The sequence below is a fragment of the Loxodonta africana genome, chromosome 26 (assembly GCF_030014295.1).
Source record: "Loxodonta africana isolate mLoxAfr1 chromosome 26, mLoxAfr1.hap2, whole genome shotgun sequence".
In the NCBI taxonomy this organism is placed as follows: Eukaryota; Metazoa; Chordata; class Mammalia; order Proboscidea; family Elephantidae; genus Loxodonta; species Loxodonta africana.
In genome coordinates, this window is record NC_087367.1 from 7,331,199 (window position 1) to 7,619,556 (window position 288,358).

Genomic DNA, 288,358 nt, shown 5'->3' on the forward strand with positions numbered 1-288,358 from the left:
GCCGAGCTCTTAACCACTGCGTCACCAGGGCCCACAAGCATCCTTAAAAGTGGGAGAGGGAAGCAGAAGTTGGGAGCGTGAGATGTGAGATGGACTCAATGGCCATTGCTGGCTTTGGAGATGGAAGAAATGAGACACAAGCCAAGGAATGCGGGTGCCTCTGGAAGCGAGAAAGGCGAAGAAACGGACCCTCCTCTGGAGCCTCTGGAAAACAACGCCGCCTTGCTGACACCTCGATTTTAGCCCAAAGAGACCTGAGTCAGACTTCTCAGCCACGGAACTGTAAGAGAATCAATTTGTGTCGTTTTAAGTTAGGAAGACTGGTAACTTGTTACAACAGGAAGAGGAAAGTAATACAGCCACCTGGTTTCTACACCCCGTGTCTCTGTTTGCAGAGCCCTTTTCCCAGCCTCCCTTGCAGCGAGGGCCCAGGTGCTTGCCCTGGTCTGCTGATGGTGTGCACCTGTGCGACTGTGGATTCGAAGCTGGCGGTGTGGAAGGAACCCAGCCTGCAGGGCGTCTGCCCTGTGCTGGCAGCAGTACCTTGTATCCGGGAGCAGAGGCAGCAGTTCTGGGGCGGGGTCTGCACGCAGCAGGATCTGTGCCCAGCAGTGAGTTCTAGGAGCCAGTCCTGCAGCAGGACCTCACACGGCTTCCTGCTGCACAACCCCTAAGCCAGGTGCCTGGGCCCCCCGGGAGATTCTGGGCGCCTTAGTAAGTTCTTTCGCTGCTAAATTAGCCAGAGAGGTTTTTTTCGTGGCTTGCAACTCTGAACACTCAGTGAATCTGAAACGGACAGCACTCAAAGGGTGAAACAAATGTCAGACATGGGAGGAGAAGTTTACCCTAGCTAATTTTTAATAGCCAATAGCCAAAAGAACCCTAAAGCAAGCTTGAAATGCCACATAATGCTTACTAAAAACAATGGTTTTTATGGTATTATGTACAGCTTGGAGCCCTGGTGGTTAAGAATGTGGCTGCTAACCAAAAGGTCAGAAGTTCGAATCCACCAGCCGCTCTTTGGAAACCCTATGGGGCAGTTCTACTCCGTTCTGTAGGGTTGCCATGAGTCGGAATCAACTCAATGGCACAGGGTTTGGTTTGGCTTTGCGTATAGCTAGTAATTAAGCTGATACACCATTGGGAAAGGAGGGTTAGGAATATGAACAAAAAATATAAAGATGTTCTTATGTTTTGACCCAGCAATTCACGAGAAAATGTGGCCGGGTATCTGGTAAGATGAAACTTAATTATTTGTGTGTTTGAATGAGAGAGAGAAGTTATTAATGTGGGTATAAAGTTTGTTAGGCTGAAGGGACTGACACCTGGTCCCAGTTCCTGAAATGCAGTCACTGACAGCTATCAGGCTACCTGAGATCAAGGCCCAGAGGCTGGGAAGGACAATGAGTCCCCTGAGAGAACATTTTACAAGGTGAAATATTTTTAAGAGGTGGGTGGCTGTACTGAGGGAGGTAATTAGAGGGGAACATGGGCAGTGGTTAAGAGCTCGGGTGCCAACCAAAAGGTCGGCAGTTCAAATCCACCAGTCACTCCTTGGAAACCCTGTGGGGCAACTCTACTCTGTCATAAAAACCCAGTGCCATCCAGTCGATTCCGACTCATAGCGACATATAGGGTGGCTATGAGTCAGAATCCATTTGACAGCAGTGGGTTTGGCTTTTGGTTTATGGCCTGTACGGGAGTCCCCGAGTGGTGCGAACGGCTAATATACCTGTCTGCTAACCGAAAGACTGGAGGTTTGAGTCCACCCAGAGATGCCTTGGCAGAGAGCCCTGGCCATCTCCTTCTGAAAACTAACCCACTGAAAACCCTACGGAGCACAGTCCTACCCTGACACACATGGGGTCACCGTGCGTCAGAACTGACCCACAGCAACCGGTTTTTTATGGCCTATGGAGCAGTCCTACCGGGAGGGAGTCTACGTCCCCGACACCCCTCAGAAAGAGACAAGTCAAAGGTATAACTGTAGGAACTCAAGCCTATCGGGTGGGGAGTGATCTTATCGCTAAAGACCCAGCCTTTGAGGGCTGTTTTAATAGCTGATTGTGCATCAACCCTAGAGAAAACTAAATATAACCCTTGAAGAAAAACCCATAAAGTCTCTGTAGCAACATGGCAAAATGTTTATGATATAAGTTTATGTGAAAATACAGAATAGAAGCGGTACCTATGATATTAACTGGGTAGGATGTTAAACACGTGGGACAGGGGAATCACTGGAGTTAAAAAATCATGAAGAATGTTTTTATCATACTGCCTTTCCTATTAATAATATTGTATCTCATACCAACATCTTTCCACCAAAGTTAGCTTTCTTTCCAGAAAGGTCTAAACCTTAATCCGTTTATTCACTCAGTAAATAGAAACCAAACACCTACTGTGTGTGTTCACTTTTCCCCACCGCCCTCGCCTGAAAAATGCAGCAATGGGTTTAAGCACCAGTATCAGGTCCCTAGGTGGTGTGAATGGTTTGCACACAACTACCGGAAACCCTGGTGGCGCGGCGGTTAAGAGCTATGGCTGCTAACCAAAAGGTTCGCAGTTTGAATCCACCAGGCGCTCCTCGGAAACTATGGGGCAGTTCTACCCTGTCCTATAAGGGTCACCATGAGTTGGAATCGATTCGACGGTAACGGGTTTGGTTTTTTTTCCTTAATGAGTTGGAATCGACTCGATGGCAATGGGTTTTGTTTTTTTTTAACTAACGTAGAGGTTGCTAGTTTGATCCTACCCAGGGGTACCTCGGAAAAAAGGCCCTAGTGATCTGCTTCTGTAAAGATTACAGCCAAGAAAACCCTATGGAGAAGTTCTGCTCTGTCTTATGGCAGCTGACAACAATCAAGGAAACCTTAACGCTTAGAGTTGCTGTGAGGGTCTCAGGAGATAATACAAGTCAACTGCTTAGCATACTGCCTGGCCCGCACTATACCCAACTTCACCTGTTATGGGCAAGATAAAGTCATGCCATTTGGAGAAGAATGAAGGGCCGAAGCCAGTAAAACCAGTTGTTCAGACTCCTGTATCTCAATCACTGACTGGTTGTTCCAGCACGTGCAGAGCCAGCTGTGTTCCTCACTTCTCAGCAAAGACCCTCGTCCTTCTCCTACGGGGTGTGTCCATACTCATACATCCACTTACACAGGGCAACACCCTCCTTACAAGCCCAAGACATCAACAGAGCTGTCTGCAGACGAGGCAGGTGGACAGGGCGGCCACGGAATGGACCAGATCTCTTCAAAAGCTTTGAATGCTCTGAGACGCCATGATTTGGGTTTTAGAAGCTCCGGCTAAGTGCCAGTGCCTTCTGTTCTCTGGGGTGACAGCTCTGGTCTCAGCTATAACAGCTCCCCCATAGTAATAGTACTACAGGGTCATCGTGAGTGTTAGATCAGCTTACACATGTAAAGTGCTAAGGGTGGCATGTGGTACATACAGTAGGTGCTCAGCTGCTGTTGTTTGCCTTCCAGTCCATTCCAACTCATGGCGACCCCGTGAGTAGAACTGTGCTCCACAGGGTTTTCAAGGCTGTGACCTTCCAGAAGCAGATTGCCAGGCCTGTCCTCAGAGGCACCTCTGGGTGGGTTCGAACCTCTGATCTTTCAGTTATAGTTAAGAGCACCTAACCGTTTGCTCCACCCAGGGGTTCCTGGTGCTTGGCTAATGCTGGCTATCAGTAACAGCCTCTGCAGAAATGGCACCCCTCTTGCCGTCTCTTGGGCCCTGTATCAGTTTCCAGAGCCTTGATGGCTCAGTGGTTAAGAGCTGTGGCTGCCAACCAAAAGGTCAGCGTTTGAATCCACCAGGTGCTCCTTGGAAACTCTATGGGGCAGTTCTACTCTGTCCTAGAGGGTCGCTGTGAGTCGGAACCGACAGCAACAGATTTTTTTAATATCAGTTCTCTAGGGCTGCCATAATGAAGTACCACAAACTGGTGGTTAGAACAACAGAAATTTATCCTGTCAGTTAGAGGCCAGCAGTCCGAAATCCAGACTGTCAGCAGCACCAATTCCTCTGAGGGCTCTGAGGAGACTCTGTCCCATCCTCTCTCCTAGAGCCTGGCGGTGGCCAGCAATCCTACGTGTTCCTTGGCTCATGGATGCATCACGCCACATCTCTCACGACGTTCACCCGTGTGCGTCTGCATCTTCTTCTCTGTAGAGGACACCAGTCATACCGGATCAGGGCTCACCCTAACCTGGCACCACCTCAAGTTAACCAATTACGTCTGCAAAGATGCTACCTCCAAGTAAAGGTCGCGTTCACAGGTAAGGGGTTAGGAATTGAACGTATCTTTTGGGGGGATGGAGCTCTGGTGGAACAGTGGTTAAGAGCTCAGGCTGCTAACCAAAAGGTCGGCAGTTTGAATCCTCCAGCTACTCCTTAGAAACCCCATGGGACAGTTCTCTGTTCTGTAGGGTCACTTTGAGTCAGAATTAGGTAATAAGATTCAAACCCTAACAGGCCTCAAGGGCTGTAGCAGTCATGGGGTGTAAGCTCCTCAAGGGCTGCTCCCCTGAGTGGTGGACACATAGCAGGTGCTTTGCAAACACAGTGAGGGGATACTCTTCACGAGGGTGGAAGGGGGGAAAGCCGTCGTTCAGCTTTGGAGTTCTTTCCCCAGGAGAGTAGAGACCAAACAAGCCAGAGGAAGTACTGTAACACAGTCACACGCACCCAGGGAAGACAAAAAACCAAACCAAACCCGTTGCCAACGAGTCGATTCCGACTCACAGCAACCCTATAGGATACAGCAGAACTGCCCCATGAGGTTTCCAAGGGCTGCCTGGTGGATTCAAACTGCCAACCTTTTCGTTAGGAGGCAAGCTCTTGACCACTGCACCATTAGGGCTCCCCAGGTTAGACAGGCCTTCTAAAATCCAAGCGGAGAGGTGTGAACGACACGCCCAGCAGATGGCCGGCAGAGCAGCATGGCCTGTGTGCCAGCGAGCACGGGTTCGGAGGCACATTCTCCGTGGTCATTTTAAGGAAGGCTGGAGCACATTCCGTGGAGTCCCAGAGTGGCTCAGTTGAGTGCTGGGAGCAAACCGCGAAGTTGGTGGTTTGAATCCACCCAGAAGCACCTCAGAAGATCTGGTGCTCTGCTTCTGAACCGTCACAGCCACAAAAACTCCACGCAGCACAGGTCCACTTCGCACACACGGAGTTGCCAGGAATCAGGATACACTCCACTTCAAGGGTTTGTTTTTTAGTTTGTTTTTTGGGTTGCACCTTCCACGGAGATGCATGCCCTGGATGGGGGAGATTGAAATCTCGAGAGAACGGTTTTCCTAACAAAAATCAAAGCCTGAATAACAGCAACATTGGTAGTAATTCACTCTGGTGGCAGAGAGCAGGGCAGATGCCCCAGGGAAAATGCTGTGAGATAAGACTTGGCCTCAGCTCAGACGGAGAAAGTCCCCAGGCCCCTCTGGAATGCAGGGTGCCACACCCTTGGAGAAAAGTCCCTATTGGCTGATGTAAGAGAAAATTCCTTCCCTCAGGAAATCCACTCATCTCCCGCCTCCTCCGTTCCCACCCCCAGACACAATCTGTCCCCAAAGTGACCTGGAAAGGCAGTGGAAACTTGCACAAGTCCACGTGCCCCTGGCGGCCCCCTCGCAGCTGCCTCCAGGGTGTCCGTGTGTTGGGAGAGGGGCACCCACAGGCCTCCTGAGCAGGGTTGGCTGGTGGCAGGGCAGGGAGGCCCCTCTAGCTTCTCCAAGTTCCAGTTTAAGAGCCCTCTTCCAGCTGTGGGGCTGATGGTGAGACAAACCCGTTAGCTTATGCAGAAGTCCCTGTGTGGTGCCAGTGGTTACCGTGCTGGGCTGCTAACTGAAAGGCTGGAGGCCCAAGGCCACACAGAGCTATGTTGGAGGAAAGGCCTGGTGATCTGCTTCTGAAAAATCAGCCACTGAAAACCCTGTGGACCACAGTTCTACTCTGACACATATGGGGTCGCCATGAGTCAGAGGCCACTTGACTGATTAGCTCACATGAGGCCAAAGGTACACAGAGAGCCAGGGCAGCTCAGGCAACCAGCCCCACATGCCTCGAGAAGCCTGGGTGTTCCTCCAAGCTCACTGCAGAGAAAGTGTCAAAACGAGGCATGAACTTGGTAAAACTTGACCTCTATTCACTAACTTTCCCCAATCAGCCTAGTTCCCATGAGTTTCAGGGCTTGGTGGTGCTTCCTCAACCTGAGTGAAAATACTCTAAGTGACCCACAAGAGAAGCATCACCTTCTCACGCATCTTGACCCCTATTTAAATCAGAGAGAAGCCGTGGGTCCCTCCAAGCTCATTTCCTGAAGCCTTTCTCGTAGGAAAAAGCTGACCTTTTCCCACAAAACATTCCACACTCCAAATGGGATATAACATTCTTTCAGCCAGGCCAGGTGGATTTGTCTTTTACAAGCTAAAACACTCCCATTTTTCTGGGGTGGCCTGCCATCTTTCATAACAGGACTCATTTTTTCCCCCTTTCCTGTATGAACTGTACCACTAGATGAAGGGAAACATTTTTTTGTATGTCTTCCAACTAACCAATGAAAACAATGTATCTAGGTAAAAATCACAGGACCTGTACACATAACCAGTGCTAAAAGCGCCAGTGACAAGTTGGCAGTGACAAGGACCCACTCGCCAGGTCTGCACACTGTTTAATCTAAGATGCTGCAGGCTGTGAGATACACCACCATTCAAAGCTCCCTCAAGAAAACCAGCCAGTTCCACCAGAACACAGTACTAAGTTTCCACCAGAATGTGGAACACTTAGTACCCAGAACACAGTACCAAGGTTCCACCAGAACATGGAACACTTAGTACCCAGAACACAGTACTAAGTTTCCACCAGAACACAGAACACTTAGTACCCAGAACACAGTACTGGGTGAGGCTCCACCAGAACACGGAACACCTAGTGCCCAGGACACAGTACTGAGGTTCCACCAGAACACAGAACACTTAGTACCCAGAACACAGTACTAAGTTTCCACCAGAACACAGAACACTTAGTATCCAGAACACAGTACTAAGTTTCCACCAGAACACAGAACACTTAGTACCCAGAACACAGTACCAAGGTTCCACCAGAACACAGAACACTTGGTACTCAGAACACAGTACCGAGGTTCCACCAGAACACAGAACACTTAGTACCCAGAACACAGTACCGAGGTTCCACCAGAACACGGAACACTTAGTACCCAGAACACAGTACCGAGGTTCCACCAGAACACGGAACACTTAGTGCCCAGAACACAGTACTGAGGTTCCACCAGAACACGGAACACTTAGTACCCAGAACACAGTACTGAGGTTCCACCAGAACACAGAACACTTAGCACCCAGATTATAGTACTAAGGTGTCATCAGCTGAAGATGCATCCCAACTTTCAAACCTAAAACTCATTGCCATGGAGTCCATTTTGACTCATAACAACCCTAGAGGACAGAGTAGAACTGTCCCACGGAGTTTCCAAGGAGTGGCTGGTGGATTCAAACTCCCTCCCTCTTTGGTTAGCAGCCGTGGCACTTAACCACTACACCACCAGGGTTTCCACTCCAACTTCAGAGGTACTAAAATGTGACAGAAAGTAGCCTTTAAGCAACCAAGAGTGCCACTTCATGTCCTGACAGTCTTATTTTACTCTTCTTCTCTACCCAGATTTGTACAGCGGCCAGCATTATCACCCATCCTCTCTTACTAAAAAATAAAATAGCACATTATAGCAATACATCCATGAATGACCCTGACAGGTGTGATGACCCTATGTGGCCTACGCCTTCCAGCAGCGCCCGTCTTGACTGGGGTCTTCCAGTGAAGCTCTGACGCCAGCTCCTGACCATCTGCAGCAGCCTGTCTTCTGCCGGTTCTCCTGCCCTACCCTCCTCCTCCTCTCAGACCTCAGCTGCATCCTCGGCTAGTGAGCAAGGGACAGCAAGCAACACCAAAGCCAGGCTTCAGAATCAGGGGTCCGTGGACCTCTGAAATCACATGCGAAGTTTTCCATCTGTACAAATTGTGTACGGAATTCTGGCATCACTGGTTAATTCCCTTTTGAGCATGGCCTCCCTGCTGTTTGGATGCTTCTTTAAGAGCAGGCTGAAATTAATCAGTTATCCCAATTGTTTTTCCTTAACATTTTGGTTAGGAGTTTGTCTGTTGAAAATGGGATGGCTTGCTTCCTATCCTGAGTAAGGCAAGGGCAAGTTATGAGACAGACAGCCTTGGGTGTGTGAGATGAGAAACGGCCTTGGGTGCGTGTGAGGAGGTGAGACAGACGGCCTTGGATGCATGTGAGATGAGACAGGCACCCCTGGGTGCATGTGAAGAGGTCAGACAGCCTTTGGTGCATGTGAGGAGGTGGGACACATGGCCTTGGGTGCATGTGAGGAGGTGAGACAGACAGCCTTCGCTGCATGTGAGGAGGTGGGACAGATGGCCTTGGGTGCATGTGAGGAGGTGAGACAGACGGCCTTCGGTGCATGTGAGGAGGTGAGACAGATGGCCTTGGGTGCATGTGAGGAGGTGGGACAGACGGCCTTGGGTACATGAGAGAAGGTGGAGGAGGAGATGGTGAGGTCTCAGCTCACCTAAAGGTAACAGAACACCCAGTGCCGCTCAGCTGTGAAGCTCAGGACCGAAGCTACCTTAGGCACCATCTCCATGGAGTAACTTACTGAAAATCCATCGCTGCTTTTTGTAAGAAAAACATGCAAGCACTATGGAGTCAATATGGCCAGATGAAACGGGACAAGTATAGTCACACAAACTAACCCATGGCCCCTATGCAGAGGTCAGCAAACTAAGGCCCAATGGCCAAATCTGGCCTGTCGTCTGTTTTTGTATGGCCTGCAAGCCAAGAATAGTTTTTACATTCTAAAAATACTTGGGAAGGAAAAAAAATCTAAAGGAAAATATTTGGTGGCATGTGAAAATTAAACTCAAATTTGTGCTCATAAAGTAAGTTTTACTGGACATAACCAAAACCAAATCTGTTGCCGTCGAGTCAATTCTGACTCATAACGACCCTATAGGGCAGGGCAGATCTGCCCCATAGGGTTTCTAAGAAGGGGCTGGTAGATTCAAACGACAGACCTTTTGGTTAGCAGCCAAGCTCTTAACCACTGTGCCACCAGGGCTCCTTGTTGGAACACAGCCATTGGCTTACGTACTGTCAAATGGCTTTTTGTGCTACCGCGGCAAAACTGAGTAGCTTCACACACTATATGGCCGGCAAGGCCCAGAACCCTTGCCATCTCTGGCCCTTTACAGAGCAAGTTTGCCAACCCGTCCCCTTCGGAGTTCAGGTGTAGCAAGCTCCTTGATACGTTTTCCATAAATAAAAGATCAAACGTGGATCCATGACAGCAAAGCACCCCACATTCTGCATTTGGCTTGTTGTAGTTTTTCAAAACAGCGCATCACATGTGCACAAAAATGTAAGACAGGAACCCAGGTTGCCTAGAGGATGTCTCCCGTTTGCTATTTCTGTTTGCCAGCTTCCCTACTTGGCATGCCGGCGGGAAAGGAAAAACCACAGTCAGCCACCGTGCTAGATTTAAAAGCATTTAATGACATAGCATATATTTAACAGGTAGGGCAGAAGCCGAGAGGTACGGCACAGTCGACAGTCCAGGCCTGAGCGCACCTCCCTGGCTCAGGCCCGGCCTCTGAAGTTCATTCCTTCCGATGCCATTTTGATTGTGCAGAAGAATGAAATTTGTCATTACAATAGTTACAGTGACAGAAATGCACACTATGTATCCAAGAGCAAGGTCATGAAGCAAATTATAACACAGTGTGGCAACGCACGAGCAAGTAACCAAGTAACCATGAGGGTAACGTTACTTTGTCCAGTAAATGCTTCAGGGTTCCACTTGTACACTTAAACCAATGATTGAAAGGGTTTATTATACATCTAGTTTTATTATACTTTGTACTAGAATTATCTCAAACATACAATATAATGTATTTCAGCAAAAAAAAAAAAAAAGTTGAAATTACAGATTATTTAAAACAGTATCAGTTTTCTATTCTTTCTTGTATACGGACATTCTTAACCACCGCAGTTGATGCAGAAAAGCCGCGTGTTGTGTGTTAGTAGGTGATGCCAGATACAAATGGTTTGGTCTGTGGAGTTAACACGCAGTTGTGCTATGGCTGCAGCGAGGCCATAACACATGACCTGTCTTAATAAAGGGCAGACCCATCGTGGGCACTCCTAATAGTCGAGACTCAAGGTGACCGACCACCAGAAGTTAGTGGAAGAGAACAGTGTCAGGAAACTGGTACATTTTGTCTCTGGTGAGCAAAGGAGATATTGTTTTAAGCACCGCTGCCTTGCAAACCAACACTTAGAGGCGGGTTATTTCCAACACAGCCTCACAAAATTGAGGAACAGTTTAAATATGGAAATCTATTCTATATAATTTTGTTTTAAAAAAAAAAAAAAATCTGGTCTTCCCTCTGCACCTCAAACTTTTGTATAACTTGGAGATAAAGTGTTCAGGTGTGTTCCCCCCCACCCCCAGAAATGCTCTATAAATTAAAAAAAAAATCCACCACATTGAGGGACAGTAGGCACAGAGAGTAACGTGTTGGTTCTGAGCTTGCATGCTGGAATTTCACTGACGAGGCAGGACAAGGGCAGGAGGTGGAAGGAAAGGCGTTCATTTCTTTTTGCCGAAAAGGCTGAACCGCTTCTCTTTGTCTTTCTCTTTGTCCTTCTCCCGCTTGCCGGGACTGGACTCGCTGGTGATGGTGACGACGCTGGTCGGTAAGGTCTGGGCCCGGCTGGATGCTGGCGTGCTCTGGGTGCTGGCAGACACCTCGTGTTTATCAGAAGAGATGGCAGAGGAGATGGCCTGGATCCACGTGTTCATTTCCTCCTGGACCAAAGAGAGGTACAGGTGAGGCTCAATCGGGACAGACAGGCGGGAGGCACTCACGGCCCTCCCCAGGTGCCTGCCCGAGCCTCCAGCAGTGGGAAGGCTGGGCAACGGCCAACCAGCTAACAGACGTGTCGGCTAACAAGGGAGCAAGCAGAGTAACCGTCTGGGGTGCTGCTCCAGAACAAACCTCAGCTTTACTCAGTGGCCACCAAGGTTCAACCTTCATGAGCATTCAGCTTACCACACCTGAAGGTCATCACTCTAGCAAGTGGTCCTACAAACTTAGAAGAGCTGGACAGTTGATCTCAATTTGTGGGGCATCAGGTCTCCCTCTAGAAGGTGCTTTTTCAAATGAAAGCCCAACACAGGCTGTTTTCTCATCCACCAGCCCCTCCGCCCCTCAAGATGCAGCATGATCATGACACTGTTGGGCTCCTGACCCTTCCTGGATTACCTCACGCACCTCCTCTCTGTGATAGGTGGGCACATATCCCCTGCACAGCCCACACCCACCTCCAAAGCAAGGAGACATCAAGATGACATCAACTGCCTCCCAGAGACATGAAAGCACCAAACACCTTCCACCATTGGTGACCGTGGAGACAAGATACAGAAACCACTCACCCGTCGTTTCTTGAATGAGCCACACTGTAAATAAAGCCCATTGTCCCACAAAGAGCTGCTAACCCACGGGTACTTGAGGGAAGTGAATCTTGGACACTTACGTCATCTTTGGCTTGGAAGAGGTACTCATTGCCATCGTTCAGTCTGTAATTTGAAGGAAGAAAGAAAATCACGATTTAACTTAAATTTTTTTTATTGGCAACCAATGTCGCAATTGTTTAATGTCAACAATGTAGTAATCGTTCAATGGGAAACTAACCCTGTAAACCTTCACCTAGGGCACAATTAAAAAAATTTTTTTTCTAAATCCCCCAAATCCCATGTAGGATACAAATAGGCCACAGGAACCACACCGGGTGTGCCAATCAGAGCTCTGTCTACACCACCAACCGTGTATGGGGATCGCACAGACCCAGCAATGTTCTTCTCTGTTGTAATAGGCCCATATAACATACACAGGCTGCCTGGTGCCCCAGTCCCGAGAGGATCAGCGGAGCCCCGAACTGGTCAACGTGTGCCTCTGCTGTGGCACAGACCACTCGGACACCTGATCACTGCTCCACGTTGAAGCCAAGAGCCTGGAGAAAGGTCCTAAATCGTGTTGTCGTCAGCTGCCGCTGAGTCTATTCTGACTATTCCGACTTGCGTGCAGCGTACAACTGCTCCACAGGGTCTTCAAGGCTGTGATCTTCCGGAAGCCAAACACCAGGCAAGTCTTCCGAGGCACCCGAGTGGGTCTGAACTGCCAACCTTTCACTCTAGCAATTGAGTGCTTAACCACCTGTGCCACCCAGGCACGCCTCTAACTTATAAGCCCTTCTCAAAGTCTGCTGCTGAGCTTGTACCCCTACATTTATGAAGTCCAGAATCTCTGAAAAGACATACAGAAAAAGTCTCCCCGATTTCTCTTTCTTTACGCCTGTCTCGGAATGTCAGACACTGCCCTTGTAAGACCACCACTGTGGCACCCAGATGGCACTGGGCTTGGGGGGTCACTCACTCACTCTACTGTCATCACGAGGAAGGGGGTGTTGCTGTGTAGACGAGGGAGGGGTGACCGCCCTTGCCAATGCTTGACTCTGAAGCTGCACTGAGGGAGGGCAAACAGGCAGACAGCAAGGAGTCACACTGTCTGGGCCCGGCCTTACAAAATGTGAAGGTTTCAGGTCCCATGGAGCCTGTCTGGACTGCTCCACAAGGCTTCATAAATCAACACTACCTGAAACTCTAATTTGTAGCCCGTGCCCCAGTTGAACTGGCATGAAGGGCACATACACATAACTGAAGACTGGGGCTTTTCAGATCCCAAGGCAGCAAAGCAAGTTAATTTAAACTAAGTAACATCTGAACCCCTAAAATGTTTACTTTTTATGTTCTTAAAATGTAAAATGACTTTTCTGCCCACTTCCTGGGGAGCCTGGCCCCACTCTGCAGGGAGGCGGACTTGTTCTACAGGGCAGCCATGTTAGGAAGCGAAGGTTCCAGAACCAGCGGGAACAGCCGCTGGGAGAGTTATGGGAGGCAGGGCCTGCTGGTTTCTACCCTGCTGGCCCAGGACGGCTCCTTGACCCCTCTCCAGATAAGTCATGAGCAAAAAGCAGCACCTTCTAGGTCTCAATAAGCTGAAAGGTGGGGAAACCATTTTTCTAAGCTTCCTTCCAACCATAACATGTAACTAGCTCACTTTCAGTCTTAGGAAACAGTATGGTCCAGGTTATAAAAGCAAAAGCCCCTCCCACTTCCTTCAGTTCTTAGCTGCTCTGTAACCACACGGGAGCTGGTGACCAACCACAGGCCCGCACAGGTCCGTCGACATGTGTGCCGAGCCAGTTTTTCTCCCTTTATTGGGATTTTTTTTAAATTGCAGAGAAGAGGAACCAGCGAATTTTGGGATCTAAGACAACAGAACCAACCCCCAGGATGAAAGGGAACACATGCCTATTCTCTGCCACCCCTCACCTGAGCTTGAAGACGTGTTTCTTCTTTTTGTAATCAACAGCCACTTCGCAGATGGCTTCTTTCAAAGTCACGGGGACCTCGCTGTGGTAGGGGATTCCGGACGCAGCGGTCTTTGCATCTTTGTAGAAACCCATCTCTTGGTTATTTATGACACAGTAAACATTGTGCCATGACCTAGAAAGTAAAGAAGGGACGTCAAAGGCTCTGCACCACACACCCTTGAAGGATTAAGGATGTGATCAAGAAGAAAACGTTTCTCACATAACACGTTTAAGGAAGGACAAGCGGAGGCATTCAAGTACCAAAGCAAGAAAACTTGGGTGTGAAAAGCCCTTGCTAAATCTTGCCAAAACTAAACAACGGAACGCACTTCTTCAGGAGATGCCCGGACAGGGCAGATGGAACTACAATGGGAGGCTCTTGAGGGCTATGTCTGAATTTAGGGAAAAGCGCAGTGCCCTCTTCCAATAAATGAAGGCACTCTCAGCTCTCGTTAGAAAATATTCATTAGCGTCTGGTACTCTCTGTGTTAACCACAGGCAGGCCAGTCTCATTACTTGAAACCCTCCTATCCTTCTACAGGGGCTCTGACAGCCTTGGCTTCACTCTCTGTGGCTTGGCAACTTGACAGGGAGGCAGGCCCAAGGCCACCATTAGCCTTTATGGCAGCTTTGAATGAAGTAGAAAAAGACAGCCTTTCCCCAAGGTACAGCCAACTGCCGTAATACAGTGATTTTATTAGAACAAGACCCTTTGCTGCCACCTGCCTGTAACAGCATACAAATCCATGCTCTCCTCCCTGTGAATGCTGGCCTTTAGATGGGACTCCCTGTGCAGTGCACAACCTGCACGACTGAACGTGCTACTCTTTAAGCACACGGGCTGCGAACTCAGATGTGAGTTTCCCTTTAGCTTTGCCATTCACTAGGCTTCTACAGAGAGTGGGCTTTCTTAGCTTCTCAGAGCCTCAGTTCCCTCATCTATAAAATGGAGAGCACAAAGATAAAGTTGTCGGGAGATAATATAAAGATTGATACGGAGGTAATGTCAGGGGAAATGTTGAATATCTTAAAAAAAAAATCCCACAAGGAATCCTTCGATGAAACCACTTCAGGCAGAAAAGACTCCCCGGCCTCAATCCAGCAAATTCCTCTTCACAATGAACTACTAAGGCCCGTTCTGGCTACTCCCGACCACACCGAGCTTTTCCTTCCCTCAGTGAAGTAGCAGCACACCGCTCCTACTCAGGAGAATGCGATGGCCCCAGAAGCAGAGGCGCTAACCACTGAGCAGACGCATGAGCACACACACCCCTTCCAAGTCCAGGACGCCGGACCTCCCACCTTCCTGCCCCAGCGTCTACACCGTTACCTGCTTGAGGCTTTCTTGTTGTGGGCCTCCCACTCATGCTTCCGATTCAGGAAGCCCTCCATCTGGGCCGAGGGCGTCTCCTGGGGTCTGGCTGGTAGGGTGGCGGCGCTCTGGGCCGGGAGGGCTGTCTTGGCTTTGCGGTTGGAGGTAGGGGAGGGGATGGGGCTGGACTCCTTGGAGCTGGTCCTCTGCTCCGCAGCACCGTTGACCATCTCGCCTGTGTCTGCCGTTTCTGCCATCTAGGGACAGTGGAGAGGCGGCTCAGTGAAGCCCGCGAGCCCGGCCAGCGACCACATCCACTCTAACTCGCACACGTGGCTGCGTATAAGTGCCTGGCACAGATCGAGGCAGTACAGTAAAACCATTGCGCACCCCACCAAGCCAGCCGGGCACCGGGGACATTAGAAGGTGGGAATGGATTAATACCCGCCCGTTTACGGGGAAACGAGAAAAGCGAAATGCCAGTGTGAGTTTTACTGCACTCCGCTCCTCTGATCGCTCCACGTTCTCTAACATAACTCAGGTCACTTCCTCTCACGGTCACTTAAAACAAAGGACGACAGGAACAATCACGCGTATTAAATAGGAGAGAGAGTGGACGTTATACAGCAGCCACCTTACAAACCAAGGATGCCACCAGAAGGGCTGAAGTTGAAGCGAAAGAGGCATTCACAAACAGATGGACAGACAACGCCATCAGAGCTACACAGCATTCCCCCAAAATGAGACAAGAAGAGACTTTTGGTTTCAGAAAATGCTCCCCGGCTTCCCCACCCTGCCCCCAACACATGGTCATAAACACATGCAGAAATTAGGACTACAATCATGCATTCTCATGACCCCAGTTAGACGCTGGGACGTAAGAGCTGGAAGGAAACGAGGCAGGTCAGACATCAACTCAACCACATCTGCCCAGGTTGAATCGTGAGTGGGTCGTAGTTTGTGTTAAAGGAGCTGGAAAAGCCAATCACAGTCACTCAACACCACACGGCTATTTACCCCCAAACAAAGACAGAACCAGGGCCTTCCCCATCACGCTTGGCTGGTGGAGGTGCCTTGCCGCACTGAGGCGAGGGAGCCCGGACAGCCAGGCTTCCAGTGGAGGCGTCTTCGGGAGCCGTTCCTTCCCAAGCTCACTTAAATGGCAACCCTCATGGCTTTTCGGCTTTGGAAACGCGGTAGGGTCTCCACTGATTATCACCTTCCAGCCTGTGTGCTATCAATTCTGTACCATTAACTGTGGCGGCCCATGGCTGAGGCGCCGGGCATGGGATTAGCACGTTACTAAAGCTGGGTGTGGCTGACGCTTTAGTGGGTTACAATCTGCACCCCTCATACGCAGACAAACATGGAGGTGTCAATGGCACGCTCATTAGATACCTTGCCCCGCCAACGCGGCCCAGAACCAGAATGACCCCAGATTAGGAGCAAGAGCCTCAACAGGGGTAAACGGGGGGCCGGCCACGACTGCTGGGACACTCAGATCCATCAACTCTCAGAACTGGATCTTCCACCTAAGGTCTCACCTACGTGGCTGGGCCCAACACTTGATCTTCAAGGAGACTGATTCCTTGGGCAAGGGGCTGGGGAAAACTCAGGGGCAGGGGGGAGAGAGAGTAGTGGTTCTGCTACATCTATAATCTATACAAACTATCAAAATCAGCATCCCGGTTTAGGGAGAGGCTAGACACTGTGCAATTTAACAGTGTTTTTGATTGGAACCCTCTACCCGGGGTACAATGTGGAAAACAGATTATCAGGGCAGAAAGGCATGGGGAAGGGGAAGGTGCATGGTGATTACCTGGCCTTACAAGTGACAGCCTGTAGACATGTGCTTATGAGCAATCAAGCCAAAACAAAACAAAACAAACCCAGCCTGTTGTCATCAAGTTGATTCCAACTCATAGCGACCCTACAGGACAGAGTAGAATTGCCTCACAGCATTTCCAAGGAGCAGCTGGTGGATTTGAACTGCTGACCTCCTGGTTAGCAGCTGAGCTCTTAAACACTGCGCTAACAGGGCTCCTATAGGCAAACCAAACCCGCTGCTGTCAGGTCAATTCCGACCCTATAGGAAAGAGTAGAACTGCCCCATAGGGTTTCCAAGGAGTGGCTGGTGGATTTGAATGACTGATTTTTTGGTTAGCAGCCGAGCTCTTAACCACTGAGCCACCAGGGCTCCAATATGGGCAATAAAAAAATTAAAAAACCAAACCCACTGCCTTCGAGTTGGTTCCGTCTCATAGCGATCCTATAGGACCAAGCAGAACAGCCCCATAGGGTTTCCAAGGAGCGGCTGGTGGATGTGAACTGCCACCAGGGCTCCATATTGCAAAAGACTACTTAAAGATTTCTCTCTCTCTCTTCATTTTTAAAGGGGGATGGAGGAGGGGAAATAACAACTGGAAAAAAAAACCCGTGAATCAAAAGAATGCTGAATGGATTTTAAAGTTGACCAATCTGTTCGAGTGTGAGATTTCGGGGTGCTTTTGGTGAGGAGGAAAGGGACTGTGGTCTGGAAGCCTGTGACAGGTGTGAGTCCAAGATACATGAGGTTAGTATGTACAGAAACCAGGATAAAAAAAAATTTCGTGCTGCAGGTTTGACTTGAAAACTGCTAGTGACAGCAATGACCTGGCTAGGGAGACATTTACTTCAGTGAGGCTAAAATGTATCACACACTTGGTCAGGCTTCAAGGCGGATGAAATGCCAGGGAGGCCTCTTCTGAGGGAATTTCTGCAGCAAAAATTTTTTCTTTGGAGTTAGGAGGAAAGAGAAAACCCCAAACCAGTATGCAAAGAGAATTAATGTTTATGCAAATGAACTACTAACCAAGAAAACAAGGAAAATAAAAGGAACAAAATGAATTTTAATGGACATGTGCTGGAAGCATGCTGACAACGGACACCACACCACCAGAGACAAACATCAAAAGCAAATCATAGTGCTGGAATCAAACCGTGAATACATGGGGATACAGCACCCGGCCCCCACCCCGCCCCCCACGCTGCTTCCTTTTAGCGATTAGTCCAGAGTGCTTTAGTGGCTGGGTACACCTGGGAGATTTAAATCAGGATGTGAACATGAATGCAACATGATGACTAGTAGCACAAGGAACACTCTGGTTTTCAAAGTGCGTGAAGCAACGCCATTTTCAAGTTCATTAACTTGAGTCTCTGCACCATAAGCCAAACAATGAAAAAGGCTTGCCTTTTTTCGAATACAATTCAATTGCTATTAAAAATTTTCTCTGGCAATTGGTGGTTTTAAAATCTAGATAAAAGCAAGGCGTGGGAGCCAATGCCAAAAGCATCATAGCACTCCTTCTGTATCTGCTTATGTTGCTGCTGGGTTTTTTTTTTTTTTTTGGTCTCCTGGATATAAAATTGGGTATTAGTCCTGATGATACAAAATTTGAACACACACATATATATATATGAAAATGTCACATATATACATATAGATCAATGACACATGTAATTTGGAGCCAGAAAGACACGTGAAGGCGCCCCACTGACCAAAGATGAAACAGCAAATTCTCTAGAGTAGATTTTGGTGTGTTTCAAGGCAGAGACCCAATAATGGTGCACACCACCCCCGGAACATAAGAAGCTTCTTAGCGTCTATCTATATACCCATCTACAGTCACAAGTAGATAGATATGTACATAGATATGGAAAAACAAGATGCTATATGATGTTATCCTGACAAAAAAAAGGAAAAAAAAAAAAAAAAGACATGCATCATGAAATGAAAAGACAAATCAGACTTAACTCATGGAGAACATGTATCAAAACAGGTTTCTGACTCCACTAATAAGTCTAAATGTGGCAAATGATCACATGAATAAACATATCACAAGGTGTGGCTGTCACATGAATTTGGTTTCGTTTGTTTTGTTTTGATCAGTACCAGGAAATCGCCTCTTTCATCAGCATTTATCCCTAAGGAAGGGGATTTCTGTTAAACCTTTTCAACCCCTGCTGGTGGCTCTGGTAAATGCCATCCCCAAAGACTCCTTATTAGAACTCAACAAAAGGCCTCAAGGGGAAAAATAAAAAATGGATTGGGAGATCTGTCCAAGACAGAAGGTGGGGTCTGTGTCTACGGAGACACCACAATTAGTTCCGAAGCCAGGAGGCACCGAGGGCACCTAGGGACGGACCAAGGGCAACGTTCAAGTAATCAGGATGGACCAGAAATGGCTTTTGTTCCGTTTGTCTGAAAAATTTAAAACAGTTTGACACCCTGAAGTCATCGGCTGAATGGAGAGGCCTGGAAACCCGGTAGGCAGGCTTCCAGAACAGATGCTGAGAACTGCTGTCACCTGACATGTCCCCATCCTGGTGGGGACCCAGGTGGAGGCGGAGGCAGCAGTCCGCAGGCACCTTATTCCCGAGGCTGCAGCGGTATAGCCTGCTGCCAGTCAGGCCTGGAGCTCTCGATTCAGGACTTCGCAGGAAAATACAAGAGGGACTTGTTTGTAAAAAGGAACGAATGACCTGAGGGTCTCAAAACGTTTGAGACTCTTAAGTTTCCCAAATACATCTAACTTCTGCTCCCCCCTCCCGCCTTTTTTTTTTTAAGTCACCTTCAATAAATGAATACACCCTTCATGGAATGTCACACAGCTGATTTTCGGTTTTAATTCTGGTACAAGTCTCCCTCATTATGACTCAACTACTGTGGTGTAGCTACCACCTGCAACCAGGTTAATAACGTCTGTCAAGTGGACCACGGATAGCACAGTGCTGCAGCCTGTTAGTATAACTGGATGAGCCATACCTGTCCGACTCTAGTTCTCACCTTCGTTATGCTGTAATCCCATCTAATTTCAATTACTCACGTAAGGTTTTCGCTGTAAAATCTTGATAAAGTGAGAGGCTCACGACAAAATAAAACAAAAAAAATATATAAGTATGGTGCTTTAAGGCAAACTGAGCGCGTGTCAGTGAAAAGACTCAAATAAACATGAAGATTAAACGCAAACAAACATGAAACCAAGGCAGGCTATGGATTAAGTAAAAAAAAAAAAATAATAAAATAACAATGTGGGTGAAGTGGGAGCCAAAAGGTCAAACCGACAGGATCTGGAAAGAGTGGCTCTTGACAAATGGTGGCGGGTTTTGTAGTCCAGACTAGGGCTGTTCACTGGCTGTCCGTCTGCTATTAAAGTTTTTGTAGTTTTGGTAGGTTTGGGAGCGGTAACTAACCCGTGGAGATCCCTGTTCAGCCGGCAAACCATTCTGGGAAATTTGCTCTCCTTTGGAAGTATCCCTGTTGGGTGAGGGGGGGAAAAGAAAGAGAAGGGGGATAAGAAGAAAGGGAAGGGAATGGAAGAAGAGAAACAAGAAGGAAGGGTGGGGGAGAACAATACCAGTCAGTTTTATGACAAGCTTTCTCCCTGAAAAACCTATGCAACCCTCTTTCACCTAATTTCTCATCTTTTAAACCTGAAACTTCCAAGTGTTTCAAGCTGATACTTGAGAGAAACAAAACTCCACTCCCGTGTCTGCCTCACAGGCACCCCTCCCCTAACCCCACGAAGGCAAGTGTGTTTGTGTGGCCCTCTTATCATAGCAAAACGACGTGCCTTTCAGAAATGGAGATTAATTTCCGCTTGTTATTGTGAACACAGCCGGAATGTAACAAAAAAGCGTCACCACAAACTCACTCTCCTGAAATGTGGGTGATGCAGCCTGTTGTTTAATCACGAGAAGGTTCTGTGTGTGTGTGTGTGTGTGTTGCCCGTGCACATGCGTGTGCAGCTGGGAGTGCTATCTACACTCCAGTTCCGCGACTCACACAGTGACATGTGTCTGTGGGCAAGTGGATGTCCCGAGAAGTTAGTCAGGTCTGACTCTACAGACTCTAAACACCTACAGGAAGAATTCACAGAAGGCGGTGCGGTGAGGCCTAGCACAGCCAGGCTCAGACAAGGCGCTCCACCGAGCTCACTGGTCACCGAGGTGACGTCCATGGCCCCAACTCACCACTGCTGCTGGGACTCGGCCTCCTCTGAAACCTTCGCACTCGGCTCGGGAGAAGGTGGCCGCCTCTTCCTCTCCTCTTCCTCTTGCTGTCTGCGCACTTCCAGTAACTCCAACTGAGGGGAGAGCATAGTGCCGTTCAGCAGAGCCCCCGAATGTGCCTCTCATAAGGAAAGGTTCCCTGTAAGAAGCCCAGGAAGCCCTCCTGCCTGAGTGTGCTATGCTGGGTCACTCTGGGCAAACAGAAGCGCTAACATCCTAAGCAAGATGACATTAGGATCATAGGAACTGTGGCTACAACCTACAATTACAGAAACGGAGCCATGAGGAAGATGTCAGCTCTATTCCACTGGCTGGCAAACTCCTGTGACCTCACGTTTAACTTCTGAATTAGCCACGCAGCTCTCTGCTTTGCTGGGGTCCATGCTGACTTCCCACCTGAGCTCACACAAACCCCGCTAAGATGGAGCTGCAAGAATTCTCAAAAGGGATTAGTGTTCAGCAAAAACCCCAACGATGCATAACCCTCCCCACACACACACCGAGTCATATGATAGAAACAAAGCCATTTTATGAGCAATACGCACGCACCAAAAACATCCCATTTTAACACAAAAGCACACACAGGTACATTTTAAATACCCAGAATGGTAGAAATTGGGAAGAGACGACATTTTTGTACGTGGCAAATGAGCAGGAGTGCAAAGTCTTGGGAGGGAAAACACCACTGAAAAAGCCCTGTTCTGAGGCCTTTAGGCTTGCAGAAGAGTGTATCAGGGAAGGGGAGAACATTTCAGCGGCCTAGAGTTGCACTACTCCCTGATGGAAATTCTAGAAAAAAAAACTTAAGGGTCTGCCCCCTTGAAACCAAAGCTTCTAGGAGATTCAGGAGAAAAAGCAGATCAGAAGAGAAAAACAAGGCCCATCATTCAATTCCCATGCATGATCCTAAATCATAAATCCAGGTGACTGGGTGCACAGGAGGGGACTGAGGAGGTACCAGCCCTGGACCCTCCTCCCTCCCCAGGTCCTGTACCAAGAGAGCCACTAACTTCAGAAGGCCACACAGCTTTCAACCTGAGCGATGATGGATTCCCTGGTCTGAGAGGCAAACGGGAAGACGAGCCTATCGGTGAGAACCAGCAGGCAAGAGACACCAGAGCCCCAGCTACTTACTGTTGTCAGCCTTTCCAAGGCGGAAAATCTCTCGTCCCAGGTTGCCGCAGACTTTTCAAACGCCTCATGGCGCTTGATGAGTTTCTCCACCTCGTCCACGCTCTGGCCGATCTCTCGGCTGGATAGGTATGGCTCCTGTCCCAGCAGCCAGGCCTCAGCCACACTGGCGTCCCTTGAGAACTGATGGACCTCCAGAACTGCAGGGCGGCAAGAATGAGGACCAGAGAGCGTGTCAGTCCTGGTGGCTTGTTTCCTGGCACTGCTGCCATCTGGTGGCAGCTGCCAGAACAATCAGTTTATAGTCTAGATCAGCTCTGTCCAACGTAAGTATAACGCGGGTCCCATGTGTGACTTTAAATTTATTAGCCACACGTTAAAAAGAAATAGGTGAAATTAATTTTAGGGATATATTTTATTTAACTCCACGTATCCAAAAATATTATTTCAATATGTAATCAGTTTAACAGCAGCCCTGGTGGCGCAATGGTTAAGTACTCGGGTGCCAACCAAAAGGTTGGGGTTCCAATCCACCAGTGGCTCCACGGGAGAAAAGACCTGGCGATCTGCTCCCATAAAGATTACTGATTAGGAAACCCTATGGGGACAGTTCTACCCTTTCCTACAGGGTCACTATGAGTCAGAATGGACTCGACAGCATGCAACAATCTTGTATGAAAGAATTATTGATATATGTTAAGTTTCTTTTTTCCTTTGAGGTCTTTGAAATCCAACCTGTATGTCCCACTGATGGTACATCTCAGTTTGGAGCAGCTACACATCAGGTGCTCAGGGCCACCTGTGGGTGGTGGCATCATGTTGGACAGCACAGGTCTAGACATACACCTGTTTGGAGCAGCTACACTTCAGGTGCTCAGGAACACCTGTGGGTGGTGGCGTCATGTTGGACAGCACAGGTCTAGACATACACCTGTTTGGAGCAGCCACACTTCAGGTGCTCAGGGCCCCCGGTGGGTGGTGGCGTCATGTTGGACAGCACAGGTCTAGACATACACCTGTTTGGAGCAGCTATACTTCAGGTGCTCAGGGCCCCCGGTGGGTGGTGGCGTCATGTTGGACAGCATGGGTCTAGAACCACACCCCACTCACTCAGTCTACTTCACGAACATGCCTGACAGCCCTGCAGGAGTTCAGTCCAGTTACAACCAGGGGACACCAGTGGAGAAGGCACACGTGAACCACCCTTTCTGGGTGGCTGCTGAGCGTGTACTTTGGAGGCTGCGAGGAAGGCAAGGACGTGGGAGTGTGAGAGGAGTGGACACTACGGGCTGAGGCTCCTGCTGCACTTCCACCTGCTTCTCCCCACGTGACGACACACAGAGCGCACCACTCCCACTGCAGTCGCGAGGCTGGTGAGAGGCCGCGCTCTGCTACTGCTGACACTCCTACATTCCATGCAGCGGTGCCTGGGGTCTCTCAGGAAACAGGTGGACTGTGGGCAGCACCAGCGCCCCCAGGAGAATGGCACCTGAAGCTGGCCGGCTGTCCCCCTTCATCACCCTGGCAGCCCCCAGCACGGCCACAGAGAGAGGATGCTACTACTATCACCTGGCAGGGAAGGCGAGATAGCATTCTCCCCAGCTCTTCAAGGCCAGGGACTGGGATCCATCGCTGCGTCCCCAGTGTACAGCCTGGTGCCTAGCTCACGGCACGTGGAACTGAACTGAAGCTGCCCTGAGGATTTCCAGCTGAAGACCAAACCTTCATCTAAAGGATGGTGAGAAGTGAGACTACTGAGGGCTCTGGGCCCAACGGGCTGAGGGGAGCCTTCACTAGGTCTTATACACACCTCGGGTTCTGCTTCTAGTGAGCACTCTTGGTAACCCAGAATGGGGCTACAGTACAGGAACAGAGCCCTGAACCCCAACCGGAGCCTGGCAAAGCGTGATAACTGATGCTTGAGTCGGGCCACCTCTATTCATATCAATTATGAAAAGCTATTCCCAATATTACAGGCTCTGTATTGGCTCATGTACTCCTTTATAAAATGAGAATTAAAAACAGAGCCTGCCTCAGAAGGCCACTGTGGGGAGTACATACAGAAATACATTAAAGAAAACAGAATAATGCCTGACTCACTGCACATCCTTAACAGACACTGGCTCCTGTTTCATCATGTTATCTATCAACCTTCCCCCGAGAACAAATCTAAGGTGTTCTATAACCAGGCAACCTAATCATTCGTGAAGATTACTGGGGTGGGGGCTCCTATCTGCACTATCCTAGAAGGATGCCGAGTTCTCTCATCCCCGTGTGTTCCTCAAGAACACCCAAATCACACATGCAACACTCAGATCCATCGTGGGGTGAAAACCAAGAGCTGTGCCCCAGAGCACTTTTTAAAAATAGTATTTAGCATAAAATGGTGAAACAGGGTGTTGAAATGTGAAGCACTTAGAACTGAAATTCATTAAGGAGTAAGACGGCATTAATGAAAGCAGGAAAATAAGCTCATGTGCTTGCCCTGGACAACAGGGAAGGGCAGAAAGATGAACAAGGCGTGTCCTTACTCAGTCTCAACCACTCCCATCGGTCTTCCCACTTGTCAATCATTTCTTTTCTCTTCTCCGTCAGCTGCAGTAACTTCTCCTTGATCTGTGAGAAAAGAAGAACCCCGGGACATGTAACACACTACACGAGGTCCTCCTTGGTGTTCCCTTGACGGGTCACTTCATACAAGACAGACACATTTTTCTGTAGAGACTACAGGAAGCCAGGGAACACCCAAGAGCTGTTTAGTCTATCTGTACTGGGGAAGGAGGAGAGACAGCCATGGACTGGTGAAACAGGGGCCTTCCAGGAGTCAAGAGGAAGGGGGGCACTCACAGCTGCTGTGTCGTAAGAGGCCAACAATGTAATGGCCCTCCCACCAGACTCTGGAGCTCCCTGCAGTGAACATATTCAGGAAGAGAGGGACAGCAGAGGGCAACGCCCTGGACTCTCTGAGAGCATGTTCACTCCCTTGGAGGCAGCCACAAACTGACCTGGTCACCTCTCTATTATGAACACCCTTCAGGGACCAGCAACCATGCACCTCCAGAGTGTCAATCCATGGCACATGCAAGGGAGAGGGGTGTCAACCAGGAAGAGTGCTGACGGAGGGGCAGAGAGGGTGCCAACTGTTTCTACCGGGAGCCCTTTAAACTGTCTTCTGAGCCACCAATCACCAGCTCTAGGCCTAGAGTCTAGTGTAACTGTCTTATTCTAGACCTACAAAAAGAAGCAGGGGTTCTGATATAGCTTTATCAGTATGCCTCTCTGTGTGCATACGTGTACACGGTATATAGATACGTATTTCTCTGTGTGCACGTGTGCGCGCACACACACACACAAAGTAAAGCCATTCTACATCCTATCACCAGGTGTGTTCACCCTGTAGCCCCAGGGCAAAATGGGATCCTACCTCGTCTGATGCGTACACGTATATGCTATGCAGATGTGTATTTCTCTGCGTGCGCACACACATACACATAAAATAAAGCCGTTCTACATCCCAGCACCAGCTGCATTCATCCCATAGCCCCAGAGCAAGGTGGGACCCTACCTCCTCTGAAGCATAGTGTTTCCTTGCCAACAGGGATTTCCCAAGTTCAATGCAGGTCGTGAAACTGTCATTACGAGCGTCAATCTCAGCTTTGATACCTTGATGGTTATTCATTAATAGTTCAACAGAGGACACGTCCCTAAAATTACACAAACAATACTTCCTTTTAGGAGATACAGCACTTCCAATAAACATGCAGGTTTCAAAACATGTAACTGATGCGAAGGAAATTGTCCCACAGCCTCCAGGTCTGACTCACAGGCTGGGTCACCAGGGTGATACAGTTGAGGACCAGCCACACAACCACCCCGTTCAGAACAAGGCGCTACTTTTATTTATTTTTTTCTGGGTGCCTGAATCACTCAGAATGGTTCCCAGGGAGGTGGCCAGAAAAACCACGGGATTTCTGGTCAAACCTTCACTGTGACTATTGTTCAGAAGGCGCAGAGGCTAAGAACAGGTGTGCCCAGTCGTACCCCACGGAGTGAGCCGCCATTTGGGCATGAAGAGACGGAGCAGGAACCAGCTTAGAAATCAACCTCAGACAGAGCTGTGAGAGCACCTCATGATCAAAACCCACTGACTGGAAAGTCCTGATCCAGGACAAACCATGACTTAAAAAAAAAACTCCCTCCCCCTCTGCTGGGAGCCTAGTTCATCTCAATTATGGCGGGAGCTGACCTAGCGGAGGTGAACTGGAGTTTATGTTACGTGTCTGCCTGTTCATCCACTAGCTTCTCTTTACTGCTTTGCGTGAAACAAAGCCAAAGGGAAGACACAAAACAAATATTGGGTATCATCCAAGACCCCATTACGGCAGACGCTGAGGGGTAAGTGACATCTTCAGCAATGGGTATGATTAGGGGTAGAGTGGTTTTTGAGCTCGAAACAAGCTAACATAGAAAAAGAACTCAGAGAAGCCACGTTCCTCCAATGACAAGGCAGAGCCAGTCATGGCTGCCTGAAGCACCTGGGCAGGTGGGCGTGGGTGAGTACGAAACGGGGCAGGTGGGAGGAGGAAGGTGGGCTGGACAGGCCCTGAAACCAGGTCCCTCGTTACAACAGAGATGACCGAAGCAGAGGTGGTTCTCCCCAAAACACCCCAACCCTGCTGTGGCCTGGAAGCACTCAGTCGAGTGTTGCTTTCAAGGCTCATGGCTCCCACTGGCAGATCCCTTTGGGCCCGTATCCTCTGGGCCCGTATCCTCCTGACAGGAGGCCAAGGGCATTACCGGGGCTTCTCCTGGGCTTCGATCTGCCGGATCACGTCCTCCATCCACAGCATGAGGTCACGCACCATGCTGAAGAAGCGGAATTTGTCCCCCGTGTCGACCAGCCGTACCCTGCGGCCCTCACAGGCGTCCAGCAGGGCTTTCCAGGCTTCCAGGACCTCGTTCTCCCGCTTCTGGATGTCGTCAGCCTTATCACCGGCATAAGCCGCCTGCAGACGGGCTGCGTCCTCCTGCAGCTGCCTCACCTGCAAAGCCACGGGGGAGACAAGACAGGTGAGACCGTCGCAGCCTTCTCTCCCCCACCCCCGCCCTGTCCTGCATGAACATGAGTGGGGGCACCAAGTCACAGTGTGACCAGCACCCAAGGACACTTACAATTCCACTGGGGAGATGGAGTCACAAAAACCCATGTTGACTAAAAAGACGCTGAACTACACTATGTTACGTTCTGTACGGACGATAAGAGAGATGCAGCTACAGGTATGTAGCACAGGGAGCTTAGGCAGGAGAGGTCCCCTGGAGGGTTTCGGCGGCAACAAAGATGGTACATCTGGGACATGTCCAGAAAGCACATGGCACATAACCGGAAATATTAAAAACAAAAAACCTAATCTCCTTCAAATAAAGACAGTATTTTTATCACAAATGAGAAAGAACAGAGGCGGAGCCAACACAGCACCCTAGACAGATGCACCAAGCCGCTCCTCTGCAGCAAAGACCCAAAAAACTCAGTAAAACAAGATGCAACCATCCATCCTAAAAACATGAGAAAGACAACCGCTGGGAAGAACACATCCTGAAGACGCCGTTCCACTGCTGTGACGGTGCTGCTGAGAACAACATGCCTTCCACCTGTAAAACTGCACAAGTGGGACCTTTAAAAGCAAAAATAGAACACAAACACAGCACCTAACGCTGAAAGAGCAACAGGGTGAAGCGAAGAGGTGAAGTTTCACTAGCCAAATGTCAACAAAAACTTGGTAAAACTGGAAGATGAAATTTAAGATGGGAGCTGTGATGTGGCACAGGCAGCCGACGGCGCACTTCTCCCGTCTGTATCTACGCATTTTTGGTGAGGTGTCTTTTTTGCCTGTGATGGTCACTAAAAGGCGGAAGAAAATCACCAACATGCCAATGTGAAAACTGGCATGAAGAGGAAGTTCGGTGAGGAGGAAAGGCGAGCGCGCCTTAAACATGAAGAGTTGCTACATGGAAGCACTGTAGCTGTCATCTGCTAACCAGCAAAAATGCGAAAGTTGGACGCTATTGTCAGTGAGCTGATACGCGTGACAGGGTGTACACCAGGAACAGCTCCCATAGAAGGCAATGGGCAGTAAACAAAGTTACAAATGCACATATACCTTTTGATTTTAATAATCCCACTTTGGGGTATTGATCCGACAGCTATCCTCGCGTATTTAGGAAACAAAACATACGTGAGGCTGTTTGTTGCAGCACTGCCTGTAAAAGCAAAAGGCTGACAAGAGCCGAATGTCCGCCAGTGGGGACTGGTTAAATTCATGATGGCACGCCTACACCTCCAGACCTGCGTGCAGCCAGGAAGAGGAATGAAGAAAGCACTCTATGTGCTCCTATGAAAAGGATCCAGGGGGACCTGCTAAGCGGGAAAAGACAAAGAGCAGACGGTGTGCACACTATTCTGTGTTCTGTTTAAAAAAGGAGGGAAAAACAAGAACAGGTTTTGGCATTTAAAAAAAATATATGCCAACAAAAAATACACAAGTGGTTACGGAGATAGCTATGTACGCACATGCCTGCGTTTTGCGTGTGCTGCATCTAAGGCAGTCCCCAGGTCACGAACGAAATCTGTTCTTTAGTCCATATTTAAGTTGAATTTGCAGGTAAGTCAGAACAGGTACATACGGTTCTTATTTAGCACCAGTTAGTCAAATGTCTGTGTTAGTACACAGTTTGAATTTTACTACCTGTCTGTGCATACAGAACACTTAAGAAACATCTCCAAACTAAGCAATGTTTCCATGAGTGTCACAAAGTAGTGTGTGCATTCGTTATTACACACACAGCCGATAGTGCACTTCTTTGATATCAAACATGAAATATTTAATATAATAGGCTTTATGGCAGTCCGCTCTTAAGTACCGTAAGTACCAGCTGTCCGTAAGTTGGACGTTGGCCACCCGGGGACTGCCGGTAAGCTCATATATAAACCGCATAGAGGGCACAGTCACAGATACTGTCCAAACATCACCGAACACCTTGAAGGATTAATGGGTTTGACAGCTTAGCACGATAGTCTCGTGGGACAGCTCGGTCAACTGGTACCACACAGTCCACAAAGTTTACGTTCTATATCCTAGCTTGTAGCATCTGGGGTCTTAGAACACTTTCAAGTGGCCATCTAAGATACAACTATTGGTCTCCACTCATCTGGAGCAAAAGAGAAAGAAGGAAACCAAAGACTCAAAGAAGAAACCAGCCTACAGGACTGACTGCCTACACGAACCACGGCCTCATCTACTCCGAGACCAGAAGAGTTAGACGGTGCTTGGCTACCACTACCACCCGTTTTGACCGTGGACACAATAGGTGGTCCCGGACAGAATGGGAGAAAATTGTAGAATGTAACTCAAATTCTTAAAATAGGCCACGCTCATGGACCGACAGAGACTACAGGATTCCTTGAAAACTCTCACCCTGAGATACCCTTTAAACTGTGAACTGAAACGACGCCCGGGGGTCATCTTTCAGCTAAATAACAGATGGGCTCATAAAATAAAAAATATCACTTGGGAGTGCGGTACACCTTAAAAAAAAAAAAACTATATGAGACCAAATGGTCAGCATTTATCCTAGCGAAGACAGGCTGGGGAGGTCAGGAAAAGGAAGCTAGGTTAACGGAATAATCAGAAGAGAAATAGAGTGTTGACACGATGTGGAAAATGTAACCAATGTCACTGAACAAGTACGTACAGAAATTGTTAAATGGGAGCCTAGTTTGCTGTGCAAGCTTTTACCAAAAACACAATAAAACACTGAAAGAAAAAAAAATGCCTAAAGGCCTCTCGTGGCGACTCTGTGTGTCAGGGTAGAAATGTGCCCCATAAAAACGGATGATTTTCTTTGGATGTAGATTGCCAGGCCTTTCTTCCTAGGCCCCTGCGGGTGGACTCAAATCTCCAGCTTTCCAGTTACCAGCCAAGTGCATAAACCGGGATCACCATGAGTCGAAGGCGACTTGATGACAACTGGAACGGCATATAAAGGCCCTCTGGAGGGATATAACAAAAACTAATAACTGGACTATTTTATATTCTCAAATTCCTTTTCCCTGTGTTTTATACATAATAGTAGCGCCGTACATGTATACCAACCCATTGCCGTCGAGTCAATTCCAACTCACAGCGACCCTACAGGACAGAGCAGAACTGCCCCATAGGGTTTCCAAGGCTGCAAATCTTTATAGAAGCAGACTACCACATCTTTCTCCTGCGGGACAGCTAGTGGGTTCGAACCGTCAGCCTTTCGGTTAGCAGCTGAGTATTTAACCAGCATACCACCAGGGCTCCTTGTACAGGTACACAGTGTCTAATTAAAACCATAATACATGGGGAATGTGTACTCCATCACCGTTTCCTGATCAGGCTGTGGGATCGCAGTCTGTAGCCAACAGTCTTGGGTGACAGGAGCCTTTGGATGTCCGTGGGGAGCCTGTGTGGAAACGCTACGTAGGGGACGTATGTGGGGTAAACGTGAGTGGGGACAGAGAGCACCAGGGCATGGGCAGAGGTGGATTACTGACCCCGACTGCACAAAAGGACTTTAAGTGGGAGTAGGTAAGGAAATAACAGCTCGGCTGCTAACCAAAAGGTCAGCAGTTCAAATCCACTAGCCGTTCCTTGAAAACTCTATGGGGCAGTTCTACTCTGTCCTATAGGGTCACCATAGTCGCAATCTCGACGGTGACGTGTTTTTGGTTTGGTTTTAAGTAAGGAAAAGAGGTTTGTGCAAAAGATGCAAAAGAAGAGTCCACGAGATTTGGTTTCCCTGGTGATGTGCCTTCCACATCCTAAGGGACTTCTGGAAATATCCTTGAATTATGACTCAGTTATCACTCCAATCACAACGAGCAAGCTCCTGGGAAATGATCTGAAAAGCCAATTTCCTGTACCCACTGCCGTCGAGTCAATTTGCTAACCAAATCTTTCCAAACAATTAAACAAACAAAGCAACCTTTTCCTATACCTCTGGGTGTTTGGAATTTGCTCTCACGACAAAAAGCAAGGTGGGTAAGGACAGCAAAAGGGAAAATTCCCACAAGAATTAACGACGGCTTTCAGTGGCCCCTTAGGGTCATCCTTGAGTCTTTTCCCATGTTCCCCTGCAGAAGCATAGTGGTAGACCAAGCTGGCACCAGAGTGAAACAGCCAAGGAAGGTGTGACCACTGCCTCCCGCAGCCCGCGCCCAGAGCCTTCTGGCCTAAACCTGTTACGATACGCCCAGACTGGGCCAGTCATTGCACAGACTGATGGCCAGTCCAGTGGAGAGGCAGAGGCTGCCCAACTTGAGGGAGGGGACCCTGTCCTGGATGCTACTGGACCCTTGCTAGTTCCCTCACCTCTCCAAGCCTTGACATAGAGGAAGGGCCTTCATGAAAAAAATCAGCGAGTGACCCCATCATCTCGGAGTCTCTTCCAGTTCTCAAAGCGCATGATATCACAGGTGCAAAGGAGAGACCTGCTGCTGATCAAGTTGTTTTCTAACTCCATTTCCAGGCATTCCGAGCTCCCCCACACCACGTAAGAATAGAGAACTCTTAGTGTTAGGCTTAGCGAGCTCTTACCGTGTCCTACGTTCTGCAAGCATCATCTCAATCCTTGAAGCGGTTAGGGAATTGAGGCTCGAGAGGTAAATCAAACTTGCAGCCATAGATAGAGAGCCACGGGCCTCAAGTCCACCAGGGTCTGCCTGGGTCTCAAGCCCAGTGCTCCTCACCACACATCGGACTGCAACCTTACACACCCTGCCGCAGCGTGGGGCTCCAAGACCTCATGTGGGATGAAAGCCACCGGCTCTAGAATAGCCCTTACAACAGGTGGTCGGCCTCTTCTCCACCCCACAGGCATCTCCAGGGAATAGCCCCCCAGGTACACTAAGGAACGGTAAGGCTGAACCACCCCATGAGGGGCCAGCAGATTTCAGCCTAGGGCCAAATCTGGGCGGCCTGTTTTTGTAATAAACGTTTACAGCCGCGCCCATTCACTTATATATTGTCTACGGAGTCAGAATTGATGTGAGGACAAGGGGCTTGGTTTGGGGTCTTGACTGCTTTATGCTACAGAGTTGAGTAGTTGCAACAGACGCCATATGGGCCACAAAGTTGGGAACATTTACTAACTAGCCCTTAAAAGAAAATGCCTGCTGATCCCTGAGCTACAGAATTGATACGTTAGTCACAGACAAAAAAAAAATAAAACCTCTGATATATTCAGGGCTGACATCTTTAGTAAAACTGCTTCGTCTAGGACCATGAAGTTTAGAAGAAAAAAAAAAAATTGTGTTTCCACTGAGATGTGAGACTAAACGAGAAACTACAGAAACTACAACGGAAGCCAGAGGGTGATTATACAATAGCTTCTTACTGTTATATTGTTATCACTTGGTTGTAACAATCTTTTCAAACAAAGTCTTAGTATCAGCCATTTTATGTTGAGGAAGAAGGCCAGGCACCATGAAAACACGAGAGCTGTTTCCCCTCTTGGCAGATACATAACTCAGACCCTGCCTGACAGATGATGTAAGGTTATTATTATCCTGTCTGGACTCGCTACCAGAATACATGCTCTCGTTGCAAAGGCCTGTAACTTGCAAACGACTGTGTGTGCATCTGGTTTATATTTTAATCGATGAGCGCCGGTGGTGCGGTGGTTAACGCGGTCGGCTCCTAACCAAACCAGCAGCGGCTTCCCGGCAGAAAGATGTGGCAGTCTGCTTCCAGAGAGAGTTACAGCCTCAGAAACTCTATGGGGTCGTTATGAGTCCAAGTCGACTTGACGGCAATGGGTTTTTATATTTTACTCATGAAGACGCTCACCTAACAACACTGGCAAATGTGGCAAACTGAGAACGTCATAGACTGAACTTTCCCCTATATGGATCGTGACATGGCAATGTGTGTGTGTGTGTGTGTGTGTGTGCATGGGGGTTTCACTTGAGCAGTTCTTCGAGGCATGTTTTGAGGGAGCCAAAGAATGGCGAGATGCTCAGAGAGGTACAACGACCTGTATGCAAGGGAAGCCGCCTCGCCCACCTGAGTGCCCCCTTGCCCACCTGAGCAGCCCCACCCACCTGCACACCCTGCTCACCAGTGCACCCCACCCACCTGGGTGCCCCCCCAAGTTTCCCCACCCACCTGAGCGCCCCCACCCACCTGCACACCCCGCTTATCAGTGCACCCCATCCACCAGGGGGCCCGCCCGCCTGAGTGCCCCCACCCACCTGCACATCCCATCCACCTGGGGGCCAGCCCACCTGGGTGCCCCACCCGAGTGCCCCCCACCCACCTGTGAGCTTGCCCACCCGGGCGCCCCACCCACCTGTGTGCCCAGGGCTTGGATGTCGTGCTCAAACGTGGTGTGCATCCGCTGTAAGGTCTCCACGGTGTTCTGATCCCGCCCAAGCTCTTCGGGGAGCTTCTTGTGCTTGTCCTGTATGCGCCCAAAGATCTCCTTGGCATCGTGGTAAAACTTGTGCAGTTCGTAAGAGGCGGCGAGGATCTGTGTCCTCGTGTCAATGAGCTCCAGGAGGTCAGCCCAGGCTTCGTTGAGGCCGTCCTTCCACTCGGCGATGGTGGCGGCGTCCGAGTGCCCGGAGTTGATGAGTTCATCGGCCAGGTGGTTGACCGTGTCCACGCGCTCCTGCCCAATGTTCCCTGTGTCACGAGCAAATTCTCGGAACCGCTCTTGTAGCATCTGAAACAGGGCGAACGTCAAGAAGTCAGTGAGGCCGTTGTGAAGAGCGCGTTTCCTAATCACATGGATGTTCTTTGAAGAAATTGCCCCTAAGCGGGCACATGACTCAGGAATAAGAGATCCTAGCTCTAAAGCCTCTATTGATCAGGTTTCCTTCTGACTCACCTCCATGTCCTTTCCTTCTGGAGAGTGGGGCAGATAGATTACCTAAGTCAAAGTCGCCGGGTGATAAAACCCGAGTTCAAACCCGTGACCTGTGACTTGAGTCCAGGGCGCTTATCTGCTCACAAGCGAGGGACGCCAACAGCCCCACGTACCCAACACTCACCGCATGAGCACTTCCCCGACCCTGGTACTTGCCGTGACGTGCTCGTAGTCCTGGCCCAGCTCGTGGGAGCCTGCGACCACCTCCCTCTCGGCAATCCACTGCTCCAGGTCGTCCACCTCACGGTTGAGCTGGAAGAGCCTGTGCCTCTCGTCCAGCTTGCCCCTCCTCTCCTCCGCGAGGTCCTTCAGACCAGCGTAGAGCTTGTCCACCTTGGACTGCCGCATGCTGATACGCTCGCTGGAAGAGAGAGCGCGTGCCGGGGGGCAGAGAGGACCGTAAATGCCAGTTTTCTTCACGGGGAAGAAACAAATGAGATGGCGATACCAAGAGAACACGTTCCATGGAATTTCCCAAAGGCTATCTCTAGCTGACCTATTAGGTTCGAAAAATAAAATCCTGAAATTTGATCTCAACTTCAAGGAATGAGAAGCTCCTATGTAAACACAGTATAGCCTGAATGCTCCTTAGAAGAGAAGAACGGCGAAGCAACATCTCACATTATTGTGGACATGTTATCAGGATGGACCAGTTCCTGGAAAAGGACATCAGCTTGATAGGGGGTCAGCGAAAAAGAGCAATACCCTCAAAAAGGTGAAGACCCTCAACAAGATGGATTGACACTGCGGCTGCAACAATGGGCTCAAACGTAACGACTGTGAGGATGGGGCAGGACCAGGCAGTGTTTCGTTCTGTTGTACACAAGGTCGCTGAACAACAACAAAGAGTAAACCAAGTTATTAAGACTGAAGGCCATCCTGAGCAATGACAGAGGGAGACAAAGGAAACCCCAACTGCCTGCTCTGCTGGCTCCGGGAGTCAGGATTTACTCCACCATTAAAAGTTAATGAAAAATCAGCAGTCAGGGAGATGTCCTCCCTTCTGGAGAACCATGCTGACAAAGGGACAAACGACCGCCACCTGGCACGCTCCAGCCTGTGCTCCCTCTGGGACATACACACTCTCCTGCTGGGAGGGCTGCCCCTGGGGCTCCTGTGGCTGCACCACAAGGCTGCCTTCCCTGTCCTTCAACCCCCTCCCCGTCTTAGAAAGACAATTCTGTAACAGGAAATCAGAAACAAGAACTTGTTGGTGCCTCTCCCTGGAGACTACAAAGCCACCTTCCCGGGAACCCTGATTGTGCTCACCTCCAGGGCCTCCCAGACCAACACAGCCACTGAGCCAACCTCATCTCCCTCAGCTTGCCTTGGTTAACCTGCAAAGCCAATGCTTTCCTTTCTGAATCACCAGCAGGCACCTACAAAGCCTAAAATGCCTGCACTGTAGTTAATCAAGGGGCCTTGTACGTAGTTACCATGCAGGCACCTCTTTCATTTTTCCAAAGGCACTCCAGGCACTTGGTACGCAAGAGTTAGGAACGATACCAAATCAGACATTCTGTTCCTCCCAGGAGCTCCTTTGTTTCACAGGCCCATGGAGTCTCCCTACCGACCTTGCTCTGTCAAGTAACGCCTTCCCTAAGCAGCAGGGCTCTTCCAACCCAGGAAGTAGGTATTCTGATTACATGTGTCCACAGAAGTCAACCTGCACTTCTGATTCACGACAGCAATCATCTTTTAACAGGGCCCTGATCAAAAGGGGAGCCCTGGTGGCATAGTGGTTAAGAGCTCTGCTGCTAACCAAAAGGTCGGCAGTTGGAATCCACCAGCCGCTCCTTGGAAACCCCATAGGGCAGCTCTCTTCTGTTCTATAGGGTTGCTATGAGTCGGAATCGACTTGACGGCAACAGGTTTGACCAAAAGGAGATATTTACCCCAAAAGACCAATTTCTAATGTAACATGCAGGTCCGCCCTTCCTAATCAGCACAGACCTATCAGGCTCTGTTTTTAAAATTCTTCCCAAAGACCGACCTTGCCCATTATGGAGGATGGACACTGCCACTTTCTTGGGTACACAAGAGCCCCGTCTTTCCCGAACGGCACTCACCTTTCAGGATGGCTGTCGGCCACCAGGGCCCGGCTGGTCTTGGAGAGCTGGTGCACCGTCTCTGCATAGTCCTCCACAGCCTGCTCCAGGATCTGGTGTTTCTTCAGCATGGAGACAGCACTCTGCTCATCCTGCGGAGAGAAGGATGGTCACACCACAGCTGCCCACCTCGGGGTCAAAACCACCCTGTGGAGGGACAGGCTGACTGTGCGGAGGGACAGGACAAAGGACCACCAGAAAGGAAGCACGGGCACATGACACGGCCAGCGGGACACGGAAGCATTCCCAGAGGATCAAGAGGGACTAGACCATCCGGGTCTCTGTGAAAGACCCATGTCGGGTGAGGACAGCGTGGAATGACCCTCTGAGGGATAAAGCTCTGGCAAACCACGTGTCTCCTGTGTCCTGGCAGGCTGAGATTCCTCACAGTCTGCCAGGTACCTGGGCAGCTGCATTGTGGAAACTTTAAGGGCTTTTAAATGGTCTCAGAGGCATCCTGTACCTTGCAAAGTTTAGCTAAGCCTGTAACTAGGGAGAGCAGGAGGACCCTGGCAAATTTCTATTTTAAAAAAAAGAAGTCCTCCCTGGGGAGCACAAACAGTTGAGTGCTCGACTACTAGCTGAAAGGTACGCAGTCTGAAACCATCAAACACAAACTGTTAGGCACTTTAACTACTAACCAAAAGGTGGACGGTTCGAACCCACCCAGAGGTACCCCGGAAGAAAGGCCTGGCAATCTGCTTCTGAAAAGCCACAGCCTTCAAAGCCCTGTGGAGGAAGTTCTACTCTGCAACATATGGGGCCGCCACGAGTCGGAATCGACTTGATGGCAACTAACAACAACACCACGTAAGACAACAAAGACATGAGAAACCAGAGACAAAATAAACAGAGCCTTGTTAAAAACAAAAAAAACAACCTACGAGTAAACCTAGTCTTAATGACAGACAGAAGTGAAACAAGAAAACGTCCTTCTAGGGCAAACAGCTGCTGGATTTCAGAAAGATGCACCATGGTGCCCCAGTGACACTCAATGGCAACAAGCAAGATGTTTTACAAAGACACAGCCACCAGGAATGAGCTCAGGGAGCAGGAGAAAAGTACGGAGCAGAGCTCAAAATTCATGTTAAAAGACCAGACTTAATGGTCTGACTGAGACTGGAGAAACCCCCAAAACTATAACCCCCCAGGTGCTCTGTTAACCCAGAACTAAAGCCATTCTGGAAGTCCACTCTTCTGACAAAGGTTAGACTGGACTATAAAACACAATAATACTCGTGAAGAGGGTGCTTCTTAGTTCAAGCAGATACGCAAGAGCAAATGGGGAGCTCCTGTCTGTTGGCAAAATGAGAAGTCAGGAAGGGACAGGAACTGGCTAAATGGACACAAGACACCTAGATGGAAAGGGGGAGTGTGCTGTCACATTATAGGGACTGCAACTAGTGTCACATAACAACGAAAAAAAAAAAGTCAAGCCCACAGAGAGAGCTGAGGCCGTGCCTGGGAGGCTGCCCGGGGTAGAAGGCACGCTGCCCACTGCCTCTCACGGGGCGGAACCCTCTCTCACCTTGGCCTTCTCCTCAGACATCATGTACAGCTCCTGTTCGCTCATCCACGCCTCCGCCTCGGCTGCGTCAAAGTAGTACTGCTGGGCCTTGTGGGACTCCTCCAGCCGCCTGTGGCGCTTCTCCGTCTCCTCCATGAGGAGACCCCACAGCTGCTTCAGGTCGGCGAGCCTCTGCCTGATGGCCTCAGCACTGAGGCTGCTGCTGTCGGTGACAATGTTCTGACTCCTCTCAAAGATGTCGTCGATGCGCGGCTGGTGCCCCTGGATTTCCTTCTGGAGGGTCTGCATGGGGGCGGGGAATGCACATGGGGGGCTTCAGACTGTGGCCACACAGTGTTCACACCAAGTCGTGGGGGCCAGACAGAAATCACAAGCCAACGTACCCTGCCTATAATTTAGAGCAATTATTGATCAACCTCCACCGGCTGGAGCAGACGCTTACCTGATTCTTCTTTATTAACAGCTGCACAGTCTGGAGGTTGTGGCCGTGATCCGTGGAAGTTGCCAAAGGCATTCTCTCTCCAACCCACAACTGGAAAGAATTGAAAACAGGCAGTCAGACAGAGTTCCAGGACCAGTTGGCTCAGTAAATACAGAGCGCACACAAGAGCGGCACTGGCTGGCAGAGAGGCCAGCTTCACAGACAATCCCCTCAGCGCCACGTGGAAGGGCCGCCTGGGAGTGCACCCTTCTCCTCAGACACAGGCCGAGGGCTAGTCTTCCAAACCTTACTTCATCCCCAGTGTCCGGCTCACCATGAGTCTTCGTTATTTACTTATTTTTAAAAACAATGTTCTGGGGAGTCCTATTATCTACTTAGAAAACCAGCGACAACAGGCTTGCTTTTGTATGACAGTGGAAACCAGTTAACCAGTTAATGAGTCGATTTCAACTCCTGGCGACCCCATGGGTGTCAGAGTAGAACTGTGCTCCACAGGGTTTGCAATGCCTGGCTTTTCAGATGTGGATTGCCAGGCCTTTCTTCCGCAGTGCCTCTGGGTGGACTTGAACCTCCAACCTTTTGGTCTGCAGCTGAGCATGTTAACCACTTCACCAGACTGACTCGGAAAGTAGAAGGAACCCTGAGCATTCAGAGCCTGGGCTTTCACTGCTTGGCTCCCTGACAGGGCCAGGGCGAGTTCAACAGACCATGGGCTTCGGGACAAGCGAGGAGGTTTAGGGAAAGGCTGCTCGTGCAGCAAGGCTCACTCACAATTTCATCCTCCACGTCCCGGTTGAACTGGTGGATCTCTTTGGAGGCCAGCAGGTTGTGCTTCCTTTCGTTCAAGGGTTCCAGCAGCTCCTTGAACTTGGTCTGCACGGTGAGGCGCTTGCTGTCCACCTCGTCCGTGCTCTTCCCCTCCTGGCTCAGGGCCTGGGCTTGGCTCTGCAGCTCCTCGATCTCCTTCTTCCGCACTTCCATCTGATTCTCCAACATCTAGGGGAGGAGAACAGACGAACCGTCACACCACACACAGGACACGCGGCCCCGGAAAACATCTGTCTTCAACACTGGCCAAAGGGAAGGCTGAGGAACATGAATTTACACAGGAGAGCCCAAGAAATGGTGCTAATCCCTATTATACCACCACTTAGCCCTCCACTTCAACAGCTGATTATTTTTTAAAAAATCTTTTAGGGCTTTTAAACTTGGGAATAATATTCAAGTTTATTCAGGGACTGAAAACGGAAATGCCAAGGGAAAGCATGAATTATGGAAGCCCCCCCTAGACTGTGGCCCCTGATGCCCTGCTAACTCAGAACTGAAGCCACTCCCAAAGTCCACCTTTTAGTCAAAGATTAGACAGGCCTATAAAACAAACAATACCACACATGGGGAACGTGCTTCTTATTTTAGTTCAATCAAGTACACAAAGCCAAATGCGCAACACCTGCCCAAATGCAAAGATGAGAAGGCAGGAAGGGACAGGAAACCTGGACGAACAGACACAGGGATCCCAGGGTAGAAAAGGTGAGAGCGTAGGAACGGACACGGGGAACCTCAAGCAGAGTGCTGACACATAGCAGGGATTGCAACCAACGTCACAAAACAACTTTTGTATTTTTTTTTTATTGTGCTTTAAGTGAAAGTTTACAAATCAAGTCAGTCTCTCACCTAAAAACTTATATACACCTTCCTACATACTCCCAATTGTTCTCCCCCTAATGAGACAGCCCGCTCTCTCCCTCCACTCTCTCTTTTCGAGTCCATTTCCCCAGCTTCTAACCCCCTCCACCCTCTCATCTCCCCTCCAGGCAAGAGATGCCAACATAGTCTCAAGTGTCCACCTGATCCAAGAAGCTCACTCCTCACCAGCATCCCTCTCCAACCCATTGTCCAGTCCAATCCGTCTGAAGAACTGACTTTGGGAATGGTTCTTTTATAATAATTTTTGAATGAGAGACTCATTTGCACTGTAAACTTTCACCTAAAGCACAATAAAATGAAAAAATAATTAAAAAAAAATTATGGCAAAAGGACAGTCTTTGATTGCCTGTCATAAGTCATAATAATGCTAGAACCCAGTTTACCACTGGATGGAGTAAGGCCTTGAGGTCTCAGCTCTTTAGGCAAGAAGGGTGGCTAACGCTCCCTCAATTCGGTCAGAAAGCTGAAAGATTCTCTCTGTACGTACTGGATGATCAGCTGACAACAGACAAATAGCTTAGTTACACGGGGAAAACAGTCGGCCATGGAGGCAAGGTGCCTGGCTCAGGAAACACCACACTGGGGCTACCATACACGGACAGCTTAGAGACACACAGCTCAGAATCTGAAGCAGACTAAGCGACCCCCTTCGCAGGTAGGACAGCAAAACAGCTCTGTCTAATGACCACCTGTGGCAAAAACCATTTCCTGCATTATAACCTGAAGAGCAGAGAAATCAAATCACTGAGCCAAAGGAAGGGTGGGTACCGCTTTGGATGAAGCAGAAAAGCCCCGGCGCTCGGCAAAGGCTGTCTTTTGCAGTGACTGGTTCCACGCAGAACCACGGCGCCGGGGGCTCGGCCACGCACCGCAAGCCCAGCCAGGGACCCACTGGAAGATTCTGCCACTGACTTGCTTTCTCGACCTCACCAGGTTCTGTTTTCTTATAAATTCACTTGCCCTTAGGGCCATTCTATCATGACGTAAAAAAACTATTAATTTCTTTTATTACCTGTGAAGTACCTCAAACAACCCAGGTAACTGTCACATAACCAACTCCAACTCACAGCGACCCTACAGGACAGAGTTAACCTGCCCCATATGGTTTCCAAGGCTGTGTATCTTTATGGGAGCAGCCTGCCACGTCTTGCTCCTGGGGAGCGGCTGGCGAGTTCGAACTGCTGACCTTTCAGTCAGGGGCCAAGCGCTTTAACCATTGCACCACCAGGGCTCCTTACTGCCACACAGCTACATGTCAAGCAGCAAGGTATGCAAATAAGACTATTTTCCTTCATGCAAAATACAAACTTGAATAAAATAACATTTCCTCAACTGGGAAGATGATCAAAATCATTGCAATGGACAGACACCCAATACTTCTACGATATTCGCTATCTACCCAGTTGATTCTGGAAATGCCCTGTGATACTGTCAGAAAAGCCACTCCGCAGGATTAAAATCCCTTCACAGAGAACACGGGAGCTTGAGCACACAGGGGTGAGTGAAGACTACAGAGACCAGGGGCTGTAACACAGAAACGGGCCCGGACTGGGTCGCCTCGCCCACTTGCCTGCTGCTTCTTCAGCAGGATGTTGACACTGGTGAGGTCTTTGCCGTAATCATCAGACTGAATCTGACTTTCCAGGCCGTGCAGCCATTTGTCCAGGTCCGCACAGCTCTGGGTGAAAAGTTCAGCCTTGTTTGCGTCAAAGAGCCGCTGGGCCTTGGTCTGGGTGGTGGATTCAAGGACTTCCCACATTTTATGCAAACTGGTGAGTTTCTCCTTTACCACGGCTTCTGTCTCGGGCTTTTCAGAAATGAGCTGCATTCCTTCCTGGAAAACACAAACCAGAGCGGTCAGGAATAGACACAGTCTGCCAGAGAATGAATACTACCGTAAAAACCAATCTAAGATACTTGATCTGTGAGCTACCCGTCGACACACACACACACACACACACACACACACAGACACGCGTCTTCCCACGTGAAGTCACTGCTCAGTAAAATCAAGAGCGGGCTGCCCTGTGTACACATATACGTTTCACAGGAGCTGAGCAGTTAAGTGCTCGTTGAAATGTGGTTACAACTAGAGCAACAGGACGATTCATGCTTAGAACTTAAGACTTCAATCCCTCCATTCCACAACCCCCACCCCCTCTACCCCCCAAAAAACCCCATAACGCAGTGTTTTAACAGTGAAGAGTCTGAAAAAGATATAAAAAGTGTGAACCTCGTGTTCAGGTTCAATTATACTCTGCAGGGTCTTCCTGTGCCAAAATAACACATCTGAGCCACTGGCAGTGGCTGGTACCTAGCAGTCCCAGGAAAAAGGGACATCTTAAAGTACATAGCATTTTTTAAGGACATCATGTTTTCAAAATTCTGTGCAACCGTGTCTGATAAATCGCCTTCACAATGCAACACACATTCATTTGATCAAGACCGTGGGGACTGGTCCCACGAGCTCACAGCTACCCGCTGCAGACACAGGCTGAACAGCTGCTGTTAAGATAAATCAACAATTCCATACCACCTGTTGGTCCCAGGAGCTCACAGCTACCCGCTGCAGACAGAGGCTGAACAGAGGCTGAACAGCTGCCATTAAGATAAATCAACAATTCCATACCACCTGTTTGGGTTTCTGCTTTTCTCCCTCCTTGTGGTTTGAAGTCAGGAATTGGTATGTCAAAGTGGGACGGCTAGTGGCTGTGTGTCTTTTGCTACATGATCAGGTATGACTCAAACATGTTGGTAAATATGCTAAATAAGCAGGAGCCCACTGCAGCATTATTCGCAGTAGTCAAAAGGTGGAAACAACCCAAGTGCCCATCAACAGAAGAATGGATAAACAAGTGTGGTACAGCCATATGATGGAGTATTACTCAGCCATGAAAAGAGAAGAAGTCCTGAAAGATGCTGCCATATGGATGAACCTTGAAAACAAGCCGGGAGAAATAAGTGAGACACAAAGGGCAAGTATTGTGATTCCACGTAAATAAAATACCTACAATAGGCAAATGCATGAGACAAAAGCAGATTAGGGATTATCAGGGACTGAAGAAGCGGGTACAGGGGGTGACTGCTGAAGAGGTATGAAGCTTCTACTTGCAGTGATGAAAAGTCTGGAAATAGATCGTGGTGATGGTTCCATAACACCGTGAATGTAATTAACGTCACTGAATCATACATTTAAAAAGGGTTAACATTTCCCCATAATAAAATTAAGAAGAACAAAGTAAGGGAGCTCATTCTCACCATGGTCACGCCACCAAATGGACTCCCTATTCCACAGCTCACTCACCTTCTCAATCTTGTCCAGCCATTCTTTGTTGGACGCAAGTTCTGCCATGAACGCTTGATGTTTTAACCATTTACTGTGCAGATTTCTGGCTTCATCATAAGACATGTCCTGGGCTGTGAGCATCTTTTCATTGATCCAGAGAGACAGCTAGTGGGGGAAAAAAAAAGTCAGGAAGGTTTTAGAGATTGTGATCACAGACTTGCTTCCTTCTTCTGCCTGGAAAGGGTTGTGTTTATGTCATACTATGTACGCTGCGTATTTCCCTGTGAACAGACACCCGTATTAATGTTATGACTCTGACCCCTCACTACAGGTATCTGTTCCATGGCGGCTGTACCTGACATGGTATGTAACCCGGAAGTACAAAAGCTCTTACGTGCCGGCTTTCAAACTGCTCTTACCCAGATTTCCCCCAAAGGCTTGCGTTTAAAATTCTGCCCTAACCAGTCCAAGTCACCACCCTTTTTCTCTTCCAAATGCCTGCGTCGGCTGTGCCATGTTAGTGATTGACTACCTTTCACCCCATTTGGCAATCTTTCTATTTCTTTTAGTTTTCTTAATAGAAAAAAAAAACTACTCTTTTATTCCCTCCTTCACAGGCACATCTCTGGGAACACTAAGAGGCATAAATAACTTGCTCACTGGAGGGTAAGGCATGAGTGATGCCCTCCCATGGTCTGCCGCAAGTCTGAGCTGCCTTCACCTCTCCTTCTATAGCTTCACTTCTCTAAAAGGACCTTCCACTCAGACCAAGAACACCTCACAGTTGTTGCTTTTCAGACCCAACATGTTTTCTTGGATCCGAACTCGGGAAAACCACAGAGAACCTGCCAGCCACTGACAGATGAGATGGAGTTCTCTTCTGAGGCTTAGGGGTGCGAGTCAGCCAAGTACCAGGCCCTGGGCCTGCTTCTCCTTCAGCTTTTATCCAGATTTGGTCCCAGTTCAGTATGGCCTGCCTGTGGCTGGCCATGCCAGGGTCCTAATTCCTACTCCACACACGACCCTGACCCAGGCAGAGCTGTCTGGGTGTCCCAACGGAAGGCACACAAAGGAATGCAGAATCAGCCCAGCGTCAGAAACAAACGTCTTCAGGGAACAGGCCCCTCCTCCGCTGCGACCACAAGAAGGCCTGTTTACTACACCAGCCACTGCCCCTGCAAGTTAGCACCTGGACTCCATGGTGCTGTCTCCAAAGCCTGAGAAATTACCTAGAAAACCAACAGGAAATCCTTATAGAACATTCCCAAGGCCATTCTCTGGTGCTCTGGACCGCTGCTGGGAAGGGCTTCCCCACAAATTTGTTTAAACTACACAAAGGATGTTCTTTGGAAATGAGGTCAAGGAGAGGCAACGTGGGTCATGGAGCGCCCTGACTCTGGGCAAACTCCAGGAGCCATCTCCACCTTTCTCAGGCTATTCATCACACCGAGGGACAGAAGGGGTGCCGAAAGCAAAAGGTAGCAAGATCCTGCTCTCCCCCTTTACTGAAGACCAGTACATCTCATAAAGCTCTTTGTAAGCAAGTACCACTGATCTGGGACATGATGTTTCCCACCATAAAAAAAAAGTTATCTATGTTTCAGCTATCTGAGTAGCTAGAATCTGAAAAATACCATGGACGTGCATTCAACCTAAGGAGAAAAAAGGCAAAAAGGAAACCAAACGATAAACCGTTTCCGTGTATTTTATACACACACGCAGACGTTAAACAGAAGACACTTACTACAAGTGCCAAGGACATTTAGATATTTTCTCTATTCATAACCACCTACTCGAGAGGGATCAGAAAAAAGAGAGCAAGCTACATAAAAATCAGAGGCTTATAAACAAATCTGCTCTTTGCTGAACACATCACCCCACAGATAAAGCACCGTGCCCGGCAGCACAGTGAGACGGGCCGACAGAACGTGCTAGCTCATCAGCCCTGCCCTAGGCATTCTGCAGCCAGAGCTACAGTCATCATCTGCGGGCATTTACAAAGGTCTTTGAAGAATATACTCATTCTCTGCAGACAAGAGTGCTGTGCACATTGTAGAAGGATAGAGAAAGTGCTTTGCTCGCTGAATTAAGCTAAAAGCAAAGCACTGAGCTCACTATCCCTGTGCCAGACATGCCTAATTACACCGCCTTCCTGGAAAAAAAACAAAGTTTCAGAAAACAGGCGATGTAGCGTGAGTGACTAAAACAGAAAAGTAACATTTTTTAAATCAGTTGTTCGTTTTTCAGGTATTGTATTACCGTAGCGCAAAACCTATGATGCTCCTTGTATTCCCATCTGTAACCAGGAATAGGTTAGGTGGGTCCCTGTTCATTCCTGCTGTACTTCCGGATGCAACAGCCGCCCCCACCCAGATGGCGTTTACTGGAGGGCGGCACACAAGGGCAGACTTCACAGTCCGAGTCTCTAGGTTTCCTGAGTCTTGAACAACACCAAAAGTCAGTACTGGTGCCAGTAGCTGTTGAGTTAATTCCAACCCACGGTGACCCTACGTGTGTCAGAATAGAACTGTGCTCCACAGGGTTTTCAGTGGCTGATTTTTCGGAAGTGAGATTGCCAGGCCTTTCTTCTGCAGTGCCTCTGGGTAGACTTGAATTTCCAACCTTTTCGGTCAGCAGCTGTGTTAACTGTTTGCACCACCCAGGGACCCTGAAAGTCAGTAATGCTGTTAAATTTGACCTCTGGAAACTCTGTAAACACCTACTGGCACAAACAGGTGGATTTTCAAATGTAGGGCTGGTCTGCATACAAACTCCATTTGTGGAGACTTTGGCTTAAAAGAGATGTATTTTAAAGAGATTTAAAGTTTGCAGCCAAAGAATAATATACGTATATAAACAATACATAATTGCTTGCATTTCTGCACCAACTGTTTTACCCACTGCCGTCCAGTGGGTTCTGATTCGTAGCGACCCTACAGGACAGAGTAGAACTGACCCAGAGAGCTTCCGAGGAGTGGCTCATGGATTCAAACTGCCAACCTTTTGGTCAGCAGCCGAGCTCTCAACCACTGTACCGCCAGGGCTCCACACCAAGTGTTTCAGTGCCCCCCAAACTGAGCTGAATTCAGTCACTAAGCAGAGACTGTATGTATATGCTGATGGGGGACATGCAGCACCCCACCCCAAACAGATTTTCAGGTTACACTAACTTTTGATGAGGTTTATGGAGAGTCAGGCCCAAAAAGGGAAGAAAGCATAAACCGGGGAGATTTAGCACGGCAGGCACAAGGAGACCCGCAAATAAATCATCTCCGAGACATAAGAAAATCCCAGCCAAAACTCCTGTACACTTTGAGGGGAAATCCCACCGGACTGAGCCCTCAGGGCATTCACAGCTGACAGTGGAAGCTGGTGCTGTATCAGAGAGGGAACTGCTCGTCACCAAGGGTATTAATTTGGAACAAATGAAAAAAAAAAAGCTAAAGACCTAGTAAGACTGACCATTTCCTGTGACACCACGGGGCAGGACTACCATTTTGTCTAAACTTACTTTTTCCAGACACTGCTATTTATGGATCCTTCAGTACGTGAGTGCAACACAGAGGACTGGAAATTTCAGACATGACTGGGTTTCTATCAAGGGCTCCCCCTGTCCACCCTCCTCTCACTAATTTCCTGGAATTCTTTTTCTTCACATTAGCCCTGGCTTCACCAAGGTGTGTTGAATGGGTTTCATTTCACGAATCTGCCCCTTAAACAAGGGTATGGGGTCCCAACGACCCCCTCCTTACTGCCAGGACTTTGGCCTGAGGTTAAAACCAGCCATTGGTGGTGCTTCAAGGGAAACAGCAAGGTGATACAAGGACCAGCCTGCAAACAGCTCCTGAGCCCCTTTAGGCCCTCCAACGCTAAAGGGCCGCCTGGTATTCACTGCAGCACAGCCTGTACTCTAACAGCCAGATTTAAGATCCCAGTACTCTCCTCTAGGCCTATCGAGGGACATGAATGCCCTTTAAGTGCACGTCCCATTCAAATGGCTGTGAATGCTTGGATGCCACTTAGAAGAGGCCCGCCTGTCTTCAGCCTGTCTGGCTCCAGGCAAATCCCCTGGAGACCTAGATTCAGCAACAGGGTGCTGAAAGCCGACAGACCCTACGCTACACAGTTTAGGGGCTTTCCTTCTTAGGGTTTAGCTGCTGGAACACACTGCAAGGTTCACAGTAAGACAGCAGCTTAATGACCGCGAAGGACCCCTTCTGCCAGAGGACTTAACAGGCCATCACGAGAGCTGTGCACCTTTAAACACGCACCCACACGATTGCATGCCAGGTGTTCTCAACGACCTGAGTCATGTTCTCAGCACCCAAGCTAACGCTGCCCCACACACCCTACACCCCAGGGTCTCTGCGGCTTCCCTCGATGTTCTTCCTCTATTTTTGTCTTCTAGGGGATTTGCTCCATCAAACCTGAAAGGACAGAGCCTCATCACTGCCCTCTGGCAGAGAGGGAAATGGGACGCGCTCAGGAATTCACACATAGGAAGTCAGCTAGATTCTTTTCTCCAGCAAGCTTGCTGAGAAGACTGGAGTTTTCTGGCCAACTTTAGTTTTCAAAGCTTGTTTATACATGTGTCGGGGTACTGGTGGGGGCATGAAAAATGCAAGAACCATCAGATGAATACCACATGTCAAAACCTGGTGCGTGAGATTAGGATTACCGCCCTCGGCACGCTGAAGACACCTCTTTAAGGGGCCTGAAAGACTTGGATATTTTAAAGTCTTAAGTGAAGAAGAAACGTAAGTTTTTGTGTTTTTTTAAATCCCTGCTTCTCACCTAGAAGCCAGTTTCAGTTCAAGTTCTTTTCCTTTCATGCCACTTAAATGGACACTGCTATAAATACTTAAAAATATAAAATGTTGTAGGGTGTTCTTATAAACAGTGCTGCCCAACACAACTCTGCGCTGTCCAATATGGCGGCCACTAGTCGCAGGTGGCTGCTGAGCATTTATTTAAGTGATGAAACTCGGGCAACGTTTATAGTTTTAATTAATTTAAACTGAAATGGAGACATGAGACTAGCGGTTCCCTTAATGGACAGTGCAGTTGTAGACCATAATATTCTACTACAGTAACCCAGCTGCTCTAAGTGGTAACTTGTAGGATGGAGAACTGACAAGGTCCCCTATATAGCCCCACACCTAAGTCAAATGGGAGATACAAATTTTTGGCCTCAATTAATTTTATGGTTCAAAGGGCGGCTATTCAGCCAACTGCTAGCTGGCAATCGCTGGAACCAGGACTAGAGGGGTCTAAGGGTCACCTACCTCCTGACAATCCTGCAGGAATTTCTGGAGGTCCCTGTTGTCCTTGAGGCGCATCAGAAGCTCACTGGCTGCCTCACGGTTCTTCCTGTGTCTGTGAGAATTAAAAAAAAAAAGGCAGTTGCAGTGAATCTTGAAGTACAGAGTTTGCAACTCAGTTCCTTCCCTGAGCTTCCACATCTGCTGAAAAACAGCTTGCTTACGATCCTGTTATGTGAAGGAGTCAAGATAGAAGACATTTTAGCACCTCTGAGCACATCACCCACGGGACAGAAGAGATTGAAACCCCTGTCTGAGCTACGCAACAAGCCAAAGACTCCGAGCTATGCAACAAGCCAAAGACTCAGTCAGTGACCCAGATAACTGTGCTGTTTCCTTCTCAGGGCAGGAGCCCTGGGTCCAAAGGATGCACTCTGTTCCTGGTGCTTCCTTCCTGGTGGTATGAGGTCGTCTTCCTCTCTGCTCATTTTCTCTTTCATATCTCAAAAGAGACTGACTCAAGACACAACTTAATGCTATAGATTGACTCCTGCCTCATTAACATAACTGCCTCTAATCCTGGTTTTTGTCAGAGGTAGGATTTACAACACAGGACAATCACATCAGATCACAAAAGAGTGGACAACCACACAACACTGGACATCATGACCTAGCCATGTTGATATATTTTTAGAGGGCATGATTCAATCCATAACATGTATGCTCTCAAAGGCCCCAAAATGATTATTCCTGAGGTTTTTCTCCACGAAAGTGTGTGTGTGCATCTTCTTCTCAAAATAGGAATCTGTTCACATTAACTTGAAGTCCATTACGTGATCATATACAAATTCTTAGTTCTGTGTGTGTCCTGTCAGCCAGCTGGGAGTTCCTTGGAAGGTTAAGTGTCAAATTCACCCACAGTGCTAAAATGGGGACTTACACACAAAAGTTCCCTCAACGTGTGAAGAAAAAGCTGGGCGTAACTGGTTTCTGCGAACCTGAATAAAATGGACAAACTAAAACCCCAGTTGTGGTGGAGTCAATTCCAGCTCGTGACGACCCCGTGTCTGTCGGAGGACTGTGCTCCACAGGGTTTTCAATGGCTGATTTATCTGGAAGTAGATGACCAGGCCTTTCTTCCAAGGCACCAGAGTGGGCTCAAACCTCCAACCTTCCAGTCAGCACAACCTAGAGGCTCCAAGTAAAACAGGCGCCTCCGGAAGACAGGTGAGTAATCGCATCTGTCGGAGTCAATGCCTTCGTTCTAGAACTCTTTCTCTTCAACAAACTCGGTGGTAGCTGAAGAGACTTCGGACCACAAGCACGTTTCAGGGATCTTGCAATCTTTAAGAACAGCTCCACAGCGGGGCCGGGACGTTTCTGGACTAGGTGAGATCTGATCATTTCGATACTTAGCTTGTGCCCAGTACAACGCCTGGAACTCACAGGCTCGTGGATTTTTCTAACAGACAAGTATTCTCTGGGGTCAGTTTCAGATCTGGCAGTCTCTGGGGGTATTAAACCGCGACCAGAATTCGGTTAGCACCAGCAGAGAGAAATAACAAAACACAGACCTCCCGGCTCCCATCCCTACCACCCTGCATCTTTCTTAGGCTCAATAGTACACAATCCTTTTTCCATCCACTTTTTTCTTAAAAAAGAGAAATCCTACGGCAGCTGTGGAACTGTACAACCAGGCTCTCAGTAAAGGGCAAAGGAAGGTTAAGCCACAAGCGGGGGCTGCTGGAACGCTCTCCCACCCAGGAGTCTCCCACCTTGACAGCATCACCTGCGGCCCCGTGCAGCTGCAGCTCTGGGGGACGTAAATACACCGAGGAAGCAGCAAGGCAGCTGCAGGCCTGCCTAAGTGCACGTGTCCCTAAGGGCCAGGCCCGCCTTCAGGAAGCCAGCTGTGTCCACCCAACACCACCAAAGCTGCACAGCGTGTTTACAAGATGATGAGAGATGAACCATGAGAGAAAAAGGTCATTATTTATTTTCTAGATTAAGAACGCCTAGCCTGATCCTCTCACATGCGTTTGAGAAGGGTTTTGCAGAGGACTTTTTTTTTTCTCTCCCTTTTTTGTTGTTTCAGAAGCAACAGATATAAAATTAATATAAATTATGTCCTAATCCACAGCACCACCCTTGTAACATATAGTCTGTGCTTCGAATCAGTGAAAAACAAGACTGGAAGTGCTAAAGCCAGGAGTTCAATCTTTACAGGGGAAATGAGTAATCCCCCTCTCCTAATATATCCTAGGATCCCTGGTGGTGCAGTGGTTAAGAGCCTGGCTGTTAACCAAAAGGTCGGCAGTTCAAATCCACCAGCTGCTCCTTGGAAACGCTACGGGGTAGTTCTATGCTGTCCTACAGGGTCACTACGAGTCAGAATTGACTTGACAGCAACGGGTTCAGCTTTTTTTTTTTTGGAATATATTTTAGAAGTCCCTAGGTGGTGCAGACACTTAAGTGCCTAACTATTAACCAAGAGGTTGGCGGTTCAAACCCACTGAGAGGTGCCTGGGAAGGCAGGCCTGGTGATCTGCTTCTGCAAGGTCACAGCCCTGAAAACCCTACAGAGCAGTTCTACTCTACACACATGGGTTCACCGTGAGTCAGAACTGCCTTGACAGCAACCAACAGTGACGACGTATTTTAAGTTAATCTTGCCCAGCGCCCCGGGAGACCCTCTCAGATGTGGGACGCCAACGAGCGTCTTCAGCAAGAGTTCTTTCTTTCCACTGCACCTGGATGCCAGAGGTGAGCCTTGAGGAACAGCTTGTCTCTAGATGACAGCAATCTCACAGCGGGCCCACACTGGAACCAGAAAGGACCAGCCGAAAGGACAGACCGGGAGGAAATGGCCAGCCCCGAACTGGCCTGCGCCGGTGTGTGGGAACCTCAATCTGCCTCAAATCTCCGGCTTCAGTAACGACAGCAGGATGAGTGTCAGCGGGGAGGGTCAAAGAGGGCAAACTGACCTTCAGCCAGAGATAACATCTTTCAGATATGCAAAAAAAAAAGAAAAAGCACTGTTGTGGATTGAATTGTGTCCCCCCCACAAAATAAGTGCTGAACTCCTGGCCCCTAAACCTGTGGACGCGGCCTGTTGAGAAACATGGGGCTTTCTTTCACTATATGTTAACGAGTTAACGCCAGCGTTGGGGGGGTTCTAAAGCGAATCACTCTTCCCAGTTACAAAAAGAACAAAACAGACACAGAGCCACACACGGGGGAGGCACCATACGAAGACAGGCACACAGCAGATACAGCCACAAGCTCGGGAGCGCCAAGGATCACCAGCAGCTACCAGAAGCTGAAGGAGACAAGGAAGGACCTCCCCCTAGAGCCACGCCCCTCCCGGATGCAAGAAAATAAATTTCTATCACCCACTTACGGTGTTTTTCGTGACGGCAGCACTAGGTAACTAAACAGGCACCCAAACCTAGAAATGTGCTGGCAGAAGAGAAAACAGCCCTTCCTTGGATCATGAAAAAGACAGCATTCAGCATCATCTGAGCCAACTGTCTAAGAAAAGCCAGGTAACACTCGTTCGTACCTTAATGGTCGTTCTGCCAAGTACACAGGACAAGCAAACCCCACCCTTCTGTCTCCCTCCTACGGACTTCAGAGAGGTCCCCGTGTGGATGCAGGTGAATGTGGGCTTGGCTAAGGAGGTGTTTGGGTCTCAGGGTCCCACAGGCAACATGCTGTGTGTCAGCTCTCGAAGAACATGACTTATACATGTTACTCAGCATTACGGCTTGTACAGTCTTTGACTAGAATTAGCTTCTTTTCTTCTCTTCTGTGGACCCTTATGTATGTCCTATAACAAGAACCACATTCTCGGGGGGCCACATGATGCTCACTAATTTTGTACGACAGGTAGATTAAACATTGCTAAGTGTCTGCGTCTCACGTGTTGGGACATTTCATACCCACACTCCCAAGGACTTCTGTCCAACAACTCAGAAGTCTTTGAGAGTCCCCAGGTACCGGGCTCCCTCAAGAAGCTCAGAAAACCGCACCTGTCGTCGATGGAGTCGACCTTCTCCTGGATGCGATCCGAATTGATGTTGCCATCGCTCACCAGCCTCCGGCCCGTTTCCACCACGGCGTTGATCTTTTCCTCGTTGGCGTCCATGGTGGTCATGAAGTCTTCTTGCTTTTTAATAGCAGCTTCGGCTCCCTCCAAGGTGGTAGGCATTTCAGTGTGGGCCAAAACGTACTCCTTGTTTTAAAAAAAAAGAATGATATAGCAAATACATCTCGTTTTCAGAAAAATGAAAGGATGTTCCTTCCTATGTGCTAGGCTCCCATGTGACACACTTCACGAAACTTGCTTCTTTACCCTTGTATGAAATAATCTATTGAATCATATAGAATAAAAGTTCGGGAAGAAAAAACCCAGCGGGACGCCGTAAGTGACTAAACTTCTCTAGTTAAACGCTCTAATTCCTTCTCAGAGTGAGTGAGGAACGTGACCACAGCTCTGTGTGCCAGCCGTAAGGGTATCACCGACCCGTCTACAGAAATGAAGTCAGAGCGTTGAGTTAAAAAAAAAAGCTCTATTTTTAACTTGGACTACGTAACACCTACCTTACAGAATGCTGTCAATGTGATGAGATGGTATAAGGAAATACAACAAACGTAAGAGAGTCTCAGAGATGCTGAAAGAGCACCCAACCCGCACTGCCAGGGCAACACCCGGTACCGGTACCAGCTTCTGTCAAGTTGCTCCCAACTCACGGCAACCCCATGAGTGTCAGAGTACAACTGTCCGTCACAGGGTTTTCAATGGCTGACTTTTCACAAACAGATCTCCAGGCCTTTCTTCAGAGGGGCCTCTGAAGAACTTAAACCTCCAGACTTTGGTTAGCAATGGAGCACATTAACTGCACCACCTGGGTACTGCAAAGGCAAGGCAGCTCCCCTGAAAACTCTCCTCAACTCCTGCCTCCTCATCAGGATGGCTTACGATGCCTTAGGAATCGGGAAAATCTCTCTCTAAATTATCCACTGAACTTTATACAGGTGTAGGTTAAACCCGTAGCCCCCACAAAATGACTCAAAAGGCAGCCAGGGCCTGCTCTAATGGGAAGCAGGCAGTGACGGACATTACCTGGTTGTTGAGGAAAGCCTCAGCCTGCTTTGTGTCCCTGAGGAACAGCTGGTAGGCGTGTGACTGCGAGAGGAGGTTCTGTCTATTCTCCCACATCTTGTGGAGCTCGTTCCAGCCAGTGTCCAAGGCCTGCAGCCTCTGCCGCAGGAACATGTACTGGGCATCGGTCTGCCCCTGGGTGACCATCTCGCCCATGTCCCTCATCTTCTGGTAGTCCTCCTCGTAGTTGTCGATCTCGTTTTTGATGTTCTCGTGCTGCGTGAGCAGCTTCTCAGCCTCGGTCAGCGTGTTGGGCATGTCTTCTGAGGCGATGGCCGTCTGGGTCCTGGACAGCCAGGACTGGAAGTCGTCCAGGTCTCGCAGAAACTGCTGCAGCTTGCTGGCCTCGCCCAGGGAGGCCTCGCGGTTCTTCAAGGTGGTCTTCATCTCCTCCCACACATCGCTGATCTCGGCCAGCCGAGACAGGATGGCCTGCGCCTGGTCGGGGTGCTCCGACTCCAGCTTCTCTGCCTCCTTCTGCAGGTCGCTCAGCTTTGCCTCGATGGCCACCAGGTCGCGCTCCATGCCTGTCAGCTTGCGCTGGAGCGCCATCACGCCGGCCAGGTCGTTGCCCAGGTCCTGGGTGGATTCGATCACCTTGGTCTTTTCCCGGATCCAGGATTTGGTCTCATTGCACTCGAGGTGGTAGTTCTGTATGCTCAAGGCAGAGAGGAGGGCGTCCTTTTTCCTGTCGACCAGTTCCCTGAACTGGCTCCACCTGTGAACACAGAAGGGCCGAGAGCAGTGTGAGAGAGGCTAAAGCTATGTGTGCTCCCCGCTCCAGAAGTGTTTCCTTAAACTACGTGCTTTTTCTAAACCAAATTATCTCACTAGGTATGTGGACACACACCATTACAGGGACACAACCAAAAAACCAAACCAAACCCGTTGCCATCAAGCCAATTCCGACTCATAGCGACCCTAGAGAACAGAGTAGAACCGCCCTGTAGGGTCTCCAAGGAGCGGCTGGTGGATTCAAACTGCAGACTTTTTGGTTAGCAGTTGAGCTCTTAACCACTGCTCCACCACCTGGAAAAAGCCTGATGTGGAGAGGGGCCTGTTAAAGAGCTTTAACAAGAGCGGTTCCAGCCATCTGCCCCGCCAAAGGGCAGCTTATTCATGTTGCAGTACACACTGACTCATCTCTGAACCAACGCTTACTCAACGCAAAGGCAGACGGTGACCAGGCCGTGTGTTCGGCCCACTCCAAAGCACCTATTCCACAGAAAGATAAGGCTGGGGACAAAGGTCTACCTTTTCTACAATCAGGACTTAAACACGGAATCAATTAAGCCTCAAATATGCTAAAATCTTGTTCCAGAAAATCATTTTAAAAGGGGCAGCTCAGGTGACATCTTGACACCTCCCATCACACCTGAGCACAAGGCCTCAGCTCTGATGGGGTGGGGAGCAGGTGCCCACAGACTCGGCCCATCCTCCTGCCCTGAATGATATCACCCCAGAACTAGACGCCAAAGGCCAGACGCAGCACCCTGACATCTGCATGCAGGCCAGTGACCCCGTCCAGGAAATCCCCGGCCTCGAGGCTCAGCGAGGGACCACAGCCCCAGTCATGGAGGGTGCCTGCTCACCTCGTGTTGAGCTTGTCCTGCTGGGCTTTGATCTCCTTCTCGCTTGGGTGGCCGCTGTGCATCAGCTGTCGCGCGATCTGGTTCACCACCGCGACCCGGGAGGCCTGGTTATTCATCTCCGGCTCCAGACTCTCGAATCTGAAAAGTCAATTCAACAGAGTCATCGTCCCCTTGGTCACTGGAGTTAACAACGGCGGGCCAGTACCCCCGGCACCTGTACCCCCACTCACCTGTGCTGAATGACCTCCAGGTCCTCCAGTTTCTCCGGGATCTGCATGTTGTTGAGCCACTGCTCCTTCTCGTCGATCCAGAGCTCGCAGGCGTCGGCCTCGCTGGACATCTTGTACAGGGCCAGGGTGTCCTGGAGCGCCTGCTTCCGCAGCCGCGTCAGCTCGGCCACCTCCTTGTACCGCTCCTCGATGCCCGACAGCCTGCCCCTCACGTCTGGGGACTCGGCGTGTTCCTGGGGGAGGGCGCCAGCTTGCTCGTGCAGTGTGTCGATGGTGGGCCTGTAGTTGGCGATCTCTTCCGCCACGTCCTTGTGCTTCTTGACCAGGGACTGCGTGGAGTACTCATCGTGGCCCACGTCATTGCTGGAGACAATCTTGAGGATGTCTAGCATCCAGGCATCGATGTCGTCGGCGTCCGCCTGGAACTGGTGCAGCAGCGAGGCCTCCTCCAGCCGCTTCTTCCGAATGGCCGAGAGCTGCTCCAGGTTGGCCCACTGCTCCCGGATATACAGGATCCTCTCGCGGATCTTCTCCGACCCGAAGTGCTCCTCGGCGATCATGTCTTCGCCTTCTTTGATGGCCTGCTCAAAGTGGCCACTGCGGCCGCTCATCTCGTCCTCAAATGCCCGGTGCTGGCTGAGTAGGCGCACAACGCTGGTCAGGTCTCTCCCGTAGTCGTCGGAAGACAGGATCTTCTCTTTCTCCCTGATCCAGCCTTCCTCCTCTGCCATCTCCCAGAAGAACTTCCAGAGGCGGCGGGATTCTTCCAGGCGGGCCCGGCGCTCGGCCGCCAGCTGGCAGAGCTCTTGGTAGCAGAACTCCATGTGGGCCACACGGTCTCGGATCACCTGGGGGTCGCAGGGCTTGTAGCCTGTGTAACAGCAAAAAAGGGAGTGAGAACGTGTGACAGAGTTTACAACGGGTCTCGCCCCTGTGCAGGCAGTAAGCAACGTCCCAAGTTCTTACTATCAGGTTGCTGGTTCAATTCTACGTGCGGAAACATGTAAAGGCGTAAGGCAATGGAGCAACTTCCAGGATCTTCAGTGGGAACAGGAGAGAGGAGCAGTGATGGGCATTATTTTTTCTGCTCCGACCAGAGACAAAGTGACCAATTACGAACCAAGAAAACATGTGAACTGTATGAAAGGAGGGAGCTAGATGGAAATGTCTCTCAAACACAGGAAGCAAAACCAAATCCTTCCAGGTAACACTCAACAGGGATGTGCAGCCAGATGTGAAAGCCAGGAGCCGCCAGGCGGCCACACCAGGTTGCTGGTATGCAGCCGCATCAAGCGTGGTCTGGCAAAGTCTCACTGTCAAACGGGAGCCTACTCAAAACCAAGTAGCATTTGAGCATCTCAGGAAAGAGGCCTGCCCGGTGCATTTCATGAAAACAAGGCAGCGTTCAAGTGTTCAGGTCACCCCACAGTATCTCATGTTTCCACAACAGAGCAGCAAACCCGCTAAAAACCTACAACAGAGCAGTAACGTCAAGAGTCCTCTTGCCCCACTGCTACGAGCAACTTTAAAACAATACAAACACCAACCAGTTGCATTTGAGCTCATTTTCTGTCTCCCCTAAACTGAAGATGGTGACAGGAGGCAACGCCTGGAGCGGCCCACCCTTACCTTCCTCGTCGGTCGCAAACTTCTGTGCAGAGGCGTTGACGCCCCTCACCCGCTCGGCCTGGATGGCGATGTCTGCTTCAACCAGGGCGTGCTTCTGCAGCAGGTCTTCCACGCCAAGCAAGTGTTTGCCATAGTCCTGAGACAGTAATAGCACCTGTGCACAACGGACAGCAGAAAGGACATCTAAGACATACAACCTTGGCTCTAGCATCACCTGATCTGTGGACCAGCTGAGAGGCGGCAACCGGGTGGTCCCTCTATCTGGCCCGCCATTCTCCCTACACCTTCAGGGGAAGAGAACGACGAGCAAACAGAACAAGACAGACCTGAAACCCGCATCAGGAGAGGCAGGCTAAACAAAGGATCATCCCCTTTGAGGTAGGGGGTTCCCAGGTACAGACGGTTAATGTGCTCAGCTGCTAACCAAAAGATTGGCTATTCAAGTCCACCCAGAGGCGCCTTGCAAGAAAGGCCTGGTGATTTACTTCTGAGAAACCAGCCACTGAAAGCCATAGGGAGCACAGTTCTAGCCTGACACACATGAGGTCCTCCTGAGTTGGAGCTGACAGCAACTGGTAACCCACGGAATAAAACCAAACCAAACCCAGTGCTGTCGAGTCGATTCCGACTCATAGCGAACCTATAGGACAGAGTAGAACCGCCGCATAGAGTTTCCAAGGAGCGCCTGGAGGATTCGAACTGCCGACCCTTTGGTTAGCAGCCGTAGCACTTAACCACTACGCCACCAAGGTATCCACCCACGGATTAAGCAAGTCGAATCTGTGTTACAAAGTATAGCATGAGAAAAGGGAGGAGGGGAGCCTGACATGAAAGATTCCAGTATGTAAACTGAGGCTCCAAGAAGAAACTGCTGCAGCAACTATTCAAGAAACTAAGAGATAAAGGTAATAAAGTTTGTTTCACCTCAAAGATTAAATGAAATCCCTTAGAAGTCCCCAACCCCTTAAATGAACGCTCTCCTTGGTTAAAGAGCTTACTGTTATGCCTCCACCATACAAACACAGAACGAATGGAAGAAGAGTGTGGTTAAAAAGCTTATAAACCATATCTTAAGCCAAATAAGGTGGCCGTCACACTTAGAGGACACCAAGCACCCTCTGGGGTTGGAGTTTGAACTCACTGTAGCTTTGTTTCTTCCACCAGCTGGCCAAATTTGGGGGCCTCACCCACATCCTCCCCAGATGGAACTTCTACTTCACCCTCACTTCAGAGATGAAGCCTCTGGCCCAGCCTCAATTACAACGTGCGCCATAATTTCTAAAACACAAAGCACCTCTCTGCTGCATTTTATGAGCCCGTCTATTTTAAGAGGCCAAGACATACCGTACCTAAGGACACTGTACATCTGGGACAAAAGGAGGGAAAGCTGACAGCATCAGGTGACCTTGCCCCTGTGCCAGGAACAGTTTAAGAGGCAACCGATAGACGAGGCGTGTATCCTGGGAAGGAAATCCCTTACAGAAGGTCGGGCTTGGGCACACAGTGTACTGAGAGGAAGGAGACCTCACTGCACAGTCTGCGTACGGCCCTGTTCTGGTTGATCTATAAGGCTAAGTGCGGTCCAGGTGAAGGACTTGATGTGGCTGTCTTTCCAGGGCCTGCACCAGAGGACACAAATAGGCACGGCTCTGGCAGGACGGCAGGTCTCTTCCCAGGTGGAGGGAGAGCTGGGGACTCTACTCTCAGACCAGCCAGTTGTGGATGGGGAGGCACAGGTAGCAGGAGCAGGCATCACCACCATGCCCCGCCTAGCAGCTGTGTGTGTATTATCTTGCTCAGCCCTCACAGTAACGGGAAGAGGGAGATGAAAATACAATCTCCATTTAACGAGATCAGGCGACTCAGGCACCCACTGTCTGAATGCTGGGCTCCTGGCTCTGGACCTGTCTTCTGTCCAGACGGCCGACCATTCTCTGACCTGTGCCCTCTCCCCAAAACAGGATCACTCACATGTAGAAAGGTGGACAAGACAACAAGTCCGTTCAACTGCAAATGATTAAAAACAAAACCACAACTCGACTGATCCCCTATAACCAAACCAAAAACCAAACCCGTTGCCATCAAGTTGATTCCAACTCATAGTGACCCTACAGGACAGAGGAGAACTGCCCTGTGGGGTTTCCAAGGAGCGGGTGGTGGATTTGAACTGCTGACTTTTTGGATAGCAGCCAAGCTCTTATAACCACGGTGCCAGCAGGGCTCCGATTCCCTATAGGAGAATATATCTAAATTAAATGCAAATCACAGTTCCAGGCCTCCAGCTACTGTACTGGTTTTCGTTACATCACGTGTCACTTATGAGCTCAACATCTTCCCACGGCTATGTGGCCCCTCTCTGATTTCACAGGGTGGGCAATGAAGATGATAGAGACAGCACAGTATGTAGGGGGTTGGCGGACGGGTCCCAGCAAAGACAGACCAGATCCGCTCAGCTCTGGCCTCCTCTCCATTTGGTCAGCTTTTACCTTCATCTCGTCCATCCAGTCCATAATGTACAGCATTTCCTGAAAGATCTTCTGCAGCCCCAGGTTCATCTCGAGACGCTGACGCCGGGCCCGGAGCAGCTCCAGCAGGTACTCCCAGAGCCGGATGACATTGTCCTTCCTCGCCGTGATGCGCTTGATGTCGTGGTAGTTCTCCGCCTCTAGCTCCCTGGCCACGGCCACCACGGCCTGCACACGCTCCTCGTACGCAGCAATGTCTGTCTCAATGGCCTCGTGCTTTTTCGTGGCGGCTTCGACGGCGGGAAGGTCAAATCCAAAGTTGTCCTGCAGAGAGATGGAGGGAAAAGGAACAGAAAATAAGAAGGATCATCTAATTGGAACAAAGAAACTAAGACCAGGGGTGGGATCCTGAGCATGCCTTACTCTGTGATCCTCGAGCCAAACACCGGCCCTTGAGTCCTCCTCCTCCTGCCCCCACTGGTCTCTGCCTTCCCTAGGGCCCTTCAGATTCCATGCTTAAGCTCCGATGCCCTTCCGAAAGCAAACCAGCAAGCTCCCACTTTGCGGGGGTCCAGCTCGTATCTAGCACCTGACTCGAGAGCCTGCAGCAGGTGATTTATATCAAACCAAGTAGACAAGAAAGCCGCTTTTACTTATTTTCCAACCAGTCTAACTGCCTCAATGGTGAGTTGGTCAAAGGCTGTGGGCAAGAGTGAAATTTACACACTTATCTGTAAGTGTGACTGGTTCACACACACTCAGATTCTAGACAAACGTTGCTGGAGCTGCTTCCAAATCCATAAAAAAATTAGACAAATGGAAGATAAGGCAGAGTAGAGATTACAATCATCCTTGTAGGTGGGCACGATGACGTCACAGGACTGGAGGAACCCCCAGGACTATGGCCCCCAGACACCCAGCTAACTCAGAACTGAAGCCACTCCCAAAGTCCACCTTTCAGCCAAGATTAGACAGAGGCCTGTAAAACAATAACGCAAGGGACAGATGTGCTTCTTAGTTCAGTCAAGTGTTCAAGACCAAATGGGCAACACCTGCCCAAATGCAAGATGAGAGGGCAGGAAGAGACAGGAAACCTGGACAAATGGATGCAGAGACCCCGAGGTGGAAAGGGAAAGGGGGAAAGTGGTGTCCACACTGCGGGGAGTGCAGCCAACGTTGCAGAACAATTTGTGTATAAGTTTTTGAATGAGAAATTAATTTGCACTGTAAACTTCCACCTAAAACAATTAAAAAGAAAATGACATGACAGGGTATTTCTGTCTCCAAGTGACTTCAGAATACTGGATGCGAATAAGCTCTAGGTTCCTGAGCTGTCTGGAATAAGCAGGAGTCCTGTGGCCTGGGTCTCCCATGCACGGTCTGCGTTTCTAGGTGACCCCGGGAAGTGTCTCTAGTGATGTCTAGGGCAGAACCTGAGACACGAGGCGCTGGTTTTCGCTCAGCCAGGTCTCCCTCATAGCTGCCTTGCGGTCAAATCTCCGGGCGAGTTGTTCCAGTTTCTCTTGTCTGATGAGCTCATTCCGCAGGGCCAGTTCTCGCTCGTGTTCCGCTTTTTCCAGTCTTTCCCAGGCCTGGAGAAGAGAAAGTCGATGCTCAAGGAACCTGCTTTGGCTACACTCAACAGATAGCGTTTTTCAAAAAGACCCAAGAACTTAAAAGGGAGCTCCGTTCCCACCCTCACTGACTCTTAAGTCTAGGGGAAAAAAAAAGTATTTATTTTTCTCTCAGTGTAATCCCACGGGAACGCTCCCCTTATCTAAATCTGAAGATCCCACGTTGGATTTGAAGAAATGAAATAGTGTCAGAGTGTGACCTTAGGAGCATTACAACTAAATTATAAATCTCTTGCTTTAACTCTGAGAGGAAATAAAGTCATTACGCCTCAAACAGTCCTGATCATATAAAAAAGATAAATGACTTTTTCTTTAGAAAGAAATCAGATGATGAGTCTCTCATTCAACCCACTCTGGGCCACCCATTCTAAATTCATGTATCCGGGCATTTCTTTCAAAATCCTCACCGAGTGTCCATACAAAACTCACTCCTGGCAAATACATCTTACTTCCCATTAAAAAAAAGAAAATTAGAACATCACATGCAAAGAATCTACATGCGCATAACTGAGCCCCGCGTTCCAGGTTTTTTGAATTGCTGGTGGGAAACAACTCCCACTACGCAATTCTGTAAACGCAGACACAGCAGACGCAATGATGGGAATTGTGTAGCTGACAGCTTCTCTAGCAAAAGGAGCCAAAACCCCAGGCCCCACACCCTCTAGAGAATCCAAATACATAAAGTAAGGTTTCAAGTTCTCCCTTCTGCAATTTAATGACAGTTGAGTCCACTGCCTTGGACAGATGAGAGGTACACTGAGTATACACAAATAACGACAAAGTAAAAGGCTCAAGGCTAGGATGGTTTGATGAAATCTAACATTGCCCAAAACCCCCAATACAAAAAAAAACCACCACCAAACCCGTTGCTGCTGAGTCCATTCTGACTCACACCGATCCTATAGGACAGAATAAAACTGCCCCCTAGGGTTTCCATGGAGCAGCTGGTGGATTCGAACTGCCGAAGTTTTGGTTAGCAACCGAGCTCTTAACCACCGTGCCGCCAGGGCTCCAACAGACTGGCCAATTTCAGATACGAACTGCAAGCATCCCCTGAATCTCTGCAACCGCTGAGCAACGGCTGCTGGCTCATCACTTCAGCAGGCCGGGATGGACCCTTTCAGGCTCCTGCGCTCTCAGCAATCAAGGCCCAGTGTCAGAGCCCGAAGCCGACAGCAGGTCAGGGCCAAGACAGGCCACGACAAGACGGGCTGTACCTTGTTAATGTCAGAGATGAGTTTCCCCTCCCGGGGCATGTAGACCTTCTGATTGTTAGCCCTCATTTTGCTCTGAATGGTGAACAGCAGCACTTCCAAGTTCCCCTTCTCGGTAAACCTAAACACAGAGAAAAACAGCCATCAACATTATTTACTGGGTTTTGTTCCTTCCAGGGGAAAATTCATGGGTTTCTGAAAAAGAAAAAGAAAGAAAACATTTCACACAGTCATGCGGTTTTAAAAGCCATTTATCTCTGGTCTGATTTGTCTGAGGCGCATGTTAGAGAGACAGCGGTGGGTTAGTTATGGGGTATTATAAACCTCAAATGATGCCAAACCGTGGGATTTTTTTTTGGCGGTTATTTGTTTGTTGTTGCTGAGATTTATCTTGGAGGGTGAGAAGGGTTTAAACCTAATGTAATTTTCAATGGGCCTCAGAGACCTCACCAAGGAATTCACAACTGAATAGTTTTCAGAAAAAGAAGGGAGGACTTTATGACTGCGGCCTGTGTTAAACAAGAAGTAACAGGTCATAATCCTTTCTCCATTATTCTTAATTTAAAGAAGATTTAAAATCAAAATTTTTTGGTAACTCACCGATTTGGCAGCAAAGCCTGATCTGAACTGATACGGAACTATCTCTTGTCTTTATCCCATAAAATGTGAGCATTTACACGTTTCGCTACAGACACGTTAAAGGGCCTGACTACAGGTCACTGCCTCAGATCCACTGAGAGTGTCATAATAACACAACATCTGCACCACATTACCTTTCTAAAAAAGAGCCCTGGTGGCGCGACAGTTAAGCACTTGGCTGCTAAATGAAAGGCTGGCGGTTCGAAACCCACCCAGCAACTCTGCAGAAAAAAGGCCTGGCGATCTGCTCCCATAAAGATCGCAGCCTAGAAAACTCTATGAGGCAGCTCCACTTTGTCCTATATGGTTGCTATGAGTTGGAATCAACTCAATGACACCTAACAACCACCACTTTTCTAAAATCCAGAAAACTGGAATTCTGAAACACCCTGGGCACAAGGGTTCTGGATAAGGGATTAGGGGCCTGTATGGAAACGCTGGTGGCGTAATGGTTAAGTGCTACGGCTGCTAACCAAGAGGTCGGCAGTTCGAATTCGCCAGGCGCTCCTTGGAAACCCTACAGGGCAGTTCTACTCTGTCCTATAGGGTCGCTATGACTCAGAATCGATTCGACGGCAATGGGTTTGGTTTTTGGTTTTTTACCATTCATTAAGATTCTCATCGGTCCTGTATATTAGTGGCACATTTGATGGGGCATGATTTCAGAGACACAGGGCCAATGGAAAGGAATAACAAAGGCCGCTAGTGAGGGGCATTTGGCCAAAGAGATAAGATCACAGAAGCCAAAAACAGGGATTGGCCACCATGACCTCTCCTCCTGTCTTATTGGTCACGTATCCCAAGCTGCATCTTACTTGGGCGGTTTCTCCACGGTGCGGTACGTGTTGAATGCCTGCAGCTGCTGCTGGACCCCGACCAGTGAATTGGCAAATTTGCGATTGTTCAAAATTATGATGGTTTGTTCAATCCACTCCAGAAGGTCAGAGGCAAGAGATTCATACTTCTCAATCATTTTTTCTGTTTCAATCGCGTTGTCAAGCACCTGTAAATGGAGGTTAGCAAAATGGAAAAGATCGTGTCAATATTTAAGGAAAACACAATTGCACTCTACGTGAACACACGCACACTTCATGGCTGGCTTTCAGACAGCTCTGCACTATTTGGACACAAGCGTTTCAACTCAAGGAACTATCTGTTAACAGGCTGCGGCTACTATTTGTGACAGCTTAACTGTAATTGGTTCTGTAACCCCCCAACCCTTAGGTGAAGGGTTTAAGATGCTGAGCAACTACTGCCCAAACTCCAAAATGCCTAGAGAAACAGAAACGGCTGTTTCACTTGGTCCTGTCCCACGAATGCCCAGGAATTTTCCATTCTGCCCCACTAAGGGGACAATTTCACCTGATCTAAAGTGTTTTGAAAAATATAGCAGATGAACATCGGCCAAGCCAAAAATTTAAAGGATAATACAGACTCCTCTTCAACCATGGCTAGGAGGATTTCACGCCCACGACACCTGCAAAGTCAGTGACTTTCAACACCCACCTTTCTGGTAAGCTTAAGGAGAGGTGTGTTTCTGAGTCCCTATCTGAACATTACCCTTTGGGATGAAGAGGCTTCTGAAATTCCACAGGTACCATCTCCTCAACGCCTAGTTCCCTGCCATTTGGAGGGTCCACCACAAGTTGCAGCTGGTGAAATTTATGAGTATGTGGGAGAAAAAGGGAAACCCTGGTGGGGTAGTGGCTAAGAGCTACAACCGCTAACCAAAAGGTTGCAGTTCAAATCCACCAGGTGCTCCCTGGAAACTCTATGGGGCAGTTCTACTCTGTCCTATAGGATCACTAGGAGTCAGAAACAATTGGTAGGCAACAGGTTTGGTTTTTTTGGGAGAACAAGGTGCTCGGTGACAGCGCATTAAGATGTGAACCTTAGTTGTGTCTTACAACCCATAAAGTTGGTGAGAGCTCACCTTCCCGATTCGTTTCCCTTCAACGGCCAAGGCCTTCATCTTAGAAAAGTAGTGGTAGTAAGTCACCACGTAAGTGATTATGGACTTCTCGTCAGGGTGGTCCACACTGATATCTGCAACACAGAGAAGACTGGCTCACAGCCCACGTGGTTGCTCAACGACACTGGATAGTCCAGTGTCTTCGTTTTCCATACTAGAGTTCTGCCATCCGTGCGTTACACAATCCTAAAAAGGATGATGAGGAAACCACCCCACTGACTCTTTTCTCACATGAATATTCATGAAATGCCTTTAACCTACCCAACATTGAGTGCAAAAAAGGACGTGAAAGTCTTAAAAGACATAATCCTTTCTCTAGGAGTCCCGCCAGTCACAAACTCAAGATACACACCATACTGCTACAGTGAAAGGAAGAACACAGCAAGTCCAGTCAGAATTCATAGCAAGCGGCGGCCACCTCAGACACGCCGTGTTCATCTTCCCTTTCCGCAGCTGGACTTGTCCTTCTTGAGTCCTTAACTCTGTTCACGACACCAGAATCTGCCCTAGACACTCAGTCTTTGGATGTCTATCTCCTCAGTCCAATCTATCCAGGCAGTCGCTCAGTCTGAGTCCAGGGGATTCTATTTATGGAATCCTTCCTGTCACTCATAGCTCAGACTTCACAGTCACGCAAGCAGACCTGAAGCAATGGGTTCCTCCCTGGGTCTCCCCACTCCCCCATTACTTTACACACTGCAGCCAGACTGGTCTTCTGGAAGTATAGCTGTGAACATACGTCCCTTCCTCCGAGCTCAGAATCACTCAAACGTGTCCCATAGTCTATAAAGTATAAGCCCCTCCGTCTTCTAGAGTCTGGCCATAGCTTTCCTTCCCTTTCTTTCACTCAACAAAAATTTATCAGGCCTCCTCTGAGTGCCGGGCCCTGCCTGGGCATTTCTAATTCCACTACCCACTACTTCTCCTCCAGCACCGTATCACCGAACCAAACACACCCCACAATTTCCCATACTCCTCCCCCTAACCACAACCTCCCTTTGCCTGTAATGGCCTCTCTCACCTCATCACCTTCTTCCTATCCTTCAAGGTCCAGTTTCAAAGCTACCACGCCAGCACAGCCAGAGTTATCATCTCCCTCCTCTATTCTCTTAGCACTTTGTTTACACGGACCCCCGGTCCACCTTCTACCAGGTACTATAATTGTCCGTGCATGCCTTACTCGGCTTTACAAGACTAAGTCCCAAGGTAAGAACCTTGGCTTTGTGGGCTTCTGTGCCACTCCACCTCCCAAATTCCTAGTGTGTTGTCCTGCAAAACGTGGATGCTCAACACAGGTGGTCCCTCCTTATGATGTATTCCCGTTACGATGAGCCACACTTACGACCGTCCATTTGGTTGTTTTTTTGGGGGGGGGGGCACATCTTATCATTATTAATATGTACTATATACAATGTTGCAATGTGTAATTTGCTGATGTTATCGTTCTCAGATGTTCAATTTTATGATTCACTGTTTGAAACACTGCCATATAGATTTAGTTTTCTAGACTAAATCAGGGGTTACAGCTGCTTGAAAACCTGACTCAAATGCTGAGCACTTGAATAAAGTTAAAAGGCAGATTCAGGAAGCAGTGAGATGTTACCACAAAATATATACAGAAAAAAAAGAAAACGGCCACACAGACAACTCTCACTCATTTTCTGACTCGAAATACCATGTCCGTTCCCAAGGGTAACCCAGATGGTCGAGACCCGTCCACGAGTGGAGTTACTACCACAACTGACAAAATGCCAACGTCATCCAACTCTTCTCCATCACCAGAGTAAATTTTTTTGATTTGCTTATTTTTTCATGTATGTAATGTATTAAAATATACCTAAGTTTATATGTAATGTTTCCAACCTCAAAGACAAAGACCGGATTTATAAAAATGCTGATAATAAAAGGCATTAATAAATGAAAACTGAAAAAAAAAAAAAAGAGGTATTCGACTTACATCAGAACCGGCTTACAACGGAGTTGTCAGAACAGAACCCCATCCTAAGTTGGGGACTACCTGTAAATATTTGTTGAGGGAAAGTACAAATGAAAAATGGCAAGTCTTCGAAGAAAGGCGATATTGAATGAAATGCCCAACTCAGGCTGGGATGAAGCTGGGTCATACAGGAGAGCTCCTGGTAGACATATTTTTCAATATGCGTTCACACATACGCTTTGTTTTCTAAGCTGACAGCCCTGGGTGGGGCAGGACTGTTTCTCTTATTTTAAAGATGAGAACACCAGGGCAGAGAGCCGAGACGTCCCTGCCCAGTCTCAGCAGCCAGCCAGGAGCAGTAGGGAGACCAGAACCACAGCTACTGTTTCTGCCCCAGGCTTCTGTGGCCAACGTGTGTGTCTGTCTGCTTGACCCTTCTAAGTGTCCCCAAAGGCGAGGGAGCTGGAGGAAAGCCAGAAAAAGATGCCTGTTTTGTACGCTATTTAATAAGCCCAAAATATCGAGCTGCCGGAGAAGGAATAAGCAGGCAAAAAAAATTAAATTAAAAAAAATTTTTTTTTTTTTTTTTTTTTTTAAAACTTGTCTACAAGTGTATTTTAACTGACTCTCTTTGGAGTACTGGCGCTAAAGGCAACTAATAAGCAAGATCAAACCCCCAGGGTAAGTGACATCAGCTGCCTGTTTAAAGTCCTTGTCTTACGATCTGCGGGATATCAATCTCCTTTTCATACTGGTGATGATCAGAAAAATTAACTACTGAGCAAAGATTTTAAAAATATGTCACGATGGTATGATTGAAAAAAGGTTCTTTATTGAAGCACAGAGTTAGGGGCTAAGGAAGAATTCCTTCCCATGGTAAGATGGGGTCACGTATGGAGATTTATCACAGCCCGAGGAATTGCAGCTTTCTATTTATATTGAGAAATCATTTGATGGGCTACCACAAAGATAATTATATCTGTTTCCTGTAGCAAACTTATCAGTGAATCTCATGTGTTGGAAAATAGCAAGAAGCCTGCTTGGCAGCCTCATGACCTCTATCTGCCCTTGGGGAGTTAAACTTCCTGTTCTATATTTACATTAAAGAACTTTGAACTTTCATTCACATGCACTGTTTTCTCTAATATTTTGCTCACAGCTCAGAGAATCTATAAAATTCCAGTACTCTGGCGGGGAGGGGGGGATCCTTTTACATTTTAGATGCTTCTCCAAATTAGAAAAAGTTCCTATGACAGCTCATGCTAACAAGAAGCCAGGAATTAGGATTTTGTTAAGGCCAGGAAGCTACAGCTGGGGGACTGTCCCACACGGGCCAGCTCCACATCATCACGGTCAGTCTTTGGGGTCCTGCTGCAGGGACCCACAAAGCAGAGAGAGTGGGATCAGCTTCACACACAGAACCGCATGCTGTGCTTCCAAGCAGCCAGCGCTTGGGAAGGGACTGTGTGTACTCTTATTCCTTTTTCCACCTGCACACTCCCCTTTCCTGAATGCACCGTCCCTCCTTGGGGCTCTTTTCCCTGTCCATAAGCAAACACCAAAAATCGTCCTAACGAGACCCCTGCCTCCAGGCTCCACTCATCCAAACCATCCTGCCCACTAACTCTGGCTGAACGGCTGTCAAAAAACATGCCTTTGTCTTCCCTGGCTCCACACCTCTGCTCAGGCAAGTCCCTCACCCTAGCATGCCCTCTCCTTTGGAAAGTTTGTTTAAATTCCACCCATGTTTAGAGCCTATCTGAACATCAGCCTCCTCACAAATTCTTACATCAATTCCGACAACCCAACTGAGCTTCTCTGATGACTCCCAAAGCAGGTTGTACAAATAAAAACAAACTGATAGGAGCAGGCTTTATATTAACCACCCGATGCTAGGGATGCTAAAAATTCCACCTCGTATCCCTCGAGTCCTCACCTTCGGGGTCCAGGAGTTTGGTGAGGCCGAGATGCTGCTCTGCCAGGTTAAAGGCATTCTGCAGATTGTAGTGTGCATTGGACTTCTTCAGTTTGTCAAAATCTATCAGGTCAGGCCTGGAAGAACAAAGGAACACAACAAAATCCATGGCTTGAAAGCCTATCATGAGACCCATGCAATACAATCACTGCTCCAAAACACACCAGAATCACCATTTCGAGGACCACACCTCTGGCATATGATTTAATCATCAAATATCAAAACATGATTTTGAATAAACACTTTCAAAGCTTTTTAACAGAATGAAAGACAACAGGTGACCTCGCTTATTTTGTTTGGGAGATTGAAATATTCTCCCAGATTTCTCTCAGGTGGAATGCAGGGACGGTGCTGCATGGTCGAAAGCAATGGATCAGAGGATCGAAGGTCACCCAAATCTGCTACAGAGAAATGTCAACATTCTCCCCCAAAACTTTCACCACGTCTCTGAAGGACTTACCGGTGTTTGTGTATCAGTGCGTTGAAGGCCATACCGTCCCTCCAGCTGGTGGTGAAGTTGTGAATGTTGACATTGGGGTACCTGCCAAGGACAAAGCACAAGAGAAAGGCAGCAGAATTACCAAACATGAGTTGGTGTAGGTTTATGCTTTTGTTAAATGCAGTGTGAAAACAGTTTTTAAGCATTATAAAATCTAAGGCATTAAATACCAATAAGGACAATCAAATCAGAGCAAACATCACTTGTTATAAAAGTAAACTACGACTCACGTCTACATGGCTTTTCTTGCTGGTAATTCAATCCAAGAAAGATGTAAACTATGTCCCCAGATTAAAGCGGGACCATTACTTAGGAAAAAGGGACCAGGACCCAGAAAGCTCGGAGGCCTATGGGCTTCCACTTCCCTACTTTACCAGCAAAGATACCAAGGACCCCACAATCACTGAGATCTGAATTCACAAGTTATCGTCAGAACAGGAAGACACTGGGCTTACCTGTCCATGTGACTGACACTCAGTTTTCTTTTTCCTTATGCAACTTAATCTGACAAAGTTCTGTAAAGCAGGTACCCCCCTGGAAAATTGCCTGTGCTGAAAACTTACCCCTAAATCAATTGGTTATTCTATGCCATACTGATTTACGTTGTAGTGAATTCGAAAGTTCATATCTGACTCTCCCCCCCGCCCACCTTATTACACCACAAGTTTTTTATGGTTTCCTACAACGGGGTGCTGCTCTGACATCAACTCAAACCACACTGATCAGGTACACTGCAGCCACACCTGTACTCAAGGTAGTGTGGACAATAATGCTCTAATTGTCGTCAGGCGCTGTCCAGTTGGTTGCGACTCACAGCGGCCCTATGCACAACAGAACGAAACCCTGCTGGTACTGCACCCTCCCCACAATCATTGTTATGTTTGAGCCCGTTGTTGCAGTCACCATCTCGTCAAGGGTCTTCCTGTTTTTTACTGACCCTCTACTTTACCAAGTAGCCTGATACAAAATGAGCTCTTAATAAATACTTCGGGGCTGCATGACCCTGAACCGATTTGACGAGACCTTTAAAGGTTTTGGAAACTCTATGCGGCAGCTCTGCTCTGTCCTTTAGGGTCACTATGAGTTGGAGTCGACAACGGATTTGGTTTTAAAGGTTCAGCATCAGTTGAGCCCCAGTAATTTCAGTGAGCAACAAAAAATAGGCAGTTCTGTAAAACTATCTTCACTAAAATTTCAACTTAAGAATAAAGGAAAACTGAGACAGGTAATATATAAAGATTACTCTTAAGTTTACTGAGCAAAGCTTCCAAAGGTTAAGAGAAATTAAAGGGAAGAGAAACCCCCCAAATGCTTCTTTAAAATAAATAACTCTCTCTCTCTCTATATATATATCTCATGGGTGTGATTTCTAAAACTGCTTCCAGAGTTTTAAAATGCAAAATATACCACTGTCTGGAGCTTCCCTACTAAAGGGAAGGAAGCTGATGGTGGCGATATGACAGCCCAGCACATAAATCAGAACGCCTTCCATTCTGAAAGCCAGCTAAAATGTCAACTTACCAACTGCTTACATGTTAACGAGACTTCTCAACGGAAGTCGATGAAGAGGACTCTTGTCAGCACCTTATAAACGATGACTACAGTGGCACCTAGTCCTGGGGGCAGCAGCCCCTGGTAACCTTTCAGTCCACACTCACCCAGCTGTCTTCATCTGGCACCATAACAGCAACGCGTCCTTGGCGGACTTCTTCTCTTTGTTGTCTTCAGTTTCCACGCTGATATCCTGGATCTAAGATTTATAAAGGAACATGAGATGAATAGATGGGCCGGCTGTGGAACGGCACCCACAGAAGAAGAGGTCTGCATATACAAGACAGTGGGCTTTGGATCAAAACGCAGCCCTAATGACTATTCACTCTGAGTGTCGATGATAACTGCTTTCCGAAGCCAGTGGTCACCTCCTAAACACACCTACGCACAGTGATAAGGCTGAAGTGAAGACCAGTCACCTGCGTAACTTCTCAGCACCTATATAGGGGTCATTTCTGCCTCTAACATGGCCGGTCTTTCCAACCACAAGCATTGTGGCTCATATAGTATACCCGGAATCTCACCAGACCCTAGAGAAATATGAAGTTCGGTTGCTCATAACCAAACATTTTCCACACCAGAGTGTGTCCTTCATTGATGCAGACACTGTGTGTACCATTTCCTGAAAGCCAACCCAAATCTGAGAAAGAGTACGCCTGAAATGTCGAGCCTCCATGGTCTGCGTTGTTAAGCCACTCACAGGTGGCATATTTTCGACATGCTATAGTGAGCCGCCCGCCTCGTCTGCTGGCGCTGCCAAAGCAGACTGGGTGGATCAAGGCTCCACCACCGACCGTGTCATCCTTGGGAGCATTCCTCAGCTTTCCCACCTGAGGAATGGCAACAACACAGCGGCTACCTCACAGTGCTTTGTGTACATCAATGAGATAAAGAATGAGAAGTGCTGAGTCCACAGTAAAAACTCATAAATGTCAGCTCTTATGACTAGGTGTTGGTCACCCGTTACGTGATTTTAGTCAAACATTCTGGAGACCTTCCTGGCTGTCGTTTCCTTGGCCACAGTAAAGTGTCGGGTGTGAGTGGGTGGACAGTGCTGTCTAGGGGGCCAATCCTCACCAGCCAACTCTAACTATCCCATGCGTCCTGCCCGTCAAACCTCTCTCCGCTCAATCTACGAATATTCCCTAGAACTCTCCACACACACACACACAAAAAAGATGGAGGGAGGATAAAATGTACGAACATGAGATTAAAAAGTTAAAAACTCTCAACTAGGAAAAACCCCTACGGGTTGAAATGATTACACGTATTTTCAAATTCTCCGTTTTTAACCGTGGCAAGGACGTGAAGTGGGAGCCTGAAGAAACCCCAAACTCTATTATTAGGATCGCTAGCTCACAGACGGAAAGTGAACATGGGAGGGTAACCGTCGCTTAAGGGGTGAGACACGGATGTGCCGGGAGAGCCAGGCTGGAACGTCACATATTAACCCGTCAGCTTTCTTAGGCTTCCCTGTGGCCAAAGGCGTCTGCCTGCCCAGGAACAAAGTGCGCCCTTCTGAATTGAAGACAGCTCCCTATTTTGACCAGGCAAACCCAAAGGCTTTCATGCCACTGTCTCAGACTGTCTCGATTCTCTTGCAAAGGAGCAAAAGCACAAAGTCGGCGTGCCATCATCAGTGTTGAATGGATATTTGATGCCAACTGGTCTGACTTTTGGGTTATGCAGGTACGGGAGCCCTGGTAGTGCAGTGGTTAAGAGCTACAGCTGCTAACCAAAAGATCGACAGCTCAAATCCACCAGCCGCTCCTTGGAAACCCTATGGGGCAGTTCTACTGTGTCCTATAGGACGCTATGAGTCGGAATCGACTTGATGGCAGTGGGTTAATGGGTTATGCAGGTACAGGGCAGGTCCTGCCTGGGAGCTCTGGGGAGAATGAACACACACACACACACAGACACACGCACACACAGGGAGTTGAGACAAGGCTGCCTATCGTGAGCTGGGGAGAAGGGCAGACAGGTGCGGATGTGGGGAGCATCAGAGGCGGGCTGTGGGCAGGGCCTTGGCTGACGTGTAATCAGTACGTATTTGCTGAACGAGTGATAATTTACTAGAGCTGCTGGAGGAAGCTGAGTCACGCTAGATGCCACCATTGCAGGCCACGCACCTGCAGCCTCTACTCCTTGCCTCAGAGGGAAGGGAGAAAGTCCGTGTCAGCATTTACAGGGTCAAGTAGAGAAAACACAAGCTGGCAGGAAGCTAATTAGCCAATGACTCAGCCCAATTCGTGCTGAGAATCCTGGAAAGGGCTGTGTGTGCCAGCCCCACCAACAGGGGCACTGACTGCTGTAGGGAGCCCACGATCGGGGCGCCCTTCCATGGTCTGACTACTACAGACCAAAGGCAGCGACAGAGCTAGAACCTTCCACTCTGCAAAACAGGCACAGCTTGGGGGGCAGCCGCTCACTTCATCTTACGTAGGCATCTTAATTTCACTAACTCCGTCTGTCTGTCTGTTGCCGTCGAGTCGATTCCGACTCACAGTGACCCTACACGACAGAGCAGAACTGCCCCACAGGGTTTCCACGGAGCGCCTGGTGGATTCAAACTGCCAACCTTCTGGTTAGCAGCTGTAGTTCTTAACCACTGTGGCACCAGGGTTTCTGATTTCACTAACTAGTGAACTTAAAGGTTTGTGCTCCATTTTCAAATCATTTAGGAACCAAATGACAATACCTGCACAAGAGTTCTGTTTGCACAAAAAAAGCCACTGATGGTGGCAATTAACTCCCTTAATGACATCATCATCAACAGGTCAACAGGGGTCCCCTCCTCAGATCCACTGAGTTAAGGGCCTGTGGGCTGGGATCTGGGAGTCTGAATGATTAAAAAGCTTTTCCAAGGAGTCAGATGATTGGCCAGGCTTGGGACCCACCCTTTCAGGGGCCGGTTTCTTTGTATGACTCTGTGTTAGCCCACTCCACTCCCTCCATGCACCCAGAACACTGTGAGCGCAAACTCCATCCTCAGGGAAGTGAGAGAGAAAGGAGGCTGGTCTCGGGCCAAATTTAGAGTTTTAATAAGAAAACAAAGAGAGCCATCATTTGCATTTGTTTTTCCCTTTTCGCGTGAGATTGTTATTTACCCAGAAAAACCATGCAGGCCTTTATCAAAGAGGCAGAGCAAGAAGGACAGGCAGTGGAGGGGCTGGGGATGCTAGGACATTCATATGCAGAGTAACCCCACATTGTGGTAGGAAGTTTTTCCTGCATTTCAAATTTTAATCAAAAAGCAAGAAGTATGTACCTAGACAGACAGCCAGGAGCCCCGCTGTGGGGGGGAGGGTTTCACAACCTTGAAATCCTGAGTGTCCTGAGCACTGGCTCTTAGGGGTCAGAAGCACCCACCCCAGCCCTAACCAGCTGTAGAATCCCAGGAGAGGTGCCTAACTTCTCTGTATCCTTCGTTCCTTTGTAAAGTGAAGAAACTGGACAAAAGGACCTTGAGGGTACCTTCTGGCTTAAGATGCTTCTATAACTTTAGAACCTTTCTCCCTAAGTACAACCAACCCATAAAATTCTCAACGACTCAGACAAAGGCTTTTGCACCCCCCTCCCTTGAGGACTGCTTCCCCACATCCCAAGGGGAATGAGAAGGTGAGAGTGGAGCCCCCCACCCTCCACACACACGTGTGCACATACAAGTCATGACCCCAATAGTCCCTCCTAAAAATATTCTCTAATACGTGGAAAGAACCGGTGAAGTTCAGACAGCACTAATATCCCAGCACCAGCCATGTCCTTACACCTTTGCTCCTGAAAGCCAAGTGGGAGAAACCAGACGTCTAGAGTAGCTGGTGGCGATGCAGCCTGGAGACCCCCATGCCAGTGAGTTGTATCTGACCCCACAGCCAAGACTGCCAAAAAACCAAAACCAAGCCCACTGCGGTCGAGTCGATTCTGACTCATAGTGACCCTACAGGACAGAGTAGGACTGTCCCCATATGACTTCCAAGGAGTGGCTGGTGGATTCAAAATGCTGATCTTTTGGTCAGCAGCCATAGCTCTTAACCACTGTGCCACCAGGCTCCAGCGCCAAGACTGCCAGGGGCTAGTAAAACTGTGGCGGATCCTGTATCTGCCATGTGTCCACAGGTCACTACTCAGTCCCAAAGGCTGCAGGTGACACACCACTCTGCACACCTGACGCTGAGATGGCCCTTCTGGTCCCACCGGAGTGGGGAGGCCAGCTTCACGGGGATGCTCACACCTGAGAGGTCTGCCTAAGCTCTGAGCATCAGCAGCACCCCTGGGCCAAACTCCTCACCTGGAAGCGTAGGATGATGGTCCAGATGAGGCCGAGGGTCAGCCGGTGGTTCCCATCCACGATGTCGTGGGACCCCATGTTCTCCAGGTGGACTCTCTGCTCCTTGAGGAACTGAAGGGCTTTGTCCACGTTCTCCAGACAGTGGATACGCATCCGTCCCTTGGTGGGCTTCGGCTAGAAACGGGAGAGCAGAAGGTGGAAACGTGTCAGCCAACGGGGCAGAGACGGCCCAGAACTCACGCACGGCCACAAATGAAAACACTAGACAGATGCGCCTTCATCTGCTCCAAGCACCGTGCTCTCTACCAGCCTTCGAAGAGAAAGCTGACTGCTTGAGCCATGGTAACCCATCACTTTGGAGATTCACTTAAACGCGAAAGCGACACAATTTACAAACTAGCACATAAACTGAAAGCTGAGAGAAAAAAAAAAAGGGCCCAGTTTTAACAAAACATCCCAGCACTACTGCTGCCACACTGACGAGTTTTTGCAGAAGCCTGGCGAGACACCTGAAAGGCTTTTCTGACTGCTTGACATGTGGAAAGAGGTTTGCCAGGGGCTACTTTGGGTGGCTCCATAAGGTTAGCTTGAAATTTCTAAAAGGGGTTATACCACCAAGTCAGAAGAATTTTCAAGTGGTAGTTTTGTGAGGGTGGTGAGGAGGAAGGTTGAGTAAAATGGTGACTTACTGGAAAGAAAGATAAAGGAAAAAATATATATATACACATACATGTGTGTATGGCAGTAGCCGTTAATTTGAGCCACGAACTTCTTTTCCTTTCACTCAGTTATCTAAGATCCAAAAGAGGCTTTAAATAAACAAAGAAAAGGTATCTATAAAGAAATAGAAATACACAAAATCTGCAGTGGGTCTCTACTTTCCCACTCTGTCAAAAGCAAGCTGATACCCTCCACCGCCCGGCTCCCCTCTCCCCACTCTCTCTGGCTGATCTCGCCATGTCATGGTACAGCACAGCCATTCCAGCTCCCCCATGTCCCCCAGCTCCACACACTATGTTCCGGGCCACACAGCTGATGGCCTCGTCGCATCCTGTCTTACATCTCCGCTGCTGTTTCAGGCATTGCTCTCCCTCCTTCCAACTAGACCGCGGGCTTCTTGAGAGCAGGGAGGATGCTTTATTTACGCTTCTGCCCTGCTCTCGGCAGCCTCCGGTTCGGTTCTGCGCACAAGAGATGCACGTAGTGAATGCCCGTGGACGGACTGGGCTTGGTGTGTGCCAAGAGCTGGTCTCATAAGGGACAGGCGGCCACATGTGGAGCCACGTGGACAGACTCAGTTAAGATCCACAGTCATCCCTCGGTTAAAATCTTGGCCATCCCCCACGTCTCCCTCTGAAGTTAAGATCCTGAGTTATTTGCTAGGTGGAAAACATCCGAAGGGAAGAAGCCTTGGGTGACAAGTGGTCATTTTAAGCCTGTCTCGTCTCAGAGTGTTGTTCTATTCCTGACTTTGTCTTCTCCTATGAAAAAAGGACAGGCAAGAATGGAAGAGTGTGCTGGACCCTGAGGAGATCAGACTACAAGCAGATGCCTTGCACCCAAGTGGCAAACTCTCTTTTCAAATAATGGAAAAAAGAAAAGTTCTCCAAACATCAAGCTTTTTACACTATTATGATAACTTTCCTTACTCCAAAATAAATATGCAAATACAAATCTTGAAAATTAAAAAGATCTTTTCTCTGGAGAAACTTCAAAACCAAATTCAAATTGGCTATATGGGAAATGCTAGGATTTGTTATTTACGTTATGCCAGATAATACTTGTTCCACCAAAATCAAGCCCTCGACCAGGCAGAGAAAAGGTCAGAGACAAAAACGAAAGGGATGGGCTCAGTCTAAAATTCTAGGACTCCAATTCTGTATAAACAGTTTGACGCCGGCCTTCCCGCTTTCAAAGGTACGCCCAGCAGCCTCCTGAAGTCGGCCGCACGCCAGCCATCATGCTTCCTGTTACGGACTGAACGTGTCCCCAGAAACGTCTGTCGACTTGGCTAGGCCGTGACTCCCAGTACTGTGTGCTGTCCACCATTCTGTGACCTGATGTGATTGCCCTGTGTGTTGTAAATCCTAACCCTCTGTGATGTCTGGGTACGATGTTAGTGAGGCAGTTACATTAATGAGGCAACACTCAGTCTACAGGACTCAGTTGTATCTTGAGTCAGTCTCTTTTGAGATAGGAGAAAGAGAAGGGAGCAGAGAGGGGAGGGACCTCATGCCACTAAGACACTCCTACGTATCATCTCAACTGAACCTCACTCAACGTCAGTAGCATATTAACGCCTTTCGAACTACAAGGACCAAGAAGACACGATAAGGTTCCGTGACTTACACGCCAGGGGCGCCGTGTGAGCGAGAGGAAGAATCAAGACTAAAACTCAAGTACTTTAACTCTCAAGTCTTGTGTTTCATTTGCTTCAGAGAAGGCTTCTAAATTGTTTAAGACATGATACTTGGACACGTTTAGGAGGCAATACTCACAGGAAATTAGTTTTGAGAGATGTGATGATCTCACAGAGCTATAGACAGAATTACTGTTGGTAAAATAAACTGCATAGCTCTCAAAACCAAAACCAAACCCAGTGCCGTCGAGTCGATTCTGACTCATAGCGACCCTACAGGACAGAGTAGAACCGCCCCATAGAGGTTCCAAGGAGTGCCTGGTGGATCTGAACTGCCAACCTTTGGTTAGCAGCCTTAGCACTTAACCACTACACCACCAGGGTTTCCGCATAGCTCTCAAGAGCTAAAAATTCTTATCTGCCTTTTTTTGAGCAACGACTGCGTGTTCATCTCTCTGTTAGGCGGTTTACACCTATTACCACACTCAATCCCCACAATAACCTGTATAATAATAATAATAATTACTTTCCATTATCACTAACATTGTCATCTTATAGATGAAGACACACTGAAGCTCAGATGGATTAAGTAATTCGTCCAGCTAGTCAGTATGTCACAGACCAGGATTGCAAAATTCATTCTTTTTATAAACCAGAAAACCAAACCTGTTGCCACTGAGTCGACTCTGACTCATAGCGACCCTACGGGACAGAGCAGAACTGCCCCATAGGGTTTCCAAGGAGCAGCTGGTAGATTCGAACTGCCGACCCTTTTGGTTAACTGCTGAGCTCTTAACCACTGCGCCACCAGGGTCCATTCTCTGTATATTATACCAAGTACCCAGAAGACGGATGATGAGGAAGGGTGCTACACATTTCCACGTGAGAGGAAATGACTCAGCTCCCAGTTTGGGGATGGTTTTCATTTATTGCCAGAGCTATTTTTACGTTACTACATTTCACCTTCTCAAAAGGAAGCAGCACCAACAATGCAGAAAACGAAAACACACAGGACCTGGGGGGAGGGGTGCATCTCTCAGTAACAAACACTGGCTCCGGCCTCCCCTCAAGAGCGGCTGATTTGGCCAACAAAAGGAGCTTTCCCAGCCCTGTCTCCATTAATTATCGTCAAATTCCTAGCATGGCCCAGGTCTGTTCCCGCGGCAACATGTGCATTTCCATCCTGTATGTCATTTCTGATGGGATACTTTGAAATGCCATTAATGAGGAGTTCAGGATCGATACCAGCCTCACACGTGACTGTATCAAGGGCGGCTCTGCAGGCAGGGAGGCAGTTCTCTTAGGAAATGCCTGTGTTTGCTCATAGGCATTTCCTCCTCTAAACCATTCCATCAAGCTTCCCTTCTCCTCCCACACCACAGTCTGTGTTCCTTTGTTTTGCTAGTGCTTTTCCTGTTCCCCTTCCCAAGGTCCCTTCGGTCCCTTTCCAGTCCCAGATCTTTAACAACCACACCTCAATTCCAGGCCTTGCTCCAGACCCATCCTTTCTGATTCCAAAGGAAGAGTGGGAACTATGGGACCAAATAACCACCTATAGGACCTGACAACACAATTCTAGTTACTTCTCAGAGCAGCTAAGCCAAGCTCTACTATGAGAAGCAAACTGTTGTTGTTCTTGTAGTTAAGTGCCATTGGGTCAGTTCTGACTCACAGTGACCCTACAGTTACACTCTGCAGGCATCAGGATGTGCAGAACTATGGAATAATCATATGGTAGGTTTTTTTTTTGGTCAAAGCCTAGAAATGGAAATACTCGTATGAGTAGAAATGGACTTGACGGCCCCACAACAACAGCAACAACAGAGATGGAAAAGAGGAAACAAATGCTTCCTGAGCCGATGTGGCTCCGTCTTGAATAGGAGAGAGACACACGGAAGGGAGAGCAGTACGAGGAAGAAATTAATTTCATAGCAAGCCCCCAGCCTCCTCCCTAGACATCACAGACATCAAACTTTGAGCTTTCAGAAGAGTATTAGTGATTCTTACCCAATTAAGTTAATCAGGGAACAACACACTGTGTTCCATTAATTCCTGCCTGTCTCCTTCCGGGTTGGGACCCACTGCCCCAAGGAGCATATTCTCTTTAGCACAGTCCAGTGGGAATGAGACTGAGAGACAGGAAGGCAGGCTGGAGTCCCAGATACACCACTTACTGGAAATACGGGCCTTGGGCAAGTCACCGGTAACACTGCCCACGTCTTCTACACCACGGGGTAATAGTAAGTTACCCATTTCACTAGGCTGTGAGAACTAAATGAGATAATGTGTGTGCTCTTCCAAAAAAAAAACAAACCCTCCAGTTTAGCTGGAGGCTTCCCTGACACCAGTCTCTCACGCCCTCCCTCAGAAGCTCTTCACTTAACCCAATTCTGGGCCTGTGCACAAACTCATCCCCACAGGTGATACTCTACCCCAGTGTTCTCTGGCTAGCCACATCTGACCCTCTCCCCTGGACCCAGCTGGAACCCCACCCCACTGCTAAGGTTTCCTGACTCCCTATCCAGAGGGCTTGTTTGCTCCTCTGAACCCCAAGGCTTTGGGACCATTTATCTGGTGCTTCGTCAGATGGTCCCTATCACCACTGCTTCACTTTTCATATGTGCTCAGTTAGACCCCACCTTAACAGGCTGAGATCTTCTGAGGCTGGTTGTTTAGAACAAAAATAAACTCTCCCACATAACAGCTAGTTCCCATGGCTGGTCCACAAAGCCCTGTTTCGACAACAATACGTGCCTGCCTGATTCTTCTATAAAGGCTATATGAAAAACCTGCTCGGAGCAGTTCAATGTGGGATTCAAGGCTTAACAAACCTCAGGATAAATTTAACTTTTCCACCTAGCTCAGCCTGTTTTGGAATTTGGCCGAAAAAAAAAAAAAATTTTGTTGTTGTTGTTGTTGCTTTCTCTTCCTAGAGATTAACTAACATAGTAAGAAGTCTGAATCCCAGGAAACAATTAATCCCATGATATAATTCCACAGTGGTATCTGTGATTGGAAATGGAGGTTGGGGGGAGAGTGTGGTAGAGTGTAGAGGTGTTCAGAAAAGTCTTGTTGGTCTCGGTCAGAGGCCAGGGCTCAGTCCAGCAGGGGCAGGCAGAAAGCTGGTCACCTCACTCAGAATCATTCTTTCCTGTGAGACCTGTAAGGTGGCAGGCACAGGTAAGCTTCTAATACGAATTATGATCGGAGGGCTCAACTCCCCCACCAAACTCTGAGCCTGATGGTATCATCCTGGAGGTCTCACTCCCTTCAGAGGCTGATGCTGCCGCTGACAAACAGTTACCCTTCAGTCATGTCCTACTCTGGCCCTGAGACCTGGGTCCCATTACAGTGACCAGCACAGGTCTATGCCTACACTTCACCTGCTAATCCGATGTTAAAGAAAAACGTCTGTATTTGGCAGGGAATTTTAAAGTGAGACCTTTATGAAGAATTAACAGTCCAGAGCGATTTCTGAATAAGATGCTGGAAAGGGATGGTTTTCGTCCTCATCAGTCCAATCCCAATTAGCAGGAAACTCTTGGCTCTGCCCATGGTTTGCTCGTTGCTCCATCGAGCTGATGTACCTGAGGCAGAGGAAGGCACTTCTGGACACAAATTCTGCCCAAGCCAGGACCCCAAACCAAAACAACCCGTTGCCATTCCAACTCATAGTGATCTTACAGGCCAGAGCAGAACTGCCCCATAGCGTTTCCAAGCCAGACAAGACCAGATATGGGGATTTCTGCCTTCTAATGTTCTCTTTCTCTAGTTGATAAAAATCAAGTTCCTTGATTTAAAACAAAACAAAAACCCCTGCTCAGATGTAACTCAAATTTTACTGAGCCAGAATTCAGGGTGGGATTGGAGTGGAATTTGGTCAGGATCTCTACACTAATGTTTCTTTGAGAGTCACTCAGTTAGAAAAATAAAAAATCACACAAATTTTCTACTCTGTAAAAGGAAAGGGATGAAATGGCTCTAAGAATCTACTAAGAAAGTAAATGTGGTATAGTCTAGTCCCTCAAACATTTATCTACAACCTACTGCCAAGCTGGTGCTAAGTGCTGGGGCTGAAATGCCGACTGGGACTTGGCTCCAGGTGGATCACAAATGTTTACATTATCCAGGGCTTTGGATCACTGGTGCAGAAAGCCCAGAGCTGACTAAACGTTATCTGATGACACACGTTTCACTGTGGACATTCATTTACCGAGGCCTGGAAGCTCTAAACACCTCATTAGTTTTGGAATCTTAAAGCACAAGGATCCTTTGCGCAAGCCCTCATAAACGAAGTCTCCTGCAGGAAGGGTCTCTAACTTGAGGCCCTGGCAGCCTCTGCAGCCAAAGGCAGAGTGTGGTTTGTGTCTCTTCCAGAAAGTTCCGTGAACCAAATAAACAACAGTGCCAAAGAGGCTAAAAGTCTCCAGTCCCAATGAACAAGAGCTTCAGCTCCCTCTACCACATCCTTATTTTGGGAATAAGAAGATTAGTAAGCCTGCTTGTCCTATAATCAGGAATGGCTGTGAGGAATGGATAGGAAGAGAAGCCAAGGCAGCTGGGGGTTTTACAAAGTGCTGCGTCACTGCTGAACAATTTTCTCACACTGGCTGCCTAAGAGGTGGGAGATGGTGGCCATCTTACCTCTTCTTCATTCCTGCCTTCTTAGGTCTCTGGGTCACAGCAAAAATATCTACCGCTAGCAGCAGAGAGGCCTGAGAGGTACCCACATATGACTAAGAACTATGCTTTGTTGGTTGTGTTCTTCTCTGCACTAATATTTTTGTTACCCTGTTCAGAATAAAGGGCCACGTGCCTGATTTCGCTTATGACTCAGGCGTTATCAAGGACACAATCTTCTTGGCATAAAAGAATTATGGCCCTTTGGAAGGTGAACCATTTACTCCCTAAGCCCTAGAAAGACTGGACCCTATTGGAACGAAAATAAATGTTCAAACTAATTCCTATCCCCGTGACCTTTAATGATTTTGTGGGGCCGCTTTCAAAGCACCATTCCAAAAAAATCAATAAACAATCATACTAGGTTGAAAGTCAAGGGGGTGGGGGGCGGGGGCAGAGGAAGGCTGAGAGGTCAGAAAAAAGCCTGGTTACAAAAATTACATTTAAAGCTGCATATCACAATAATTCCAGCCCAGGCGCCCAAGCAAAACTTGGTTTAGAAAACAAATCAAAATGCAATCAACGAGCGACCTGCCCACCCTCACCATGCAGATCCACCTCCCTTTTGAAATGCCTATGTCTTTTTTTTTTTTTCTTTTGGTCCAAACCATTTTGCTCCTGTATATGACACTCTTTTTTTAATTGTACCTTAGAGGAACGTTTACAGAACAAACTAGTTTCTCATTAAACAGTTAGTACACATACTGTTTTATGACATTGGTGAACAACCCCACAACATGTCAACACTCTCCCTTCTTGACCCTGGGTTCCCCGTTACCAGCTTTCCTTCCTCTCCTGCCTTCTAGTCCTTGCCCAAGGGCTGGTGTGCCCCCTTAGTCTGGTTTTGTTTTATGGGCCTGTCTAACCTTTGGCTAATGGGTAAACCTCAGGAGTTACTTCATTACTGAGCTAAAAGGGTGTCCGGGGATCATACTCTCGGGGTTTCTCCAGTCTTTGTGTTTTTTTAATTCAAGTCTCTCCTCTGTAGTTTTTTTTTTTTTTTAAATAAGTGTTTACGACATTAAACCAAAACAAACAAAAAAAACACCTCACAAACCACCCTCACGCAGCCAGTGTGATTTTGAGCAGGTGCCACCTTTATTTAGTTTTTGTCTAGTTTGACCCACAAACGCTCACAGAAAATGAGGAAATAAGACCTGCACACTCAGGGAACAAACAGCATGGATGAGGCCTGCTCCAGGTTACTGGGGACCCCAGCAGCCTTTAGAGGGCCCTGCTCTTGAACAGAGACGCAGGGAGAGAAAACTGACGCCCATTCTCACTCAGGCTCAAAAAGGCAATTCTTCTCTTGGGCTAACAATAGGGCAGAGTGCCACCTCCGCCCCTCGCCAGCGGTCAGAGGTGTGTGGATCGGTCTGCAGAAAGACCCACTGCGGCTGTCAAGTTACAGGGTGGAGGAACAAGTTAAAAATAAGGCTCTCTGGCAGCCCTGCCAGCCCCTAGCATCATACTTTCCTGGTGATGTCACTACAGATGTGGGGCTCTCTCTCCCTGGGCGTCAACTTTTGGCTCAGCCCCACAACCACCTGTGTAACTGCCTGTGCTCTGGTAGAGCAGGGCAGCCATTTTCAAACTGAGGGAGACAAAACCTGCTGGGTCAGCTGCAATGGCTGCTTTAAGCTGCTTGGGTTTATAGCAAGAGTCAGATCACAGAGGGCTGCAGAAGCTCTGGGAAACAGAGTGGGGATGTGATTTCCACCGTGGACTGACAACTTCCCTGCTAGAAAATGCATGGTGAATTCATCAGAAGCTTAGATCCCCAGGAGATTATAAAACACCAGCCTCCCTCTCTATCCCCAAAATAAAACCCATGCAAAGAAGAAAACAAAACAGAAAAATCACAGACAACTGAATTCAATTCTTGCCACCAAGAAAATGGCAGCTCAGATTTTCTGGAGAATCAATAAAACACAAATTTAGAAATCATTCTATGATCCCATGGAATAACAGGTTTATCTTGGAGCCAGCACCTACGCCCGGCCTTTCAATTTCTAGCACTTGCCCTGCTGAACAGGGGACATAAGCCAACATCTTCTTCTGACCCAGGGTAGTAACCCCACAAACGACCAGAATGAGGATGCTTACCACAGTTCAAGAACATCACTCAGACCCGGAAGATCACACTGCAGCTTTCCCCAAAGCCCTCACTCGCGCACTTATCAAGATTCTCCTTCTCTAAAACATCAGCCGCTAACTGCAGCACTCAACAGGCGTCAAGCCGACAACTTCGCTTTTTTGAAATCTTCTCCCACTCATGGTGTGACGTTCCCGCTTACCAGTCTCTCTCCGGAGAGGACTTCCAGCAGCTTGATGAGCATCCGCCCATCCCGAAGGTCAGTATAGAGGTCTGTGATCCGGCAGGACACTCGGGCCAGGTGGGAGTTGACCCACTTGGTGAAGGTCTTCTTCTGTACGGCTTCACGCTCATCTGCAAGCAGAGGAGAGCTCTCTTTATCATCAGCCAGTGGAGGGAACAACAAAACTACACTCTTGTGAAACGTCTACTTAGCACCTCTCATCCACCGTTGTCTCTCTGAGAACACGGGGACGGTACAATCCTTGGGCCCCTGGGCATGCTGCCAGCAGCCTATCTTTTGCTCTCTTTCATTTCACTTTCTCCCACCTCTGCTGAAGGGGCAGCGGGATGCGGTAGATCAGCATGGGGTCCTCTGCAGTCTGATCCACTGGGATAACATTTGCCTGGTAAAGTTTCTAGAGTATTTGGTACAGTTATTATCCTTCCATCAGGAGCGTGGGAAAAGTGTACAGGACGTGAATGGGGGTAGGGTGGAAAAACTGAGGAGGCAGCAAGAGATTGTTGCTCTCGTGTAAAAAAAAATCGTGTACAAAGGATTAAATGCATTAAAAAACACCTGACAGGATAAAGCCGCTCATAACCATGACCCGCTAGAGCCCTTTTCACCTGCTCAGTCACATGGCCACACACTGTGAACAGCAGAGAAAGTGACAGAGAGCGTGGACGAGTCAGAGAGATCTGGCTGGACATCAGGAGAATGGGGGCCTGGGCCCAGGGTTTTGCAAAGACTTGCTTGTCTATCAAACGAATGGACAGCTGTATTATCTCCAAATTCTACCATTCTTTGAAAAGCCAAATGCTGGTTTGTGGTCAGAAGGGTGGTGAGTGCATGTTAAAGTCATTCAGGAAACAGTATCATTTGTCAAGCCTCAGTAATTGAGTTCTGCCCAATTCAAAACCTAAAACGCTAGACCTATCTGCCCAGAACCAGGCCTCCAATCCCAAAAACAGGCTTCCGATCTTCTTGCCTCTGCAGGCTGTTCTACATGCAGCCTGTTGATGACCCTCAACAGAGACCCAGATGTGCCCTGGACCCACCCACACACTCTCCCCAATTCTGTTCTCTGCAGAGCTGGCCTATCAGTTACTCCTCCCACTTCTAGTTCTGCCAGTGCGAACTTGCGCCCAAAGAATCCAGAACACACTCCTTCCAGTGCAGACCCAAACCTACTGAAAATACACAAAAGAGGAGCGGATCCCAACAATTTCTTCTGTATTTCAAAATTACTGGATGACAATGAAAAAGCCGCCTTTGCTGATGGGGCATGTTGTCTGGTGGCCTGTGGGAAATGGGTTCGCAGCTTGCCCAGAGGACAGCAGACCGGGCAGCAGGCTGGGGAGGTGAGCCGGAAGGCTCTGCTGCGGCCGCCATCACAGGGAGAGGGTGAGGGTACTGGATGATACCTCGCTGCTGGCAACCTGGCAGGTGAGGCGGTCGGACACCTGCCTAGGCACCCGGCCACCTGCTGCCGTGAGCAGCTCCTCCCTCTGGCCTTTCCCTGTGGGAACAGCCTGTCCAGAGGGAACGAGGGGGCCTTCCCTTGGTAACAAAGGCCAACCCCAAACAGACAGAAGTACAGAGCCACAAGGCCACGGTGGAGACAAAGCACAGACTGGTGGTTGCCAGGAGCTGGGGGAGAGGGGCAATGGGGACGGCAGAGGGTTTCCACCTGGGGTGATGAAAACGTTTTGGAACTTGACATAGGTGACAGCTACAAACACTGTGAATGCACTAAGTAGCACTGAACTGTTCATTTTAAACGGAGCCCTGGTGGCTGGCGGCTCAGTGGTTAATAGCTTGGCTGCTAACCAAGAGGCCAGTGATTCGAATCCACCAGGCACTCCTCAGAAACCCTATAAGGCAGCTCTACTCTGTCCTATAGGGTCGCTATGAGTCGGAATTAGACTCGACAACAAGGAGTAAGAGTTTGCTTTAAAATGATTGATTTTGTTAGGCCAATTTCACCTCTTTTCCTTTTTTTCGGAAAAAGGGCAGGATCAGGGGAACGAGGAAAGGTGGTGAAGGGCCGGCTGCAGACGGAAAAAGGAGCTGTTCTATAACAGGAGGACAGGTGATCACACACATCATTCATGACGCCATCATCATGACAAAACTCCACCATGGTGTCATGGGCGGCTCTATGTTTTGTTCTGAGGTGGGTTGTTTAGAACAGACAGGTGATCACACGCATCAGTCATGACGCCCTCATCACAACAAAACTCCACCACGGTGTCCCAGGCAGCTGTATGTTTTAGCCTCAGGTTGGTTGTTCAGGAAGGACACGTTCAGAGCAGATACAAGTGCACAGAGCTTCTCCCAGGTACACTTCCCAGGTGGCCTCTGCCCACACACCAAGCAGCTCTTTTGGCTCAAACGTACTCAGGGTCAACTACCGTGCATGCTTTAAATTACAATATCCTTTATGTGCTCCACAGGGGTTGGGGCATGACTTTCATAAAGACTCAGGGATGAGTACTAGGCTGTTAATAAAGGGTTTGGGGCTCAAAGTCACCGCCACACCCAGCCCATCAAGGGAATGAGACGAAAACGGCTGCCTGGATTAAATGATTTCTAAATGAACAAGCAGAGTGTGTTTCTCAGTCAACTGTCACCCCTTGGGGGGAATCTCTCCTTGAAGCAGCAGCCCCAGCTCCTTTCAGGTTCTCCACAGGGAGTTAACAAGGTCTTTCATGAGGAGATTCCAAGGATTTGCTTCAAAAGACAGTAAATGAACTCCTGACAGCACTCTGTCCTAAAGGGTTACAGCCCATCCACATCCCCCTCCCCATGAAGAGGTAAGGCTGTGCCTACAGAGAGGTCATGAGTGGGAGCAGTGAGGCCTGAGCTGAGAGAAAAACAGACAGAGGGGCTGTGTGAGGAGGGCTCTCCGGGGCTGCTGTGGTCCTCAGAGAACGAGAGGAGGAAGGAAGAGGAGGCCAAAAAGGAAGAACAAGTGTTTAGATAAAGGACAAAGTTAGCTTTCCTGTCCTCTCTCCTCCTCGCCTCTCCTCACAGCTTCCAGAGTAAGACTGGGCCCACAAGTATATATATATATATATTTTTCCACAAAGTACTTGGAAGGCCCCAGGTAACATCAGAGTGCCAGAAAAAATCACGTGGTGTCTAAGTTCCTCAGCACAGAAGATCCCGACCAGGGACTGGACCAGAATCAATACCCCACGACACTCGAGGGGCAGGAAACAGGCTCAAGAGAGAGACGAAGCCTGGCCAGCTTAGCATGTCCTCTTACAATGGAGTGCCTGGTGAACACAAACACTTCTGAAGCAGGAAGGAGGGGAAGGAAGGGGGAAACCTACCCAATGGCCTAGCTGAGGATGAGGCTGCCTGTCCTTGGGGACCCTGTCCTTTGTTCCACCCTTCCCAGGAAGTATATGACATCACCCTTGCACTCCCAACCCAGCAAGGCCAGACGCCGTTGGCACAGACAACAGAAGACAGTCCAGAGGCGCGTTTCCAAGCCGCTGTCACTGTGCCTGTGCTGTGTGAGGTGGTGGTGGGAGCAGCAGAGGAAGTTGTACGGGTGAGAGACAAACGCAGTGATGTGAAAAGGGAGTCAGCCCATGGAGTACCTGGGCGGTGTGAACGTTAATGCACTCAGCTGCTAACCAAAAGCTGCTAACCAAGTCACCCAGGGAGGCCTTCGAACAAAGGCCTGGCGATCTACTTGCAAAAACCAGCCATTGAAAACCCTACAGAGTACAGTTTTACCCTGACACATATGGAGGGGTCACCACAAGTCAGTATTGCCTTGACGGCAACTGGTTATAAGCGCCATATTAAGATTTGGTTATTACAACGGCAAGATTAGTCCAAAGGACTAATGGACCACATCTACCACAGCCTCCACCAGACTGAGTCCAGTACAACTAGATGGTGCCCAGCTACCACCACTGACTGCTCTGACAGGGATCAAAATAGAGGGTCCCAGACAAAGCTGGAGAAAAATGCAGAAAAAAATTCTAACTCAAAAAGACAGACCACACTTGCTGGCCTGACAGAGACTGGAGAAACCCTGAGAGTATGGCCCCTGGACACCCTTTCAGCTCAGTAATGAAGTCACTCCTATGGTTCACCCTTCAGCCAAAGATTGGACAGGCCCATAAAATGAGACTAAAGGGGCACAGCAGCCCAGGGGCAAGGACTAGAAGGCAGGAGGGGACAGGAAAGCTGGTAATAGGGAACCTAAGGTTGAGAAGGGAGAGTGTTGACATGTCGTGGGGTTGTTAACCAATGTCATAAAACAGTATGTGTACTGTTTAATGAGAAACTAGTTTGATCTGTAAACCTTCATCTAAAGTACAACAAAAAAAAAGATTTGGTTATTAGGCCGGAGGTTCTAACCAAGACCACTTTTGCTCCCAGGGGATATATGGCCATGTGGGGCACATTTCTGATCATCACACTGGGGCACTGCTGGCATCTACCAGGTAAACGCCAGGGATGCTGCTAAATATCCTACAATGCACAGCCACCCCCACCCCACCCCACCGCCCCCCGCAATAAAAAACTAACCAGTCCAAAGTGCAAAGTGCCAACAGTGCCGAAGCTGAGAAACCCTGGTAAAGCAGGCATTCGCAGTATCTGAGGCTACACTCTCAGAGCTTACTGAGTTGGTGTGCTGCTCGTTCACCGTTCTCTTTCCCCACATCAAAGGCATTTTGATCGTGCTGGTTTGCGTGCTGGCCCGCAGGCAGCAGAAATCCCCTGCCTTCAGGCCCACTCACACCCGGCGGGGTGTGCTTCCTTCAGAAACAGAGGGCCACACAACAGCAAAGCAGTGGGTAAAACAGGGTGAGCCCGGTCTGGATCTGTGTGAAGGTGGGCATTTCTGTTCCCACATCACTCCTGGTCTACTTATACTGGCTCTTACCATGACCACCCACACCTGCATCGTCTCCCAAGAGCTTGATGCAGCTGAGCCTGACGCCGATGCAGCCATTCCCTTCCAGCCCAGCCCAAAACCTGGCAGGTGGTGCCACCAAGGAACAGGCACCCTTGTCTCCCTGCTCCCTGTGAGTTAGCTCTCAGTAGTGTTTGTCCCAGCTTCCCATACAGTATTAATTTACTGGGACTCATCTATCTACAGGCTTCCCCAGTGTTGAGATGTGGCGATGTGTGCATCAGAGTACCCAGCTTGTCGTAACTGCTCGTTAAATTAGTTCCCTCTTCTTTTCCAAGCACAAAGGCATGTTCTCACCAGTTTAGCCCAACACTCAAACCATTTAAAAAACTTACCAGGAATCACTGTACCACATAATCTCAGGGTTCAATGAGCCTTTAGAAGTCATCTAAATCAATCTTCTTCCAAAAGCAAAAATTCCCTTCTATAACACCCCAAAGAAACGATTTAAAAATCCCAGCAACGAGGGAAACTGTGTGTGCAAGTGTGTGAGGTGGGAGGTTGCTTAAGTTACAGAGAAAGGAAGGGGGGTTGTTCTTTCTCTTTTATTAAAATAGTAAGAGCATTTCCTGAGCATTTACTGTGACCCAGGCATGGATCTAAGTGCCCTGCAATACTCACAACAACCCTATGAGGTAGGAACTAGTAACCCTCCAAGTATGCTGGCACCGGTGCCTGGGTTCTCAAACCTCTCTAGGCAGGCTGGCTCCAGAGCCTGGGTTCTCAATCACCATAACTCTAGCCTCTAGCATAAAAACAAAAAACATGTTTCAGTGATACAAGATTTAAAATCACCCATAATGTCAACACCCTAATCCAAGTCCTTATTTGTGAAAGCATCTGCCCCATCGCTGGGTAACTCTGCATCATGGCTAGATCTGACTCTCTGTGGCCCAGCGAGGCTTGCTCCACCTTCAAAGCCACAGAGGTGCAGTTTCTTCGCTCTTTCCCACAGAGGTCTTCATGTTTGAGCACAGCCCTTCCTTTTCTGGTTTAAACATTCCTTACTTCTTTGTCAATGACTGTTACGCATAACTCACAGAGCAGAACCCAAGACAGTGCCCGAGGACACTACCATCTCTTAGTATGGACATCACATACCTACTGCTACAACCCAGGACTTGCCGTAGTGCGAGCTCTAGTAATTCAGAGGTGGGAGAAGTAGGGAATGCGGAACCAAGTAAAGAAAGGGCAAAAAGAGCCAGCAGCCCTCTGCAAGAGGGGAGCTTGGTGGGGCAGTTTCCGTGGCAATGCTGGGATGGGAGTCAGGAAGAAGGAAGCCTATAGCTATTTCTCTAAATACGTTTCCCAGAGCCACAAATTCTACCAAAATGCTCCCTGAAGCCCTGGAAACCTAGGAACCAGAAGTGGTTCTGAGTATAAAGACCGAGCCACCAGCCACCAGCCGCCATAGGTTCGCAGACAGATTAGCCAACCACCTGGGTCAATGAGAAGGACTGAGAAGCAGAAGAGAAAACCCACCCTCGAGTGAGTGGTAAAACTATATCAGCTTCTCATCCCTGAAGGAATACGTTGCAAGTGAAATCCTATTATGATTCTATTTCTTGAAAACATAATTTTACAAGATTTTTTGTTGTTGTTAGATGCCACTGAGTCAGTTCTAACTCGGAGCGACCCTACGTACAATAGAACGAAACACTGCCCAGTCCTGTGCCACCCTCACAATCATTGTTATGCCTGAGCCCACCGTTGCCAATCCATCTCATTGAGGGTCTTCCTCCTTTTCACTGCGCTCAACTTTACCAAGTATCATGTTCTTCTCCAGGGACTGGTTCCTCCTGATAACATGCCCAAAGTATGTAAGACGAAGTCTCACCAGCCCAGCTTCTAAGGAGAATTCTGGCTGTACAATGACACCATCATGCATCTGAACAGCAATTTCTACTTTCTCAAAGCTCACTAACACCACAGCAACTCTGCCAGGGAGGTGGGATACAGGATCCATCTCCAGGAAAGCCCCACGCTCACTGAGGTTAAGGGCTGCAGAGTGTCACCAGCAAGCAGTGATGTGGCTGGCGTGTGTAAGGTCCTTGGGTGTGGCTCTTTCTGTTCACTATGCTGTTGGGACTTCTAACACAGCAGAAAGCTAAAAGATGTTATGATCCATAGCTACACCTTCTCTCCAAGTGCCTCTTGTTATGTGACGACTACGTTGAAATGTTCAGAAGGGCTCTTAGAAGAAAGGGGTTAGATATTTAGCACAGAGAAACACACCTGCTTAATGGTTAAACCAAGGGGCTATGAAAATCTGCTCCACCATCATCCCCTTCTAGAAGCATAAGATCTATTCCTTATCTTTTCAGGGAACGACTATTACCAACATTGGAAGGTTGTGATGTTTCAATATTTATTTGCCCCAGAGAATTTGCTACAACTGGAGAAAACAAACACTGTGTTAGTGTGAGTCAAGTTACAGGATGCAGAAATAGCTTTGATGAACATAAGGGCATTGTGTTAAGGAAATGATCATATAGCAACTTTCCTGGATACCCTTTGCATAGAGTGCTAAATACAACCACACTCATCATATTTCCATTGCCATGGTCTGGCTATGGAAAGAGACAGGAGCCAGGATAAAGGAAGGCCTGAGGGCATGGAACATCTATGGAAGGAAAAAAAGGGAAATACAGAAACAGGAACTGTCAAATGACCCCATTCATTTCTTCCAAAGACTGAATTTATACCTGGCTTAAGAGAGCAAATCTTCTTTCTACTTTTTCAAGGAGTCTGAACCTGTGGGTGTAACCCAAAAACATTTCCTATCAGGTTCTTCTTCGACTGTGCCAAGATAATGTCCTACCCTAAGTAAGAGCCGGCAATCATGTGGGACTTTTGCCTTGTACAGACACACAGCTAAGTTACAGACCTGGGCTGACAATATGAATGGAGGTGTGAGGATGCAAGCTGGGAAGAGGTCAAAAGGAAATGAAGAAACAGTCGTCCCATAAACATATCCCATGAACGGCTGTTTATATCAATAATATTGTGTGACCAGCTGGGTGTGGGCTAATCCGAAATTGAAAGTATTGATACTCCAATATTTAGAAAGTGATTACTACAGGCAAAACTCCATCTACTACAAGGTTTCTACTCTCATCAAACTTAAGGTTTAACTGGGGACACAAAATGAGAAGTTAAAAAAAATAATAACAAAAGATACTTCAAAGAAGTACAGGATGAGCGGTCAAGAGAATGATTTCGACAATGTATTTTTGTGAGTTTGGAAGAAAAAACTCATAAGTTAGGAGAGTCCCAGGCCCCAGCCTCCAATAGTTACCCAAGTCCCCCATCTCCTGTCTCTCCCCATTCTAATCCACCTTACATATCACTGCCATAGTCATCTTCCCCAAACAGTGGTTACCCCACTACACCAAACCCTTCAGTGGCCCCCACACATCCTCAAGACAATCCAAATCTCTGAGCCTGGCATTCAAGGTTCCCAAACAGCCCCTAACACATCCATCTCTGTTGCAACCCAATGGGTCCTTAGTTATTATGCTCTGAACTCTTGCCTTTTACACTTTTGCTTACCCCAGCTTCCGAACCTGGAAGGGACACTCTCTTTTCCTGTGTCCTCCGCTTTAAGACCCAGGATAAGATCAGCTCTTTGAAGAGGCCTGCTCTTATTGAATGGGCAACCATCATTCAATGGCATGCGTCTCTAATCTCTTTATTACGTATCTGGTGTCCTATCTCCTCAACTATCCCGTAATTGCCTCCAGGGCACAGACCCAATTCTGCACCTGTTGAGAGCCTTGGCACGTGCCTGGCATTAAATAGTAGGTGCACAATAAACATCTGTTGAATAAATCACCAAACCTTTAGTGGCCAACAAACAGGCTCTCAATAAATCTTGCTGCTGGTGGTAATGGTCCTGCTGACATTAAGAGGGAGAGGAATTCCAAACCACCCAGACAAGCCCAACTTGGTATCACTGTATAGCTCTGAAAATCTTTCACAACTGAACTGTCTCTTGCAATTATTTCTCAGGGTCTGACAAATGACAACGCGTAATTTTGTAGTACAGTCATGCGCCACATAACGTCCGTTCGGGCAGCATCCAACCACGTATATGTCCGTGGTTCCATAAGGTTGTAATAGAGTTCAGAAATCCTGATTGGAGAATAGGGCTTAGTGGAGGTTAACCAGACACAGCAAACGCAACAGCTTCCTGCACACAACACGTGTACCTCATGGCTCTTGTATACTAAGCGACTGCGCTGCCAGGCATACGATGATGTAGTACATATAACCTATAACACATGTGTCTTGACAGTCATAATAAATGCCTGCGTGATAGGCTTATGTATGTACTATACTGCGCTTTCTCGTTATTTTAACGTGAACTTTCCTCACTTACAACTAAGTTTAGCATATAACAGTATATGCTTTGACTCACAGGCAGCAGCATTCGATCTCTAGTATCATGCTTCTCTCTTCAGTGTTGTAGCATTATCTGTTTAATTTTCTCTCAAAAATATTACCAAGAAGTGCATCATGGCTCCCAAACGCAGCAAAACCAGTGCTGGTAATAGCAATAGCAAGAGGTAAAAGAGACGAATCGATTCAGAAGTGAAACAAAAGGTATTCCATGGAGCTTCGCTAAGTATAGGATATGATGCTCGTACAGCGCCCAGATCGCTTAACATCCTAGTTCACAGACTGCACCATGGACGTTAAGCAACGCACTGCTGTACTGTCTTTCAGGTTAAAAGGGATCGGGCAGCAACCTAAAAGCCTGACAAATTGTTTTTATTTTGTTTTGGGGCAAATGCCACCATATGCGCACCCGTTCGGTAAAGCGAAGCTGCAAGATACATGAGGGTGTAATTATGACAATATTTTAACATGACCCAAAGGGGCCAATTGTCACAAGGCAATTTATACCAAGTTTTAACAATATACCCATCAAAGCTCAACTCTTGGTTTTTTGTTTTTTAAGAATCCAATTGAAAACAAAAGAAAATGGTAGGGTGGAGTCCCAGCTGTGCCTTCACTTGAAAAAATAAAAAAAATCATTTCCCATGAGCAACATCCAAACACAGAGAGCAGGAAGCCGGAAACAGGCAACTGGCTGTATTGATAACAGAGAATCGGACTGTTATCTTGAGGCAGCAAGAGGAAGGAAACTAATCTCTTGACTGAAGGTCTCCCTGTGACGGATTAGTCTGGGGGCCTTTACTTCAAGTCTGCTGGTTAGTATATAAATAGAACATGAGCTAGAAGTATTTTCCCTAACAGTTTAACCAGTTCATGGACAAAGGACATGTAAATACCTGTTCTAAAGGCATGTGTAGCCAATATCCAATTCTCTATTAACACTTAAGTCTGACATACAGACCATAAAACCAACTATGAACTCTACATAACCTCCAGCCTACTGTTTACATCAGCAGAACGGTTCCTGCCTGCAACTTACAGAGAGTCATTCTGGCAGCAAGTCCCCAATTATGAGAGCATGGAAACCCAAGTAGTGCAATGAGAACCTCTGAGAGGAGACCCACAATGATGAACTAACAGGCTGAATTCCAGGGAACCTGCCTCCCTCAGGTGACCATTATTTCAAGGATGAGCCTCTTCAAGTCGGAATCCATCAAGATCCAAGACTGTGGAGGATGAGTTATGGTTCAAGGTGAGTCAGAATCCACCAGGGATACGGCGGGGGCTTATCCTGAAAACAAATGGGCAGAGCGACACAACTACCTAGTCTAAAATGAAAGCTAAGATGAAAACCAGGGTAAATTAATGGTAGTGTCAAATGCCAAGACCAGGTGGGAAAAAGTGAATGCCTTAAAGAAACGGAAACAACACCTGATGGAGAAATATTCGCAAACTCTTGTACTGGCGTGAAAATGGGAGGTTCAAAACTGCCTTCCTATGTATGAAGTCTTATCATGAGCCCACTAATCTGTTGCTTCTCATGTCTTCAGCACAGCTCAGCAGGAAATGGCCTGAAACTGAAACCAGGGAGCATGGAGGATGAAGGATGAAGATGTCCAAGTCTGCTCCTACGCACCAGTGGGTGCTGTGCCAGGATCTTCACTAACCTTGGTTAACCATTGCAACCTGCTGTTTTAACCAGATGAGGAAACTGAGGTGCAGAAAGGTTTTGGCGATTCCTCTAAGGCCACACTGTAGTACAAGCAGGTCCTGGATTAGAACCCCACAGAATCCCAAAACTCCCGCCCACTCACACCACCCTCCCACGGTGCTTGACTTCCTGACGCCAGGAAAAAAAAATCACTTCTTGCTATCTCAGGTCAATCTCAGGTCAGTCCCTTCAGAACTTAAAGGATCGTCAGAAAACTTCAGTCTACAGTCTGTTTTTGTACAGCCTGGCAGCTAAGACTGGCTTTCACATTTTTAAAGAGTTGTTAAAAAAAGAATACTCAACAGAGACTTCATATGGCCTGCAAAGCCTAAACAGTCACTATGTGGTCCTTTACAGAAAAAGTTTGCCAACCCCTGGCTGAAAACAATTTAAAAATACCATTTTTCCACATCCCATTTGTTAGAGTCCACTTTCAAAACAAAATCACCTTGGTAAATACGAACTGACTGCTTCCATGAACATGGAACCATACTGGGTACCATTTTAAATTTTACTATTACACAGGTGGCCAGGTTGATGCTCAGCAGCCACACGCGTTTTTCAGTTATGTTACTAGGACTCTGCCCGTATGTCAGTTCAGTCAGGGGATGAACTCAGGAGCCTTCCCCTTCCCAGCTGAGGGCAATTTATCCAGCAGGACTTCCAACATTAAAGCCCTTCCACCCCTCTAAGAATTTGCATTTCTAACAAGCTTCTTGCTGTGAATTTGCATTTCTAACAAGATCCCAGGAAGTTATACCTAAGAATCATCTCTAACAAGTTCCTGGGGAGTTATACATAAGAATCACCTCTATTAAGTTCCCCAAAGTTCTTATGTATAACTTCCCAGGAACTTGTTAGAAATGCAAATTCTCAGCAGGGGGCTGAATGGGTTCAAAGCCCTGTTATCTGGTTACGCTGACACACAGGATTAACAGAGCTTGCCCTAGATGTCAGGTGAGCACCACAGGCTAGAACTCAAGGCTGCACCTTCACGTTGAAAGGATTATGAAGAGTCAGGTAGCTTGAGGCCCCCACTACCCACCCTCTCCACACATGCTCCTGGCTCCTTGGTATTACTCTGATTCACCATCCCTGAAAGGACACTAAAAAATATTAAGTCCAAGGTGGACTGAGGGCAACTTGCAGTATCCTTAAAAAGATGGAAGAAGCTATGAACTAAACCGATGACATATACTTATGTATTAAACTTCCATGGTAGAATGCTAGCATTCATAGGCTAAGTAGGAGAGAATTCTTTTAAAAGGGCAATAACCATAACAGGTACACTGAAAACAGGACATCAGGAGGATAGCTTAATTGGGATATGTGTGTGTGTTGGGGGGGCATTATTTTCTTCTAAGTAACAACTAAAAAGCAGTGAATATTATATCCGAAACGAGCCTATCATGTGGTACCCAAATTTACTGGTAAAGATAAAATTTGGTTCTTCGGTTTCAAGCGTTAAAGGTAAGCTTTTATGGAAGAGGCCAAGGGGTTAAGTGCAGGTGATGAGAGCGAATTTAAATGTACTGTTTCTTTGTCCATGCAATGCACCAAAAGGTAGCCATACTGTTCTGTGGGTCATGTAGCTGGTCTAAGCCAGTGTCTTAGTCATCTAGTGCTACTATAACAGAAATACCACAAGGGGATGGCTTTAACGAAGAGAAATTTATTCTCTCTCAGTCTAGTAGGCATCAGCTCCAGGGGAAGGCCTTCTCTGTCTGCTCTGGAAGAAGGTCCTTCTTGTTAATATTGCCCTGGACCAGGAGCTTCTCTGCGTAGAAATCCTGGGACCAAAGGACGTGCTCTGCTCCCAGTGCTTCTTTTTTTGGTGTTTGATGTCTCCCTGTCTCTCTGCTCACTTCTCTCTTTTATATCTCAAAAAAGATTAGCTAACTATCTAATCTTGTAGATCTCATCAATGTAATTGTTGCTAATCCATCATAGTGATAGGATTTACAACACATGGGAAAATCTCATCAAATGATGAAATGGTGGGCAACCACACAATAATGGGAATCATGGCCGGCACCAAGTTGACACAAGTTTTGGCGGGACATAATTCAATCCATGACAGCCAGTACCTATTAAAAATCAACAAAAAATAATGAATTGGCAAATACTGTGTTATACACTTTTACAACAACAACAACAAAAACCCAAGTAGTGTGGGTTTTGGTTATGGGCTTTGCTTATGATTTTCAATCTTCTTCAGCTTTCCAGAATTCTTAGGGTCAAAAGAATTAAGGTCAACACCGTTGGGAAGAAAAACAGAACTAACTTTCACATACTACAGTCACATTATTGTCAGACTTTTAAGATAAAAGAGGATATTGCTCTACATAGATTTTTTTTGCACAGGTGCCCAGAGAGGCTAATGCTGCCAGTAAGACAACTATACCAATTCCAGTTTCTAACAGCTCTCCTATTTAACGAGGATGTCAAAGGTAACTGTAAACCACTGCATACAAAAGCTAAGATTTGAGGAATTCTTTCTTAACCAGAGACACACAGAGAGAAAAGGGAAGGGGAAAGCAAAGACCAAAAGGCTCCCACAAAGCTGTCTGCTTTTCATGAACAGCACTGTGTTTACTAAAACAATCCTGCCCTCAGTGAATTAATTATGGTGACTCCCATCTAAGATATCACAGAAGTCCTCCACAAGAAGTTATAGGTGTCATTTAATTCGCAAAGGATAAGCAGTTTTGGAAAAAAGAAAGCCACAGGGAAGCTGAATTATCCCTTGAACTACAGAATTTGACAAGGTTACAAATAAACGTAAACAACAAATAATTAAAGAATTTCAAAAAATGGCTTCTGTTCTAAAGAACATCACAAATTAGTCAGCCAAACCCCTTCTGGCCAGTGACCATGACCCACCATAGAAACTGCCAGGGTTGAAATGGCAGATTGATAAACAAGACTGTCTCAACTTCAATGCCAAACCCCCAAATTACAGCTGTATATGCAAGTAAGCCACAGCCTTCGTGTGTGTTGGAGGACTGTCTAAACTATTCTTGGGTTTCAAAAATAACTAGTGATCACGGCAAGACTGAAAAACAAAACATACAATTTTATGAAGGTGAGAAGCTCCCTTGACCGAACTTATAAATTTTAGAGCTTAGTGCTACTTTCCAAGTGATATTTCAGCATGTCGAACCAAAATTTCACTTCTCACAGAGTATTCTCCACTCAGAAAAGTAATTTACTGAATAATAGGCTCTGACTCAATCCAGAGTTATATATTTAATTCAGCCAACTATTTGACTGTCTCAAAAACATTACTGCACGTAGATGGGCAAGTGTCATATACACCTAACATTCAACCATAAAGACTCGTCATTTCCTTTCATCTTGAGTCAGTCAATCAACCCACCAGCAACCACTTACAGAATAACTAGGAGAAGGCACTGTTGTTATTAAGGGCACCGAAAAGCACGAAGTTAAGAGTTTTCTCCTCAAAGTTAATCTTCAACTTGAGAATTCACGGCACTTGCTAACTGGTATACCCACTCAGCTACCATTTAGTGATTTGTTTGAGCTACCTTAAAATTAAAAAGAGAAAGTTACTACAGACCAGGCTAAAAGACTGAAAAACAATTCTGCTAACTTCCTTTGTGGCTTTTCTCAACCTCACCCACACCATAGATGGTTACACAAGATTTCTTTCAAAGCCAAATAGTACAGAGTTTTTGGCAGGCAGATCCTATACGTTACCTTTGGCAGGTAATGAACACGGACTTGTTTGAAGAAAGAACAGAAAAACTGGAGAAGAAAATTACCTCAGACTCAACTCCTCCCCCATAACCTAGTCAACGTCAACAGGTGTGACACCACCACAGAGTCCCTCACATTAATCAGAAGTGGGCAGGACACTTAGATGTTCAGAGCAGCTTTTTTTTTTTTAAACAGAATTTATTTTCTTTAACAGGGGCACTAATCAACGGTTTAAACCAAGTTTTTGAGAAGGCAATGTATAAGACCATTTCTCCTTATTTGAGAGCTAGGGCCAAGTGACCTGAGTCATACTGAAACTTCCTAGCTTAGAGTTGGTCATCTACCTTCAATTTAGGAGCCCTGATGGTGCAACAGAGCCCTGGTGGCTTGGTGCTTAGGAGCTCGGCTGCCGACCAAAAGCTGGGCAGTTGGAATCCACCAGCCGCTCCTTGGAAATCCCACAGGACAGTTCTACTCTGTGCTTTATAGGGTCGCTATGAGTCGGAATCAACAGGTATGGTTTGGTGATGCAGTGGCTACTAACTGAAAGGCTGGTGATTAGAGCCCGCTCAGCGGCTCCACAGGACAAAGGCCTGGTGTGAGGATTACGGCCAAGAAAACCCAATGAGGCAGTTCTACTCCATCACGTGGGATTACTATGAGTCAGATCCAACTCAATGACACTCATCGACAACCTTACTGTTTTCCCCCAAATGAAAAAAGAAAGCAACAGAGACGGCATAAATGGGGAGATTAGTTTTTCTGTTGTTCTGTTTGTTTTGGAAACTTAAACCTGTCACATGGTATTACTTAAATGCAAATCTCTTCCCACAAAACAGAATGCAGAGCTTGATAAAGTAACCAGGTGTACACCCACATGCGGGTCACCCACTGCATTTCCCTCCCATCCTTATACGTACACAAGGCTTCCTTTCCCACTCCATAAAGTTGGGTGCCCCCAGGAGGCGTAGGGACCTGGCTTTTTGTAAACGTGCCTGCTTGCTGGGGGGCAGTAAGGCAACCCTGTCACAGGGGAAGTACTGTTGCCAGTTACCTAGATACAGCTGAGAAGCCTACCGCTCTGGCTGCTTTGTTCTTCAGGGTCATTTTATTGTTTAATGAAGACTTTGGCTGCTTCTCCTCAACAGCTTCCATATAGATAATCATCTTGGATGTGGGTAGGTAGGGCTGGAGGCTCACAGTTGCTCTGCTAGAGTGGCAGACAGCAGAAGCTACACTTTCAGGACCAGCAGGAGGTGGAAATAAACTCCAGCCCTATTCCTTGGACTTGGAAAACAAATCATTCCAGTGGCCGATGGCATGGAGAAACAGATGCACTCATACGAGGTTGGTGGGAAAGTGAGCAATATCAAAATTTAAAATAGGCGTTTCCTCCAAAATACCAATCACATCTGTAGCAATTTACTTGCTAGAAATACTTGTGCAAGCGCCCAAACATGTGCAAGATGCTCACGGCAGATTAGAAACTAAATATCTATTAATAAATAGGTTGGTTAATCAAAACATGGCACATCCATATAAAAGAACACCATGTATACAAAACCACCAGAGAACTAGCTGCTGTCGAGTCGATTCTGACTCATGGAGAGCCCGTGTGTGTCAGAGTGGAGCTGTGCTCCATAAGGTTTTCAGTGGCTCCTTTCTTGGAAGCAGACCACCAGGCCTTCCTTTCGATGCCACTCTGGGTGGACTTGAACCTCCAATCTTTTGGCTAGCAGCTAAGTGCATCGACTGTTAGATACCCAGGGACTCCATGCATTAAAATGGGTAAGGGAAATCTGCAATATGCTGGCCTAGGAAGACGGCCATAATATACTAGTGACAGAAAGGAGCAGCGTACGGAACAGTAGAATATATATTAGTATAACCACATGAATATACATTTTTAAACATGAGTGCATTAAAAAGTATGGAGAGTTATTTTCCAAACGTAGTTATCTCAAGGGAGAAGAACCAGAAATGGGAGGCATTTCCGCTCCTGTATTTCTGCGGTTTGTTGGTTTTGTAAGAGGAGTCATTTTTACACCATGGAGCACATGCCAAATTTGGAAGATTTAAAGAGCATTTCCATTTGGGGTGAAAACATGCAATTCATTTTTATTTGATAAGGGTATTGAAGTTCGTCAATGGGTCTGTGAACGATGGGTAGCAGTAAAAAGGGCACGCACTGGAGGAAACCAAATTCTCCCACACCAAAACTCAAACCCACTGCCAACAAGTCAATTCCAACTCACACAGACCCTATATACAACAGAACTAAACACTGCCGCATCCTGCACCAGCCTCATCATTGTTGATACGCTTGAGCCCATTGTTGCAGCCACTATGTCAATCCACATAGGACTTTCAAGACTGTCAGTCTTTATAGAAGCAGACTGCTGCATTTTTCTCCCGTGAAGTGGCTGGTGGGTTCGAACTGCGGAACTTTAGGTTGGTAGCCGAGTGCCTCAACCACTGCACCACCAGGGCTCCTTCTGAGCTTGATGGTAGGAGTCAAGAGGGCACGCGGTAGAGGAAAGCAAGTTCTCCCACGACACCACAAAAGGTCAGAGGTGAAATGCTGTTTTCAGGGAGTACCTAAAATAAAATGTCACTCTAAATTTTCATGTCTTTCTTCTGGAGAATATTAAGTCACTATTTAACCTTTAACAATACAAGAACACTGAGCACATAAAAAACTAAGTGACATTGACTGATGACACCGAGGTCTATCGGATGCTCTTGCTGTAGTTGCCCCTGAATGATTCTGACTCACAGAGACCCTACAAGACAGAGCAGAGCTGCCCCATAGGGTTTCCTAGGCTGAAATCTTTACGGGAGGTCTCTGGATCTTTTTTCTCTTGAAACTGCTGGTCAGTTCGAACCTCCAATCTTTTAGCTAACAGACCAGCGCTTAATCTTTTCACCACCAGGGCTTCTTATCCGATGCAAAAAAAAAAGGAGAACAAACCTATTGCCAGGGAGTTGATTCCAACTCATAGCAACCTAGAGAAGGAGTTTTCAAACCGTGCTCCCAGCAAGAGATGCAAAAGGAACAAAAAGGAGACCCGAACACTGGACCTACAGCTATCCTCCCACGTGTGTTTTGGTCAGAAAAGCTCCAATTTTATACCCTTTATTTACTGGAGACCCTGGTGGTTAAGAGCTACAGCTGCTAACCAAAAGGTCCATGGTTCCAATCTACCAGGCGCTCCTTGGAAACTCTATGGGACAGTTCCACTCTGTCCTATAGGGTTACTATGAGTCAGAATCGACTTAATGGCAACGGGTTTGGTTTCATTTACTTACTGGGGTTCCACCTAAGATTTTACCTGGGTGAAAAACAAATTCCATTTTTAAAAAGTTTTCAAATGGCTATACTAGACCAATGGAAAATAAAGAAAGGTGCAAGTGGTCTTTACACTTGAATGACAGACGGTGCCTCATCGACAGGTAATCACACTGCAAGTTAACAGGTGACAAAAGAGGAAGGAACAAGAACTAAGGAGCAAACAGGGAGCACCAGCTGACCAAGGGGTGACAGCGCCACAGGTGAGGTGCGAGGGGCACAGGCAAGACGAGAGACCACCAGGGGCTGCTCTAACAGTGCTGCCGCTACACAGGCGGTCAGTGCCGTGGACACGATCCTAAATGGAAGGAGGATTAAGTCATCAACTGCCACGTCCACCCCCTTTACCGAATGCTTCCTGGGGCCACACTATTCTAAGCAGTGCTTTACTCAGTCACTGAATTCTCACACCCACCATGTGAAGTAGGTACTCTTATCATCAAGCGTACTTTGCATAAGAGCAAACTAAGGCTTGGTGAGCTATGGAGACTTGCTCATGGTCACAAAGCAAGTCAGGGTCCCACTTCAAACCCAGGTCTGACTCCACAATCCCTTCTGCCCTAAAGAGAATTCTACACTAGCTAGGACCAATGCTGCCGCTGAGATAAAATGAAGTTCAAGCCTGGATGCAGAGTGAGGTTTCCACCCAGAGGGACTGCAATGAACTAAACCTCTTAAGGTATGCTGCAGCCTTAATTCCTGACAACTTCTAAACCAGGGATTTCACAAAATTCATGGCAGAAGCCCTCATGAGAAAAAGGCCTCCATATTTTCAACAGTTCCTTCAGGATCTCCAAGTCCCACCAAAGAAAGGAGGTGCTCATTGCCCAGGGCCCACACCTGGGAGAAGCCCCATCAAAGAGTCCTTGCTCTCAGCCACCACCAAATCAATCCCAACCTTTACATTTTCCAAATATCACCTTTAGCCACAGCTTAGAAACTACTCTCTCCCGTCCCAACCACCATTAAAATTTCTTCTTAGACTCTGGAACCAGTGAGTCGAGGAAACTATGTAATTGTTTTGCCATTGTGTATTTTAACAAACAGATGAACTAATTTAAAACTGTACCTGTTTAAAAAAAAAATCAGTATCGACTGGAGGTTTCTAATAAGTCAAGGCTGTACACAACCGGACTTCCAGACACGTTCTTCCTTTACCTTGGCTTCCCCGGCCACCCAACACTTGGCCCTGATAATTACAGGTACCCCGTGCACCAAAGCCACAGAGCAGCACACCTGCAGCCAAGGTGACTGCCCGATGTCTGGAAAGGGGGACATTCAGATGGGGAGGCAGGCAAAGCAATTAATTAATAAAAAGTATGGCTCGGGGTAATGAGCAGCAAAAATGTTTAGCTGAGTCTCCTCTTTGTAACTAGAGGCGGTTCCTAACGGCAGATGCTCCAGGTTAATGACGTTTATGAGACCTGCAGCAGCTGGCTAATTAGTCTGTGTGGGGGACGAAGCAGCAATGACAAGGGAAAACAGCCCTTTACTCTTGTTATTAGCTCAGGCTTCGGATGGTCTTCTTAAACCGTGGGCTGTACCCCCAAGAAAATCCCTTAAAAGCCTCAAAGTGGTCCCAGGGGTTAAAAAAACAAACTAAAGCATGAATCCTGGGATCCCAAGGGCTGCCGTGCTAGCCTATAAAACCCAAACCAAACCCATTGCTGTCTGGCTCATGGTGACCCTACAGGACAGAGTAAACTGCCCTATAGGGTTTCAAAGGAGAGCTGGTGGATTTGAACTGCCGACCTTTTGGTTAGCAGCCTGAGCTCTTAACCACTGTGCCTATAACTCACTGCCGTCCAGTCAATTCCAACTCACAGTTACCCTGAAGGACAGAGTAGAACTGCCCCATGGGGTTTCCAAGGAGCACCTGGTGTTTTCAAACTGCTGACCTTTTGTTTAGCAGCCTGAGCTCTTAACGACTGTGCCTATAACCCATTGCCGTTGAGTCGATTCTGACTCATAGTAACCCTAAAGGACAGAGTAGAACTGCCCCCACAGGGTCTCCAAGCAGCGCCTGGTGGATTCAACCTACAGACCTTTGGTTAGCAGCAAAACGGTTAGCACCCATAGCTCTTAACCACTATGCCACCAGGGTTTCCTATAGGAGGAGTAATGACTTGGCAGCCGAGTGGCAGTGGCTGCTCGGTCTCAGCCACAATGCCCTCAAAAGCAACACCAAGTTCTGTCTACACCAAAGGATAGCCATGTGCGAGGCAGGCTGGACAGTCACCGTCTTGTGTCTTGCTGAAGCCCTTATGGGGAAGTCTCATTTCAGAGCATTCAGTACCCACCGCCCCAATAGTAAGAATACGACCCAAGTTATCACATAAGGAGGAGAAGCACTTAACCACTATGGACAGGCCCTGTGGCTCGCTGTCCTACGCTTGCACTGTCACCAAATTTGTCCTGAGTGTGTATCTCGTCTTGGCTCCCCTGGGCCTGGCACTTTTGGAAGTGCACAGAATCCTTTCGGAATTAACTAGTTAACGGCATCAAGTTTCGAATTCCCTCAAGAGACGAAGAGGGAGGGAAAACTGTTCTTGTTGTTGTTAAAGAGCAAGAATCTGAACATCTCTGAATATCTCCCCCACACCCGATAGGCCACTGATGGCAACAGTACTTGTCCTCCCAATTCACAAGGCCTGTGCTTCAAATGGACCCCTGGTGGCACAGTGGTTAAGAGCTACAGCTGCTAACCAAAAGGTAAGCAGTTCGAATCCACCAGCTGCTCCTTAGAAACCCTATGGGGCAGTTCTACCCTATCCTGTAGGGTCACTATGAGTAGGAATCGACTCGATGGCAATGGGTTTGGTTTTGGTTTTTTTCTGGTGCTTCAAATTGTTCTTCCAATAATATGGACGGAGCTTCCATTTATTCAAGACACAGGCTGTAAAGAGGCAGTGGTGGCAGAAAGAGAGGTGCCCAGCCAAACTGGGCCAGAAGCTTCTAAATGTTGTCAGTTTGCTAAGTTTCAGGTGCTTTTTAGTTCCACAGACAGGTGGAACTTTAACCTCTACCAGTCAGCATACCAACAAGGAGCAAAATCGACTCCCTATGTAACAGTGATCGCAGTAACACCTTCAAAAGGGAACTGACTTCAAAGAAAAGCAGCCTTGCCACCATCACTGCCACAAAAACTACCTTCGGAAGTCCCGTTCTGACCATTTGGAAGCATGGGCCTTCTCAGAGCTGGTTCCTTCCCCACAGGGCCTTGAGGCGGTCAGAACCAGCCTGGGATCTCTCATTGGTTTATGGCTTTATCATACATGAAAGTATCCACCTGTTAATTATTTACATCAAGAAGGTCATCCAGGTGTATCCTAGCAACACCAGACAGCAGTTCCCGTCAGCAGACACTAATTCAGCACAGAGATCTGGGTTTACAGGCTGTTTCCAAAGTAAATACAGTGAACTGCTTGCTGCAGGCTATTTACTTTCGCAGTTTTAGAATCTCTCTGTCACATTGTACTTTCCTGCAGAAGCTAACAATACAGTCATTTTAGTCTTAACACACTGGGCTAAAACTGGTTCCGACATTCTCACCAATTCTCTAAGACTTACATTATACCTAGGCTCAAAGGTCAACCAAAACCCAAACCAAACCCATTGCCATCAAGTCGATTGACTCATAACGACCCTACGGGACAGAGCAGAACTGCCTCATGGGGTTTCCAAAGAGTGGCTGGTGGATTTGAACCACCGACCTTTTGGTTAGCAGCCGAGCTCTTAACCACTGTACCGCCAGGGCTTCATCAAAGGTCAAAAGGCAGGCTTTACTGGGACTCGCAAAGGTACTTTGCAGAACATCACACAGCAGATACATCCTCCCACCTCAAACACTCCCTGGAGGAGCCCAACCTTCAGCCGAGGCTCCAGTGAGCGAGTGTCCAAGCTTGGTCACAGTTTTGCTATCACGACAGCCTGAAATTTTCTTGCAGTGTGTGTCAACCCTACCGTGGAGAGATAAAACCTACCCTTCAGTGGGGGCTGGAGTTCCGACAGGGAAATGTGGAAGATGGAGAGTATGGGTGTTTTCAGACACTTCTGGTTTGTGATAGTCTATGATTCCCCCATATAACAGTCACACACTGGCTGTGTCATCTCCACAGAATCAATCTCAAAAAAAAAAAAAAAAAAAACGGGGCGGGGGATTCAAAAAGAAAGCTCAGGAAATGTCCCGGAGCTCGGGACAGCGGGCGTGACCCATGCTTTCAGAGACTGTTTAATGCTTTGCTCCTGTGGGCACAGCACTTTTTGATAACCTGGTACCCCATTATCTTCTCTTTGGGGGACACTTGTAACACCTGTGAGGGTACCACAAGTTGAATAAAAAGCCCCAAAAAACCAAACCCACTGCTGTTGAGTCAATTCCGACTCATGTTGACCCTAATGGATAGAGCAGAACTGCCCCAGAGAGTTTCCAGTGAGCACCTGGTGGATTTGAACTGCCGACCTTTTGGTTAGCAGCTGTAGCTCTTAACCACTGTGCCACAAGTTGAATGGAAACTTGTAATTCATTCTGACTACACGTGTCTTAGCTCCTACTTTTAAGTACATTACACCTGAAAGTAGAGGTAAAGATGATCACTTGAGCTATATGATCAAAAAGCTTATTGCCGTTGAGTCTATTCTGACTCATAGTGACCCTATAAGGACAGAAGAGAACTGGCCCATAGGGTTTCCAAAGAGCAGCTGGTGGATTTGAACTGCCAATCTTTCGGTTAGCATCCGAGCTCTTAACCACTGCACCACCAGGGCTCCCTGAACTATATAAAAGCTTATAATAAGCTGTAATTAAAAAAAAAAAAAAAAAAGGCAACATCCACATCCACACAAGAGGAATTCTCTATAAAAAACCTGTTGCCGTCAAGTCAATTCCGACTTCTCTACAGCATTCTCAAAAGAAAATTTCTTGGGAAAAACCAATCTTGCCCTAACACGGCACCTCTCATTCTAGCCACACAGAGACTCCTGAGAAAGACATTTACGTTTTTCCGGACCAAGATGACAGAGAAGAGAACAAAGCTCAGCATTCACCAGCTCCAACAATCTATAATGAGTTTTGTTGACTCCAGACTCTCTAAGCAACAGAACTATTACCACGAAATAATGGTCATCAGGAGACACTTGCCTGGGCCAAGCTAAATCATTTCTGGAACTAGGTGGGGTATAAACAATAAGTATAAATAACTTACTTCTCCGATGTCAAATTTAGAACACAATGGACAGCAAACAAAATTCAGTTTGTGGTTTTAGGGTGGACCACAAGTAAGGATGAACTAGCTGGTGGCCCTCTTAAAAACTGCTTTCATACCTGCCCTGGTGACGCAGTGGCTAAGCGCCTAGCTGCTAACCGAAAGGTAGGCAGTTCGAACCCACCAGCCACTCCGTGGAAGACATGTGTGGCAGTCTGTTTCCATAAAAATTAGAGCTTTGGAAACCCTATGGGACCATTCTACTCTATCCTATAGGATCACTATGAGTTGGGATTGACTTGACAGCAATGGGCTAGCAGGGAACTTAAAAGGTGGTCGGAAAGCAAAACACAAAAAGCAGCTGGAAGTTTTCTCTAATACTTGGCAGCAGCCCAAGCAGAAATAAGGATTATCTACTTCGTTCACACATGGACACACTGCAGAACAAAAGGCCACTTGGCTTATATATGCCAACAACGTTCCAACATCTGCAAATGTTTAAAGTCAAGAGAAGTCAGCAAATGCCAAGACTCTGAACTTAAAAACTTGAGTTTTGGCCCAATTCTTGTTCCTAGGTGATGTCTCAGGAGTGAGCACTGTTCTTTTAAGTCCAAAATTCTACTTTAAAACTTAAAAAAAACCATTGGGTTTGAGTCAATTCCGACTCCTAGCAGCCCTGTAGGACAGAGTACAACTGCCCCATAGGGCTTCCAAGGCTGTAATCCTTATGTTAGCAGACTGCCACATCTCTCTCCTGGTGGGTTCGAACCGCTGACCCTCTGGTTAGCAGCCAAGTGTTATAAACACGGTGCCACCAGAGTTGGAACAGGATCAGGAATTTCCACCTTTTAGCAACTGCTACCACCTGAAAATCAAGGCCACCCAGGTCTGACCAAAATGCTAATCTGACATCTGCAAAAGCAGAGGCCCCAATCAACACGCAGGAAATAAGCACCCCTATGCGCCATCACAGCGCAGTGGTGAGGAATTCATAGTCCAGAGCCAGGGGGGCTGGGTTGGAATCCCGGAGCTACTACCACCTACTCGCTAAATGTCCTTGGGCAAGTTACTTAACCTCTGTGCCTCAGTTTCCTCGTCTCCGAAATGGAGGTAGTACTAGTAACTTATGTCTTACGGGGATGCTGTGAGGAGTATGTGAACACATGCACACAGTGCTTGCACAGGGGACATCTCAACAAGCTTTATCTGCTATTACTATTCCCACCACCACCACTACTGGGTGGAATTTAGACAGGGACCAACGTACCTCCTGTCTCTGCAGGAGGATATACCTTTTCTTTTGCTTTTCCTCCTCTCAGTAGCCTGATAGTGTGTTCCCACAGTACTGGTTCTGTGAGGCCAAAGACTAGAGAAGCCAAAAATGCCTACAGATTTTCAGTAGTGGACATCTACCCAGGGGAGCCTTGAAGGAACACTCAGTGAAACGAAAGTGACCTCGGAATGGCCAGGAGTCCCTCTGTGCATTTATCTGCAGGGGGATTCGAATCTGTATCAGATGATCTGCCATCCTTTCTAGTAGGGGTACCGCGATACAGTCACCGAGTCCTTTGTTGAAGGTCGTTTCATCGACACCAGGATTAAATGGATGTTGGCCAACAAAAGAGGCAAAAACTCCAACCATAATAATAAGCATTAGTAATTAAAACGTTACCACTCCCGAAGCCCATTCTTCAAACAAAGATTAGACAGGCCTATAAAACAAACAATAACATGCGTGAGGAATGTGCTTCTCAGTGCATACGAGACCAACCAGGCAACTCCTGCCCAAAAGCAAGACAAGAAGGCAGGAAGGGATGAGAAGTGGACAAATGGACACAGGGAAGCCAGGGTGGAAAGGGAGAGAGTGTTGTCACGTTGTGGGGATTGCAACCAATATCACAAAACAATTATGTGTATAAATTTTTGAATGAGAAAGGAACTTGAGCTGTGAACTTCCACCTAAAGCACAATAAAAAAATTACAATGCTGTCTGCTGTGCCATCAAGGTGATTCCGACACATGGTGACCCCATTCACTACAGCGTAGAACTGTGCTCCATACGGTTTTCTTGGCTGTAATCTTTATGGAATCAGACCACCAGGCCTTTTCTTCTGCAGTGCCACTGGGTCGGTTTGAATTGAAGGAAAAAAATATATAAACCATATCCCAGGTAGATGTCTAGCCATTACTCTTATGGGCCCTATAGTTTTATGGCTCCCTCTGTTCATAACCCATCCCTACTCCCAAGCACCCACGTAATCCTGATCGTAAAGTTCCAGCTCACATGTCACCTTCTCCAAGAAGACTCTCCTGCATCCCACAACCAACGAGTGTTATTCCCATGTCTTAGGTCACTTACACCAACAATCATGAACATGGCACAGGACCGGGCAATGTTTTGTTCTGTATATATAAGGTTACTAGGAGTCGGAGCCGACCTCACTGCAACTAACAAGACCAGTACTGTAACTCGAGTCAGTGGTTGTCTGTTACACATCTTTGTTTCTAGTGCGGTTACTGGCATTATAACTGGCTCACCGTGACAGCCATTTGCTTGTTGAGTATTGATTAAACAGGAGCCCTGGTGGTTCAGTGGTTAAGTGCTCAGCTGCTAACCAAGAGATCTGAAGTTCTAACCCACCAGCCGCTCCATGGGAGAAAGATGTGGCAGCTTGCTTACAGCCTTGAAAATCCAACTGGGCAGTTCTCCTCTGTCCTACGGGGTCACCATGATTATTGATCAAACGGGTAGAGGCATTTGATGGCTCCTTCAGAGATCCTAGAGCCATGAAGTTCTACAACGTTACCCTGTCACCATCCACAGGTCTCCTTCTTGGGTAATTAGGAGGCAAACACTTCGCTATTCCAACAGCCAGTCTGCAAAGGTGATCAACTACAGCCCATTCTAAGCAACTGGCTTCTAGGCTTCACCAGGTGAGTTTTAAGGACAAGTTCTAGAAAATATTGCTTCTTCACCAAAGTGCAGAATAAAGAAATAATTGCAACACCTAGAGCCGAAAACTATCTTCCTGGGCCTATCTACACCCCTTCCATGTTCCAGCTGTAAGTGACTAATTGAACAAAGGCAGCAGCAAAGAGGAGGCGGATCTGGGTGACAGGGACAAAGCACAGACCACCCCTATCAACCACTGCTCCCTTGAACTGTACTGTCATCATCTGAACGGAACCATGTTCTGAAAGATGCCTGAAGCACTTACAGGCTAATTCCTGTCTCATCTGTGAGAAAGGAAGATTCTCAAGACCGCCTAAGTGGAGGCATGTTGGGACTCAGCTTCCCAAAAGTACATAAACACATTTTCCTCTCCTTTCAGTTCAGAGGTTTGTGGACAGATTCAGATGAGTCCTTGATAACCTGAAGCGGAGCCATCACACACTCTGGCCACCACTGAGTCACCCCATCACTGCATCACAGCCATGGCTGGCTACAGATACTCCTTCTGCTGAAACACAAAATCCAAGGCCCTCCATCACTGGCAATGGGTCTATACCCACGTCCGTAGGTTCAAAAGGATTCTAGTTTGCGGAGGTTCAATACCACCCGAATTTAGGTTCTTACACAGCTCAAATTACATCCCCCAATATATCCAACTGTATTTACCAAACACCATATCCACATATGGGTGTCAGTTCTGCACTTCAAGATATACAGATGCATTACCCAACCCCCAGCCCCTGCACTGGAGCCCTGGTGGCACAGTGCTTAAGAGCTTAGCTGCTAACCAAAAGGTCGGCAGTTCGAATCCACCAACTGGCTCCTTAGAAACCCTACAGGGCAGTTCTACTCTGTCCTCTAGGGTTGCTATGAGTCAGAATCAACTCAACAGCAACGGGCTTGGTTCTTGCACCTGTCCCCCCATCCATCTAATGTAAGGTCCCTTGCAATATCAATCATCAGCTAATTAACAGACTGCACAGAATTTTAATTAAAGGATTTACTCATCAATCCCATTGCTGTCAAGTTGATTCCAACTCACAGTAACCCCACAGGACAGAGCAGAACCACCCCACAGAGTTTCTAAGGAGTGCCCGGTGGATCTGAGCTGCCGACCTTTCAGTTAGCAGCCACAGCACCTAACCGCTGCGACACCAGAGTTTCCTTACTCACGGACAGCAACAGCTTTATCAGAAATTAGTATCTGAGAAGCCTGCCGGGTGAGCCTGCGGTTTAAGCTGTGTGTTCGGTGTGTTGCTACGTTAAACGTGGCATTTTAAAACACCTGCGAATTTGGTGGAATCCCTAAATGAGAATGACTACACAATGCTCTGGGTTTTTAAGACAAAAATTAAAACCACTTCAATCTCCCCACGTACTGATGGACAGCGATGCCCTCTGCCTTGCTGTGTCTCCATCTATTTAGAAAAACCACAGGCTTTAACTTCTAAGAAATGCTGAAAACGGCCCCCTCTGGCTGCAGAATTTCACAGCCACCCATTTTGCTCCTTGATGGGCACCTTGTTTCACCTTCCCAATGCTCAGAATCCACAATGCAGATGTGATACCACCTACCCCACAGACCTTCTGAAAGGATAGATAATATGTGTGTGAAAGTACCTGGCTCATGCTGGAAAGCTCCCCTCCCCCCCATTTTTTTTTTAAGTCACTTTCAACACAGCAGAAAGCAGCTTGTGGTTTAACGTTTGCACCACAGGCATCAATCAGTACGCTGGTGAGCGATGTGGTGGCAGGGGCGTGACCTCTGATTCCAAACCAGACTGCACCCATCCCACCCTGACAGCACCGTCAGTTCAGCACCTGGCGGCACTGGTCTGACCCATCATAAACACGGGGCAGGCAGGGCCTCGAGCACAGCTTATCACCAACCCGTGGGCTTTCTGACCCTGGGAGAGAAGAGCCGACCTCCAAACCAAAAAAACCAAACCCATTCTGACTCATAGCGACCCTATAGAGGCTTCTAAACAAACAAACAGAAACAAACCCGCTGCCCTCCCATCAATTCCGACTCATAGACCCTAAAGAACAGAGTAGAACTGTCTCATAGGGTTTCCAAGGAGCAGTTGGTACATTTGAACTGCCAACCCTTTAGTCAGCAGCTGTAGCTCTTAACCACTGTGCCACCAAACCAAACTAAACCCACTGCGGTTGACAACTCTATAGGACAGAGTAGAACTGCCCCAACAGTGTTTCCAAGAAGTGCCTGGTGGATTCGAACTACAGACCTTTTGGTTAACAGCTGTAGCTCTTAACCACTAGCCATCAGGGTTTCCACTGTGCCACCAGGGAAAACCAAAAATCCCGCTGCCGTCGAGCTGATTCCAACTCAGAGCGACCCTATGAAAGCACGTTATAAATGCCACCACTCAGGGTAGAGGATGCCTTCTGAGCAGCTAGTGCTGAGAAAGCTGCTTCAAAGGAGACTCAAGAATCTGTGTAGGCTGCTGCTAGAAGACGTTGGCCCACAGCTCACCTCCACACCCAGCCACGCCTAAATCCTTCCCGGAAGATAACTATCTCCTGAGCGGCAGTGTGGTGTAATGGTTTCATGCTAGCGCTTTGTGAGCAGGCAGGTGTGAACCCCAGCCCCACCACTTACTGGCTGTCAGGACATTGAGCAAGTTATTTCATCTTTCCAAGCCTAGGTTTCCTCATCTGTAAACAGAGGTAACATCTGGGCCTATCTCTGCAGCATTCCTGTGATCCCACAATGAGGTAATGCTTATAAAAACAGGGCACACAGTCTGGAAGCCAAGTTTTGGCCATTGTTAGTGGAAAGGTTTCAGTTTCCTTCACCTGCGGAGAACAGACCAACTGAGTGGATGTGAGAACAAAGACAACCTCGCCGATACCTTAGATCTGATTATGAATTGGTACTTTTCATCGGGGGTTCACACGCATCACTGTAACTGATTCTCGTGGCTACCCTGGCAGAGTGAGGAAGACACATGTTCTCTATTTGCAGGTGTATGAACACCCCGTCTTCTTTATAAGGAGCCCTGATGGCACAGTGGCTAAGAGCTTGGCTGCTAACCAAAGGCCCGGCAGTTCAAATCCACCAGCCACTCCCTGGAAATCCTACGAGGCAGTTCTACTCCGTCCTATAGGGTTGCTATGAGTCAGAATTGACTGGATGGCAACGGGTTTGGTTTTTTTTTGTTTTTGTTTTCTTACATACCCATTCAAATGCTATTTCTAAAACTGTATCTGTTTTCTTCTTTACTTGGTTGTGAACTCCTTAAGGATGGGGATGGAATTTTTACTCTTGTAACCCCAGTGCCTGCCTGGGTAGTGCAAATGGTCAGCACTCATCTACTAACCTAAAGGTTGATGGGTGGGAGCCCAGCAGCACCACAGACAAAAGGCCTGACGATCTGCTTCTGTAAAGATAACAGCCAAGGAAAACCCATGGAGCAGTTCTACTGTGTAACACATGGGGTCGCCATGAGTCAGCACTAGTTTGGGTTTTTTTTGAAACCTAGTGTCTAATCAGGAGCCCTGGTGGTGCACTGGTTAAGAGCTTGGCTGACAACCAAAAGGTCAGCAGTTTGAATTCACCAGCCACTCCTCGGAAACCCTATGGGGCAGTTCTACTCTGTCCTGTAGGGTTGCCATGAGTCAGAATCAACTCGTCGGCAACAGGTTCAGTGTCTAGCAAAGAGCTGGGAACAGAGTCCCTCCATAAGGCAGGATATTAAACAGGGGTTGAGTCATGCCAAGAATCATAATTATTCTAATGATCAGGTTTCCTAATCCAATAGGAGTTTTATTTGTTTTTCATGCCAGGGACCCTTAGCAAATGAGCTACCTCGTGAATTCTCACTGGAGGGGGCGGGGAGGACAAAGAGAAGATCCCAAATCAACTGCTGGGTCACTAAGCGACCTCTGCCTCACTTTCCTCTTCCAGAAGAGATGCTCCTTACCAAAAAGAGAGGGAGCAAATATCAATGTTGTAATTTATGTTTGCACACAACAATGCGCTCACGGGAAAATGAGGTAAGAAAAGTCATTTCAGAGTCACTTGATGTGATAATGGCTGAGAGGAATATGGGCTGTGAACTGGGCCCGCCTTCCCATCTGACTCTCAGCAGGAACAAAGGCAGCCAAACCTCAAGGTCCAGGGACGTAAGCCCAGCAGACCACTGTTCTAGTGCCCCTGCCTCAATGCCACCCTTTTCCCTTTGCAAAAAGATAACAGGGCGTGGAACCCAATCGGTCCAGTTCAAACCGCTGCTGAGAATATGCATTTCTAACAAGTCCCCAGGCAATGCTAAATGCTGCTGGTTCGGGACCAAGGCTGCGAGCCACTAGCAGAGCCCTGGCCGTCAAAATTTAAAATTTAGTTCCCGTAACAATCACCTGAGGGTCTTGTTATGTGGATCCTGATTCAGTACATCTGCGGTGGAAAGGCAAATGCTCAGCAGCGGTTGGAACTGGGGAAGAAACCGGTTCCATACCCTGCCTGATAAAGACTTCAGTGAAGGTGCTTCTGTGGCCAAGAGCCCCCCCCTCCCCTCGACTGGGAAACCAGTATGACTTGTAAAAATTGCATCCTTGTGTTTCAAGGGAAAATAACCTCCTGACTCAAAACTGAAATCATACATATTTGCGGAGACAAAACTTTTTTTTTTTTTTTTAAGGGACAGGGAACTGGGAGCTGCTGAAGACTGGGAAGTGGTTCTCCGGCCAGAATTAATCGTCACAAATATTTCCTTCAGTTTAAAAAGCCAAGTTTGCACGTTAATCTGGTATCTAAACTTGGGAAGCCTTGCCTCTATTTGCTCAGAGTATAACGCAACGGCCTGGCTCCCAGAAAACCGTTACCCATACTGTATCACTGTGAGCAAAGACATGTAAAACCCATTGCCGTACAGTCCATTTCAACTCAGCGACCCCACCGGACAGAGTAGAACTACACTACAGGGTTTCCAAGGAGCAGCTGGAGGATTTGAACTGCCAACCTCTTGGTTAGCAGCTGAGCTCTTAACCACTGCACCACGAGGGATCCAAGGAGCAATCCCTAAATCAGCACCTTAAAAGAGGAAGGATAGGGTGTCCCTAGAGTCATATGACAATTTCATCAAAAAAGAAGAACCAGAGAGTCACCGGCCAGCCTCAGCCCTTCCTGAAGTTCAGCCACATCTACAGTGACGAGATCATTATTGCACGCGACTCACGTTCTTTCATTCAACACGTTATCCATCAGGTCGCTGGTGACGCCACTTCTTTTCCCAGGGAAGTCCAGGCAACAGGGAGTAAAGTTATCGAACTCACTTTTGACGGGGTTTTACTCATTCCTTCCTTCATTCATGAATCATTTATTTATGTGCCAAGCACTAGAAGGTATACAGGAATGAACACGCACAGTGCCTGCCCTCCTAAAAAGTTCACAAATACTTACTGAATGTTAGGTACGTAGTGACAGGTAAGTACTTTCATGTACAATTAGGGTGACACAGCACCTGGTTTGCCTGGGACTGAAGGAAATTCCCGTTTGGTGCTGAAACCAGAGAAATCTCGGGCAAACCAGGACGAGTTGGTCACCCTATTAACACAGCATCACTGAATCTTCACAACCACCCCAAAGGCCACTGATTCTTCCCAGCTGGAACAGCTGCTAACCAAAAGGTCAGCAGTTCAAATCCACCAGCCGCTCCTTGGAAACCCTGTGTGGCACTTCTACTCTGTCCTACAGGGTTGCTACGAGTCGGAATCAACTCCACTGCAACGGGTTTGGGTTTTGTTTTGTTTTTCTTTAGTCGGAACAGATGAAAACGAGGCTGGGTGAGGTCACTGATAAGAGTCAGGATTTGAATGCTGGCTTATCCAAGTCCAAGGCTACCCTCCCTTTCTCTGAAAGTTGAGATAAAACCTCCTAACACTGAATACACCCCCCCCCCAACAGCCCTCCACACCACACCCCCAAGTTCTGAATCACTTTCCTTCCACCCTCCCCTGGCCACCCCACCCAAGCCCCACCACAGACTGCGAAGCTGGGATTTTGTCTCCTTGGTAGTCATTTGCAGATAATGCATAATCTCCCTCTACCCATTGCAGGGAGTCCTTTTAACCTCTGTAGGAATAACTGTCTCCCTCAATAGAAATCAGGGCACCGTTTTCAAGCACCAGTTACACACCTTGCCCTAGACTTTATACACCTTTCAGCTATAATACATTCAAGGTAGCAAATCTACTGGTGTTTAACAGTTGAAACAGACCAGAGGGACTTTCAAAGACTCCACACACCTTGAATTAGACCTTCAAAGTTTCTCGTACTTAAAAAAAAAAAAAGCTATTTCAAAATGCCAAGGCCACATTCCGAGATTGCTTAGTCTTCTACCATCTTGCTTGTGACCACCTAACCCCTAACCCTAAACCAATACCACCAAGATGTTCCCTATGGTTTCTACAAGGGTTTCAGGCAAAACACACAAACATGCCTGCCATCTGTCGTGCTTAAACATAGCTCTCACCCCAAAATTTTATCCCAACTGCGCTCTGGGGTGGGGGAAGGATTCACCCAAAAAATGACACAGCCTGTGTAATTTCCTTGCCACCAAGGAAGAGCAGAGCCTCAAGGCTTTTTATTTACATTTTCTTCACATTCTTCAGGACTAAAGTCTGCCCCAGTGATCCTCAAATTAACCTTCTGCTTGCATCATTTTAGCATGAAAAAGGGACTTGAAGGCCAGATCTTTCACAAGGGCTTTGTGAAACCAAGTATAGGCCATCCCCTTGTGCCCAGGCTCCCGTGATTACTGTATGTGCTACTTAAAAGTCCCGTGCCTCTTGAAAAGGAGGGGAGGAGGGGAAACAAAGGCCCTTAAAAGCAGACACAGGAGAGGTATTCAACATGTCTACGGACAATGGTTAATATGAGTCTGGCCACAGCAGTTCTCCCCGACAGAGGCGGCTCTCTGACCAAGTGCTGGGTGCTCTGACACACACACCGCCATCGTGACCTTCAGGCCCGAGTGACTGCCCTCAGCCCTGAGCTCCTGCCAAAGGAGGACATGAAAGCAGTATTTCAGCTGGGTGCATTTTCAGGCAAACCAACACCCTTCTAACCTGCTGAAGGAAACCACACCCAGAACAGGTTTCAGGGCTGGGGTGGGGGTTGAGGCACTCAAGTTCACAAAGGCTCACCCCTGCTGGGTCCTGCTCTGCCTATTAACTAGGACCTTTAATTATCCCAGCTGCCATTATCAGGTGTGCTTCCTACGTAGCCAGTACCGAGCCAAACAAGCTGCCCTGGATAATCTCACTCAGTTCTTACTGCAATCTCATTACATAGGCTTCCTATTAGCCCCAGCCCACAGATGAGGAAACAGCTTCAGATTAGTAAATAAATTGCCCGGACTTGGAAAGCACTTTGGCAATATTTAGCAAGAGGCATAAAAACGGCCAAATATTACAATGTTAAGTAAAAAGTAAAAAGACTCCAAGACAAAACGGAATCCCTGTGATTATGCCAACCAACCAAACCAAACCCACTGCCACTGAGTCAATTCAGACTAAAAGCAACACTATAGGGTCGCTATGAGTCGGAATCAACTCGACGGCACTGGGTTTAGTTTTTTGGGGGGCGGTTTCTAAAGCTGTAAATTTTTACTGAAGCAGACTGCCTCATCTTCCTCCCAGGGAGTGGGTGATGGGTTCGAACTGCCGAACCTTTTGGTTAGCAGCTGACTGCTTTAACCACTGCACCACCAGGGCTCCTCCATATGATTACAATAACGGTAAAATAAATACGCATACAGAGAAGAACTACCGGAATGCGAAAATCTGCAGGGATTGCAAGATCTTATATGAGCCATTCTTCCATTTTTATTTTGTCGTTGTTGTTAGGTGTCATCGAGTCAGTTCCGACTCACAGCGACTCTATGTACAACAGAATGAAACACAACCCGGTCCTGCTTTATTTATTTTGAGGATGTCATAATATTGCTGAGAAATCAGAACCACATAAAAAAAGTTGGGGATGATACAAACGGTTAGAGTTTTTAGTTTGTCCGTTAATGGCCTTTGACCCTGCCTTTGAAAGAACAACCCTCCCCGTGAATCACTTCCTGACGCTACCGTTTTTTTTTATTACCTGCTGCTCCCCTTGCTTCAGGAAGGTTCTGGAATGTTGCCAGTTAAGAACAAAAGTCACTTATCTTCCCCATACCTTTTCTTTCTTCTTCTAAAGGGCAAAAACTTTAAACCAACAAGTTTCAGCAGGTACTTCTTTTTCCCTTATCAATAACCAGTCATTTCAAAGCTTCACCTGCAGACTCAAGAGGAAATGAGCACTTGTCAAGTAACAAATATTTCATGTCTTTCAAATCCACCTTTAACACCAAAACCTGAAAGTGCTGCTAGATAAATGTTTCATCCGCCTGAAACTGGGCTAAATTCTAATCCATGGCAAGAACAGGAATGACACTCATTTACCAGAGGATCACTCTACAAAGATGGAGCGTGGGGGTCTGGGGTGCTATATTACTTCTTTAATCATAAAAATGTATTCAAAAGGTTTAAGTCATAAAGCCCGGTATGGACTAATTAAGCCTCCATTTCTCAGGACACCATGCTGAAATTCTGCAAGAACTCAGAGCAACTGGCCCCAGAGTATTTTTTGTAATTCTCCATTAATACCAAATGAGTAAATGAAAAGACACTGTGTTTTAACCTCACAAATTTCTAGAACTTCAGGACTGGCAAGTAGGAAAATCCCAGCCAGATTCTACAAAGACTTACAAAGCAAGGAATTAACCAACCATGCTTTAAAGTTCTGTAATCTCGTAGGGTACTACTAAAATTTAATTAACTGTTATACATTCAGATACCCAAGAAAATTGTTTTTAGTTAATTAAAACGATTCAGTTCACTTAAAAAAAAAAATCCATATCTTTAACGCATACTCTGTATAAAACATATAAACTTCAAACCTCAGAAAGGTCATAACCCTTCTGGGACTGTGTTCTCCTCTGCTCATAGCACAGATAAGGGCCGCAGGGAGAGAAGGCTGTTTCCAAGGCAGAGTTCCTCAGACTTGAACTCTGCATACAAAACACCTGGGCATCTTGTCAAACTGAGGTCTGGGTTCGGCCTGAGATTCTGCCTAACAAAACCCCAGGGGATCTGCAGGCCGCACCGAGTAACAAGGTTCCAAGGGTCAGGCAGTTCAAAATTCCAGGGTGCTATATTATTTCTGGAGCCCTGGTGGTACAGTGGTTAAGAGCTCGGCTGCTATCCAAAAAGTTGGCAGTTCAAATCCATCAGCTACTCCCTGGAGACCCTACAGGGCAGTTCTACTGTGTCCTCTTACAGAATCGTCACGAGTTGGAATCAACTCAACGGCCACGGTTTTTTTTGTTATTTCTAAGTTTCTCACCCCTAACAAACGCCACAGGCTCTGTCTCCTCTCTTGACCCCCAGCCTCCAGAACAATCATCACCCAAGGGGAGCCTAAGAGGCTTGACAACTAAATGTAATGTGGTATTTTGGATGGGATCCTAGAACAGAAAAGGGTGTTAGGTAAAACCTCAGGAAAGCTGAATAAAGTATGGACTTCAGTTAGGGGGGAAAAAAAAAAAAACAATCATCACACTCAGGAGTCAGGCTGACCTTTCTTTAAAAAAAAGGGGGGGGGCGACAAAACAAGTCACTCCCTGTTTAAAATCCTTTAGTGGCTTCCTACTGCTTGACCTACTTGCAAATTCCCTAACCTGCCTCAGAAGACTCTGAATCCTGTCTTAGTTATCTAGTGCTGCTGTAACAGAAATACCACAAGTGAATGGCTTTAACAAAGAGAAGTTTATTCTCTCACAGTCCAATACCCAGAAGTCTGAATTCAGGGCGCCGGCTCCAGGGGAAGGCTTTCTCTCTCTGTCAGCTCTGGAGGAAGGTTCTTGTCATCAGTCTTCTCTTGGTCTGGGAGCACCTCAGCACAGGAACCCCAGGTCCAAAGGACGCACTCTGCTCCCAGCACTGCTTTCTTGGTAGTATGAGGTCCCCATGTCTCTCTGCTCACTTCTCTCTTTTGTATCTCAAAAGAGACTGGCTTAAGACACTACCTAATCTTGTAGACCTCATCAATACAACTGCTGCTAATCCATCTTATTACATCATAGTGATAGGATTTACAACATTTAGGGAAATTACATCACAAGATAAAATGGTAGACCATCATACAAGGGCATCATGACCTAGCCAAGCTGACATATTTTAGGGAGACACAATTCAATCCATGACATCGTCTTATTTACTTCCTTCTTCCACCACCTTGACTCACCTTGCACTCAAAGCTAGCCACCACCAACCTGCCTGAACTCCCCTCCCTGGGTCCCCCACTCTTGCCTGGAGTTTCCTTCTCCACTTGCTTCCATCCACCTCTCCTCCGGCTCAGCTGGTGCTTCCAGCAGAGCTCAGCCACCCAGGCACTTTCCAATGCGCCCTCTCTCCCTCCAACCTGGGGCCAGCTGCTCACAGAAAAGGAGGAATCAACAAGTATTTGCTCATAAATAAGCAAAACAAACAAAAGATCAAGCATTGTAATTTTTTAAAGTCAGGTTTTTTTTTGTTTATTGTTGGGGTTTTTTTTTTTTAGTATTTTATGTCTTAGGTTCCTTCTTGCTTTATTGTAGCCTAGATTAGTGACCAACTATCGAGTTTTCAAATGGCGGGTCCATTGCATCCATAAAATGGCTCAACAACTGCCAAATGTTTAATTAGGCCAATCCGGTAAAAGCTATTGCAGTAAATTTAGAAAAATGCTTGCAATACCCTTGTCATTTATTTTCCTGTCATTAGTTTTTATAGTGGGAGATCTCGGTCAGGGTTGACAAAAATTTGTCAGGCAAGAGGGAGAAAGGACGCCAATATCCAAAAATGACTGTTATCTACCTGGCTTGGTGGGACAAGGTGTACAAGCGGAATTCCAAGACTAACAGACATTCGGCTCTTAAACTATTTTTCATTGAAAACTACTGTTAATAGAAGCTCTGTCACCACCCAGTCATTTTCCAGAAGACAGGGTTAAAGACAAAATGAACCCCAACGTCCGTACGTAAAACGCTGCACCACGTTCACTAGTCATCAGCAGCACTAGAATTCTTCACGTTTATACACAGATGTTTTCTTTAAAAAAAGAAAAAAAAATTATGGAAACAATAACAAGACTTTATATTTCCAGAAGCACATGGACGTTCTCAAGGGAACTCCGTATGTATTACTACGGCACTTGCTGTTCAACACAATCCTGAAGGTGGACCTGTTGCTCAGATAAGGGAACAGACGTCCAGACGTCCAGGACAAGGCCATGGTCAGATGCCAACTTCCTACCTCCCAGGCGCTAAGCTGTAGGGCTCCACGTCAAGCTGCCTGGGTTTTCTAAGGTTAAATAAATCCAATAGATTCTGTACTAGGAATCTAAATGGAGTTAAGCCATGCCTTGTTGAACTGTCCTTGGAGCCTACGCGTACTATTAACTTTATCTTCATTTTTTCTAAACTGGCATCCCCTTCTACATTGGTCCTCACACCACTCAGTGAGGGAGCTAGAACAAACTGACTCCATCTGGCAGGTGAGGGACTGTGGCCTATACATGCTAAATGGCATGTCTAATTTAGTAGGATAGAGACAATTCCTACGTAGCTCGTGCCTTCTCCACTATCACACAATATTGCTCTAAAGCATGTTCTAAAACATGGAGCCCTGGCAGCACAGAGGTTAAGAGTTCGGCTGCTAACCAAAAGGTCAGCCATTTGAATCCACCAGCTGCTCCTTGGAAACCCTATGAGGCAGTTCTACTCCGTCCAGTAAGGGCTGCCATGAGTCGGAATTAACTCAACGGCAATGGGTTACAGGTTCTAAAACATATCTTTTCCCAACTCTTCTTTCTTCATTAAAAATAAGTTATGCCTATTTCTATTTGGAGACAGCTCAGCAGTCTGCCACCCCCTCTTCACCCTCCCCCAAGAAACTGCAAAAAGACAACTGTACAAATGATCCAGTAAGGAAATTCTTCTCACAAGCTTTAGTGTGCACCAGAATCACCTGGCAAGCTTGTTAAAAACACCTACTGCTGGGTCCCACCCCAAGAGTTTCTGACTCAGGTCAGAAGTAGGGGCCTGAGAATTTGCATTTCTAGCAAGTTCTGCGGTAATGCTGATGCCACTGATCCCAGGACCCCATTTGAGAACCACAGCAGTAAGGTAGTCCATAACATCAACTTCATTTATTCACTCTTTTAACAAACAGTTAGTGGAGGCTACGTGTCAGGCGGAGCCCTGGTAGCGCAGTGGTTAAGAGCTCGGCTGCTAACCAAAAGGACTGCAGTTTGAATCCACCAGCAGCTCCTTGGAAACCCTATGGGGCAGTTCTATTCTGTCCTATAGGATCACTATGAGTCCGGATTAACTCGACGGCAACAGGTTTGGATTTTGGTATGTGTAAGGCAGGTTATGCTGAGACTTTTGTCTTCAGGCTCCCATACTTTGTAAAATATAGGTAAAACGAAGAGACAAATACTCAAACTATAACAAAAAGCAACATGTGAAAACCACAGAGAACAACCAAATGCTTAAACTTTCAATCTTAAAGGGAAGGAGTCCAGGCAGGATCGTGACCTTGTGTCCCTCTTGGAATGGTCTGAATAGAGGGCATCTGAGCTGAGCCTCAAAAGCCTGGTCCTGGCACATGAAATGACTCCGGTGAAAGAAACCAAAAGAGCAAGGATTGGAAAATGCAGGGTGGGTGTGGAGAATCGTGAGTACCATCATCAGAGGCAGAAGGGGAGCTGAGGGTTGGAAGGGCTGTAGTCAGCTCCCAAAAGTGTTGGCACAGAGGAGAGGTCTTTTCGGGGCCTGGCTTTAGGGAAGCTGGGGCAGCGACATGAGGGTGCTTCTGGAAGCCACGGAAAGAGATTAAAACAGAGGAAGAGGTAGTGGGGCCGTGAAATTTCCAGGCACAGAGCACGTGAACAGATGATTTGGGACACTCGTCATCTAGAAAGCTTTCTCAGCCCTCAGAAAGTTTACAGTCCCACTACTTCACTCCCTAAAACACGTGGTATTTTCTCCTCAAAAGGAGGTATCACCCTCCTCCTCCACCCCTTGATGTAACTGGCCTCCAAGTGTTCCTTTAACGATCCTTCCCGTCAAACCCTGGATTTAAGCTGAAAGAGCTGGTGTTGCCTATACTGCCTGACTCATAGCAACCCCACAGGGTTTCCAAGGCTGTAAAACCCTATGGAGGCAGACGGCCACATCTTTACCCAGGAGCCACTGGTGGTTTCGAACCACCGACCTTTCGGTTGGCAGTCGATCACTTTCACCACTGTGCCACCAGTGTTCCTAGCCAACAAAAAAAAAGAGCCCCACATTGCCAGAGGTCTGAGCAGTTCTCGGAACACATTAATCTTCCATGCCAGCAGGAGAGTGTATTCATGATATCTGGGCAATGGGTGTTACGGTCCCCACCTAACCCACACTTTCAGTACCGTAGGAAAACATCAAATTTGGAGTTAGACTATCTGAGTTCCGGAAAGCTAGCCTCTTAAGCCAATTATCTGTTTTTTACCTATAAAAAGTAAGAGTATCTACCCCAGGAGATTATTATTGGTACTAAGAAAATGCACATTTATTTAGACTTGACTAAAGTACTAGATCCCTGCTGGGTACTTTGCATAATCCCATTTAGTTAATTAACCAAAATGATAGATCTTACAGTTAAGTTCTGTACACACTAGTTATCATTATCACTACATCATTCAAAACTGTCAGGCACTTCTAAATTTTGAGCTGAAACTCTGGTAAACCAGAGAAAGGAGTTTTTTTGTATGTGTTTATGACATCCTACACAAAGCTGTCTGGGCTCAAAGAACTATAGTTCTGGCAGGTATCTAGACCAAAAAGCTAATCTTTCATACTTCTATTAAACCCAAAAATGTTTTTCATAAATCCTGTCCCCAAGACCTCCCCCTTAAAAAAACAGGGTCTATTATTTGTCACTAACTCTCTTTTCTCTCAAAACACGAAATATTTAGGGCTACTTACTTAACATTTCCTAAGATCTTAAGAACAAAGTTTCTTTATGAAAGGTGGGTGTAAACCGCACAACCTTCTTTCTCTGAAGTTTAAGAAATTCAGCAACACAAACGTCTAGATATAACAACAAACTGGGAATGTCTTAAAAACTTAAAAATATGTTTCCTTCATGATCTGCACGTATAAAACCAGCAATATTCTTACCCAAGGAGTTAAGAAATTAAAATTTAAAAATTCAACAAGGCCACTCTTAGCACATTATAAACCTGAGAGTAAAACATTGCCATGGCCTGAAATTCTTTACTCCCCCTCTGTCCCAATGGAGACAGAGTGCTCCATAACTCTCCTTGGTCAGTGAAGCAAAACTCAGTGAGCCAGAACAGCCACAGAAAGCACCTTCTGCAGAAATACCAGGTCCTGAATGTCAGGGTCAGAAGGCTAAGGCAGCAGAGAGAGCTCATTCCGATACCTTTCAACTAGGTTGTCTTCATCACAACTCTACCACCAGCACCGGGAGAATCAGTGCCCTGGGGGCAGGTACGGTGGCCATTTCACAACGTCGCCCTGCCATTTCTTTTCTTTTTTTTTTTTTGGTAGAAATGAAATATTAATACTAACATCTAGAAGTCTGGGAAAAGAAAGCAACAAGAGCAGTATGTAGCCTGAGCCCAACAATGCTTGTGACCCCGGACAAGTTATCTGCCTTTTCTTTTCATCTATAAAACCTCATAGGTATGTTATAAACCACAGATAAGATACCATATAAAGATCCTAGTAAAACGTCTGGTATAGGGTAAGCACTCAATGAAACCTCTTTTCCTGGCAACTCCTTCCGAAGAGACGAGAAGCTTTACGAAATACAGGACAGGTAAGCACAGTCTTTAAAACACCGTAGGAAGCATTTCTCTGGGTGAGGTGAAAAGGTGGGGCATTTGAGGCAGAAGGCAGAAAAAAAAGGCAGAAGGTGAAGCTCAGGGTTGAACTGTAAGGGCGGAAGGCCTGCCTGCCTAGAAAGTTCTACTGGAATGTAAGAGGTGTAATAGGTTGGAATCTACTCGACAGCACTGGGCTTTCTGGGGGGTGGGACCATTCAGTGGAGGGTTCTGAAGGCCACTGCCAAGCTCAGGTGTCTGAAATGTCATTTACACAACAGGCACAGGAAAGGTTTCTGAGTAGGAGAGTAACATCCTCCAATAAGGGGTTAATCTGGCTGATACAAAAATGCGAGGAAGAGGGCATGAACCTCTCTGTTAATACAAACACATTTTCCTAAACACATCAGGTTGATTTTTGGTGTGTTTCAGAGTTCCTCTCTTACCCAAAAACAGAAACAACTAATCCAACTTTGTAAGATACCTGAGTTGACTCTGAGAAAGGTGGTGACTTAATTTTGCAGATGAAAAATTTAAGGGTGAGCACGCATATGGAGCAAGCAAATGGGGTTTGGGGCTGTGTGTGTGCTGAGTGCTGGTGGTTAATGTTGAAATCTTCAGAGGTTGAAGGCCCTACATTATCTGATGCCAGGAGCCTTTAGCCTGATAAAGATACTACTCTACATCTCAGGCCCTTAACTCAGTAAGATTTTGTTTTAATTACTCATTTATTTTCCCGTAAATCGCTACAAGCTATTTTATCTAGAAAGACCAGACTCACACATCAAATCTAGTTCTACAGTTTTTTTTTTCTACGAGTCGGAATCGACTCGATGGCACTGGGCTGGGGTTTTACCATAAATGTATTTGAAGCCAGCAATATTATAGAAATAACTCCCACAAAATCACGGCACCCTCAAGCACAGACACTGAGTAACGTCGTAGTATAGGAGGCACTAGAAAACCAATACAGATCAATACTGGGTGACAAGTGCCAGGAAGAGTAAAAAAACGCAGCCTTGTAGGCATGTATAAAATTAAATCAGCAGACAGAATCTATATGCCATCAAAGTGTGTGATGACTGGAAGAACTATAAATACTGAACAAAATATCAACGGTGGGGACGACACCGAAATTCTCCTGAGGTTGCTTAAAACACAATCAGTTCCATTTGTTACTAAGGCCACTGCCAAATGTTTACAATTCCCCTGGGATCCACCACACTTGAAAGTTAATTCGCCCTTTCTCAGTTCCTCAACAGGGGTGGTTTTCTGTTACAGAAATACCAGCACTGAACTTGTGCAACTCTGAAACCACAAAATTTTGAAAGAAGGGTTATCTGAAGCTGAATTAGGAGACAAAGGTCACTAAAAAAAAAAAAAAAGGCCCGCACCATGAAATGTGAAGCCCATCCCTTCTGAAGGGATTTCCTAGAGAAGCACTTATGTGGTGAAATAGGGGTACATAGTGATTTTTTCTTTTTAAACTTAAATTTTACATTGCCCAGAGAGGACAGTTTAAGACATTTCCTGTGCATAAGCTCCACCCTTCTCTGTAAGCAGTTTTACAACCATCTTCAACCCTTTCAGAATAACAGCCTTTGTTATGGGTGGGCCTCTGGGTGCCTCCTCCCCACACGTTCTTTCATTTTCTCCTCATCCTGCAGTTTCTTCTGAGACTACGAGCGTGGACTGGCTGGAGAATGGTGGTAGATTTTCAGATCAAGGAGCCCCTGTGGGTGCTTTCCCTTGGCGGTAGGACACAATAAAGCCAGATGCCTGGGCCATGCAAAGGACAGGCGCTTTCTGAATTCTCAGAACCTCAAACTGTGGGGCTCCCAGCATCGATTCAGGGGTAACAGACACACCCCTGCTTCTCTGTTTACCACGTACAAGTTCCTCTCACCAACGCTGACCCCTTTACTTTTTTAAAAAACAAATTCCACCTTCTAAACGCTCAAGAGGAATGAAGCAAAGGCCCATAACCATTCCCCACACTGAGTGGAGCTCCCTCTTAGCTAACTGCCCCAGGAATGCAGCCTTGTTTAAGCAAATGTTTAAGATCACATCCTGTTCTGTCTCTTGTTGTCCAGAAAAGTGTCATGACTGTCAACTATTTCACAAGAAAAATAAACCTATGAATGAACTCCATCCTCCCCCCTTTCCCAATGAAAACATTCTGGGAGGGAGCTGCTTCCTTCCTCCTCCTCCTCCTCCTCACAGGAACCGCATTGGTGGCACCAGGAAGAGTTAAAATAAGAAACACACACAATCGGCGAGGCTACTTTTTCGCAGCCCTAGAACCATTCCTGGCCCATTACTGATTCCAGGGGCTTCCAAACGGAAGGAGTTCTGTTTTCAGTTACGAATCCTTTTTCATGTGTAAGCCCTGAGAGAGACACCGTCAGCTAGGCCTGCTGGCCGGGACACCCAGGGCTGCGGGGGGCCAGGAAGGCTGCACCCCGTTCTCCCTAAAATACGTGCAGTACAATGTCGGATCCATTCAGGATTGAGCCTACTACATGCTCTTAAAAACCTACCATTGATCCCACTCATCCAACCCGTACACTGGAATGGCAGTAACTGGCTTTCATTATAAATTACACGGCCCACTAAACGGATGGAAGGCGCTCCGCTAACACAATACATCAAAAGCGTTAAAATTAAGCTGAGGAATCAAAACTGTAATTTACTGAAGGCTTAGGAACAAAAAGGCCACTCCCTCCTTCCCTTTACTATTGTTCCACAGCACCGGGTCTCACACGCTGCCCTTTACACCTTGAAGGCTTTGGAGAGGTAAGAGGCTGGGGGCTGGGAGGCAAAGGTGACCGAATCGAATACCTGCATACTAATAGGTTTCTCAGCCTTGCTCTCCTGAGGTGCAAAGATGGCTAAGAGATGGGAAAAGGTGTGTGCGGGGGGCAGCAGATACCTGACAAGCAAGAAAATGAGATTCCACATGGTGGCTTTTCTGGAACAGGGAGTGAGAAATCGACTCCCTCAAAGTAGCCAAATAAGAGTTCGCGGCCAACTGGAGGCTTTGGGGCTGGGCCGTGCGGCCGCCCGTCTTCATTAGGGTCGTACGCCCTAAGGCATAAGTACGGCCTCCGAACCCCCGTGGGCACGGCCCCCGGGCAGGCCCGGCCTTTGGGAGGGGGCTTACCTTGGAGCTGCTTGAATCTGCCTTCCAGCTGGTTGTAGTTGTAAGGCACCTGCCCGGTGTACCCCGGCGACAGCGGCCCGGAGATGCTGGAGGTCCTGGGCAATTCCATCACGCCCTGCGTAGCGCCCCGGCGGGCTGCACCGAGGAGACCCCGCGCGCGCCCCCTCCAAGCCCCATGCACCACGCAGTCGCCGCCGCGCCGCCGGGCTCCCGGCCCCGACCGAAGGGCTGGCCCTCAGGCAAGCCCCATGCCGGGGGCAGGTCCAGCAGGGCGGCCCGATCGGAAGCTGGCTGCGCAGGAGTCCACCTCGGCCCGGCCCCGCGCGCCCGCTCGCGCATCTAACCCCTCGCCGCTCTCCGTCCTTTTGTGGCTCTCGCCCAGAAAAGCCGGGGAGCAATGACCGGGGAGGGCGGGAGAAGGGCGGGAGGCGCGAGTCCTCCCTAAAATGTGTTTCCGACGCGGCCAATCCTCGGCGTGCCACGGCCGGCGAGCCCGGGAGCCCGCGGGCGCAGCGCACACGCCTCCTCCCCGCTGCCCGCCGGTTTGTAATTTAACCGGGAGCCACTCGCCGGGTGCTGGGCGGTGATGTCACCTCATTAGCATAACAGCCCGGCGGGGGAGACGCGGGCGGACCACGAGGAGGGGCTCGGGGGGCCGGGGGCCTCAGCCCAGCGGGGCCCCCCAGCCCACCGGCCGCCGCCGCCGCCACCTGGCGCCGCGGTCCGGGCCCCGGACGCGCCGCCGGCCGCGCCGCCCTGCCACCTTGCCCAACAAAGCTGCTGGAGTGACGATCTTTTGTGGACAGCCTCACGTAACGGAAAAGTCCCCGATTACTATCACGGGGAAAGGAGAGCACGCCGGCCGGCCGGCCGGCCCCGGAGGGGAAGGAGCCCCGTGGGTCCCGGCCCCGGAGGCCGGTGCCCGCTTAGCGTGGGCGGAGATCACGCGGCCACGGGGACCGCGCACCTGGGCGCGCGCGGGGTCTCCACTGCGCGGGCGCCGACCGCGAGGGGGCCGGGCCGCGGCGAGAAAGTAAACACTGGAGCCTCCGCGAGGGGAGACGGCACGTCAGGCTCACGTTAGAGCCTTTTCAGCAGACTCAGGCCGACGTCGTGGGACGTTAAGGGGAAGATTTCCCGGGATAACACCGCCCTATAAGAGTAACCCGATGCAAAGAAGATTTATGGGAGCGCCGATTTGCAAGGCATTGTGGGAGAAAGGTACACAGGTTTAAAAAAAAAAAAACACACAGGGATCCTTGACCTGGAGGAGTTTACAATCGGTGAGGAGATTAGAGAGCATAGAAACTACTCCAGAGCTCTTGGATTTGTAAAACATGGCTGGCCTCTAAACTTCCCAGACCTTCAGATTTTAAAAGCTCCCCTCTCTACCTTATCCCATCAATCCCAAACAAAAAAAAAATCCTCCACATGGAAAATAACCCTGATCAGAATCTACTCTCGGGAAATAACTGACCTGCCTTTTTTCTCAATAAACCAGGCAGACGACAAATTAGAAATTTGGCAATTTCCAGCAGGGAGCCCTGCAGCGATGCTCACTGGAGAAGGTAATTTCATTCCTAAAGGATTCCAAATTTCACTGAAGAGCTGGGCCTCCACCCCAGGTTTACTTCAGTCCCCAGGGCACGAGTAATTCAAGCCACCGCATCCTGTCCAGGGCTGGCGGTAAAGCTAGAGTCTTGCTTAACTCTCCAGTGTCAACAACCTCCACTCTTTCCAGCCACACCACTGGGTTTTCAGTCCATCCCCAGATGCATCCTTCAGCTTTTTAAGCCAGGGCCCACGAGGACTAGAAGACAACCATTTCTCATCATCCAGGATGTTGAGCAATGCCTAAAGCTCTTTTACAGATGGAATTCAACCTGATGGGAAGCTAGGAAGGAAGGCAGAACCACTGGGTTTTGGAAGGAGCACTGGAGTCCGACTCTGAACACCTGAGGTCCTAGTCCTGGCCCTGCCTCTTCATTATTGTATGACCTTAACAGAAACCCTGGATTCTTTCTAAGCCTCAGCTGTCAGAGGCGGGTAATTAATACCTACCCTGTATGTGGTTGAGGGGATGATGGGAAATTTCTCTAAAAACTGTCAAATACGATTGAAAAATTAAGAGTCTGTTTTTCAAAGCTCACCTCTCCTTGCACATCCACATAATACATCAAGGCTACAAAGAGACGTGGAATACAAAATTTTCTCAATTAAGATCCTCTCACTGACCCCTCTTCACTATTAAATATACTGATGCAGTGACAAGTCTCTCAGTGTCCAGCTACAGCACAGAAAATGAGATTGCAAAGTGCTTGCCAATTCATAATGTTTTATTTTTAATCTTTCAGCCATTTAATGAAGTGAAGGGGGTATGAGTCACCACTCCTGGTATCTCTTGTTCAGTTCCCTCTGGTATGGGAAAGTATGTGAAATGAATTAGCTAGGTTAAATTATGATGGAGGCAGAGGCTGGGACTAGTGACTAAGGTTCCCTCAAAAGCACTTTCAAGGATGTCTGTTGTTGTTGTTAGGTGCCATTGAGTCGATTCCAACTCATAGTGACCCCATGTGACAGAGGAGAACGGCCCCAGATGTTCCTCCCGTGGAGCCACTGGATGGGTTTGAACTGCAAAACTCGGTTAGCAGCCAACTGCTTAACCGTTGTGCCACCGAGACTCCTTGGAGGATGTGTGTACCCCCCAGCAGTCCTAAAGAGCAGACTTAGAACAAACCAGGCAGAGTGAACACATGGGAGTATTGGAAAGAAAGGTGGTGAGGCTGGGGATTGTTTAATAACCTCACAGGTGAGAAATGGCGACCCACTTAGCTCGATGGGGCCAGGAAGGACTAGGATAAGGCTTTATTTCCATAACCCTGATGGCCCTATGGCCACCTCCAACTCAGCAGTGGATAGGAGGCAAAAGAAGGAAAGAGGTCCCTCATTCTTTGTTCATGCAGTATTTACTGGCACCAGCTGTGTCCAAGGCACGTTGCTGAGTGTTGTGGAGAATTCAAAGATGATGGGTGGAGTCGCTGGCCAAAGGAGACAGGTCAAATATGCAAACAGGCAAATACCAGGAGAAGATGATAAAGGCCTGCTAGAGACAAGCTGTTAAGACTCGAGAAGACAAGAAAGCTACATCTGCCTCGGAAGGCAGGCAGGAAGACAACCTCCAAGAGGGACTGGCATTTTGACCAAACCTTTAATCACAGGTAGATTATGAACGGGCTGGAAGGAGAGAAAAGCCTTCTCTCTTAGTGTCAGAAAAACAGCACAAGGAAAATCACCAACTGTCCAGGGAACAATGAGTGCTACAATTTGATTGGAGTATAAGGGGCTGAATGAGTCGGAATCGACTCAACAGCAGTGTGTTTTCAGTGGGAAGCCTGGACTGGGAACCCTTAGAGACGTCTGAGCCAGGGAGGCTGGGGTCTGGGTTGGGATGGTCAATGTGGAAGTGCTAGGTTAGAATGAGCAGAAAGGAGACAGACCAAAGGCAGCAAGGTCAATGAGGCGGTTACTGCAATTGTCCAGGTCAAAGGACTAAACAGGGCGTGGCAATCCAAATAAAAAGGGAGGGGCCAGTGCAAGAGTTAATCCACAGGATTTTGGCAACTGTGGAAGGCTCAATGGAGAGGATGGAGGGAAAGAGGACTAGGGTTTTTAGAGCTGTTTGAGGGTATAGAGAAGGAGCGAAAATTTCCTTCTAGACAGGTAGACTCTGAGTTACCTGCAACACCTCCGGGTGAAATGTCTACAAGGCAGTCAGGCATGTGGGACTAAAGACTCGGGGCTGAAGATAAAGTGATGGACACAGAGGTGAGAGTTGAAATAGGACCTAGGTTGCATCTAGGAGGGGGAGCCCTGGTGGTGCGGTGGTTAAGCACTCGGCTGCTAACTGGAAGGTCCTTATTCACAGGAGAAAGATATGGCAGTCTGCTTCCGTGAAGATTTACAGCCTTGGAAACTCTCTCGGGCAGCTCTACTCTGTCCTATAGGGTTGCTATGAGTTGGAATTGACTCGACAACAATAGGTTTTTAAATGTAGGAAAGGAGGTAAGAGGCAAGAGACCAAGCACAGAGTCCTAGGGAAAGCTGGGGTTTGGGGTAAGCCTTGAGGAGGGAGAAGAAAAACCAAAGAAGACAGCAAGGGAGTTACAGAGCAAAAGCCAAGAATGGGTTGTTTTCTACAAGCCAAGGAAAGAGATATTTTCAAGGTGGAAGGGGTGTAGATATCATCATGTGTTGCAAAAAGGCCAAGAAACTAGAAGTCAGGAAAAAGACCATCTGGTGTGCAAATTAGGAGGTCAACTGGCTCATGAAAGCAGAAGCCAGGTTACAGAGTCTGAGAATAAGAGGGAGGGGTACAAAGGAGGACAAGAAGGTAGGGGTGGTGAGTTTGGCTGTAGACGGAAGATAAGACTAGTGAACAGGAGTTATAGGACCAAGAGCAGGGGGTCCAGCCAAGCCTGTCCTTTATGCACAGGTTTTAGCCCTGAGATGGAGCACGTTAGAAGAGGCCAGTGGGACAAGGGTCGAAAAGTAGGTGTGGAACAGTCAGCTTTAGCCAAGAGGAGGTGCACTGTACTTTAAAGACAGGAGGGAAAGGAAAGACATTCTGAGGATGGAAAGAAGGAATTCCAAGGAGCTTATTCAGCTCTATCTTAATAAAGCAGAAGGCCAGGTGTCCAACCCACAGTTTCATTTACAGTGATCCAGAATGAGGGACTCCGAAGACACCTATGGCAGAAACAGAATACAGTTTTCAGAATGCTTAACAGTCAGCGAGGCTTCCTGCAGAAACAGACCCTGCAATTTTGGCCCATCTCCTCAAATCTTTCCTAAATAGAAAAACTACTGCCCTTACCCAGGCCAGGGATATCAGCATAGGCAGGTGACTCTGATGACTGGCTCTACTTGTCTTCAGGCCACATCAGGAATCCATGGCAGGATGAAAGATGCCCATGAGTGACTTTACAGTCAGCTACGAACCTGGGACAGAATCAACTGAAGCCCAAGTAGCATGTATCTGCCATCCTTGTGACGCCATAAAACAAGGTCCTTAAGGTTATTTGTGGACAGAACAAATGAGGAGTGGTATGGTAACGATGGGAAGACCCAAGTCCAGAGCCAGGGACTGAGACTCACCCTAAATTTTGCATGCCACCAAGAGGCTACAGGATCTTGATCTATACATCAGAAAGGTTGGGATCTATGATTATAAAAATTCCTCCTGCTTCTAAAGTTATTTATTAGTGATTTAGGTTCCCCCCGCTTGGAGACTGTTGTTGTCCCCATTATCATCAGTCCTCAAATATACTGAATAGCCGTTGTAATTATAATAACCACAACATTTAGGTTCTCCCCACTTGGAACTATTCTTGTAGTCCCAATTATCATCAATCTTCAAATAAACTGAATGGCCATTATAATACCAGAACACCACATTATTACAGCATTTTTTTGTAGCTGAGAAACTCTTTCACAAACATCTTCTCAACTGACTAACCCTGTGAGGTAGGTATTGTCTCCCATTTGCAAACAAGGCAACTGAGGTTCAGAGAGGAATACAGGGCCTTGCCTGTGGTCACACAGCCAGTTAGGGCACAGCCACAAGTATGTGGAACCCCAGACCACCCATGTCTATCACGTTTTCTACTTGCTGTTGTTAACCCACTGCCGTCAAGTCAATTTCAACTCATAGCAACAGAGCAAAACTGCCCCATGGAGTTTCCAAGGAGCATGTGGTGGATTCGAACTGCCAACCTTTTGGCTAGCAGCCATGGCACTTAACCATTATGCCACCAGGGTTTCCTTTCCCTGATAGCATAGTAGTTAAGAGCTACGGCTGCTAACCAAAAGGCTAGCAGTTCAAATCCACCAGGCGCTCCTTGGAAACCCTATGGTGCAGTTCAACTCTGTCATATAGGGTCGCTATGGGTTGGAATCGACTGGACAGCAGAGGGTTTTTGCCATTGTTAGGTGCAGTCAAGTAGGTCCTACTCATAGCAACCCCATGTACAACAGAATGAAACACAGCCTGGTCCTGTGCCTTCCTCACAATCGTTATGCTTGAGCCCCTTGTTGCAGCCACTATGTCAGTCCATCTTGTTGAGGGTCTTCCTCTTTTTCGCTGACCCTCTGCTTTACCAAGCATGATGTCCTTCTCCAGGGACTTATCCCTCCTGATAACATGTCCAGAGTATGCGAGATGTAATCTCGCCATCCCTGCTTCTAAGGAGCATTCTGGCTGTACTTCTTCCAAGACAGTTTTCTACGATACCTCTGCTATTTCTACGTGCTCAGAGTATATCCAGCTTATTAAGGATTTCTAAGCTTTTCCAAAAAACCACAAACTCAAAGTGTACCGAGGTAAACCTAAAAGCCAAGCAAGCCTCCACATAAGCCTCTGCGACATTCAGTTTGGGTCCAGTCTGGCACTAAGTCTGCTAGCTCACACAGAAGTTGCTACTTACCGGGTTCTGTTGTTGTGAATGGCTTTGGTTTGGTTTGTTTTTGCTCTGTTTCTCATACTTGGTGGGCCTGTACACTACGATTCTGGATGACTTAGCATGTGGCATGTGAATGGGAACATGAAGGGGTGAGATTAAGTCTTATGTTCATTCCAGGAGGCTTTATGTGGTCTGAGAAGGGAAAAAAAAGACGAATGCTTTCCCTGCATTACGGCCAACTTGAAAGGGTAAACTCGGGTCCATTTCCTGAACATCCAAACAACAGCAACACTGAAAATGTCTGGGAGAGGATGGCCAACGTGCTAAGACGTGATGGGATTTATACACACTCAAGCAATTGGGGAAAAACCAACCCTACAGCTGGGAAAGACGTGGTGAGAGCAGGAGGGACAGGAACAACAAGGCTTCACGTATAAACTGTTTAGCCAAATCCTCCACTTCTTCTAATGCTGTTTCCAAATCTGCCTTTCCTTCTTCTTCATCCCTGTCAAATCGCTGGACAGCTGGGTGACCGTGGCTAGTTTCTTTATAAGAACCATTGCTTTACAGGAAGTCAAAATAATACTACTAAATTAATCTTCTTCCACTGGTGTGGCCAGATAGAGGAGCATTCACACTCTGCTGACACTTGGATTCTTTCTGTCTTATCTCTGGCCCACCTTCTCTAGGACCCTCCTCCCCCCGTCCCAGTCTTCAGTCCTTAACTGTGATCATTTTTCTCCTTATACTGCTTCATTACTAGAGAGCCACCCACTCCTTAACTCCCTAGTTACAGCCTTCCTTTCTCCCCAAAGCTTACTTCAGTATGTGTCCTCTTTAAAACCCTTCCCCTTTTCAATGGAAATTCCTCCACTTAACCAGAAAATGCAACCAACCAACCAAACATACACCATCAAGAAATCCAGGCAAAAGCAAGAAAACGAAAGAAATCACTTGAAGCTACTTTCCACCCCAAAAGAACGATTTTCAGTACGGCCCCTGGTGTAACGCATCTCTGACACTGGCATTTGTGTGTCATGGCCACCTGCCCACCCCATGCTTCCTTTCTCCCCAAGGGCACCTCCCTCCCCCTTATAACCCCCCCTACTTCTAGAAGATCAGGGACAGACCACCTGCTACTGACTCCTAGAGTGCTGCCCTGTGAACGCCTGAGTCAGGGTTTGGACATGCAAAGGCAAGGAGAGGTGGCTGATAGCGGACTGAAGATCCAATGAGCTGGCTGGCCACTTTCTAACTCTGTGATTCTCTGGGCCTGAAAAATTGGCATAATAATGGGACTGATTTCATAAGGTTGTTCTATAAATTAAGTGAGATAAATATTACAAAGATTTTAGCATAATCTTAACAGCTATGATTACTAGTCTTCAAGCCCTTCATAGAGAAAATTTCAAAAATTAGAGGGGACTACAGAGCCTGAAGCCCTGGTGGTGTAGTGGTAAAGAGCTACAGCTGCTAACCAAGAGGTCAGCAGTTCAAATCCACCAGCTGCTCCTTGAAAACCCTATGGGGCAGTTCTACTCTGTTCTGTAGGGTCACTGTGAGTTAGCATCAACTCAAAGGCAACGGGCTTGGTTTTGGTTTGGTATATAGAGCCTGGAGCCCTGGTAACACAGTGGTTAAGAGCTGGGCTGTTAACAAAAAGGTTGGTAGTTGGACTCCACAAGCTGCTCCTTGGAAACCCTATGGGGCAGTTCTACTCTGTCCTATAAGGTCGCTATATGGTCACTATGAGTGGATGGCACAGGTTTGTTTGTTTGCTATAGAGCCTGCTCCTCATTCTGTCCCACCTTCAGCCACCCCTTACTTCACACCTAGGAGGCCACCCCTGTATCACATGGAATCACTGACCTCAGGCTGGAGATCACAGTGGTCACCCCTTTGAGTTTTCGGACAAGGACAGTTCTAAGTGGCAGGACCAGTCCTCCACCTGGAAAGCACTAACACAACTCAGTAGTGCTCACACACCCCAGTAGTGCTCACACACCCCAGAAGTACTCACACACCCCAGTAGTGCTCACACACCCCAGTAGTGCTCACACACCCCAGAAATACTCACACCCAGAAGCACTCATACACCCCAGTAGTACTCACATACCTCAGTAGTATTCACACACCCCAATAGTACTTACACACCCCAGAGTACTCACACACCCCAGAAATACCCAGAAGCACTCACACACCCCAGTAGTACTCACATACCCAGAAATACACACCCCAGTGGTATTCACACACCCCAGTGGTATTCACACACCCCAGTGGTATTCACACACCCCAGTGGTATTCACACGCCCCGGAGTACTCACACGCCCCAGTAGAACTCACATGCCCCAAAGTACTCACACATCCCAGAAGTACTCACACACCCCAGTAGTACTCACATACCCAGAGGCACTCACATACCCCAGAAGCACTCAACACACCCCAGAAGCACTCACATGCCCCAGTAGTACTCACATACCCAGAAATACTCATACACCGTAGTGCTCACACACCCCAATGATACTCACACACCCAGAAGCACTGACACACCTCAGTAGTACTCACCCAGAAATCCATGCCGCAGTAGTACTCACACACCCCAATAGTGCTCACACACTCCAGAAGCACTCACACACCCCAGTCCCTTCTCTTTAACCCCATTATAATAGACCAGGAAAGACATATTCAAAATTGTATTTTATAGATATAAAAGCAGTAACAGGTCAGATAGTGAGCACACAATACTCACTATGAAAGAAGTTATAAAGGGCCTATCTTAGTGATCTAGTGCTGCTATACCAGATACACCACCAGTGGAGGGCTTTAACAAATAGAAGTGTATTCCCTCACAGTCTAGGAAGCTACAAGTCCAAATTGAGGGCGCCAGCTCCAGGGGAAGGTTTTCTCTCTTGGTCAGCTCTGGAGGAAGGTCCTTGTCATCAATCTTCCCCTGGTCCAGAAGCTTCTCAGTCCAGGGACCCTGGGTCCAAAGGACACACTCTGCTCCTGGCACTACTTTCTTGGTGGTATGAGATCCCCATGTCTCTGCTCACATATCTTTTATATCTCAAAAGAGACTGACTCAAGATACAACCTAATCTTGTAGATTGAGTCCTGCCTCATTAACATAACTGCCTCTGATCCACCCTCATTAACATCACAGGGGTAGGATTTACAACACAGAGAAAAAATTACATCAGATGACAAAATGGTGGACTATCACAATACTGGGAATCCAGGCCTAGCCAAGTGGAAACATTTCTGTGGGACACAATTCAATCCATAACAGGGCCTATGTTTTTAGAAAGGCCAATGTTTGCTTGAGGTGGGGCCATCAGATTTCATACTTCACAACTGAAAATAACTAGAAAAAATAAGGGAAGGCTGAAGGTATTTTTCCAGCCCCAGTTCACATGTACAGCAGGGCAGCTGAGACTGAAGGTGGGGTGCTGTCTCGATTCCTTGGAGGATATGGTTCTTTCTCTCTCTCCACACACAACACACATACAACACACCCCGCAAAATCGTCCGGTTGTACATGGCTGAACCTGAAATACCAGGAAGAATCTAGCTTTAGTTCTATCCTATCCCTTTCCTGTTTCTTGTCCGACTAGCCGTATGAGAACGGAATACAAAGCACCTGACTGTTCTCTGCTGAGAAGAAAAATGGCAAGGGTACACTGGGTAACAAGTACCCAAGGTCCTGGGGAAGGAATGCAGTTTATGGAGTCTTGCGCCCCAGCCAAACCTTATCCCTGGATTCTTATCTTGCCTGTTATCTGCACATGCAAAGCTTCCTGGTAGGGGCAAAAGAATGCCCCAGTGCAGGGGCCCCACCTTTGGCAAACAGGTGTTGCTAGGCCTGTGAATGTAACACTAGCCAGCGCTGTGACTGGCTCTGCTACAGGAGGGCCATTGAAAGGAAAAGACATCTGAGGAATGCAGCTGAGGCCAGGCTTGCTCTTGCCCAGGACCGCTGGTTCTCTTCCCACCTCCGACACCCAGGGAAAAGCCTGCCACGAGCAGGTACGCAGAGCTACCGGGCCAGAGTTTACAAGCAGGCAGGTGAGGCAGTGAGCCCAGCTCGTGGGAAACACACGAGAGAAACGAGGAAACACAAATCTGTTCTTTGTGAAAGTAGGCCTTGGGGCCCTGCCTTCCAGTATTCACACCCACCTTACCTATTCCAGTTGCTTAACACAAACCTGCTGTAATGAAAGCGGTGAGAGGAGAAGGTAAAACAGCAAGCACCTGGAGAAGGAAGGAGAAACAGAGCAGAATGGGGATACACGAACATTGTCAAGACACGGGCCCCACGCCCCCTGGTACACAGAGGGCAAAAGTCAACCATCCAATCTTTTCTTGGTCACACCTACGAGCACAGGCCATCTGGGGGACCCGCGATCACTTTCAATCCAGTTGAGGAAACAGAGTGCCCCCACACGCATGAGTACACACACACACAAGTACAAAGAGGTGGTAGTGGCATGTCACAAATACCGGTGACAGCAACAATACATGATAGTTACAGCAAGTACCACTGTGAACAGATCGACAACTGCACTCCTCTGCTTGGCTGGGAAAAGGACAGAGCAGAGAAAGGCTGGGAGTGGGGTTTCTTCCATGGGAATGCTCTCCGTTGCTATACCAACTTATCTGCAGCTGTAATGTGGCGTCTAACCAGATCCCACCCAACATGTTCCATTACTGGGGCCGTGTCTGTTAGTTCTCGCTCTTTGAAAACCAGGCCCTGACTACCCAGCAGCAAGGACCTGGAACAGTATGTGTGGCCCTGGCATGTTAAAATGTGAAATGCTTGAAGGGTGTGGTCATTCCTTCCTCCCAGGCACCTGCGTCTCTGCCGATCTCTCATCAAGATAGCTGGGCCTCCTTCCCAGAGGACTTTGTGGGCAGTCACTCGCTGGGCCCAGGTGCTGAATAATTCATGGACTGTCCGGTCACTCAGGAGCCCTAGCTGCCTATTAGCTGGGAGGCAGGCTCCAGGCTCACCACAGGAGAACAACTAACCACCAATGCCTTTGCGACCTTCTTTACAGAAACATACAATCCTCCCCCTCCCCCGGCCCCCATTTTAAACCAGGTAATATCCCCCATTGCATCAAAGTGTAACCAACATTTACTCTGAGGAAGATGGAGCCCCGAGTATGGAATGGGGCAGGAAGAATGTGATGTCCTCGAGGAAAGGTGTGATCAGGATCTCCATCCCCTACTCAGGACACCGTGAAGACTCAGGTAAAGCACAAACACCGTACTTGACCCAAGACCGATGCTCAGCAAATGTCAGTTTCCAGGGCCGACCCCCCGTGGTGACTCTCACGTCTTCTCCTGCTTGTCCTTCCCCTCCAGCCAAACTGATCCACGTCCCACCATCTGTCCTGGGCTTTCCAATCTCCACACCTCTGCTCTGGACGCTCCCCATTCCTCTCAGTCTAAAGTCCACCCATCCTTCATGCCCAGTGCAAAACTTCCCTCCTCCAGGAAGGCTTCCTGGATTATCCCAGCTGGATGGTGGCTCCTTCTCAGAAACCCCACACCAGTGCTGTCAGCCCCCCTCATCTGGCACCCATCTTGCACTGCCTTAGAGTATTATTTATCGGTTCTTGTGCACAGGGCTTATCGGCCTAATTAAAATAATGGAGAGTGCACCAGTTACAGACTCAAGAGAAGTGAAAAGTGGAGTCCAGGCTCAGTTCTTGACACTGACTGGCTGTGTGATCCCGAGCTGGGCCCTCAGCTTCTCCGACACTTTCTCTAAAAACCGAGACCTGAAAGAGAAAATCTCTAAGGTTTTCTGGATGTGATATTCTTGAAAATTATAAGCTGTTTCAGGCAGATGCAAACCTTATACAACTTCCACCCCACACTCCCCAGCCCAGTATCCTCCAACAAACAACTGTTCAAAAACAGTGTAGGCATTTCAGAAGCCTGAACGAATGGCCAAAGCAAAGGCTTTGTGACAGAGCTGGCACCACAGGGTAAATGACAGACACTACGGTATTTCACTTTATTCAACACCCCCTAAAAACAAACAAAAAAACCCAAACCTATTGCCATGGAGTCAATTCCCACTCATAAAAGCCCTACAGGACAGAGTAGAACTGCCCCATAGGGTTTCCAAGGAGCCGCCGGTGGATTTGAACTCCTGGCCTTTTGTTTAGCAGCTGAACTCTTAATCACTGCACCACCAGGGCTCCAAAACACTCTCTATGTCTTAGTCATCTAGTGCTGCCATAACAAATACCGCAAGTGGATGGCTTTAACGAAGAGAAATTTATTTCCTCACAGTCTAGTAGGTTACAAGTTCAAATTCAGGGCATCAGCTCCAGGAGAAGGCTTTCTCTCTCTGTTGGCTCTGGAGGAAGGTCCTTGTCCTCAATCTTCCCCTCGTTGAGGAACTTCTCAGGCACAGGGACCTCGTGTCTTTAGGACGTGCTCTGCTCTTGGTGCTGCTTTCTTGGTGGTATGAGGTCTCCAACTCTGCTTGCTTCCCTTTCCTTTTATCTCTTGAGAGATAAAAGGTGGTACAGGCCACACCCCAGGGAAACTCCCTTTACACTGGATCAGGGTGGTAACCTGAGTAAGGGTGGAGTTACAGTCCCACCCTAATCCTCTGAACATAAAATTACAATCACAAAATGGAGGGAAACCACTCACTACCAGGGATCATGGCCCGACTAAGTTGACACATATTTTTTGACGGACACAATTCCATCCATGACACCCTAGTTTGGACCAAAGTGGCAACTAGAAGATGATAGCTAGAACTCCTCACAGGTGTCAAGAAGTTCCGTTTAAAAATTCACCTGCCTAAGCTCACCACCTCATTTCACAGACAAGGAAAATAAGGCACGGAGGTGAAGCAGCGTGCTCATGATGCAGAACAAGTTATAGAGTGAGTTACGGGCGTACCAGAGATTAGAAAGTGGGCCTTCTGAGCATCTGCTGCCTCTTTAATTTCTAGGACAAACCTAAAGATCTGGGGAAGTGAGGAAAAAACAAGGTCCACGCATTTCTCATGCCTCTCTGTCAGTGCCGTGGACTTGGGGCTTGACGTCGGAGAAAACTCACCTGTTTCCCCTCCCACCTCACCCTCCAGCATCCAACAGCCAAGGTGAAGTGGACAGGCTTACGCTAAGTGGTGGATGACTGGTATCTTTCCGTGTTCTCTGATATCCAACTTGCCTCAGCTCAGGGAGAACGAGAGCCCAGACTGAGGGACTAGCAGCCTCAGCCTAATCTTACCAACACAGCCCAGAGCCAAACACACAGCAGGCCCCAACACACTCTGTTGTTCAGAGATCCCTTCCGCTGTTTTCTGTACTGGCCCTTTTGTTTTTAAATATAAACTATGCTTTTTATGCTTATGAGGAAACCCTGGTGGTTTAGTGGTTAAAAACTACAGCTGCTAACCAAAAGGTCGGCAGTTTGAATCTACCGGGTGCACCTTGGAAACCCTACGGGGCAGTTCTACTCTGTCCTATAGGGTCGCTATGAGTGGGAATTGACTCGACAGCAATGGTTTTTTATTCTCATGATGGAAACCCTGGTGGCATAGTGGTTAAGAGCTATGGCTGCTAACCAAAAGGTCGGCAGTTCAAATCCACCAGGCCCTCCTTGGAAATCCTATGGGGCAGTTCTACTCTGTCCTTTAGGGTCGCTGTGAGTTGGAATTGACTCAACAGCAATGGGTTTGGGTTTTTATTATTATTATGCCCTGAGGGAACAGCTTACTGAGGAGACATTATTTAAAACACCTGACAAAGGGGTTCACTCACAACAACTAGAACTTTAATGGCAGGTGAGGAACAGGTGAGCGGAAGCGAGAGCGACACAGCCTTTTCTAATACCTGCCAAGCTCACTTGTACCCGCCTCTCCACTCACCTCTCCTGACTACCATTTTTATTCATCCTTTGAACGACCATCTACCAGGAAAAATGTGACCTCAGAGCACAATGGTGTCTTTTTCGCAGTCCACTTCATTTTACAACACTGTAAATGCCTGAATGACAGGACAGAGGAAGAACCGCAGGTCAAAAGCCACGTGTTACGCGTCTGTGACTGAAGCACGAACAAAACATTCTCAAATGTCATCCCCCAACACACAGATCCCTCTACATCCTCTCTTCCACTCTTAGGGGAGGGGAAAAAAAAAGTTTCTGGGAATTTTGCCAACTCTCATTTCTTGATTTTGCAACAAACAGCCTAATAAATTAGTTATTGACTCCAGATTGCCTCCGAGCCTCACACGCGTGTACAGTGCTGTAGTGCACCCTCCATTTACCACAGTTACCATTCCCTTCTGGCCTTAGGATCATTACAAGACCAACTTTCGTGAAATTGTTCAAAAACGTTACTTTTCAGTCAGCATCTTGGAGCTCAAGTCCCCGAAACACAAAAGAATTCGACCGGTAGTTTGGAAATAGTAGCAACACACCATATTTAAGCTGACATGGTGCTTACAGAATTGGTATGTGCCGTGTGTGTGTGTGTGTGTACGTGTGTGTACCATGTATATGTGTGTGCACGTGTATGTATGCCGTGTGTGTGCGTGGGCGTGCATGCATATGTCAGGGGCCAGATCAGGGCAAGCCTGCCCCACCTTACAGGTATTAGGCAAGTTTTCCCTGTTCCTCAACTATTCTGAAATATCCTTGTCAATATGGGCGCACACATAGTTTTCTGTGAAGGGTCATTTCGGGGGTAATAAGGGATCGTGAAGCAACAAACCAAGATTCTTACTGATCAAGGAATCATCCTTGTTATTCTGCCTATTAAAGATTAAGGAAGGGCAGATGGCAAACATCATTAAACAGGGAAGGGACCTATAATCTGAAGTGATTATCATCAAAATCACACTAGTTCTTGCTAATTAATACTCTACGAGAGCCTGTATCATCAAACATAAAAAGTTAACACACACAAAAAAAATTAACATGAGACTATGGCTGCAGTGAGTCACACGGCATTTATTATTTCCCTGACAAGGACAAAGGTTGCTATCATACTGTCTTTGTCATCTAGTGCTGCTATAACAGAAATACCACAAGTGGATGCCTTTAACAAACAGAAATTTATTTCTTCTCAGTAAAATAGGTTGAAAGTCCAATTCAGAGTGTCAGCTCCAGGGGAAGGCTTTCTCTGTCTGCCTTCTCATCAACCTTCCCCCAGACTAGGAACGTCTCTGAGCAGAGACCCCAGGTCCAGAGGATGCACTCTGCTCCAGGAATGCCCTCTTGGTGGTATGAGGTCCCTTGCTCGCTTCCCTTTCCTTTTTATCTCTTGAGACATAAAAGGTGGTGCAGGCCACACCCCAGGGTAACTCTCTTTACATTGGATCAGGGATGTGACCTGGGTAAGGGTGATGTTACAATCCCACCCTAATCCTCTTTAACATAAAATTACAATCACAGAATGGAAGACAACCACACAATACTGGGAATCATGGACTAACCAAGTCGACACATTTTGGGGGGATACAATTCAAACCATGACATATGCCTACACCAATGCACAGCCCCATGGCTTGCTGTGTACAGAGAAACCACCAATCTTGGTAACAACAGGAAGTCAGCCTAACTCCCCAGGAGCCTACACATAATCTTTGAGGACTAAGGACCCTCAGGGTCTAGTCAGCCCACACCCTCATTTTCAGACGAGGAAATTGAGGTTAAGAGAGGGTGTATCATTTCTCTGAAGTCTCAGCTAGTGAGGCACAGTGGGCACCCAGATCTCCTGACTGTGGTTAACAGTATTAACAATGCCCCCAAGCTGAGCCATATGCTGTAAATGCCATAAAAAAAATTTTCCCTGGATTTTAATGGCCATCTGATGTCTCTTCTCTAACAGGAGATTAGCATGTTAAATAAAGCACATAGCTAGTATCTGCTATTTGGCGGGGTTTCAGGGCACCCTGGCTTATTTAATTTTCATCCTTTCTTCAAGAAAAGCCTAACCCCCTTTCAAACACTATTTTCAAGTTCTGTTTATACAACCTACCAACAATCTTATCTACAGGTGGCCCACCCTATATGTGTCAGATTACAACTATGCTCTATAGGGTTTTCACTGGCTGATTTTTTGCAAGTAGATTGCCAGGCCTTTCTTCCAAGGTGTCTCCAGGTGGACTCAAATCTTTTGGTTAGCAGCCGAGCATGTTAGCCATTTGCACCACCAAGGGAGTCTTATAAGATGATTCATACGGCTAAGTGTTTGTTTTTGTTTTTTTTACAGTTCATTTAGGCCTCCCTTTTTAGACTGGTCACACTTTTCTTGTGCTTGACAGAAACAAAGAGAAACAATCCTGTAAAATATGTTAATTCCTAACTCTCAGCCTCACAACCTGTTAAATATAGGTAATGTCTGGTTCCGTAGGGAAAGATTTTAATATAAGCTCAATCACTGTCGTCACAAGTAAGTATTCATTCCTTAAAACAAACTTTGCTCTCATTTCTGTTCCTCCGGTAGTTTTAAATCTTCTGATTTTACTCTAAGTATCTCAAAGTTCTACTCCTAATTCTGTAATACGGAATAACCATAGGGAGAGGTACAAGATTATTATTTTTTTTTTCATGAATTAAAGGGTAATATGGACAATTTACAAATATTGATGTGAAGGTGGACAGTTTTCACGAGGGCTGGAAAAGGCAGGTCCAGGATAGGGGTCAGAGGCTCTCAACTACAGCTCTGTAACCTAGGAGCCTCTGATTCACACGACCCCTAAAGAAGGCAGGCTGGGGCAAACAAGAAGCCGCTTCAGAAAGTCTCAGGCTGAAATCTGTAAAATGGGGGATAATGTCCCCACCAAAGAACACTCTTAATATTCCACTAATATTTCTATAATGTTCTCCAAGATAAAAGGACTGTACAAGTTTTTTTTTTAACTATAAATAATCCTCCTGAAAATCTAGTCATATTCTTTCTTTATTATCCCCTGATGCCAAACTACAGCTGTCTCAACAAAGAGAAAGCAGAGCACTAAAGCTAAATAACCCCCATGAAGGGCCGGTCCCCTCCCGGTAAGAGCTGAACCAGCCTGTTTGGCTTGGAATTGTCTCTGCTGAGTCTGTCCCTTTCCATCTAAAGGACATGGGTCTCTCATCACTGTTTCACTCTCTTGCTTAAACCTCGGTCATCTGCGGGGGAAGAAATCAATTCATCAACTCCCACTGAAAGAAGAGTCTTTATGTATTTTAATGTACTTACCCTCTAAGTCATTCTCTCAATAAATGTCCAGGATTATGCAGGGTCACTTTAATTTGCATGATGTACACACCTAAAGCAGGGAAGTACAGTAGTAGAAGGTACCAATGTGGAGAACTTTTTTTTTTAATTAAAAAATAAAGCCCTTTTTTTAAATTTATTTTTTATTGTGCTTTAAGTGAAAGTTTACAATTCAAGTCAGTTTCTCATATAAAAACTTATAACACATTGCTATCTGACCCTAGTTGCTCTCCCTACAATGTGACAGCGCACTCCTCCTCTTTACCCTGTATTTTCCATGCCCATTCAACCAACTCCTGTCCCCCCTCTGCCTTCTCATCTCATCTCCAGACAGGAGCTGCCCACTTACTCTCATGTATCTACTTGAGCCAAGAAGCACACTCCTCACCAGGATCATTTTATATCTTACAGTCCAGTCTAATCTTTGAAGAGTTGGCTTCAAGAATGATTTGAGTTTTGGGCTAACTGTCTGGGGGCCATGACCTCTGGGGTCCCTCCAGTCTCAGTCAGACCATTAAGTCTGGTCTTTTTACTAGAATTTGAAGTCTACATCCCACTTTTCTCCTGCTCCATCAGGGATTCTCTGTTGTGTTCCCTGTCAAGGCAGTCATTGGTGGTAGCCAGGCACCATCTAGTCCTTCCTGTCTAAGGTTGAAGGAATCTCTGGTTTATGTGGCCCTTTCTTTATCTTGGGCTTATATTTTCCTTGTGTCTTTGGTGTTCTTCAAAATAAAGCCTTCTTCAGTGCTTTTTCTGTCTCCCAGTATATGGCCTAAGAGTCACAAATGCATCTAAACACCACAGCAAAGCCACAGGCCATGAATGTCTTTAGGCCATCAGAAATGTGCTCCTGTTTATCTACCTTGATTTCTTCTAATCTTCCCACCTTGCATTAATGTCAAATATTTCTCAATATGGAAGGCTTCCTTGTAGGAGATAAGAGAAGTCTTCCCTTTAGAATATTTATTTTCATAATGGTACATTACATTCAACACCTCACACACCTACTCTGAGCAGGTACTGAGCTAGGCAACTTCCACATTATTTTAAATTCTCACGACAACCCCACAAGGTGGATACTATTATTCTCAACCTACAGGAGTAGCTCACAACTAGTAAGTGACTGAGCAGGGAACTAATCTCGGACTCCAAGCCTCTGAAGCCATTCCTCATTTCTTAGGGTCAGCCTTGACATGGACAGCTGGAGATGCCTGAATCCATACCCAGGGACACCCGGGCACTCCAACGCTAGAGGGACTTCCCAGTATACATGCAGACAGGCAGACTGAGCCAGGCTCAGGGCCCACACTGTTTCCTACAGCTGGATGGAATACAGACAAATATAAACTAAGGGAAACACGATATAATCCTGGGAATTGGAGCCCACATGATAAAAAAAAAAAAAAAGAAAAATCCCCAAGCCCAAAGTTCCTTTATACTGTCCCACACAAGCCTCACTGCCCCAGGAGACCAACTTGGCCCCTCAGGCTTTACCCAAAACCACTCATCTTCCTTCTTCCCTTTCCCATCATCCTCCCACCCCACGCCCAGCCCGTGGGACAGCAACTGCTGGGGATTCTAACTCAACAGTTCAAGTCCTCACTCTCTCAAGTCCTTTGCCACAGACCCTCCTAATTATCTCTTTCCTGGACTAAACCCAAACCATTACCATCGAGTCAATCCGACTCATAGCAATCCTATAGGACAGAGTAGAACTGCCCCATGGGGCTTGGAACGGCTTGGTGGATTTCAACTGTCGACCTTTTTGGTTAGCAGCTGAGCTCTTAACCACTGTGCCACCAGGGCTCCCCCCACACACATATGCCCATATAGAAACATTTATGTATGCAATTAGGCTGCCAGGTAAAAAATATTTCTTACTGATATTGTGGTCAAATTTTTTTTTCTTCCAAAATCCTAAATCAGTTATAGATTAAATTGCCCTGATTACTCTAAAGCCCTTCATTCCATTTCAAGGACACAGGAACACCCTCTTCCTTGACAAAATTCAGACAATAATGGTATTGGGTGTACCAGTTAAAATGGCTCCCTGAATGTGAGAGTGTTAAAAAGAAGACCCACAAGTGGGCACGCCTGAAGCTTAAGGCTGAGTAAATGCACGAAGCAAGCTGCAGAGGCACACCTGTTAATTCAGTGCCTGTGGTGTCGGGTTTCACGTTAGGATCAGGTGCACCCTCCAGCCCTGCCTCCCCTCCATCCTCTGTTTCTCAAGGCAGTCTTGAATACCTCTACATTATTTACGAGCATCCCTGCTAACGCTGGCCTTCCTTCAAATGCTCGACAACTAGTACAATTCCATGGCTGCTGTGTGGAGGGGCTTAGGGTAGAAGCTGGAAGCATACACTAACCCTCCCCGAGCAATCAGTTCTAGGCGTAAAATTTTGTGTTTCCACACAGAGACATACAAAGGGCCAACAGATATGGTCTGTAAACTTACTTCTCCAAAATGAGTAGAGAAAACAGCTTCAGAACGGTCAACCCATGGACCTCTCAAACCCCTGTCCCCTGGCTAGAGAAAAAAGGTAGAAACAGCACAGGACCAGGCTGGTTAAATAACACACAACTGTTCATGTGGACTGAGAAATTTACTGGACTTTTGTTGTTGTCACTGACCACTGAAGAAAAGGCTTAAATGACACATGAGTTAAAACAACAACAGTGACAACAGCGCTCCAGCTCTGCTCGCGAGTCTGAAGGACAGGCGGATGGCCTTGGCCATTCAAACAAAACGGAGGTATTTCCAGGAACTATACATCACAGTTACAGCACTTCTGTTCCCTGTCCAGCCTGGCCTCTATATTCACCAAACACCCTGTGTTCTTAGAGTTACAATACAGTATTCCAAGAGGAAAAATGGTGGCCAGCATTTATAAATTTGTAATGAACCATTAAATTATAAAACTCCAGCTGCTGGCACCCACTCGAGGCTAATGACAACAACTCAGGAAGAAGCAGGCCAACTGCAGCTCAGCCGAGGAGTGAGAGGCCCCTGCAGAGAGGGACTCCAGTAAATAAACACTGAAGGTAAAGAGAAAACGAGGGAAGAAGCCCACAATTATTCCTGCAGTGACCTGAAAGGCCGGGGAGGGGAGTGGGCGACAATTAGCTAAATCTTTAGCTTTCCATCTTCTGATCCAAAGGTAAAACCCTGTAGGCAAACACTTGCCGCACAAAAGGAGGCAGGGGCCAAACGAAGAGCACCATGTGGAGGACAGGTGATCTACTCTGCAGTGGTTTGTCCCCATGTACGAACACTGCCCCAACTTCCGAAACCACCTCTACCAAGTTAACACTGTAGAAGGTAGATCCTGTAAGCATGAAACTCTAAGACAAACCACCCTTTGATGGGAGAAAGATTAAATTCCAGGAATCTAGCAATCAATTGGAGCTCTGGTGGTGCAGTGGTTAAGAGCTTGGCTGGTAACCAAAAGGTTGGCAGTTGGAATCCACCAGGCGCTCCTCGGAAACTGTGTGGGGCAGTTCTACTCTGTGCTATAGGGTTGCTATGAGTCAGAATTGACTCGATGGCAATGGGTTTGCTTTTCTGGTATTAGTAATCAATTGGTCCTACTTCTATTACCAGGAGGAAAAAAAAAAGTATTTTCAATAACACAGGTGGGGAAATATCTCAAAATATATGCTTCAAACTTTTAAAAAGAATTATCTTTAGAGAGTGGGATGGGGATGAGAATGGGTTTGGGGAAGGAGAAACATTCAGTATCTATATGACTTTGTAGTGTTCGAATTTTTTTAAAACAATGCATGCATTACAATGCACAATGTAAAATGCAATGTATTATTTTAAAAACATTTTAACTTTAAAATCTTAAGCACATAAAACTCTTTGGTATGTGTCACAAAAATCAGGAAAAAAATTTCGCTGGAGGAAGTGGTATTTAGTGCCTCTGACCATGAACCCGTTCTTCAGTCCAACAAGTACTCAATAAAAAGCACCTTAATTGCATTCAGACTTACGTGAGGCTGTAGGGAATGCCGAATGGAGTACCACCCATTGTCACTGCTTCCATGGAGTTTAGCAATCAGCTGGAGGGAGAATATGGGTGCACCCATGCCAGAGCACACACATAAAACCGGTAACACAAAAGGAACAGGGTGCAGAAAAACAAGGGCCAAAGGCATTTTTCTCAAAGAGAAAAAGTCATTGTGAGACACAACAGGCAAAATGGCCCCATGGAGGAGCAAAGTGGAGAGAGCCTGGTTTTCCCAAAGACTTCCAGGTTGATCCAATAAGTAGCATGTAACTTAGGGAGGGTCTGGGGACCTGGCAAATGGCCCAGCATCTCCCTGGCTTTGGCCCATCTGTTTGCCAAGCTGCCGGCAGATACAGTTTTGTGGCTAATAAGGTAACTTCACAACCATGTTCAAGAACTCTATGGAGTCTCCAGAAATTTCCACCTATGTGGCAACATTTTTATCAGCCTCGACCAATAATGTTCCCATCACCAAGTTATGTCACTACCTTAGAGTTCTGAGAATTTACACAGACCTGTAGCAAAAAGATAAAAATTCAGAGCTCGGCAAATCCCCAAGAAGACTAATAAAAATAAAGAGTAGATATGGATTCCAGAAAATTCTCCACCAGATAATAAAGAGGCTAAGATTCAGGTTTTCAGGACGTACCTATATGACACTTTTATACAATCCTGCCGTGTCCAATGCTTGTTTTATATACATGGTCTATTTCTCAACATAGATTACATGTGGGTAAGGAACTTGAAAATACCGTACTTACGTCACTGGACTAAGGAGCCCAGTGGTGCAGTGGTTAAGTGCTCGGCTACTAACCACAAGGTCTGCAATTCGAACCCACCAGCCACTCCAAGGGAGAAAGATGTGGCAGTCTGCTTTGGAAAAGATTACAGTCTAGGAAACCCTGTGGGGCAGTTCTATTCTGTCCTATGGGGTCACTATGAGTCAGAATCGACTCGACTTCACCCAACAACATGTCACTGTACTGCCAACACATCTGGAATGGTGCTCTAGTACTGAATACCTGTCACACTTTAAGAATGGTGCTTGGTTCCTGGGGCCCCAAGGGAGAGAGAATGGGATAGACTGTGTTTGCAAGTTCACTATGGAGGCATATTCTTTTATCATTATTATTATTGTTATAAACCCGCTGCCGTCAAGTTGAATTCTGACTCATAGAGACTCTACAGGGCAGAGTGCAACTGCTCCAGAGGGTTTCCAAGAAGTGGCTAGTGGATTTGAACTGCCGACGTTTTGGTTAGTAGCCATAGGTCTTAACCACTGCGCCACCAGAGCGCCACTATTGTTTTATATATATGTATGTATGTATATGGAAACCCACAAGGGCTTCATTATATATATACTGTTATATACATATATACTATTTTATATATTTATACACACACACACGGAAACCCTGGTGGTGCAGTGCTTAAGAGCTACAGCTGCTAACCCAAAGGTCGGCAGTTCAAATCCACCAGCCGCTCCTTGGAAACCCTGTGGGGCAGTTCTACTCTGTCCTATAGGGTTGCTATGAGTCAGAATCAACTCAATGGCAACGGGTTTGGTTTTTGGTTTATATATATGTATATATATACATATATATAAAATGTAACATTTGCCAATTCACCATGGTTCAGGTGTCCAATTTAGTGATATCAATGACATTAGTCATGTTGTACAGCTATCACCCATAATCATTTTCAAATTCCCATCACCATAAACAAACATCACTGTTATGGAGGCATATTTTTAAAGGCTCTAAAATGCTAATGTTTGTTCCTCTTTGTTAACTTTAGTTTTTCAAAGATCTTAAAAGAAACTGTACATTATTAGTTGTTTCTTTTTTAAGGAATCAGTTAGTGATGGTGAATGTCACAATCTTGCCATTTTATAGAATTCCCTTACCTCTCAATCAAGAACATCAATCTAGCTGAAAATTTGTTGTGGGCATTCACTATTAACTGCTCAGCACACCCAGCCCCTTCTCAGGAACAGCTCCTATGCGGGTTTATCATGTGGTTTCAGGAAGAATTGCCATGTTCTTACATCCCTCCACATCCTGACCACAGCTCACTAGTCCAGAAGTAGCCACCTGGCCAAAGTTACCTGGTAAATTATAGCCTCCCTCCCAACCACCTATAACATCCCCAACTGGAATGAGAAAAAGAGGAAAAGTGGTAGACAGGGAAACCCAGGAGCAGGTGGCTGCCATGTTCTCTGTCATCTGGAAGACCACCTACAGGGGGAAAAAACAGAAGCCCACTCATACAAGGTAGCTTAAAAGGAGAGACTGGGAAATGGAAACCTTTAATTCCTGTTGTTCCAGGGGTCCATCTGCACCCTGACTTTTCCTTGGATTGGCTCTTTAGCCGTTCCTTTGATCACAACAAAAAACCACCAAACCCATTGCTGCTGAGTCAATTCCAACTCATAGCAACCCTACAGGACATAGTAGAACCACCCCACTGGGTTTTCAAGGAGCAGCTGGTAGAGTCAAGCAGCCAATCTTCTGGTTAGCCATCGAGTTCTTGACCACTGCACCACCAGTGCTCCTTGATCACACAAGGTACAAGGTAGCCCAATAACTTTCCCCAAAAGTCCTAATATAAAGTACCTACCTCCACCACATCACAATTCTTCTGTACTAGACATGTCAATGATAACCTCCAACTGCCCACCAAACATCGTCTGAGCCATGGATGGATGGAGCTAATATGTCTTACACATATGGCTTCCTGCTCTTCAGCAACACTTGGAGGTACCTCTTCTAAAGGTAACCATTTGTAAGTACAGTGTTGGCCATGACATGGTATAAAAATGATTATCTGGGCCAATCAGAGTCCCATATCCACATACAACCTCATGGAAATTTGATCAAGAGAAAACCGGGATATTAAGGCATGTAGCAATGAGGTCAAAAGATAAAAGATTGGCAAGAGGTAGTTAAACTATAGTACACCAAAGCCATGTATGAGCCGAGGTTATGAAGGAGCAGATACAATTAGAAAGCAGAGTGCTTCACTCAGTGAAGTACATGGCACATCTGAAAGATGGGGACTGCCTCCAGCCCTACAGCAGCTTCAATCACCAATGGATTTCCCGATCTCGATCTCATTTTCCGGAAACTTTGCAATAACCCCTTTCCCCTCCTCCAACTCCACCACACACATTTATTCACTCAAGTGAATCTCTACTCCTTACAGACAGCAAAAAGTAACAAAAAATAATTGTGGATGTAAGATTCCACTCAGAGAAGCCAACTGGTAGACAGAGACCAAACGCTCAGCATCCTTATTATCTGTACCCCTCCCCAATGGAAAACTATTTAACGTGATCATGTTAAACCTATTCATGAATATAGCAGTTTAATAATCAAAACCATCTACTTCAACTGAGTTGCTATTAAAAGTCAATATGTAATCTGAGAAACTATTTAGCATCAGCCGGCATCCATTTTCTCTGTGAATTAGAAAACTAAATTGAACGGTATCATTGAAGATGGTAGTTAAATGAAGTCTTGGATATGCGAATTGTGTTTAATTATAAACCATACTTTGTAACATTTTCAGTTTGCTCTTATCATGTGACATATTTTATGTTTTTTTTTTTACAGTGTACAAAGCGCACTGCTGTGGAGTCAAATACAACTCACAGTCACTACAAAGACCTTATAAATGCCCTGTATATAAATTAGTTTTCTTCTACCACTTTGATAGAAAATTGGCAAAAGGAGCTAAGCTGTGTAAGTGAATTTAATAAAGGCAACAGATATGGCCAAATGAGACACCAAACACCCATCTGTAGGCTTTTTGGATGATTGCATCTGGTTAAATGGAAAAGGTCCTAAAGCTACAGTACTTTCAGACGCCTACAAGAGATGCGCCATCTGTTTCCAGGCAACCACCAAATAAAAATCTCAGTATTATGGTGCTGGTAGCTTTCACAGAATTTTTTTCACTACCCCACCACCACTCCTTATATAAGAGAGCAGAGAGAGAAATGAAGTACTGATACATGATGCAACATGTATGAATCTTGAAAACAGTATGTTAAGTGAAAGAAGCCAGTCACAGAAGGCCATTTATTTTATGACTCCATTTATATGAAATGTCCAGTATAGGCATATCTGTAGAGACAGAAAGCCTCTACAGATTAGCAGGTGCCTGGGGCTGGAGAGAGAAGGGAATGAGGAATGACTGTTAATGGGTACTGGGTTTCTTTTGGGGGTGATGAAATGTTGTAGAATTAGATACTGATGATGCTTGTACAACTCTGTGAGTATACCAAAAACCATACATGCAGTGTGCTTTGAACACTTTAAAAGGGTGAATCTTATGATACATGACTTACATCTCAATAAAGCTGATAATTAAGACGGGAGTAGAGAATAAAAATGACAATGAGAGCGAACAGATGCAGAAAGAGCTAGCAAAAGCATAATAAAAGTGCAAAGTGACATACGTTTTTCCTCTTCTGCTTACACTGGCAGTTCCCATTTAGAGACATTGTGTTCCCTAAATTCAATTGTACACCAGTCATAAAATCTATGGGATTTTCCCGTAGAAACGGCAGCTGGAGTTCCTCACAAGTAGGAAAGTGACTTAAGGAAGGAAGTATGATGGGCTGGGGAGACTAAAGAGTTAAGGTGAAGTCTAGGGTAGAGCAGGAGATGAATACGAGAAAGAAGATCGAGAGTAGTTCTCTGAATGGACTGAGGAATGAGAGTCTGGGCTCTGGAAGGGAGACAGGAAAAGATGGGAGCTGGGCTGGTAAGATGGAATAGCGTGTGGTTAGGACATTTAATGAAGGGAGAAGAATGGGAGGAAACTGCGGTAGCATGAGGCTTCTATCTGCTGGTTCTGGAGACACCATACCCTCCCCTCCCGGCCCGGATCATTCTCCTCAGTTACGATGGGATTTCAGCCTTGGCTAAAGTGAGACCAGAAGTTGATGTGGATTTAAGAGAATGGTGGCAGGAAGCCAAGCTGATTTCAAAATTGGGGGAAACTGGGTCTAAACCAGTAAGGAAAAGGAGGCGGGGGATGGGGGGAAAACCCAGAGGAAGCTGTACCAAAAAAAAAAAAGAGAGAAAGAGAAAAGATTCCTGCATTCCTATGGTTAAGAAACTACAGAAGGCATTTGTATATAAAAATTAAATTGAGGCTATAATCTGGGGCTACATATAATGACTATCTTAGTTGTCTAGTGTTGCTGTAACAGAAATACCACAAGTGGATGGCTTTAACAAAAAGAAATTTATTTTCTCACAGTCTAGGCAGCTAGAAGTTCGAATTCAGGGTGCCAGTTCCAAGGGAAGGCTTTCTCTCTCTGTCAGCTCTGGGGGAAGGTCCTTGTCATCAATCTTTCTCTGGTCTAGGAGCTTCTCCGCACAGGGACCCCAGGTCCAAAGAATGCACTCCCCTCCTGGCTCTTCATTCTTGGTGGTAGGAGGTCCCTCTCCTCTCTGCTTGCTTCTCCCTTTTATATCTCAAAAGAGACTGACTCAAGATACAATCTAATCCTGTGGAATGAGTCCTGCCTCATTAACATAACTGCCTCTAATCCTGCCTCGTTAACATCATAGAGGTTAGGATTGACAACACATAGGATAATCACATCAGATCACAAAACAGAGGACAACCACACAATACTGAAAATCATGGCCTAGCCAAGTTGACACACATTTTGGGGGGACAAAATTCAATCTATAATGATGACCTAAACAGTCTTTCCCTTCAATAGCTTTCATGAATCTCTGTGATAAAAAATGCCCTGTCAGGTTCAGGTTTCACTAATGATGGTGTATTTAGACCTGGTGGCACAATGGTTAAGCACTTGGCTGCTAACTGAAACGTCTACAGTTCAAACCCACTAGCGGCTCTGAGGGAGAAAAGACCTGGCGATCTGCTCCCGTAAAGATTACCAAAACCAAAACCAAACCCATTGCCATTAAGTCGCTTTTGACTCACAGCGACCATGTAGGACAGAGTAGTTGAAGGGGTTCTGCAGGACCAGTCTTCCATTCTGCCGGACTGAAGCAGCAGCTCCAAGGCTCAAATCCCCGTCTCCTCTCTGCAAGATCCAATGTCCTTTACTTTTCCAGAACCTACCTCATTAAATGACTGTGGTGTTTGTCTTTTTTTTCCATGAGATCGATCCTTCCCTCTACATTATTATGGTACTAATTGCCTGTACTAGTTTCTTGGCACCTGCATACATGTTTATAGTTAATGTCTCATGTAAATACGTTTTATCTTTCTAATGAGAAAATTCCAGGCCATGTTTTATAGATCACTTGACATATTCAATAGCAGGCTGGCTCTGTACATTCAATAGAAAGAAGTCAAATGTCTCATATATTTGTTTATTTATTCATCTTGGCAGAGAGGTTGGCTGTGGGTTAATAGCCTTAGTCCAGAAAGTTTCTGAGTAAAACCACCATCTTGCAAAAAAGCAAAAAATCCTTTGCTGCTGAGTTGATTTCGACTTCTAGTGACCCTACAGAATAGAGTGGAAACCCTGGTGGTGTAGTGGTTAAGAGCTACACCTGCTAACCAAAGGGTCAGCAGTTTGAATCCACCAGGCACTCCTTGGAAACCCTATGGGGCAATTCTACTCTGTCTTACAGGGTCACCATGAGTCGGAATCGACTTGACGACAATGGGTTTGCTTTTTGTTTTTTTATAGGACAGAGTAGAACTGCTCCATAGGGTTTCCAAGGAGCACCTGGTGGACTTGAACTGCCGACCTTTTGGTTAGCGGCCATAGCTCTTAATCACCGGGAGTAAGTAAATAATGTAAATACATAATTTTAATGGCAGTTTGAAATTTGCGGTCCAATGGCTATGTACTGTCCAATTTCCAGTGTTTAGAACCCAGTTCTTTTCCTCCTGAGAAAATCCTGTACCTAAATTTCTTATGCAGAGCCCTGGAGGTGCAGCGATTAAGAGCTATGGCCGCTAACCAAAAGGTCAGCCATTCAGGCCTGCCAGAAACCCTATGGGGCAGTTGCAGAATTTTTTAGTATCTACTTTTCATGTACCCCTATCAAGACCACTAATTTTAATTAGCACCAGAGAACCAATTTAGGATCAGAGAAATTTTCTGCCCTCCTGGAGATTACAAATTAAAAGGCCCAAACACAGATGGGGGCTGGGCTCAATAACCTCCCTGACACAGAGGATCCACGCTAATGGGGCTGTAATGGGGCCAGGGATTGTAAGAATACGCCAGCTCTGGCCAGGAGACAGTACAATACTCAGTTTGAGCAGAACATTAAGCCGTCTTAGGTCTCAAGATACCAAATTGTGGCCTGCTTACTGGGGAGGAGGGCAGACTAATATTTAAAAAAAAAAAAAAAAGGAGGGCCAAAACATTGATTCTGACTTCATTAGGAATACTCAGGAGCCCTGGTGGCGCGGTGGTTAAGAACTCCACCAGCCACCAGCCGCTCCTTGGAAACCCTACGGGGCAGTTTTACTCTGTCCTAGAGGGTTTTTTTTTTTTTAGAGGGTTGCCATGAATCAGAATCGATTCCACGGCAGTGGTAACATATGGTAATACACATTGTATGTTGCACTGGTAGTCAGTGGTAGAATTTTTACCTTCCACGTGGAAGACCTAGGTTTGAGTCCCAACCAACGCACCTCAAGCGCAGCCACCACTCGTCTGTCGGTAGAGCCTTGCGTGCTGCTATGATGCTGCGCAGATTTCAGCAGAGCTTCCAAACAGATGAGGAAGAAAGGCCTGGAAATCTACTTCCAAATATTAGCCAGTGACAACCCTATAGATGACAACAGTTGGATCCACAAATGATCATGGGGACGTCGCAGGACCAGGCAGTGTTTCATTCCACTGAGCATGGGGTTGCCAAGAGCCGGGGGCTGACTCAACGGCCACTAACAACAGTATGTTGCACTAGAGCTACATTATCCTAATCTGTAGCCACTGGCCACGTGCAACTATTGGTCACGTGAAATGTGGTTAGTCCATACTAAGATACGCTGTGAGTGTAAAATACGCAACTGATTTCAAAGACGTAGTAAGAGAAAAATAAATACCTTACTAATAACTTTTTATACTGATTACATGTTGAAATAATATTTCATATATATTGATTAGCTAAAATATCTTAACCAGAAAATTTAAAATCACACCTGGCTAATATTATACCTCTTTTGGAATGGTGCTGATCTGACTATAGGTAGTCTCCCAAAACGACATACTGGAGTTACATCAGAACGGAACCCCGTCGTAAGTCAGGGACTACGTGTATCACATACAATGCTGTAGCACGTATGTATGTTTTTATGTTTATATGTAATGTTTCCAACCCCCAAAGACAACTAAAGATCAGATTTATAAAGATACCAATAATAAAAGGCAGCAATAATGAAAACTTAAAAAAAAATATATGAAATATTCGACTTACGTCAGAACTAAAGGCAAAGTCTTTGAAACGCTGCCCCATTGTACGTCGGGGACTACCTGTGCTTAAAATAAATTACTCCTCTAGCTGATTGAACAGGCAACTAAAATTCTTGATCACTCAAAAAAAAGTCCATGTTTCAGAGGAGCCTGGCCTGTATAAACCAAAACCCAGTGCCGTCAAGTTGATTCCGACTCATAGCAACCCTATAAGACAGAGTAGAACTGCCCCATAGAGTTTCCAAGGGGTGCCTGGCGGATTCAAACTGCCAACTCTTTGGTTAGCAGTCATAGCACTTAATCACTATGCCACCAGGGTTTCCAGGCCTGTATATATAGCCATGAACGATTATCATCTACTCGAGAGATGTATGTGGAAAATAGAATTAAGTACTTGAACATCATTTTCATGTGGCTATCAGCCACCCTTGATTCCTCCTTAATGTAAACTCAAGGTCAAGTTCTTTCGCCATGTTCACAGCTTAGCAGAAAAACTCTTGTATAAAATTTGAGGTCATAAATGTTGATGACTTATAACTGCCAAAATAATCTTGTTTTTAATCTGTCACTTTTTAATCCACATTTACACCTGGGCTTTCTCCTTCCACCTCTCTATGCCATTATCTTCTGGAAAAAAAATTAACCAAAAACTTCTAAACATGATATTAGACATAAGTAAAGTACCTTGTCATAATTTTTTTCCAGTGACTAAATAGTACAGAATTTTATTTCCAGAAAAACTCAAACACAGGTAAGAGAAAAGGAAGGTCACTCATAATCCTGGCACTCAGAAATAAACACTGAATATTTTGATATAGAGCTTCCCAAATGCTTTTATGCACTGCTCATGAGTGTTATTGATACTCAGATATTAATTCTAGTTACTTTCTCCATATTTTCAAGCTAAAAACGTTGTGCTTTTAAGGACGACTTCTTCCCCTAATTTGGGCTGATCCCGGAAAATGTAAGCTACAACCATAAATACCCTTTATTTGTAAAAAGAAAACTTTCCCTTTGACATTTCTTGAAGATTCAAGTTTCATTTGTGTTTTACTTTTACTACAGACAGAAATGCTGGCTTCCAGCAAGTCCAGCTTATTTTGAACTGCTTTCTTCATCACTTCACATTCCACACTCCTGAAGCATTTTGGTCAGAGGTCAGGAATGTGAGTTTGCCATCATGGGACGCAGGAAATCATTTACAGAATGCAGAAAAATTACCTCACAGGGCACTGCCTCAAGGCCGTATCAGGCCAGGGTCTCTTTGCTACCCAGCACAACGGACCAAGGCTCTCCTCATTTCCCTCCTGAAGTGTAAAAAGCAACCCCATGAAAGGAGCTACAGTGTGTTAGGTTTCCACTCCACATTCAGTTCAGCCTCTTTGTGTATGTATACATTTGCCACAGGTGGTGCCCGTCAACATGAATTCTACTTATTTAAGTAAATAGTGTCTAAGTCTTCAATCCTCACAAGGTGAAGATGTCCAAGATTCCCTTTTCTTCCAACTTCTGTGAGGGGGAAGCTTTCTACTTCGAGAAAAAGCCTCGGCTTTTAATCCCGCCAAGAGATGCTCTAATTGGATTAGGAAGACCAGACAGTACAGTTCCCTGTGCTACTGGTTACTAAAAATAGGAGCATAAATGGGTGTCAGGTGACTGAGATGTAATTAGGCTGATTTTTAAACAAAAATATTAAAGGAGAATAGAAAGATCCAAAATTCACTGGGCAAGGGGACTAACCTAGATTCAGACTCGTTCATTTTTGTGACGGTAACCTGGCACTCGACAAAATTTGACATGTTTACACACTACACCAGAGAAGTCGTCTCCTGCATGAAATATCAGGCTCTTACTGCCCTCCGTGTGGGAGGAGGCTCAGGTCCAGTTCCTAGCCCATGTACCTCGAGCACCACATTGCCTGTCTGTCAGTGGAGGCTTGCATGTTGCTCTGACGTTGAACAGGGTTCAGTGGAGCTTCCAGACGAAGACGGACTTGGAAGAATGACCTGGTAATCTACTTCCAAAATTAGCAATGAAAACCCCTATGGATCACCACAGTTCAATCTTACTGTGCGTGGAGTCACCATGAGCTGGGGTCAACTCGATGGCGGCTAACAACGATAACTGTGTTAAAAGCTATTTCTGAGGATGGAAAGGATGAAGCCAAGTAAAATAAAAATCATGAAGAATGGTTTTTACAAGTCACAGGCTATACACATATATGTGTATATACACATATATAACATATATTACCATAACCTAATAATATAAATCTTCTGTAAACTAGGTGAATAATAAAATGCACTTTACCCCCTACTTCCCTAGAAATACCCATTGCCATTGAGTCAATCCCAACTCACAGCAACCCTACAGGACAGAGTACGCTGCCCCACAGGGTGTCCAAGGAGCAGCTGGTGGATTCGAACTGCAGACCCTGTGGTTAGCAGCCAAGCTCTTAACCACTGTGCCACCAGGGCTCCCCCTATATTATTGGAAAGTTATTTATTTCCCTGTTCTCAAAATGAGCCATTCATATACTCCCACACTAAGGTGTGACTTTAGACAACTGTTGAGTTTGATACTTTGTTTCTTCCTAAACTTGAGCTAGGTCTAGATGAAACGGTCTCAGAAGCTCAAGGAAGTGGTCCACAGGACCATCAACACCCTACACCAATCTCAAACTGTGCTCCTTTGGACCAGTCACTTCAGCTTCACCTGGGAACCCATCCCTTAGAAATGCAAAGCTCAGGTCCCACCCAAACCTTCTGAAACGGAAACTCTAAGGGTGGGGCCCAGGAAAGGTGGGGCCCAGCACCCTGTGCTTTACCCAGCCCTCCAGGTATTACTGGCGGCACAGTGGTTAAGCCTCTGCTGCTAATCAAAAGGTCAGCAGTTCAAATCCACCAGCCGTTCCTTGGAAACCCTATGAGGCAGTTCTACTCTGTCCTATGGGGTCACTATGAGTCGGAATCAACTGGATGGCAGTAGGTTTGGGTTTTTGGTTTGCCAGGTGTTTCTAATGCATGCTCAGATTTGAAACCCACTGGTTTCCTCTCGACATTGCTTGGCTGTTCTGTTACTCCACCTATTAGCATTCGGTTCTTAGAAGACTCCGAGATTTTTCAGTCCCACAGAACTGGGAAGTAAGATGACTTCCTCTGTTAAACAGATCGCAGGCTATGGTTTTTCTGGATTCACTTAAAGCAATTCTTTTTAAAAAAAAAAAAAAGTCTGAAGGCAACATTTAATCTGAAGGCAACACCTTTTCTTTTCAGTAACTAGCCGTGACTACTCATGGTTTCTTCTGGGCCATAGGGTACATTCCTGAACCTCCCAAAGACCTTTGTATCATGTTTCAATTACCCTACTGTAAATAATTCCATACCTATCAGCTTTTTATAATTTTGTGTTTTACCAAATACAGAAACACAGTAGAGTAAAACACATCAGAACCAGTCTGCCTTCAACCACCTACCAGCAGTGTGACCCTGGACAAGTTATTTAATCTCTCTTTGCCTCAGTTTCCAGATCCCTACAACAGAGATAACAATAATCTTCCTCCCATGGCTATTCTGGGATTCACTGTTAACATGTCATGTATTTAGAATAGTGCCTGGCACACTGTAAGCAACATACTGAGTGCCTTCTATTACTAGGGTGACTACAGTTATTCAGTGACCTTGATGGCATACAGGGAAAGACATCTGTCATGGATGGAATTGTGTCCCCCCCAAAATATCTGTCAACTTCACTAGGTCATGATTCCCAGTATTGTGTGATTGTCCACCATTTTGTCATCTGATGCGATTTTCCTATGTGTTGTAAATCCTATCTCCATGATGTTAACAAGATGGGATTAATGGCAGTTATGTAGACTCAGTCTACACGATTAATCTACAACTTAAACCCCAATTTCTTTTGAGATATAAAAGAAAGTAGCAAGCAGAAAGACACAGGGACCTCAGACCACCAAGAAAGCAGCACCAAGAGGAGAACGTGTCCTTTGGACCAGAGGTTCCTGAGTGGAGAAGCTCCTAGACCAGGTGAAGATTGATGACAAGGACCTTCCTCCAGAGCCAAAAGAGAAAAACTTCCCTTGGAGCTGGCACCCTGGATTCGGGCTTCCAGCCTCCTAGACTGTGAGAGAATAAATTTCTCTTTGTTAAAGCCATCCACTTGTGGTATTTCTGTTATTAGCAGCACTAGATAACTAAGATGACAGCCTAAGTAGGGTTAGGACAACTGACCAATAAATAAAGACAGCTGGGGGCTCTCCTCTGGAACCATGAGGAAACGTGGGGAAAGACCAGATACGAAGAGGAAGGGACTGCTCAGCAGTTTATAAGTAAAATTGTCCTTAAAAGGGAGATAATTCTACATGGTGGCCTGGAACCAGATAGTAAACGACTCATGATCAAAAGTGGCTCATCCAAAGGGCCCAAATAAGACTCAAGGAAAAGTGGTGAGAGATTAAAGTACAAATTAACTCACTAGCCCAAGCCAAGATCATTGCCTCCATTAGGTCTCATGTTAATGAAGGAGCTAGAAAATAAAGTCCTAATTCTAGAACAGCAGACTGATTAACCCTTCATTTATGCCCCCAAATCAGGCACGTTCAAGAAAGATCTTTAAATCTCTACTACTCAAGAGACAAATTATCCTAATAACTTGCCTAATTTTCTGGTAGCATTTAGTTGGCTGAATTTCCAACATCCATTTCCTTCCCTCTTACTCCTTCTAGTGATATTTCAAATTTTCTAGATGAGCTGTTTGGGTGGGATTGAGCTGACCATCACTCCAGAGGTGAGTCCTGAGAGCTGAAGTCAATCAGCATTCCCTGTTCCCAGCCCCAGTGGTAGACAGGTTCTGGGAGAGGCACATGACCCAAGTCAGATCCATCAGGCCAGCGAGACTGCTTCCAGGGCCTTTCTGCTGGGTGACCGGAAGGCCCAAGAGGCCATGGACCCTGGGGCAGTCATCTCGGGACTATAGGGGTAGAGCCTGCCTAAGAACAGAGTGCATGCTAGCAACTAAAACCAAAAAGTGGAGAGAAAGAGACTGGATTCTCACCACACCATTTAAGCCCAGCAGTAAGTCTTGCTTAAAGGCCAAATTTTTCCCACTATGTTGTTAATAAATTCTCTTCGTCGCTTAAGCCACTTTGGGTTCGGTTTCCTTTCGCTTGCAATCAAGAGAGCCCTAAATAATACATGCTTCATAATCAGCTGCCATTATAAAGGGAGCGAAAAATGAGATATATTCACAATTAACAGTATACTTACCTGGTTACATCATGACTTCAATTTACATATCATAAGTAAAGACACTGGGGGGGGCGGGGTGGGGAACCCTCATGAACTGACTTTCCTCAATGGGAAACAATTCATTTGAAATCTCACAGTACAAATACAAGATCTTGAATACACTCCACTTTGGCCTTTGGTTCACATATAGTCAGTACTGCTGAGTTTTCATCACGATGGAGACCTGTTCTAATTTTCAGAACAATTCCAGGGCAAAACACGCTCCAACCTTCAGAGAGGGGTTGGGGCATCACGAAAGGTGTACTTCTAGGTATTCAACACCAACAAGGGCATGAGAAATTACAAGGTAAGAATCCATTCCACTAACATTGATAAGCCAATGGTAAACTCACCTGTTAGAGCATTAAATGGGCCCTCTTTTTTTTTCACCAGGTTAAGCAAACTTTTTACAGATCTAAACCCTTGTATGTGATACTAAACCAACTTCAGTCACTCACACTAAGCACTCTATCGTAACAGGCCAAGTCAATGAATGTATCACAAGCCCCAAGGACATAGACTAATTGCAATTATCTTTGTGTATATAGTATGTTTCAAGATTTTGAAATGTAAAAATCTAGGCAAACATGAGACAATTACAGATGCATCAAAAATAAAAGAATTCTTCCAAACCAAGAACAGCTCTTTCTGAGTTGCTATAAAAATCACTCTCTGGGATGAACTGTTAAAAGATATGCAATGCAGGTATGTTCAGAATCCCTCTGGCTGTTAGGATGGGCAGCTCTCCAAATATGGAATTGGCTACCTTACAAAACGGCCAGCTTGATCCCATGGGAGACGTGTAAGTAGAGGTGACATGATCTTTAAACATGGCAGCCATGTTGGGACGGGATGGATGACTTTAGAGGGGACTTCAAACCATCCCGGGCCTCTGATGGGCATGAAGGAGGCTTACCTGCCAGAGCCTTGATGCGGGACCGCTCAAAGAGCCGCGCAGAGCTGTTCTCATTGTCCCAGTCATCCACGTCCCAGCGGTTGTTGACATCGCTGTACTGCTGCTGGATTTCAATGTTGTCGTAGTCTGTGGCTACTGTGGTCGTCATCTTGATCTGTCTCAGCTGCAACTCCACATCAGCTCCTTCTTAGAGTTCTGTGAGGAGAAAAGGCAAGACATACTGTTATGGATTGAATTGTGTCCCCCTAAAATGTGTGTCAACTTGGCTAGGCCCGATTTCCAGTGTTGTGTAGCTGTCCACCATTTTGTCATTTGACCTGAGCATGTCCACTGGACCCAGGGTCCCTGTGCTGAGAAACTCCTAGATCAGGGGAAGAGTGATGACAAGGACCTTCCTCCAGAGCCAACAGAGAGAGAAAGCCTTCCCCTGGAGCTAGTGCCCTGAATTTGGACTTCTAGCTTCCTAGATTGTGAGAAAATAAATTCCTCTTTGTTACAGCTGTCCACTTGGGTTATTTCTGTTATAGCAGCACTAGATGACTAATACACATACCTAAATGTGCAAAGTGAGTATCAAACCAAAAACTAAGCCCATTGCCATTGAGTTGATTCCGACCCGTAGTGACCCAATAGGACAGAGTAGAACTGCCCCATAGGGTTTCCAAGGAGCGTCTGGTGGATTCGAACTGCTGACCTTTTGATGAGCAGCCATAGCTCTTAACCACTATGCCACCAGGGTTTCCAAAGTGAGTATAGTCCGCATAAGACTACCAGGATAAAGCCAAACACTGAGTGCATGCAAAGCCTAGCACAAGTTCTCTGCCGTCAGTCAAAACTGGCTTTGAACTTCAGCGTTGCCTCATAACACATGTGTGACCTTTAACATCTCTGAGCCTCAGCTTCCCCAACCATTAGAGTGAAAGGATGCTGTACAGGTTGTTGGGAAGACTGAATGAGATGATGGATGTCCCACAAACAGTGGATTTCTCCCTTCTTCCTAAAGTTTACATTTATAATTTTCAAGTTTTATCACAGATGGATCAACAGCCATTTGGGACTTCGGAACGAACTCATTTATCTCTATGGTATGTCACCATAAACCATAACCTTTTAGTGTCTCCTGGAAATTCATAAAATATTATATATGTGAACTGACAGATCACTTTATCTAACCACCTCAACTTACATTTTAGAAAGCTGACGCCTAAAATTAAATGAGATAGTAAATGTTCAGTTATAACACGAACAACAATGTTGGTATACAGAAGGTGCTCAATAAACAACGACTACAATTATTTATATTGCTGTGTAGTTACAAATTCTACTACCAGCACCCATGCCCACTCCTCACGCCCCCACCAGGGTCACAGCGTTTTTCAGGAATAAATTCTGGCCCACTGCTGTCTTGTCTTTATCAGTGTCCTCAGAGAACTGGAAGAAATGTGTTCAGCTTTGAATATATGTCCTCTCTCCAATACAGCCATCATCCACTCATTCAGCTAAAACACACAGAAGGCCTACTATGTGCCGGTGTGTTCCAGATACTAGCATATCACAGTAAACAAGATAAGGACCTTCTCGTAGGAGGAGCTGGACAAAAAGCCAGTAACAATGAGCAAGAGAGTTTAAAGAAAATAAAATGAAAGCAGCAAGACGTGACAGGGAGTGGGTGAATGTCTATTTTAGATCCGGTGGTCACAGAAGGCCCCTCTGAGCCAGTATTTAAATGGAGATCTCAATGTCAAATAGGAACAGGTCACACACAGATTAAGAAGAGGATTCCAGGTAGAGGAAACAGCTGGTATGAAGGTCTTATGATGAGACGCAGCAAGGAGGAATGAAGAGAAGGCCAGTGTAGCTGGAGTCTAGTGAAAAAATACAGGAGCCAAGGTTGGAGAGGCAAGCGGGGCCAGGCCACCAAGGGCTCGGTCAGCCTGAGTCTGATGAGAAGCCGCTGTAGGATTTTAAGCAATAAACTGATATAGGAGGAGCTATGGTTTTAAAAGACCACTCCTGGGGCAGGAAAGCAGATTATAGGGGAAAGAACAGACACCGGGGCCAGTTGGGAGGCTACCTCAGAGATGGCAGTGGCTGGGCCTTGGGTGTGGAGTGACGGTAGTAGGAAGTGGGTGTGCTTCAGAGGGAGAGCTTTCAGGGCCTGCTGAAAGACTGGACCTAAGGGGTGAGGGACTGGTGGTTGGTCTGAGTCAGGCTGAGTGCTTGTTATTGCTGTGGTTAATCAAACTCATGCAGCCTTTAAACTGTATCATAGGGGCTCAGGCTCAGCCAACTCTACAAAGCCATCTAAGTAAATTACAGGGACTCAGGCTCAGCCAACTCTACAAAGCCACCTAAGTAAATGACAGGGACTCAGGCTCAGCCAACTCTACAAAGCCATCTAAGTAAGTTACATTAAACTGCAAATGTAATAATAAGAATAAAAAAGAGGCCACCCTCCTTTTCAGAGGTAAGATGATGTCCCAAGGGAAAAGATGCTTGTCCAACCCCCCACTTCTGTATTAATCTTCAAAAATCAGCTCGTTTAACAAAAGCCTAATTCCCTGTATACCAAGAATGTAACAAAGATCAGAAAACCCGTCGCCATAGAGTCCATTCCGACTCATAGCGACCCTATAGGACAGAGCAGAACCGCCCCATAGGGTTTCCAAGGAGCGGTTGGTGGATTCGAACTGCCAAGCTTTTGGTCAGCAGCCGAGCTCTTAACCACTGTGCCACCAGGACTTCAAATCACCAGCTTGTGTACACCAGACCACCACACAGCAGCAACAAAATGACCACCCAAGAGCTGATTTTATTTTCCCTGACGTATGGCACAACACAAGGAAGATAAACAAAATAAAGCCAGATATGCAGGAAAAAAAAAAAACATGGTTCTTGCTGTGTTTGAAGTGGGGCTTTTCTCGAGCTCCAGCACCTCACCACATACGTCAGCGCAGCCAGGTTTCCACGGCAAACAAATTAAGCTGAATCACATGAACTGCACCTTAATCGTGTAACAACTGATGGAACCAGCAGAGAACTGCCGCATTTGCCACAAGCTGTTTTCTGACAAGCTATCCCAGAACGTCGCCAACACAGCCTACATGTTCCTGAGGAGGAAGCACGGCGACCACTGTAAAACAGGGCCAAAACATCTGGAACTCAAATGGTCCCCCCATCTTTTCTCAAACAGAAAACTCTGGGATGGGAGTAAACTCCTGAATTCCCATCAAAAAACAAAAACCAAACCCATTGCCACCAAGTCGATTCTGACTCATAGCAATCCTACAGGACGGAGTAGAACTGCCCCATAGGATTTCCAAGCAGCAGACGCTGGATTTGAACTGCTGACCTTTTGATTAGCAGCTGAGCTCTTGACCGCTGTGCCACCAGGGCTCCAAATTCCCATCAGATAGACATGATCAATCCCAACAATATAAATGTATTGGTAGATTAATTCACAGGATTTCATAAAAACACACAAAAAATTTCAAGAACCTAATCCAGTCAGTATATCGAATGATCTTAGAGTTGCTTCTAGACTTCAGAGTCATAACCTCCTTCAAAATAAAATCCAGTTTTAAAAAAAAAATCAACGTTGTCATGTACCACTTGGCCTTGAAGACGGTGGATTTTCCTATCTCAATATCTAAGACTTTTGTAAAATTCAGCCATGGAGAATGCTACCTCTAGGGAAAAATATGAAAATCATATTAATCCCAAATTTCTGAGGGCATGGAAAGTGCGATTTAACCCAACCCGAGGCAGAATCGGAGCGCCACGTACCTCACTTCAGGTTCGTTTTTGGCTATCTGGTGCCACCTGCTGACCAGTAGGAGGGAGCCAGACCACAGCCTCCCGGGCAGCGACCAGCCGGCCACCAACCCAGGGCTCCAGCTTCCCTCACGCCTGGTTCTGAGTAAACCCAGCTACAACCTCTTCCCCCATGATTCTCTCCTCTGACCACCGGCTCACCCCTAAAATCACTAACTGCTTTCCACAAATTTCTCAATAAGCCTCTTGCCGTCACAGTGACCCTAGAAGACAGAGTAGAACTACCCCACAGGGTTTCCAAAGAGCAGCTGGTGGATTCGAACTGCTGGCCTTTTGGTTAGCAGCTTGAGCTCTTAACCACTGCACCGCCAGGGCTCCAAATATTTGTTTTAAAAAAAAATGTTGCCATCGAGTCGACTCCAACTCACAGCGACTCTATAGGACAGAGCAGAACTGCCCCATAGGGTTTCCAAGAAGTGGCTGGTGGATTTGAACAGCCGACCTTTTGGTTAGCAGCCAAGCTCTTAACCACTGCGCCACCAGGGTTCCAATTTCTCAACAAGCAAGTGGTAATCCTTTTCTTAAGCTTAAAATAAGTCAGAGAACTTTAAGCACATTTTTTCTAGGTGTTCTTCAATAGCACCATGATTGCTGCTTAAAACAAAGACAGGAATGAGAAGCAAAAGCACCTACTAATGTGTGTACAAAAAAATACCAACACGTTTAAGCTTTTCTTTTTATTCAGTTGTTGCAGTCATGTTTCCAGAATTTGGAATATCAGGGTTTTTTTTTTTCCTTCCATATTCTCCACCTGTCCGAAGGCAATATTCTTGTCAAATGGCTGAGTTTTTCTTAGTGATGAAAACCTTTTTTTTTTTCAGGGCAAAACATTCCCCAGTCCCACCAGGGGGCTTTGGCAAGGGGTGCAACAGAGCCCAGCAGGGGGCCATGGGGGTGCAACATAAATATAAAAGTGTGCTTCTAGGTATTCAACAGCAACCAGGAAATGACCTGAGGGCGAGCAACAGCCAGGGTCTAGGAAAAGCATTAGAGAGCGTGCCCAGGGCATGGGGATTCCAGAAGTCCAACATGCTGCAAGCATCATGGTCCTCTCATCCATTCTGTAGGAACCATGCCAGCTGTGGGGAGAGGTGACATCACACACCAGGGGTCCCCAGAAGGTTATCTATAAATGGGCTGGATTTTCCCAAGGTGCTATCATCAGTCCTGTCTCCCAGTGGCCCGTGAAGTAATCTGTACCTTCTTCAATGGCTGTGGGAAGATCAGAAGGAGAGACGAGAGGAAGGCTGGCCATCTTGGAGCTCTGCCTGGTGGCTCCGGCATTAGGAAAGCTTGAGAGAACTGTGTAAAGTTGGCATGAGGCAGGACAATTCCCCTCCTAAAGAAGGACCCTCAGAGCCTCCACGGGCTCAGTAGGGCTCGGATTCTTGATTGCCACAGGAGCTCATTAAAGAGTCCTCAGATAAACAGAAATCAGTAAAATATCCTGGTTGTGACAGGAGTAATATCCCTTTCTCTGAGACTAGGTTTTGGAAAAACTGTTAAAAGTGGCGATTTACCTTCCCTGCTCTCCTTTCTCTCTCTCTCTCTAAACCAAAAAACCAAACCCGTTGCCATCAAGTTGACTATGACTTATAGTGCCCCTACGGGACAGAGTAGAACTGTCCTTTTCAAGGAGCAGCTGGTGGATTCAAACTGCCAACCTTTTGGTTAGCAGCCTAGCTCTTAACCACTGTGCCACCAGGGCTCCTCTCTCTCTCCGTACCTATTAGTAAGAATTTAAAAAAACGAGTCTTCTCAACTTACTCATCTCTAAACACATGTCCTGCTGAAAGCAGTGGTGGTTCTGCGGTAGAATTCTCACCTTCCACGCAGGAAACCCAGGTTCCAGCCCCAGCCAACATATCTCAAGAACAGCCGCCACCTGTCTGTTAGCGGAAGCCTGTGTGATGCTATGATGAAGAACACGTTTCTGCGGAGCTTCCAGGCTACGGAGACTAGGAAGAAAGGCCTGGTGATCGTGCCTTCCAAAAAATCAGCCAATGAAAAGACTGTGGATCACAATGGTCCAATCCTGTACACACGGGGTCACCATGAGTCAGAGGCTGACTCGAGGGCGACTAACAACAGCAATCATATGTCCTACCAACTGACATTTTCTAAAAGATGCCCCCCCCCCCAAAAAAAAGCTTTATTGTTTTCTCTTCAAACTGGTGGGCCAAGACAGAAATGGTTGAGGAAACTATTATCCTCACCCTACGAGGCAAAAAGGTTCCCACAGCTGTGGCAAGACTCTGACAAGGTCATAGCTGCTAGGGAGGAGCTGGAGCACCACCCTTCCAGTAAGCTCTAGAACACCCTATTAGTTCATTATTTCATTCCTCAGAAGAAAATCTACCAACGGCTCTCCACGCTCAGAACCTTTAGAAGAGAAAATGGGATCCTCCACTAGGGGGCCTGGCCCATGTCTCCAGCTTCGTCTCACTACTGCTGCCTTTTCTCAGCTTAAAGTCTTGTAGCTCCTGGGGGGGAAGTCGGCCTCATGTTTCACCTTCAAATCTCCTACCCGGAACAGCGGCTACCCTTCCTGCACACCCTAGCTCAGGTATCACCTCATGTAAGAAGTCTCTCTAATCACACCCCACCACTGCCACCCGGTCTGAATTAGACACCATAGCCCGCACACATATACTTTCGGACAAGTTAGAATACCTCTGACCTATCACTTATTATTAGCACACTGTCTCGTGCTTATAAAATTCCTACTTATCTCCAATAGGCTCTTGAGATCACCCCCCATCATACTGTCCTTGTATCTCTCGACTCCCAGCCTGGTGCCCAGAAGCACTAAGTGCTTGCTCATTACATGTTTGCCGGCTGGCTGGCTGGTGGGTAGGTGGGAGGCTGGCAGAAGGAGGAATGGATGGTTACTGCAAGATGAAGTCATGAAGCAATGCTGTTCCAAGCTGTCACACTGGTACTAGGCTCCATCAGTCACAAAGCCCAAAACACATACGCTGCTGAGCTACGTACATCTGGCGGACATTCTGCCTTCAAGGAAGCCATAATTTTTTAAGTAGGCAGCTTCTGAATGTGAACACACATTTAATAAGGTGCTTCACAAAAAAATATTAAACTTTAGTAATGCCCTTTTACATTTGGTTTTAACCCATGAAAACAATTTTTTTGTCTGAACACTCAGACTTCAGAGAGGAAAGCAACAGATAGAAAATAGGATTTTTGTTGGAACTGTACACACATACATGCCTCTCCTTAATACGCAATCTTAGCCAAAGGCTCAAGTAAATTAAGTAAAAATGAAGAAGGTGACCAACATCTGCCAGTCCTTTTTACAGAGGAAAACCATTCGCTAGCAATCACTCTGGCAGAATTCATAGAGCCAAAAGTTCTGCCAGTGCTTAAGAACCTTCCCTCTGTACTCATAAAGGACTTGAAAAAAGCATACACTTGACTGTTGGTGTGCTATCTTTAAAAATAAAAAAAAATTTCTCCTCAGGACTTTGAAGGGACCAAGCTGTGTGCCTGAGAATGTTCAGTGAGAGACCAATTCAATTCTGCCCCAACCCTGTCATGTGCTCAGTGGCCAGAAAGCAGAGGGTCACACAGTGCTTACAGTCTGTCACTGAGGCACTGTGGCACCGTATGTATACTCAATAAAGAGAGGGATCTCCAAGCAACCACTTCCAGACCACTGTGATGAACAAACCCGGCTAACCTACTCAGGTTCATGGACCTGGTGCCACAAAAGGCCCAAGGGTCCATCATAAACATTCAGAGTCTTCTGTTCACAAACACCAAGGCACGCATGGGAAGTCCTACCATGACAGGTAACAACGTAAGAAAAGCCACACACACACACACACACACACACACACACACACGCAAGGTCCTTTATACAAGCATTATTTCCTTTTAAAGCAATCCAGTTTACTTGTAGCTTTACAGGAACCAGGGCTTCCAACTGGTTCATTCAAGTTCAAACCCCTCCTGAGGATTTGCATTTCTGCCCCCAGATGTACTGAATCAGAATTTACATTTTAACAAGATCCCTGAGTGATTCTTATGTATAGTAAATTTTGAGAACCACAGCTCTACTAGTGAGGGAGCCCGGGTGACGCAGTGGTTAAGCACTCGGTTGCTAACCAAATGGCCAGCAATTCGAACCCACCAGCCACTCCCAGGGAGAAAGAAGTAGCAGTCTGCTTCCATAAAGATTTACAGCCTTGCAAACCCTATGGGGCAGTTGTACCCTCTCCTAGAGGGTCACTGTGAGTCAGAATCAACTCAACGGCAGTGGGTTTGAGTTTTGGGTTCTGGGTTTGGGCTGGGAGTGCTTCTCAGAATTGGTCCCTAACCAGCAGCATTAGCATCACCTGGCAACTTGTTAGAAATGCAAATTTTCAGCAGAGGTTCCGACGGGAACTAACTGGTTGGAAGCCCTGACAGGTACACGCCTGCTGTATAAAATGCACCTTAGAGCTGTACAAACTATAGTCAGAATTCATAAAATCAGATCATTTGAGGAGACAAGGGTTCTTGGAGACCTATTTAAGTAAAACTCATTAATAAAAAAAAAAAAAACTCATTGCTGTGGAGTTGATTCCAACTCATAGCAACCCTACAGGACAAGGTAGAGCTGCCCCATAGGGTTTCCAAGGAGTGGCTAGTGGATCTGCACTGCCAACCTTTTGGTTAGCAGCCAAATGCTTAACCGCTGTGCCACCAGGACTCCTCATTAATAAAGGTGGTCTTCAGATACTCTATAGCTGTACTAACTTTTGTCTGTTTTAACATGACAGAGCATGTTAAAATCGCCCACTTTGTGGATTTATTAGATTTTCCTTCTAATCTCCTGAGTCACATTTAAGATCATGATTATTCTATCTTCTCAGTGGGTTGTTAACATTATGAAATATTCTGTTTTATCCATATTAACACATCATGCTATGAATTCCATTTTGATTGACAGCAGTGTATTTGCGTGGTATATCTTTTCCCATCCTACAATTTCAACCTTCCTGAGTTTTTGTTTTAGGTGTATCGTTTACTGCTTTGGAGTCCCTGGGGAGTGCAAACAGTTACTGTGTCTGGATGCTAACTGAAAGGCTGGAGCTTCAAGCCCACCCGCAGGTGCCTCAGAAGAACGGCCTGCTGGTCTACTTCTGAAAATTAGCCACTGAAAATCCTATGGAGACAGTTCTACTCTGACGCACATGGAGATGCCATGAGTTGGAGTCAGCTAGACAGCGAATGGTTAAAAGGGGTTTTATTATTTAGTCCAACCCGAGTCTCTGTCATTTAATGGGCAATTATCTACTAGAATTGCTGCCATATTTGAGGTTTCGGTCAACTTTATGTTTTCTGCCTTAATTAATAAAATCTGAAGAAACTGGGATCCAAAGAGTTAAACAACTGGCTCCAGCCATGCAGCCTTAAGTCCAACATCTTTATTATCATTGAATCCAGAGCCATAACTCAATCTAATCTTTAAAACGTTGACAGCGGGTGAGTCTAACAACCAGAGAAAACCCTAACACTAATAAAAATCACCTAATTTTTTTGATGCTTTACTTTATGCCACGCACAGCGCTTTTCCTGCTTGCTGACTCAGTCTTCCCCACAACCTTCTGAGCCCTCTCTTATACATCCATAAACAAGGCTTGCCCCCAGTTGGTACAAGCAAGAACAGCACTGTGCTTGGCATAAATGAAATGAGGAAGCCAGGCGGATTTGAAGCAAGTGTGTATGACTCCCTAGAACACGCTTTAAACCCATAAATAAGCCTGGTTTCTGAGACACAGCCTTTCAACAGTGATCCATCCCAGAAAACTACCTAATGAACTCAAGGTTCTTAAATAAATGAGGAAATGAAGTGGATTAGCCCCTTTCGAAGTCTAATTAATGCCTAGAGCAACAACCCACACCAGCCAGACCTCCCAGCTCATACCTTCTCTGTGAGGAGATATTGTCCCCAAAGAAGTGAAAATTCATTGGGAGGGGGACTTACTCTTTTTTATGTAAGCATGGATATACAGTGTCTGTGGTATTAAAATTTTGTGGGTGGGCAATTAGGAAAAAAAAATGTCTAAAAGGATCCTGGTGGGGAAAGGAAATCATAATAAAAACGTTGAGACCCACTATCCAAGCTAAAGAGAAACCATTCATCTCCTTTAAGTAAACGAGGACTTGAAGAAAGGTCTCAGAAGACAGGAAGATGAAAAGCACATTTCTTTGTGCCAAAGAATTAGAATTTCATATTCCACGGGTCACATTCATCATGCCTCAGATGTAAAAGCTCACAGTGGGCTATTCCCCCAAACATTAAGTGGGCTTTTAGGGCAGGGAGGGTTGAGCCATCGACTGACAGTATTCAATGACTAAAGCGCTCATTATAAGGCTTCGTCCCCAATACTCAGAAACAATCTCCTTCCCACACAGCCAAAAACACCACTGAAAGGTCGGTTCTGCCTTCATGAACAGGATAGCTGTAGGGACAAATTTGTTTTGTTTTGTTTTTTAATGGGCACGTTAAAATGGGCATACCAGCTTAGGGGCAAGGAGAGAAGACGGGAGGGGACAGGAAACCTGGACGAATGGAAATGGGAAGCCAAAGTCAAGAAGGGGAGAGTGTTGACACGTTGTGAGGTTGGCAACCAATGTCACAAAACAGTATGTATATTAATTGTTTAATGAGAAACTAATCTGTTCTATAAACTTTCAGGTGAAGCACAATTAAAAAACAAATTCTAAAATGGGCAGGTTAAACCACACTCTACCCATCGGAGAAGCAAAATTAACCGTTGTGGTTGTTGTTTGTCGTCGAGTCAATTCCAACTCATAGCTACCTTATAAGGTGGAGTAGAACTAACCCATATGGTTTCCAAGGCTGTAAATTTTACGGAAGCAGACTGACACCTCTTTCTCCCATGGAGCAACTGGTGGGTTGGAACTGCCAACCTTTTGGTTAGCAGCAGAGTGCTTAACCACTGTACCACCAGGGCTCCTAAATTAATCCTTACTATAAAGGAATTTGGAGCCCTGGTGCCATAGTGGTCAAGAGCTCAGCTGCTAACCAGAAGGTCAGCAGTTCGAATCCACCAGTTGCTCCTTGGAAACCCTACGGACCAGTTCTTCTCTGTCCTAGAGGGTCGCTATAGGGTCGCTATAGGGTTGCTAGGAGTTGGAATCGACTCAGTGGGAACAGGTTTGGTTTTAGTTTTATAAAGGAAATTAATTTAAAATATGTCACTGGTGGGAAATATACTGAATGTAACTAGTTTTATTTAGAGCAGCTTATTAAAAAGATTCCGTCACCACAGTATAAGAACTTATCATTGCTATACAGGAGGACCAAGAATACATTTCCACAATAGGGAACAGTATAATACAGGGGGAAAAATAGGGCATCTCTCCGACCTTCTTCCATTTTACAGAGTAAACTGTACAAGCAACAGCAAAATTATAACTGGATTTATTATTTGAGTATCTTACAAACGAAAAGGAACTTATTACAGTGCCTAAAACTTATCCTCATTTGCTACTTACACGTTAAAACTGTAAACCAAGTACCTTATTCCATTATTTTTTTTGCCTACATATGATGTTATCTAAATTTTGAATATAAAATTACAGGCCATAATATATATTTTTTTAATCTGATTTACACTGAAAATAGATTGGGAGAGAAAGGTTAGCTTTTCAAATGTCCATTTATAAACCTCAAAATCACCTAAGTTGAGTCAAAATTAATTGTTAAAAAATAATCCCTAATAAACACATAGCTATCTTCACAGTTAAAGGCCATCCCCGTTTCTATTCTACTTACAGAGAGCAAATAAAATTGAAATTATTAACTCAACACAGACCTGACACCATGGTCTTCTAGCCAACATGGTGGGGTTTCTGACCCCTATAAATATCTGTCTTACACTTACTTTGAGACAGTTTTAAATTACATTATAGTTCTGCTAGCACTGCCGCCAAAATGCTGATTGTGTATTTCAGTGAGTTTGGCGTTTCGCTGCCTTATTCTTTGTGACATTTCATACGTTGGTATCACATGTGCCCTAACAAAGGAGCAGTGATATTCCTTCTATTTGGAAGCCGGCTTCTATACCAAGAGCAGCAGGCCACTGCCAAAATTCTCTGCATTTCTCTGTCTAGCAAATGAAAACGCGTATCTCAATTACCTGGAATAAGAATTAAACGAGAGAAAAGTGTGATACTGCAGCGAAAAGCAACACCAAGTGATGAACACACATGCACACACAGAAAGCTCCTCCAGGGCCTGGATCCTATCTGTTCTGTTCATCTTCATGCTGCCAGCACCCAGCTCAGTGCCTGACGCTGCTGTTGTTGTTAGGTGCCATCCAGTTGGCATCCAGTTGGTTCTGACTCACAGCAACCCTATGCACAACAGAACAAAACACCGCCCGGTCCTGCGCCACCCTCACAATCGCTGCTACATTTGAGCCTGTTCTTGCAGCCACTGTGTCAATCCATCTCATTGAGGGTCTTCCTCTTTTTCACTGACCCTCTAGCTCACCAAGCATGATGTCCTTCTCCAGGGACTGGTCCCTCCTGATAACGTGTCCAAAGTACATGAGACGAAGTCTTGCCATTCTTGCTTCTAAGGAGCATTCTGGCCGCACTTCTTCCAAGACAGATTTGTTCTTCTGGCTTGCTGTTGCTAGGTGCTGTCGAGTTGGTTCCGAACCATAGTGACCCTATGTATCACAGACCAAAACACTGCCTGGTCCTGTGTCACCCTCACAAACGTTCCTGTGTTTCAGTCCATTCTTACAGCCACTGTGTCAATCCATCTCACTGAGGGTCTTCCTCTTTTTCGCTGACCCTCTACTTTACCAAGCACGATGTCCTTCTCCAGGGACTGGTCCCTCCCGATAACGCGTCCAAAGCACATGAGACAAAGTCTCACTACGACGCATAGCAGTGCTCAAAAACGAGTGTGAAATGAAACGTCAGAAGGACAGCTGGAAAAGTGCCACCACAGAGCAATCTACCTCTGAAACACAGCGCCTCTTTCTGCCTAAATAACATGTATCCTGGACCCTTGTAAAATTCTCATTGTTTTATAAGGGGCAACCTTCTTTTTATTCACAGTCTTTTGGCAAAGAAAGATTCTTTATACAAAATTTATTTTTAACTGATGTAAAATCAAGGGTCACATCTGGTTGGGAATAGAATCATGGCTCATTTCATAATCTCATTTGGGTGTGCTTTACAGAAAATTTCTTTTAAATATGGATGATTCTAAGAATCATTTCCCTTTGCCAAATGACCTAACGCATAGGCTGTGTAAGGTCAGTCAAATTTCCAGAGGCTTAAATAGCTTTAGTTAAATTTTCTCTGGAGGGCAGCTCAAACAACCCTCAGTGCTTAGCTTAACACTCAGTGGCAAGCCTTTTCCCTTTGTGGGCTTGGTAAATATTTCCTAAACTTACTTAGACATCTGCAACTCACCCAACAAATAGAATGAGCAAAGGTTGGCCTACGGTGCTTGAAAAAGAGAAGTGCTATCATTCCCGGCAAAACCATTCAAATAACTATTGTTTAAACACGATGAAACCTCTATTACTACATTTTGTTCAGACCTCTACTACTAAATTTTGATCACGTTGAAAAACAAAACAAAACAAAAAACATTTCTGAGCAATACACACAGACTGGAATCCATTAGAATCCTGCACACGGCTGCTTAGAAGTTCGATTCCAAAGCTGTTCAATACCAGGCTTGGTTAACAAAGGTCAGTTAAAATAAATGTGGATTCACGTTGGCTCACCAGAATATTTAAAGGTTGGTATGCCAGAAACCTGGAGCCCTGGTTGTGCAGTGGTTAAGCGTTTGGCTGCTAACCAAAGGGTTGGCAGTTCGAATCCACCAGCTGCTCCTTGGAAATCCTATGGGGCAGTTCTACTCTGTCCTATAGGGTCGCTATGAGTCAGAATCAACTTGATGGCAATGTATTTTGTTTTAATCAAGAAAAATTAGCCACAACATTAGAAATATTGTCACAAGTTTAGAATCCCAGAGGAGTTCTCTGATTTATAACTAATGGCATGCAGGTACCATGGGTGGCCAGCCACAGGTAAGTACGTCTACTGCAGGACCAGACTATAGTCCAGCCAAATCAACTGGTCCAATGTCCAGGATGGAGAGTACCTCATCACACTTCCCAGAAAGACACAGGGAAGTGCACAGCCTGTCCAAGGCCACAGGGGCACAGGCCTGCAGTTCAAGGCGTTAGAGGCTCCCACTCTATTGCTAACATTACTTCAAAACGAAAATAAGGTCTGAGCTGGTGATGTCCTCAATCAGGTTCAAAAGCAAAACCAGCAACTTTTCTTGTTCGCACAAAAGGGGGAGAAAGGGATTAGAAAGGAAAGAACCAGAGTGCTCAGGCCACTCCAAATTTCTTTAAAACCTTGCCGGTGACAATGATTTTGGAAACCGCATTTCTGAACTACTTTCCTGACCAAAATCAAGACGGGACCTTTATTTATCCCCTTGATATCTGATACTAACAAACCAGCGCTCTGCTTCCCAAGACAGCTATGACAGAGAATGCCTTTGTTTTTCCTGCCCTCAGATGCTTTCAAAGCAGTTAATTGCTTCTTTTGTCAAAACCAGCAGTGGGGTGAAGAATGAACTGGATAGCCAGGCTATGTAGAGTGTTTGGAGGGAACCAAGTTCTGCCAGCATTCTGTGATTCTACGCAGAGAGAAAACGGGAGCCAGGAAGCCAGCAGGGGCTGGATTTTGAGCCCTTTCCGAATGAATCCTAAAGCTATCAACTGTGCCGTTAAAACCCCGTCGCATGATTTTACAGAAAAAAATGTTTTGAAAGGACGATACTGTACACCTGTCGCATATAACCTGTTGCTTCTGACTGTTCCAAAGCTGTAGTTTTCTTACGCTTATAAAACTAACTGATTTTGAGTTTACACTTGCTGGAGTAGAAGAAACCACTTAAAGTAACTGGTTCCAAAAAACAAACCCACTGCTGCTCAGCTTAATCACTGAGGCACCAGGGCTCCTATATGAAGCAACAAGAGGTTATTTTAAAAGCTAGTTCATTTGTAGGTGGCTTTTTTTTTTTTTCTTTATTAGAGGAGACCCCGGTGGCGTAGTGGTTAAGCGCTATGGCTGCTAACCAAAGGGTCAGCAGTTCAAATCCACCAGGCGCTCCTTGGAAACTCTATGGGGCAGTTCTACTTTGTCCTATAGGGTCGCTATGAGTCGGAATCGACTCAACGGCACTGGGTTTGGTGTGGTTTTGGGTCATTATTAGAAATAAACTAATTACCCTGGATACTGACCAACCCACGAGTGTCCAGAAGGGGGCAGCCAGGCTATAAGACACTTTGGAATCACAACCCAGGCAAGGCAGCTGGAGGAGCCAGGACCCTACGGGAGAAAAGTTAGGCACCCAGCTCCACCCACTCCCGTGGAGTCGACTGGACTCAGAGACACCCAGCTACTACAAATACCCAAGGAGCCCTCAAGTGGCCACTGGCACGGCAGCCTGCGGGCAGGGAAGCAGCAATTTCCCAGCGGCTGAGTTCCAAGGAGTTTTCCGGCAACAAGAGCGTTCCAAAAATGTGGAGGGCTGGCCAGTGAGTAAGAAGTTCACCAGCATCACCAGAGAGGTTCACAGGGTGGGGGTTACCACTTGACAAGGACGCTATGGATGGGATTTAAGAACTCTGTGGGAAGCTGGGCTTCCAAGATTCCTCCCAACTAACAGGCTTCTGTGCTTTGGTTAACCACAAAGTATTTCCCCTTCTTGCGATCCAGTACAACGTGGTAATAGTACGGTTCTCAAAACGTGGTTCTCAAAGCGTGCACCATATTCTCTCTTCATGAGGCTCAGATGATATTTCAAAAGAATGGTTTTCCCATCACTATTTTTAGCTGAATCTCTTATTACTTTAATTATCACTTCTCTTTGTTGTGGTGCTTTCGTATTAAGAAAAATTTGCATGCCCTTTAGGAAGTATTCTTCTGCAAACATTTATAAATATTTTCATTGGCTTTCATTAGCCCACTGAAAATAATAGGCCATGAACTTTTCGAGCAGCCTTGATGCTTTGATGAAAACATTGATTTTAGATATACCCCTGGGAATACTTATCACCAAAACAGTTATTTTATTGGGGGATTTTGCACTTTTTATATCATAAGGTAGCAGGTAAAACATCTGTTAACTGAAAAGATTTTGAATTGGAAAATACCACCTATGCTGTATTTGGTATGGTGTCTCTGTCACCAAGGTTCTGAGTCTGAGATTTTACCTTTCACAAAAGGTAGAGACACTCCTTTTACCTAAACACATGTGAAATGCAAAAGGGTTTTCTTTAGGAAAGCCACAGAAAGAAGATAAAACAGCTTGTGCTTTAAAAGACCTTTGCTCACACTCTTAAAACTCATCAGATTGGGGACCGGGTATCCTACAAAGTAATTTCCCGAAGAAATGACTACCTTGCTCTTCTGATCAGATTTCCACTCCAATGGAGGGGATGTGAACTCATTCAGTTCTAGTTAGCGTACTTAAAAGTCAATGCACACAAACCCAGCTTTAGTCATTCTGCAACCAAGCCCTCACGTTGTCAGTGACGGATACTGAGAAGATGAGCTACAAAGCAAAACCAAACCAAATAACCAAGGTACCACGCCAGGAAGCCGAGGAATTCCGTTGGTCAGGGTTGTTTTAAATGGAGTTCCCGTAAGAGATGTCCTTGAATCACTCATTTTCTAACGGTAGATCTTGATAACATTAGCCAATATGTTTTCTGAAAACAGTGAACTGACATGTTGGGAAGCATCAAGAATGTGTGGGAAAGCAGAGAGACGATAAGGAGTTAGATATTCAGCAGTTTCTCAGCCAGAAATTGGTTGGTTTTGCATTTTGGACATGGGTGTGTGTTTTTGATATTGCTGTGTTGCTCAAAGAGAAGTGACAGATCCAAAGACCTGTTTTTGAGACCAGCGATGACCACATGGATCAAAATGGCGACTTGACCGCATGTATCAAAATGGCGACCCACAGGATGGGCACATTCATGCTGGCAGAGATTTCTTGCTTTTCATCTCTGGATGCTATTAAACGGCTAAATCCCTTAGATCCTCAAGGGCTGGGGAGGAGGCAGGTAGGACTATTAAAGAGGCCAGTGTCAAAGAAATTTCTCTAAAAAGCATCTTGTCCCTGCTCTGGGTCTATACTAGGACAGACAAGTAAGGGATTAGCCCTTCATTTGCTCTGACTGCAAAGGCACTAACGAATGAGCAAAGAGGCCCCTCACAGCACACAGTCTTCCATCAACAGGAAGGCAGCCATCTGCTTATACAGTGCACTCAAAGGCTGGCCCAGTTCCCATGAGCTCATTCTCCTATCTCCAAATGGAGCATGGACGGAAACTAAGTGGAGACACCAGTCTTGGGGGCAGGTCAGAATGGATGATCGCAGTTCAAATACGTGTCTGTGTGTGTGTGTGTGTGTGTACACACAATACACTATGCTCCACAAGGCTAAAGGATTTTTTTTTTAAATCCTAGGTATCACCAAATTGAAGATGAAGAATGTACCCGGTTGCTAAACCCCTCCTCCTAGTGCGAAATCCCACAGTGATGGCTACGCCAGCAAAGGCGTCAGCTCTGCAGACGGGGAGTATCAGCTCTCCCCTTTCCCGTGACCACGGAGGGAGCCTGTGGCAATGTCAAGTGCATGCTCCTCTAAGGTGAGCTGGCCAATCTTTTAGCTCTCCACACTTGAGGAGGGCAAACCCAACAAGCTCTGGCCCTCTTCAACCAGACTGTTCCCACTCACCCACTCTCTAGGAACCACCCTCTTGCAGTTCCAGAAGGTTCTTGCCAACCAGCTCGACAAGCTTTACAAAAAAAGGATAAAGGACCCCCTACCCTTGCTTTCAGTGTACATTCTGAAACCCACTGCCTTCCAGTCCAGCCCAACTCACAGCAACCCTGCAGGACAGAATAAAACTGCCCCACAGGGTTTCCAAGGCTGAAAATCTTTACTGAAGCCTACTGCTGTATCCTTCTCCCAGGGAGCGGCTGGTGGGTTCGAACTGTCGACCTTTCATTTAGGAGTTCAGCTTTTAACCACTGTGCCTCCAGGGCTCCTTACGTTAAAAAGGGAGGTGGTGTGCACAGAAAAGCCGGAGTTGGCCTTTAGTTTTGCCTTGAGACAGATTTTTCATTAACACACTTCTGTCTGACTTCAGGCTAAGTCCATTAACCTTTCTCCAGGTACAAGACCTTACAGGAAAGTAGAGAGGAGAGCTGTCACCCATGCATACACACCCTGGACTCAACATGTCTTCTCTGAAGTGAATATTTACTTCATGTCCTCCAAATGCCAGGAGGTATCTTCCATCTCTGCTGTGCCTCTGTTGCCAGAAATAGACAGCAATGTCAGGAGCAGCCTTCTCTGGTGTAAGCCCACCCCTCACAGAAGACTAAACAGGGAAGGGGGCATGTAAAGCGGGACCCATCTGTCAGACCGGCCAGCCCCACAGCACTACACTGACGCCAGCTGCCCATTCCAGTCTACATTCCTTAGGTCCTTGTAACCGGCTCCTGACAAGACCAACAAACTTCACCATCAGCTTCCAGATGATCACAGGGGTAAGGCCTTTGGGGCCACGAGGCAAAAGATCACTGGCTCCCCCATCACAGCCTCACACTCTGGGCGGAGGGGCATGGTCTGGTGTCATCTAAGGGTCCAGTCAGTGTTTTGGATAAGAGAATGAGTGAATTCCTTGACTGACATCCTGAAAATAAAAATACATACTCTCTCTGGGTTTTTTTTATTTGAAGAGAGATGCTGTCCGGTTACAGGAATAAAGGACAGGTCTGGAAATGAACCAGAGCCCTTTAGCCCAGTCTTGCTTTACACTGCAAATGTTTTTCTATCCGACCTTCCAAAACAGGCTAGTAATACCCGCAACATACAGTTTCAGGGAGCTGTATACTTAGCAAAAATGCAATCAAACTTTTCCCCCAAACAGTCTCTACCCACATAAGTTGTAGCACATTCTGGATGACTCCTCTCCTGACAACTCCCCAGCCCCCTCCTGCGTACATACCCCTTCCCAGAGGCACCCTCCCCCAGGTAGGGGCGAAGCTGCAACACCAAACTGACCAAAGAGTGAAGAGCTGGAAGCCGTGCAGGTGAGGGGGGCATTTTAGCAAAGCCTACGAAACAAGAAGGGCTGGAAGAGGCCAGCTCAGAGCTGATGCAGTCCAGTCCCTCTTTTTGGACACCACACACCTGCACCTTGCTGTCCAGGCAGGTTAATATTTAATTGGTTTAAATTATCCTTAACGGATACACGTAGCATCAGAAATTGTCAGCTACTTCAAACACAGTGCCTAAATAATAAACGCACTGCCCTCGAGTCGATTCCGAATCACAGAGGACCTACAGAACACAGCAGAACTACCCCACTGGGTTTCTAAGGAGTGGCTGGTAGATTCAAACTGCCGACCTTTTGGTTAGCAGCTGTGCTCTTAACCACTGTGCCACCAGGGCTCCTCAAATAATCTTGTACTATTCCCTAAAGAGGGAGAAGAGATATTTCCAGAAAATGCAATGCAACCAGCAACTCAAGAGACCTTAGTGATAAACAGCAACCGATCTGGATGTTACCATCTCATTTAGCTAATTACAAAGCTATTTGTTTCTGGGGAGAAAAAAAAGGAGCACCTGAGGCCGTTCACCTAGCTGTGTTTCTACCTCTTGTCTCCCACGGAGGAATGTGGTTGCTCGGGTGGGAAAATGGAGAGCAGAGCCTGTCTGGGTGGAAGGAGTGGGCCAACCAGTGCTCCTTCCCCTCACTGGAGACTTCTTCCAGAAGACTCTATCCCACGTTCACCTAACTACTTAGGGCTACTTAACTACTAATTTCCTCGTCTGTAAAGAAAGAGGACCGGGCTAGACCAGTGGTTCCCACCCCTAGCTGCACCTCAGAATCACCTATGGGGCTTCAAAACTTTCTGAAGCCTGGTGTGACCCCCAACATCAGATATCATGATTTATTAGTCAGCTTGGGTGTGGGGGCATCCAAAACCCAAACCAAACCCCCTGCCGTCGAGTGTACTCCAACTCCTTGAGATCCCATAGGGTTTCCAAGGCTGTAAATCTTCGTGGAAGCAGACTGCCACATCTTTCTCCCATGTTGCTGCTGGTGGTTTCGAACCACCGACCTTTCGGTTAGCAGTCGAGTGCTTTAACCACTGTGCCAGCAGGGCTCCCCGGGTTGGCATTGGGACCTTTAAAAAATGCAGCCAAACAATAGTTTAGATTAGCTAGTAAAAATGGTCTGCCTTGAGCATTATGCTCTTTTAAGAACAATCTATATGGGATCAAAGTGACAAAAGCAACTGGAAAGATTAGAGAGGAACCTGAGGGGGCAGTGAGTTTATGTCAGTGGGAGAGGAACAACTCAGAAAAGGACGGTGAGAATGGCTACACAACACGAAGAATGTGGTCAGTGTCACTGAATTGTACACGCAGAAATGGCTGAACTGGTATATGTCTTACGGTGTATATTCTCACCACCACCACCACCAAAGGTGAGCACCCGCAAGTCCTTTCTGCGTAACCCAGAGTCCACCAAATTCAAGACTTCTGCCATATCCCTAAGCCACCTGTACTAATGTTTACACACCAGCTTTAAATTGAGCTGCTTTTTAAAAACCTCAAATACTCCTATTTTTAAAGGAAATTATCAAGGCTATGAAAAATGGGAAGCTAAGTTCCACCTGACAGAAAGAGATGACAATTTTGAGAATAAACGCAATAAAAAGTCAACAATGCCATCACGTACCAGATGGATATTCCTGCCTATGTAAGCACTAATTCACGCAAGGAGCCCTGGTGTCATTAACAGGTTTGGACTTTCTGGGGTTTAACCAGTGAGAGGGAAGGTAACTACGTACTAGCACCAGAGACTGTCCTCGTGATGGAATCAAAGTATGATGTCATTTGTATTGTGCTTTTTTGGGAGAACGCTTTCTTCTTAGGATATGCACACTGAAGTTTATAGAGCAAATACGATGTCTCCAAACACTCAAATTGTTCAAAAACAACAAATAGGTAGCAGGCAGGTAGGTAGACAACCCACGGCCATCCAGCTGATTCCGACTCGTAGCGACCCTGTAGGACAGAGCAGGACTGCCCCATGGGGTTTCCAAGGAGCAGCTGATGGATTCAAACTGCCAGTCCTTCGGTTAGCAGCCAAATGCTTAACCACTAGGGCTCCAGATAGATGTCAAGTAAATGTGGCAAATACTGGCAACTAGTCAACCAAGGTGGCGGGCATATGGGTGTTCACCGTACTATCCTGAAAATTTCTAAAGGCTTAAAATTTTTCCAAAGAAAAGGTCTGGGGACAAAAGAACTGTGGGGCATACCTAAGGGTAGAAGTTCATGACTGTGTCTCTTTTGGTTACTTTGTATCAATGTTTGCAAAGGGAAATGATTCTAAAAAGTTATACTGAGATACATATGACTATGTATTATACTTTTTAAAAAGAATTGGGATAAAATTTAATAAAATTGAATACTGAGCCAAAAAAGAAAAGATGCAGCCAAGGGCTGAGAACTACTGATTGGCAGGTCCCTTCTGGCTTAAAGAAAATGCTTCATAAGCTCCAAATACCAGTATAACTATTTGCCCCCCTCCCCTGACCCTGTGCTTTAGGTAGTGGGTTTGGGATGGGACAGGTGAGCTCATCACTGAGCAGAGCAAGTCTCTCAAGGAAGGGCGTCTCCAGCCGGCCTGGCCCTGCCAACTCCACAAACCCCTGACACTGCAGCCCACCTAATCTAGAGGTTTCCAAACCCAAAAAACCAAACCCATTGCCACTGAGTCAATTCCAATTCATACCTAGTAAACCCAGTGCCGTCGAGTCGATTCCAACTCATAGCGACCCTACAGGACAGAGTAGAACTGCCCCATAGAGTTTCCAAGGAGCGCCTGGTGGATTCAAACTGCCAACCCTTTGGTTAGCAGCCATAACACTTAACCACTACACCACCAGGGTTTCCTTCCAACTCGTAGTGACCCTATAAGACAGAGCAGAACTGCCCCATAGGGTTTCTAAGGAGCAGCTGGTGGATTCGAACCGCCGGTCTTTTGGTTAGCAGCCAAGCTTCTTAACCACTGCACCACCAGGGCTCCTAGAGGTTTCCAGTTAGCTCTAAATACGTGGGACACTATTTGGGACGCCGTTTTTCTTTGCTGCCTGAAACAAACATGGGTCACACAATAAAATACCTTAAACAAAAATTTTGTGGTTATATGAAATAAGCCTTCCACCAATGAATCTGATTAACTGCCTTTTTTTTTTTTTTAACAAAGAATGAAAATTCTTTGCTTTTGGTCGATTCTAGACCATGGGGCGGGGGGGTGGGGGGGGAACGCAAAACAAACCCTAAGAAATGAACAACTGACCTAACAAAAAGTGAAAAGAATTACCATACCAACATGCCAGAAATACTGATAGCACTTCAGTTACCATGTGCACCTTCATCTGGGATGCTCGGCCTCCACTGGAAAGTACCCAGCGTAACAGCTGCACTGCTTTCCCAACTTTCACAAACATTCCAAAAGTTAGCCAAAACTCTGCACTGGCCGCTGTCCAGGGTTTTATTATTATGTACTATTCGTTCATAATGTGGGCTCAGGGAGGGGGAAAGAGAAGTAACAACCCGGGCTTCATAACCATGTGCAGATGTGAGGCCTCTGACGCTTTATCTGCCAGAAAACCCGTCCCACCTTCCTTCTGTTACATATACCCACCCACCCACCCACTGCCATCGAATCGATTCCAACTCTTAGCGACCCTATACGGCAGAGTAGAACTGCACCATAGAGTTTCCGAGGAGTGCCTGGCGGATTCGAACTGCCTACCTCTTGGTTAGCAGCCATAGCACTTAACCACTACGCTACCAGGGTTTCCTCTGTTACCTATATAGCCCTTATTAATTTAACTAGATAATTACCAGTGTTGTGCTTTTAAGGACACTTAGAGACTTAACTTTGAAACAATTATTCTCCTGTCAGGGGGCTAGGCTATGCTAGGCTATGCTGACGTTTTAATATTTTTTGTATGTAAAGCAAACCAGGAGATTGTCTCACCCTCCCTCCACTTTTTAGCACGCGCTGAAAACCAGCAGGGAAACAACCAGTCACCTTCCTTCATTAGGTCCACTTCTCAAATCAATTACGGTTCAAAAGCTTCTCGCTGTCAGGACTTCATGAATGTGGGGGTTTATATTATCTCTTTAAAGGTTTATAGAAATTGAATGGAGTGTGCCAGACTGTTAACGAGTTTTATTAGGATGAGGTAAGAACCACGTCTCCTATGCATATACCACTACGTGTATCCTCAGCACCAGCACAACACTTGGGCTCAACAAATACTGAATAAATGACTTTTCTGACCTATGCAGTATTTCAGGGGTCTTAAGAAAAATACAGGCTTCCCTAGGTGGTACAGAAACACTGGTGGCATGGTGGTTAAGAGCTACAGCTGCTAACCAAACGGTCGGCAGTTCGAATCCACTAGGTGCTCCTCAGAGACTCTATGGGGCAATTCTACTCTGTCCTGTAGGATGACTATGAGTCAGAATCAACTCGACAGCAAAGGATGTTTTTCCAAGTGGGGCAAACAGTTAACATGCTAGGCCGCTAACCAAAAGGCTGGTGGTTCAAACTCACGCAGAGGCACCTCAGAAGAAAGGCCTGGCAATCTATTTCCAAAAAAAAAAACCACATTGAAAACCCTGTGGAGCACAGTTTTATTCTGACACACAGGGGGTCTCCATGAGTTGGAATGGACTTGTTTGTTGTTTTTATTTTATTTTTTAAGAAAAACATATTGATGATTAATGCATGTGAATTTCTTGAAAGAAAATACAACATGGATCCGGCTTTAATTTTTAACTTTATGTAAGTATATCTGCATTATTTAACACACATTTACATAGCTCTTACTATGTGCCAGGCCAAAGGAGCTCTGGTGGCACAGTGGTTTAAGTGCTCAGTTGCTAACTGAAAGATCAGTGGTTTGAAGCCACCAAGCTGCTCTGAGGGAGAAAGACGGAGCAGTCTGATTCTGTAAAGATTCACAGCCTTGGAAAACCAATGGGGCAGTTCTACCGTCCTCCACGGTCCGTACGAGTCAGAATCGACTCCATGGCAGTGGGTTTGGTTTTTGGTTATGTGCAAAGCCTAAGCCCTTTACAAACATTAACTCATTCATCCTCAAAATGACCTTTTGAGATAGGCAGTATTATCTTCCCATTTGACAGATGAGAAAACTGTGGCATGGAGTAGTGAAGTAACCTGCCCAAGGTCACAGAGGTGAAAGACAGAGGAGTTGGGATGTGAACTCAAGTCGTCCAGCTTTAGAGTCTAGCCTTGTAATCCAATATGACGGCCACTCGTCCCATGTAGCTATTTAAATTAAAATTAAATAAAATAAAAAATCCAGGTCTGCAGCCACAGTAGCCACATTTCAAGTACTCATAGCCACATGTGGCTGATGACAACTCTATGGGACAGTGTGGACACAGAGCACTTCCAGCATTGCAGAAAACTCTAATGCAAATACTGGTCTACACGCTGATATGTTTTGCCTCTTGACTTGGGTTTGGCTTCATGACCCTGAGCTTCCCCCTCCATCCTGTACCCCCAACCTAAAAAAACACAAAACAAAGGCTTTTTCTGACCGAGAGTCTCTAACACATGTTCTTTAAGCAAAAAGTATACAGAAACAAGTTTAAGGCAGCTTGATTTTTGATAGACTTCCTCAGTGAGAATGCCAACTAGAAAGTTCATTTTTTTCCTTTGTTATTCCCTGCTCCTCTCCTGAGGGTCTCTGGCTGTTAGGTCACTGGCGCACACCTGCACCTGTCCTGCTGTGAGAGCCGAAATGCTGTATTTATGGATTTTGTAAGCAGAGTTCACCCAGAGGGTAGCCCTTCCTGAAATTCAGTTCCTTAAAATATTTGTGGATGTTTTTCAAAGTGTAGGATGCACACCACACACAGTTTTCTCTGTAACACAAGAAACAAAGTTTTTAAGTGGTATCAAGGCAGCCCTGGCTTGGAGGAGGAGGAATCAGGGAGCTGCCCCCCGAGGGGTGGAGGTGAAGGTTAAGCTTTCTGGAAATCCCAAACTAGTTATACCTCTGAGAAAAAGCTGTGTTTAAAATTCAATTACCTGAGAAGGGTAACACATGAAGTCACTGTTCCCCGTGACATCTGAGTTCGAGTCTGGGATCAACTTCTATTACCAAGAGGGACTTGAAATGAGACCCAGAACTGGTAAACCTTAGTTAAAAAAAATACACAAAGGGAAAGTTCTAGCACTAAAGGGCAGGACAATAAAGAAATGAAGAAGAAAACTTGGTGGGTGGAGTGAGTCTCAAGGGAAAAAGGCACTCAAATGGGTACAGGAGAGGACTTCAAAAACAACTTCACTCATAATGCTTGCCATGGCTGGCCTTTTGAGAGCTGTAAAATTCTGTTTCTGCTTCTATTAAGTGGAGCCAATATAAGATCTATAGTGATATGCACCAATTCCTGCTCTGCCTCTGCTAAGTCAGGCATTGTTCGTAAAGCTGCATTTCAGAGAACCCAAGAGGGCTTCCCACTGAGACTCCAGGGGTTCCTTGAAACTGCCTGCAAACTATCAGTCAGCAGCTGACAGGTCTCCCTGACAATGCAGGGACAAAGGAGAAAATTGTTTATGCTCACATGCTGGTGGGGGGCCGATACCAAGACCAGGAGCACCTGGGCCAGGGGCACGGAGCGTGCAGACATCCGACCTTCATCTTCCACCGTGTGTGTGTTTTTCCCCCGTTTAGTATTTCCTGAACATCCATTTCCATAAACATACACCCAACTCATCCTTTGTAACAGTTGTACAGCATTCTACCACATGGACCTGCCATAATTTACTTAACCAAGTCCCTACTATAGGACACACGTACATGTGGTCGGATGTTGCCTGGATGGATGTTACGTGGCACATGGCTGTATTAAGGTTCTTTTTAGGATCACCATCCATCTTTCAAGTGATGGCTCACTGTTATATTAAGCTGCAAACTTAGTGACTCTGAATATGTTTTATGTATAAATCGCTTATGTGGGCAAGTTACTAAGCTCTGTGCCTCAGTTTACTATTCTGTAGAACAGGAATAATAACTTAATCTCACAGAATTCTTTTGAGGACAATCTGTGGAACATAGAAGCCTTCAAAAGAATGATAGCTATCACTGTTATTTATACTTTTTTACTTCTCTGTGATATGGGAGAGAAATCTCTGAGAACACCAGAGTTCACACTGGTAGTTACTTTTTGTGAACAGTACAGATGAAATAATTATCACAGGGTAACAAAGAACCACTGTATGTGCCTGTGGGTCATTCTAGAAATGGACATTCCTCCCCTTTATTTAGTTAAAATTGTCTACTAGACCAAGGCTATTTTTCTGTAACATAAATCCAGAAGACAACTTTAATAAACAATTTAATTAACTGCACATTCTTTGGTTTTACTTGATTTTTAATAAAATTCTGACTTTCCCAGCCTAATGTTTCATAACAAAAAAAATTCCCCAAAATTGCCCGCAGAACAAACTGGCCCAGGGGCAAGGAAGAGAAGACAGGAGGGGATAGGAAACCTGGTAATGGGGAACCCAAGCTTGAGAAGGGGAGAGTGTTCACATGTCATGGGGGTGGCAACCAATGTCACAAAACAATATGTGTGGTGTTTATTGAGAAATTAATTTGTTCTGTAAACCATCATCTAAAGTACAATTAAAAAAAAAAAGATAAAAACAAAATTCTCAAAAAGGAGTCTGGTTAAATAAATCATGATACACATAAATACGCAGACTCGTGAATCAAAAGCAAGGACGTACCGTATGTCTACATAAAACAGGCCAAGGCTCAGGATAAAATAGCAGCTAACGACATCTGTGTGTCCATCATGATCCTATTTTTGTTTGAAAGCACACATGCATCTGGGATAACATATACCGAAATGTCCAAAGTAGTCAGCAGTGAGTGACAGCACCTGAATTCAAAGCAATTGAAATTTTCTTACTTTTCTAAACTCTATTCCGAGGTTTCTACAAAGAACACTTTATTTTTGAGATGAGAAGGTTTAAGTGTTTGTACAGGTGGGATTCCTGTGTGGTGTGCGGTTTCCTGGGCAGAGCGGAGCCTTCTGCAGGATAGATTCTCTTGGATAACAAGGTTCTCTCTGAAAGGCAGTGGTATCTCATCAGTGCTCCTTGCGCCCGAACCGGAGGCTCCAGCCTCCTCATCCTCCAAGAGGCAGGCAAGGGCCCTGAGCCAATTTTTGTCTCTTTCCTGCTTAACACCCATCAGGGATGCCCCAAAGCTTTCAAGACAAAGCTTCAAACCATACGATAAATAAGCACACAGCAGAGCAGCAGCCTTCGGTTCCCACTCATGGCGACCCCATGTGTGTCAGAGTAAAACTGTGCTCCACGGGGTTTTCAATGGCTGGCTTTTGGGAGGAGATCACCAGGCCTTTCTTCCAAGGCACCTCTGGGTGGACTCAAACTTCCAACCTTTCAGACTAGAGCACGTTAACTATTTGCACAATGCAGGGAGTCAGATAAGCACACAAAGTCCCTGCTGCCTTCCCCCACAGCTCTGCCCCAAACCCAGACACACCCTCAGCCCAGGCTGTAGTTCCCAGACTCCACACCCACTGACATACACCCCTCTCACACTCAGCACAAGCTCCAGTCCTCCACGAGGCCCTCCCTGCCCACCTCTGTGCCTGTTCTAGCTTAGCATTCTGCACACTGGACGAAAGCTGGCTCTGAGTGTGCCAAGTGGGAAACACCAGGGGCGAAGAAGGAACTCATCTCAGGCCATTCTTAAACAAACCAAAAAAGCTTTATTGAAGTATAACTGACATGCAATAAATTGTACTTATATAAACATATATAAGCAACAACAACACGTAAACTACAACTGGTAAGTTTCGATATGTGTATGTACCATAAAAACATTGCCAAAATCAAGAAAATGAACATACCTATCACCCCCAAAAGTCTCCTCACACCCCTTCGTCTTTCTTACATTCCTCCTGCCCTACCCCCAGCCGCTACCCCCAGATAGACATGGATCTGCTCTGTTGCTACAGACCTGGATCTGTTACTATAGACATGGATCTGCTCTCTGTTACTACAGACCTGGATCTGTTACTATAGACATGGATCTGCTCTCTGTTACTATAGATGTGGATCTGTTACTATAGACATGGATCTGCTCTTTGTTACTACAGACATGGATCTGTTACTATAGACACGGATCTGCTCTTTGTTACTATAGATTACTTTGCATCTTCAATACAAATGGAATCATACACTATGTACTCTTTTTTTTTTTTTTTTTTTGCTTGGCTTCTTTCATTCAACATAATTATTCTGAGATTCACTCATGGTGGTACATTTAGCAATAGCTCATTTCTTTCTATTGCTGACTAGTAGTCCATTGTGTGGATATACCACTTTGTTTATCCATTCACCTACGATGGACATTCGGGTTCTTTCCAGTTTGGGGTTGTCCTAGTCATCTAGTATTGCTCTAACAGAAATATCATCAGTGGATGGCTTTAACAAAGAGAAATTTATTCTCTCACAGTCTGGGAGCCTAAAAGTCCAAATTCGGAGAGCCAGCTCTAAGGAAAGGCTTTCTCTTTCTGTCAGTTCTGGAGGAAGGTCCTTGTCATCAGTCTTCCCTTGGTCTAGGAGCTTCTCTGCACAGGAACCCCAGGTCCAAAGAACGTGCTCTGCTCCTGGCACTGCTTTCTTGGTGGTATTAGGTCCCCATGCCTCTCTGCTTGCTTCTCTCTTTTGTGTCTCAAAAGAGATCGGCTCAAAATAATCCAATCTTGTAGACTGAGTCCTGCCTCATTAACATAACTGCCACTAATCCCATCTCATCAACATCATAGAGACAGGATTTACAACACACAGGAAAGTCACATCAGAAGACAAGATGGTGGACAATCACCCAATACCGGGAATCACAGCCTAGTCAAATTGATACACATTTTGGGGGGATACGATTCAATCCATGACAGGGGTTATTAAAATAAAGCTGCTATGAACATTTCTGTCAAGTGTTTGGGTGGGCATATGCTTTCATTTCTCTTAAGAAAATACCTAGGAGTGGAACAGCTGGTCATACTATAGGTGAATGTTAAATTTTTTAAGACACTGCATCTTAAAAAGAAAAAAAAAAACTTTTTTTTTTTTTTATCTTAGGGCATTCTAATTCTTTTTTTTTTAAAAAAAAACAATGGGCAGACAAGTACCCGAATCACTAAGGGAGTATCCTATCGAAAGGAAGATAACAAACCCTTTTATAAGGGACAAATCCCCTCATAATGTGAATAATTATTCTCTGTAACTTGTTTAATCCAATCTCCAGAGTTGAAGTTTTTAAAGTGAGTCATGCCTATATTAATTACAGTTATAGAAAACTGGCGCTCTGTCCGCCGCCCAATTCCCCTACACTGAGCCTCATTCTCTGCGGGATTTGGATGGCTCCATTAATGGCTTCTTTCTCTGCAATCCCCTAACAGTGGTGTTGTGAGAAAGAGCATGACGTTATGGTTATATCAGAATCTTGACGAACGGCCCTTTCTTTGTCTGTGTTCCAGGCAAAGACAGTAACCTAGCCATGTGACTTTGGGGAAGTTACATTAACTTTCTGTGTCCTATCGTCACTCAAAAGTAGATGTAAGATTTAAGGAGTCTTCCATGTAAGTGGATAAACCAAAACCAAACCCACTGCCATAGGGACAATTCCAACTCACAGCAACTCCTTAGGACAGAGCAGAACTGCCCCACAGGGTTTCCGAGGAACGGCTGGTGGATTTGAACCGCTGACCTTTTGGTTAGCACGTAAGCTCTTAACCACTACGCCACCAGGGCTCCATTCAAGAGGACAGTCAGCAGTAAACACAACATAAGCTATGAATAGAAAAGCAGTTCCATGTGGAAATATCTAAGCTGGCATTCAGTCTTGGATCTTCTCCCCCAGCTTTAACCTGGTAAAATTCAGACCACATAAAAACCGTAGGCTTTTAAAAAAAAAAAACTTTTTTTTTTTTTTTTAAAAGCCTACGGTTTACAAAATATGTAAAAGAGAGCAATTCGGAGCATAGAGGAAATCATAAGAAAACCAAAGACATCAAGATATGCTCTTTGGTTCTATCAAAACTTTAAAGGGTTGGATTTTTTTATAATATTGTCATTAATATTCTGTAGATGCACTAAATGGCACACCAATTTTCTAAATGCAGCGTTTCAAAAGAATCTGGTATAAAAGCATAATAGAGCTAAACAGAGGCTGACAGCTTTTATTATTTCTATTAGCTTTTCTACTCTAGTTTACCCAAGCAAATAAACCAAATTCTCATTCCACAGGAAAAGAAAGGAAATCCACCCGGTAGTCAATTACATTTCTACTGTGGGCTGCCAGTGTCTTCGCCTGAGACCTATCACCCATGTCCCTGTGTCCTCAGGACATAGAATGCTGTCATTTACATAGGCGTTCCAGAAGCAAACATTTAAAAGTAACAAAAACCAAACCCCATAGAAAATGCTACCAGCCTGCTTAAGTTTGAAGACACCCACCATGGAATCTCCCAGCGGTGCACTTAACGTGCTTGATAGCTAGCCAAAAGCTTGGAGGTTCAAGTCCACCCAGAGGCACCTCAGGAGAAAGGTGTGGCCACTACTTCTGGAAAATCAGCCACTGAAAACCCTGTGGAGCAGTTTTACTCTGACACCATGAATCAGAACTGACTCAACGGCAACTGGTTTTTGGCCATGGTAGTAAGTCAGTCACCCCCAAGGAGGTCAGGCGGAAATCAACTGGAGTGGGAACGCACAACCGTTGAAATTCATGTTAAACAAAATTCCTTAAATCCGGTAATTCCACCCTCGGGAATCTAAGAGGAAAGGTGAATTCCGCGAAAGATTTGAATGGAAGGGCGCTCATCACGGAGCTTTTTATAATAGCAAAAAACAGGACAACCTGGGTATCTAGTAAAAGCAGACTGCATACTTCATACACCCATGAACAATGTTTTCAAAATTGTTTAATATGGATCCAATTCGTGATGTAACAATGTGAGCACAACCCTACAAGTGTGTGAGTACACGCGTGTGAGCAAGTAAGAATGAACCAAACTAGGAAGTACACCAAAATGTTAACAAAGGTTAGCACTGAGATTACAGGCAAGTTCTTTCATGCATTAATTTTGTAATGCAAAGTTATTTTTAAGAATGACAGTGTACTGTAAAATATTTCATAGTGTTTTTTTTTTTTTCAAGTTCTTAAAAAATAAAAAAAGATTTGCCATCAAACAAAAAGTACCACATTATTTCTCTGGAAATACCTAAAGAACGAAATATGTTCCCACCCAGCAATGCTGAATGTTTGTTTCCTTCAGCAGAGCCTAATAGGAAAATTTGGATTTAGAAAAGAGATAAAAGCAGCAGCAAATTACTTAAAAATGTTTTTTTAAACCACAGGAATTTCAACAGGACTAGTTTAAATGGCGTACTGTTAGAAGCATTTAAAATACAATGCTCAATTTTTTACTTTACATGTTAATTCTTCAGGGAAGTATTTAAGAAGCTAATTCTACAAAATATGGCCAATGCTCTCTACAAGAATATCAGCCCCAATAGTTCAAATCATCATATATACTTGGGAATGAAAATTTTTCTACTTAATTGCAGAGTAATCGAAAGAGAACTTACCTGAAAATTATAAAGCCCTATATAATGTGGACAGCCTTCAGCCCTTGGATATATATTTGGAGACTCTTCAAAACCTATTACTAATCGGGAGAGAAGGTAAACCCTCACAGTGATAGACTGTGATGCCCTGGGAATTCAGGGTTTACTGTCAGTCAAGCTGATATTAACAATTTCTCAGGACCCAAAAGATTGCATACTATACCCTGGCCTTTCTACACTTCCTCATCATTTCTCAACTGAATTACTTAATTGAATAACTGGTTTCCCTACTCACCCATTTTGCTTTACTCAAATCTATGCCCTTCCCTACTGGACCTCAAGGGAGCTTCAAAAAACACACAAATGTTCCTAAAATTTTTCAACACCCCCTTCTCCCTTTAGGGTAAAGCCCCTGTCTTAGTCATCTAGTGCTGCTATAATAGAAATACCAAAAGTGGATGGCTTTAACAAAGAGAAACTTATTCTCTCATAGTCTAGGAGGCTAGAAGTCTGAATTCAGGGTGCCAGCTCCAGGGCAAGGGCTTTGTCATCGATCTTCCCCTAGTCTAGGAGATTCTCAGAGCAGGGACCCCGGGGTCGACAGGACGAGCTATTTTCCTGGCTCTTGTTTTTTGGTGGGATAAGATCCCCATGTCTCTCTGCCTGCTTCTCTCTTTCATATCTTAAAAAAGATTTGACTTAAAACACAACCTAATCTTGTAGATTGAGTCCTGCCTCATTAACATAACTGCCTCTAATCCTGCCTCATTAACATCATAGAGGCAGGATTTACAACACATAGGAAAATCACATCAGGTGACAAAATGGTGGACAATCACACAATACCGGGAATCGTGGCCTACCCAGGTTGACAAACGTTTTTGGGGGACACAGTTCAATCCGTAACAGCCCCCTTTCAATGCATCCACGACCTTTCACCTGCCTCATTAACACAAAAAAGAAAACCTTCCACCCCTCAGCACACCCCCTCTGCTCCAGCCATAACCAAACAGTTCTCCAGAGCATGCTATGTTCTCCTCTCCCCATGCCTTTCTACATCTTTCTCTGCACTGTTCCCTCGGCCTGGGACTCCCCCGCGCCCTCATCTTTCCAGCTAACACTATTTTTCAAGAGTTACCTCAAGCACCATCCTTCTTCAGGAAGCTGTCCCTATTCCCTCCCACCCAGCACTTCCCTGAGTGAGACACACTTACCCTGCACCTGGCAGTTTACACAGATCATGGTGGTGACCATGATGACCACAGCACTTGGCACAGGTTCCCTGTTTCCTCCTCTGAACACTGCACCCTGTGAGAGCACACCTGTCTCACCTGTGCCCGGTACCAGCACAGAGCCCAGCACCTGGGAAGTGCTCAACATTCTGATGGAAGCTCCCAGTCCATCTATGCTACTGAGGCCGTGACCCAGCTTGTTGTAGTAAAACACATCCGCTACAGAGAAAAGGAGTCCCTGTGTGACACAATCAGCTAAGCGCTGGACTACTAACCAAAAGGCTGGCAGTTCAAACCCAAAGACGCCTCAGAAGAAAGGTCTGCGGGTATACTTCAGAAAGGTCACAGCCTTGAAAGCCCTACAGTGCACATTTCCACTCTGCACACATGGGGTTCCCAGGGGTTGCAATCCACTTGACAGCAACTGTTTTGATTTTTTTACTGACAGAAAGTTCGAATCTGGTAGATTTAGTCAAACCAAAAAAAAAAAAAAAAAAAACCAAACCCACTGCCATAGAGTCGATTATGACTCATAGTGACCCTATAGGACAGAGTAGCACTGCCCCACAGAGTTTCCAAGGAGCGCCTAGTGGATTCGAACCGCCAACCTTTTGGTTAGCAGCCGTAGCTCTTAACAACTACACCACTAGGGTTTCTAGATTAATCAAAGTATCCAGTTATTTTAAAGTGATTATTCCCATCAGAGGAGCCCTGATGGCATGGCAGTTAAGTGCTACGGCTGCTAACCAAAAGGTTGGCAGTTCAAATCCGCCAACCGCTTACTGGAAACCCTATGGGACAGTTCTACTCTCCCCTACAGGGTCGCTGTGAGTTGGAATCAACTCCATGGCAAGAGGTTTGGTTTGGTTTCATTCCCATCAGGAATTCCTGAAGATTTGCCTTTTACAAGAATTCTCCCACCTCCATTTCGTCGTTTCAGATGGTCCGAATTTCCTGTTTTCCCTTTTTTTTGTGGACCCCCACCCTGAATTAAAGTACTACCTGAGAAGGCCCATAAATATTCTCTAAGATCTGTTTACAAAATCTCCACAAAGTTGTTTTCCATCCTCTTCATTTTCTCCCCAGCAAAATCAAAGAGCTTCTCGGGGTGGCTCTGGGAGAGGGGCCTGAATAGTTAATGCCAAGATTCTCTCACGTTCTTGGGGAACACAGCTAGGGTAACAGCTCAAAGTAGAGATCACAGGTCCTCTCCTTGGTCCAGAAAAATCCAAATAACAATCACAGTGAAAAGATCATTTCAAAGTAAAGAGCACTTTCTATAGAGAGTCCATAAACTCAGTAATATTTTGCAACGCATTCCCAGATAGAGATTTCCGTGTGTATGTTTTTTTTTGAAAGGTCTTAATCACTCGAAATCATACCCGCTCTCAAGCGAGACTTGTGATTTTAAAAATCAGTAACTTACATCCGTCTATTGATTGCCATGTATTTTTCAAAATACTTTCAACTGCATTGTCTTATTTCAATACACCTCGTTTTCATCATGCATTTCTCTGCGTCAAACCCAAGCATTAGAAGTTCTTTTCCTTAACTCTCTATTTCTAGAAAACCTGGGTTGCTATTTGAGCCGCTGATGGCAACAGTACTCTTAATTTTTGCCACTGAAGCTAAATATTACATGGATTTTTGTTCAGTGCTTAGTCGCTTTACAAGATGAGTCCTCTGTAAGACCGATTAATCTTAATAACTTCCTTAAAACTGAAAGTAGAAAATAATTCACAGAAGAGTGTGGAAAATTCCGTTATTTTTTCCCCCTATACAGAACGTGCCACCTGGAAATAATCTGCAGCCAAAAATACATCTAGAGATAGGGCTTTTTTTTTTAGTGATGGGCAAAGGAGAGAAATTTTAAACCACAAAGAAGCCTTTAGGATGAGACAGTATGCCATACTGAATTCTCAGGAACAGGGTCCCAGGGATCTCCCGCGAACCACACACCTAGCTCATTTGAGGGGGCAGGGCCTATGACAGCCCACCCTTTGTAGTGAAGCAAGAAATAGCACCCTGGGAACAAAACACGAGCAGAAGTCAACACACTGCCATATTTAGAAAATAAAACAATGGTGTACTTAAGCTGAGCCCAGAGAGCAAAAGAATCCTGGAGGTGACAGGGACCTGTCAAAGGTCCTTGGTCTAGTCCTACCTCTATTGTCTTTGGCCACAGGGAAATCAGTTCACAGCTTCCTCATCTAAACATTCAGACATTGAGATAAGGCCCCCCAAAAACCAAACCCAGTGCCATCAAATCAATTCCAACTCATAGTGACCCCATAGGACAGAGTAGAACTGCCTCATAGGGTTTTCCAAGGAGTGGCTGGTCGATTCAAAGCTTTAGTAACCAAGTTCTTAACCACTGTGCCACCAGGGCTCCAAGATAAGGCCAGTGGTCTCCAAACCTGGTTGCTCGCCAAAATCACATAGGAATTGAAAACACAGATTCCTGGGCCCTATGCCTGGCAATTCTGATTCAGCAGGGCAGTGCTTCATTCTGTTGTACACAGGGTAGATATGAGGTGGAACCAACTCGACGGCACCTAACACTAACAACAGGGATATAACGTGGCTGGAACCTGTATTGTTCCAAAAGTTCCTTGGATGATTCTGTTGTACATATTTAGAAACCACCAGATACAATGATGCCTAAGATATCGCCTCACCCTTTTGTTTTCACTGCAGTTAACATTGCCAAGGACCCAGGTCTACTTATTTCTAGATTTGTGGCATATGATACTGACAAACCAAGTGACCAAAAGGCAGAACTTCAGAATGAGACTTTCAGAGGCTTGGAGTGAAGCTCTCTGCCGCCCTTTACAATTCAACAGCAGCTGGGTCACACTCGATAAAGTCCTTCTGAAAATCATAAGCAAAGAGGACCAGCAGCACCTTCGAGAGTCACCAGGATGGCTCTCTACTACACAAGGTATGAAAGAGTCAATGCTTTATTTTCTATCGTTATTCTTAGCACTTCTTGGTCTTTCCAACCTTCCATTTGCTTGTTTTTAGGAGAGGTTAACATTTCCTATCTAGCTCTCTGAGCTTGAGAAGAGAGGATTAATTATAAGGAAAAACCAGGTGAAATGAAGGTGCTGGACGTAATTCAAAATAGCAGGTGACTGTTAACAAGATGTATAAAAATTACTAACAATGTGTCATAGCAGCCAAAGGCAGGGCTGAGGTCATTTTGGGGAGGAAGGTGATAAAATAAACACAATTCCTGTGTGTGTGAAAGTCCTTGGTGGGTCCTGATCACTTGTTCCTCAGGGTGAGACGAGGGTCAGTGTCGTTTCGTTAACACTCTTGTTTCTTGGTGGTATGAGGTCTCCCCGTCTCTCTGCTCACTTCTCTCTTTTATATCTCAAAAGAGGTGGACTTAAAACACAACCTAATCTTGTAGATTGAGTCCTGCTCCATTAACATAACTGCCGCCAATCCCGCCTCATCAACATCATAGAGGTAGGATTTACAACACACAGGAAAATCACATCAGATGACAAAATGGTGGACAACCACACAACACTGGAAATCATGGCCTAGCCAAGTTGACCATTTTGGGGGGACAAATTCAATCCATAACACTCGTCAGTAAAGGTACCTGGATTCAACAGTGTCAAAAACTCTTCCCTGGTGTCTCAGTCATCTAGCGCTGCTATAACAGAAATGCCACATGTGGGTGGCTCTAACAAACAGAAATTTATCTTCGCACAGTTTTTTTTTACAGTTTAGGAACCTAGAAGTCTGAGTTCAGGGTGCCAGCTCTAAGGCAAGGCTGTCTCTCGCTCTCCGTCCACTCTGGTGGAAGTTCTTTGTCTCTTTTCAGTTTCTGTTCCTACACTCCCTGGCAATGGTGGGCATGTATCTTTCCCTCCCTTTGTGCTTGCTTGCCTGCTTAATCTGCTCTTTTATATCTCAAAAGAGATCGATTTAACACACATGGGACACTAATCCTGCCTCATTAACACAAAAAAGAAAACCCATTCCGGAATGGGATTATAACCATAGGTCTAGAGGGTGCAATTTACAACACATATACTGGGGGACACAATTCAATCCATAACACTACCCTACTTGGATCTATATGTGATGTGTCTGACTATATGTGGTTTAGTTTCCATCCCATTCTTTCAACCCCTCCCTGCCCCAGTCCCCCCAAAACACAGGGGCCCTCAATGGAACTTTATTTCACCAGAAATATGAAACGTCCTTCTCTCCCACACACTAGACATGCGCCAGGAGAGGCAAACACCTGATGCAGGTCTTTCTTCACCCAAAGAAATACAACTCCCTCTCACCTAGTTTCACCCCTAAACAGCATTCCTGGGCTCTGCAGAAATAAAGCTGTATTCTCTTCTCCCTGGCCCTGGGCTCCTCTTGGGGTTCACGTTTTCTTGCCCTCTGTCCTTATCACACTCCCTTCAGGCTGGCCTGTCTTAAATGAGGCCTTTCTAAAAGAAACAACATCTAATCCACTGTACCAACGGCGGCAGGGTTTGTGGTGCCAAAAGGCCATTGAGAAAAAGGCTGCTAAAAAAGTATGTGGTAACTCAGAACTGGCAAGTCCTGTTGGATTAGGTCTATTCCAAGCCTGCCCTTCCTGTGTCAGACTTCTCAAATGTTCACAGCGCTCCCCTGTTTTGTTGACATCCTACAGACAGCCTAGACCTAGCTGTCCAACAGACCTTTCTGCCATGATGGAAATGTTCTGCATCTGCACTATCCAATATGGCAGCCACAAACCAGACGTGGCTACTGAGCATTTGAAATGTGGCTACTGTGGTAAAGATCCTGAATTTTTCATCTTATTTAATTTTAATTAATTTAAATATAAAAAGCCACATGGGGCTAGTGGCTGCCATCTTGGATCCTGTGGGCTAGAGCTATTAATTCTGAGAACAGACCAGAGGATAATACGCAAACTTGGCTGTTCTTTTTTTGGCTGTTCATTAGAGTCACCTGGTGAATTCTTAAAAATCCTGATGTCCATTTTGCACCCCAGATGATTAAATCAGGTTCTTTGGGGTTGGGGCCCAGACATCAGCATTTTTTTAAGATTCGTCAAGTCATTCCAAGGAGCCCTGGTGGCACAGTGGTTAAGAGTTATGGCTGCTAACCAAAAGGTCGGTAGTTCAAATCCACCAGCCCCTCCTTGGAAACCCTACGGGGGCAATTCTACACTGTCCTCTAGGATCGTTATGAGTCGGAATGGACTCGATGGCAATGGGTTTGGATTTTATTTTTTGGCAAGTGATTCCAATGTGAAGCCAAGGTGGAGAACCACTGTTCTAAAACGGAAACTTTTCTGCTATAATTAGGCTGTCCCCATCCAAACCGGCACCTGTAAACGCTAGGCCATGTAACCAATCAGTTCAAATATTCCAGCCATTGTAAAAATCAATCCTATGACACTATGACTGACCTCAGGCTTGTCAAGAGCAAACCTATGTCCACTAGGAATGTGCTGTTCAGTGAAGCAGTGAGGAAGAACAGGAGAGAGCCAGGAAAGGAAGGCCAATGAAGGTGGGAAAGGAGTTTTTCAACATAACTGTCAATATCTATAACCGCGATACCATGAATCTTTACATACAAGTCATTCATTTTCTCTAAAGCCACAGATAACAAAATACACCTCTAAATCCAGTGCTTTGAACAAACACTTTAACTGGGTTGTCTCCCTAGGCTATCCCATGCATGCATGATCTGTGTCTAACAGTAAGCTCTTCTTCACAGGATAATCTGAAGCCGGTGCCTTCTCACTGGGCACATTACTGGGTACTTTCAAAATGGCAGCAATTAAAAAGCTTGCATCGGTCCAAAGGCCATTTGCTGTTTTGACTCATACTTCTTCAGTAGGCACAATCTCAACCTTCACTTGCCATTATTCATTTCACCCAGTGTATCATTAACCAGGGCCCCTGGTGGCATAGTGGTTAAAGAGCTTGGCTGCTAACCAAAAGGTTGATACTTCGAATCCACCAGCGGCTCCTTGGAAACCCTACGGGGTAGTTCTACTCTGTCTTATAGGGTCTCTATGAGTTCGAACTGACTTGAACGGCAATGGGTTATCATTAACCTGGTGAAGCTGACTTTCTGAGACCTGGCTTAACAGAGGCATTACACCCTGAGTGTGAAAAATGCAAACAGACACTCCGGTTTCCAATCAGCACTTCCCAAAGGCACGCAGTGCCCTTCAGGCTGTCTGCTGACAGAGCTCCAAAGCTGGTGGAAAAAACTCACCAGAATTTTCCAGGCAGTGCTACTGAAAGTTAAAAACAGGAAGAAGAGGTTTTAATGGGAAGGGTATTTGAAGGTCACTCTTCATGATAGTAAAAGTTATTCCTTCTATATTCCCAGATGAAAGGTAAATAATCCAAAATTACTATGTTCTCCCCCCAAATTAGAGACCTGGGGGTGCAGAGGTTAAGAGCTATGGCTGCTAACAATAAAGTCAGCAGTTCAAACCCACGAGCCACTCCCTGGAGACCCTTCGGGGCAGTTCTATTCTGTCCCGTAGGGTCACTATGAGTCGGAATCGGCTCAACAGCAATGTGTTTCGTTTGGTTTGGTCCCCCGAATTATCAGTGAAGTGATTCAGTCACAAAGCCAAGAACTCCTCAGGTTGGCCAGAGCGTCAACAAGTCACCTTACCCAAACGGTCTCCCGTCCAAGGAGAAAGAGCCTGGCCGAAATCCATCCACCCTCACAGCCGGGTTCTCACAGAGCAAACCTAATCCCTGCTCCTGGAATAGACCAGGCTGAGCTCCTTTTCGTCTTGGCCTTCGTAGGCACCCAGCAGCAGCTACTCAGTAACAACTTCTCAAGTGTCCATTCCAACAGAGAGGTAGAAAGTGTGGTTTGGTTTTGTTTTTAACACAATACCAAAAAAAAAAAAAGCATGGCTTTTTAAAAAGTCAACACAATACTTGCAACACATTTGAATGTGATTATATTGAACGGGGAATGGTGTTATTTCCTTTTAGACTGTATAACTAGGGTTGCCAGGTATAATACAGGGTGCCAAGTTAAAGCTCAATTTCTGATAACAAATGTTTTAGTGTAAGTATATCCTAAATATTGCAAAGGACATACTTATACTAAGTAATTACTTGTTATTTATCTGAAATTCAAATTTAACTGGTTTCTGTTTTGTACTGTCTTTCCTAAATATGGCAGCCGTACATACAACTATGCCAAGAACACCATCCTCGGGAGAAGCAGGGTGGAGGCCTGGTTTTGCTACTCAGCACCCGCCTACCAATCCACCACTTCTACGTTCAGGGTCAGCTGTAAAAACGTCCTCTCTAGTACGGTGACTACTTAGCCACAACCTGATAAACCACGTGCCCCAAAGGCCACCCTTCTCTGGACCGCAAACGCTGGCTACGTAACTAAGTGCCGGGTAAGCCAGCGGCAGACAAAGCAAATTGTACTTTCCGACCCTTTGTCTGAATAAGCAACTTAGCTAAAGCAAGTAAGTTTCAGGAGGTGCCAGAAACGTAAGAAGTCATTAATACCCTGGTGGCACAGTGGTTAAGAGCTCAGCTGCTAACCCAAACGTCAGCAGTTCAACTTCACCAGCCACTCCTTGGAAACCCTGCGGGGCAGTTCTGCTCCGTCCTCTAGGGTTTGCTGAGTCAGAATCAACTCCACAGCAACGGGCTTGTTTTGTTTTTTTTTTTTTTTGGTTATTGTTCAATAAGCTTAAAAGCAAAATTCACTTTGAGAAATAATATTGAAGACAAAAAAGTAAGCTGAATCTATAAGCAGCTATTACATGAATTAAGTATCCTAGATAGAATAATTTTTATAAACAGCTAACTCTATTGAACGTGTATTATGTGCCAAACAACATTCTAAATACTTTACGTGTTTTACTGCATTTAATCCTCCTAACGCTAACAAGCATGGACTATCATCACGCCCACTTTATAAAATGAAGAAACTGAGGCAGGGATTAGGCAACTTGTTCAGACTTTGTTGCTGTGTGCCACCAAGTCGATTCCAACTCACGGCGACCCTACAGGACAGAGTAAAACTGTCCCACTGGGATTCCGAGGCTGTAGTCCTTACAGGAGCAGATCACCATGTCTTCCTCCCACAGGGCCGCTGGTGGGTTTGACTCGCTGACCTCTCAGTTAGCGGCCGAGAACTTAACCACTGTGCCACCAGGACTACGATGACCTTACTACCCAGTTTCCTTCAGACAGTTCCAGTTTATGCCTGGTGCCCCGGTGCAATTATTAAAAGTGCCCTCTTTCACCGGCATGAATTACCCAGTTGGGATGCTAAATTACATGACCACCTACCAAAATCGCAGACAGTAACTGGCAGTGGGCTCAACCACTGTGGCCACTCCCTTCCCAGTCTACCTTCCATGAAGAGGATTGAGATGGATTTACGCTTTACTTTTACCCATTATACTCCGGATTTCCTACAGGGTTACAAACTGATGTGCGCGTGTGTAGTGGGAGGGTCACGTATTTCAGAACTGCCTTTATTTCCTTTCAAGTCACGAATACAGAGCACAAACCATCTGTGAGCGGAGAAAATGCCTCAGTCCATCTGCATCTACATCCCTGGGTCTCAGAAATTTCAACCGTATTCAACTTCTCAAAGTAATACTTAACCAGATCCTTCTCTATTCTGGGATGCCCTTCACCTTCCCTCAGCCCGGCCCAGGCAGCCAGGGCATAGATACTTGCTGTTTTTATTAAGACAAAGGTGGACATGTTGACTTTAAGTTCCGTATACAATGGGCTTCCCTTCTTTCCCTAATGAAACAAATCTTTTTTTCTTCCATATTCAGTAGATTGTGTTTTCAAAAACATCTTCTATTTTCCCAATAAATGTTTAACCATTAACGCTGGTCTGAAAGCATGAAAACTGTTAACATGGGCAAGACCCTGTGTGCTCACCTTATATATAATTTTAAAATGCATCACAAGTGATCCAAATAAATGGAGGTAAGACATCTTTCAAGGTTCAGCGCTCTTAAATGGTCACAAGGAGACTAAGTATTTCCATGTACCTGTAATTGGCCCAGAGTAACCTCCCTATACGTAAAGGGAAATGTCAGGCCTCACACTTACCTGAGGCTGTCCCATGTCACCAAGCCTCTTGGTCTGCACAAAGTGGTGTGTATACATTTACACATGGTGGTGGATGGATGAAGCTCTACCGGGTCCCATCCAGCCTAAACCTTATTCTAAGTATTTTCTACAATCTTTCTGGCGATGAGCAGCAGCCTGCAAAGTGAAACACTGCTCCATGACCAAACACAAACCCACTGCCATCGAGTCAATTCCAACTCTTAGTGACCCTATAAGAAGAGGAAAACTGCCCCATAGGGTTTCCAAGGAGCAGCTGGTGGATTCGAACTGCCAACCTTAGCCACTGTGCCACCAGGGCTGCCTTCTAACTGGGGAACGAGGTTGGCCCATGAGGGCACTCACTATAGGTCCTCAAAGGTGAGGCAATTAACAATCCTGTCTCAAAAGCAGCAATGGCAACGGGATTCTTATGTGCTCCCCAGGTGAGTCAAACTTACAGCCAAGTTTATACATTATCCTCTGGCCTACTCTTCAGAATTACGGCTGCAGCCTGCACTGGCTAGTGGCTACCATTACTGAAACCCAACATAAACATTTAAGGTCATCAAACACCAGCCCTCTTCAAAGGGAGAGTGAAATATGGTGCCCCCTAACTGCTCTGCCACAGGCAAATGTCTGGTGACCAGGCTCAGGAGCAGCTCTGTGGTGAACAGTGAGGGATCCTGTATTTGCTATGTCCCTTGATATATTAAGCTTGTCGCCTGTCAGCCCCAGGCCATGTGAAAAATGGTTTTTAACGCTTCTTTTTGCGGCGGGTCGGGAATGCTTTTTCCACAACAATACTAACATCAACAAAAAGGACTAGACTTGAAACTGTGGCTCTGAAAAAGGCTTTTTCTTCAAAACGCCAGTCTGTTACCTGTCAGGACTTGCTTGTAATGGTAGTGGGGATGGGAGAAGCCAGAGGGAAAGTGCTGAGTTAACTGGTAGGTTTAACTGTCTCACAGATTTAAAACTCTGCTTCCAGTCAAAACAGCAATTTGCCTTCACACCTTTCCACTCACGAAAGGAAAAACAAACAACATGGAAAATCAAAACTGAAGTTTCAGCCTGAATTTCACATGATTTGTAACATAAATTGAATTCTTCATTTAAAAACACAAAAAGAGGTAAAGCCACAAACTCCAAGGCCTGGAGAGTTAGTCATTACGAGGTTTTAGTCACGTACAGTTATAAATCAGGGGGAGCTCTTTCTTACCTCAAGTTTTATTACTCAAAGTTTACAGCCACCTTTAAGTGCAAACTTCCACCCTAAGGTTTGTTATAGACACAGGCATCAAATCCCTGGCAATAAACATTGTGTTTAAATCCAAAGCTTTTTGGTAGAGGAATCACTAAGACCTCTTGACAAATTGTGTCTCTCTGATTCCTGGCGCCCCCACTGCAGGGGTGTCTCATTTCAAAACTTTGAGAACCTTGTTAGAGAGAAAGACAGAACCAAAAAAAAAAAAAGTTGAAGCCAATAAAAAATTATATGTGTTTGGGCCATGTGTTCAAACCCATCTAATCTCTTAATACCACTAATATGTGTGGTCATAGTTTATTTACCTTTCCCTTTTCAACTAAATGAAGAAAAACTCCTATGAATTCAACATAGGCAGATAACCAATAATGACTAAATTTAAAAAAAAAAACATGGCCTGCCATGTGATGTTTTTCATAATAGAAATCAGACTCTTCAATTAGTCAACTTTCCTAATGAACAATGAAATAAAGCTTCTTCCCAGTCTATGTAATAACTAAAATGCAATTCTAATACTTATGTTTTGTATGAGAACAGACTAGACTAGTGTATCCCAAAGTATATTCAATAAACTCCTGGGCCCAAGAGAGGCTATTTAAAAAAAAAAAAAATGGGAAAGAAAAGAATTCCAAGGTCAAGTAAGTTTGGGCAACACCATATATTACCCTTCCCTAGAACTCATATGAACATAGTGAAGGCGCTGAGAATTCCACCATCAAGGAAACCGGTCACGTTCTCCCTAGCCCAGCATTGCCCATTTGTATTTGACCCTTTTAAAAAAACATACTGCAAAACTAGTGCTTCAAAGAACTTGGTGGGAAACAATGAATTAGACACCATATTAAACCAAAACCAAAAACCCACTGCCGTCGACCCCATAGGGTTTCTAAGGCTGTAAATCTTTACAGGAGCAGACTGCCACATCTTTCTCCTGTGGAGCTGCTGGTGGGTTTGAACTGCCGACCTTTCGGTGAGCAGTCAAACACTTTAACCACTGCATGACCAGGGTACCTGACACCATACTACCTTCACCATTATCTATGTTTGATTAAAAATTTCTAATGTTTCCACATATCCAGTTCTCTTCTCTTTCTGGTCATTATGGGAGGATAACACTTGCTTATTCCCCTTGCAGCTGGGCAGGGCCATGTGACTAGTTCTGACCAATGTGACTAGCTGGGTGGACCCTTTGACCAGTTCCAGCCAATATGACTAGTTGGGCGGGGCCACGTGACTAATTCCAGCCAATGTGACCACTTGGGTGGGGTCATGTGACTGCTCCCGGTCATGCTGCCCCCAGCTGTGACAAGTGATGTCACTCTATATGGTGAAGCCACCATTAGCCAGAGTCCCTGAGTGAGAAGAATATGTGGCAGAACCCAGTGCCGTTGAGTCGATTCCAACTCATAAAGACCCTATAGAACAGAGTAGAACTGCCCCCTGCAATCCTATGATGGGCACGACAGGAGCATGAAATACAGCTTCATCGTTTGAACCACTGAAACCTTGGAGGTGTTTGTTATCGCAGCAGCACCTAGCCTGGCTGATGCAACATTGAAGGAATTTTTTTCTTAAATAAACAATGCATTCGAACTGTGGTGCTGGTGAAGAACACTGGATACACCACGGACTGCCTGAAGAACAAACAAACCAGTCTTAGAAGAAATAAAACCAGAATGCTCCTTAGAAGCAAGGATGGCAAGACTTCATCTTACTTACTTTGGACGTGTCATCAGGAAAGACCAATCGCTAGAAAAGGCTACCAAGTCTGGTAAAGCAGAGGGTCAGCAAAGACAAGGAAAACCTTCAGTGAGACGGACTGACACGAGAGCCACAACAATGGACTCAAGCGTACCAACGATCATGACGACGGCACGGGATCGGGCAACATTTTGTTCTGTTATACGTAAGGCTGAGATTAGTCGGAGTCAGCTCAGTGGCCACTAACAACAACAAATTGACTGGAAGTAACAAAATAAACAGAAATAGAGATTTGGAAGGGGGAGGCAGGGAGATAAGATAGTGGAATAAGCACATAGCAAAAATGGACCTTGAAGAAGATCACTTTGGTCAAATGAACCAAATACTACAGAATCAAGCACTAAGGACCTGAAAATAAAGGCTACGGTACGGGCTAATTTCAAGCAATTAAGTGTTACTGGTTTATAATTAGTTTGTGTTGGGGTAAGGGAGCGAGAGTAGTAAAATCCCTCACTGAGTATCTATTATGTGCCACACACACACAAAAAAACCCAAACCCATTGCTGTCTAGTCAATTCCGACTCATAGTGACCCTATAGGACAGAGCAGAATGGCCCCAGAGGGTTTCCAAGGAGTGGCCGGTGGATTCGAACTGCTAATCTTTTGGTTAGCAGCCAAGCTCTTCACCACTATGCCACCGGGGCTCCTATTATGAGCCAGATACTGCGAAATGGTGTGTACAGACTGCTGTATTCAATCGTTGACGTTGCTGAGATAGGTGGTATCATCTCTTTCATACGAGAAAACTACAATTCTACCACAGAATTTATCCTCCATCACACTGCCGGTAAATGGCAGTCATACGACCACTTACAGGTGTATTCTTTTTGCTACACCAACAGTCTCAATTAATTTAAAAGAATGTTTTTGAGTTTCATTACTCCGAGGCACTTTGTAAGAATGTGAAAGTATTACGGAATCAAAAGGAAGCATACTGTTGCCAAGTGGAAGGCCCTGAGTTTCCGATGAATAAAATAAGATATTCTTACAATAAATATACTAATCATTTCCAAGAGAGATATGCGTTTTGTAAAAAAAAAATTATCTTTTTGAATTATAAAAGTAACATGCTAATTGTAGAACACCAGCAAACCCAGAAAAACATTAAGACTGTAACTAAAATCATAAACTCCACCCCACTTCCCCCCCCCAAAAAACTTAACATTCGGGTTGTTTCTTCATCTTATTTTCTTCGCATGTTTTTCTACACAGTTGCGGACATACCATTTACACGGTCTTGTATGTAACTTTTTCCTCCATATGTTAAAAATCTTCCCGTGTTATTAGAAGGTTTTCCTTAATGACAGTAATTACGTTTTCATTAGTATTCCCATTGCCATGGAGCACATGTCAGAGTAGAACTGGTCTCCAGAGAGTTTTCAATGGCTGTAATCTTATGGCAGTAGACTGCCAGGCCTTTCTTCCACAGCTTCACTGGGTGGATTTGAACCACCAACATTTCAGTCAACAGTCGAGCGCAAATCATATGCACCACCTAGGGACCTGGCAAGAGCTAATATTTATGCATTTACCATCCATTAGTCTAACCACTTTACTTATATTAACTTACTTAATCCTCATAATAATCTATAAGGTCTGTATTATAATTATTCCCATCTTATAGATGAGGAAATGGAGACACAGAAGGGTGAATCACTTGCCCAAGGGTACAAGGACAGAATTCAGACTCAGGCAGCCAGGCTCCAGAATCAACCCTCTTAACCACTGCACCACACTAACTTGATAATGTTCCTTCCTCTAATCTACCACTCATGGACATCTGGATTATTATCAATTTTTTCTGTTATAATAATGCTGCAACAGACATCTTTAAAGGCATCTGAAACACTTTTATCTAAGCCTATTCAGACAGCAAAACTCTCACCATTTCAACAGTTCCATTTATTTTCAGCTAGTCGACAACAGCTGTTGAAACATCTCAGATGGCTAGCATTTCATAAGCCAACTCATTGATCCACCTACCGCTGGTATGAGCGTCCATGTGGTCCTCACCTGTCTGCTCCGCTGCCATCTGCAGCAGATTTCTGTAATGTTTCCATCTGCCTTCACACTACACAAAAGGCCAGTTAAAATCCTGGGTCTGTACTGTGCTTCCCACAACATATATAAGCAAATTCCACAAATTTTTATGCCTGGAATATTTTCAACGCAAAGCTTATTTGTTCCCAGTTCCATGAGTTTGTTCCAATACAAGGCACAGGGAAGAGAGGAGATAAACATCCAATTTCCAAGTGTAAAATAAAAATAAACTTTTTTTTAATTCAAGTAATAATCCAGTTTAACTTTTTGCCTGCTCATCTTATACTGAATGACTGAACTCTCTTGCAAGATTAAAGGAATGCATACTCTAAGTCTAAAAGGTCTGAGGTGAAAATGCTAAAGCATAGTCACACACAGGCACATCAGATAAGGACAAGCTAAATAAAGAGACAGTGGCCTATAGCCGACATCTTTTAAACTCAATTCACCAGTTAAGTCATCATGGGTGTGTCTTAAAAAAAAAAAAATCAGAGGGAACATGTAAAAGGAGAGAAAGGCAAAAACAGAACTAAATAAAAATTTAAAAACCATTGGCTCAATCAAGAAAATTTCCAACATGTCAGCAATACCATGGAGAAGTCACTTGCCACCTAAGAATGAACAGATCCATACGTCTAAAGAAGCTAGGTGTCTCTGCTCATTGTCCACAAAATACTTTTCCCTACGGTAAAAACTCAGAATGTTTTTACATACTCTAAAAACGTATCTTAAATAACCTCAACTCTATGGGCCAAAAGGTCCAATTATAGATTGTAATTATAAACTATAAATCTTGTATAAGGCACTCACACAGAACCAGAAATCATGTTCCTAAACCAGGAGAGGCCCTCCGAAATATATGTAAGTCACTGAAAGCTGACAGAGCAAAATCCAGGACTGCTTACAAATCAAATCCAGCAATATAAAAGAAAGCCATTTGGGGAGCACTCTAAAAAGCTGTACATTTATTGCAATTAGTCTGATTCCTAATTTCTAATGGACTTAAAGGTATAGGATAATTAGGATATTCTGTTAATGCTATCTTTTAAGAAACCCTTAAGTAACAGGAACTTGGTTTGTATGATTTCAGCACCTTAATTTCATAAGGTTCGCTCATTCTTTTCATATAATGTTTAACACCTAATTCTTCTATGTTCTTATTTCCACTCACTAACCCAAATACTGCATTTTTTTTTTAATTCATTTTTTGAAATTCCACCCTCACAACACCTAAACAAACAGGCTATTTTGGATCGGCCCCTCCAGACAGCCCCCGTCTTCATCCAGGAGCTGTCATGTCACCACGAGGCTCAAACCTGTACAGGACCCATCCCAGAGGCTCCTGCTTTGTTTTTCCCAGTCTGACTTAAAAAACAAGACTTTCTCTCAAAAAAAAAAAAATGGAGACCTCAGTTAGAAAGTATATCAATTACAAACATGAATCAAACATTGCAGACAAACCACCAATGAAATTAACATGAGGTCGAAAAGTGAATGAAATAAGCTAAGAAAAAAACCAAGGTTCTGCAGAATTAATGCTTTCCACTCTGCCTCTACAGTGTGTGAGCGTTCAAACATCAATAACTCGTATCTGTCACGGATTGAATTGTGTCCTCAAAAATATGTGTCAACTTGGTTAGGCCGTAATTTCCAGGATTGTGCGGCTGTGCTCCATTTTGTGATTGTAACTTTAAGTTAAAGAGAATTAGAGTGGGATTGGAACATCCTTACCCAGGTCACATCCCTGATCCAACATAAAGGGAGTTTCCCTGGGGTGTGGCCTGCACCACCTTTTATCTCACAAGAGATAAAAAGGAAAGGGAAGCAAGCAGATAGGGGGACCTCATATCACCAAGAAAGCAGTGCCAGGAGTAGAGCGTGTCCTTTGGACCCCGGGTCCCTGCGCAGAGAAGCTCCTAGTCCAGGGGAAGACTGATAAGAAGGCCAAGAGAGAGAAAGCCTTCCCCTGGAGCTGACCCCCTGAATTTGGACTTTTAGCCTATTTTACTGTGAAGAAACAAATCTCTCTTCGTTAAAGCCATCCACTTGTGGTATTTTTGTTATAGCAGCATTGGATAACTAAGACAATACCCAAATGCTTATCAAACATAAAATACAGGACTTTTTTTAAAACCTTCAGGGCCCCAACTTTATTCCAACCCCCAAGACTGCATATTGTGCGGTGACTGGGTGGATGGGGCAGAGGAAGCACGATGTGAGGTTTGGGACAATGCTGTGGTGATCAGTCCAGGTAAAACCATGCCAGGTAGTATGTTTCACAGGATTATTTTCCTACACATACTTAGTTTCAAGATCTTTTAAGACCGTTGGGATAAAAATAACTAAAAAAAAAAACCAAAAAACACTGCGGGGAGGGGGGAAGGGGTGGCCATTGCCTATGGGACCTGAATTTCAGTCTGTGGTGGTGGAAAAATTTGGAAGAGGATAGCGGTCATGATTTGTACAACATGATGACTATTATCAAAGTCATTGAATTGCAATGTAAACATTGTTGAATTAGCTAAAACGAATGAAAGCAAAGATCTCTGTATCTTGGTAACACATTTTGAGGAGAGCTTTTGCTCAAGTGAAATGACAAGCTTAAAATATTCTGTTAAACTGCAGCTACTTTAAGGCAGACCCAGGTCGTGTTACCGCTTGTCACACAGCTGGCTTCCAATCTCTTAGCAGTTCTCCAACACATTCCAACTTTTCAGGCACAGCCGTGCTGGGATCAGCTCCCACTCACCTCTACAGACACACTAAGTAAGATGTTGCCACATTACACAATCGACCTGCCATTGATTCTCTCTGCCCAATGCCTGAACACAAAAAGCACCCCATCTCAGTGGACGCAGCTTAGCCCAAATGATCCCACTCATGTTGGGCCCCCGAAACAAACCATCGGGGTACTCTACAAACTCAGGGAAACCACGGTGTCTATGGCTCAAAGAGAGGGTGAGTACTCTCTAAAGGAGGAGAACCCAGGAGAGAAAAAAAGCAGGATCGAATCTACACCTTGACCACAGATGCTAAACCCTAGTCATGCCCCCACTGGCTATATTTTGAAGCAGATTATTAACCAGAGTGTATTTTAAAGGATAACCTCAGTATTTCCTGTGCCACATTACCTCCGTGAAAAGAACAAGAACGGAAAAATCACTGAGTCAATCCCAACTCACAGCAACCCTAGAGGACAGAGCAGAACTGCCCCATAGGGTTTCCAAGGCTGCAGCCCTGGTGGTGCAGTGGTTAAGAGCTCAGCTGCTAAGCAAAAGGTTGGCAGTTTGAATTCACCAGCCACTCTTTGGAAACCCTATGGGGCAGTTCTACTCTGTCCTACAGGGTCGCTATGAGTCGGAATCGACTCAATGGCAAAGGGTTTGGTTTGGTTTTTGGTTTAATCTTTACGAAAGCAGACTGCCACATCTTTCAGTTGGCAGCTGAGCACCTAACCACTGCACCACCAGGGCTCCTTTAACGTATTTTACTTTGTTGCCGTTGAGAATATACACAGCAGAACATATGCCAATTCAACAGCTGAAAAGAACACCATGACACAGCAGCTCGTCCTCTACAATTCGTGTTCTAATTGCTAATATTTGGCAAAAGAAAAAAATAAACAGCCCTTCAAAAACAAACTAGAATGGTTAACCACATGCTGCTACATTCCATTCTTGCTAAAAAAAACATATTTAATTAGCACATTTGAGCCTCCAGCTCTGCACAGCTGCACAACGCTCCCGTGAGAGACGTCAAATGTGCCCTGACTTTCAAGGTTGAGAAGCCTGAGACACAGCTCTCAGGTATGACCCGCTAAAGATATATTTACTTCACATGAACAAGCGCTTCCTCTAACAAGGGTGTAGCCCAGTGGAAATACATGCCATAATTAAGAATAAAATATTCATGCCAGCATTCACCCACAAAATGATTCTTCCCAACCAGAAACAATAGATGAAAGAAGTTCAGCTGTCAGGCAAGAACAGCCTTCCTCAGGAACAGGATAATAAATCGGCCTGCTCTCTGATGAAACTTTCACCCTTTATGAATCAGGGATTTTTCTTGTCTGGCACGTCAAGGCTGGCATGAAAGCTGGTATTCATAATGTTAGTAACGCGTACTTCCAAAGTGAAGTAAGTCTTTCAAACTGAGAAACCATCCTGATCATCAGGGAAACTCAGGAGTCCCACTGTCAAACCAAAAACCCGCTGCCGTCGAGTCGATTCTGACTCAGAGCGACCCTCTAGGACAGAGAACTGCCCCACAGTGTTTCCAAGGAGCGGCTAGTGGAGTCGAACTGAAAACCTTTTAGTTTAGCTCTAAACCACTGCGCCACCAGGGCTCCATTCCCACTGTACCACCAGGTGTTTATTTAAAAACAAACAAACAATCAAAAATACCTACCTTTTAAACAAAGAACAAAAAAGAGGGTGTGCACTGGTCTTTTCCTTCTCAAAGGGCAATCAAATGCCTTTGCCCTGAGATGGAGGTGCTTCCTTGACTCCGCCCCAGGAGATAAGTTAGGTATTTAAGGGCAGCTGGCAGCAGAGCTGTCAGGCTCACTATGAGAAGGACCAGGCCCCTCTCATAAGTCACTGGACTGATGCTTCTGACCACCACTTGTCTCCCAAAATAGTGACAGGTGTGCTCTTGCAGTCAGAGGTCTGGCTGAGGCCACATTCCAGCCCCCTGCCCTCGCGTGGCGTAACCTGGGGCACCAGAACCACTCCAGGCATTGCATCTGTTCCCGGTCTCCCCAAGAGTCAAGACCCAACGTTGGCAGCTGCGTGGGGTCAAGTGAAGATCCCTGGCCCAGTCTTCAAAGGCCCAGGCACACTCACCACCAAGCATTTCCACTGGATGGGTTTCCACCACCCACAAAGAGAACACTTCCCATCAGGTGGAGAGTTTCGGATGAATCCCTTATTTGGAGAGATTAAGTCCACTTAATGGGGCCTGCTTCCATCACACGACCCAGCTCAGACTTTCCTTCTCAACTGTGAAAGGATCCACTACTGGACTTTAGTGCTTAAACCTGGGAAGAAGGTTGCTTGACACTTTTCCTTAAGCCCACCACCCCAAGCAAGACTAAAGACAACCCCAAAGTCACAGAAATTGCAGGAAAGGGCTTCCTTTTCTTCAAGTGCAAGGGTACGTCTCCCGCTCTCCTCTCCTTTCCCTCTGCAGGTGGAGAAGTCACCTAAGCACCTTCCTCAGGAAGAGACCAAATACCAGAATTAAGGCAACAGAGAAGTACCAGCATGTCACCTCCATCCATCCATGGCCCTGGGCTTAAAGAACTGGCTTGCATAATGAAATACGTATATCACTTTTTTCTTTCTGAAACAGATCCTAGATCCAAAGACTGAGCTTTAAAGAACTCAGCAAATACTAAGACCCTAAGAAAGCTGAGCTCTACCGCACGCTGTCAACAGCTACAACAAAACCCAGCCCAGCACAGTGTATTACATTTACAGCCGAGATTACACTAACTGCCTCCATTCCATTTGCAACACGTTCTAGGGTCACTGTTCCAAAGACGCTCTGAAATCCGGAGACAAAAATAAAATGAGATGCTGTCCCGAGCATATGGAGACGTGTCTCAAGAGAATGAGTGCAACTCTGATGGGAATGTCTTCCAAAACAAAACAGAAAGCTCACATTATCTAAGGAGAACTTAATTCCTGGTGTTTTTCCACTGTAAAAAGGATTTTACTCAAAGAAGAAAAATATCTGTAGTAAACACATTTTGGGTTCTGTTTCTTCATCTTTTTTCTTTAGTGAACTGACATCCTCCCACCCCTAAAACAGCTAAGTGCAACACACAGTAGTTAAGTTTTAAAATGACCAGTGATAAGAGCTCATGGTTTGCCACGCTCCACGCATAAACTGGAAAAGCGAAAAACATCATCATAAGTTTGTTTAGGCTGTCAAAACTTTACATCACTAGCCTAAGGTTTTTTTTTGTTTTTTTTTTTAACGCATGGAATTTATTTTTTTTCCAATTTTTTTATTGTACTCTAGATGAAAGTTTACGGAAGAAACTACCTTCTCATTAAACAATTAATACACATATTGCTTTGTGACATTGGTTCTTTAGCCTAAGATTTGAGGGCTGGTCCTTATTATATATATTTGTGAGCTGAACAAATATATGCAGAGGGAAAAAAGGCTTAAAGGGTAAACACCAAAATGTCAACCACACGTTTTTAGGGTCCTGGAAGCCCTAGTGATTTTAATTTCCTTCTTTGTGTTCATCTTTATTTTCCAAAATGTTTATCTGCAATAAACATTTTCCTACTTTGGCAATTTAAAAAAGAATATTATTGAAAGAAACAGTTTTGTGTTTCATGTTACAATGATCTTATGCCAATTTATGCCTTTATGAAGGTACATATCCTTCATAAGCCATTCAAAAAAGAACTATATATACTGCACATATTAACACACGATACTGAATCAACTCAACGGCAATGGGTTTGGTTTGGTTTTGGTATCAAAAATTTGAAGATTCTAAGAAGTTAAAAAAAATGAATACTTTAACTTTGAAAATTATTGTATTCACTATAAAAATCAATGCACTCATATGGCTACAGGTTGAAAAATGCAATGGAAAATGTTTATACATCCAAGAGTACAATAAAAATAAATACACACTGTTTTAAGGAAGAATCTAGGTTTTCCTTCCCCTTTCAGTAAATAAGATAAAGAGGGAAAAGGGAAGAGGGCTCGAATCTATGCTAAGAACAAGTATTACCTCATCTCAAAGACTCTGCACAGCTAATGAAGAACATTCCAGAAAAATACGTCGTCCTTGAACATTTAGGTCTGGCCTAGAGGCAAACATAACTAGGACAAAAATTATCCCCAAGAGGGTAGAGAAACAACAAAAAACTTCATCCAGAGCCAAAGGCCCATTAGAAGCGACTGTCTTCTGGACAGTTTTCATCAGGCTCCCTTGTGGCCTGGTTCTTGTATCTTTTCCCACACTCCTCGGAAGTAATGAAAAGCCAAGGCTCTAACCAAATGCACATTTAAATGAAGAATGGAAAAATCTTTTCAAAATGTCATTCTTTACGCCCTCAGTATTCACATTAATTTCCTACAACTTCTGGCTGAAAACTTTGAACGGGAGAGGGTACGTTTAGCTGGTTATTCCTTTTACTTAGGAGCTTTTATCCAGGTAAAATGAGGTTTGCTGTGAAGTGTTGGGATAGTTTTGAACAGCAAGAATTTGCTGTTAAGAATTTCTGGAAAATTTAGAATATATGAAGCACCTAAATTAAAAATCTCCCACAATCCTCTCACCTAGGAGATAACTGCTGTTAAAAGGCTGGTGAACTTTCTATGTATAGACATGTTTAGTCATACAAATTAAATGCTGAACATATACACTTCAAAAGTATACATTCTATTATGCATTGTTCTAAGTTTCATCCTGGAAACCCTGGTGGCATAACAGGTAAGTGCTATGGCTGCTAACCAAAAGGTTGCCGGTTCAAATCCACCAGGCGCTCCCTGGAACCTCTATGGGGCAGTTCTACTCTGTCCTATAGGGTTGCTATGAGTCCGAATCGACTTGACGGCAATGGATTTGGTTTTTTTTTTTTTGGAAGTTTCATCCTAGATCCTCCTACTGGGTAAAACCTACAGTTATGGTCTAATACAGAAACCATGGCGGCGTAGTGGTTAAGTGGTACAGCTGCTAACCAAAGGGTCAGCAGTTCATATCTGCCCGGCGCTCCTTGGAAACTCCATGGGGCAGTTCTACCCTGTCCTATAGGGTCGCTATAAGTCGGAGTCAACTCGACGGCACTGGATTTGATTTGTTTTTTGGTATGGTCTAATACAGATCATACTGCCTAACTAGTGGCTTTAAGCTTATATGTTAAAGATCAGAAATAGCAGGAAACTCTAGATTTGGGACCAGAGATATTAGATGGTTCTGAAAATCATTCACGTGTTCACTCTCACATTTTAGAGCTTATTAAGCATAGAATTATGACTCAACAAATCAGGGTCAGTTTAAAAACAATCTTGAAATGACAACATCTTACTTTCTGATCTCAAGCCACACTAAACCCTCAAGGCCTCCTCAAATAACTGTTAAGTCAAAGTTTGTGGCAGAATAATTACGAAATTAATGGAAGTAAACAAGCATTCATTTTTATAAACTACATTTTACAAAGCGTCTTTCTAGTTGGGGACTTGGACCGTGAAACAGAAAGTACTAGTCCTCCCAAACATCTTCCCCACCAGGAAAGGACAATGTCTGGGATTCACCTTCAAATACCATCACTATAAAAGTCCCCATTTAAAAAGTCTTCAAATAGACCTCCGCTTCTCTTCACGGCGGACAGCGCTCGTTTCCATGCCGTTCACTTGTGTGACACACACTTGCCTGAACACTCTTTCTGTATCAAATATGTATATATACGTGTGTGTAGTTAACAGCTTGCCTGATAACCAAAAGGTCGGCAGTTCGAATCCACCAGCCACTCTTTGGAAACACTATGGGACGGTTCTACTCTGTCCTATAGGGTTGCTATGAGTTGGAATTGACTGGACAGCAACAGGTTTGGTTTGGTTATACATAGATGTATACATATACATATATGTATACACACATATATATACACATACACACACACACACATATATACCATATATAAAGCGCTCGGCTGCAAACCAAAAAGTAGGCAGTTCAAGTCTACCCTCCACTCCGCAGGAGAAAGATGTGGCAGTCTGCTTCCCTAAAGATTTATATAGCCTTGGAAACCCTATGGGGCAGCTCCACTTTGTCCTACAGGGTTGCTATGAGTTGTAATGGACCCCACAGCAGCGGGTTTTACGTAACACTGCATAAAAATTTCCTTTCATACAAGAAAAGATTCACATTAGGATATCATTAATAGTAGCTACTCTTAAACCCTTAACCTATAATAGTCCCAAATGCTAGGAAACCACTGAAGGGAGGTAATCTAAATCTGGAGTGGTTTTTATTTTTACATTTTCCCTTGGAATTTTATCTGCATTTCCGACAAATTCCAGTGACATGTGATAGTCTAATGGTGACAAAATTAGCTACAGCAGCAGTGCCTGGGCTTCCACCAGTGAGAACAAGAGTGTCACAGAATTCCAGGGCTCTCTGTCGGGTGTGCAGTGTGGGAATACCAAAGAACCCTGATCCTCTCCACTTCTTAAGCTAACCATGTTAATGCAGAGGGCTGAATTAGCACTCCACTTCATCTCAATAAACAGCCCTGGTGGTGCCGTGCTTAAGCATTCGTTCGGCTGTTAGCCAAAAGGTTAGCAGTTCGAAACCACCATCTGCTCCTTGGAAACCCTATGGGGCAGTTAGTTCTGCTCTGTCCTGTAGGGTCACTAGGAGTCAAAATCGACTCAATGGCCGTGACTTTATCTGAATGTTCTATTTTTTTCTCAGACCTGCACCCTTACAACGCTGACTAACTCGTTTTCCCACTGCTCTGAGCAAAATGGAGAAAAGACAGATAAGACAATCTTTGGAACATTAAATTATTCCTTAACAATGATCTAAAATTGGACAGTTTTTGTTTTAAATGTAACATTTTAATGTATTTTTGGTGAAAAGTATACATAGCAAAACAGGTTCCCACGGAACGATTTCTACACACAGTGTTCAGTGACCCTGCTTTTTACTTTCAATTGCTTATCAAATTTTCTGAAAGCGTTGACTGCGTTTTTGACTATGAAGCTAATGATCCTCGCAGTCACCCATTATATTACTTACTGTACTCTTCTGTAGGTCTGAAACATTAAGTCATAGGAATTTCCTCTCATACAAGAAAGGAAATCACCCATCAACCCACCATCCAAAGCAACCCATTAACATTTTAACCTATTTCCTTCCAGTCTTTTATTTAATATAACAAAACCGAGGTTATACTGCGTTAGAGTTTTACATACAGATTTTCCCACTGCACAGCATGTTGTTTACATTTTCCAATTATTTTAAGGGCACATTGTACTGACTACACCCTGTGCCTGTGCCATAATTTAATTTGCCCCCATCAGAAAACCTATTTTTTCACTATTCATATTGCCAAGAACATACTTGTTTAAAAACCTCTCTCCTTATTTCTGCAGAAGAAAAATGTGGCAGTCTGCTTCCGCAAAGATGACAGCCTTGGAAACTCTACGGGGCTGTTCTGCTCTGTCCTACAGGGTCGCTATGAGTCAGAATCAACTCGACAGCAATGGGTTTGGTTTTGGTTTGGTCCTTATTTCTAATTATTTTTTTGGGTTACAGAGTTACAAGTGGGATTCCAGTCCAAAAGGTATGATATTTAAGGCTTCCATTAAAGACATAAGGAGCTCTGGTAGCGCCATGGTTAAGAACTCAGCTGCTAACCAAAAGGTCGGCGGTTCGAACCCATCAGCAGAGATGTGGCAGTTGCTCCAGTAAAGATTTACGACGCTGGAAATCCTATGGGGCAATTCTACCTGTCCTACAAGGTCGCTGTGAGTGGGAATCGATCAGATTGCAGTGGGTTTGGTTTTTGGCTGTACTATAGATATAAACCAACTGTTTTGCACTATATCTGTATTAATCCAAATACTCTCCCAACAAGTGATGCAGGACACCCATCTCTCAGCACCCCAGAAAGCATTACCTATCAACCTAGGTAGACAACAGAACCTCACTCTTTTAATTTGCGTTTCACGTTACTGGTGAGTTTGAACAATTTACTACAGTTCTTGGCCTCTTCGATTTCTTCTTTTATAAACTATCCATTTATTTCCTTTCCCCAAATCTAGGGCTTTAGTGTTTTCTTGTATTAAAAAAAAAAAGTTACTAATCATATTTGCCTTTCCCATTATTTTGACATGATACCTAGGGGCAAGTTTAATATATACTAAACTTGGCATTATTTATCTGAATGATTGGTTTTACTTACTCGAATGTATTTTTTTAATATATATAATATAACAAGAAATATTATTTGAAAGAAAACATTAAATTTAGACAAACTAAGCAAAAATTCCACGTTTTATAATTAAAATTTACTCTGATGGACACTGGTACTGTCACCCTCACTGTTTTATCATTTGAAGAAGTATAGGCACACAGAGAGGTCAAGGCACTTTACCCAAGATCACTTAGCCGGGCAGCAGAGTGGCCAGGCTGGGTAACTCCGGAGCCTAGTCTCAGGACCCCAGCATCCAATGGCCTCTCAACCCACCTCACTGGCCCTGACCTACCTCCTCCAATTTCTTGAAGATTATCTCCACTAAGGGTTCTGCTGGAACCTCAAACTCAACATGGCTAAAGCCACCCTGATTCTCTTTCTCAACCAAATATCCACCTTTTCCCTTGACTTGTCCATTTCTGTCATTACCATCCATGTTCTTTATCACCATCGAAATGAAATTTCCATCACCATAACTCTCCCCTCACTACGTCTACCTCCCATCCGCTTATCCTACAAATAGTTGGTGTCTTCAGATGTGTCAGGCACAGGATTGGGTCTTCACCACCTTCGCCCCATCTCTACACTCCTTCTCATCCCCTTCGCCACCACAGTAACTTGCTTTTTTAACCTCAGGACCTCTGCAATCACCTCTTTCCCGCCTCCTTGCTTCTAGTGTCTTGTTCCACTCCATTCTGTACATGGCCGAAGAGTTATTTCCTTTTGTTGTGTTACTCAAATACCTCATAATCAAAGAATTTTAGAGATGGATGGGATCTTAAAAACCGAGTGCCAGCTCTGATCATCTGGCAGCTGCTGCCTAGAGCACTCTATTGGGGGTGCTGCTGAGGCTCTATCTCAGCTCAGGGGAAAGAGTACCATGATTGTTATCCACTGTCCGTCAAGGACAGAGGGAGCAGTGCCATGTGCCATGGTTTAGCTCCCACTACGATTTCATCTAAGTCTTTCATTTTATATATTTGGATCTGAGACCAGAAGGGCTAATCGCTTGCAGGAATCATACACCTGGTCACTAAAATGCTTTATCTTCTGTGTATAGTATATATGGCGTACACTAGAGTATATAGTCTTTGGATCCAGGAACTAATTCTTACTCTACTCTAAGGCAGCCTAATCCAACTTCGAGCCCTGGCAACAGAAGATATCTAATAATTATTCACTGATTCAAAAATAATATTGCAAGGGGAAGCTTTTGCCTAGGGGAGCATTAAGTTGATCTTAACTTTGGTGGAATAATTTGGTAAAGGACAGCGAGAACTGTTGCACAACTTGAAGACTGTAATCAATGTCACTGAATTATACACGTAGAAACTGTTGGGGAAAAATATTGCAAAACCATCTTAAGACTAGCAGCAAAGAAAGGACATTAGTATACATGCTTATTGGTAAAAAGAACTGTTTACCAAGAAATGTAATTATGTTACTTTCAAGGACAGGAAGCTGAATTTATAAAGGGTTTCCCGTAAGTGGTCTTGTATAGTCTACATTTATCAATATATAAATTCCATTGGTAACAAATACGGCCTTCTAAAAAATAAAAATTAGAGTATGTTGTTTAATACCTCTTTTAACATAAAAATGTTAAGGAACTTTTTGAAAAGCATCGCAAAAGGGGTCACCGGCTCCTATAGCTCAGGCAGTCCAGAGAAGAAATGGAACGGCTATTAAATGACTACCTACTGTGCCCCTGGCACTGTACCCTGCTGTACCACAACAAATGTACGAAGTGGGCATTATTATTCCAGTTGTACTGATGAGGAAACTATGGTTCAAAGAGTAACTAACTAGCCCAAGCTAGTTACTAGCTTGGGTCACATGGCCAGTACACTACAGCATTAGGATTTGAGCCCAGATCTGCTTGACTCCAAAACCCACGCACTTTTCAAACTGAGGAAAATTTTTTCCTGCAGTAACAATCATCTGCATAAACCTTAAAGGAAAAAAAAAAACAACTGATTATGATGACTCTACTAATATTACAAGTGGCTGGTTATTAAAAGAAACCACAAATGGTTTTTTAGAACACACAAACTGGGAGACAATTTTTGCCACACATATAATCCTCAAGAGATTAGTATACAGTATACATAAAGAACTCCTAAAAATCAGTAAGAAAAAAATGCAAAAGAAAAATGGGCAAAGGCTGAATAGGCACTTCACAAAAGACGGAACCCAAAAAGCCAGTAATATTCAAATGATATTCAACCTCAGTAGTCCAGGAAATTGCAAATAAAAAGCATCATGAAATGCTATTTCACAAATACCGACTGCACAATGCTTTCAAGTCTGCTAAGGTTGTAGAACAACTATTTATACACGGAATATATGGAGCCCTGGTGGCGTAGTGGTTAAGGGCTTGGCTGCTAACCAAGAGGTCGGCAGTTCAAACCTACCAGGTGCTCCTTGGAAATTCTATGGGGCGGTTCTACTCTGTCCTATAGGGTCGCTGTAAGTCGGAATCACTCGACGGCAGTGGGTTTGGATTTTTTTTGGTTTACTGGGAATATATGGAGCCCTGGTGGCATGGTGGTTAAGGGCTTGGCTGCTAACTAAAAGGTCAGCAGCTGGAATCCACTAGCCACTCCTCAGAAACCCTAAAGGGCAGTTCTACTCTGTCACATAGAGTCACTATGAGTTAGAATCGACTTGATGGCAATGGGTTTGGTTTTTTTGTTTTGTTTCGTTTTTTTTGTGGAAATACAAATTGGTACAACCACTTTGAAAAACAGTTTGGTACAATCTAGTAAGGCTGAAGATGCGCATACCCTATAATCCAGCAAATTTCCTTTCTTAGAGAAAAAGAAAGCGTGAGAGAGTGGATGAGGGAAGCGGGGGTATACATTTCCACACATGTACCAGGAGACAAGTACAGGACCCATTCATAGCAGCTCATTTATAATAGCAAAAAACTGGAATCAATCCAAATCTCCATCTACAAGAGAACTAATAAATAAATGGTGGTAGAATATTATTCTGCAGTGAAAACAAAGGAAATACAGCAACAAAATGAATGAATATCAAGAACACGATGTTAATCTCAAAAATCCAAGTCGCAAAAAATATGTAAAGTGTGATTTCATTCACACAAAGTTCAAAAACCTGCAAAATCAAATAGGATGTTTAAAAAGGAGAAACCAAAGAGAAGAGCAAGGGAATGATAAACACAAAATTCCAGACAGTGGTTGTCGCAGACTGGATTATGAAGGTGCACGGATAAAACTATGAGGTTCTGATAACAGTCTTCCTGGCTTAGGTGGTAGTTGCATGAATGTCCACTGTTTTGTGATTCTTTAACATTGACTGTATAAGCATCATTTGAATGTACTAATTACTAAAAAAAAAAAAAAGAGGAGGGATGGAGCATTGAGTTTATGTTAATGGTGATAGAATATTCTGGAAAAGGACAGCCAGAGACAATGATAGTAGAACAAGAAAAATGGAATCAATGCCACCGAGCTGTAAGTGTGGAAGTTGTATTGGTTAGAGTTTTGGTGTGTATTATTTTCACCACTGTCAAGAGGAAAAAAAAAAAGAATGGACTGGAGGGCAAGGACAATGAACATACCAGCAGAAAGCTGACAACGCCAGAGGGGGCAAAAGGAGCTGAGGGGACCCCAAGCTCAGGTGTCGGGCTTCCTGGGTTCCAGCTCTGCTGCCTCAAAGTCAACGCCTTCTTCCCCAATGGGGAAATGTTTTTCAACGTTAGAGATATTTTAGAAAAGAACCTACAAAAGTGATCAATCTAAAAAACTAGAGTAAACAGAACTCTGCAACCTAAAGAGTAAAGAAGGGCTTGATAAAGCAATGGTGTCTGAAACCAGTTTATAGTGAGTACATCAGCTTCTTCATCACCATTCAATTATTCAAGAAAAAAAAAAAGGACAGTTTCATCAGCAAAAGACTACAGATACAAGAAGGGCCCTTTTTGATACTGAGGTCTCTTAACTAAAGAAGCACAGCAGTGTGTCTCGATTCAATAGGAAACACAAATCACTTTGGGGGTCTTGTTAAAATGCAGATTCTTATTGGGGGCGGGGCCTAAGAATCTTCATTTGTAACAAGCTCCCAGGTGCTGCGATGCTGGTGGTCCACACACCTCACAATGGCCGTCAAGGGACAATGTGAAAACATCTTTTCCAGAAATGTTTAAAGATAGAAATATGGGTCTATGTCATTTGGAGAGCTTAGTTTTACCCACTAAAGTAGAAAAAAGACTGATGATGTTATTGCTACACTACATAAACTCAGATGTGGGAGGATTTTTACCAGAAATCTCAGCGGGCTGAGCCAGGTCTTTTGAAAGGAAACGGTGCTTTGAGAAAAAACAAAAATGTACAACAAAAATCCATGAGGATCCATGAGGCGCTTTGCTCACCTCCACAGACTTAAACAGAAGTGCTTTTCCAGCAGGGGTGTAAGCCCTCTCCTCATGGAAGGATGGTTTACACTCCTAACACTCTCACAGGAAGAAACCAGGGCAGGGCTACCATAAGGAAATCCACAGAACATTAATTAATGCCCGATTACAACACAGATGTTGGTCAGGGCCCAACGTAATTAACGGAGCATGACATCACTGCATGCAAAAAAAAAAGAGCTCTAAAATTCTAAGAATATGCTCTTAAAACGAAAACCTCAAAATTATTTCAACAGAAATCACATCGAATGATTTCCAGTCATCATGACCATGTTTGTTGGTTGCTGTTCGCTGCCATCCAGTGGGTTCCGACTCATAGTGACCCCATGTACAACAGAATGAAACACTGCCAGGTCCTGTGCCATCCTCACAATCGCTGCTGTATTTAAGCCCATTGTTGCAGCCACTGTGTCAATCCATCTCATCAAGGGTCTTCCTCTCTTTTGCTGACCCTTTACTTTATTAAGCATGATGTCCTTCTCCAGGGACTGGTCCCTCCTGATAACCTGTCCCAAGTATGTGAGGTGAGGTCTCGCCATCCTCGCATCTCAGGCATATTCTGGCTGTCCTTCTTCCAGGACAGGCTCTGTTCATTCTCCTGGCAGGCCACAGTACATTCAACATTCTTTTCCAAATATTCTAAACAAACATTCAATGTTCAAGAACAGTGAATAGAATATGAATGTTTGTTTAACCAAAGCCATTGTTGTCGAGCCGATTCCCATCTCACAGTGGCCCTGGAAGACAGAGTAGAACTGCTCCACAGGGTTTCTAAGGAGCAGCTGGCAGATTCGAACTGCTGACCTTTTGGTTAGCAGCCAAGCTCTTAACCACTGAGCCACCAGGGCTCCAATGTTTGTTTAGTAAAATCATTCCATCTCAAAACAGTACTTCCACATGTAAAGTCATGTTTTCTTACACTAAGACTAACCATTCACATAAACACTTCCAGAAAAGTGAGGTCTTCCCACTTGCTCCTATAACATCACAGACGGTTGTTACTAGTTTGGCCCTCAAGATGCTCAGAAAGCCAGAATGGCAGGAGGCGAACAAGTAACAGCAGTTCCTTCACTGCCCTGACACTTTTCATTCTCTCAGATGAAGGTTTTTGTCCCTCCAGAGAGTTACAGGGTGGCAAACCCCACAGCATTCTGCACCTGGTGTGTAAACCGGAACAGCTAAACCACCTATGACATCAACACAGGATATGTCTACACACGGTCCAAAATATCTGGATAGTCCATGGAAACGATACTCGAAAACATCTTTATGCAGTGCGAGTTTATACGACTGGCACAACGAAGAAGCCCAAATCCATAAAAGTTCCATATTTTAATAGCTCTCGGTTAGAGAAACTAAAAAAAACTGCACGTAAGCCACACAGCTTACCTTTTGTTCTATTCTGCAAAGCCACGTAAAATCGGATGCCATGAGCACGAATTCATTAGAGATTAAAAAAGTAGAAGCAGACACGCCCTTGGCTTGGAAACACTGACCTTCTCTTCCAGTGAGCGTGCTGAAATTTCCCTTTTCACTCACGCACTGTAGAAGAACACGGGTTGACATTTGCAGCGTCTCCCATTTGCCATCCCACTCGGAATAAGTGACTTACAGAAGTGGCATTTAGAAGGGACATCCATGTGTACTAAGGACATTAGGGCACCATCTCCTTCTGGACAGGCAGACACCAGCCACAGAGGCCTTGGTGGTCGCCCTTCTCAACCTTCTCTCCAGCCACATTCAGAAAAAAAGTGAATACCAAAAAAAAAGAAAAACCCAAAACCATGCATGCAGGGCCTTACCATCATAATCCCACTAGTGGAGCCTGGAGACCCGACTTGGTTGTCTTAATCAGCAGAACTCTGCATACCAATTTACCATGAATAAAGAACCCAAATATGTAATCGTACTTGATTGACAGAAAAAACAAAGCTCAAAGCCAAGGAAAAATGGATTAAAGGAATCATTTACTACCCGTCAGAATATACGCACGACCCCTTTCAAACAAGCTGCTGACTACTAATATTTTTATAAATGTCTCAGGGAACATAAGAACTAAAATTATGGATCATTTCATTAAAAAAAAAAAAAACGGTTTTCTACGGGAAAAATGCATAGTACTGACCAAAGATGGACCAGGTACTGTAATGTCATAGCCGTGATGGTCCAGCTAACAAACACCAACTTCTCACATAGGAAGAAACCGATGCGTAGCTGGGTCCTGGTTACAGATTACGGGTGATCCAAAGAAAGGCGCTGCGACTCTCAGCAGCGACGGCCCCACCATTGCCTCCGCACACCCCTCGGCTCGTCCTGCCTGCTGCCCCTCCCTAAGGCTCAGGTCCCTAGGTCCAGGATCCGATTCAGGTCCGCAGCCGCAGCCGGCTCCCTCTGCCCCGTCAGCGCCGCAGGGCGCCCCTACCTCCGAGCACTGCGAACAGGCAAGGCGGGAGGGGATCGCCCCGAAAGGGTAGAATCTCCCCCTGACGCCTAGATGACCTGGTCCTGACGCCACATCCAGCCGAAGCAGCAGGACAAGGTGGACGCAGCCCGGGGCCTGGGTGGGGCCGGGCGGGGGCCGCAGGCGCTGAGTGGCCGTGCCAAGCCCCGCCAGCCAGAAGCAGGGGCGGCTGCGATTCTGCTGCATTGTGCTGCATCACGGCGAGGGCGCCGCGAGCCATCCATCTTGCCAAAAACCCATCCCCGCCAAATAAACCCCACCGAAGGCATTCTCCTCCCCCGCCGAGGCACCCCCACGCTCGCCCTCTCCTCACTTCCTATCTGGCCCGACTTTAGACTGGAAAAATAATGGACCCCGCTTGTGTACCGTTCTCCCATCCCCCCCTCCACGCCCTCCCCCTCCAATCTGATGGCACCTTTCTCATCACAAAAACAAAGGGAGGGCTCTCCCCCAAAAGAAGGCCGAGGGCGTCAGGTGGGTGATGACGAGAGGAGCTCCCAGCCCACCACCCCAAGGCAGGCCCGGAGGGTCCCCGCGCCGGTACAAACCTGTTGAAGTCCAGGGTGGCAGGAGCCGAAGGGCGGGCGCAGCAGCGGCTCGGCGCCCCAGGCGGCTCCCGCCCAGCCCGGGGAGAGGGGACAGCAGAGGGCGGGGGCCGGGCGGTGGGGGGGCGCCTCCGGCTCAGCTGCAGCGCCGGGAAGCCGCGACCACGCCTGGCCGCATCCCGGTACCGTTACGCGCAATGCCCGGCCCTGTCACCGCCGCCCTCGCTTCCCACCCGCAGGGGCTGGGGGGAGGGCACCCGAAAACACACCCTCCCGGCTGCCCACTCCGCACCCACCCCCGCGCCAGGGCCGCTGTGACCGGCTGGAGAGAGGGGGCGGCGGAGGCAGAGGAGGAACGGGCGCTGCTGCACCGCGGAGGGGGCCGGGCGGCCGCGGTGCGCACGGCGAGGCTGCGGCCGCCCTCCGCCCGGATGAGCCGAGCGCTGACAAGCCCCGGAGACCAGGCTCCCCGCGCGCCCCCGCCCGGGCTCCGCAGCCTCCCCGCCCCCACGCCGCGCCCCGGGCGCAGGACAGCGGCGTCCTCCCGGGCCCGCAAGCCAGGCGCCCCAGTGAGTTGGCATCTTCCTGCCTCGGGCCCCCACCTACCTCCCGGGGATGGGCTGGGGGCGCCGAGGTCCCGTCCTCCTCCCGCTCCTCGGCGGCCGGGCGGGTGGGCCGGGAGGCAGCTCCGCGGGGCTGTCCGCGGCTGGGGCCGGGGCTCACAGGACGGGACCGGTGGGCGCTGCTGCGCGGGGCTGCGCGCTCGCTCCGAGCAGAGAGGCGGCCGAGGGAGGGACTGGAGGAATCCGCAGCCTGCTCGGCAGCAGCTGCACTGATTCCGGGGCTGGGCGGGAGGAGGGTGGGGAGGAGGGAGCCGCCGGGGAGGAGGCCGGGGCGGGGCCAGGGCGCAGGCGGGCCCGGGCGCGCGCACAGACGCGCGCACACGCTCTCTCCCGCACACCCTCCTCCCTGTCTCCTGCCGCTCGCGCCCTCCTCCCTCCCGCTCCCGCTGCCTCCCTGTCGCCGGCCGTCCTCGCGCCCGCCCGGAGCGCCGCGGCCTTCCCTTGCCAACGCCCCCCCGGAGCCCCGCAGCTCCCCTCCCCCAGCGCCCCCCGGAGCGCCGCAGCCCCCCCCCCCACCCAGCGCCCACCCGGCGCGAGACCCGAGTCGGGGCGCGTCCACGCTCTCCACCGCGGAGGCTCTTCCCCGCGCGGCCGGACCTCGCCCCCCGCCGTGGGGACTGGCCAGGCTGGCCTGCGCGGGGTGGGCACGGCCGCCGCGCTACCCGAGCTAAGGGACAATGAGGGCTTTGTCCTCACAGCCGACGAGGACCAATTTCACGTTTAATTTGAGGCTAATTCGATTATCGCCGTGGAAAGGGGCCGCCTAATTTTCTACGTGACTTGTGCAACCGCTTTAGGCCTTCGATGTTTGCGTGTGGAACGCGATGGGGAGAGTGTGTTTGGGGAGGTTTGAGGGCGTCATCTGGTTGGTTGGTTTTAGATGTGGGAGGTGATGCTTGTAGGTTCCGCCCAGCCTGGAGAAAGGTGACGGCGACCTCACCGTGGGCACTCTTGAGCGGGGTTTGAGGGGCTCTTTCTCCGCGAGGTCAAGATCTTCTTTTTTGAATGCTTTTTCACCCTTTCTCGCTGGGTACCTGGGAGCAGACCCTACAAGTGACTCATTCAACTCCAGCCTCTTGCCCAAACGCAGGCTCGTCTTTAACCTGAGGCCGGTACACCCCCGGAGTCTTCCTCGGTGTTGTCTTGGCTGCAGTAGAGTCCCCGGGGTGGCTTGGGGGTTTGTGTTCTCCCCCTCGTCGGTTTCCTGAGATGGACAAAGGGCGTGTGCCTGACTTCATTTCTAGTGCCAGCACCCCCTTCCCAGCCAGGTTAAGGTGCCCGCCTCATCAACCGCCCGGCCGGTGTAGATAGAAATTCTGCAGCCGCCACTATCGGGAAGGAAAGGCGGCGTCATTACCAGGGCCTTGAATAGAAATACTCTAGAAAGCCTTCTGGGGGAATTGACTTTTTTCTTACTCTGTAAGGTGCCCAAAGTGGCGCCAAGGGGGCCCGGGGGCCTTAGAGGACAGAGGGCCCTCCTTGCCTTTTCCCTAAATATCTGATCCTCAAGCTCTAAATAAAAAAACAAAAGACAGTCGAGTAGTTTGGATCATAAAACCCAGTGATCATGCTATGCTCAAGTCAATACAACTGAGGGCTGATGGCTTCTGTTTTTGTACCCAAAACCAAACCAACCCAGTGCCGTCGAGTCGATCCCAACTCACAGCGACCCTATAGCACAGGGTAGAACTGCCCCACAGAATGTCCAAGGAGCGCCTGGCGGATTCAAGCTGCCGACTCTGCTTAGCAGCCGTAGCACTTAACCACTAGGGCACCAGGGTTTCCTCTGTTTTTGTAGGTATTTAAAAACAGAATATTTTGAAATAAACCTAATTGAACTCTTCCCAGCAAACCAAAGATGATTCATTTTAGGCCTTCACCGTGAGCATGAATGTTTGTACAAATGTTTTCTTTCTTTATATTGAGAAAGGCAGATAATTGAACATTTTTCTCAGAAGGTTGATCGACACAACCAGAAGGTAAACTCCTGTGAGTGTTGCAGGCACTTCGGAGGTGCTCAGAAAATATTTGTAGAATTGAATTGAGCAGAGTAACGTGTAGGCTGCCCTCATTTGGTAATATAGGAAATCCAGGAGGAATGAAAGTGGTTTCCCTTTCACTTTATTTATTTTGCATCATGGCCCCCAGTACCTCCCCACCCACAATGTTAATGAAATACCAGAGAAAACAATGGCAATACTGAGAAATGCCTCAGCTTAAATTCTTCCAATGTTATTCTTAGATATTGTTGTTATTAGGTGCCGTTGACTCAGTTCCTACTCATAGCTACTCTGTGTACAACAGAATGAAACACTGCCTGGGCCTGCGCCATGCTCACAATCATTGCTATGTTTGAGCCCATTGTTGCAGCCGCTGTGCCAATCCATCTCATTGAGGGTCTTCCTCTTTTTCAATGACCATCTACTTTACCAAGCATGATGTCCTTCTCCAGGAACTGGTCCCTCCTGATAACACGTCCAAAGTACATGAGACGAAGTCTCACCATTCTTGCTTCCAAGGAGCATTCCAGCTGTACTTCTTCCAAAACAGATTTGAAAAAGCCCAGGGTCTTTTCCCTGAGCACAAGTAAGTGTTCTGGAATTCCCATTCTTCCCAATGTTGTCCATAATTTGTTATCATCCACACAGTCGAATGACTTTGCATAGTCAATAAAACTCAGGTAAACATCTTTCTGGTATTCTCCGCTTTCAGCCAAGAGGCATCTGACAACAGCAATGATATCCGTGGTTCCACGTCCTCTTCTAAATCCTGCTTCAATTTCTGGCAGTTCCCTGTCAATGTACTGTAGCAATCATTTTTCCAATTATCTTCAGCAAAATCTTACTTGCGTGGAATATTACTGGATCACCTTTCTTTGGAATGGGCTGAATATGGATTTCTTCCAGTTAGTTGGCCAGGTAGCTGTCTTCCAAATTTCTTGGCAGAGACAAGTGAGCCTTCCAGTGCTGCATCCATTTGTTGAAACATCTCAGTTGGTATTCCATCAGTTCCTGGAGCCTTGTTTTTCACCAACATCTTTTGTGTAGCTTGGACTTCTTCCTTCAATACCATTGGTTCCTGATCTTATGCTACCTCCTAAAATGGTTGAACGTTGACCAATTCTCCTTAGTACAGTGACTCTATGTATTCCTTCCATCTTCTTTTGATACTTCCTGCATCATTAATATTGTGACCGTAGAATCCTTCAATATTGCAACTTGAGGCTTGATTTTTTTCTTCGGTTCTTTCAGCTTGAGAAATGTCAAGTGTGCTCTTTTGTTTTTTTAACTCCAGGCTTTTACATATGTCATTATAATACTTTGTCTTCTCGAGCTGCCCCTTGAAATCTTCTGTTCAGGTCTTTTAAATCATCATTTCTTCCATTTGCTTTAGCTGCCCTATATTCAAGACCAAGTTTCAGAGTCTTTTCTGACATCCATTTTGGTCTTTTCTTTCTTTCCTGTCTTTTTAAACACCTTTTGCTTTCTTCATGTATGGTGTCTCTTAAAGGCTTCCTTTATCACAAATAACAGTGCTTAAATAAATCTGCATTTCATGGATGAGTCATCTTCCCTACCCCACGCCCATCCCACTTAAATTTATAAAATTTCCTTCAGAAAGGCAGGCCACACACAACTATAGCAAGTTACTCTAGTACATCACCAGTAATTCTTCCAAAAGTGTGAAAAACAAGAATTCGGAGTTTTACTATGAATACCTGCCTCACAATTTTGAATTCTTACCCTTTGGTGGAAAATTTCATCACCCGGGAGACCAATGACCAAAGAGAAGTGCCTTTACTTTGACCTCAGAGTAAAGATTGTGTAAATTTGGGGAGACTAGCTCTATGGGAGGGCAAGAATCTAGAAAAAGATAAAAGCCTTGGGCAGCGACAATGGAAGGAGCTCTGGCAATGCAACAGCTAACCGCTGGGCTGATAACCAGTAAGGTTGGCGGGTTTAAGCCCATCTGTAGGCTCCGAGGGAGAAGGACCTGGTGATCCGTTCCCATAAAGATTAGGGCCTAGGAAACCCTATGGAGCAGTTGTACTCTGTCATGTGGGATCACTGTGAGCTGAAAATCAACTCAATGGCACCTAATAACAACAGTAACGGTGGTAACTCAGAAGAATTATTACCAAATATATCAGAACGTGCTTTGCTGAAATTTTATCCCTACGTTAGAATCGAGGTTGATTTAAACGAACCTTGTTGTTAGGTGCCCTTGAGTCAAATTCACTGAGTGAGTTCAAGCTGCCAACCTTTCGATTAGCAGCCAAGCCTTGAACTCATTAATATGATGTCTGTAATATACTACTCAGGAGTCCCTGGGTGCTGCAAACAACCAGTGCACTGGCTGCTTAATGGAAAGGTTGAAGATTCGAGGCTACCCAGAGGTGCCTCGGAAGAAAGGCCTGGTGGTGTGCTTCTGAGAAATTAGCCGTTGGAAGCCCCATGCAGTACAGTTCTACTCTGACCCGTACGGGGTCACCATGTTGCTTTTTTGTTAACATACTGCTCTGCATTTTTGGAGCCCTCATGGCTCAGTGGTTAAGAGCTCCACTGCTAACCAAAAGGTCGGCAGTTCGAATCGACCAGTCGCTTCTTGGAAACCCTATGGAGCAGTTCCACTTTGTCCTATACGGTCACTATGAGTCGGAATCAACTCGATGGCAATGGGCTTTGTGGATTTTATACTCTTACTCCCTGAAGTAGAGCAGTGAGTAAAACAGTAAAAAAATCATTGCTTTCATGGATCTTCCATTCTAGTCAAGACTACAAGTAATCAATAAGTAAATAAAATCTGTGTATGATGATAAATCTGAATGTGTTGTAATCTACCAGTCCCAGTCGCCACGGAGTCAGTTCCAACTCATCACGACCTCAACTGTACTGAGTAGAACTGTGCTGTGTGGCATTTTCAATCACTGATTTTTCAGAAGTAGGTCACAGCCCTTTCTTCTGAGGGGCCTCTGGGTGGACTACAAACCACCAACCTTTCGGCTGACAGTGGAACGTGTTAACCATTGGCACCACCCGGGGACTGTATTTACAGAAATAATATAAATCGATCAGAATAAATAGTCTCAGCTTTCTATGAAGGGTCTTCAGGTTTTCTGTTAACAATAACAAGAAGTAGCACCTATGATCTGCTTTCCAGTTTACAAACTGCTTTAGCAAATATCATCATCTTTTGTCCTTTCGTCTGTTCTGTGTGACAGATATTGACCCCATTTTATAGATGAGAAAACTGAGGCACCAGTGGATCGAGTGGCCCAAGTTCACACAGGTAGTGACTATGAGAGATATCTGCTTAGAAGCTAGAGTGTTAGAGCTGTGTGTTGGGCATTGCATGTTAATTATTATAAAGCAATTCTGATCTTTGACTTCTAGACTAGTAGTAGGGAGCTCTTTTAACTCTTCTCCACTCAGTCCACTTGTTGGAGTGCACCCTCCATTCCCTCTGTGTAGGGAGCATATTCACTGATGCCCATGGCACACGACACCCGCTTGGCTTGTAGGCTAGACCCTGGCTCACCCATGTGTTTCTGTTCCCACCAGGTGAGCTATGTATTTACCAAGTCAGTTGGGTTTGTTCCCAAATTTATGCCAGTTATACTTATTATTGCAATTAAGCATTATATAAGCCAAAAAAATGAGTATAAAAAGAAAGGCCTTTCAATGAAAACTGAGTTGCATACTTTTGAACTGTCTGATTAAAGGCTAAAAATACTGCCATCAAATTATGTGTGGGCAAGATAACAATAAAAAATTGGGAAGGCTGGAAATCACAAAAAGTTTGAAATATTCAGGAGTCAGGCTGCTTTGCAATTGTCTTTAAGTTCTTATTCAATCAAAAATACAACAAAACTGTGATATCATATGTCTGTGGCTTAAGCAAAAAAGAGGTGCCTTTTACTCAGTAAACGTATGTTCAAAGAAACGCTTTGACTGTTTATCAACAGATTAGAAGATGAAATGTACATTTGTAAGTTTCAAGTTAAAATGTTTAAGTGTGTATTTGTGCAGATATAAATCTCTCATTTTATTTTTCTTTCAAAATGTAATTCAAGAACTTGGCCATTGATTCTCAGGCATGACACCAAAAGCACGAGGAACAACAAGAAAAAAAAAAAAAAGACAAACTGGACTCCAACAGAATTCAAAACTTTTGTGCATCGAAGGACATTATCAAAAAAAGCCAGAAGACGACCAACAGAATGGGAGAAAACCTTTGCGAATCTTATTTGTATCTGGAATATATAAAGAACTCACAGTGCAACAACAAAAGACAAAGATTCCAATTTAAAAATGGGCGCCCAAATGTGGAAACCCAGTGTCCACCAACTGATGGATGGATGAACAAAATGGATGTGGAAAGCCAGTGTCCACCAACTGATGGATGGATGAACAAAATGGATGTGGAAAGCCAGTGTCCACCAACTGATGGATGGATGAACAAAATGGTGTGCACATACCAAAGCGAAAGTCGAACCCGCTGGCGTGGAGTTCATGCCGACTCATGGCGACCCCGTGTGTTATAGCGCGGCATTGTGACCCGTTGGCGTGGAGTTCATGCCGACTCGTGGCGACCCCGTGTGTTATAGCGCGGCATTGTGACCCGTTGGCGTGGAGTTCATGCCGACTCGTGGCGACCCCGTGTGTTATAGGGCGGCATTGTGACCCGTTGGCGTGGAGTTCATGCCGACTCGTGGCGACCCCGTGTGTTATAGCGCGGCATTGTGACCCGTTGGCGTGGAGTTCATGCCGACTCCTGGCGACCCCGTGTGTTATAGCGCGGCATTGTGACCCGTTGGCGTGGAGTTCATGCCGACTCATGGCGACCCCGTGTGTTATAGCGCGGCATTGTGACCCGTTGGCGTGGAGTTCATGCCGACTCGTGGCGACCCCGTGTGTTATAGCGCGGCATTGTGACCCGTTGGCGTGGAGTTCATGCCGACTCGTGGCGACCCCGTGTGTTATAGGGCGGCATTGTGACCCGTTGGCGTGGAGTTCATGCCGACTCGTGGCGACCCCGTGTGTTATAGCGCGGCATTGTGACCCGTTGGCGTGGAGTTCATGCCGACTCCTGGCGACCCCGTGTGTTATAGCGCGGCATTGTGACCCGTTGGCGTGGAGTTCATGCCGACTCGTGGCGACCCCGTGTGTTATAGCGCGGCATTGTGACCCGTTGGCGTGGAGTTCATGCCGACTCGTGGCGACCCCGTGTGTTATAGCGCGGCATTGTGACCAGTTGGCGTGGAGTTCATGCCGACTCGTGGCGACCCCGTGTGTTATAGCGCGGCATTGTGACCCGTTGGCGTGGAGTTCATGCCGACTCGTGGCGACCCCGTGTGTTATAGCGCGGCATTGTGACCCGTTGGCGTGGAGTTCATGCCGACTCGTGGCGACCCCGTGTGTTATAGCGCGGCATTGTGACCCGCTGGCGTGGAGTTCATGCCGACTCGTGGCGACCCCGTGTGTTATAGGGCGGCATTGTGACCCGCTGGCGTGGAGTTCATGCCGACTCGTGGCGACCCCGTGTGTTATAGCGCTGCATTGTGACCCGTTGGCGTGGAGTTCATGCCGACTCGTGGCGACCCCGTGTGTTATAGCGCGGCATTGTGACCCGTTGGCGTGGAGTTCATGCCGACTCGTGGCGACCCCGTGTGTTATAGGGCGGCATTGTGACCCGTTGGCGTGGAGTTCATGCCGACTCGTGGCGACCCCGTGTGTTATAGCGCGGCATTGTGACCCGTTGGCGTGGAGTTCATGCCGACTCGTGGCGACCCCGTGTGTTATAGCGCGGCATTGTGACCAGTTGGCGTGGAGTTCATGCCGACTCGTGGCGACCCCGTGTGTTATAGCGCGGCATTGTGACCCGTTGGCGTGGAGTTCATGCCGACTCGTGGCGACCCCGTGTGTTATAGCGCGGCATTGTGACCCGTTGGCGTGGAGTTCATGCCGACTCGTGGCGACCCCGTGTGTTATAGGGCGGCATTGTGACCCGCTGGCGTGGAGTTCATGCCGACTCGTGGCGACCCCGTGTGTTATAGCGCGGCATTGTGACCCGTTGGCGTGGAGTTCATGCCGACTCGTGGCGACCCCGTGTGTTATAGCGCGGCATTGTGACCCGTTGGCGTGGAGTTCATGCCGACTCGTGGCGACCCCGTGTGTTATAGCGCGGCATTGTGACCCGCTGGCGTGGAGTTCATGCCGACTCGTGGCGACCCCGTGTGTTATAGGGCGGCATTGTGACCCGCTGGCGTGGAGTTCATGCCGACTCGTGGCGACCCCGTGTGTTATAGCGCGGCATTGTGACCCGTTGGCGTGGAGTTCATGCCGACTCGTGGCGACCCCGTGTGTTATAGCGCGGCATTGTGACCCGTTGGCGTGGAGTTCATGCCGACTCGTGGCGACCCCGTGTGTTATAGCGCGGCATTGTGACCCGTTGGCGTGGAGTTCATGCCGACTCGTGGCGACCCCGTGTGTTATAGCGCGGCATTGTGACCCGTTGGCGTGGAGTTCATGCCGACTCGTGGCGACCCCGTGTGTTATAGCGCGGCATTGTGACCCGTTGGCGTGGAGTTCATGCCGACTCGTGGCGACCCCGTGTGTTATAGCGCGGCATTGTGACCCGTTGGCGTGGAGTTCATGCCGACTCGTGGCGACCCCGTGTGTTATAGCGCGGCATTGTGACCCGTTGGCGTGGAGTTCATGCCGACTCGTGGCGACCCCGTGTGTTATAGCGCGGCATTGTGACCCGTTGGCGTGGAGTTCATGCCGACTCGTGGCGACCCCGTGTGTTATAGGGCGGCATTGTGACCCGTTGGCGTGGAGTTCATGCCGACTCGTGGCGACCCCGTGTGTTATAGCGCGGCATTGTGACCCGTTGGCGTGGAGTTCATGCCGACTCCTGGCGACCCCGTGTGTTATAGCGCGGCATTGTGACCCGTTGGCGTGGAGTTCATGCCGACTCGTGGCGACCCCGTGTGTTATAGCGCGGCATTGTGACCCGTTGGCGTGGAGTTCATGCCGACTCGTGGCGACCCCGTGTGTTATAGCGCGGCATTGTGACCAGTTGGCGTGGAGTTCATGCCGACTCGTGGCGACCCCGTGTGTTATAGCGTGGCATTGTGACCCGTTGGCGTGGAGTTCATGCCGACTCGTGGCGACCCCGTGTGTTATAGCGCGGCATTGTGACCCGTTGGCGTGGAGTTCATGCCGACTCGTGGCGACCCCGTGTGTTATAGGGCGGCATTGTGACCCGTTGGCGTGGAGTTCATGCCGACTCGTGGCGACCCCGTGTGTTATAGGGCGGCATTGTGACCCGTTGGCGTGGAGTTCATGCCGACTCGTGGCGACCCCGTGTGTTATAGCGCGGCATTGTGACCCGTTGGCGTGGAGTTCATGCCGACTCGTGGCGACCCCGTGTGTTATAGCGCGGCATTGTGACCCGTTGGCGTGGAGTTCATGCCGACTCGTGGCGACCCCGTGTGTTATAGCGCGGCATTGTGACCCGCTGGCGTGGAGTTCATGCCGACTCGTGGCGACCCCGTGTGTTATAGGGCGGCATTGTGACCCGTTGGCGTGGAGTTCATGCCGACTCGTGGCGACCCCGTGTGTTATAGCGCGGCATTGTGACCCGTTGGCGTGGAGTTCATGCCGACTCGTGGCGACCCCGTGTGTTATAGCGCGGCATTGTGACCCGTTGGCGTGGAGTTCATGCCGACTCGTGGCGACCCCGTGTGTTATAGGGCGGCATTGTGACCCGTTGGCGTGGAGTTCATGCCGACTCGTGGCGACCCCGTGTGTTATAGCGCGGCATTGTGACCCGTTGGCGTGGAGTTCATGCCGACTCGTGGCGACCCCGTGTGTTATAGCGCGGCATTGTGACCCGTTGGCGTGGAGTTCATGCCAACTCGTGGCGACCCCGTGTGTTATAGCGCGGCATTGTGACCCGTTGGCGTGGAGTTCATGCCGACTCGTGGCGACCCCGTGTGTTATAGCGCGGCATTGTGACCCGTTGGCGTGGAGTTCATGCCGACTCGTGGCGACCCCGTGTGTTATAGGGCGGCATTGTGACCCGCTGGCGTGGAGTTCATGCCGACTCGTGGCGACCCCGTGTGTTATAGCGCGGCATTGTGACCCGTTGGCGTGGAGTTCATGCCGACTCGTGGCGACCCCGTGTGTTATAGCGCGGCATTGTGACCCGCTGGCGTGGAGTTCATGCCGACTCGTGGCGACCCCGTGTGTTATAGGGCGGCATTGTGACCCGCTGGCGTGGAGTTCATGCCGACTCGTGGCGACCCCGTGTGTTATAGCGCGGCATTGTGACCCGTTGGCGTGGAGTTCATGCCGACTCGTGGCGACCCCGTGTGTTATAGCGCGGCATTGTGACCCGTTGGCGTGGAGTTCATGCCGACTCGTGGCGACCCCGTGTGTTATAGCGCGGCATTGTGACCCGTTGGCGTGGAGTTCATGCCGACTCGTGGCGACCCCGTGTGTTATAGCGCGGCATTGTGACCCGTTGGCGTGGAGTTCATGCCGACTCGTGGCGACCCCGTGTGTTATAGCGCGGCATTGTGACCCGTTGGCGTGGAGTTCATGCCGACTCGTGGCGACCCCGTGTGTTATAGGGCGGCATTGTGACCCGTTGGCGTGGAGTTCATGCCGACTCGTGGCGACCCCGTGTGTTATAGGGCGGCATTGTGACCCGTTGGCGTGGAGTTCATGCCGACTCGTGGCGACCCCGTGTGTTATAGCGCGGCATTGTGACCCGTTGGCGTGGAGTTCATGCCGACTCGTGGCGACCCCGTGTGTTATAGCGCGGCATTGTGACCCGTTGGCGTGGAGTTCATGCCGACTCGTGGCGACCCCGTGTGTTATAGGGCGGCATTGTGACCCGCTGGCGTGGAGTTCATGCCGACTCATGGCGACCCCGTGTGTTATAGCGCGGCATTGTGACCCGGTGGCGTGGAGTTCATGCCGACTCGTGGCGACCCCGTGTGTTATAGCGCGGCATTGTGACCCGTTGGCGTGGAGTTCATGCCGACTCGTGGCGACCCCGTGTGTTATAGCGCGGCATTGTGACCCGTTGGCGTGGAGTTCATGCCGACTCGTGGCGACCCCGTGTGTTATAGGGCGGCATTGTGACCCGCTGGCGTGGAGTTCATGCCGACTCATGGCGACCCCGTGTGTTATAGCGCGGCATTGTGACCCGTTGGCGTGGAGTTCATGCCGACTCGTGGCGACCCCGTGTGTTATAGCGCGGCATTGTGACCCGTTGGCGTGGAGTTCATGCCGACTCGTGGCGACCCCGTGTGTTATAGGGCGGCATTGTGACCCGTTGGCGTGGAGTTCATGCCGACTCGTGGCGACCCCGTGTGTTATAGCGCGGCATTGTGACCCGTTGGCGTGGAGTTCATGCCGACTCGTGGCGACCCCGTGTGTTATAGCGCGGCATTGTGACCCGTTGGCGTGGAGTTCATGCCGACTCGTGGCGACCCCGTGTGTTATAGGGCGGCATTGTGACCCGCTGGCGTGGAGTTCATGCCGACTCATGGCGACCCCGTGTGTTATAGCGCGGCATTGTGACCCGTTGGCGTGGAGTTCATGCCGACTCGTGGCGACCCCGTGTGTTATAGCGCGGCATTGTGACCCGTTGGCGTGGAGTTCATGCCAACTCGTGGCGACCCCGTGTGTTATAGGGCGGCATTGTGACCCGCTGGCGTGGAGTTCATGCCGACTCATGGCGACCCCGTGTGTTATAGCGCGGCATTGTGACCCGTTGGCGTGGAGTTCATGCCGACTCGTGGCGACCCCGTGTGTTATAGCGCGGCATTGTGACCCGTTGGCGTGGAGTTCATGCCGACTCGTGGCGACCCCGTGTGTTATAGGGCGGCATTGTGACCCGTTGGCGTGGAGTTCATGCCGACTCGTGGCGACCCCGTGTGTTATAGCGCGGCATTGTGACCCGTTGGCGTGGAGTTCATGCCGACTCGTGGCGACCCCGTGTGTTATAGGGCGGCATTGTGACCCGTTGGCGTGGAGTTCATGCCGACTCGTGGCGACCCCGTGTGTTATAGCGCGGCATTGTGACCCGTTGGCGTGGAGTTCATGCCGACTCGTGGCGACCCCGTGTGTTATAGGGCGGCATTGTGACCCGTTGGCGTGGAGTTCATGCCGACTCGTGGCGACCCCGTGTGTTATAGGGCGGCATTGTGACCCGTTGGCGTGGAGTTCATGCCGACTCGTGGCGACCCCGTGTGTTATAGCGCGGCATTGTGACCCGTTGGCGTGGAGTTCATGCCGACTCGTGGCGACCCCGTGTGTTATAGGGCGGCATTGTGACCAGTTGGCGTGGAGTTCATGCCGACTCATGGCGACCCCGTGTGTAACAGATCCAGCTTTCCCTGGTCCTGCACCATCTTCATGACGACTGCTGGTGTGTCTGAGTCCGTTGTGGCTATCGTGTCGACCCATCTCATTGCAGGTTCCCCTCGTTTTTGTTGGCCCTCCACTTTCCCAAACAGGATGTCCTTTTCTAGCAATTGCTCTTTCCTGATGACGAGTCCAAAGTAAGCAAGCATAGAATTACCTGATGACCCGGCAATTCCACTCCTAGGTATATACACGAAAGACCTGAAAACAGGTACTCAATCTCACTTGTGCCTGACTATCATACTGGTATTATCCACAATACCCAAAAGGTGGAAACAACCCAGAAGTCCATCAGCAGATAAATGTGTAAAGAAAACGTGAGCTATACTTAAAACGGAATACTATTCAGCCATGAAAAGGAATGAAGTCCTGATACATGCTACAAGGATGAACCTTGAAAACATGATGCTAAGTGAAAGAAGTTAGACACAAAAGGTCGCATATCTATACTTCCATACACACGAAACATCCAGAATAGGTAAATTTGTAGATGCAGAAAGATTATTGGTTGCCAGGAGCGGAGGGGATGGGTGACGGGGAGAATAACTGCTTAATGGGTAGGGTTTTTTTTGGTTTGTTTGTTTTTACTGTGAGATGATAAAAATGTTTTGGAATTAGATGGAGGTGATGGTTGCACGATACAGTGAATGTACTAAATGCCGCTGAATTTTTACTTTAAAATGGTGAATTTTTATGTAATATAAATTTCTACTGAATTAAAAAAATACAATTTGAGAGTGAAAAATCATTTTTTTGTATAAATTTTCTTTTTAATTTTTATTGTGCTTTAAGTGAAAGTTTACAAACCAAGTCAGTCTCTCATACAAAAACGTATATACACCTTGCTAGGTTTTTATATACTCCTAGTTGCTCTCCCCCTACTGAGACAGCGCACTCCTCTCCACCCTGAATTCCCCATGTCCATTCAGCCAGCTTCTGTCCCCCTCTGCCCTCTCATCTCTTCTCCAGACAGGAGCTGCCCGCATAGTCTCATGTGTCTACTTGATCCAAGAAGCTCACTCTCGGATCATTTTCTATCCCATAGTCCAGTCCAATCCCTGTCTGAAGAGTTGGCTTTGGGAATGGTTCCTGTCTTGGGCTAACAGAAGATCTGGGGACCATGACCTTGGGGTTGAAAATCATTTTGCTATTAGTTCCTCCTTATTATTTTTCAATAGCCAGCCAAACACTAGTCACAGCAGGCAAATGGGCTTCTCTCTGTTCTTTGAAATATACCTAAAAAAAAAAAAAAAAGTGCTCATAATTTAACTCTCAGACATGAGATGATTATTCTACCAGCATACTTTCAGAAATCTTGATTCTAATTACCCCACCAAGGAAATATGAGTGATTCAGAGTCTTTACTGTTGGGAACAAACTAGAAATTAAAAAAAAAAGATTCTAGAATCTTCCTTTGGCAAGTAGCCCTGAGAATGAGGGAGGGGAAAAAAAAAAAGAGTGTGGTGACTCTTTTCCCATACAACAGTGAGCACTTTTTCTTAATCTTCTCAGCCCTCACCACCCAGCACAGTAAACACGAGCTACATGTGGCAACTGAGCCCTTGAGATGTGGCTGAAGTGACGGAGGAACTGAGTTTTTAATTTTATTTGATTTTTAATTAAAGTTTAAATTAAAAAATGAATCCTTGATTTGGTTGTTGGAAAGCCTTTCAGTAGGTTTTTTTAGCTGTAAATTTTATGAAGTTTACATCCACGAGATTTCGAATACTCGATATGGAAAAAAGAACATAAAATAACTCGATTTTTAAAAATATCAGTCACATGTTGATATGATACTATCTTTAATATAATGGGTTCAACAAAATAAATTTTTAAAATTAATTTCACCTATTTTTTTTAAACGTAAGTACTAGAATATTTAAAGTTACAGATGTGGTTTGTATTTTATTTCTATTGGAAAACCAACGCTATTCCAAAATTATGAGTAGAATCTTCAGTAATTGGCATCATCTCCCTTTAGGCTCAGAAAAACTGAAGAAAGGCAACAAAATTTGGGATATGTCACAGAAGCAAGAACCACAGTGAGGTCCAGTATCCAACCTCCAGGCCTCCCCTGGCTGTGTCATCTCAGTGACCTCTGCTACCACGGGTGCCAGGCAGTGATGTTGTCTTGAGCAGAAGGCAGGTGTGGCTGGTATTTTCCAGCTGGCAGTGTGCTTTCGGAAGACCTTGGCTGTGACAGAACTCCATTGGACATAGTTTGCTGGCCCATGTAAAGGATTCCAGAAGTGGGCTAGATTCATGCCTAGAATTTATTCAGGAAATTGCAGAAATTCATGGGCTGATGGGTGAGACACAAAGAGAAACGGAGAAATCACTTCCCAGAGAGCTCAGGGAAGTTGAACTTGGAGCTTGTTTGAGAGACTCTGCGTTGAGTTGTTAGATCCTGGCCACTTTGCCCCCCATCATTCGCCCGTATTGGGGTAACCTATAGGATTTCCTATCCAATGTTCTCAGATGGGAAATCCTGGTGGTGTAGTGGTTAAGAACTATGGCTGCTAACCAAAAGGTTGGCAGTTGGAACCCACCAGGCACTCCTTGGAAACTGTATGAGGCAGTTCTACTCTGTCCTATAGGGTCACTGTGAGTCGGAATCGACTCGATGGCAACGGGTTTGGTTTGGTTCTCAGATGCTGGGTAGGTGTCTGTACCCGTCCACAGCATGAATGTGACGTCTCCCTCTCAAGGATGACAAACACTAAGACTTTCTAAACGGCTGCCAATGAAGCAATGAAATATTTTCCTTGCTTGCTTTTCAGGCTGGTTTCTTTTCTTCGGTTCTTTCTTTTACACATGGGTTAGAGCAAGCAAGAGCTCACTTTTAGTGAAAAGCCTTTGATTTAAGATGGAAAATGGAGCCCTTAAAGAATCACAAAAATGAGCAAACGTTTGCTAAATTTTAGCTAATAAGGATTTGTTCCAATGAGATATAACATATAACAATTTTTTAAAGTTTTGCCGTTACTGTTTCAACATTATTTTATTGCTCATTCATAGCATTAGGCACTCTGCTGCGTATTACTCATTTCATCCTCACAACTAGTTCACATGGTACATAGTGTTATTCTCCCCATTTTACAGATGAGGAAACTGAGGCACAGAGAGGTCCGTTCGATTGCCTGAAGTCTTTCACTTAGTAAGTGACGGAAACAGAATTCAAACCCAGGTCCATATGACCCCAAAGCTGCTTCAAAAACTTTGAAAAAAGAATTCAGCTCTTAGACATTTTATTTACTAGCTTTAAATGCAAACATAGTTACTCTCAGCATATGTGGTCAAAGACATCCTTTTTTTTTTTCAAACTGACATAGTTTAATAAAGCCTTTAGAAGATGATTTTTAGATGAAGGCTGTAAGGATGTATCTAAGTTTGAAAAAGTGTTAAGCACCTGGACACTCACGTGCTTGCGTTTCAAACAAAGTTCACCCAACTTGAAAGTCGTCCACTTCTTAATAAGTGCTGCCAATGGAATAAGAAAAAAGAAGGAAAAAAAAAAAAAAAACTTTAAACAGAAAATTCCTCTTGTGTTTGGTGAACAGAGCAGCATTGTTGTTTGTTTTTTGAAGGGACAGGAGATGGGGGTAGACGTGGGAGAGCTGCTTTTTGAAAAAGCTTTGAAAGCACTTCTGAAGTGGCCAGGCAGGCGTGCTGGGGTTTAAGGCAGTGCATGCTGGGTAAGGACAGGCCTGTCTCAGCTGCAAATAATTTACACTTTCAAGATTCTCTCCAAAGAGGACCTTGAACCAAAGCTGGCTGAGAAAATCATACACTGGATTTCAAGTTGTGACGGGGCTCTGTAGAGGGAACAAAAATATTTATGGGTCTCGGGTTCTTAGAGAGATATTTTAACTGAATCTAAGGACCTGGACTTTCACCCGTTTGGTGGGAGGATTATGCTCTCTGAGGGGTGGATTCTGTGGGAAGATCAGAAGGGTTATCCAAAAGCAACCCTCAGAATTGTGTCTTGGCTCTTAGGGTGCACCACTGCCATTTTACCATTGTCAGATCCTTACGAGGGCGCTCAGAGCCTTCTGCAGCCCTTCCTCTGTTGATTTGCCCTCTCAGCTTCCAAGAGATTTGAGAACTTGCTAGGTCGCCCCTCCCTTGTACCTCAATTCTCCACCAAGAATGTCGTTGTTAGCTGCCCTGGAGTAGGTCCCTGACTCGCGGCAACCCTGTGCACGACTGGATCAGACCTCTGTGAGTCATAGGGTTTTCATTGGCTGATTTTTGGATGTAGATTGCCAGGCCTTTCTTCCTAGTCTTCTTAGCCTGGAAGAACCATTGAAGCCTGTTCAGCATCATAGCAATGCATAAACCTCCACTGTCAGATGGGTGATGACTACACTTGGCCGGGAATGGAACCCAAATCTCCCACAGGGAAGGCAGGAATTCTACCACTGAACCCCCACTGCCCTGTCCAGAAAGAATAAGGGTGCTGATACTGTTACCCCTGGCCTTTCACATGATCACCAGCTATACCCCAAATTGTTAGAGTCCCCCAGTTTCCGAGCCATCTGCTTCAGGCGTGTGAGAAGAATCACATCGCTGGTTTAGGAAGAAAATCCCAGGAATACCTTAACTGACAAAGTTTCACGTTTCTGATGGCAGCTCTGCCCCAGGGATTCGCACCCCAGCAGTATGAAGCTGCAGCAGTAAACTAGAAAATCACTCCTTAGTTTTTTCCCAGTCTTGCTGAAAATAAATACACAAGACAAACACCTGTTTATTTGTTGTTAAAAGTACTCATTGTCACAATTAAAGGTTTCCTTTTTTTTTTTAGTTTTAGCTTTTTTATAGGATTAAAAACCCTACGGGGGAGTTCCCATTGTTATCCCCGTTTTACCCGGAGGTGCCGAGGAGGTTTGGTCATTTGCTCAGGTCCTAAGTGACACCTGTAGTCCTCCAGTTACAATCTAGGAAGGCTGACTCTCAAAGCAGGCTACTGGGAGATGAGACTGGAAATAGAAAGTGGTCAAATTAGGGAGGATCCTGGAATGCATATTGAGACACAAACATAGAAGCCCTGGTGGCACGGTGGGTAAGCGCTTGGCTGCTAACCAAAAGGTCGGCAGTTCAAATCCAGCAGCTGCTCTTTGGAAAACCCTATGGGGCAGTTCAGCTCTGTCCTATAGGGTCACTCTGAGTCAGAATGGACTCAACTGGCACGCAACAACCTGGACTATAAAGGGGAGGAGGTAATAAACATTTACTATCTACTATGTCTTCTTACCTAATCAAAAGATCACTTGAGATAGGTGTTATCTTGCATGTAATTCAGACGAGAAAACCAGGGCTCTGAGAGGGTTTAACTAACTTGCCCAAAGTCTCAAAGCGGTGGCCTTTGTGCCTCTCTGCGTCTGATGGAAAGCCAGTGCTCATTCACAAAGCCAACGCTTTACCCAAAGGCAGCCCATGGAACACGACAGTGCATTGTCCAGAGCAGGACAGCGTTCCATGGTCAACCAAGCTGGAGAAATGCTGGGATAAACAGCTAGACCTTACTTTAACCGCAGATTTCCTCAGAGCCTTTAACGTGCTACCAAACCCAAAACCCAAAACCGTGGCTGTCGGGTCTATTCCAACTCAAAGTGACCCTATAGCCTGATACTGCACTACCAGGCTTTATAAATCACTAAGAAATAGATGTCACATTTTATTGTAATGCCCTCCTCCAGCCCCTCCTCAGCCCTTTGTTCAAGTCTACATTCAGTGGAAATAGTGCTGGGAGGGATATCAGTTTGAGAAATGCTAACTACACCCTAAGGAGCGTTGGTGGTACAGTGGTTAAGCACTTGGCTGCTAACCAAAAGGTCAGCAGTTTGAACCCAGCAGAAAACTGCTCCTGTAAATATTAAACCCAAAACACCAAACCTGTTCCTGTTGAGTCAGTTCTGACTCATAGAAACCCTGGAGGACAGAGTAGAATTGCCCTACAGAGTTTCCAAGACTGTAATCTTTACAAGAGCAGATCTCCAGGTCTTTGTCCCACAGAGACTGGTAGGTTCCAACAGCCAACCTTTGGGTTAGCAGCCGAGCACATAACCATCGTGCCACCAGGGCTCCTTTCTGTAAAGATTACAGCCTAGGCAACCCTATGGGGCAGTTCTGTTCTGTCCTATAGGGTCTGTGTGAGTCGGAATTGACTGGATAGCACACAGCAACAACAACTAGACCATACTGGAAGAAGGAAAAAAAGGTGTTTCCTCACCACCTGTGATGTGCAGTCACTTTTTACAGAGACATAACGTTGAAATACAGAAAGGCTCTTGAATCTTCTTGAGGCCTTCACAGAAACTTCCACATCTTACAGAATTTTGTTTGTTTTGAGGTATCAAAATAGGAAAAAAACAAAAATGATTTGATTTCTAAAACTAGAAACTTCCTCATTTCTACTGTAGGCATTTCATACCCAAAGGTATAGACATTTGTAACTCAAAGTATAGGTAGGCCATGCTTGTTAGTTAATGTCTGTGAACTTAATTTCTAATTAGCTGGTGGTTTGGGGCTGTATCTTTATAATATATAGTGTAATGTTGCTATCATTGTCACTGTAAAAAAAGAGTCTATCCAAAAAAAAAGTCTTCCCCCCTCCGCCTCTGAATCCTCATAGCATAGAAAACCTACACACCTGGGCATAGCTGAACCAAGTAAAGCCCTTGATTAGGAAAGGATTCTGCGGACCTTAAGCACCGCATGAAAATAATACTCTTTGACTGGCTACAAATTCTGCCTGTCAAAGGGCATTTTTGTAGGTAGATTGTTATTACATTTGACAAGTTGGGTGGAGTTTGCTCTTCAATTCCAGGAGCATTTTCAGATTTTTTGGATATTTGAAGGGGTTATTGGAATGGCCAAAAATACTATTGGCCGTGGTTTTATTACAGCATAAAATGACCTTATTGTAAGAAGGAGGAGAGGGATACTTAATAACACTCATTCTTTTTTAGAGAGCTGGGGTTGGGTGAGGGTTTAAATACGGTTCAAATTCTTGCAAAAATTTTAGGAAGACACATGAGTAGTAGCGTAATTTTGTAGTTATTTCATAGTTTTCAAGATGTTCGATGGTGAGTTCTTTAGATACAAAACAGGACTGACTGTTGGGTTTGTTCTGTGTTTTCTTTTTATTAGAAGGATTTTTGTAATACAGAAGTTTGCTGCTACTGCCACTAAAACTTAATTTTAATAACTCAAAGCTCTGAGTGAAGTCCAGGCTCTTTCTTTATCAACTACATTGCGACCGAAAGGTAGACTCTTCAGGGAAATCAGTTCCTTTTTTCCAAGTCTATACTAAGAGGAACTCAACCCACTGGCATGTAGTTGATTCTGACTCATAGCGACCCTACAGGACAGAGTAGAACTGCCCCATAGGGTTTCCAAGGAGCGCCTGGTGGATTCAAACTGTCGACCTTCTGGTTAGCAGCCGTAGCTCTTAACCACTTTGCCACCGTGGTTTCCAAGAGGAACTCAAAGGAAATTCATTCTTTGAAAATTTTTTTGTTAGATTATGTTCATGCATATTCTTAGGCCAAAAATGAACAATATATAGGGATGCAAGTGTTACTTTCTGAAACAGATTGGAAAATAGAACAGTACAGGAAAATTGAGAATGATAGTAAGTGCAAAAATCTACAGGTCCTTCCCTAACCTAATGAACTATCAACATAAATATTCCCTTCCTTTTGGTCAACCATGTGTATGTGCACTGGACTATTTCTCAAGTACAGGCAATTGGGACCTGTCCAACGGAACAGCCTAGTAAAAAGGTTCTAATATTAAGAATCAAGGGAATTGGAATTCTGTACAATTCTGATGGCTTCTTGGGTTATGGGAGTGGGTGGGAATTCCATATTCAAGACCTTGGGTTACAGAAAGCTTGACGAGATGGGCATTCTGAATAGTAACCCTGTCACTAACTTCCCTGTGACCCTGGACCAATGACTGCATCTGTCGTGACTGTTTATCTCCCAGTTTCTATTCTAGTTCTATCATATCCTCAGGTATATGTCATCTGAAGCCTTAGGCACTTTTCATAGTAAATCAGGACCAAATCCAGGAGAGAGAAGGGGAGAGGGTGACAAGTACCAGGTAAGGAACACTAAGATTCTGCATAAATTTTTTATGAGGTTTTATTAATGATGTTTCATGTTCTGGACCATTTCTTACACCTTTATCCATTTTCTCTCAGCTTTTGGAAAACTGAAGTCTCTGGAACATTCCGTGAATGTCCATCAGTGCTATGCCTCTGCTAAAATAACAGGGGCCTATTTATAAACCACAGGAAATGGTTCTTGCTCAGGATACAGCCTGAATAAGTGATTTTTTAAAAAAATGGAAAACACTGTCGATCATCCATGTGTTTTCTCTATTCACTGTTTCCCAGACCAAGTGTTCCTGTCACCACACCTTTGCCCATAATTTTCTCACAGTCTGGAATGCCCTCTCCACTCTTCCAATCCATTCCAGTCTTCTCTTCCTCTAAGGCTCAGCTCAGGTTCCACTCTTTTGGCATAAGTTTCTATACCTTTTGACCTGTTCCTCTACCCCCAAGCTCAGGGGTCTCTTTTCTCTCTTAACCGTGAGTCACTTGCAGCCTGACTGTAATACATCACTTAGCACTTAATTCAGTTCTACCCTATATTGTTCTTTCCTTTTTGCCTTTGTATAAAACTGGGCTTTCCAGAGAGACTGTAAACTTCTTGAGGAGAGAGTCCTAAGTGAATAACCAAGATAGCATTCAACACAGAGCTAAACACATGGGCAGCACTTAGCACTGTTGGTAGAGGGTAGTGGTTTTGGAACTACATAAAGTGAAGTGAAAGAAAATCACAGAAACCCAATATCCAAACAAACTGTAGCTGAGCTACCGTGGTTGAAGTTGGGTAAAGGTAGACACACTCTCATTCCATAGGCTAGACCCACTCTCTACCCTCCTCTCTGAATGGGCTCTGGAGCACCCCTAGGGTTCGCCCTCCCTTTCTTCCCCACCCTGCTGATGCCCACTCTTCACAGGCTGCAGTGCTGGGAATCCAGCCTTTGCTGTACCCAAGTGTCCTCGTTCTATTCCCTCTTGCTTTAGCCATAAATGTATCTGCGCTTAGCTTTTAGAACTTTGCAGTGTGGTAACATTACCCACCCTTCTAATAATTTGTGCATGCTCACAGAGTTTTTCGAAAGAGAGCATCCTGACCTCACCCAACCAGTCAGTTGGAGAAATCAATATGGCGCGGCCCTTCAGATCATATTCCCCCCCTTCCTAGTGACCCAGCCTGTTTTTGGTAGGAATGGGTGCATGTTTGAAATTCTGGAGGTTCCAGAAGTCCCCACTAGGGCTTTTTTTTTTTAATCAACATCAACGTACTTTTCCCCATAAGCGAACTTCTCCTTTCTCCTTCACACTCTGAGTTAATTGCAAAGAAGCAGAATAAACAAAATCTGCTGGTACTTTTAATGGTGCAAGACGTACCCACATTCGGAGCTGCAGGAACAGAATGAAGTGTGGCTGCAACGTTGACTTGTTGGCCCTGGAGTCACCCCTACCTATCCCCATCTCCAGCATTGCAGTGCACTTTTCCAGCATTGACCACCTTGGCCAATGACTCTGTCTGGCTTCATGCTTGGATTCTTGTTCCTCTTGTCCAACTCCCTTGATCTGACAAGTTGATTATTAGATTAATATGGATTTGTCCTTGACTTCATACTTTGCTAACTCTTGTGAATGTGAGGATTCAGTTTTTACTCCAGTCCCTAACTTGGGCCTTGGTCTTCCTAGCCATGGCTCATTGACCAGTGGCTCTTTCTGGTCAACCTGATCCTGACCACTTGAGCCAATTCAGGACACCCAGGCCTTGCCAGTCACAAATGGCAAGTCACACATGCCAGCTAGAAACTTGGGCTGTTTTCCAAGAGATTCTCTTGCGTGGCCCTGGCCTGTCTGTGCTGCAAGCCCTTTTCTATTCCATTCCAATTCTTGGCTTAGCAACCCCAATACTGGTAGCCTCTGAACTTGGGGTTGTAGGCGTTCTTCCAACTATTTAGACATGGACTTGCCTCTATAAATCTTCGCCTTCCTCCCCTCTGTGGCTCCCTGTCCTCTCTAGAGCCCTTGTCTGTCCTCTTCCCTGTTCTCACACCTGCCCCACCACAAGGAGGGGTCACACTCTCATCATCAACACCGGGGGGCACTCTACTGGCCCCTAGGGAATGGGCATGCTGCCAGTGTAGTAGACCAGTCAGGGAAATTGTATTAGGGAGATAGACTTTTTGATTTCCTTAAATCCACCATGTTGTTATTGTTATGTGCCATTGAGTCAATTCCAACTCACAGTGACTCTATGTACAACAGAACAAACACAGCCCAGTCCTACGCCATCCTCACAATCGTTGTTATGTTTGAGCCCATTGTTGCAGCCACTGTGTTAATCCATCTGGTGAGGGTCTTTTTCTTTTTCGCTGACTCTTTACCTTATCAAGCATGATGTCCACCTCCAGGGACTGGTTCCTCCTGATAATATGTCCTAAGTACTGGAGATGAAGTCTTGCCATCTTCACTTGCAGGGAGCGCTCTGGCTGCATTTTTTCCAAGACAAATTTGTTTGTTCTTCTTGCAGTCCATGATATATTCAATATTCTTCACCAACACCATAATTCAAAGGCATCAATTCTTCTTCAGTCTTCTTTATTCATTGTCCAACTTTCACATGCATATGAGATGATTGAAAATACCATGGCTTGGGTCAGGCATACCTTAGTCCTCAAAGCAACCTCCATCATGTAGGTTAGATAACTTTCAGAAGGAGACATAAAAGGGAAATGCAAATCTGGACAACGCAGGAAGCATCAAAAGAAGATGGAAGGAATACACAGAGTCACTGTACCAATAATTTCAGGAGGTAGCATATGATCAAGAACTGATGGTACTGAAGAAGAAGTCCAAGCTGCACCGAAGACACTGGCAAAACACAAGACTCCAGGAATTGATGGAATACCAATTGAGATGTTTCAACAAATGGATGCAGTGCTGGAGTGCTCACTTGTCTATGCCAAGAAATTTGGAAGACAGCTACCTGGTCAACTGACTGGAAGAGATCCATATTTATGCCTGTTCCCAAGAAAGGTGATCCAATCGAATGCGGAGATTATTGGACAATATCATTAATACCACACACAAGTAAAATTTTGCTGACGGTCATTCAAAAGCGGGTGCAGCAGTACATTGACAGGGAACTGCCTAGAAATTCAGAAGAGGACATGGAACCAGGGATATAGTTGCTGATGTCAGATGAATCCTGGCTGAAAGCAGAGAATACCAGAAAGATGTTTACCTGTGTTTTATTGACTATGCAAAGGCATTCGATTGTGTGGATCATAACAAATTATGGATAACATTGTGAAGAATGGGAATTCCAGAAGTGCTCATGAGGAACCTATACATAGATCAAGAGGCGGTTGTTCGAACAGAACAAGGGGATATTACAGGGTTTAAAATCAGGAAAGGTGTGTGTCAGAGTTGTATCCTTTCACCATACTTATTCAATCTGTATGCTGAGCAAATAATTCGAAAGGCTGGACTACATGAAGAAGAACGGGGCATCAGGATTGGAGGAAGACTCATTAACAATCTGCATTATAAAGATGACACAACCTTGCTTGCTAAAGTGAAGAGGACTTGAAATACTGAAGAAAATCAAAGACTACAGCCTTCAGTCTGAATTACAGCTCAACATAAAGAAAAATCCTCACAACTGGATCAATAAGCAACGTAATGATAAATGGAGAAAAGATTGAAGTTATCAAGGATTTCATTTTACTTGGATCTACAATCAACATCCATGGAAGCAGCAGTCAAGAAATCAAATGATGCATTGCTTTGGGCAAATCTGCTGCAAAAGACTTCTTTAAAGTGTTAAAAAACAAAGGTATCACTTAAAGGACTAAGGTGCACCTGACCCAAGTCATGGTATTTTCAATTGCCTCATATGCATGCGAAAGCTGAACAATGAAGGAAGACCACAGTAGAACTGACGCCTTTTAATTGTGGTGTTGGCGAAGAACATTGAATATACACCATGGACTGCCAAAAGAATGAACAAATCTGTCTTGGAAGAAGTACAGCCAGAATGCTCCTTAGAAGCAAGGATGGCAAGACTTTGTTTCATATACTTTGGATATGTTATCAGGAGTGACCAGTCCCTGGAGAAGGGCATCATGCTTCGTAAAGTAGAGGGTCAGCAAAAAAGAAGACCCTCAATGAGATGGTTGACAGTGGCTGCAACAATGGGCTCAGGTGTAACAACGATCATGAGGATGGCACAGGACAGGGCTGTGTTTTGTTCTGTTGTACATAGGGTCACTATGAGTGAGAACCAACTCGACAGCACCTAATAACAACAGTCCAGTTGAGAAAAGGGTACACACATTTTCCAAAGGACAAATAGTTTCATCTGCCCCCATCATTCTACCAGATGAGTTGAAGCCTACTGAGAATGTGCTGGGAGGGAAATGTTTGTCAGGGCAAGTAAAGCACTTAGGTCTCTTTTGTTATCTGTCTTCCACAAGCCACCAGTTTGCTTTCTCTTTAGTATTTTTTAAGGAGAAAAAAAGTGTTGGTTTGCAATCCTAGTGCTTTCTTATGTAATAAAAAAAGTCAAGCAAAGGGCATGTCTTGGTTCTGCTTGAACTGGGCAGACTGCCTGCATTTTTACAAGTGTTATGAGTTGTGGACTCTTTGCTCCTTGAGTATTGCAATGTAATTCCTCCTCCAGTGTGAAGACTCTTTCAGTGCAGAAGGGGCCCATCTCAGGGGAAGGCGCCATTATGATTCCTAGTTCACCACTGAAATTCAGCAAGGGTTAAATCTTAATGAATTCACGGTGGAAGTACTAGGTTTGGAGGCAAAACTTCCAAAGCCAATTTCTCCTTCTAATTGACTGTGAGTGAATCACTTGGGTGGTTGAAAAGGCTAACAAATTTGACTGCTAACCAAAAGGTTGAAGGTGTGAGTTCACCCTGAGCCTCCTCAATAGAAAGGCCTGTCGATCTATTTCTGAAAAATCAACCACTGAAAACCCTATGGGGCACAGTTCTACTCTGATACACATGGGGTAGCCATGAGTCAGAATTGCCACGAGTGGTGGTAAGTTATCTATCTGGATCCCTTCACTCATTTACAAAATGACGAGGGTTGATTCCATGTGACCTCAAAGATCTCCAGATCTGAAATTCCCCAACTTTAGTTACCTATCCTAGTTGGTATCTAGGCACAAACCTGTTGTCGTCGTGTTGATTCTGACTCACAGCGGCCCTATAGGACAGAATAGAACTGCCTCATAGGGTTTCCAAGGAGCAGCTGGCGCATTCGAACTGCTGACCTTTTGGTTAAATGCCAAGCTCTTAACCACTGCACCACCAGGGCTCCGTATGTAGGCACTAGTGGAAGGAAAATTTATAAACCAAGCAGCTATTCTAGAAATGAATAGATTAGTTCTCCTCGGCAACCACGGTTGTAATCAGAGTTTCAGTTTAGATAGGAAATCCTCTCCTCATTAAATGGAGATTAAATGAGTATATATACATGCGAGCATCTAGTATGGAGGGGCACAATAGTTAAAGGGACATTTCCTAAACTATCATTTCCCAAAATACAATCCCAGGAATTCTATTTCTTCACCTAAATTTACCAATGTGGTTGTGTCTTAATGGAGGCATAATGGTTAAGAGCTTGGCTGCTAACCAAAAGGTAGGCAGTTCGAATCCACCAGGGCTCCTTGGAAACCCTACAGGGTAGTTCCACTCTGTCCTATAGCATTACTATGAGTTGGAATCGACTTGATGGCAACAGGTTTGGTTTCTTTAGTTTTGTGTCTTAATAAGGCTTTTGTAATTTTTTCATGCATTCAGGATCCAATCAAGGATCACACATTGCATTTAGCTGTTGAGTCTCTTCGTTGTTGCTGTTGTTAGGTGCTATCGAGACAGCTCTGACTCATAGTGACCCTATATACAACAGAACAAAACACTGCCGGTCCTGCACCATCCTGATGATCGTTGTTATGCTCGAGTCCATTGTTGCAGCCACTGTGTCAGTCCATCTCTTTGAGGGTCTTCCTCTCTTTCACTGACCCTCTTTAGTCATTTAAAATCTAGAACAGTTTCCCTCCTTCTTTTCCTTTTTCATAACATTGATATATTTGAAGAGTCTAGGCTGGTTATTTTGTAGAATATCACACAACCTGGATTTATCTGATTGTTTCCTCAGGATTAGATTCAGGTTTTACATGTTTGGCAAGAAAACCCCATAAGCGATATTTGTATTGTTATTATTTTTTTTAGTTGTTCGTATTTTACCTATAATACGTGCTCAAATATTATAGGAATATATAAGGTAGAAATGGAAGGTGCTCCAAAATGCCAACCTCTAGGAATAATCAGTATTTACATTTCTATATATACACCATTAGGAGCCCTGGTGGCACAGTGGTTAAAGCACTCAGCTAACAGCCAAAATTTAGCTGTTCGAACCCACCAGCTGTTCTTCAGGAGAAAGATGTGGCAGTCTCCTTCCATAAAGATCACAGCCTTGGAAACCCTAGGGGCAGCTCTACTCTGTCCTTTAGGGTCGCTATGAGTTGGGATCGACCAGATGGCAATGGGTTATATGCCATTACTTTTTTGTTTTTTTTTTTTCCATATTAATTTTTGTAATTTTCTCTTTTTCCTGGTTGCAGTATCTCGGAAGCCTTCCTGTGTGAATGCATTTAGACCCACCTTCTTCTTTTTTTTTTTTCTTGGTTTTAGTGGTTTATTCAGTCTTCTTGAGCAACAAGGAACTCTGCTTGTAACCATCATTCTCGTAATTTGTCTTTGCGTACTCAAGTGAATGTTTCTATAGGTTCTGTTCCTGGAAGAAAAATGTCCTGGTTCAATTTTAATATGTATTGCGCAACTGCTGAGCACAAAGCATCTCACCAGTTAGCACCCCACCAGCAACGTGGGGGAGTGACCGCGCCGTCTTGTCTTACCCAGGTATTGCCACTCTTTAATCTTTTCCAATCTGACCCATGAAAATTGCCATCTCATCATTTAGAATTTGAACTGTTAAGCTCTCAGTGAGGTTGAGTATATTTTCATATGTTCATTTCCTGGTTTTTTGTTTCTTTTCCTGAACTGTCTATATTCTTTGCCTATTTTCCTACAGGGCTATTTATCTTTTTCTTATTGATTTTTATATTAAAGAAGTCAGCCATTTGTTTTCTTTATTTTTGATAGTTATTTTGTCCAGTTAATTAGAACAACTAAGTAACATCCTGTGAAGCATGTTTTGAGGAATAGCTCTAACTTAGGAAAGAGCTGCCCTTAGACCCTTCTCTTGGAAAAAAGGCCCAGGTAGAGAATAGGACTAGGGCACCTACTTGAGTTAGTATATATAATTGGTAAGTGGTTTTAAAAAAATGTTTTCTCTGTGGCAACCGTCTTTAAAAAGATAAATTTCTTTAAGACACTTCTTTACAATAAACTTCTTTACTCTGGGCGGCGGTGAGTAATCAGGTAGAAGCAGAAGTTTTTCTGAAGCTGGAGATCAACTGTAGATAAGTAAATCCAATGTCCCCAGGGGCCAGAATCTTGTTTTCTTTCTGTTGTTGCCTAGGGCTGTACCTAGTTTAAAGGGCTCTGGTAGCGCAGTGGTTAAGCGCTTGGCTGCTAATCCAAAGGCCAGTGGTTAGAACTCACCAGCTGCTTTTCGAGAGAAAGACGTGGCAGTCTGCTTCCATAAGGATTACAGCCTTGGAAACCCTATGGGGCCGTTCTACTCTGTCCTCTAGGGTCGCTATGAGACAGGATTGACTCCACGGCAATAGGTTTTTATGGGTATGTAGTTTGGAAAGCATCACCCTGGAATATCTCAGCCATCTTTGATAAGAAGAGAATCTCCTGAAGGTAGACTTTGCCCACTTAATTTTCTCCCACCTGGAGCTGCTGGCTTCGGTTTAATGACCTCACGTTGACTGAGAGCGGTTTGTAATGTTAGGTGCTGTACGGGCCTAAGTTCAATCTTTAGAAATCCTTCCGAAGAGAAATGACTCATGGGCCAAAGGCTTTTTGGCTTTGTTCTGTCTGTGCTATTCCAACCAAGCTGGAGTCCTGAAATCAGTTTTATCACAGTTTGGATCATGTCATTCGCTGCATTCACAAGAGCAAGGCAGGCCGCTTCAGAGACGCCTACATTTAGGCGATTGTAAATTACGTTCGGCGGTTTTACAAAGTTCTCCTTAACCATCCGTCCAGGTTAACTGGACATGCTGGCTCTGTGCCTGGTACAAAAATTAAACATTAGCCAACTGGATGCGCTAGGTAGCATGCCGCCAGCGGAATTGAGACAGAGGCTTTCACTTCCTTACCTCCCCTAAATGCCACCTTCACTCTGGTCTGAAAGAACACAGGTCCTTCCTGTTCGATACTGTTGACTCTTCTGTAGAAACAATCAGAAGAAAAAAGTCTTCAACTTTTTGTACGCCAAAGATGTATTTGTCAGCAAACTGGAATACCATCTGTTTCCAATAATAAAACATTTTCGAATGTTGCTTTGAAGGAGTTAGAATACATTTCCTCAGAATTTGAGTTCGCACGTGTATGCTGCCCTTTGAGGGCAGTGGTAAGATATCTGCCCCAAGCTGCCCCACCCTCCCCACACACAGCCAAGCAATGGGAAATGGGGAAAGTAATACACTCTGTGTTAAACTAAGAAATCAACATAATGTCACTGGGCAGAGATGCAAACCAGTTGAGGGCAAGTCCATTCTGACTCATGGCGATCCCGTATGTTGCATGTAGAACTGAGCTCCACAGGGTTTTCAAGCCTGTGATTAAACATGCTCTTCTGTGACCATTCAGAAGCAGATCACCAGGCCTTTCTGTGGACACAGCTCTGGGGAGGTACCAAAAAAACCCAAACCCGTTGCTGTCAAGTCGATTCTGACGCATAGTCAGTTCTATAGCAACCCCACAGAACAGAGGAGAACTGCCCTATAGAGTTCCCAAGGAGCGGCTGGCGGATCTGAACTGCCAACCTTTTGGTTAGCAGCCAAGCTCTTAACCACTGTGTCACCAAGGCTCCTTTAGTTAGCTTAACCACAGAAATCAGCTACCTATCCTAGACCTTTAAGGCTTGACTGCCCTGCCCAACTCAAGTGTAAACACATATTCAAAGGAAAAAACAGGTACATTATTTGTAAAAGGAAACACAAAAATATCACATGGCAGCATTTTTGTTTGTTACATAATACAAGTATATTAATGTTATTTCATCTTTGCTATTTTTTCCATCTCTATTTTTTTTTCCAATCCTGTAAAAACCATGCCCACTGACTCTTAGCAATCCTATGGGCCAGAGTACAACTGCCCTATAGGGTTTCCAAGGGACGGCTGGTGGATTTGAACTGTTGACCTCTTGGTTAACAGCTATAGCTCTCAGCCACTGCGCCGCCAGGGTTCCTTTTTATTTCCAATAGGGGATATTTAATGGCAGAAAAAATTTTTTCCTTTTACTTATTTTTTAAGTGCTCTATCTACTAACACTGTGGCTCTACTTCAAAGCTGAGAATGAACACGCTCATCTAATTTGGTTGGGACAAAACCTGTGAGAGCTACTCAATTTGTTAAGCTACAGCTGAAATAATTTGATAAGAAAAAAACAGGAAACAGCTCTATAAATAAACAAAGGTAGAAGCAGGGTGGAATCAAAGCTTTTCCTTCATGGGAAATAAGCTAACAATATCTCTGTTTTCTTTGGAGTCAGAGGAGAGGTAGCTTAGAATGTGCCTTATTGTACGCTGAGACAGCCATTTAAATGAGTTCTTATAGATGAAATATATCGACTATGATACCCTTTGGTTCACCTCCTCAGCAGGTGTCCAACAAACTAGGTTTCGTAAACAGAAAGTTGAGAAAAACCTCTCTGCCACTTCATGCACACACCTGTCGTACGTGCCCACGACGCTCTCTCCCACTCCCTGGCCTTACAGACTGGGTCTACCCAGCAATCACGTGAGTGCTGGTTTGATTGTACCAAAAAGGAGACGCATCCTAGCCAGCCATCTGTAAGAGTTTTAAAAACTTAATGGCTGGAGATTTTGACTGCATTTCAGCAATCAGATTGACATCCTCCTGCCCCCACCAGTTAAAAACAAAACAAAACAAATACCCATGGCACTCCTCATTCTTCTGACTTGAGCGATTATGCCATGATTACTTAATTTGCTTTTTGTACTTTGTGGAGGATTTTAAATAGCTCAGATGTTTGACTCCTGAAAAAGTGGTTACCAGTCACACATAGCAACTACACCCTGTAAGAAATGTCAAAAGGATGTTTATAAGTCATCGCTGGTCTTGTTCTCAGCATGGCATGCAAACCAGCTTATATATTTACATCCCGCATCAAATATGATCTTAAAGACAAAGGCAGCACTCAAACCGATCAAAGCTGGTACACCCTCACTGGCAATACCGTGGGCTGCTTTTCCTCACTCCACCATTTTTCTCTGTGTAAAAACGATCCCATTCCAATGGTGTATGGATGCCTGTACAAGGTCAGAACCACCAAACACAAATGAAGGGTGGTCAGGGCACCATTCCATGACAGTCTGTGGGGCCGGAAGCTGCTGGCCATAAGAGAAGGGAACACCACAGCAAAGGCCTTGAAGGAAACCATGGCCACAAGGACTGAGTGGTTACGACTCATGGGTCCAGAGGAACAGCTGTGCAACAAGTCACAAACCACAGCGATACCCATGACCTTGTGGAGTCAACATCATACCTGAAAAGCACAGACAGAAAAGTATTTAGGCTGAGTGAACGAAAGCAGAGAACACCAGAAAGATGTTTACCTGTGTTTTATTGACTATGCAAAGATATTTGACTGTGTGGATCATAATGAATTATGGATAACATTGTGAAGAAAGGGAATTCTAGAATATTTAATTGCACTCATGCAGAACCTGACATAGACCAAGAGGCAGTCGTTCAAGCAGAAAGAGGGGATACTGTGTGATTTAAAGTCAGGAAAGGTATGTGTCAGGGTTGTATCCTTTCACCATACCTATTCAATCTGTATGCTGAGCAAATAATTCAAGAAGCTGGACTATATGAAGAAGAACAGGGCATCAGGATTGGAGGAAGACTCACTAACAACCTGTGATATGTAGATGACACAAACTTGCCTGCTGAAAGTGAAGAGGACTTGAAGCACTTACTAATAAAGATCAAAGACCACAGGCTTCAGTATAGATTACATCTCAACATAAAGAAAACAAAAATTCTCACAACTGGAACAATAAGCAACATAATGATAAACAGAGAAAAGATTGAATTTGTCAAGGATTTCATTTTACCTGAATCCACAATCAACACCCATGGAAGCAGTGGTCAGGAAATCAAACGATGCATTGTGTTGGGCAAATCTGCTGCAAAAGCCCCCTCTAAAGTGTTCAAAAGCAAAGATGTCACTTTGAGGACTAAGGTGTGCCTGACCAAGCCACGGTGTTTCAATCACCTCATGTGCACGTGAAAGTTGGACAATGAACAAGGAAACCTGAAGAGGAATTGATGACTTTGAATTACGGTGCTGACAAAGAATATTGAATATACCACAGACTGCCAGAAGAACAAACCAATCTGCCACGGAAGAAGTACAGCCAGAATACTCTTTAGAAGTGAAGATAGTGAGACTTTGTCTTATGTACTTTGGACATGTTATCAGGAGGGACCAGTCCCTTAAGAAAGTCATCATCCTTGGTAAAGTAGAGGGCCAGCCAAAAAAGAGAAAGGCCCTTAATGAGATGGCTTGACACAGTGGCTGCAACAACGGGCTCAAACATAACAACAATTATGAGGATGGCACAGGACCAGGCAGTGTTTGGTTCTGTTGTACATAGGCTCACTATGAGTCAGAACTGACCCGATGTCACCCTAACAAGAAGAAGAAGAAGATGTGAGGGACTCGGGAGAAGGCCTGCTATTCCCCAGGACCACCACCCTGATAAAAGCCCTCTCTAACCTCTGACTGTTGTCTGAAACTGCACAGGTAGATTCTTTTTTTTTTGGCTTGTTGTTGTTAGTTGTAGTCAAGTCAGCCCCCAACTGATGGAGACCTCATGTGCAACAGAGCAAAATGCTGCCTTGTCCAGAGCCATTCCCATGACCGTTGTGGATCTGACCGTTGTGACCCATAGGGCTTCTACTCACTGATCTTTGGAGGTACATTCCAGGTCTGTCTTAGTTTGAAAGTTTCACCGAAACCTCTTCAGCCTCATAGCAACTCTCAGGCCTCCACTGAGGGCTGAGTGGGGGCTGTCCATTAAGTGGTTGGCCTGGAACGGAACACAGGTCTCCCGCATGGAAGGGGAGAATTCTACCACTGAACCACCAATGCCCCTGCTCATTATTATTATTGGCTTAGGGCTTTCTTAAGCCTTTTTTCTTTTTTTTAATGAAAATATTTGAGAGGTATTATATTATACAAGGAACCCTGGCAGTACAATGGTTAAGCACTCAGCTGCTAACCGAAAGGTCCCTGATTCAAACCCACCAGCCACTCCTCGGGAGATGAATGTGGCAGTCTGCCTCTCTAAAAATTACAGCCTTGGAAACTGCCTATGGGGCAGTCCTACCCTATCCTATACTGTCACCATGAGTCAGAATCGACTTGATGGCATTGAGTTTGGGTTTTTTTTTTTTTTGGATAGGGCACGGGGATATAGGAAGAACCAGCCTGCAGTGGGTCCTTGGGGAGCGGATGCTCCCGAAGGTGAGGAACTGTGGGCTTGATGCTCACCAGTTTTACCAATGGCCTCCCTGGTGCCTTTGGAAAATTTTGCTCCCTTGGAGAAGTCTGAAATCTAAGATGTCTGGTGGTGATCCCTTGCAAAGTTGAAGCACACAGGACTGAGCCACCTGGTTCTGAGCAGAAGAAAGAGCTGCATCTCACGGATCACAGAGGTGATATCGGTTGGGCAGCAGAAGAAATGGGTGTGAGGTTGGGAAGCACTTTTGTAGCTCCCTGTGGCTTATTCTAGGTGATCAAGTCTCTTATGGAGGATCAACCCTCTCTAGATAGTTAGAAAATTAACATTTCAAGTTAATTCCTAAGCCCAGGCCAGCCCTTAAAAGCCTGCCAAGGCGTGGGGCTGCAGAAAGACTTACCCAAGGAGGAAAGGCAATCAGAGTATCTCAGGAGAGAGGCCAGTGTCCCTCCCCCATTCCTTACTCCCTGCCACCAGTGCGTCTCTGCCCAGAGATCCAAGACTTGTTTTGCACCTTTCCGAGGGGATCTCAAAGCCCTTTACAGACAAGAACGAGGGTTATCCCAGGATACAACTCTTAGTTTGTATTCATCAGATTACACTTGGCCAAAGCAATAGTCGCAGTTGGAAGCAGCAACAGGCTTAATGCTTCCTAAGAAGTCTGGGAGTGATTTTGAGTCTGGGGTACAAGTCTCAAGTGTGTTCAGAAATGTGGCACAGTGTGCCTCACCATCACCTACAGGCTACATAGAGTGCTTCCTTTAACCCAACTCTCAATAATGATAGTTAGCATTTACATAGCATTTCCTATGTGCCAGACACTGTTCTAAGACCCTTGCTTACATTAATTCATAACAACCCTAGGAGATAGGTACTGTTATTATTCTCCCATATGACAGAAGAGGAAACTGAGGTACAAGGAGATTAAGTAATTTGCTCAAGAAAAAGCCAGTTGCTGTCAAATTGATTCCAATTCATGGAGATCCCATGTGTGTCAGAGTGGAACTGTGCTCCACAGGGTTTTCAATGGCTGACTTTTCAGAAGACAAATAAACCTGCATAGCCACCTGAAAGGCCAGATTCAAATTTAGAATTTTCCAACACTTTGGTCTGAGGCCGGGGACTCCTAACTTCCTGGGGCGGGGACCAGGGAGGAGGGCCAGAGGGGGACACTCAGGAGCTTGTGGCCCAGGGTGGAGGCTGCTCTTGTTGGGTATAAGTGTAGGGTTGGTGGTAACACCAGGGCTTTACTCACATCTGCCTGGTTCCAACATCTCCCTCTACAGGGCCACCATGGATGTCCTTTCCCTTTCCCTGTCTCAGTCTCCATGTCTCTGGGACTTGAAGTGAGCAGAGGAACAACATAGGAAAGAGGGGACCCTGAAGGTGGGGGGCAGAGTGGGTGAAATGGACAGCCCCAAGCCATTTTCCCTCACCCTCTCCACACTTTCGCTTTCCCGCTGGGCCCTGCCTCTGGCCGCTGACCGTGGCTGCCAAACATGGCCCAGATCAGATCCAAGTGACTACCACACCCTTTCCTTGTTTACAACCCAAAGCAGGGAGAGAATAGGAACCGCCTTGAAAATGATTCTCTCAGAAACTGTCCAGTCTCTTCTAACCTGGAAGAAAAGACTTCTGAAAAATTGGCTTGTCCAGAGAAAGGCCCTTTTTCTTCCTCTAGACTGTAGGATGGCCTCAAGAAAAGGGCTGGCCCCCAGCAGCCCTGCTCCCCAGCAACTTCCTGGCACCTGGCATGGGCTATTTACACGGTTAGGAGGGATGCTGTCAATCTGTCCAGGCTTCTAAATTTAGTTTCCATACATAAATGCAATTTCCTGTGTGAGCTATCCTAATTAAAATGTTCCACAGGCTTAATTTTGTATTGTTGATGTTCACATGTCATCATTCACAGTGTTGCACTTCCTTTTTTCAAAGAACCAAATTAACACACCCACTACCCACCAGCTCCCAAGCCTTGACACCCCCGCTAACCACCAAAAACCAATTGACACCCCCAATAACCACCAGCTCCCAAGCCCTAACACCCCCACTAACCACAGCTCCCAAGCCCTTACCCTACCACTAAAAAAAATTTAGCCAACGAAAATCAAATTGACACCCCCATTAGCCACCAGCTCTCAAGCCCTAACACCCCCGCTAACCACAGCTCCCAAGCCCTAACGCCACCATAACACTCCCCAGGCCCCAGATCAGAACTAAAACTCCAGCAGGCAATGGCCATGGATGTGGACAGCTGCCAGGCAGGGCTCCCTCTGTCCACTTTATCCCACCTCGTGGAAGGGCTGGGTTCAGTCTCACCCTCTTCACTCTTTACCGTGGGGTGAGACCAAGGGCATGAAGACCGACCTTCTGCCTAAATAGGAGTGCACTCACGTTCCAGTCCCAGGACCTTAGAAGCCCACCCAAACCACATAAACGAAGGCATGGTCTTTATTGAAAGAGCAGAACAGACATGCGCAGAGAATGTATCAGACCTCGCCAGAGGATTGGAGTCAGAAACAGGAGGGCTGATCTCTCTCCCCGCCAGTCCCCTATCTGGCCCCTATCTTTTCTTTCTCCCTGTGGACCAACTTCCTCTGCTTCTCTACTCCACTGCATCCAAAACGGGCGTCCAGGCAGCCCTGGTCCTCTTAGTTCCATCACTGGCTTAACTGTAGCTCAGTTGAGAGGAGAGCACCCAGTCAGGTGTCCACGTCTGGTCCGATCCTTTGTGGCTCAAGGGCATGGGTGGAGTCAGAGGCTTAGTAAAAAGAGGCCTGCAGGGCCCTTTCTAAGGGGTGTGGAGGCGGGTGAGGAAGTCCTCAGGGAAGAGGGGAAGTTGTCTGTGCAAACACCCTAAAAAAAAAAAAAAAAAAAAAACTCTTCGCTGTTGAGTCCATTCCGACTCATAGTGACCCTATAGAGTAGAACTGCCCCACAGAGTTTCCAAAGAGCTGGTAGATTCAAACTGCTGACCTTTTAGTTAGTAGGCAATCTCTTAACCACTGCACCACCAAGGCTCCAGGCAAACACCCTAGAGGTAGGCCTTTTTTACAACACAAACTATTAATGTAATTGTAATACTATCTCTTTACCTTTGCCGTCACTTTTCTGGATGATAGGCAGTGTGAGGGAAGGTTTCATACCTGTTCTTGTTCTGTTGCATATTGTGGACCCTTATTTACCCAGAATTGTCATCAAAATAATATACTTATCATCCCCCCACCCCTACCCCCAAATCATGAAAACCTTTTCTGGCTGTTTGGTTATGTAGCCACAGCTAAAGCCCAGACTCTGAAGCAGGAAGAAAACTTGTTGTGACTGATATAATCACTGCTTAGGGTTTTTCCTGGCCTAAGGTCGGCAGTTTGAATCCACCAGCTGCTCCTTGGAAACCCTATGGGGCAGTTCTATTCTGTCTCGTAGAGTTGCTATGAGTCAGAACCGACTTGATGGCGATGGGTTTGGGTTTTTTTTTTTTTTTTTAAGCCTGTTTGGGACTTGCATAGAAAATGGCCCCCTGGTTCACTTTTTCGCCCCTTAGCCCAATCACAGCTTTCGCTGCATTTACTTGACTTGTCTAATACATGAAACAATAGCCAATTCTACCCTCTGAAATATCATAAACCTCTCAGTCCATAAATCCCAGACCGGGATAGCTGAGGAATTTTTGGCAGATCCACCAAGAAACATGGCCAATCTAGATGTCAGAGGGATTTTTTGGGTCTCCAGCCAACCAAGAAGGCTCACACTTCACCCGTATTCCAGAGAACACAATCGTCTCGTGCAGCTGGGCTGTCTTCAGGGAATGGGCGATACTGCTGTTATATATTTTTGAGAAATGTATTTGGCTTCCCTGACATTTATGTTCATGGGGATCAAAGTACTCATCGCAAACTAAACTTGGGGTATGGTGTAGTCTGTGCTGCCAGATTAGTTTCCAAAAAAAAAAAAAAAATTTTTTTTAACCTTTTTGTGGCTAGAAGGGCTAAAGAAAAAATCTGTACCAAAATCAAGCCATCAACTAAATTTCATTAATCCCTTTCTTTCATTTGCTGTTCATTGGACATTTGCTATGTGGCGATTACTGCACTAGATAAAGAAAACAAGAAACATACCCATTGCTGTGAGTAAAGTCAATTCTGGCTCATTCAACCCTATAGGACCCTGTAGGACAAAGTAGAACTGTCCAATAGGATTTCCAAGGAGTGGCTGGTGGATTTGAACTGTCGACCTTTTGGTTGACAGCCGAGCTCTTAACCACCGTGCTACCAGGGATCCAGATGCTACATAGCAGAGTTACAGGTCATAATCCTTGTCCTCATCACTCTCCCGGCCTGGCAGGGAGGACGTGTGTCAACTAATAGTGACAGGCCAGTGGACTCAGGGTGATGAATACACACGAACTGTTGAGGGAGGACAAGGCAGGGGCTCCTCACTCAGCCCGGATAGGTGGGGGAGGTGAAAACTTCCAGCGGATAGTGAAGCCGGAGCTGATTTATAAAGTTTAAAAAGGAATTAACCAGGCAGATGAAGTGTTAGAGCATGGAAGCGCACGATGCTTCGTGGATGGTGGGGGTGGCTTGGTTTGCCAGGAGTAGGAGGGGCTGGGCTGGAAAGGTTGGCCTGGGGCCAGGTCCCAAACGGCCTGAGGGTAGGCTGAAGTATTGAGACTTTATCCTGGGGGTGATGCGGCATCTTCAGAGTCCTTCTAAAGAAAAGCGTTTTACCCAAGTGTAAAATGTGCACGACTGCAATGGAGGACAGTGGTAGAATTCTTGCCTTCCAAGACAGCGACCCGGGTTCGATTCCAGGCCAATGCACCTCATGCACGGCCACTACCTGTCCGTCGGTGGAGTCTTGCGTGTTGCTGCGATGCTGAGTAGGTTTCAGGGGGGCTTCCAGACTAAGATGGACTAGGAAGAAAGGCCTGGGGATCTACTTCTGGAAATCAGCCGGTGAAAACCCTGTGGATCGCAACGGTCTGATCCATAATTGATCGTGTGGGTGATACAGGGCCGGGCAGTGCTTTGTCCCATTGTGCGTGGGGCTGTGAGTCAGGGGACGTCATGAGTTGGGGGCCCACTCCGTAGCAGCTAACAGCAAAATAGGCGCAGAAATGTGTGCATATCCTGCACGTTCAGCTTAACGAGTTCTCCTGAGCTAAACACAGCTTTTGTGACATACCTGTAACATATCCAGCATCCTGGAAGCCCCTTCTCGTTCTCTTCTAGTAACTGCTTCCCTCTCCAAGGGAGCCGCCATCCTGACTTGACAGACTTGTTTTGCCTGTTTTTGAACATTTTTTAAGTGGAATCTGAAAGTATGCACTCTTTTGTGTCTGGCTTATCCACTTCACGTTTGTGAGCCTCCTCCACCCTGTGTGTGCTGTAGTTGAACCATCCTCACGGTTGTGCAGTATCCCATTGCATGAATTTGCCGTAACTTATTTACCCATTCTCTTATGTGTGGAGGGCCCTCATGGCTTAGTGGTTAAGAGCTCGGCTGCTAACCAAAAGGTCGGCAGTTGGAATCCACCAGCCACTCCTTGCAAACCCTAGGGGTCAGTTCTACTCTGTCCTGTGGGGTCACTAGGAGTGGGATTCGACTCAAAGGCAGCGGGTTTGGGTTTTATTATGTGTGGACATTGGAGTTCTTTCTGGTTGCTGGCTATCATGAACAGAGCTGCTGTGAGTATTCTTTTGCGCGTCTTTTGGTAATTATACGTATGCATTTCTGTTGGATAAAATACCAAGGGTTGAAATCTCTGAGCCCCAGACCAAGCACATACTCAGCTCCACTGAATGCCTCCAAAGAGTTTCACGAAGCAGTTGTGCTAATTTGAAGTCCCAGCAGCAGTGGAGGAGAGCCCCAGCTGTTGAAGTTTCTAACACTTGATGCTGTTTGCCTTCTTGCCATTCTGGGGTGTGTGTGTAAGGGAATCACATTGTAGTTTTCATTTGTATTTCCTTCCTCACAGTGTTTCAAACGAGAGAGGGAAGCTATCAGACTTGCACTTTAGCTGCAGCAGGAAGACGGATCACAAAGCTAAAGGAATAATAGAGGCAAGAATGTGTGAGATCCTGAACCAATTCGGAGGCAGTTTGGGTTAGATAGGAGGGGTCAGGGGCAATAAATGGGAAAGGGGTAGAAATGGCAGATTCATCAGATGTGGGGAGGAAGGCAGAGGGGACGTTAATTTAGCATCTTGTTTAAGAGAAGCCCTGGAGTCAGACTAAAAAAACCAGTTGCTGTTGGGTCTATTCCGACTCATGGAGACCCCACGCGTATCAGAGTAGAACTGTGCCCCGTAGAGTTTTCAATGGCTGATTTTTCTAAAGTACATTGCCAGGCCTTTCTTCCAAGGTGCCTCTGGGTGGTCTCCAACCTCCAACCTTTCCGTTAACAGCTGAGCTCATTAACCATTGGCACCACCCAGGAACAGAGCCAGGCTGCCTGAATTCAAACCCTGGCCCCCATCACTTACTAGCTGTGTAGCTGTGGGCTACATATTTAGCCAGAGTAAACTTCCATTTCCTCAACTCTAAATTGAAGAATTAATAAAAATAATTGCTTCCTTATAGAGTTATTTTGAAGACTAAATAAGACAATATAAAGTGCATAGCTGGAAAAAAATTAATATAAACGCCAAGTATATTTGATTCAGCCTTGATTAAAATTAAAGTTAAAACTAGAGACTACAGTTTACTTACTATTGAAATTTACTTATGTTTTTATTATTAAACTTAAAGAGAGGAGCCCTGGTGGTGCAGTAGTTAAGCACTTGGCTACTAACTGAAAGCTGGGTGGTTCAAATCAGCCAGTAGCTCCGCAGGAGAAAGGTGTGGCAGTCTGCTTCAGTAAAGATTACAGCCTTGGAAACCCTACAGGGCAGTTCTACTCAGTCCTATGGGGTCGCTATGAGGTTTTTTTTTTTTTTTTAAATTAAACTTGAAAGAATGAGAAGTAATTGACCTGCATGCTTTCAGAATACAAAGCACTAGATTAGTTGCAGGCCTTGTTTTATAGTTCAATTAAAAATTAGAATATTTACATATTGGTTACCATAGAATTTAGGTTAAATTTACATGTATTGTCTTATCATAAAATTGAGACTCTCTTATAAATAAAATTAAAAGCTATTTTAATGGATTAACTTTAAGCAGCTTGCAGGGTCTGTCCTTTCCTCGACCCCAGCTCAGTGTAGGGTATGTGCTAAGTATTCCGTGAACGTTACCTGCCATCATTTATCATCATATCACCATCACGTTAGCATTACGGCTGTGTCCAGAACTGCTTCTGATAAGTTGCAGAAAAGACCGCAATTCTCCATCCCTCTCTGTGTCCATACTCATGTGACTTTGAAACTCATCCCAACAAGAGCTGGTGTGTATTTCTCCACCCCTTCAATCTGGCTAGCTGTGTGACTTATGGCTAGTGAAAGTGATGATGCGTTAGTTCTGAGCCTAGGTCTCAAGAAGCCTTGAATGGTTCTGCTTTCTCTCTTGGAATTCTGTCCAGCTGCCACGTGAACAAACTTGGGCCAGCCTGTTGGAGGATGAGAGACTATACGGTCCAGAGCTGAGTCAGCCCAATTGTCCTAGCTGAGGCTCCAGACATGTTAGGGAATCCAGCCAAGATCAGCTGAGCCTCGCCCAGGTCAGCAGAACTGCCCAGCTGACCTATAGACTGGTGAGCAATAATAAATGATTGCTGTATTAAGCTGTTTTGGGAGGAGTGGTTTGTTAAGCAGCAGTAGATCCCTGCCACATTTTCCAAACAGAGATATAAACTGAGGCACAGGATATAGGAGGGGAGCCCACTTGCAGGAGGGAGTTCAATTTCAGACATATGGGATTTTAGATGGCTAAGAGACATCCAGGAGTCCTGGTGGCACAGTGGTTAAAGTGCTTGGCTGATAGCCAAAAGGCCAGTGGTTTGAGCCCACCAGCCATGCTCCGTGGGAGAAAATGTGGCAGTGTGCTTCCATAAAGATGTCAGCCTTGAAAACCCTATGGGGCAGTTCTACTCTGTCCTATAGGGTTGCTATGAGCTGGAATAAACTCTACGGCAATAAGCTTGGTTTTGTTTTTTTTTAAGAGACATCCAGGGGAGGCACAGAGAAAAGCAGTCTGATTTGGAGGTAAAGATTTAAGAAACTTCACAATTATGTGGAAGCGGAAGCCACAGGAATAGATGACATTATCCAAGAAGAGAAAAAAGAGGCCTGTGGACAAAAGCCTGGGGGAAAATCAACATTTCAGGAACGAGCAGTAGAAGAAGCTGAGATGAAACAACCAAAGATGTAAGAAGAAAACCAGGAGAGAGTGATGTACAAAAGCCATGGGTTCTCTAGAGAAGCAAACCAGGAGAACATATAATATACACACACACATAGAGAGAGAGAGAGAGATTTATATCAAGGAAATGGCTCACGTGGTTGTAGAGGCTGTAACGTCCCAAGTCTGTGGGTCAGGAAAGAGGCTTCTGATTCACGTAGCTGCAGGGGCTGGCGAACCCAGGATTGGCAGACCAGAGAGCAGGGCTCTTGCTCCACAGGCTGTGAATATTGATGAATCCCAAGATCGGCAGACAAGACCGCAGGTAAGCTGCTAGTTCAAGTCCCAAGGACCATAGGTCAGACAAACAGGAGCCAGCTGCAGGATCCAGAATGAGCAAAAGCCCCAGCAAGAAGAGCAGGAAGGACTGGGCAGCGGAGGGTGGAGAGATGAAGGCTGAGGGGGTGGTGAGCCACCACAGGCCCCGCCCCTGCCAGTACCGACTCACAGCAGATCCCATCATGGGGGTGATCATGTATCAAATCTCAACAGGGAAGTGATCACAACATTACACAACTGCCAAAACGCTGAGAATCATGGCCCAGCCAAGTTGACATGCAATTGTAACCATCACAGCATGAGAGGGTTAAAACTGGATCATTAAGGAGGAAAAGATTATAGGGAAAAGGTCAGAAGCATCCTCCGATATCTAGATGACGATTCTGTATATGTGAGGTATGAGGGAGCACGGGTGAGCCTAGGAAGGTGAGTAACAGGCAGACCATGAGGTGCCTTGAATTTTATCCTGTAGACTTTTTAGCAACGGAGTAACTTGAACAGGACTTTGTTTGAAGACCACTCTGAAGCAATGTGGAGGACGGACAGATTGGAGGGGGCAAGACAGATGTCAGGGAGGCTAGTTGGGGATCTCAAAGAAATCTAGGTGAGAAAAGATGAGGGCCTGAACTGAGGCAGTGACTGTGAGCATATAGGAAAGGATGGATTCCAGAAAATGTTGGACAATAGAGTTTAGTGGACTTTGTGACTGATCGCATATGGTAGTGTCTTAGTTTTCTACTGCTGCTATAACAGAAATACCACAAGTGAATGGCTTTAGCGAACAAATTTATTACCTCACAGCTTAGAAGGCTAGAAGTCCAAACTTGGAGTGCCAGCTCTAGGGGAAGGCTTTCTCTCTCTTTCAGCTCTAGGGGAAGGCCCTTGTCTCCTTTCAACATCTGTGGGCCTGGTGTTCCTACAGGATCTCCATGTGTCTTGGCATCAATCTTCCTATGGGTCTAGGAAGTTCTCAGCACAAGGACCCAGGGTCCAAAGGACATGTTCTGCTCCGAGCTTTTCATTCTTGGTGGTAGTGAGGTCCCTTGCCTCTCTACTCACTTCTGTCTCTCCCTTTATCTCTTGTAAGGTAAAAAGTGTGACTCAAGCAAGGGTGTGACTTAAGTAAGGGTGTAACTTGGGTAAGGTGTGACTTGAGGCACAATGTCTTGTAAGGATGTGACTCAGGATATACCCCACACTGATCCTGCCTCAATATATACCAAAAAAAAAAAAAAAAAAAAAAAACCATTGTCATTGAGTTGATTCTCACTTATAGAGACCCTATAGGACAGAGTAGAAATGCCCCATCGCGTTTCCAAGGAGTGGCTGGTGGATTCAAATTGCTAACCTTTTTGTTTGCACCCAAGCTCTTAACCACCACGCCACCAGGGCTTCCATTAACATATAGAGCTTAGGATTTATAACACAACACAAAACGGAGGATAATTACATCAACTCACAAAATGAAGGACAACCACACAATACTAGGAATCATAGCCTAGCCAAGAGGATGCATTTTGGGGGGACACAATTCAATACATGACAGGAAGGTTAGAGAATACGGAGTGATCTTTGTTTTCAGGCTTAAGTGTTTGGGTAGATGGTCTAACATAGATGGAAATAAGTGCCATTTAGGGGAATACTCGGGCCCCACCAGCCTGTGACTACAACATAAAATTATTCTTTGGTATACCATAGTTACTATAACATGGAGCCTGAGCCGGAAATACTGGAAATCAGTTTCCATTAGAATGTCCCATCAGTTATTTCAGAGAGTTTACTAGAGCATCCCTCAATCACAAACAAGTCCCTTGGGTTCTTCACCTCCTGCATTCTCATCCTGCCGCTTCACTGCTGCTGCTGCTGCTGCTGTTGACATTCTTTGAGAACCCCACTTTGTGGATCAGCTAACCTTCAGGTGACTGCCACTGATGAATCCTTATTCTGGCCTTGAAAATTGGATGTTACCTCTTGAGACTTACCAATCCCACAATCATTGCCTCAGTTTGACGTTTCCAGAAACTGGCCCCTTTTTTGCCTTGCCTTTACAGCCTGCATGTTGCTGTTAAGCCAAGAACTTGGTGTTCCATTTACTTCTGCTAGCTGACTTATTCTAGGCTTCTCCCCGTCTCAGAGTTCAGACTTAATTGGTCCCTATTAGGCCCTAGATTTTTCTCTCCTTCGGTTCACAGTACTTCCCACCTCCTATTTCTTGCCCCAGGAGAAATCATTTTCCAGGATGATTAACAGCAGAAACAGTCACTTTCAGTCATTTTTCAAGGAAAAATGCTAGCATGGCTCTTGTTCCATTGCTTAAAAGATCCAATCACAAAATAGTTAAAGGTTAGCATATTTCTCAATTACTGAGCCACTCGCTTTTATCTATTGTTACCTTAATAAACTGGAATACAGGAGCAGACTTGTGGGTCCCTTTTGGCCAAGATGATATCGAGGAGATGTGATATTCAAGTAGATATGAGTCTGGCAAGAGAAAGAGAGGGGAGAGAGAAGGAGAATTATCAGATGGAGAACAGCATGCAGATGGTAGTAGAAGTCATGGGAGGAGTGGTATGCTGGAGCCGGCTCATACAGTTTGTGAGGGCTGATTAGGTGTGTCTCTTCCCAATTCCACAGCCAATGATTAGTAGCTTGAAATTGTCCATGGTGAGAGTATTTATACCACAGAAATCAGCAAACACTGCACATCAGGCCTTCCCCTACCTCTCTTGCTGCCCCAAGAGTGGTTTGTTAAACATTTACAAGAAGGCCATGTGGATGAAAGTGAAATTACTCAAGGAGAGCCAATATAGTGAGAAAGCAAAAGGTCTGGGAGGGAATGCTAAAAATTTGACATTTAGAGGGTGAACAGAGAAAGAGGAGCTGTAAAATAGAACAAGAAGCATCCAAGTTGCAGAAAAAATTGTGACAGACACTAAAGGAGGAGAGATTACAAACTGACTGTGAGATAAGTTCTCGAGATATCTATATACAAGGTCAGATAATGTGATGGAGACAATTGCTCAAAGGATGCCATTATTATTTTATTTATTAATTTATTCCAGCTATTTTAACAAACCTGTTAAACAACCAAAAGGACTGTTTCATGGTCAAGCCAGTAAAGTGTTAGAGTTGCTAAGATAACCCAGACAGAGGTTTTTAATCTACTTACCTTGGTAATTTCAACAACTGAATGATATAACCACTTTATTGTTGGGCAACTGGCCTATTCAAACTTTCTGTCCAGTCACAGACTTAGATGTAAACATTGAATCATATTAGTTTTGAACGAAAAGACGTTAAAGATCATCAACACCCTAATTATCCAGCTAAGGAATTAAGGTTTGCACAAGTTAAGTGACATTGCATGACCACAAACCATGGCTGGCTGCTGATAGAAGCTGGACTAACCGAGGTCTCCTAATTCCTTCTCTCTCCTTCCGTCCCCACCACTTCATGGGGACCATCCCAATAGATGAGAGACTAACATGCGTTCAGTTGAGATGGCATCTTGAATCAAAATTATCTGGGATCTTCGCAACCTTTTTCTTAAAATCTGAACAAATCAAGTATATTTTCTTCTATTTGGGGATCTGCCCCCAATAATACTTGCCCATACAGGTTGTCTAAAAACACAGAACTTAAGCCCACGACAGGCCCTGACTGCCGTAACCAAGTGAAGCCAGGAGGATGTGGGAGCCATTTTGTTTTCAAGGTGTTCCCAGGAGGAGTGTGCTGGGCAGAAGTTCTCTGGTTTTCCTTGGTTCTGACTTTCTTTGTTTGTCCTGACTACGTGGCAAAGGTTTGGTTGCTTGTTGCCTCAAAAATAAGGTTTTGAATCTGCTTCTAACACAGAGATTATATAGTGTTTATTTAAAATACGACCGTTTCTACCAGAAATATATACAAAGAATAACTTCGGCTTTATTAGGAATTGAAATCTATCCACTAGTATTATTTTCCACTTAAGCTCTTCAGAAGACTTGTGGTCCATGATATCAACTTACTCAACAGCTTCATTTCCTGACTGCTGATCAGAAGCTCAGGAGGCTTCCCCATGGCTTAGGGAATATGTGGGAGAAAATTCTACCCCTTCCCTTCATCAGAGGGGGTGGGGGCTGGGTGGAGAACAGCTGCTAATTGAATTGTCTCGATTTTTGACTGGAGTGGGGATGTGAATGCCCCCTACAGAGCTAGAATGCCAAATTAGGACCGTTACGATTCCTCTTATTATTGTTGTTTATCTGGTGAACCAGGTGCTGAGCCCACTTACTGCCCTCCAGGAGCCAGTGAATCACTGAAATGACCGGAATGCTCAGTCCTTATTATTATCTGCTTATATATATGACTCCATGACTACAGTCACCCAATACTCCTCCTGGGCCCTGAATTATTAATTTTTAAAAATGACATCTAATGGCACTGTGACATGTGTCTCTGTCACTTCTTCCAGACGCTGACTGGCTAATGCCTCCTGAGCCCAGAATTCTCTCCTTCTCCCTGTATACTTTACGTCCAACCACCGTCCTTTGCATTCTGCACGTTCTCCTGGTGCAGATGTCCCTCCTTCCCCATGAAGTAAGTCATCTAAGGAGATTATTCGCATGTCCATTTCAAAATATAGTCTCTTGGTGTGGGCATTATTCCTGAACAAATTGGTTCAGCAGTAAATGTGAATAACACTTGATGACATCATCTGCCTCACTTGGTTTTGTTTCCTTAGTTTCCCCAGCAGATGAAACAATTTTTCAATTGACTCTGTTATTTATGCCTTTTTATCTTATTCTTTAGAAAATATTCATTTTGAAAACAATTTACAGACATTTTAGGGATTACTGTGATTGTAAAGTCTGGGAACTGAACAATTTACTTCTTTGGGTCTTCTATTTCCGTACCTTGCCTCAACATCCTCGAGCCCTCCCCTGTGTCCCAAAGGCATTTACAACCTTCAAAGTAGTTTAGGACATCAAAGCCTGCTCTGGTTCCCTCTTCATCCCAGTTATCATCCATGCTTTTTGTGATAGTTACCCTCAGGTGTTATGGGAAAACAGATCCCCCAGAGATTTAGTCAATAAAAATTTGCTGAGTGCCTAGGTGTTGAGGAAACGTCGGCAATTAAGGTAGACAAGTCCCAGCTCCCTTTTCTATTGGGGAGAGGCCAAGGGTATGAGGAAGAGAAGACTAACAATTGAACGCTTAAGTAACACAATTCTATATAGTGACAAATATGAGGTTATGGAGCAGAAAACGGACTGGTGATGGAGCTGGCAAAAGGAAGGACCGCTTTACATGGGGTTCAGAGACAGCTCCACGGAGGAAGTGGTGTTTGAGCTGAGATCCCGATGATAAGAGGAGCCATCCATGGACTGACTGGGAGGAGAGTGATCCAGGCCCAAGGAACAGCACGTGCAAAAGCCCTGATGTAAAACTTAGCTTTTGGGGAGACAGGGGTGTGGACTGAGGGGACAATCAAGAACTTATTTATATTGAACATATGAAGTTTAAGCTCCTCATTGACATCCAAGTGGAGATGTTACCTGCGCGGCTGGATGTATTCGCTGGGAGTTCAGGCAAGAAGCTGAGGTTATAGATAAAATTTGGGAAGCATCAGCGTATGGACGGCATTTCAATCAGGTAGTGAGTGAAAAGATAAGGTCAAAGACTGAGTGACCCCTGCGAGGGGTCAAGAACAAGGAGTCAGCAAAAGAAGACTGAGAAGGAACAGCTGGAGCCGTGGGAAGAAAACCGGGGAATCTTAGAGGTCAAAGTATTTTAAAAAGGAGGGAAGGGTCAACTGTGTGAAAATACAATGTTGGTGGAATTTTTTAAATTAGAGAAACTCTTTGTTTATGTCATTTTAATAAACCCAAAGCTGGTATATTGAATATACCATGGACTGTCAAAAGAATGAGCAAATCTGTCTTGGAAGAAGTACAACCAAAATGCTCCTTAGAAGCAAGGATGGCGAGACTACGTCTTTGGACATGTAGTCAGGAGGGATCAAGTTCCTGGAGAGGGACATTATGCTTGGTAAAGTAGAGGATCAGCGAAAAAGAGGAAGACCATCAATGAGATGGACTGACACAGGCTGTAACAATGGGCTCGAGCATAACAATGACTGTGAAGATTGTGCAGGACCAAACAGTACATCATTATGTTGTACATGGGGTCTCTATGAGTTGGAACTGACTGGATGGCACCTAACAACAACAATAACAAAAGCTGTAATAAAAGTAAAGGTGGCTCTTTCCACTCAATTCAGGCACTGCTTAATTGAAACTACCCTGATCTCCATTTTCACGCACCTTCTCACTCTGAGGGTAGGCGGCTCAGCTCGCTGCTTCTGCCTGTTTCTGGAGCAGCCTGGCCACTGGCTTCTGAGCACCAGTGCTGGGGTTAGTTACTTTCCCCTTCCATACCGTAGTCTGGTCTCCTAACACAGGGTCCCCTCTTAATTACCCTTCCAATTCTGAACGTTCCCCTCAGAGCCCAGAAAAGAGAAAATTATGTTTTCAGCGACTCCAAGCGTGCTCAGATTCCAACATAGAGTCAACCCAGTCTCTTACCTAATCAGTATACATTAAATTTATTTTGCATAGAATAGTTTATGATTTCCCATTAACTTAGGTTATCCAACTATCAGATTCCTCCCTCTCCTCCCTTTGAGACCATCACTGTCTTTAAAGAGTGTTTCTTTGTCCTCCAAGCGTTTAAAAAACAGACTTAGAGAAGCAGAACATTTGGGAGGCAGCTTCACACGAAGTTTCTCACATTCCCCTTTAATGCCATGACGGCCTTGAGCATAGCCTAGTATGGGCTTAACCCTGTCTGCAGAGTATGGGCTTATATTCTTTTCTATTATATTTGTTATTGCTGTTACCTATTTTGTTAATTATTTGGGCAGTGGCATAAGACAGAACAAAAATATTGGGCTGGAATTTAAGATAGTTGGGCTCTTCTCCTAGCTCTAGTGACATAGTGGTTAAGTGCTGTGGCTGCTAGCCAAAAGGTCGGCAGTTTAAATCCACCAGCTGCTCCTTGGAAACCCTATGGGGCAGTTCTACTGTGTCCTGTAGGGTTGCTATGAGTTGGAATCAGCTCGACAGCAATGGGTTTGGTTTGGTTTGGTTTGGTTTGCTTCTAGCTCTAGGCAAGTGAAAATTTCTGAGTTTCAGAGTTCTTCAAGTAAATGGGGGTATATCTACTTATATTAGCTGTCTCATAAGTTAAAGTATAATTTTAAAAGAGGTAAAATTTTATCTCCCAGGCAAATATAATATGAATACATGTCAAAGATTTTATTTAACTCATTAATTATTAAGGGAAAGAGTAAGATGCTAAAACTGGCCCAAAGAAGCATTTGAGACACCGTAAAATACAGGTATAAGTACAGGAAAACCTATAGACATGCAATTTAATAAAGAAATGGCATGATGAGATCACGAAGTTAGACACAAAGCTGGCTAATGCCCAATCGAGCAACAAACAGTAATCTTCGCGGTTCTTTATGCCATTGGACAGAAGCTATTTGTATCTTCACCAAACAAAAATTTTCAAGTTAACCTCTGCCCCTGCAGAGTTGTAAAGTAACCTGGTCAATAGAAAAATCAAGCCCAGTACTGCGCTGACCAGTAAGCTTTTGTGTGTGTGTGCCTATTTTCAAGTTGCAGAAATTTTTTCTTTTATGTATACATATACGCTAAACATTGCGCAAGGGCTATTAAAATTGAGGTGCCTGGTGTACCTGAAACAGCTGGCTTAGGCCTGAACCCAACTCCATTTTGTTCCTTCTGCTTTTACCCTAGCAGCAGCTAACCTTTGTACAGACTTAATTGGGCAGCTACAGACATGTCTTCCTCTATGGTCAAGCGAAAAGAAAGTCAGCAGAATGCCCCCTGGGAGGTCATTGCTCAAATGGTTATGGAAACCCTTTGTCCTCAGGAAATGTTTGCCTTAAACTAGTTATTTTAACAATCTGTTTTCAGAAAATCTATTCTGTAATCACCTTGTGACCAGCCGGTACCTCTGCAGTTCTGTACTGTAGCCAGTCCCCTCCACCCACATACACTCTGTAGACCAATCCTAGAAAAAGCCCCCTTCGAGACGTCCCACCTCCAACTTCCCTAATCGCTTGCCCACCAATCCGAATATTGTAGCCCAGATTCCTGGTCTAGCTCTATAATTATGCTTTTGTAACTACCCTTCCCTGGAGCGTTGCTTTCACTTAGTGAATTCTAACTTGTCCAGTGTGGGAGCGGCCTTTTTGCTTTCACTGAATTTCTAATTTTGATTTTAAGCAGATTCCCTGTCTTTACAACAGCACGTATATATATATAAAACCCATTGCCATTGAGTGGATTCCGACTGATAGCGACCCTATAGGACAGAGTAGAACTGCCCCATAGGGTTTCCAAGGAGCAGTTGGTGGATTTGAACTGTCAGCCTTTTGGTTAACAGCTGAGTTCTTAACCACTGTGCCACCAGGGCTCCAACATATATATAACTGTGTGTATATATACTTAACACGCACACATATATATGCATACATTCTTGAGGACTTACCATGCGGTGGGCAGCAATTGACATGCGTTATCTCTTTAAATCCTCATCCCAGCCCTGAGGGAAGGTCTTTTACTCTCCTCATCTTACACGCATGAGGACTGAGCTCAGAATGATTAATAAACCAGCCTAAGGCCACACAACTTGTAAGTGGCAGGAATTGAGTTCTGACTTCAAAAATCTTTGTTTGAACCTATTAAAACCTATCGCTATTAAAAATGAAGACAAGGCAGCCCAGTGTGGAGAGAGGTGTTAATTATGGAAGAGGTCTAATGTACCCAGATGCCTCTGAGACCTTTATCTTAACTTCATTCCCTTGAACTGAATAAGTTTTACTTAACCCAGCTTATTTTTTTTTTTCTTCTTCTCTCTCTCTCTTTTTTTTTTTTTTTAGAGGGTGGATTCATTGAAAGGAGTTCTTGTTCCATTTTTTACTACATGTATGGAGAGGAATCCACTCTGAAACCTTTTTTGAGCTTTAAAAAAATCCATCGACATTGAGTCAATTCTGACTCATAGTGACCCTAGAGGGCAGAGTAGAACTGCCCGTAGGGTTTCCAAGGAGTGGCTGGTGGATTTGAACTGCCAACCCTTCGGTTAGCGGCAGAGGTCTCAACCACTGCACCACCAGGGCTCCAGCTTAGCAGGGTAGAAAAACACAGGTCTCAGAACTGGCTAGGCCTAAGTCTGAATTTCAGCACCATGATTAACTAGTGTTAAGACTTTGGCTACGTTATTTTGCCCAGCCTGCTTCAAAGCCTTTCCAACTACATCAAAATCCCTCGGGGGTAGGGTTGGGGTGGATGGGTGGTTATTGCTCATTCAACTTGCAGAAGAGGATACTGAAGAATCTGAAATGTTCAGTTCCTCATTGACAGAAGAGTAATCGTGATACCTACCTTGAAGGTGGTTTTGAGACTTGACATCTAGTAGGACATTAGAAATGTTGGTTCCCTTCTTTCCATTATCTTTCTGATGAAATCTTATTAATTTGCCATTCCTCTTTCCTCCTGTCCCCTGGAGATTTCTGTTTGCCCCTCTATTCCCTTTCTCTGCCTTTCTGTTCACACCTCTCCTGTCCTTACTCCTCCTCTCTTGTTCCCCTCCCTCCTTTCCTTTCTCCTCTCATTCCCTCCTGCCCCCTTCTTTCCACCCTCTGTCCCTCCTCCCCCATTCTATGTCCTTTTGTCCTCTCCCCTTCCTCCCCTTCTATCCCCTTTCATCTCCTCTTGCCCCCTTCCCTGTATCCTCTCCTGAACCTTCCCCCCATCACCCCGTTCCCTCTGTTCCTGTTCTTCCCCTTTCCTTTCGTTCCCTTCCCTCCCCGAGACCAGACTTCTCTTCAATGGTGAGACCTTGTTTTCACCTTATTGATTTAGAGAATCTACACTATGAGTTGGAATCGACTCGACGGCAGTGGGTTTGGTTTGGGTTTTTTAAAGCATCTAAATCTAGAAGGAACTGCAGTGGCCTCCTTTTAGTCCAATTCTCACTTTATTGATGAGAGAACTGGGAACCGGAGAGGTTGAGCCCCAAACCAGGTATCCTGGTCAGTGTTCCTTCTAACGCATCACTGAGCAGCCTCTGTGTCTGAGCTTTCAACACCGTGTTGTGGTTAATTTCCATCTTTGCTTAACAGTTGTTTCAAGGGACTGAGAAAAACAAGGGATGAACTGACACTGTAGTTTGTTCATAAGAGTGAGATAAGCTGTCATAACTGCCAAGACCACCAAGGAGAATGTGCTGCGGTGCATAAAGCAAAACAGCCAAACACCATCAAGTGTGCATCATCTTCACGATGGCCAAAGGGTGGAAACAATCCAAGTATCCACCAACAGAAGAAAGGATAAACAAAATGTGGTGCATGTGTACACTGGAATATCCCAAACCAAAACCAAACCCATTGCCGTTGATTCCCACTCATAGTGACCTATAGGACAGAGCAGAACTGCCCCATAGGGTTTCCAAGGCTGTGAATCTTTATGGAAGCAGACTGCCACATCTTTCTCCCTAGGAGCAGCTGGTGGATTTGGCTGGTGACCTTTTGGTTAGTAGCCAAACGCTTAACTACTGTTCCACCAGTGTTCACAGCCCTAAAGAGAAACGAAGTCCTGACTCATGCCACAGCATGGAGGAACCTTGAAAACATTATGCTACGTGAAATAAGTCAGTCACAAAAGGACAAATATTGCCTGATCCCACTTACATAAAATCTCTAGAATAGGCAAATACATAGCGATGGAAATTTTTTAGTGATTATCAGGGCCAGGGGAGGTGAGCAGGGAGTTATCGCTTAAGAGGTACTGGGTTTCTGTTCAGGGCGATGAGAAGCACCTGGAAATGGATAACAGTGACGGTTACACAACAAGGTGAATGTAATTAATGTCACTGAATTGTACACACAAAATGATTAAGATGGCAAATGTTTTGTTACTGGGATTTTACCATATCCTTTTTTTTTTTTTTTAATTCTTGGAAAACTAGGAGGGGGACAGTGCAGTGTCATCCTTAGCTGGTCAGGAAAACACAGCAAACACAAATCGCAAGGACATCTGTGGTTATTTCCACAGAGAACCACAGCTTTTACGCTTACTGTCCCCAGGAAAGAAACAAAACATCGTCCTGGAGGAGAAAAGGCTGGTGAGGAAGATCGATGAGGAGCTTGGTAAATGTGGCCAGCAATAAAGCCTCCACACAACAATGCTTTCTCCAAGCCTCTTAGTGAAAACACTAAAACGCACCACTGGATTTCCTTTGCCTGTGTTAGCCGCGGAAAGTGTGCTTCCTGCCCCTCCCCCATGTGCTCCTCACACCAGTTTTCCCTGCTGTCTTGGCGCTAGAAGGAATGGAGGGAAGAGGCATTATGGAGGTGGGAGCCAAGATGGCACCCACCTCAGGGAGGATGAGTGGGTCTTGAAAGCCCACAGAGAAAGCTACGTGTTTTGCAAGGCAGGCTCTTCAGTTTTACCTTTGTCTCTGTTTAAATCCCTTTTGTTATGCCTGAGCCTTTAATACTGTGGTGTTCACTTTCATTCAGTCAGCTGCACTCGGGAGGGACTGTATCCTCACTGGGGCAAGAGCATTGAACAGGGAGTGGCCCCTGCTTACCCAGGCCTGGGGAGGACAGCGGGGCTTGGGGAGGCGTCTCAAAGGGAAGGTGAAGAAAAGGCAATTCTAAAGAGATAGAAGTTAGATTAGGTGTTGTTATGGATTGAATTGTGTTCCCCAAAATATGTGTCAATTTGGCTAAGCCATGAGTCCCAGTTTTGTGTAGCTGTCCTCCATTTTGTGATCTGACGTAACTTCCCTATGTGTTGTATGTGAACCCTAATCTCTGCCTGTGGTTAATGAGGCAACACTAGGTCATGTTAAAGAGGACTAGGTGGAATACAACATCTTTACTCAGATCACAGCCCTGATCAGATGTAAGGGGAGTTTCCCTTGGGGGTGGCCTGCATCACCTTTTAACTCACAAGAGAAAAAAGGAAACGTAAAAGAGAAAAAAGGAGAGAAGTGAGCAGAAAGAGAGGGACCTCACTACCACCAAGCAAGAAGAGCAGGAGTGGAGTGTGTCCTTTAGACCTGGGGTCCCTGTGCTGAGAAGCTCCTAGACCAGGGGAAGATCGATGACAAGAACCCTCCCCCAGAATGGACAGAGAGAAAGAGAGAGAGAGCCCTGAGTTCAGACTTCTAGCTTCCTAAACTATGAGAGAATAAATTTCTGTTTGTTAAAGCCATCCACTTGTGATATTTCTGTTATAGCAGCACTGGATGGCTAAGATAGTGGTTGCCAGGGGCTGAGGGGAGAGGAGGATGGAGAGTGACTGCTAATGGGAACAGGTTTTCTTTTTGAAGTAATGAAAATGTTCCGGAATCAGACAGTGGTGATGGTTGCTCAGCTACGTGAATGTACTAAAAAACACTGACTTGTACACTTTAAAGGGTGAATTTTATGGTGTGTGAATTATATTTCAATTTAAAAAAATCGAGGGGAAAAGGGGAGTTTTGGAGCAATGTTCAAGGCTGTCAGGTCCAGCTGTCCCAGATGGAAACCATCTCCCTCCTCTGTGGCCAGTTCGAAAGGATCGGATTTTGTTGTAAATGAAGAAGGACACAGCACATGTTAAAGAGTGTGGGCTTGGGTGTTGGCAGACGTGAGTTTGAGTCCTGGCTGCCATTGATGAACCTCATCGTGACGGATGATGGTCTTTTCTTTGGTAGCTACATGTAGGCCACTCTGATGAGTATCTCCTCACTCCTTGCCACTTGGTCAGTTCTCAAAATCATGGTGTGCAACCACAGTTCTTAGCCTACCGTTCTCATCCCTCTCCTTGTTTCCTGCCCTTCTGCCATATTCTTGTGGTGCAGGGAATCCCAATTACTAATGAGAGGCAGAGGGTGAGACATCAAGAAGTGAATCATCCAGGAATGAGCTTCTTTAAGGCAGTGCATAGTCTTGGCAATGCCCAAGAATACACAGACAAGATAGCATGAGCAGGTGCAAAAACATTGTACATGTATGTGTCTCTGCTCAGAGCCCTCCTGGTTCATGTATCTCCATGCATCCCCAGCCCCACGTCCTTTTAGGTGACCTAGGCTGACACTATATGCTCCAAGGCTAAAGTATTCTTCCCACTATCTTTCCGCTTGCTTCCCTCCTGAGGATCAATGGGTGGCCCCCTCTTAGCCCCTGGTCACTTCTCCAACATCACATTTGCTATCCCCCATCATCCTGACCTTATTGTGCTTTTAAGTGCTTTGTCTGCTTCTCCCTCATAGTAATTTAAAGTCCTATCAATGAGGACAGGGAAGAAATATGCCCTACCCTAGTCTTTGTGAAATGCACGTCTTCCTTTGCTGGTAATTATAGTGCTGTCATTGGTACAGGAAACTCAATTCTTTCCCACTACCTGCATTCCCAGGCATCCCTTCCATGTCAGTCCAGCCTCCAGTCCATTACCTGTCTGAACCACCTGTCCACCATGCTCCTGAACCATACAATGCCACTGGCTGGGGTAAGTAGGATGGGCAGATGGGGGCATGGGAGATTTGGACATAAGGCTTCCTAACCCAGCAAAAGGGCTCAGTGCTTTCTACCCATTATCCTTCTTAAGCTTCTCAACAATCCTGTGAGACTGGTCAACTATTTGCCCCACTTTACGGATAAGAAAACTGAGGCATGGAGTGATGAAGTAACTTTCCCATGGACACACGAGAAATGACAGACTTGGGATTGGAACCTTGGCAGTGAGGCTCCAGGGCCCATGCTCTTAACCACTTCACCAGCATATCTCCAGGGGCAATGTCTACAGGCTATCTGCATCAGCACCACCTGTGCTGGGTTAACACGAAGGTTCCTGGGCTCTAACCCAGACCTACAGACCCCAACTGTCTCATCTAAGACGTGGGTCTCTGCAGGCTTAACAGTGTCCTCAGGCAATTCTTTATCTGAGGCTGCCTTCAACGGTCTTCTCCCACCTGATGGCATGATCTTCGGTTTGAAGAAAAGTTGAAGGCACCATGCCCAAGTCTTTCAGTTTTCTAGTCAAGATGTATTCAGCTTTTTTTCTTTTGTTAATCACAGAGGATCTCATCTTCTTAGCACTATTGCTCCGTATCTGCATGTTAACCTCCACAGGCTTCCAGAATTCTTCATAGTTGGGAGAATTGTGTACATACCATTCTGTGTCCTGCCTCCATATCATAAATATATTTAAGGATCATATACTTTCCATAATTTTCCTTCTTATGGTGGAATGGTCTACCGTGTGCCATAATTCCCAAATAGGGTACGTCCAGTGTTGGCCACTTAAGAATGTTTCATTTTTGTACTTTAGATGTCAAACAAGAGCAATGAAGCTCTACTTTCACTCAACCACAAACCCTGGTTTCCCCCAAGCTCCGGAATCTTCCTGAATACTAGGCTTCTCATTCTCTGCTTCAACTTTGTGTCTTTTCCGCAATTGTTTCACCTCATCCCTTTAATATGGCTTTTCTAGCCTTGCCAGGTCTCTGCTCACCCTCCAATCCCATCACAAAAATATGCCTCTTCTCACTTCATCTGTGCGTCTGCTACTGGACGGATTATACCATTTTGTAATGCATTTATTTGCCTCCCTGACTCCTTTGCCAGACTGTGAGCCCTCTGAGGTCAGATACAATGTTCTTTCAATTTCTATTGCCCGTTGCCTTTGCTTCGCAGGGAGAAGGTGTAAACTATATTTTAATTGAATTTAATGAAATAGCTTGGGCTCTGATGATTGTGCGGAGTGTGTCTCTTTGCTTCTGTTGAATGACTCTCTTTAGCGCTGATTACAGGAAGCAGAATTACCAGGCCAAAGGGCACGAATGCTTCTCAGAGCTTGCCATATTGTTTCGCACAGGTGGTACTAATTTGTAGCACCACCTGAAATGAATAACTGTGCCGATATCACGGTCACCTTGCCAGCCCACCGTTTAAAAAAGATGCTAATTTAGAAGGCGCCAAATGATACCTCAAGGTTGCTTTAATTTGCAATGGGGACTGAACATTTTCTCAGGTTTTTATTTACTGCTTCTATTTCTCCATGGGGGAATTGCTTGTTCATATTCTTTGCCCATTTATTTATCAGAGTAATAAAATAAAGCTAGAAAATTT

The 288,358-nt window shown here is 46.0% G+C and overlaps 1 protein-coding gene across 2 annotated transcripts; it reads right to left on the reverse strand.

Moving 5' to 3' along the window:
• Positions 1–8,367: 8,367 nt before the first annotated feature.
• Positions 8,368–231,380, reverse strand: SPTBN1 (spectrin beta, non-erythrocytic 1). Of its 2 annotated transcripts, XM_064277086.1 has the most exons (36): positions 231,272–231,380; positions 165,196–165,390; positions 84,446–84,597; positions 75,110–75,283; positions 70,926–71,017; positions 69,229–69,309; positions 68,730–68,845; positions 64,819–64,931; positions 63,701–63,888; positions 62,250–62,367; positions 60,832–60,990; positions 59,420–59,722; positions 56,934–57,087; positions 55,305–56,175; positions 55,075–55,212; positions 53,444–54,200; positions 52,350–52,552; positions 48,343–48,433; positions 43,076–43,222; positions 41,342–41,605; positions 38,836–39,060; positions 38,065–38,154; positions 37,623–37,904; positions 36,056–36,186; positions 34,143–34,347; positions 33,408–33,782; positions 26,832–27,076; positions 25,600–25,738; positions 24,566–24,650; positions 22,038–22,234; positions 20,865–20,977; positions 20,085–20,148; positions 14,871–15,109; positions 13,500–13,673; positions 11,642–11,684; positions 8,368–10,913 (listed from the first exon to the last, which is right to left on the reverse strand). In XM_064277086.1, the coding sequence occupies exons 2-36, from the start codon at positions 165,341–165,343 to the stop codon at positions 10,695–10,697; spliced, it is 7,095 nt and encodes a 2,364-aa protein (XP_064133156.1). In that variant the 5' UTR covers positions 165,344–165,390; positions 231,272–231,380; the 3' UTR covers positions 8,368–10,694. The 2 variants fall into 2 exon arrangements, with proteins under 2 accessions (XP_064133156.1, XP_010595569.1); XM_010597267.3 differs by lacking the exons at positions 165,196–165,390; positions 231,272–231,380 and adding an exon at positions 128,836–129,374.
• Between the last annotated feature and the right edge of the window lie 56,978 nt (positions 231,381–288,358).

Coding starts and splice junctions, on each gene's coding strand:
- SPTBN1 (XM_064277086.1), bottom strand. CDS start 165,343: ATGACGACCACAGTAGCCACAGACTACGACAACATTGAAATCCAGCAG. Junction 15,110..20,084: donor CTGAACAGGGATCTCCACGG/GTTAGTTACCGC, acceptor CACTGTCCCTAG/ATGGCAGAAACGGCAGACAC. Junction 13,674..14,870: donor AACAAGAAAGCCTCAAGCAG/GTAACGGTGTAG, acceptor TTTACTTTCTAG/GTCATGGCACAATGTTTACT.